The 252,250-nt window shown below is 40.9% G+C and overlaps 1 protein-coding gene across 5 annotated transcripts; it reads left to right on the top strand.

Moving 5' to 3' along the window:
* Nucleotides 1-45,088: 45,088 nt before the first annotated feature.
* On the top strand, nt 45,089-247,681 carry COL15A1 (collagen type XV alpha 1 chain). 5 transcript variants are annotated; one of them, XM_078377611.1, is made up of 44 exons: nt 45,089-45,493; nt 45,604-45,686; nt 68,958-69,048; nt 128,134-128,681; nt 132,056-132,130; nt 133,419-133,508; nt 144,730-144,880; nt 147,076-147,194; nt 148,360-148,488; nt 157,971-157,997; nt 159,712-159,774; nt 165,287-165,364; nt 166,324-166,392; nt 167,120-167,254; nt 169,329-169,391; nt 176,324-176,359; nt 177,860-177,985; nt 185,389-185,457; nt 188,894-188,938; nt 191,603-191,647; nt 195,565-195,627; nt 196,847-196,882; nt 197,048-197,131; nt 199,488-199,553; nt 208,099-208,134; nt 209,619-209,681; nt 213,253-213,330; nt 213,490-213,525; nt 216,266-216,319; nt 216,430-216,489; nt 218,017-218,085; nt 219,881-219,922; nt 221,734-221,773; nt 223,263-223,334; nt 224,189-224,235; nt 226,039-226,149; nt 226,676-226,820; nt 233,508-233,569; nt 236,288-236,416; nt 238,203-238,262; nt 239,421-239,480; nt 242,708-242,893; nt 243,659-243,774; nt 245,067-247,681. In XM_078377611.1, the coding sequence occupies exons 4-44, from the start codon at nt 128,439-128,441 to the stop codon at nt 245,281-245,283; spliced, it is 3,495 nt and encodes a 1,164-aa protein (XP_078233737.1). In that variant the 5' UTR covers nt 45,089-45,493; nt 45,604-45,686; nt 68,958-69,048; nt 128,134-128,438; the 3' UTR covers nt 245,284-247,681. The 5 variants fall into 5 exon arrangements, with proteins under 5 accessions (XP_078233737.1, XP_020662434.3, XP_072860013.2 ...); XM_020806775.3 differs by lacking the exon at nt 68,958-69,048 and having other exon boundaries at nt 45,132-45,493; XM_073003912.2 differs by lacking the exons at nt 45,089-45,493; nt 45,604-45,686; nt 68,958-69,048 and adding an exon at nt 116,106-116,854 and having other exon boundaries at nt 166,327-166,392.
* The last annotated feature ends 4,569 nt before the right edge of the window (nt 247,682-252,250 follow it).

Genomic DNA, 252,250 nt, shown 5'->3' with positions numbered 1-252,250 from the left:
CTCAGACTAATCACACCTCAGATCTCCCAACTATCTCTCTCCCTCTCTAACTCTCGCTGAACTCTACTCTGCCTTTTGACATCTCTAGTGGCCCCACCTCTCAACCACATCAGCATAAAACATGAAATGTATGACTTATTTAACATAATAAGGGTGAACGCCACACTGACACACTAGTTTTAATTGTGCAAATGCACTCCAGTCTGCCTCTGAGACCTAGGCATCCTGGTTCAGGGATGAATCCAGGAGCACCCCTAAGCTGCATACTTCTTTCAATGGGAGTGTGATCTGCCAGCATTCTAGCTTCAAAATGAAACAGGGTGCTTCACACAGCCTCAGGAGCAGTTAGTGCCACAGGATTTAATTGGGGGGGAATATTGCGATAGCTTGAACCACCACTCAGAACAATATCAGCAGCTTTCACCAGAGTATAATATGTATGCCTAAAATGAGTTGAAAATCCAAATATCTCAGCTTTCAATTAAAAAAAACAACCACTGTCCATTTTTATCATATTAATCATGCCCCTTTCATGTGGAAACTTTGTGATGTAGCAGCCTTCTAACTTTGACTTACTGAAACAAAATTTATATTAGAGCTTCCTTTCAGATAGTTTGAGCAGACATCCTGAAGAAACAAATTAGGGCCTCAACATTTGTATTAATCTGTTATTCATATTATTCTTCAAACTGTGTTTTATGAGTGCAAGTCATCTCCACCTCTTCCAGTGTTATATAGTCGTGCCCCGCTTAATGATTACCCCTCATTACAACGAATCCACTTCACGACGATGTTTTAAATGGGGAATTTCGCTGCGCGATGATCGGTTCCCTGTTTCGGGAACCGATTCTTCACATTACGACGATCAAAACAGCTGATTGTCGGGGTTTCAAAATGACCACCGGGTGCTCAAAATGGCTCCCCACTGTGCTTAGGGACGGATTCCTCACTATACAGGCACCGAAAATGGCCGCCGTATGGAGGATCTTCACTGGAATGCATTAACCGGGTTTTAATGCGTTTCAATGGGTTTTTTATTTTCGCTTTCTGATGTTTTCGTTCTATAGCGATTTTGCTGGAACGAATTAACGTTGTTAAGTGAGGCACCACTGTATAGGGTTCCTTCCTAGTTTTTGAACTGAATGTTAAAATTCTTTACCAGCTCCCCTTTTACAGCTCTTTGAAACTTAATGATATCTATTTTCTTTTAAAATGTTCATTTTCTACTAATACAAAACTGGTCTGAAGAAAACACACACACATATATGGATGAAAACAATTATACATTGATGGAATTATTAAAAACTGATAGCATGAATGGCTTAGATTCATTTCTAGTCCACATTACATAGTGTGGTCTTGATCTTGTTGGATCAAACTGTGTCATTAACTATAGCACAAGCATGTGATGTTTGTGTTGGGACTGATTCCAGTTACCAAAGATGGAAGGGCACAGCAAGATGCAATCTCACATTACTATACTATTCTTTGCCTATGGGTTTCTTGCTGTGCTGGTGTTCAATAGGATCTTGGCCCCTATTTCTCCATAGTTTTAATACATAGATTCTTTAACATTGCATAGACAAAATATACGCTGTATTAATCAAATCTAATTGACTAATATATATTTTCTCTATTGCTTGCTTCCACAATTTAGACCATGAGCATGGTAGTATAAAATTATTTTGAAAATATAGAATGAGCACCTAAACATTAGAAAGATTTACACTCTTTCGTGTAATTCAATGGATATAAAATTTAGAATTGACTTTAATTTTTATTTCTCTTTAAATTTATATATTTATTTATTTAACTTATATGCCGCCCACAGTACTCAAATGTCTCTGGGCGGCTACAACAAATATGAGCCCCTTTCCATCTTTTGGTGATCCTTTCAGGTGATCATCAAAGATAGTATCTGCAGAACAGAGTCTTCAGATTAGACTCTATTAATTGTCTCCATATAAAATTATAAAAATAGGTGAGTCTGGTTTTCTACTAAATTACCATGGATCATGTGATGTCACACTGCACATGTAAGGGCTGCAGTCTCGTGGGCATTATAATTGAGGATATCTTGGAAGAGGTTTGTAACAACACTCGACTGGATGTGCACCTATTTCTTTGTAAAACACTACAGGATATACACTGTTTTTGGTATCTGTTTTAGATATACAGAGTGATAGCATCTATTTTAGATTACATTTTTGCTCTTGTGGTTACATGTCATCAAGTCACATCCTGACTCTTGTAGACCGTATGAATGAGTGATCAAAATGTCCTGTCCTCAACTGCTCTGCTGAATTCCTGTAAACTCACGCCTGTGGCTACCTTCGGGAAGTTAGTCCGTGTTTTATTAGGTCTTCCTGCTGACTGGCTTTCCTAAATACAGTAGCAGTAGTTTCAACATGATAATTACTCCTGCAAGAATCAAATGGCTGTATTTTTTGTGCATTATAATCACAGAGATGCAGAACACATAACTTGAAGAGCCAATGGGGTCCTTAATTCTTTGGATTACTACTGTATATCTGTATCAAAAATGCTAAATTATATAAAACAATAAAAGGAAAGAGAGAAGCAGGAGGGGTATGTGTAGGTCTTCCTACTGTCTGTGAGAAGTCCGTCTAATTACATGTCTGATATGCTTCCACAGACTATCATGGCTATCTCTTTTAAAACTATATCAGTCTATTTTTTGGTGTTTCATTGTGGCTCCGTTATTTAAAGTTGTGTGTGTGTTTTTGTTTTTGTTTTGAGTCTACTGCTTTGGAAGTTCTCAGCTGGAAGATGGCAGCTGGCAGCAGAAGGTTCTAAGGATGTAGTGTAGTTTTATTGCCTTTCCTTGTCTGCCTATCAGAGACAACACATGGGAAAAGATCCAGTTAACTGTCTGTTTAATTTTTAAAATCAAATTGATTGTATTTTTGTGGCATGTGTGAGTTTTATTTTTCTGAAGAGATTTACATGCACAGCCCCTTTTTATATAACGAGTTTTACCCCTCCTTTCTACTCCATGAACTTAACAGCTACTTTGTGCCCTTCCCCGTCATTCAGACATTCACAGGTTGTTTCTGGGCATTGCTGCAGCCCTTCAGCCACCGATGCTTCTTCTGTCACTCCAAGAAGGGTCAGTAACTGTCAATTCAAAACTATAGTACTCCACGACTCATCTGTTGAAAAATATTTAATTGCAACCACTAGGTGGCAAGTGGGAACATTAATACCAAGCAAATGCTTCATGCTGACAATGTGAACTTACTGTAAACCACGCCAATTACTTCATTGTAACGAGTGCTGGGAAACTGCTTGTTTATTTATTGTACTAAATACCTCACTGAGAAGAAAATACCTTACATATATTTTATAAATTTCTCTATCTGACTGAAATACAGAACAGGTCTGATTGTTTAATCTAGAAGACCTCATTTTTACAGACCAGCCTCATCCTTTACACATGTGAGTCATACCACTAGCTGTTGAAAACCATTGGTACAGCATTACACCTTTGGAAGTAGATGTTGAATCCACAAGTTAGTGGGAGAGAGTGCATACTTGTAAACACTGAATGTTTGATTTGGGGAGGGTGACTCCATTGACTGTGGGTTGTACGGGCACCAGGAAACTACCTTACATGTATTAAAAGAACACCATTGCGCTGTGGTAAAACTGCAGAAATTGGCAACTCAGTTAAGCCTCTTCTCACAAACAGTTCAATCCTGACAGGCTCAGGTAGCCAACACAGGGTTGACTCTGCCTTCCATTCTTCCGAGGTCAGTAAAATGAGTCTACAGCTTGGCTGGGTGGTAAGTTGTTTGCATAATTGCACTGTAAACTCAAAGAATGTTCTAGCACTATGGGCGACAGTAATAATTTGAAATAACAACCACCACCCAGCCTCTACATCCTTTGCCTTTCCCCCTCTACAAGCACCATGTGATTTGCCACCACTATGAACATTTAATACTGACAGAGTGCTCCCTTCCATGAAGAAGAGAACTATGAACCACTGCTGAGCATTCTCTATCTAGCATACCTTGGAAAGGATCGCCATAAGTCAGAATCAATTTGATGCAACTTAATCATCACTGATAATGTGTTACATTACACTTACATAATAAACGTAAAATTTATGCGGAACTAAAGATCCCTATACTGAAGAAAGCAAAATGTGACAGAAGCAGGATGACACCAACACAGCTAAAAAAACTAATGAGCACATGTTTGTTTAGTTGTTAAGTCGTGTCCAACTCTTCGTGACCCCATGGACCAGAGCACACCAGGCCCTGTGTGTATTTGAGTACCAAAATTCAGCAGCTAGAGATTGCGGCTGGTGATGCAAGTAAACTCCAGAGAAACAAACTATCAAAACCAACCAACATTAAATATGTCTTAACTTCCAGGGGAAGGATTGAGAAGTGGATATAATCATTAAAATGAAAAAGGAAAGGTTTTAGGAAAAAGATGAAGGAGTTGGACTACGGGTGAGCTTCAATATTGTTGTGCTGCTGAGCACACATCATTGGTGTTCTCACAAGATGGTTGCTAAGGAAGGGATTCGTCAATTCAAAAATGATCATCTTGCAGCTTGCCTCACCTTGTATGCAGCATGATGGTGTACACGAGGAGTTTCTTCATTGTCATAAAGGAATGATCGTTCTCCACCTTGAGTTAATAGATCCTTTGTCTTTTGAACCCTGCCCTAATTTGAGCTCCAGCCTTGTTGTCTGCCTCCATCTTGCTGAAATATTCTTACTGCTCAGGCTCATGGTTTCCAGGAGTTTGATCTAAGCTGCTGTAATAGGCCATGGTTAATTTTGAAGAATGCTAGATTCAGAAAATAGTTGTTCTAAAATATTAGGAAGTGTCAAAATGTATGGCTTTAAAATCTTCTAATTACACAGTGGATAAAAGTTCAGAGCAGAATTAGCTTCAAGTTTCCTCTTAGTAAACCACTCCTTATAATGTAGTTCTCCTCAATTGACACTTATTGTCTCAATTCATTCAGAGACATTGATAAGAAAAAATAATAAAAATGTTCCATTTACTCATAGTTCTTCATAAATCAAAACCTCGATACTTGGCGGAACACCTTCTCCCACCAAGATCTACCCGGATCACTCGCGTGAGCCAGGAGGTGAGGCTGAGGAGCCTGACACCGAGGGAGGCCCGGAAGGAAAAGGCATGAAACCAGGCCTTCTCGGCGGTGGCTCCTCGCCTTTGGAACAATCTCCCTCCTGAGATCTGCGCGGCCCCTATGCTGGGTACATTTAAAACTCAACTTAAAACATGGCTTTTCGTCCAGGCCTTCCCTCCTGCCAGCAATTAATTTAATTTAATTAAATTTTTTCTCCCTTATTTACCTATCTTTTATTATTTTTTGGTATGTTTTGTTAATAGCTGACGTTTATGGATTAATGTATATATGTTGTTGTTAGCTGCTCAGAGTGGTATAAATATACCAGATGGGCGGGATATAGATCAAATAAATAAACAAACAGCATTTCATAGAAAAATAGTGACTGGTTACATGAATAGAGCTTAATTGATTCACTAGCTTCACAATGATTCATCACAAGGTTGACTGACTCTAATTACATTGCTCTAACTCTCTTCAGACTGTCTGACCTAAAAGACTGGGGAAAGATTTCTTGAGTAGAGAGGTGTGGCTCTCTTCAAAATTTTGAGGCAAAAGGAATGATTAGTTGCTACTGGGCTGATTGACATTCACCCCAGTCTAGAAAGGTCCTACCCAGCCAAAAGAAGGCAACATATGAGCGTGTAATAATTTCAACAAAAAATAGCCCAAAATAGTTGTTTGCAGAAGACGTCTGGGTGTAGTACTATTTCTCATATACAAAAATCCCCACCTATTTAAGCACACTCATGCAATCCAAGAGAAACCACGGTACGTAAATGATAGACAAGAGACACGTCTTGGTTTATCAGAATGATAGTCTAATTTACAATCAAGACATTAGCTCAAGCATTTTTACATTCCTGTTATCTGAGACACGTTTCTTTTCTAGGTTGACATTGGGAGGGTATTTCTTGTTTTGTTTCAGAAGATGAAGGAGTAACCATTATATTTCCATAGGTAGCTATTTTATTTTATCTTCTGAAGACTGCCCTTTTTTAGTGGACATTGAGTAATGTCCATGAATCTTAAAGCAACCCTGTGAGATAAGTTGATTTGACAAATGCTGATGACTTGAAAACCTTTTGATACTTTTAGGACAGAATTGGAACTTGAACCTTAGTCTCCCTAGTCCTGGTCCAGCTTTCTAATGGTTGCAGCACACTGCCACTATTTTTACCTGTGCTGCCATTCTGCATATGCTTCCTGGAATGAATTGAGAGTCCAGAGCATGGAGTCATGCAGAAGCCTAAGGCAACCTCAACTGACTACACATCATTTTACTATATCTCAGCATCCAAAGGAGTGCTTGAATGATCCACTGTTCCAAACAATATGATGTGACAGAATGACCTATTCTTTGCAGGGACTGTTTGGAAGGTGGCAGGTGCTGAGCAATGATTTGTGCAAAGATCAGTGGGGAGTTATCTTTGGTTACCTCCTTAGTGATCTTTAATCATTTTTTCCTTGTGGCATACTGGTTTTAAGAACGAATGCAGTAATCAGTCACATGACTGAAGTTTCCTATGGTTGCCTGATCTAGACCTTGAAGATACTGTGTGTGTGTGTGTGTGTGTGTGTGTGTGTGTGTGTGTGTGTGTGTGTGTGTGTGTGTGTGTGTGTGTGTGTGTGTGTGTGTGTGTGTGTGTGTGTGAGAGAGAGAGAGAGAGAGAGAGAGAGAGAGAGAGAGAGAGAGAGAGAGAGAGAGAGAGAGAGCGGGGAGGGAAGGTTACTCTTGTTTTAATCCAGTATTTGCCAGTACAGATAAGAAGATACTGTGCAGCCAGCAGAAGCACTTCCATCAGCTCCATCCTCTTATTCTTCAGAGAGTAAAGTTGCGAAACCAAAATCATTGTTCCTGAAATTCTTCTTTTTCCAGTTTTGCAATTAGTCCCTCTTGACTACAAATATTTACAATCTCTTCAACAAAGTCAAAGGGGAAGAGATTTCCCATGCAATTCAGACAGGCTGTACAAGCATTCATTTCCTTCCTGATGGGTTTTTTTAAAGTTTAAGTAGGGCAAGCTAATATATTAAATTACAGGAGGGAGATAACTGCTTTCCTGTCTGAAGACCAACTGCAAGTAGCTTGAACTAAGAGTTGCAGAAGCAGCAATTTCCCCATCCTTACTTTTTTCGGAAGCACTTGATGCTGAGAAGGGAATATCTGGGTCCTTCAAAGCCTCTGCAAACTCCATATACATGGGGGAAGTGGCTATGGCTTCTCTTCATCGTGGGCTATCAGCTCAGTCTTGTAGTCTGTCTTCCTTTTCTCTCTCTCTCTCTCTTGGGCTCCTTAATTCCCACTGCTCTTGCTGCTGCCCCTTTTATACTAATTCTTGGCAGAAAACCTGTTGAGCAGACTTTTTCTGGCTCTCCTTCTCGTCAAACCTTTTAGGACTGGTTGTCCCAACTGTCGGGGGAAAGAATACTGTTTCAGAATAATAATCCAATGAAGAAAACCACACAGAGACTTCTATCTTCTTTCCATGGAGACCACATGGCAGCCGAGTAGAATCTGAGGTCAACCCCACCTAAAGGCCAAAGCTCACCTGCTCAAAGATCTGCACATCTGTCCCCAAATTATAAATTTTACCCCAGCAAAAGAAGCCATAACACTGGGTTTTCAAGGTGGATGTGTAGCATTTCTGTGTTACAACTCTCTGCATCAACTATCAGACTACAGTAGGAGATATCGCAACCGTGTGCATATTTGCATAATTTCATTCGTAATAGGTGCTAAACATTTTCACTCTTTTTTTTTTTTTGCGAGCAGCAAAGTAACCCAACTATAATATTGTCCCGTCCTTTTATCACTGGTTAGTCAGCAGACACTAGAATGGTGTCGGGCACCCCAACTGTATCTCCTTTCCCATGGTTCCAATGTTTTGTGATTTTCCAGCTTTTGTACGGATGTTATTATAAAAGCCTTAGTTTCTAAGACTAAGAGCTTTTAGCTGAGCATGTGTCTTTGGCCCTGTCCACCTTGAAGCTGCGTTATTGAACATTTTTTAATTTTTTTTATTTTTTATTTTTTATTTTATTTTGAACATGCTACCTATTTCCTAGTGGCCAGAGTAAAAGCATCAATAACTTCCTCTTAGGCTTAAGTGGGGCTATAGAGATGTTTTGTACTGAAAGAGATACTGTTAAAAGAGTTTTAAACAGACTCCTCTCCAACAAAATGTTTGATGGCTAGCAGCTGGGATGTTAGTGAAACAGACTTCCAAGTGTACAAGCAATGTCTCATGAGTAAAGGTTGCCAGGGCCTCCCTGTGGGCCTCCGCAAGCATATGGCTCGTGTATGGTGTATGGCTGGCTACTGCTGAAAACAGAATGGTAAACTAGAGAAGTCCTTGGTCTGAATCGGCAAGTCTTTTATGACTACTTGAAGGAATGCATGTGGAAAGCTATCTAAACACTTTTTTTTCCAAAAAGCAATCAGAACAGTGTAAGGTTTTTATTTTTATTTTTAAAACCAGGTTTATTCTGGTGCATATTGTGATTACAGGCATATTCTCGAATAATGAACATGCCAATCTATTTCTGCTTCCAGAGCTAGAAGCTCAAACGCCAAGAACTGTTCTCAGTGAACAGAAATTATGCAGTTAATTGATTTGCATGAGCAAGGAAATGCGTTAAGTCTTACGATGATGAGCACACTTTCTGGAGCAGGAATAAAATAAAAGGAGAATCAGCCTGGCAAGAGGGCCAGAGTCTTGATAGAGGGAATATGTTTATTACCCCAAGGGGTTTTGTGTAGGAGGCTGAAGATTTATTCTGCTTTTCTTTGCTTTCTCAGGGTTGTGAAACATTGGGTTGATGCCCATGGGAACCACAGTGGTGGTCATGTCCTCAAAAAGGCAGCCAGCAGCCTCAACCTGTTGCCAATTAGTTCTGGATACATGCTTGCAGAAACACAAATTAAGAGTAATGTGCAGTAATGTCCCTGAAATGTAACTCAACACTAAGCTTACGCATACTCAAACAGCTGTGACATTTAGGAGCTGTGAACAAGATATGAAGGCAGCTCTTTTGAGTTTTCTTACAGCCATGAAAATACAAATCAAATTTAGCATAAAATATGGATATTAACTGAGGAGGGTACACTCTCCCAAGTTTACCTCAGATTAAACAGAAGATCCAAGAATTATTTGTCTTGGAAGCCAGGACAGTTAACCTGCTGGAAGACCTGACTGACACAGATTTCAACGTAGGCTCGTGGTCTATACTAAGAGTGTCTGTATATAACAACTCATCCCAAGGAACTCTGTACAGTGCTAGTTTACTCTGGACAGAAAGCATATTATGACAAGCTGATTTTTTAAGTCCACATTGTAGGACCTAGATTTATGAATCATCGGGGCCTCCTAATGCACTCACGCCTCTTCACATTAATATTTATACTAAATCTGCAACTATAAGAAACTCTTCAGGTGGCTTAAATTAATTTTAGCGGCAAAAAGGAGTTTTGACAAAAAGTTGGCTGCTCAGACCATTTTCTGATACAGTATTGACCATTTTGAGAAACTATAGAGCAGAGTTAACAGCAATTGTCAGGTGTGGAAGGAAAAAAGAATGTTGTTGAGGCAATTATAAGGCAGTTTTAGTCAGGAGTTCTTAGGGGACACAATGGAGATTACAAATGCCTCTGGATATAGGGAATACAAGATAGTACTGCCAATGTTAATTCTTTTATTATATAAGTTGTGATTCTCTGTTATATGCCATGAAGTCAGTTCTCACCTAGGGCAACCCGACTTGAATTCCAGAGTTGATGAGTTATTAAAGAAGTGGTTTTATCATTGCCGCCCCTCCATGAATTTCCATGGCCAAGTGGGAATTTGAACCCAGATCTCCTGAGTCCTAGTCTAACACGCTGTCCAGTACACTACATTAGCTCTTAATTCTCTATTTACTGGGGACTCTATATGCTGCTGATATTTCTTTTGAACAAATAGGACACTGATGCAGGAGACGCAAACTGCCCAGTCCTTCTCTTAGCCACCCTTGAGTGCTCTTTCATCATATCACATTGCATTTCTTAGTTGTGCTTATTGTCAGAGGAGCAAAATTCCCTTAGTTTTTATTGTGTGTGCAGAATCTCTTGCACAAATGGTTGTTCTTTGTTAAGTGTTTGTGCAACGGAAGTAATCATTATCACCTTGTACATGTGGAAACACCGGGGCTGTCTCTAGCTTGCGCAACAAGACGTTGAGGAGAGTGTGGTGTACCTGGGATGTTGCCTGTTCCTCCTTCTAACAGGATTCTGTTCAGAGGCTGTATCTCCCAGAATACAGCTGAGCATTATTATTTAAAAATCATTACTAAAGTATAAAAGTGTACATTTGCAAATGACTATAAATACTAAACCAAAAGATGAGATCTTACGTGCCTGAGCTTGGAAGTAACTATGTATAAATAGGATAGTTACATGGAACTAGTTATTTTGGGGTAAATAAAGGCTGAAATACTGTTGCTTTTTTACAAAGTAAGTCACACTAGAGTAGGCCAACCAAATAAGTGGGGATTTAGTGAGTCACCGTCACTGTGTTCAATTCATTCTGATGGGCCTACTCCTGTTGCAACTTACTGTACTAAAGTAATTCACAAATAAAGTAGGCCCATTTGTATCAATGGAAGTTACAGAGGAGTTGAATCATAAAATCCCCAGTGAGTCAACGGGTCTACTCCAATGCAACTTACTATACTAGGCAATAGTAATTCAGCCACAGAGTTAAATAGTGGCTAGCATCCTACTGGTGTTCACATAAGGTTTGCACAGCTAATTGTGGTTAACTGAAGAGGTGCCAAGATGCATCTAGGTTGTGCAACTGGGCACATGACTAAGAAAGACTGAGATGCACATGCACACCTCATCAATTGACCATAGTAAGTTATGCAAAGCTTACACCTATACCTATAGGATTCTGGCTAGTCACTTTTTAGCTTTAACCAGTACCACATAAAGTGTAATTAATAAAACCTATTTACTTCCAAACATGGCTTTATAAGGACATTTTGAGAACTTTTTGGTGTCATTTTGAGGGGGATTTTTCAGGTTTTATGCTATTCTCTTATCACCCCTAAGAAGAAGGAAATTGTTCTTTGGTTTTGTATCCTGTCTTTTCTCAGTATTTCCAGGGTGTCATGTCAGATAGCATTTCTCCCTTTCCCCTCCTTTCTTTCTCCCCTACCTTTTGATAAGGAAAGTATAATACATTAATAATGCACACTATAATAAATTACTTGTGCAGCTGGAGCAATAACACAAGTGGCAAATTGTGTTTTTTTTCTCCAATGTTTGCACGTCACTGATGATATGGGTATTTAGGGATGGGATTTCCAGGTTGTCAGGACTATGAATACCATAATTTTCCATTCTGAGAGTTCTGTCTACTTACAGGCACCTTATAAAATGGATAAAATATTCTTGCCCCAGTAGCTGGGAGTTTTCTTTCTGAGCAGGAAGTATGAACAGAGCTAGACTTATTTAAGCTTCAGAGCCTTCCCACGGGCATCACATTTAGGTTCTGTAAGGTGCCTGGAAGACAGGTAGAACTTCCAGACTGGAAAATGATGGTATTTGTAGCCCAGAAAACTCAAATATCTAACCCTTATCGATATTTTTCCTGCCATCCATATAATGTCAAACTTACCTTGTTTCACACAGTGTCAAAATCCCCCTCTGAACAAATGAAAAATTTATGAATTGTTTCTGTTTGCTCCAGATCTTGAGGGTAGGGGATTTTGGTGTTATGGCAACAATCCACCTGTCTTCCCCTTTCTCTGTAGCACCCGCTTTTCTCCTTTACTCCCACCACCCAGCCTACATACCAACACATCTCATCTCTCAGCACTTCTTGCCAGCAGGGCAACCTTGAGAATGTGTTGGGCTACAGTAAGGATCAGCTGAAGAACTGTCCCTGCTTCAGTTTTCTGGCGATGTTGGGGCACTTGTTTGCTTTCCAAGGAGAGACAAGATGAGTGTGGAGCAGCAAGAACAGCCTGCTTGGGAAGTATGTGTGTATATGCACACTAGCCCAAAACAGCACAGACATGAATGCCCAGTTAGCTGCACATTCAATAAGCAGGATGAACCGGGTGGCGCTGAGAGGAACTTTCCTTCCATCCGGAAGAGCTTTAGAATGGCAAACTGGCTATTGAGAAGTAAGGAATAACACACCAAGTTCCTTTTAAAATGTAATATTCTGAGCTTTGTCAAGAACCAGAGAACCTGCTTCATGAACACAATGGGGCTTTCAAATATGGTTTTTCCCCTTTCAAAGCAATCTTGGCATGGCTTTGCAGGGATCCGGGTGGCTCTGATTGACAATGCAGTCTTCAGTTTGTACCCACTGATACTGGTTATTTTTCCAGTCCCCAGAGACTGGCTCGTTGATTTCCACTGTTGTCTGATCTTCTTCTTTTGTTTCTTCATTTGATTTCCCTGTCTTACTTTGCCTCACACAGATTCTTACATAGCAGTGGAAGTGATGGTGGGACAGGAGGTGTAGGTGGAAGGAAAGACATTAATGTTGAGGGGTGTAGGTAGGACAATAATTTGACACTATAAGAATGCAAATTTAACGCAACACAATCATAAGGGGTTCTCCTTCATTTCTATAGTTATAATTTTAAAAATATTTTGTATTGCCTAAAACTGTTGGGGTGGGGGAAGCATGTGAACTGAAAACTTAAAGGCTGGGCTATTGACTGAGAATAACTCATCCAGTGGGGACAGAGTGCTTAACTGCCAGTGAAATGTTTACAACTCAACTGAATAGATGCCTTTTAGATAAATGGGTGGGCAATTTGACCTCTATGCTAGTATTTCAGTGTATGTTTCATTTAAATATCTCATCCCAAAGCAATGCCAGAGGAAAATAAAGTCTCTGTGTGGAGATTTCCTACCCTCAACTATTGCACTGTTCAACTGAGACATTTTTATCAAGGCCACTAAAACCTCATGGTTCAATTATTTTAATGCCTCTTTGCTTAGTTTATCATCCTGTACTACATTGGTTTTTCCAATCATCTTCCTAGGGATTTGTCAGTGAGGAAGTCAGTAACAGAGGATGAGCTTCATCAAAAGATTATCAGGCACCATTGATCTCTCCATGCAATGTACGGCTGCTGGGAACACTTAGTGATTTGTTTGTTTGTTATTTTTAGTGTAAGTGAAACATTGTAATGCCTTTTAATGTATGGTGTCTAACCTTACTAAGTGATGAAGAACAGGCTCACACTGAGCTTCCTGAGGAGACTGTATCAGACTCCTTGGGAAGCTGCCTGTGGCCTCTGAGTTGCAGTTTACCCCCTGCCCCTTTCATCTAAGGCAAGACAGCAGGAGATAATTTTTTGCCTCCTTCAGTAAAAAGTATCTGGCTACGGATCCAGAGGTTGAGAGTTCAATCCCCCATTGTGCATCCCAAAAGAGCTAGCTTGCGTGGTCTTGGGCAAGCTGCGTAGTCCCAAGGCGCCCCCAGAAGAAGGGAATGGTAAACCATTTCTGAGTACTCTCTGCCTGGAAAATCCTGGAATGGATGGCAGTAAGTCAGAATTGCACATGCATGTACACACAGAAAAAAAGGGTTTTGAACTCCTTGTCTAAGTCAAGACTCATTCTCATAGGCATCCTTTAGTCTCGAGACACTATGGTAATGTGCCCTGTATGGAGGACTTGGAACAGTGTCTAGTGTTTCAATGCTATATGCGAAGCTGGAGTGTCCTCTCCAGGGCATGAAATCTCGGTAAAATAATATGGGGGATAGACTGTTACCCAAGCAGCAAATCCCCCCTCTCCACCTCGCTGAAATAGTCCAATCTAGAGGCAAGAGCCAATACAACTGGTTCCAGCAACATCACAGGAGTTGACAGAACGACATGAGCTGCCTCCAGGACTCCAGCTCTGGATTTTGCCTCGAGGTTAACTCCTGAAGCCTTTTCCATCAGTGGATATAGCCACAAGATAGTGGAGGTTTGAAATTGGAATTTTTCTTCTCCTAGATTGGCTGCCTCCCAAGGCTGACGTGCCCCACCTACCCAGCCTGCTCCCCCACGGCATGGACGATGATGGCAGCGCCTCAGTGGGGGTTTGAAGTCAGAGTTTTCTTTCTCCTAGATGGGCTGCCTCCCAAGGCTTACGAGTCCCACCTACCCGGCTAAAAGACTAAAGTGTATTTTAAAAGACCCAGAAAGGTAAGAAGGGAAAACAGTGGAGGTACACCTAGGGGAAAAAAACAAAAGTTGTACAACTTGTAACCTAGTCATAGCTTACATAGGCTCAAGCTGAATGAGGCAGTTGATGTGTCACGAGAAGCAGAGTTCCCTTAAGATGAGGTAGGCAACTTTTTTGTGCTTGGGGGACAGATGTGTGCCTTCAGTTCTTGTAAACTGTATAAAATGTTATATATGGATAGATATATTTAAAAATAAAAATTAGTTTTGTGCTTTGGCTATGGAAATATGTGTCCAAGTGAGGCAAAGCAAGGATATTTTTTTACTTTATGAAAACAGATGCCAACTTGGTCAGGGCACCTCTATAAATTTGGACAAGCATGAAGCCTCTTTTAAAGCCTTCGTTTCTTGCTGTGTTCCCTTCCGGGAGTGGTAAATTCATTTTTCTTTATGGTCTATTAAGGGCACATCCGGAGGTACTCCCCGCCCACCCACCCCACCCGCCCAGGAAGCATTGCAGCAGAAAATTAAGATTTAGAAGGCCTCAGCTTGTCCAGGTGATTGAAATGATGTCATTAACAATTATATCTTCATGGGCTGGAACTCCCAGTACTCTGTTGTTTGAAAAACTCAGAAAAAATCTGGGATTCAGAGTCCAAAAAAAAACCCAAATGGAACACCCCTATTGGACATACTTGGGCAAGCCATGCTACTGGCTGAGTACACTATGGACATCTTCTTCAGCCCCAACATCTGTTTTCTCCCATTCATTTGTACTCTTCAGTGCACTGCAAGGTGTTGCAGAAGAAAATTCTGCCTGGATTTATCAATCTGCTGGTTTTTGACACAGTACAGGCCTGCCTTTCCTGTACTGCTAACATCAAAAAGGTTCCCCTCAGCCTTGCTGTGAGTGCCTGTCTATGCTTCCGACTGGGTGAAGCCAAACAGGCAGTACTCTGTGCAAGCCAAACTACTGAATAGGAACTCAAAGGGGATATCTTCTATTCCCCCAACACATTTTTCCACAGTATGGCTCTCTGGGGGTATGGAAGGAAGGAAGTTGATAGAAACTTTGCCAACAAACTGAAGGTCCACCACATTCTCAAAGCTGATGACACTGTATAGCGACCTCAGGTCATAGCCCTTTATTTTCCTGTTTTCAGATTCCTTTTCTCTCACTCTGGAAACACAACATGCAAACATTTGTTCATACCTCCTCTAAATCAGCTCAGAGTGATTCATTCCCAATGTGTAAAACAAATATTTGAATATAAATCAGTAGACAGTATTCTCACAACCCTAATCAAAACCATTAGAACCAATATGACTATGTCTGCTTTTGTCATGTATCATATTTCTGAGGTTAGTGAGTAAAGCCATTTCAGAATTTGTGAAAACTGGTTGGATTACTAACATTTAATCCTCTAGATCCGCCGTTCTCAATCTTTTTTTGGCCACGGCTAGAGATGGGCACAAACTAAAAAGCAAACCAGGGAGTTCATTAAAAATGATGGTTCATTAGTTTGGGTTGGATCGGGTTTGTCAAAACATATGAACACGACCTGACCCACGAACTTTCTTCTTTGTTTCTGTTGGAGTGTGCGGATCAATTGTGTCCCAGTATGCAGTGGGTGATTCTGTCATCCATTCAGTTCTACCCTGCTATTGGAGCACTATTGTGCATTGGTCACTTCCTGCCCCTCCTCTCTCACGTCCCTTCTTCCTTGAAGAAGGGCCTTTTCCAAGATGAAGATTGCCTGAGCACATGCTATCTGATGGCTCTCTCTCCATCCACACTTGCATCCATGCCATCCAGCTTTTGTTGTTGTTGTTTAATTGTTGTGTCCGACTCTTCATGACCCCATGGATCAGAGCACGCCAGGCCCTCCTGTCTTCCACTGCCTCCCGAGGTTTGGTCAAATTCATGTTGGTAGCTTCAATGACACTGTCCAGTCATTTCATCCTCTGACGTCCTCTTCTCCTCTTGCCTTCACTCTTTCCCAACATCAGGGTCTTTTCCAGGGAGTCTTCTCATGAGATGGCCAAAGTATTGGCGCCTCAGTTTCAGGGTCTGTCCTTCCAGTGAGCATTCATGGTTGATTTCCTGCGAGATGGGTAGGTTTGTTCTCCTTGCAGTCCAGGGAACTCTCAGGAGTCTCCTCCAGCACCAAAAGCATCAATCCTTCGGCGGTCAGCCGAAGTGGAGTGAGCTCCTGTCACTTGTCCCAGCTCATGCCAACCTAGCAGTTCGAAAACATGTAAATGCGAGTAGATAAATGGTACCACCACGGTGTAAAGGTAACAGCGTTCCGTGTCTAGTCGCACTGGCCATGTGACCATGGAAACTGTCTACGGACAAACACTGCTGTATGGCTTGGAAACGGGGATGAGCACTGCCCCCTAGAGTCGGACATTACTGGACTAAAGGTCAAGGGAACCTTACTGAAATATTAAAGCCTGCAGTTAATAAATACTTTCTCTAAAGCTAACTCCATATTTTTGACTCTGTACTTCATTTAGCTCATTGAGAAGAACTGGTCAGAATACACGATGATCTCTAACAGTTCCCCCCCTCACAGCCTGCCCTCACCCCCTTCCTGCTGTCACCTCCCTACCTGTTCCAGCTGCCCTGTCCTCTTTGTCCTCTGCCACTATCTTGAGGCCCAGTAGGTCCAGCTTCTCTTCCAGGATCTGGGCCTGCAGTTTCTGTGTATGGCCCGCCTTTCAGCTGATAGGTGGGGGATGCTCAGAGACTGCAGGCCCAGCTTCTGGAAGGGAAGCTTATCCTGGCTACCAAGATGGCAGCAGCAGAAGAGGCGGCAGAGGAGGAAGAAGCGGTGGCTATAGGATGAGTTAGGGAAGCCACAGGGACAGTGAACAGGCCATGGGGCTGCAAATGGGTGATCCAACGATTTGGGCCATGCGGTGCCAGATCACCAATTTGCAGTGATGAAACATGAGAGGGTGGAAACAGGACCAGTTAGGGAGGTGATGGGTGTAGTGTCCCCTCTCCCCATGCATAATTCTTTTTTAAATGAAATGGTACGTGATTAATTTTTGTAAAATAGTTTGGATGGTCCATGGTTCGTGGTTTATGGGTAGCCACGAACTACCAAGAACCACAATTTTTGTGGTTTGTGCTCATCTCTAGTCAAAGCCATAAGCACAATAGGAAAGAAACATAGGCCAAATCAGGATTGTATAAGTCACATAACAAACCTTATAAGGTGGTGCGTGAAAAAATATTGACAGTTTGCGCCCCACTTCAAATATGTCATCATGGCCCCCCAGGGGGGCATATGGCCCCCATTAAGAATGGCTGCTCTAGATAAAAGTCAACTCCACTTTTCCTATGACCTCAAAGTCTTCTTATAAAATAAAATGATTCTTTTAAAAGAAAGTGTTTTGTTTTGATTGTATGTACTGTATGTGAATTTATTTAATTTCCAGTGGAAGTATGTTGTCAAGCGAAAGATCCAGATACTTATTCTATGCCTTGCAGTTAGGGTGGGGTCATCATCTCTAGACATTAACATGAGATATGGAAATATTCTGAATATGGGTGAATTTTTCACTTTTTATCCTCAGCAACTAAATATAGAATAATAAAAACATAGAATATCGACGTTGGAAGGCCTATAAGGCCATCAAGTCTAATCCCTTGTTCAATGCAGGAATATCTGCCATTTGGTTATCTAAGTTTCTCTTGAATGCCCCCGGTGTTGGATCACTCACCACCTCTTGAGTTACATAATTGTTTCCACTGTTGTACTACTCTAACAGTTATGAAGTTTTTCCTGATATTTGAAATATGGCTTCCTGTAACTTGAGCCCATGTTGTGTGTCCTGCATCCTGGGATGATCCAGAACAGATCCTGCCTCTAGTCTGTATGACAGCCTTTCAAGTATTTCAAAAGTTTTATATCCTCCCTCTGTCTTTTTCCTCAAGGGTAAACATGCCAAGTTCTTTCCTCACAGTGTTTGATTTACAGACCCCTGATAATCCTTTTTGTCCTCCTCTGAACTTGTTCCAGTTTGTCAGCATCCTTCTTGAAATGTGGTGTCCAAAACTGGATCCAATACTCAAGGTGAGACCTAACCAGTGCTGAATAGAGGAGAACTAGCACCTCATGGAATTTGGAAACTATGGTTCTATTAATGAAGCCTAAAATAGCATTTGACTTTTTTGTAGCCACATCACACTGTTGCCTCATATTTAGCTTGTGATCTATAACAATTCCAACATCCTTGTCACTTGTAGTATTTCTGAACCAAGTATCCCTAATCTTGTTACTATGCATTTGGTCTGTGTTTTTTTCCCTTTGAGGTGCAGTACTTTGTACTTATCCCTGCTGAATTTCATTCTGTTGTTTTCAGCCCAGTACTATCAAGATCATTTTGACCCCCCCCCCCCGTATTCCAGGGTATTAGCTATTCCACTCAATTTTTGTCATCTGTAAATTGGACAAGCATTCCCTGCATGCCCTCATCCAAGTTGCTCTAAATTCAGGGTCTAGAATGCTCCTGGGCTTATACAGATCAGAAATCAAGGACAAATTTCTGTAAAGCAGCTCGATGTTTTTCTTCCCTGAGTTTTAATAGCTGAGACTAATGCGGGTTTTGGTGTGTGCGTGTGCGCGCGCGCGTGCATGTGTGTGTGTTTTGGACAAAATCCAGAACTGAACTGTTAAAGTAATTTTCCATTTTCTATCTTGCTTGTCAAAAGGAAGGGATTTTGATGTTTAAATTCTGAGATAAAACATGGGTTGTATATTTTGAAATGGGTGGGCACAGCACTTTGGAAAATGATGTCAGTTCCTGTAAGATTTGAACTAGTCAATGGAATATCCTGTTTTTCTATTTTTATGTTCCTTTATTTTTGTAAAGATGCCAATAAATCTTAGTTACCTTTATTAAGACCAGCTATGTGTGATATGCCATTAGTTTTACTTATGACAACCCTACTGGTGTATCCAAGATATGGAGATACAGTATTTAAAGGATAGTTTCATCAGTGCTACTCCCTAGGGACTTTCCATAGCTAAGTGGGTGTTGAACCTAGGTCTCTTGAGTTCTAAGCTGACAGCCTATCCACTTCACTACACTGACTCTCTAAGACCAGCTACAATTCCACAATAATGTGCAAGTTTTAAATGTAGGTTTCTAATGTTTGTGGGATAATTAACAGGATTTGGGCCATAGGCTTCTTAGCATACACGATAAATGCAAAGAAACAGCATAGCTCTTATACTGCATAAGCAAGGTTTTTATATAAGGAGTAGAGATAGGGGTATTCATATTCGTAGTCAAATACAAATATCTCCCTGCAGGTCGAAATAACCATCCACTCACCATTTGGCTGCTGCCACGGGTGCAGTAGCGCCTTCCTATTGCGCTGTGCTCCGCAATGGATTAACCACTCTGCGACCTGGCAGAGAGGCTTGTCATCCTGCCTCCAGCCAGGAGTGGCTAATCCATTGCAGAGCATGGTGCGATAGGAAGGCGCTAACTGCGCCCATGGCAGCAGCCGGAAGGTGAGTGGACAGTTCAGCCACATGGGACCGGACCCTCTTTATTTCCACCTGTGGGGGGATATTTGACTATGAATGCGAATATCCCCACCTCTAATAAAGAGATTACATTTAGAAAGTATAATCAGTTAAAGAGTCAGTTAAGGTCAAACTGAGAATTATTGTAACTGTTATTTATGGTTATTATAACCAACAGAAAACATTTGTTTCTTATTTTTAATGTTTGCAGTTAGTGCATTATCCACAGAAGATATTTAAGTGCCGTCTGAAAAAAATGCTTTGTTGGAGTGTTTACAACCTTGCATGCTGCCTGTGGTTTGAGAGACTGGGAGGACCTTTTCTGGGCTGTCAATCTGTCCAGCAGTAACCAATTATTTCTTCCTGCCTGTGAATTCAAAAAGAGTACTACCTCTCTGCTGAGTACTTTCTCTCTCTCTCTCTTCAGTCTGTTGGAAGCACCAGGGTTTTTTTCCTTTTGATATGTTCACTACTGTAAGTAATGGAACATTTTTATTCCTTTTGCTACAAATATCTTAGAGTGTGTTACAGAGACCTTAAGTGCCAGTTAATGAGAACGGGGTAGACTATCTGGGGGACTACTAGCTATTCTCCTCTATGGATTTCTATACTTATGCTGTGTAGTGAAAGGGATTTTACCAGAAATTCAAAACTCTACAACATGCTTTACACCCAGTTACTTTGTTCTCTCCCTCTCCTTAAAACTTCAGACTCATAAAAGGAATAGATGAAATACAGATAATCTAAGAATGTCTGAAAAAAAATCTGATGACAATAGAAATTCTCAGAACAATGTTTCAAAAAGCAGAAGAATAATAAACAGAAACATCTGTACAAGATTACGATAAAATAGGGAAGGAGAAAGTACAAGAACTACTTATAAAACACAGTGTGTTGTGTGACGCATCTACCCTTTCCTGTCTCCCTTTCCTGTCTCCCTTCATTACTGTCCCAGGAAACATCAAGTGTGTGTCAGTCCTATTACTCTAATTGTAGCCAGAGGTCTGGAATGTAGCCTGCGGCAAGCACCACCACCACAACAAAAGCTCTTCTCTTCTGGATTTATGTTCATTTGAAATGGTACCTGATGAGTTCTGCTTTTCATCTAGATGGCTGAAAAGAAGCACACTGTTCCACTCTTATGTTCTCTGTTAAAGGTAATTTTCAGCAATTGCTGCTTCCTGAATCCACCTCTAAATGTTTCTTAGGCCAGGATGTTCCAATGCTTCCCTACACACATGAGCAAGCCAACAACAACATTGCATCATGAAATCTTCATGCCCCCATATCCCTCTACTTCTTTCTACCTACGTATTTCTCTGCCTTCTTCACCCATCTGCTTCTCCTTCTCCCCAAAGGTAAAAAAAGTGTTGCTTATATACCACCCCACAGCACTTAAAGCACCTTCTGGGCCGTTTACAAGTTAATTATGCAGGCTACACATTGCCCCTCCCCCCATGAGCTGGGTTCTCATTTTACCAACCTCAAAATGATAGAAGGCTGAGTCAACCATGAGCTGGCTATCTGGGATTGAACCCCAGGGTATGAGCACAGTTTAGCTGCAGTATAACTGTTTAACCACTTGGCCATGAGCCTCCTTCAAAGCAAACATTGAAGACATGAATTAGGACAGAGGTCCCCAGGCCCCGATCTACGGCCCAGTACCAGGCAGTGGGAGGACTGGGCCACTGAAACAGATCTCCCACCCCTGCGCATGCACTCTGCTTACGCACACACACCTGCACACATGGCCCACCCACCCACATGCATGGGTGCTGCCCGTGCACGCACAGGTTCCCCCATCCGCACATGCACAAGAGTGCACCCTGCCCACCCGCGAGCACCCCCACCTACCTGTGCATACGTGTGAGTGTGCCCCACCCACCTGTGAGCATCCCTGCCCACCCATGCATGTATGTGAGTGCCCCACCTGCAAGTGCGCCCTGCCCACCCATGCATGCACGAGTGTGCCCCCACCCACCCATGAGTGCACCCTCCCCCCCACAGACCCCCAACCCCCAACCAGTCCACGGTTTGGAAAAGGTTGGGGACCACTGAGTTAGGAGATGAAGCAAACAACCAGTTCTTCAATCCCTCCCTTTTATTTCCACAATGAATCTAACACTAATGGTTGTTATGGGTTTTTCGGACTCTTTGGCCGTGTTCTGAAGGTTGTTCTTCCTGACGTTTCACCAGTCTCTGTGGCCGGCATCTTCAGAGAACAGCACTCTATGTCCTCTGAAGATGCCAGCCACAGAGACTGGTGAAACGTTAGGAAGAACAACCTTCAGAACACGACCAAAGAGCCCGAAAAACCCACAACAACCAATAAACTCTCTATTCTTGCAAAACTGAAAGATAGTTCCCATGAGGGATAGCCAAGGGGTTTTTGTCATCATCTTGCCTTTGGAACTATGGAACACATTGCCGCCGGAGATCACCCTGGCACCCTCGCTGGGTGTTTTTTAAGAGTCATTTAAAGACTTGGTTCTTTAGGCAGGCCTTCCCTCCAGTCAACACTTGATTCTTTTTTCTCTTTAGTTTTCTTTTCCTCCATCTTGAACTTCTAATTTGTTGATTTAATCATGTGATTGTTTTATGACATATTTTAATAATTATAATGATGATTTTATATGATTATATTTTATGATGTTTTATAACTGTTTGTAAGCCACCCCAAGTAGACTCTGTCTAGAGGGGCGGGGTAGAAGTCAGATAATAAATAAATAAATAAATCTTGAAACAGATAGCCAAGAGGTTTTTGTCATCATATTGAAAATCGGCCCTTGTTAACAAACACAAATGGTCAGGAAATAATAAATTATACCCACATTAAGAAAAGCAAGAGTGGAACTGCCAGCCCTAGATACTGATAAAATAGGTATCTTTTTGACATATAAAAGCAGTACTATGACTTGGAAGACACGAATTCCAGTTAAGAAAAAAAAATAGTAAAAATGTCATATCAGTAATAAAAACAAAGTACCCTTCAAAGCTCCCATAAGAAAATGAATGAGGTATTTAAAAGGAAGGAACTTACTACCATGCATGGTGGACATGCGATATAGCAAGAAAATATTGGATTAAAATACATATGTAGATTAAACAAATGACTAAGCAAGAAATGGAATTCAAACCAGAAATTTTCTTATTGGGATTGTTACCAAATAATATAAATAGGCAAAGCTACTATTTAATATCACATGTTCTGAGAGCAGCTAGACTAGTATGGGCACAGGTCTGGAAGGAGGGAGACCCACCAAAGGATGACATGATCATTAAAAAAATACTAGAATGTGCAGAAATGGACAGATTAACAAAGAGATTAAAAGGACAAGAAAAATCAATTTGTGATTGGTGGAAAGTAAAAGTTATGTAATAAATAGAACTAAAATGAACAATATGGAGAAGATCAAAATGGAAGAAATGTAACAGTGAATAAGATTGCTTGTAGGTTAAGCTCTAAAATGCTTTGTTTTATTTATATATAATGTCTTTGTATATTTGTAAATTATATGTTGGAAAATAAAAAAGTATTATTTAAAAAAATGAATGAGGTATTTAAAGATTTTTTTGAGAGTCACTCTGAAATTCTCACTAGCCCAGATGTAAGAAACTTTTCTAAATAGGCTGAATATGGAAACAATTTTAAGGGTGATTATAAGCAGCCTAATGTCAATTGAGGAAATCAGACTTTTAACTGTCCTTTAAACATAGGAAAATCTGTGTTAATGGTCTTCATGTTCTTGTTATAAAATACCCTGTGGCACAATCTTTCACATGTGCAACACCTTTTAATTTTTTTATTTTTTAAATTTTCTATAACTATAACATAAACAAAACATATAACATATAAACATATAAACTCAAATACGATTTAACTGTGTTCCCCACCACCATATACGGGACCTCTTGCCATATTCTTCCTCTTCTTTCTTCCTCTTCTTTCTTCTTCTTCTTCTTCTTCTTCTTCTTCTTCTTCTTCTTCTTCTTCTCATCATCTCCCTTTCTTCAAAACTGCATTGATTCTTGATTTGGAGCTTTCACTTTTCCCCTTATTAACATGTATTCCAAAACTCTACCCCATATTTCATAAAAAAAAATTTCAACACTCCTTTCTTAATCTTTAAATTACAAGTTAATTTATCATTTATTGCTATATTCCATATTTCTTTGTACCATTTGCAATTCAACTTTTAATTTCCATTGCCTAGCAATAATCAGTCTAGCTGCTGTTAATAAATTGGTTATCAATTCTTTAGTCATTTTGTCATATTCCATATTCTCATATATTGATAACAAAGCAATCTCAGCATTACATTCTATATCTTTTCCACATATATAGCTTAATTCTTTAAAAATTTGTTTCCAAAATCTTTGCACTTTTCCACATTCCCATTCATCATTGGCATCCATCAGTTTCGAGAGACTATGGTAACGTGCTCTGTATGGAGGACTTCGACGCTGTATGTTAGACACTTCCTTTGTTGGCTAAATCTGGGATATAGTCATTGAGAATGTGCACCTCAAAAACTTCTGTTTCTGTTTTATTTTGGCTTCTTTTAGGAGTGCCTCTATTGTTTTCATTTTAATTTAATTTCATTTTATTCTTTTGTACATTGGTACTTTCGTTTCATTTCCTCCCTGGAAAAGACCCTGATGTTGGGAAAGTGTGAGGGCAAGAGGAGAAGGGGACAACAGAGGACAAGATGGCTGGACAGTGTCATCGAAGCTACCAACAGTAGCAGCAGCAACAATAACATGGCTAACGCAGCTTTATAGTTCGTATTACCTCTGTTGTGCTGGTCAACATTTCACCTGGACTAACACACATACTTTAAGACTGTTCTGTATTGTTAAGCTAGGCACTATGAGTGATGTTACATGCTGAAATACCCCTGGGTTTCTGTCAGCTTTAGCACATTTGATATCAATTTTTTAAATATCTTTTTTACACAGTGTACGGCAGACTGCACAATTTTTTGGCTGAGAAGAATATTTTGTTGTTTGGAAAGTGAGATTTTAAAAAAAACTTGCCAAGGGCTATGTAGCATTTACACTTGTGGCCCCTGCTTGTCTTTCCCCACAAAGGATTATGCTGTGTTTTCTTCTTGCTGCCACCAGTGGATTACCTCAATCCACAATATAGATGATGTTTGTCTGAACACTTGACTTGTGAACAGAAACAGAACTTATTTATTGGAGTGAAGCAGATTGAATAATAACAGAAGTTCGTCAGATACACATTATACATAAGGAATTCATCAACAGTTCTCTCAGTATATATTTCTTTTCTCTTGCTATATCTTTACCACCTTCTCTACCTATTTTCCTAACCAGCTCTATCTCTCTCCATATCTGTTCCCCCTCTCTCTGACTAACCCTATCTGACTCCTCCTTCTCCCACCAAGCCTCATGCAGCTGCTGATTCTGCCTCTCCAGTCCTCTCATAGGTTCATGCAAATCAGCTTATGAATATGAATGGCATGAGTGACGTGGGCAATCACTATGGGCTAGTTTATTTTAACGTGATTTGGAATGTAATTTTGAATAGCTTTTGCATGTGTGCTCGCCTGTGTCTGAGTAAATTGTGTCTGTGGGGTTTGTCAAGTATTGGATTGCATGCCAAGATCACGGGTTTCTGGGCTACAGGGTAACATTGCAGTCCAATCTGTTCTATATTTTTTTCTATCTGTAACATGAATCTAGCGCTATCCCAGTTTGAAAAATAAATAAATAAATGAAATATTAAAACATGATAAGGGACCTGGAAAAATCACTTTAACTCTTTCTGGCTGGTCTGTTTCTTCTCTCTTCCTTCAGGGAAGTGGAAAGGAGGGGCAGCCAGCTAAGGAAGCTGGGAGAAGAAGGGGCATGGAAGGATAACCTTTCCATCTGATCTGTTTTTTTTTTTAATCTGTAACAATGATCTAGCACTGAACCAGTTTCATTTAAAAACAAAAACAGAAACCACAAATATTAAAAATCACACCACAGCAGAAAAACATGATTTTTGTTCCTGCCACCCATGTCACCTCAATGTGGGGACTGAGGCGGCAGTGGTGAGTGGGTGTGAAAGGCAGCCAGTGCAAGGATGGGATGGTGCAGGGGAAAAACCTCAAAAGTAGTTCTAGGGTGATGTGCCAGCAATCAAGAGTATCTCTCCGTAACTACAGCAGCGTGGGCTTTTATTTTAGTTTTTTTGGTGCAGACAGTTCACTTTGGGAGTGAAGAGTTTTGGGAGGGTGAAACACAGGAAGCTCCAGTCCAGCTCACAATTTATCTCAACAGTGTAACTGTGCCGTATGTTTGTTAATTAGTTTCTGCAATGACAACAAAAGCATTGTAGAATCTTTAAAACAAACTTATTCCTTGCTGAATTTTTAAGGACTAGAATCCATTCAACATGTCTGAAGAAATGGACTAGATCCACAAAAGCTCATGAAATTATCTGTTTAGTCTTAAAGGTGCCATAACACTTATTTTTGATTTATTTCTGTTGTGCCACATTGTTAATCATGCCATGCAACTGATGAAGTATGTCTTGAATTAAATTCAAAGAACTGTCAAGGTTATAGAAACTCAAAACTGACAATTCAAGCCAGAAGTGGAAAATTGATACCTGTTCTTCTCTAGGTTCATAAAAAAAGAGAGCTCATTCATTTGATACTGCACAATGATGCCACAAAAATTACAGTGATTACATGATTATATTTATCTTCCTGTGGTTGCAAATTGTAGTTTAAGATTTGTTCTTTTCTGTGGGGCCAATTTCTAGTTGTATTTTTGCTTTTTTGAGAGCTGGTGCTATTGTGGGAAGTTTGCATTCAGGGAAAGATGTACCGTTTAACCATCAAACACAGAGGAGAGAAAACATTCCAGCTGCTTTCAAGGCAAGCTTACACTAGTACATTCTAGATAGTCTTTCTGTGAAGAACAATAATATCCAGACCTACACTAGATTAAGCCAAAAACTGTTTTCATTATCTAGAACAGCCATCCTCAATGTTCTGGGGGGGGGCTGGCACATTTGAATGGGGTCACAGACTGGAAACAGTTCTTCACACTTCACTTTATAAGGTTTGTTATGCATCTTATACAACAATCCTGATTCGGTCAATATTTCTTTCCTATTGTGTTTATGACTATGGCCAAAATAAAAAAAAAGGGTTGAGAATGACCAATCTAGAATGTGGATCCTATTTTTCTTGAACAGATCCCCTCCTGAAGGGTAATTCATAAAATAATAGATTTGAATCTCCATGGCTGGCATTCCTGCATACAAAATCAGTGCAATCTCCCAAGCTCACCAGTGACCTCACATTTATGCCTTTGCCTTTGTTACTTTCAAGACTGATTAAAATGTGAGCTGGATACATTAGGTTTTCATAATAATTTTTACTAACTGATGCAGCTGTGAAAACGATTAGTAGTTTTCTAAACAGGACATGCCCTCGATGCAAGACATTTTATGGAAAAGGTGGCTAACTCACAAAAGTGAACAGGTCCAATAAATGTTCTTGGCAGATATCGTGCTCCAGAATAGCCTATGCCATGACTACATAATGGGCTGTTCAGACAGCTGGTTACTAAAGGGATTAAAACCCATGTAAATATTTATTAAAGTGTGTTGGGATAGACAATATACTACAGTATTCCATGTTTTATCTCTTGTTAGGCAGCAAGACTCAAATGCTACTTCCATATTATTGACACTTCTACATTAGCCATAGTAATATGGTTTCTTTTAAAACAATAAGCTCTTTTACTCAGGAGTTCTAATTTTATTGCGTTCCTGCATTAGATTCCACTGGAACAGACATTCCAATGTTGCTCACCTGGAAAATGAGTGTTGGAAAGGAGGGTGGGGTGGTTATGGTAGTGGAACAAAACTAGGGAGGGAGCCAGAAAGCACTACATGGCCAAAGCAGAACATTGTGCAGAAAGGAAGGGAGGCATCTGTTGAAACAAAAAGTGTCATTTGTGTCACACCAACACAGACTCATAGGTCTGGGCACAGACAGCTTTCTGAGACAGTTTATAGTATATAGGCAGTGCTAAAAACAGACTAAATTGGTTCATCAGCAGAGTAGCCAGATGCAGAGGAGGATAGTGCTCTTGAAGTTTCAGTAATCAGCTAGAGAAGGTAAGATGGATGCCCATCTTAACATGGTGATGACATCTGACTGTGATAGGAAACCTGAGAGCAATACCCCCCAAGAGGCTAGACTTTGTGATTAGTCAATGTGGTGCCCAAGCCTCCCTAAGAAGCACTTAGCACTCGGTCAGAAAGTACAGTACAACAGGCCACTTACCTACCACCTTTGCACTGAGGCAAGTCCCAAGACCTCAGCAGTGTGTAGCGTAAGCCCCTTGAACAAGTCTGACCTTAAAAGAACACTTTACTTTTATCCAGTACCTTGCAAGTACAGACACATAGGCTTTGCGATTCCTTAGAATTTACAACAGCTAAGTTAGGTAGGACTCTTAAAAATAGCTAGTTAGTGCCCGTCTCCACTTCCTGGATTTAGCCAGACCCTGCTGTTCAAGAGAACAGTCCTTTCGTAAGAATTTTGATAATTAATTTTTATTAGAAAAATAGAGTTTCATAGAATCAGAGCACTCTCCTCTGCATCTGGCTACTCTTCTGATGAACAAGCTTTAGCATAAGGAACATATTCAAAGATAATTACAGTTGAATAAAATAACTAATCCCCATTAAAATAAAAACACTACTAAACTGGGCTAAAGTGGGCTACTCCCACCTCCTTCTTTCTCTCTCTCTCTCTCTCTCTCTCTCTTTCTTTCTTTCTTTCTTTCTTTCTTTCTTTCTTTCTTTCTTTCTTTCTTTCTTGATTTATTTATTTATTTATTTATTTATTTATTTATTTATTTATTTATTTATTGATTTATTGATTTATTTGATTTATTTGATTTATTTATTTGATTTATACCCCACCCATCTGGCCTTTACTCATATTCTCTCTCCTTCAAACCACATGTTCAAACCATCAAGTTCTTTTTCTCTCCCATCATAATGGAATCAAAACTCTCACACATAACCCATCATCCATTTTCTACATTCTCTAACTCCTCCCTTCTTCTTGATACTTCATGGCTGTTAACCAATTAGCCCCAAGGGGCTGTAACACCTTTCTCTGCCCCCAATTCCCATGAAGATCCAGGTATTTTATCTCTTCTCCAATTAGCTCAGAATATTGAATCTTTCATGGGCCTCTTTGTCCAACCTTCAGCTTTATCTTGAACCACGCTGTACCAGTTTTCAGAAAAACACTCTCGTAGCACTTAGAAAAACACATTCCAGTGTCTCTCAGATCATCTTCACACAGAATCTGTCTGACTCCATCTTACATTTCTCTGACTACATATCCCACATTGCTTCAACTCCATGACAGTCAATACCACTAAGAGGGTCATGAAAGGCTCAATCTCATGAGATGTTTGATTAGATTTGAGATGAGCTGGAAGAGTTTAAAAATGGGGCTGACACATCTAGAATCAGCTGGGCTGAGGGGAAAAAAAACCTAGCTCCCAAGTGAATGAAAATGATCCTGAAATAGAAGGGAAGTGGAAGGAATCAGTCTGAGTCTCCAGTAATGTCAGATAGAGATCTGTTAAACTAATTGGAATCAATGAGTGATAGAACCATCCCTTAACGAGACCAAAAAAGGATTTGTGAGGAGCCCAGCTGAGGCTGAGACAGCAAAGATACACCACATCTCTTCAAGAATTGATAATTGCATCAGCAGAACAGACTTGATAGTTCCAATGTTGAGGAGGATGAAGAAATTCTACAAAGGCAATGTAGTGTTCAGGTACAAGAGCTTTGTCATGGCAAAGAGGTTTATTTAGTATGCATCAGTAATTCCCTCTGTGTCCAGTGCTTAGTTTATTGCTAGAAACAGATAGACAACAAAACTTGCAAGAGGTTCCTGGGGAAACCACCAGTTGCCAGAAAGTGGTAGAAACCATCCTTGTATGACTGTGTGAATTAAAGTCACTTCAGAAATTACTGGTTGTTTACCCCAGGTATTCTGGGTAAAAAGTTCAAGGATAATAAGGTGTATGCAGATTAGACAGTACTATCAGGTGTTTATGCTTTTATGTCTGATTCTGCTATCCTTTCATATCTGGTTCTGTTACCAGTTTCCTGTGAGATGCTCTGTCATCATTTTGCGAATGTGTGAAATATAAACACCAAAAAAACTGGCAGCACCTAGATATGCTTAGTGACCCACTGTGAGGGTGTTGGAAAGTATGTAGAGACCGCTTTACAGTCTCTTTAATACAGTTTTGCACTTTTCCTCCATTGGTATGTTAATTGTCTCCAAATCTAATAGAATCCTTTGTCAGCCTTGACAAGACAGGAAACAACAGGACAGCAGCAACAGTGAAAGGTGGCATTGGCAAATAATATTTCACAGACTATAGCAATGACACTCAACCAGCTCTTGTTAGCACTTCACAGAAGGAAGCAATGACAAACTATTTTGCATGCTTTATAGCTTTAAATCCCAATGATAAGGCAGTCCAAAAGGAAGCAAGAGACAGTGTTGGAAGATGCTAATTTCAGATTGGAAGGCACTCAATCAATTACTGGAGAAGAGTTAAGGATAAGTAGCACTGTGAATGAACTGGACTAAAACTAAAAGGAGGTTCAGCTGCTGATGTGCACAGAGAATGAAAAGAAGTCTGAAACTGCATAATGTATATAACTGGGATTTGGAATGTTAGAACTGGTAAACTTGTAATTTTATGATAAGAAATCAAAAATAAAATATTACAATATTTTGTGTGAGTGAACTAAAGTAGACTGGGATAGGACCATTTCAATCAGATGATTTCAAAGTGTTTTACTCTCGAAATGATTTACTCAAAAGAAATGGGATGGCTCTAATAGTGAGGTATGATGTAGCACAAGCTGTTATGGGATGTTGTAATATAAAGTCTAAAGGACTGATACTAATCAGACTTCACAGAAAACCTATCAATATGCCCATCATGCACATCCCCATCATTTCCCAACTACAGAGACTAAAGAAAAAGGATTCAAAAGCTGTTTTGAAAGTGGACAAAACTGTTTACCCACCCAAATTGGATGCATTAATAATAGGTGACAGGAGTGAAAATGTAGGAAATAAAGCAGAGCAACACACCATCAGAGGATTTAGCTTAGAAATCAGAAATGAAGAAGAGTGAAGCCAATACATAGTCTGTTTACTGAAAACAACCAAATAGGCAATTGTAACTGTAAACATCACCATATCGTGAATACTGAAATCAAACATTTGGATTGATGATTGAACCCAGATATAGAAAAGTTTTAATTATTTCAATTTCTTCATTGTTAACATTAAAGTTATGTAATTCATCTGTAGACATGATTTTTGTCTTCTTAATGCTCATCTGTAATCCTGCTGCTGTAGTTTTTGGGTTCCATGATCACTGCAGATGGTGACAGCAGCCACGAAATTAAAAGACTCCTGCTTCTTGGGAGGAAAGCGATGACAAACCTAGACAGCATGTTAAAAAGCAGAGACATCACCTTGCCGACAAAGGTCCGCATAGTCAAAGCCATGGTTTTTCCAGTAGTGATGTATGGAAGCAAGAGCTGAACCATAAAGAAAGCTGACCGCCGAAGAATTGATGCTTCTGAATTGTGGTGCTGGAGGAGACTCTTGAGAGTCCCCTGGACTGCAAGGAGAACAAACCTATCAATTCTAAAGGAAATCAACCCTGAGTGCTCACTGAAAGGACAGATCCTGAAGCTGAGGCTCCAATACTTTGGCCATCTCATGGGAAGAGAAGACTCCCTGGAAAAGACCCTGATGTTAGGAAAGTGTGAAAGCAAGAGGAGAAGGGGACAACAGAGGACGAGATGGTTGGACAGTGTCATCGAAGCTACCAACATGAATTTGACCCAACTCTGGGAGGCAGTGGAAGACAGGAGGGCCTGGTGTGCTGTGGTCCATGGGGTCATGAAGAGTCGGACACGACTAAACAACTAAACAACAACAACAACAAAAACTGAATGGGCCAGGTGGACTTTGAGTTATTTATACCTATGGAACCAGTTTCCTAACATCAAGGTGATCCAAATAGTCCCCATGCTCAATCCAGTAGTTAGCCCCAGTTAGACTGGACCCACTGAATGAAAGAGACTTTTCAATGGTTCAGTGGATCTATATTAGCTGGAACTGACAATCACATTCAGTCACCAGTCATTCAAATCTGTGGGGCCTCAAATGCTTTTTGTTGGCCCTTCTGTGCTTTCCCCCTCTAAAGGTCATGTAGCTAATGAAGAGGTGCAAGTTAAGATTCAAAAAACATACGATGCTTTTTGAAGGATGAGAGGAATTCTTTGTGAGCACAATTTCTGATTATGTTAAGGCAAGCAGAGCCAGAAACAGTTGGCTTGCTTCACTCACTTACTTTGGCAGAAAGGATGCTTAGGCATAAACAGGAAGTTGCAGAGAAGGATACCGCAATAAGATGCTTGGAAGAAGAGAGCAGAAGAGTGACAGCAATATTGTCAGTCTCGTGAATGAGAAGAAGACCTGAAAAATGCACTTAAAGATACGCAAGAATGAGTTGCATGTACCAGGAGGAAGATGCTTCATCTGTACAGTTAATGTCTCTTTGAGGCGGGGATCTGCTCCAGAGGGTCCTGGTGGCAGACATGTTTCACCTGGCTATAGCTGTGTAGCACTGAATGAAAGGTCACCCCCATGCTCCAAATTGCCAGTGGAGGGTCTTTGGGGTCAGCACTTCTGATGATGGACATGAGGTAAGGAATTATTTGTTGGGTCAGTTCTTGAGATATTTAAAGGGATCGTTTCATGGGTCCTGCCTTGATTGCATCTTCTGCTTCTCCAACCACACTAGTTAAAGGTTTCAGTGTTAAGCAGTGCCCTAAACATATATTAGCCACAAGCTGATGGGTTGGGAAGAATTTTTACCCAAGAGCACAACTGGCATTGTCAATGTTTTTAATTCTTTGTAAAATGCCTGATTTGATCCTGTCTCAGCTTTAATGTGCAATGTATTGTGAACATTGGGCCAAATCCAAGTTTACCTCAGGACCTTGGGAACAACGGACCCAGGCAAATTTCCAGCTCAGGGGCTGCCATGCTGGCCTTTCCCCAAGTGTGGGAAGGAACTACAAAGCAGATCATATGGGCTAGACATTATCACAGGTACAATGAGAAAAGTCCATATGCCCTGTAATGGTGAAGCTAATAGGACAGTGGTAGAATTCCTTCTTGAAGCAGAGAATGGCCCTTTGTCTTTTTGCACCTAGGCACAATGGTCTCACACCAAGTATTTTTTAATTTCAACTTAATGAAAAAAAAAATCAGATAGCCAGAAGACTTTAACAGTGCCCTCTAGTCACCTGCCACCTTAATTACTTCCAATGCCTCTATGTCCCACTTACCCCTAAAGACATTCTTGGGATAATCTTGGCTCAATCAAAGCCAACTGTTTGCTTTGACACACTCCCAGCCACCTGAGGGAGAGAGGGAGGGATCGATCAGTCAGTCATTCAACCCACTCACCCACCCACCCACCCACCGATCCATCGATCCATCGATCCATCCATCCATCCATCCATCCATCCATCCATCCATCCATCCATCCATCCATCCATCCATCCATCCATCCATCCATCCATCCATCCATCCAACTGCTTTGCTTGGCAAGGATATAGGTGGGAATGAGGAATTTGGAGATGGCAGAAGAACAGAAACAGGAAGACTGAATCCCTGGGAGAAGCCAGGTAGATTAGGAGAATAGAAGACAAGAGTTTGGGTGAGGATAACTGAGCAAGGCAGAAGAACAAAGTGGAGATATGGGGCTTCTGTGGAAACTGCTGGGAGCAAGCCAACATGGGAAGCAGGAAGAAAGAAGCATGGACTGGGGTGGCTGATATATAAACAGCAGAGTCAGATAAGCTTGTAGATTAGCCCAGTGAGGAATCTGACCCACTTGTGTGTGTTTGTGTGTATTGGACTACAGCCATATGTATATATAAGTGAGAGAATTTAACTCATGTCATGTTAACTTATGTGCCACAAAGCTAGGAAATTGGAATGTTATGGTGCAATGTCACAAACTGCTCACAAGTCACATATCTCTGTGCACCCTCGCTTCACCTTAGTGCTTTCATGCTCAATTCCACATGGGCTGGACAGATTATCTGTGCTCACTGTCTTGCGGTTGTGCATCACTTCATGAAGGATCTGTGTCCCTAATAGACTGGTCCTCTGACACTCTAAGAACCAGGCCATGGCTGCCAACTTTCAGGTTATTAGCTGAACAAGTTGTTACATACAGCACTGATGTTACCTGTCTGTCATGGGTTGGAGGGAAAGTTCCATCCTATGGGGAGTGGAAGGCGGGACATCAGGAGGAGGGGCTGTACTGTATATATATGTGGAGTTTGTGTGGAGAAGTTAGGAGGAGCTGAAGGAGAAGCTGGGAAGAAGAAGCTTGAGTGGGAGTCTGTGTGTCAGACAGGGTACTACTGTGTGTCAGTCAGTACCAACCTGATAGGTTCAGGTGTCTGTATGGGAAGCCAGAACTGATAGGTTCAGGGTCTGTGCTTTATTTAAAGGTGTTCTGTGTGAACCAAACTGGTGTATGTATGATTGAGACTAAGCCACGTTACTGTATCTTATTCACTTGATCAGTTTATTTTCCCTGTGTGTGATTTAAATAAACCTTATTCCTTTATTTGTTAAAAATCCATTCCTGGTCTGTGTGACTCCTTACAGGGAATGGTTGGTAGCAGCTTAGTGAAACTGTGGCATACTCCAGTAGGTCTGGGGTTGTCACATTGATTGGTGTCCAGCGTGTGGGATACGACTGGTCCAGTTGTCCAGTGGTCCAACAGAGCCTTGGCAAGTGTGCCCAGAGCAAGGGGGGTCTAGTCAGGGACAATCTGAGAGCGCGTAGGTAATCTTCTAGGCTTACCTCACGGGGAGGTAGGCTAGTGGAGGAACGTGTGACCTCAGATTGGTGGGACTAGATTAGGGAGCTCTGAGGCAACCTGTTTTGGCGGGAAAAGGCTGAGGCAAAGCTGAGTGAAGTAGCAGTGATCTAGCCTGTCTGCTGAGAGGCCTAGCAGAGGGGGGGTGGACTCTGGCTGGCAACAGTTGCAAGTTAGTGCTGAAGAACAGCAGCAATCTATAGAAGGCTGGTTCTGAGGCAAAAGAAAAAAAAAGTGGTCGCTTTATTTTGAGGCTTGACTTTTGAAAGCAGCCTGTTCTGGGGGGGGGGATTATGCCCTTGACTCGAAGCCAAATGGCAGAAATGGGTGAAGTGAGGGAACCCCAGGTGGACCAAGGTTCTGAGGATGAATTTGGCTCAGTGCAGGATGAGAGCACGGGAGAACAGAACCCAGAACTCAGGAAAATGCTCATAGCCCAACAGCATGAACTGAGGATGAGGCAATTGGAAAGAGAAGAAAGAAGGGAGGAAAGGGAGAAACAGAGACAATTTGAATTTGAATTGGAGAGAGAGAAAATTGCTCTGGAAAAGGAAAGGATGGCGTTTGAGTTACGTAAATTGGAAATGATGAACCAGAATAATAATAACAATAGGGATTCTGAGGGAGGCCAATTGTCTAAAACTGACCTGAAGAAATTCCCTGTGTACCACAAGGGAGATTGCCCTGAGGTGTTCTTTTCCCTCGTGGAAAGAGCGTTTGTGGACTTCTCAGTAAGGGAAACTGAGAAGATGACCATCATGCGATCTTTAATCAGTGGCAGCCTGGCAGAAGTCTATGCAGAGATGCCAGAGGAGCTGTTAAAAGATTTTGCAGAGTTTAAAAAACTGGTGTTTGCCAGACATGGGATAAATGCGGAACAGCTGAGGCAGAGATTCAGGTCACTCACCAAGAAACCAGAGCAGACTTTTACCCAAGTGGGGGCCCAACTGGTGAGGCTGCTAGAGAAATGGCTATCTCAGGAGAGAACAGAGACCTTCCAGCAGCTCAAAGACTTGATAGCGCTGGAACAGTTCTATTCAGTCCTGCATGGGGAACTAGAGTTCCATGTGAGGGAAAGGAAACCGAAATCTGTGGCAGACGCGGCCGAGATCGCAGATTTTATTTACCAGATAAGAAAGCCCTTAGGTGAGGGGAAATCGATAGGTAAACCTAAAGAAACCTACAGCAAGTACTCTCAGGGACCAGGAAAAAACCAGCAAGTGGGAGGGGCCCATGGTGAAGGGAAGCCCTCAGACATGAAACAAAGACCTCAGATTTTGGAGGGAAAACCAAAACCAGATGAGAAAGACTCCAAATACAGCAGAAAATGTTATTTCTGTCAAGGAAAGGGCCATCTAATCTCAGAGTGTGAGAAATTAAAGCAGCTAAAAGGAAATGTGCCTCATGATTTGAGTGGAACCAAGCCAAAAGCTGTGTTCTGTGTCCAGAAAGAGCAAAGCTCCTTGTCGCTGAGGGAGCCTGTTGCCATAGCTACGCAATCTGGAACAGTGACATCTGCTGATCAGGCTGGGGAAAATGGTCCTCTTGTGGAGGTCAAGCGCTGCTTACTAGTGAGAACAGATTCGCAGTTGTTTGAAACCGCAGGGGTGGACGTAGGAATACTTGACCATCAGTATAGGGGGCTGAGGGATACTTGTTCCCAGGTGACCCTGTGCCATCCAGATATTATACCTAGGTAGTATATAATCCCAAATGAGAGCATAAAGGTGGCAGGGATTGAGGGACAGGTGATCTCGCTGCCAGTAGCTGAGGTACCTGTGAACTTTCAAGGCTGGAGGGGAGTTTGGCGGCTAGTGATTTCATCGACTCTGCCAGCAGCCGTGCTCGTGGGAAATGACCTGGCTGAACATGTGAAACGGGTGCTAGTGATTACACGTTCACAAGCCGCCACGGGGACAGTTCAGGGGGGTACTGATGAGCCCGAGACGGAAGCAGAGGGGAGTTCTGAAGCTGTGGTGGAAACCTTAACCACAAACAGCCGATTTGGCCAAGAGCAAAAGGCAGACGCTACTCTCCAAAAGTGTTTTGAACAGGTGACAGACGCCCAGCTAACACCTGAAACCCCAGTGAGATTTCGAGAGAAAAAGGGAATTTTATAGAGAGAGACCCTGGGGAATATCTCAAAAGGGGGAGATGGGATCAGAAGTCAGCTAGTGGTACCTGAAAAGTATCGCCCCATGATCTTACAAAGGGGGCACTCTGACATGTTTGCTGCGCACTTAGGGGTGAACAAAACACAGCAGAGAATCACACAGAATTTTTACTGGCCTGAAATAGGGAAGCAGATCAAGGAGTTCTGTAAACAATGTGATGTGCGTCAGAGGCAGGGGAATAACCGTGACAGGACCAAAGCAAAGTTGTGCCCTTTGCCTGTGATTGACACTCCGTTCAAATGCATAGGGGTGGATATTGTGGGACCTTTGCCCAAGGCCACAAAGAGGGGGAACAGGTTCATTCTCACCATTGTGGACCATGCCACGAGGTACCCTGAAGCCATTCCCTTTACTAACATTGAGACTAACACAGTGGCAGATGCCTTGGTGGGGTATATGTCCAGGATGGGATTCGCCTCAGAAATAATCACAGATTTGGGCGCATCGTTTACATCGAAGCTCATGAAACGGTTATGGCAAATCTGTGGAATCAAACACAAGGAAACCACTGCCTATCACCCTGAAAGTAATGGGTTAACGGAGAAGTTCAATGGGACTCTAATGCGCATGATTAGGGCTTACTTGGCAGAGAATCCAAACAATTGGGACCAGAAGCTGCAATCCCTTTTGTTTGCTTATCGATCAGTGCCACAAGCCAGTACCGGGTTCAGTCCGTTTGAACTCTTGTTTGGGAGAAGGGTGAAAGGGCCCCTTGATTTAATCAAACAAAATTGGGAGCAGATCACCCAGGATGACCCACAAGACGTTGTGACATATATAGACACCTTGATGAATGACCTAAAGAGAAACCTAGAGCTAGCAGCAGAAAACCTGCAAGCTCAAAAGGTCAGAAAGAAAGCTTGGGATGACCAGGAAGGCAGGGAGAGGCACTTTAACCCAGGGGAGGAAGTGCTTTGGCCTAGGCTCTGCAAAGAGAACAAACTGCAGCTGGGTAGCCCAGAAATAAAATACTTGGGTCACATAGTAGGGGGAGGAGTGATAAAACCCCTAGAGGCCAAAATAGAAGCCGTTCGTGATTGGCCTAGACCCAACACCAAGAAAAAAGTCAAATCATTTCTTGGGTTGGTGGGCTACTACAGAAAGTTCATCCCGAGGTTTAGCGAGATAGCGACTCCGCTGACCGATCTGACGAGGAAGAAGACTGATGACCGCATCCCGTGGACCAGCGACTGTGAGGAGGCGTTCCAGAGGTTGAAGGAGGCCCTCATCAACTACCCAGTGCTGCGTGCTCCAGACTTCGACCGGGAGTTCATCATCTATACCGATGCGTCTAACAGCGGGGTAGGAGCAGTTCTTTGCCAGGAGGATGAAAATGGTGACCAGCATCCAGTGTCCTACCTGAGTAGGAAACTCCAGAAAGGTGAGAGACATTTGGCAACCGTGGAAAAGGAGTGCCTGGCCATAGTCTACGTGATCCAGAAGGCCAAGCCTTACATCTGGGGAAGACATTTTATTCTGTGCACTGACCATTCACCACTGCAATGGTTAAAGACAATGAAAACCCACAATAGCAAACTTATGAGGTGGGCTTTAAACCTGCAAGACTATGACTTTGAAGTGAAGGTGGTCAGAGGGTCAGTGAACTGTGTTGCTGACGCCTTGTCAAGAAGACCTGAAGAATAAAGACGGCGAAAGAAACATGGACTATGTATATATGTTGGTGACCAAAGGTTAAATGTACTTGTTTATTCAACATGATTGGTTTGTATGAATAAAGGTAACTTGATGTATTGTAAATGGTAAATGTTTAAATGCCTAATTGATATGTTTATCCTAGAGTAAGTATGGTATTGTATGTTATTGTAAAACTGTTTTTGTATGTTTTGGATCCAGGTTGTTTTTTTGGAGAAAAGCACTTTAGCTTTCCCCCTACAAAACAACTTATAAAGAGGGGAGGTGTTACATACAGCACTGATGTTACCTGTCTGTCATGGGTTGGAGGGAAAGTTCCATCCTATGGGGAGTGGAAGGCGGGACATCAGGAGGAGGGGCTGTACTGTATATATATGTGGAGTTTGTGTGGAGAAGTTAGGAGGAGCTGAAGGAGAAGCTGGGAAGAAGAAGCTTGAGTGGGAGTCTGTGTGTCAGACAGGGTACTACTGTGTGTCAGTCAGTACCAACCTGATAGGTTCAGGTGTCTGTATGGGAAGCCAGAACTGATAGGTTCAGGGTCTGTGCTTTATTTAAAGGTGTTCTGTGTGAACCAAACTGGTGTATGCATGCTTAAGACTAAGCCACGTTACTGTATCTTATTCACTTGATCAGTTTATTTTCCCTGTGTGTTATTTAAATAAACCTTATTCCTTTATTTGTTAAAAATCCATTCCTGGTCTGTGTGACTCCTTACAGGGAATGGTTGGTGGCAGCTTAGTGAAACTGTGGCATACTCCAGTAGGTCTGGGGTTGTCACACAAGTGTCATTTTTATATGCAAAGGAAGTTTGAGGCTTATAATGATATGATCTTTTAAAAAATGTTTTACCTATACATAGTGCATATGTACCACAAAATGGGAAAACAGCATCTCAACCTGAGAATTCTTCTCTGCTTTTTGTCTATAAGCCTTATTTCAGCATTTGTCTAAACATACAGTGGCCTACATGAATGATGGGGATGGGAGCATGCATATAAGTTAAGACCCCCCAATGTTCCTTTGCCTCTAGGATTCCTTTGCAAATCAGGCATAATGGTCTGCAGCGGAGACTGGAGGTGCTTTTGGCTGAACATAGGATCTGAACACAGGAACTCTAAGGATGTTCAGCCAAGTGCACTGATTGTCTCCTCTGTAGATCCTGATGACCCTTAGTGGTCTGCACCATTTATTTGAAGGGGGGAAAATTCAGAATGATGAACTCAGTCTAGAGAGTATAATTTTGCCAGTACTTTCTCCTACTGGATTCAATGCAGCTTAAAAACCTCTATAACCTTTGAAGTAAAGGCATCCCTTCTCTATAAGCCTGAGTAAGTTTTCACAACTTAAGTTTCCACAGCAGTTTTCTTAAGAATGTGACAGAAATATATCACGTGCCTTTCTGAGCACTGGTGAAAAAGAGGCCCATGTGTCTGTTTTGACTGCTATTGCTAAGGTTGGGGTACCACCACTGAAAAAGCCTCACCCAGAGCTAAAACTGGGAGGAGAAAAATTTAGACCCTGAGACTTGGGCAAGAGATGTCTGAGAGTAAAGATGTGATGCCCAGTAAACTGGGAGTGGTGGTGGGAGCTGGTGGAACCGGGACAGAATCCTTCTTCAGGCACAGAAAGGCACCTTATCGTTGTGTGCCTGGGCGTAATGGCCTCTCCCCAAGCCCACATGACTATATAACACACCAGAGACCCAGACAAGATTGATCAGTACGTTTTATGGAACCAGAAGACTCACATGGATGGGAACATTCTGTGATTTCTCTATCTGTGTATAACAACAATGCACCAAACCACCTCTACGTAAAGGAGAAAAACCACGCCCCTCTCTTGCTTTATTTTTGCTGTTGGAATGTGTGACATTTGTTCTGAATGGAGCCTTTCTGTGAAATGTATGGTCTTAATAAAGGCAACACATGCTGTTGGGGTTATTTTTTAAGTGTAGCTAGCTAATAATTGTGTCATTGATCTAACTTCATAAGGCAGAAATAAGCTAAAATTATATGTTCATTTAGAAACTACATATAGACTTTTTATATGGATTTCATAAATACCAGTTCCTAAAATAAACTTTTTGGCATGATTTCAGTATAGTGGAAGTACACAATTTTGCCCATGCTTATTCACTCTGTCTGTGTAACATAATGGGAAAAGCTATATTTTTATTTACAATATGCTGTCTAACCAGAAGGTCTCTTAACACTCTAAGCAAAGTATCATCATCATCATCATCATCATCATCATCATCATCATCATCATCATCATCATCACCACCAACAACATCAACATCATTATTAATGCTTTCCTTTAAAAATGGCTGTGGGAGTCAACTATTTTATTTTTAATAAATCTTTAGCTTAATGTGAACTCATAAATCCACCCTCCCCCCCACACACACACCTTAACTCTTGTTTAATAACAGCTAGGTATTCAGAGTAAAGAATACCTTGCTGTTATTAATTATTTTTAAAAAACCAATACCTGATCTGACCTATTGAGCAGTCCCTCTAGTTTACAGTATGTTTCAGGTTATGGTGGAAAGAGGGACCTGGGTTGTGAAAGGACACAATTTATTCAATCCACAATGTACTGTTTTTTTTCACCTATCCACATTAGCTTACTGAATGTGTTAGAATGACAGCTGTTATGTAGAACGTACATATCCTCTATAAATGTTTTGTGGTCTGTTCAGTAATGCATCCTTGCTGTGGTGCTCAATGCAAAGCAGATCCTTACAGAGCAAGTGCAGAGAAGGGCTTTTCAGAATGAGGAGGTAGGTGAGCGGATGGGTGACTGAGAGGTAACCCACTGCAATTACTAATGCATTCACGGCCTCCCATTTTCATCATTTCAGCACCAGAAAGTGGAATTTTTAAAAAACAAGAAGCTTTGGCACAATCAATATATTCTTCAATGAGACCTACTGTGATACAGTGGACAAATTGTTGGGTTAGGACTCAGGAGGTCCAGGTTCCAATCCTCACTTGGTCATGGGATGGAACATCTTATGTATCATGGAAACTCTGCAATAGCAGCCATGAGTTGGAAGTGATTTCATAGCACATATAAACAACAATGTATTATTTACTGAATATACAGTGGTGCCTCGCTTGACAACGTCAATTCATTCAAGCAAAATCGCTGTAGAGCGAAAACATCATCAAACGAAATAAAAAACCCATTGTAAACCGTTCAATGCATTCCAATGGGCTGAATACTTTCTCGTCCAGCGAAGATCCTCCATACGGCAGCCATTTTCTGGTGCCTGTTAAGCGAAAAATCAGTCCTAAAAACAGCGGGGGGGGGGCATTTTGAAACCAGCTATTTGCTGATCGTCGTAAAGCGAAAATCAGTTCCCGAAGCAGGGAACCGATCAACGTGAAATGAAAAAAAAAACCCATTTAAACCATCGTTTTGCGATCGCAAAAGAGATCGCAAAAACTTGAACATTAAGTGGATTCGTCGTAGGGCAGGGTAATCATCCAGTGGGACATGACTGTATTCTGCAATTCCCAGAAAATCCTGGTCAGAAAAAGCTGGTGGTGAAGGCCTCGGGGAGTTTTAATCCAAAACTGTCTAGGGTCCCAAGGTTGGTGACTGGCTAGTATCAGACATAATAACAGGGGTGGGCAATTAATTTCTATAGGGGGTGCCATATGAAAAATCTGATCTGTGTTCGGGGGCCGAACCACCTTTACTTAAAAATAAAATGAAACAGTGATGTTATGATTGTTTTTATTTTAAAATTGTTAATCTTCACAAATACTAAAGAGGTTTTTTGTGGTATGTTAAAGATAAGCAACTGATCAACTTTAGACAAAAAGCTATAAATGGTTTTGATGTTCAAAACTGTCTGCGGGCTGGACAGGAGCAGCTCATGGGCTGTATGTGGCCCTCAGGCCGCACTTTGCCCAGGTCTGCATAAGAACAACAGTTTGATAATGGGGTAATAGATCCAGACTCATACATTTCATGGAGCAGAACACTATTTTCTTTGTCAATGGGTCATTTCCTGAACCCACCCTGAGATGGATGAAATGGTTACTAAAAAAATGATTCACTTCTGAATGATATTTTGGGGCAAAATGTTTGGAAAGGTGGGGGCAGCCGTTCTATTCCAGGTATCCTTGAATTGAGTGGATTATCTGGACCCACATCAGTCCAGCTTCAAGTCTGGGTTGCTCTGACAGTTGATTGAAAGAAGATCAGGAGAGTACCACCCTGCAATTTCTCTGTTACTCCTTTGTCACTGTTATACTGTTGCCCATGGTATTTCTCTGGAAGGGCTCCCTGAAATGGCAGTGGAGAAGACAGAGTACAGTGGTTGCAATCATACCTCCAGGGTTGGATTCAGAAAGTAGTGTTGAAGGGGCCTGGAATTTGGTTATTCTCTTCCTGACACAGAGAATAGCACAAAGCCCAGTCTCACACCCTCCTGTAAATGCCGTGATATCTTACTCTGCTGCAGAGTGTGCTCTTGTACATCAAAAATTCTTCTGAGTGGTTGAAAGGTGAGGGCAATGTTTGGCATATGGCGGCCAGCATTAACTAGAGAATTTGCCTCATTTGTAGGGTAATATGCTCACCCTTTGTGGCGATCCCCTCTGAAGCACCTATTCCCCCCCCACGCCTTCATGAGGTTCTCGCTCTTCTTCTTTCTTCACTGCCACCAGGAATAACTATTTAATCATGGAGACATGTGTGCTTTTAAAACTTAAGTCGTTTATTAGATTAGGAAGTTAATATATGATTAATATTCAAGAGAAAAATCACAAGCTGCTAATCACTTATATTTGAATCAAATCTGCTTAACTTTAAAACTCTATTAATTCTCTGTTCCATTCATCGTTCTTACAGATCTCTAAATCACTCTTAGTTCACTTTTAAGTTTCACACAGTCTCTCTCTACCAGAAACTCTCTCAGACTCCATACACCAGCCTTTATATCCAGCTCCCACCCCCAACCCCCGGCTCTGCCTTCCGTCCACTCATTGGCTCCTTCTCCACTGTTTTGCTGTGATGGACAGGTGAGGGCAAGGCTGTTTGTTACACCCTGCATGGAGGTGGTGCTCAAAACTTGTGGGGAAAATGAAGAGTTTTTTCACCGATACAGTTTAGACAAAAGCAGGGGTTTGGGTGAGGCATGGGAAACCTTTGGAGCAAGCATATTTGGTAATGCAGCTGCTTCCTTCTCCAACTTACCTGTTCAGGGTCTGTCCTCTTTACCTTCTGGGACACTGCAGTGGGATTTGCTGTTTGCCTAGTTGCCTCCATAATACTGCAATGTCCTCTCTATGACATCACTGTGACACAAACACAGAACTGTGGATAATCACCAAGATTGTGGGCAAAGCTGTCACGGGTCCTGAGACATGCACCTGTAAGAGGGCTAGGAAGATAAGTGTTCTAGTATGTATGGCTCTCTATGGCTATCCTGAGCCCTTTCCTTGCCTTGCCTTGCCTTACCTTTTCTGCAAAGTAGCCTGTGGCCTCTATCACCAGACTTTTCATGTAGTCTACATTTTTATGACACAATGCCAATAGAGTATTGCTCTGTGCTGTGCACTTCATGCCCTCCCTGTTGTGAATTTATCTCCAAATATTTGTGTAATGTCACAGGATACAGAGTGACCTATGCTTTGTTTTTTAAAAGAGTTGTTTCCGTTTTAAAATTCTATCTATTCACATAGAGGATTTTTCCTTCCACCAGCTCCATCACTAGCATAAAATTCTGTTGTCCTTGGTTTGTTCTGACCAAGTCCTTAGTGTGTTCAGGATCTGAACAGGATGTGGCTTAAATCTGCTCCTCTCTGGTCTGTGCTCTTACCTTATAAAATGGTCACTCTACTGGAAGAACCACACCTGTCTAGAAGATATGCATAGTCTTGTGTTGGCATATCCGAGCAGTTGTATTGCTTCTAAGGCGGCAAGCTATACAAGTGACCAGTCCTGTAGAGAAACACTGTTTCCCCCTCATATCACTGCTGCTCTCACACATGCATACTCTGCTTAAAATGTCTGGATAGGTTGAAGATTTTCCCCATTTTCTTTAACTGACTCAGATGGACAGGCGGGTGGGGTGCAGCTAAAAAGGAGAAGAAAACATCAATTGGCACTAAATGAACATTTATTTGTTTTTATAGCCCTGATGCAGAGGATTAGGAAAAGCAGAGCTGGGTGAAAGGTTTAAAACTCCCCTACCTGCTTGCAATAATCCCATTCTAGTTTAAGCCCCATGTGCATATAGATGTGTTGGCCCAGCAGCTAACACAATTTCCCAAGCAACACTATAACAGAGACCTACAAAACATGAGGGAGAAACGTTTCTGGAAGGATACTAACTGTGAAGGCAACATAGCCTTCCGCGACAGAGTGAGAGATGGAGGAAGTCACTCAGTATGTGGTGGCACAGAACCGTCATTTCATGGGAAGTTTGAGGCCAGGCAGAGGATAGGAGGAGCGTGAAGTCTTGGCCTTAGTACTGAGATGCAGGATAAGAAGTTAGAAGATGGTAGTTTTGTGAAGAAAACTTTAGAAGGAGTCGGATTTCATTGCTGGAGCCCAGCTTGTAGGCTCGCAGTGACTCACCCAAGAGCCAGCCTCAGTGAGAGCAGCCTTTGTTCCACTTGCGCTGAATGCGGGTGGGGGAGAATGCAACAGCAGCCACAGCAGCAGCAGCAGCCTCTGCCTTTGCCTATGTCTTTGCATTTCTGAACGCAATATAGGCAGGCAGCTGCAGCAGCCTCCTCCTGAGGATCTGCTTTTGCAAAATGTCCCCCTGGTAAGAATCCTGCCCTTCTTTTCCCTCTTTATGTATCTGCACTGAACTTGTTCATTTTACCTCTCCCTTCCTTTCTTGTGCTTTTTAACTTTTTTTTTTTTATCCTCCAGCCAGTCCCAGTGGCCGTGGAATTTGTTCCTGTTACTTTTGGGTTCATTGCTCCATGCTGTTCTGCCGGCTCAGGTCATAGAAGGTAAGAACCTCCTCTCTCTCTCTCTCTCTCTCTCTCTCTCAAGTTTCGAGAGTGGGCAAGTGAAGAGAGGTTTGTTCCAACATTTAGCCTTTCCCACTAATACAGGCAGGAATTATGCATTGGTTTGAGAACTAGAGGTGGTGTGTTTTTGCTGGACAACTTGTCAAGAGTTGCATCAAATCTGGAAAGCTATCACTGCCATTCATTCTGGCACTTTAGAAGACTGCAGCTGAACTGTGGGCTGAATGGAGAGGACCAGTCATGTTCATTCTTCAGTGTGATGTCAGAAAGCCAATAATGCCGGCTCTGCAGCGTTACTGCATTCAAACGTGGAAGACATTGCAAATGTATGCATAAGAGTGTACGATTTGGAAGAAAACGTTTAAAATGTTGGTAAACTTCAAGGTGCATTGTGTGATATGGCATTTTTGATATTTACCGTTTTAAAAAATTTACTTTAACTTGTGCATGTGGTGAATTACCTGAAGCTTTCCAGATGAGGCAGTTTATAGTTGTGATATATAAATGAAAATAGGTAAAGATGGGTAGAGAGACTGAAGCATGCCTGGGCATCATGCTCGGCCAGTGGTTCCCAGATGTTCTTGGATTAAAATTAGCAGAAGCCTTCACCACCAGTTGTGCTGGCCAGGGTTTCTGGGAGTTGTAATCCAAGAACATCTGGACCCAAGGTTGGGAATCACTCTGCCAGGTGCTCTGGATTATGAAAATTTAGGTATTTTAGTTTTTTGATATGTTCTGGTTTTCTTCAACAAACAAAAGGAAACATCACTGCCTGCGATGGGTCCTCTTTATTCTTGGAACAACCTTATAAGGCAGGTTCAACAGAAAGTATTTTTGGGCCCAGCACTATCCACTGCAAATTTTAATGGATGAAGAGGGATTTGAACACAGGTCTACCCAGCAGAGCACTTCACTCAGTTACTACACAACACAGACTTTCTATATTCTTCCTTCTGCAGTATTGCAACAACTCTTTAACACCACACTATTAAAACTCTAATATTCAGATTTCACAAGTATGCAATTAAGATAATGATTTATAAAATAACTAGAAACTAACTGCAGACTTAGTAGGTGCACATTCAACATTGTATTCATTGGTCTTTTGATAAAAGTAATCAGTGTGAGACTTTAATAAAGTAGCATTCAAAAGCATCCAAACAGACTAGATATCTGTGATGGTGCACCATCTATGGATCACATCCTGGTTATAGAGACAAGGGAGATTTCTGAATTTCCCTGCTTCTCCTCCTGTAAAACAGAAAGTACATTTATCTCATGCATCTTCAGTAAGGAATGCAACACTAGGTTGTGAAGGCAGGGAACTCTTTTGTCACTCTGAAGTACAGCTGTAGAAGAATGTAGTCAAATCCCTCTGTGAATGTCTACATTCAGCCCCATGCCCTAATATTCCAGAGACTATTTTTTAAAAAAACCTCAGAATATAACAGTTTGTTTTATTTTGCCAGCGAACGCATTAAATTAGTCACTCTTGCATATGTTGCATTTCACATTTTTTCCATGTGGCAACTTTTCCAGTTCTGAACTTGTTACGATGGTAAGTCGGATGCTGCTTGCTCTGTCAGTTCCTTTAGTCAGAGGATGCAGACCCACAAAAGCCTGTTTTATGGAGAGAAATACCATATCTCAGGGTGGGGAACATGTGGAACTTCAAGTGTTGCAATACTCCAGCTCCCATCATTTCTGAACATAGATTATGCTGTCTAGGATCAATGATGCGAACTAGAGTTTTTGAAGGGTCCCAGATTTCTCAACTGTGCTTTACACCAGTTACATCATAGAGAGGGTTTTGGTGGTGACAGCATCTCACTAGATGGCACATGATGTCATAGTAAAGGAGAACTAGTACAATGGAAGAGGATAAACAGGAGAATGAACCAAATCAACTAGTTTCCTATGATAGGCTGGGTAGAGCATTTATAGATAACTTGTAGGCATCAAGAACTGGTGTAAACTTTTATGGATCAGCCCAAGTATCCATCTAGTTTAGGATTTTTGTACCTATAAGGGCCAGAGCCAGAGGTCAATGGAAGCAGGACTTCAAATCAGGTTCCATACAGTTTGTCCCTCAGCCACTGGGAGATACTCCGCCCCTTAGTGCTGTTATGACCAGTTGGCAGTGACAGACCTTTTAGTCTTCAAAACTATGAAGGAAAGCATGTCTGGACAATATACACTTGTCTTCTGCATACATGTTTCTTCCTTGAATTATAGACTATTGTAACTTATTTTAATGTCAATGTTTTGTTCTTTTTGTTGGTGGGTGACAGGAGGAATTCTCAAAGGCTGGCAGTGAGCTTTCTAAGTTCTAGTTCAAGTTTATTGTATTGGCTAAAAGCAATCACGATTGATTGAGATACAAATATGATCAAGGAAAAGCATGATAAAATTACAGATGTGTAAAAGAGGCCTATCTACAAGAGGAAAGATAAAGGGGGGGGAGAGAAAATCAGGGGGATACGTGTGGGTGCCCCTTCATATCTGGGAGTCCCTCGCACAATTGATCGCGATGGCTCTCAGGAAATTAGTGCAGATGTTTCTGGCCACTGATGCAGACAACGCTGTTTTGTATGTAACATATGGGTCACAGTGAGCTTTCCAAAATCTCAACAACAGTGCAGAGTCTGGAAAATTTCTCTGTTTGTGCACTGTAGGTGGGAGAGCACAGGATAGAAGCTTTCGTGAGAATGGTAGTAGTCACTGTAGTGTATGGGTGACTCCAAGATCATGAAGCTTAGCCATCAGAAATATGACAGGGATATAAAAGAGAGGCCAGGACATACACTGTGAAGTCATTGTTTTTAAAACATACTAATTTTTGTTAATGAAAATCTGTCTGTAGGTTGAATATCATACCAAGTCACTAGAGGGCAGAAGTATCTAACCTCCTGAAAAGGAGTATGTAATGGAGATTCCATATAAAGGTGGAAACTTTGGATAACATTAAATAAATAACCAGGGATGGATTATTTCCTTTCTCTCCAGCCAGACCATTAATTCATTAGCAAAATGAAAAATATGTCCCTGAAAAGTTACAGCTAAATTTAATGTGAGTTGTTGCTTTGACTCAGAAATGCTACTTGGGAGTAAGTCCCACTGGACTTAGTGTTACATCTGAATAAATACAGTTGATGTTGTGGATCTTGATTATCAACATAACGCTATTTTTTTACAAAAAGGGTGTTTGTCACAATTCCACAATTCACTTTTGAACAGTTTTTTAGGATCATCTAACATGATGCAAAATTGTGCATGCTTCTGAGTTCTCTAGAATTTTTCTTCAGGGTATGTGATACAAAAAACCTTCAGTGAGGGAAGACATGAAAAAAGGTCCAAGTTTAGGTCAGATGTTGTACCCTGATTCTGGGCCCATTTACTTGGGTTACCTAGTGTCCATTTATACAATCAACAAGACAAGAAGCAGCTGCAGTTGGTTTCCTGTCCTGCCCTTGTTCCTATGATGTCATAAGGCCCACCTATTTAACATCACAAAGAGAGCCCACCTCCTGGTCTCAGTTTTATGGCTTGAAAATCCTAAGGAAGAAGATGCTACTTAATGAGTAACATCACAGCCATGAGGTCTGCATTTTAGACCCAGTCTGAAAATATAAATGTGCAAACTGAATGAATTAGGCACTGGTAGGAACCTCAGCTCTTAGATTCTACCTAACAAGGCATTCAGACGCACAGAAATGATGGCTGATCTCAGTTCCCTGAAAACATAAAGGCCATTTTCAGCTTTGACCTATTTGTTGTGTTTGGGCTTTTTCCTTGACCAAATATATAGTTCACTCAAAAAAAAAAAAAACCTTGTGATGGAATTTCATTACTTGTCAGTGAGGAAGGTAGGCATCCTTTTTTTTTAAGGGAAAAAGGAGGTGTTGTATCATGTGCCATGTCTGGAGAGTTTGATCCCATTTCTCTTTATTCTCTTAACATTTCCCTTCACCAGCACCTGTGTTTTATTACTGGCAAGCCTACACAGCAAATGCTGAGCAACAGTCAGAGTAAATATTTGTATTTTTGTTTCCTCAGATCTGTGCCCCCACACAGCAGTGGTCAGTAGGTTGTTGACTTAAACTTTATAGGCTGACCCAGAGCTCAAATAAATAATCCAGAATGGCATAATTTCTACAGCCGGAGCTTTTTTCTTTGCAATACATGCGGGTGGGAGGTAGGGCTGGCTCTCTGGAAAGCTGTACTAGCTGCTTACTGAAGCATTTGCCTAGAAAGTTTACCCTCATGCCTCACTCTGATATTCCTCCAAGTAAGTAATTCAGGGCCTAGCTATTCTGGAGAACAAATACCACAGCCAAAAGAGTGGCCAGCAGGGTTCTTTGGATCATTACCATGGTATGGGGTTTTTTCTCTCCTTGTATGACTCCTTCCCCCACCCTCATTAAAGCAGCTGAGACAGGGGAAATCAACCAGCTCATAGGAGGGTTGGATCTGATTTTCTACACCTCAGTTCGTCAAAACTGAGGTTTCTAGGGATAGGACTTTTTAAAAAAAAAAATATGAATTCCTGGAGCTCCTTCCCCAATGCACCCTTGTGATTTGCAGGAAATCCACATGACTTGCAAAGGTGTATGTGACGTTCACCCTTTGTGGCACCTACGTGTCGTGCCCTCACAAAAGGCTCCAGTCATGTTTTCCTCTCACTGCCACCAATGGATTACATCAATCCACAATATAAATGAAGTTTGTCAAAACACTTGTCTTGTGAATGCAAAGAGAACTTATTTATTGAAGTGAAGCCAATTTAATAGTCACAGTTCTTCAGATGAACATTGTACACAAGTACATCATTAACAGGTCTCTCAATACATACCTTTCTCTTGCCATATAATTACCACCTTCTCTATCTATTTATCTTAACCAGCTTTATCTCTATTAGTATCTGTTCCTTCTCTCTCTGACTAACCAGTCTCTTATCTCTCTATCTCCCCCTCCTCCTGCCAAACCTTCATATAGCAGCTGACTCTGCCCCTCCAATCCTCTCATAGGCTCATGCAAATTAGATCATGATGATGAATGGGAGGAGTGACCTGGGGCAATTGTCACAGTGTACTTAGGTGCTTTTCAGAGGATGACATAGCGGTAAGAAGGCTGCTCTACCTCTTGCTGTTTGATACCTGCCACTACCATAATTTGACTGGGTGGGAGAGTCCTGACAAATTATGGGTTGGGAGTTTTTTTTCTGCAAAAGCCCCATCCCTAGAGGTCTGCTTTTCTCCCATAATCTCCCAGATATTTTTTTTTAAAAAAGTTACTTTTTAACTAATGTTGTTAATCTTTTCAAGAATAATTAATATAATGATATCCTGAAGCCATTCCTAAATGAGCAGTGTAAGGATGATGCTCTCAGAATCAGAGCATTAATTCTTCTTAAATAATTAACTACACAGCATGTCCCGAACAACACAACCCCTACCATTGACCCACATGTTACTCCCTCTTTTTCCCTAGACATACTCCTGAAGTTTTCTGCCAATTCCACAGTATCATATGAACCTCATTCATTCCAGGACTCCCATCTGATGCCAGCAGCAGTTCCTCCAAGGGGACATGTTTAGTTGCCTGAACAGTCAGTCTCTCAGTGACTGTATTCATTGATCACCAGGGTGGAATTCTATATGTAGGTGCTGGATTGATTGGCAAGTTGTTTGTGTTTTTGCTTAACAAGTGCCAATGAAGTGGGCGGAAATAAGAATGCACTCAGGCAGTCATTTTCTGTTGTAAACAGGCATCCAGCCATAAATGTGTTGAAGCAGATGTTGGAGGAAAAATGGTCCAGTACCTACAATCCTCTTCCAAGAAAGGAAACAATGAGTACAATTTATGCTTTGACTCTTAAGAAGACATTGGATTAGCTCTCTAATTCTGCTGCTTTTCAGTGTAGAATACTATCCTCTTGACCAGGCATCCATAGCAAAACAAGGGTCTTTTTATCTTTGTGGAGCATCTTCAGGGTCTTACCAGCTGTGTTGGCTCCTTGTCCTGTACAGTATATCCTGATTTTATAGCTATTAAAATGTTTCCCTTGCCGAGAGCCAATTATTGGGAGGAGTAAGTGGCCCAAGGATAATCTGCATCAGTTACAGAGGACAGCTTTGCCAACACCTGCGGAAGAGATTTATAAATATGTAATGATTGTATTGCTTGCTGAGTTTATGGATCATGTGTCCTGCTGGAAAAACTGGATGGTCTTTTTATGAATGTGGTTAATCTTTTAATTTTTGCCCTGACTTAGCAAAACACAATTAGAATGGTGATTTAATTTGATTAGGCCCCAACCAACTTAAAATTAAAAGGTTGAAAAATAAAATGTAAAGATGTTTTAATTAACTAGACATGCAAAGAGTCTGAGTAGCCAGGAATAAAAAGATGAGGCAGAGCTGATTGTGGCAACAACAGCAGGAGGAGGGAGCATAGTGGTGGATAAGTGTGATTATATCAGTAAAAGTGTGCATGAGAGGACACCAAGAATAATCAGCTCAGCTGGTGCAGCTTGGTCTCCCACCAGTGGGAAGCAGGGGGACGAACAAGTGGTAAGGATTGGTGTAGAATACCAATAACTCCATATCTCATCCTTGAAGCTGGAGATGCCCGGGATTCCCGGGATCTTTGTGATCCCCACTGCCAAACATGTGCCCTACTATTAACCTTTATATAGACCAAACGTCTTGATTATATATGAGTGGAGAAGCAGAGTTATTCAATATCCTCAAATACTCAAAGGCATGCAGAATCAATTCTCCATCCTGAATTTACTGACCGATCTTGGCCGCTAGCCCCCTACTGTTGCACTTTGGTACTGCTGTGGCTCAGCATGTCCTCTAACACTGAAATAAACAGGTAGTTCCATCTTTGCCTTAACAGTCCAAATGCTCAATCCACAGAGCTTGGAGGGTAAGTAAAGAGCATAAGAATATTGGGGGGTGGGAGTGGGGAGGTGTAACCGAAGGAAGAGAAATGCAGGTCAATGACAAAGCCATGTAGACCCCCGTCCTGAGGTTCCCATTCCTGATTTAACAATTTGGGGGGGGGGTTAAAGCACCCCATTCAACTCATATGAGAAAACATCCTTACTAGAGGAGCTAGTATAAACAAAAATGTTACCCCTCATTTTTCTAAGTAGCACTTGGGGGTGTGTGTGTATCTGCATGGGGTTTTCATACTGTGTGTTGGTTTTCACAGAGTTGTAGTATGTACTGCAAAATATTTGCACAACTTCATAGTTCATTCTATGATCTGCCTGATTTGTGCTCCACACCTGCCTTTCTAGCAGGAAGGTAAATATGGCCCTCTTCAAACGTTTGCTGAAGAACATAGCAGATGCCAAAATCTTTTCAACACAGCCAAGGTCCGTGCAGCAAGTGCCTGGCTCAAACAGAACATGGAACTTCTGGAATAACGTTGAATTCTTTTCCCTGGCAGTTTGAGGGGCAGGCAACACTGTTGGAGTGGGTACATCTCAAAAGTATCATGGGCACCCAAATGGGAAGGGAAGCAAACACCACTGAGACTGAGAGAGAGAGAGAGAGAGAGAGAGAGAGAGAGAGAGAGAGAGAGAGAGAGAGCATTTTTTCATATTAATCTAACATTTCCATTTTAAAATATTTCTTCTGAAGAAGATTAAAGAGACATTTGTTCTCCAGCCCAGTAGCTTAGCATACATATTTTGCATGTCTTTAAATTGCTGCTATATAAAACACAGCAGTAAGGCTCAAATTATTAAAATTTCAGTTGGAAGAGGCAAAAACCTGATTTGTTTAGATTTACATTAATAATTAAGTAAAAAAAAATATTAGGACACCCTAAGAGAAAATGGCATACACTGCTGGATTTGATACCATTCTCCCTCAGTGTCATTTTTGTTGAATACTCCTTCAAACAGTCTCTCCGTGTAGACTAAGGATGTGATCACACAGGGAAACAGGCGGTAATCTGGGTCACTTGTGGAATTGTCTGGTGCGATCTATTTCTCAGCGAAGACATAATGTACAGAGAAATGTGCTCCAGCCCAACCACTTTCCTTATCTATTGCTTCCTTGCCTATAGATTGGTATGCTTTGGTCTGATCTCACTTCCTTTCAGTCTCTCTGAACTTCTTTACTAGGAATCATATAGGCTTCTCCAGATTCCGCTCACATATCCATCCAATGCAGAACTTTAATTTATTATATTAGTTGGCCTTACAAAACTGATTTCTGCATTTATGGCCAATGCCTTCTCCTTCAGTGCCCTCTGGTTTTTGCAGAGCAGAACTGGCTATTGCAACATTTCAATTATCAAGCAAAATTCTGTTGGCATAATTTTGCACTGCTGTAACCTAGATCAGGTACTGGAAAAATGTAATTTACACTAATTACAACCTGCTCCTCTCCTGCCTGCCTGTATTATATTCTGAGGCTTCCTAGGGCTCCCTTTTGTCTTTTGGAAGTCTTGGGAGTGGAGATGGGCGGGCGTTGCGTGTCCATCTTTAAAAGTACTGTAAAAGGAAAAAAGGAAAAAAACAATCACCACGGGCTGTCAGTGATCCCAATCCCTGCACTGGTGACCTAAAAGCAATCTTTAGAGGCTCCCCCTACTCCCATCTCAAGTCTTCCCAAAGGCTTTCCCAGATCAAAAGGTAGCCCTAAAGAGATGTAAAGGGTAAATTAAATGTTTCCATTGGCTAATCCATGTTATATGGCCCAAAGTTATGCCAAGCAAGATTTTGCCCAATGGTTTATAAAACTCTGAGGATTTTTAAAAGCAGAAAACTGGTAAATCCCACTGCTCCCTTTGGATTCCTTTTGTAAAAATGAGTAATTAGTTCTGGAATAGCTATTTCCCCTCTGCTGCTGAAACTGGGTCCCCCCCACCGAAATCTATGTAAAGAATCTGCAGATGGAATCTGTAAATGATGATGATGATGATGAAAATGACAATGGCAGAGATGTGCAGGCATCCTTCAGTCTTGAGAGACTATGGTAATGTGCTCTGAATAGAGGTCTTGGAACAGCGGCTAGTGTGGCTGAGAAGGCCAGTTCAAGAGTGACAATCCCTTTCACACTGAAGACAAATACAATCTGTCCCCTGTCCAGCTCCCTAATTTTGCTGCTTTCAGGACTGCCTCTTTGCCTCGGCCTGCTGAACAAGTGCCTCTTCAAATTGGGAGAAGCCATGCTATACTGCCTGCCTCCAGGCTGAACGCTCAGATGTCAAGATTTCCCATCTGTTGAGGTCCATTCCTAAGGCCTTCAGATCCCACTTCCAGATATTCTTGTATCGCAGCTGTGGTCTCCCTCTGGGGCGCTTTCCCTGCACTAATTCTGTTGGAATCTGACCATCAGCCATTCTCACGACATGCCCAAGCCAAAGTATAAGTCACTGTTTCAGTTAGACCTCCCATCTAGACCGAAGTCTACTCTGATAGTAATGTATACATGCTAACAATTCCAGCTCATTCCAGGACTACACTATTTGGAACTTTGTCCTGCCAGGTGATGCCAAATATATGTCAGAGACAACACATATGGAACGTGTTCAACTTCCTCTCCTGCCATGCACAAAGGGTCTAGGACTCACTGAAGTATAGGAGTGTACTCGGGACACAGGCTCTATAGACTTGGATCTTGGTATGTGCTGTCAGCTTCTTATTAAGCCATACTCTCTTTGTGAGTTTTGAGAACATGGTAGCTGCTTTGCCAATGCGTTTATCCAACTCGACATCTAGAGAGTTTCAGAGATCGCTGTGCCAAGGTAGACAAAATTATCAACAACCTCCAATTCTTGTGTAGAGATGGTACTAGAGGGAGGTGAGTCCATGCCCTCGCCCATGTGTTCTCTTCAGGCTGATTGTTAATCCAAAGTCTTGGCAGGCCTTGCTAAAATGGTTCATAAGTTGTTGGAGCTCTTCAGCAGAATGGGCAACAACATCTGCATCATCGGCAAAGAGGAAATCCTGCATGCATTCCACCTGGACTTTGGTCTTTGCTCACAATCTAGAGAGATTAAAGAGCTTTCCATCTGATCTAGTCCAGAGATAGATACCTTCTGTTGCAGTTCCAAAAACATGCTTCAGCATGACAGCAAAAAAGATCCCAAACAGAGTTGGCGCGAGGACAAAGACCTGTTTCACTCGGATGTCAAAGGGATCTGATGTTGAGCCATCAAAAACTACAGCGACCTTCATTTCTTCATGAAAGACCTGATGATGTTAAGGAGTTGAGGTGGACATCCAGTCTTGGGAAGGATTTTAAAAAGGCCATCCCTGCTAACCAAATCAAAGGCTTTTGTAAGATCTATGAAGACCACAAAGAGTGGTTGTCATTGTTCCCTACATTTCTCCTGCAACTGTCTGAGGGAAAATACCTCAGTGATGGATCTATTAGCTCGAAATCCACACTGTGATTCTGAATAGACTCTGTCTGTAAGCACCTGTAACTTCTTCAGCACAGCACGGGCAAGCAGCTTCTCTACAACACTGAAAAGAGAGATGACACAATAATAATTGCAGTTGCCTGTCACCTTTGTTCTTGTACAATGTGACAATGTGTACATCCTTCATGTCCTGTGGTACTCCAATTTCCCTCCAGCAAAGACGAAAGATTTCATACAGCTCAGTGGTGATGATCTCTTTACAGCACTTCAGCAGGGGTGTTATCCTTCCCAGGTGCCTTGCTAGAGGCGAGGGAATCCAAGGCCACTTTTATTTCTGCTGAAGTTGGTTAGCTGTTCAATTCTTCCGAGACAGGCAGGCACTTGATGTTATTTAATGCATCTTAGAATATAGCTCAGAGTACTGCTGCACCCAGCGTTCCATCTGTTGTGCTCGGTCCTGGATGATCACGCCTGTAGAAGCCTTCCAAAGAGCAGATTTCCTCTGTATTGGATCTAAAGCCTGCTTGATACCATCATACATTTCCTTGATGTTACCTGTGTCCATGGCTATCTGTAAATGAGAGCAGAGCTGAAGCCAATAATTGTTAGACCATCTCCTGGCAGTCTATTGGACTTTGCTATGAGCAACTCAAAAGAACCTGCAAGTTGTACTCACTAGGACAGGCTTTGTATGCTGCTAGAGCTCTCCTCTTATCCTCGATGGCTGGTATCAACTCCTCCGAATGGGCTTCAAATCAGTCTGCCGTCTTTTTGGTCTTCTTGCCAAATGTGAACAAGGTGGTGTTATAAACACTTGAAACACTTCAAATGTTCCCATTGTTCAGGAGCATTTGCACTAGCCTGGCCTGGAAGAGTTTCCCCAAGCACTTGGTTGAATTCCTCCACTTTGCTTGTGAGTCTTGCTGATGTCAATATGTGGTCTTCCTTCCTTTTTTGTGTGATACGATCTCTTTATTCGCAGTTTTACTCTGCTACACACCAGAGAGTGATCAGTATTGCAATCAGCAGCCTGATAACTGTGTGTGATCATAATAGTAGAAAGGCTAGAGTGTCTAGTGAGCATCAGATCAAGCTGATGCCAATGCTTCAGTCTTGGATGTCTCCAAGAGACTCTGTGTTGAAGCTTCGTATTAAAGAATGTGTTGCTGATACAAAGATCACAATAACAGAAAAACTCCAGCAAGCGTTGGCCATTTTCATTCATCTTCCCTACACTAAAATGGCCTAGACAAGTGGACCAAGAATTGTGATCAGCACCAACTCTAGGGTTAAAGTCTCCAAGAATGAACAGCGGCTCTCTCTTGGGGATTTTTTTGATAGTAGCTGTAGAGATGCTTTAATGTATTTGTACCAATAAGAGAGGTAAGTACAGTGGTGCCTCGCTTAACGAGTGCACCGTTTAACAACGAATCCGCATAGCGACGCGTTTTTTGCGATCGCTAATGCGATTGCATTGCAATGTTTTAGATAGGGAAAACATCGCATTGCGATGATCGGTAAGTGTTTCGCTTACTGATCTTCGCATTGCGATGTTTTATAAACAGCTGATCGGTGGTTCCAAAATGGCTGCCAGGTCAACAAAATGGCCACCCGCAGCGTTTTCGCACCCTGCCCTTGCTTACCGGGCGGCGAAAATGGTGGCCAGATGGAAGATTCCCCGCATAGCAGTGAGTTTTTCCCCAATAGGAACGCATTAAACAGAGTTTAATGTGTTCCTATGGGTTTCCCCCCCGCATAGCGACGAATCCGGATAGCGACGTTAATCCTGGAATGGATTAATGTCGCTATGCGGGGCACCACTGTATAACAATCCTTAGCTCTGCACTCTTTTCTACATATCTCCTGCAGATACCTGCTGTTTTTCTTTCTTATATAAATGCACTGCAGAACGGGGGCCATCACATAGTTTTTGCTAGAGACTGGCTGAATGGATGCCTTCAGCCATTCTAGAAGGAATATTTGGGAGTAGATTCTGCTTTAGGTATGCCAGGTCAGCACCATCCCATTCTCTGCTTTTTCTGAGCCAAAACCTGTGACTAGGGGTGGTTGGTGGATACTTCTACTGTAATTGGGAGGTGGGGGAAGCAAGGATTTGAATGGTGACAGAACTACCATTTGGCCAGCAGATTTAGAAATGGCAAGATTGGAATCCAGGTAAATGGGTCCAGAATGTGAGTCACATGAAAACCCAGAGCACAGTTTTTTGCTTCTTTGTTTTGGCTGGCTAGGAGGTAGGCAAGCAGGGACAAAGTATGTCCAGCAGCTGCAATAGTGGCTTTCATTGCTGCAAGGGTTCATAATTTACCCTGACTTACCAGCTCCAGTGATAGTGCATCCTAGAAGGTGGCAATGTTTCCCTTCTGTTTTGCTGAGTTTAGCCATTTCTGATGTCATATTTTGTGCCCAATTATTTATTTGCATCTTGAATTATCAGGGCTGGCATCCTGTTCCCTTTTTTTGCAGAACTTAAGAGCTCAAGGGCAGAGCTTTCCACTTGAGCCCTGCCAATCTCCAGTCTGCAGTTGCGCAATCAAAGAGCACCCTGTTGCTTTAACTGGAGGTTTCCACTTGGCCAAAGGTTGTGAGCAATGGTGGGAGCAATGGTCAGAGAGGAATGCTGATAGTTCACAGAACATTTCCTGGTATTGCTAGCAGATGACAGCATATATCACATTAGAAGGTGAACAGATGAATGAACACTTGATTTTGTGGCTGTTATTATGAATAATAGTAGTTATGCCTCAGTAGACCAATTTGGCATCTGGGTTTCTTCAGGGTATGTTCTCTATATTTGTACCTCTGTTCAGTAACCTACTATTGCTGATACATAGCTATTCTTGCATAGGTGGGTGCCTTTTAAAAAATGCAGAGTTATCAAGTTTTATATGGCTGCAAGTATAGTAAAAATGACTTCCCAGCCTAAATATGGTTGATGATAATTTTTAAAATCTTGGTGATCTTGATGCTTAGAACATGCTGTAAAATTGGTACAGCCTGTTTCTAAGTTTCTATTCCAGTACTTCCTGAACCTGGGAGGAAGCTACAAGTTTATGAATGCAGGATCAGAGTATTAAAACAATCCAAAGATAGAAATCTGTCTTTTCTTAATGCAATATAAAAAGTGATCACAAAATAAATACTCTTAACATACTTTGATAAATCACGGAAATATTTAAAACATTGCACAAGCAAGACAACAAGATCAACCATCTCCATTTCTTGTTGACTTTCTCTGTTAATTCAATCCCCGACATTTCATCGTATATCAGAATGCAAATAATCTAATTGCAGTGCACAAAGGAATTTTGTGTGGGTGGTGCTGAAGGATTTGGCAAGGACTTGTTCAACTATCTGCTGGACACAGAGGGCCTGGGAAGTCCCAGAAGCATCTGGCAGTACCTGGCACATCTGCACTTTTTCCAACAGACTGGCTTCCAGGCACATGGACCTTTTCTAAGCAGATTGGTCATGGGAGCTGCTTTGATGAAAAAACACTTATATGCTGCTGGGAGGGTTAAACTAGGACTTCCTTAGAGACAGTCACTGCACTTCCAGATGAAGCCTTGTTTGTCTTCCAGTGACCAATCACAAATCAAAGAATACTAAGCACAAGAGACCTAGGTAAGGGAGAGCACATATGACAAACAGATGTCCTCCACTATTTGGCGAAGCACTGCTGCAAAAAAAGGTGAAAAATATAATCTACTTTAACATTGGGAACTTTGGAGGAAGAGTGGTAGACCAAAACAAATATACTGTGAATGGGCAGAAATTGGGATCCTGTTTGCCACTGGCTGAACTGCTATCAGCCATTGAGAGTTGCTTCTTGGAAGGAAAGTGATGACAAACCTTGACAGCATCTTAAAAAGCAGAGACATCACCTTGCCAACAAAAGTCCACATAGTCAGAGCTATGGTTTTTCCTGTAGTGATGTACAGAACTGAGAGCTGGACCATAAAGAAAGCTGACTGCCGAAGAATTGATGCTTTTGAATTATGGTGCTGGAGAAGACTCTTGAGAGTCCCCTGGACTGCAAGGAGAACAAACCTATCCATTTTGAAGGAAATCAACCCTGAGTGCTCACAGGAAGGACAGATCCTGAAGCTGAGGCTCCAATACTTTGGCCATCTCATGAGAAGATTCCCTGGAAAAGTCCTTGATGTTGGGAAAGTGTGAAGGCAAGAGGAGAAGTGAACAACAGAGGATGAGATGGTTGGACAGTGTCATCGAAGCAACCAACATGAATTTGACACAACTCCGGGAGGCAGTGGAAGACAGGAGGGCCTGGCATGCTCTGGTCCATGGGGTCACGAAGAGTCAGACATGACTAAATGACTAAACAATGACAATGTTCTAGTTCTCTGGATAAATTATGTGGATATATTGCATATTCTATGTCTTTGCATACTATGCAAATATTTTTATTATGCAAATACAATATGCAGATTTTGAAACTATGCAAACTAAGCACATTAATTGTTGCACTGTTTTTCTACAATAGGTTTCAGCCTTGGGTATTTACTATTTATACAGTAACAGCTGATATAATACAGTATAATGTTTTGTATAGAGATGGGATATTCGTATCCATCTCCTGGGGGAAACTAATATGAATATTGCCACCACAGGTAGCTGGGCTGATTGGACCCTCCCCCCAGAACCGAGGCGTCCACTTACTGCTTGTGGCCTGCACTGATCGGGGAAGTAACCTGCCTGGAGCTTCCCCGCCTTCCTGTACTGCTGACCAGTCCAGTGAGAAAATGGGATGACAAGTCTCTCCACTAAGCTGTCGAGTGGTCACCAGTGCTGGGCTACTTCTGTTATTGGTGCAGCGTGAACGATGACAGCCACATGCACTGTGCTGCAAGCAGTAAGTGGACGGCCTGGTTCTGGGGGGGAGGGTCCAATCAGTCCAGTGACCTATGGTGGCAATATTTGTATTTGTCTCCCCCAGGAGACGAATACAAATGCCCCGTCTCTAGTTTAGCGTTCAGCCTGAAACAAGCAGAGACATCACCTTGCCAACAAAAGTCCGAATAGTCAAAGCTATGGTTTTTCCTGTAGTGTTGTATGGAAGTGAGAGCTGGACCATAAAGAAAGCTGACCGCCGAAGAATTGATGCCTTTGAATTGTGGTGCTGGAGGAGACTCTTGAGAGTTCCCTGGACTGCAAAGAGAACAAACCTATCAATTCTAAAGGAAATCAACCCCGAGTGCTCATTGGAAGGACAGATCCTGTAGCTGAGGCTCCAGTACTTTGGCCATCTCATGAGAAGAGAAATCTCCCTGGAAAAGACTTTGATGTTGGGAAAGTGTGAAGGCAAGAGGAGAAGGGGACGACCGAGGATGAGATGGTTGGACAGTGTCATCGAAGCAACCAACATGAATTTGACACAACTCCGGGAGGCGGTGGAAGATAGGAGGGCCTGGCGTGCTCTGGTCCATGGGGTCACGAAGAGTCGGACACGACTAAACGACTGAACAGACAGAACAGAACTGAAAGAAGAAGACACGGGCTCACAGAACTTCTGCTTTTCCTTAATATAAATTCTTCCTAAACCCACATTTCCTCCAGGTGTCATTGGGCTATATTGGAGTAAGGAATAAAAATCATGGTAAACCTTTGGAAATTTACTTTTTGGAATACTATCCAGAATCCCTTAGACAAAATAGTCACTGATGATGTTGGCTGACTGTGGGCTGTTGGTTGACCGGAGCCTGAGGTGAAGAAAGTAACTTTGTCAATCTCTGCTTCCTAATAAATACGAATATATCAGTCTTCAATGACCATATACCTATCTGTTTGGCCTACAGAACTTAATAGTGCACACATCTGAAAAAGCAGTTCAGAATATCTTATCATACTGAACCTTCTTTACTAGCAATCATAAAGGTAAAGGTAAAGGTTCCCCTTGACAATTTTTGCCCAGTCGTGTTCGACTCTAGGGGGCGGTGCTCATCCCCGTTTCCAAGCCATAGATCCAGCGTTTGTCCGAAGACAATCTTCCATGGTCACATGGCCAGTGCAACTTAGACACGAAACGCTGTTACCTTCCCACCAAGGTGGTCCCTATTTATCTATTTGCATTTGCATGCTTTCGAACTGCTAGGTTGGCGGGAGCTGGGACAAGCGACAGGAGCTCACTCCATCGCGTGGATTCGATCTTACGACTGCTTGGTCTTCTGACCCTGCAGCACAGGCTTCTGCGGTTTAGCCCGCAGCGCCACCATGTCCCCCACTAGCAATCATATAGGCTTTCAAATAGAGATAGAATTAATTCCTTGAAAAAGACCTTATCATACCCTTACTATTGTCTGAAACATCTTTCCAGAAATCTTATTCACAGCAGCCATAAGCTCAATAAACTTATTGTTAGAAACAACAGCAACAATAAGAAGATTTCAGTAATTTCCTCCTCCTCTGTTTCCCCCAACACTTTCTTTCTTAGATAAGCTCCTAGATGCTTGTGAAAACTTAAATGGAAATTGATTTTAATCTAAGCCATTAAGATGCATAATATCAAAGTTTGGAAAATGTTGTAGCTTCCATAAACCCCTCTATGGCTTCACTGCTTTTTATGCATTCTTTACATAGAGGGCTGCAATAGATTTCAGATTTCTATATACATTTATCCATAAAATAAGAGGATGAGTCTTTAATTTTTAAGATCCTATTGAACTACTTCACTGATTGGTTAATCACATGGAATTCCTTGCAAAGTTATTGGCTAAAGCAGTAATTAAGTGGCTGCCTTATAGCTCTAATTCTGCAAGCACTAAAGACTTCCTTATTAGAACTTAGAATGAAGACCAGCTGATGGCATGGAATGGACCTGTGTACTATGTCTAAAATCAGGTTAAAACCCAGCCAAATAGGTAATATGGCAACCCTAGTCTTATCCCAACCAGAAATGATAAGATCCTGGAGAGGGTTAGCGAAATGGTTGCCAGACTTTAGAGCACAAATTGAAGTATCAAAGAAATACAATGCATCTCTGGATCTCCATGTGGGGAAATGTATCTCAAGATACACGTGGTAGAAGGGAAAAAAGCTTGATTTGTATGTGTGTAAAGTCTTTAAAGCCTGGGCACCTATCTCTGCCCATTCATCACCAGTACTAGGGGTTACAGGTTCCATATGGAGAAAGGCAGGGTCTGTGGTTGTGATAAATTAACCTTCTTGCTCATATGTCCTGGCAGCAGTTGTTCGGGGCCTGGTGGAAAAAAAAATCTCTCTGTGGACGATTGGTGAGCTTTCCACAAGCCCCAGCAGCAATGTAGAGCCTCCTCTGAAATCATATAGGCTGGAGCAGCCCAGGATATCCACTGCAGTGAGAATGCAGCTATTGAGTCTATGGCAAAATTGAGATACCGCAAACTTTGGAAATGTACACATTTAAATGTCTTAACTGTGCTCGGGATGCCTGGATTTGGTAAGTTCACATAGAAATGTAAGCCTAACAAATTTTTCAACCATTCCTTTGCAAATAAGCATATTATTCTGGAGTCGAGCAAGATGAGATGTTTAAGACAAACATTAGTGACAAAAGCTCTTGTGTTGATATATGTTGCCATTTTAGCAACATTATTATTTCAGCAATGACGGAAAGTCTGAGCAGCTTTGTCAGGACTCCCTTTTTGCTGCCAGCTGCTTCCCTTCTCAGAGCCCCTGATGATTTTGAAAGAAAGAATGAAGCAACTGATTCCTGGACACACAACGTTTGCACAGAGTTCCAAACCTTATGATGGATGGGTAGCACAGCCTTGAGTAGACCCCGTGTTTAAGGAACAGCACCAGTATGTTTCTTTTTCTACCTGACATATTTCAGAGATAGCAGTAATATCATTTGTTCCAACAGACTAACAGTGTGGCCTGGAGTCAGTGCTTCATTCTTTGAAAACCTTAGGGATTTTGTGGCAATCCAAAAGGCGAATAAATAAAGTGTGAAAGAAACTCTTCTTTGTTTAATGTCACTTCGTCAAATGGACCAGTAGGTGTATATTTACTGACTGAAATCCAGTAGCAAGTCACACTAGAGTAGGCCAGCTGAATCCATAAAACTGAGGAAAGAGTTGGCTCACCAAATGATCCTACTATAGTTGTGACTTACTACTGGATTTCAGCCACAGGGTGATTTCCCTCTCCTCCATGTGACTAGTACAAATAATGCAAAAAAGTTTGCTTTGTAGAGTAGGAATAAAAGGAAATGTACCAGTTAGACAGACAATAAGTTGGTACTGCAAGATAGATGCAGGACAAGGGCAGCAATTGATTTTGTAGTGAGCTATACTTTTTCATTCTGTACCTGCCTGAAAGCAGTTACTTGCTCAGCAGTTTCATGGTGAAATTGCCTTCAGGTGGGTTTTGCTGAAATATGGCAATGGCCACTGGTTGGGTGGGTGGGTGCAATGCAATGTTTGAAGTCTGATTTCTATCTGTTTCAGCTTTTGCATGGAGTTGGTGCATAGAGTTTGTTCAGTGTTAATAAGCAGGACAGTACTTGTGCATGATGGCAGAATCCAAATCGGAAGATGTGCAGCCATAATGGTATGGCTGATCTCATGATTCGCATTCTAGAACTGACGTGGTGGTGCTGGCGCTGCGGAATAAACGGCAGAAGATTTTGTGCTTCAAGGTCAGAAGACCAGCAGTTGGAAGATCGAATCCACATGATGGATTCGATCCACGCGGATCTAGCACTTCGAAAGCATGTAAAAATGCAAGTAGATAAATAGGTACCACCACGGTGGTAAGGTAACGTTGTTCTGTGTCTAGTCACATTGGCTACGTGACCACGGAAACTGTCTATGGAGAAACGCTGGCTCTACGGCTTGAAAACGGGGATGAGCACTGCCCCCTAGAGTCAGACACGACTGGACTAAATGTCAAGGGGAACCTTTACCTTTTCTAGAACTGCTTGCCTGGATGGTGGGGCAGCATTGGCTTCTGTTGTTGTTTTACAGAGGATGGTTGTGTACTAATCTCTCTAGTGGGCAGAGCACGATTGCAACAGAGCAGCTGCTTCAGACTGGAGCCGGGGGGCACCTCTGTGAAAGGCCAGGCTTTCTTCCCTGTTCTTGTGAGAGGGCAGGGGTCATCTTTCAAGTTAGGCTTTAGTTCTGAGCCCCAAAACATTGGGGGGGGGCTATGGGCACATTTGGAAATATGAGAAAGCAGAAGCTCTGCTAGCACGATTGACCATTGAAAACTATTTGGGGGGAGGGGGAGTTTTCAACAGCCAGAAATAGCCTTTCTGAAAATAGCTGGAGAAGACTGGGAGGACCTGAGAGGCTCTGAGAAGGGTTTGAGGGTTCCTTGGGGGGGGTGTCCCTGTGCTAGGGAAGGCATATAACTCATGTGCCACATGTTGTTCACCCTTATACTGAATGCTTTCTTTCTCTTGCTCTGGCAGCAAAGGTTCCTTTCTCTTTCAGTGCACGGACTCTTCTCAGGTAGATTCTGCCCAGAGCTTTCCAATCTAGTTGTGCTCTCTGGATCATAAAACTGAGCTGGAAGTGGAGAGAGAAAGAAGGTTTTCTTCTGATATTTTTAGCAAGTAGTTTGAGTCTAATTAGGGCAAGCAATTCCATTGCATCAACGTTCCCCTCTGTAACACAGCGCTTCTCCTTGCAGCTGGAAACTATCATTTCAAACGGACGCACAAAAATATGGAAGCAAGCAGTTATGTGGTGTGTGGTTTTAATTTTTTTTTAACATTTCTTTTTAAGGAGGTCTTTGGCAGAAGTTAATCTAGGTCCAACGTTCTGCCTTCAAACTCTGTGGCTTTTGTAAATACAGTTTAACAAATGGGATGGTTTTCCGCTCTCCTTTTGGTGCATCAGGATATTGACGTAACACAGGAAAAAATAGCTATCCTGCATATTTTTCAGCAACTGTGCTGAAGCCCTCACCAGGCTCAGACTGTCATTGCTGCAGAACTGCTGGGTCAATGCTTAAATGCTCTCATTTGTGCAGATGCAGGAGCAGAAACTGGTCTCCTGGTTTCCCCCCTTAGTGTAGGAAGTTTGACCAATTTCAAATGTCACCAACTTGTCCTTCCACACTTGAGAGTTGATTTAAAGTTAGTGACATTTGTAGAAATAATTCAGACTCAGATTTCCTTTTATAAACTTGGCTTCAAAATTCTAAGTGGTGGGTTTTTCTTTCTGAAAGCATAAAGCAAAGTCTCAAAGCTTTTCAGTGGGGGAAGGATACCTGTACAGTATCTTTCTTCAGAACATTTAGCTCATTTTGCAGCCTAAGATATGACTTTTAATATCTTTTAAACAAAAATAAAATCCAAAACAATAATAACAGCAAATAGAATGTTAACATTAAATCATTTTTATGATTTGCCAAGTAGCCATCAAGGAAAGGGCTCCTTAAGCTTTGCAGGGCAGGCAGACCGACAGTCTCTGTGCTATTACTGGAAAGACTGCATCCTGGGCAAATAAAGGTCTGATGACAACAGGGCTCACATTGTGTGGGTGGGGTCATGTGAGGGTAGGCAGCCCCCTACAACCCTTGGTCACACCTATTTTAGGGCATCATAACCAGCACCTTAAGTTGAGCTCAGAGCCATATAACCCATCCGCTGCTTGTGAAACAGGACACTCAACATATCTCATCAGCTATACATGATGGTAAAATGATTGGGTTCCCGTGTTGTCTAGAAGTAAACTGGTTTGGTTTCACACATTATAATCTGTGCACCTCTGCTCTAACTTTACTATCAGCTGCTTTGTGGTAAATGAGATGCAAGAACAAGTTACTTCTGAAATATTATTCCAATCTAGTATGCGTCCTCAGGAAAACCGAGGAAACATTTGTGACTAGATATTTAGTGAAAAGTTATTTCAGTAACATAGAATTCACTAGTTTACACGGTTTTGATGCAGGTTTATATAAGAAAAAGGTCTTCAGTGCTGAATTTATTTATTTATTTAAAATATTTGTGTCACTCCTTTTCATCTGAGATGCATAAGCCTCAACACACAGTTGCTGAATTTTTTGTTAAACTCTTTAATCTGCACAGGCAGAAGTGGAGGGATTCACAGAGCAGAATAGCTTCAGGTTCCCTAGATTAGTCCACCCTTTTTTCTCATCATTGACATTTGCAGCCTCAGTCACCACCACCATCATCAGGGCTTCAAAAATGCACTTGTCCACTTGTCTGCGATGAGTGAAAAATATGCTGCTCGATGAGTCACAGCTCCCTCCCTGTCTCCTTCCCCTCCGACTGTTTCTCTCTGTCCCTCTCTAATCCTGTTGTCCTCTCCTCCCCCCTCCCATTGCAAAAGGAAAACTGCCTTCTTCTCGCGAGAAGAGAGTTCGAGCGGTACGCATATAGCTCTGCAGAAGAATTTAGAGTAGTCCCATGCTGGAGAATATGGAGATTCCATGCTCCCAATTTCAACCGAACAAGGACACATCCTGGGGTGGGAGGGAACCGTGACTCCTTAAGAGGTTGGGCTCTTTTGCTTTCAATTTTATTTTTGCTGGAGACAGTCAAAAGAAAGGCATTCAAAATACAAGCTTCATGACCCCCACAGGCATGCAGGTAATAAAGCAACTCAAATCTGAGGATATAAATCAGTGATTCTCAATCCCAATAAATTGCAAGGCTATAGCCCGGTCATACTGACTGGTGAATTTTTTGACTGACTGGTGAGACATTCTAAAATTTTTCAAGCCCTGGCGATCATCATCATCTTAGAACTGCAGAGCTGGAAGGGACCTATGGATTGTTGAGTCCAGCCTGTCAAGGAGGTACAGAGGGGAACTGAACTCCCAACCTCTGGCTCTCCCTAAGTCACTGAGCTATCCAGCAGTTATCACTCACTCTGAGACATTTGTAAGAAGAAAGAATAAAAATTTCATTACTTGGAATGGAACAGATCAAACTGCAAATTGACAAACACGACTGCTTTAAGTAACAGCCCTCAACAGACTCTCTGCTTTTAACAGACTCAGGAGAGGGAAACAGATATACTGAGCAGAGAGGCAGAGGTCTCTTTGAATTCAGAGGTTGGGAAGGAACCATTGGTTAGTGATGAACAGAGTGACAGCCACCCAAAACTCACACACACACAACTTTAAAAAATTCAAAACTAAATCATTTATAAACAATATATAAAACAATATAAACAAAACAAACAAAACCAGAATTAATAAATAAAATTCAAATTCACAAAAAACCCAGTCATCTTATTTTTAGCTGTAGGGATGCTCATCTCTCAGAAGGAATATTGCATAGGTTTATGACGTCAAAACTGAAGACATATTTTCTCTGTTTGCTAGTTGCTTAACCCCTGAAGATGGGGACACCTAGTAAAGCAGTGGTTCCCAACCTTGGGCCTCCAGATGTTCTTGGACTTCAACTCCCAAAAATCCTGGCCAGCAGAGGTGGTGGTGATGGCTTCTGGGAGTTGTAGCCCAAGAACATCTGGAGGCCCAAAGTTGGGGAACAATTTAGTAAAGGGCCTCTGAATATGACCTCAACCTGTGGACAGACTCAAGTGGAACAGACAGTACTCAGAACCCTTCGCCCTATGGATTGCAGAACATGGAGACTCACATTCATAGATCCCACTGTAGTAAAGAGTGCAACAGGGAGATTTTCAGTTCTGTATCTACATGGTGAGCAATTCTATAGAAGGAATAAATAGGCAGTTGTGTTGTTTTCCCTTTTTAAAAATAGCCCCCCTTCTGGATTTTTTTTTTAAAAAATACAGCTCAGCAGGAAAAAAAGAAATGGTTGTATTTTGTCCATATCCTCAAGCAATGTTCCAAAACCTTGTAACAGATAGTGATGGTTGTGTGTTAATCTTATTTTAGAAACAGCTGGAATTTTATGTTCAGAATACAGTTTCAGAAATGAACCAATCTGAAGTTACTTGAGCATGGTCCTATACAAGTCTACTCAAAAGTAAGTCCAGTACATGTAAGATGGCTTATTCCCAAGTACGTGGGCACAACATTATTGCTAAGTAAGTGGCAATAATCCTTACTGTTTCCACTGTGTATTACTGTAGCCCCCTGATGCCATACTAGAAATACGTTGCCACAGTGCTGGCAGAACGGCTGCTTTATCCAATACGTGCTTCACTGGAAGAGGGAAGAAAGCAACAGACAATTTAAGAATGGCATAACCCTACAAACAGGTCTCTGGAACCACTGCCATAGTTCTTCAAGCAGAGATGGTGCAAACCATGCCTTCCTTGCACACAGGGAACCAATGAACTCACTATGCATGTCCATAGATCGCCCCATACACAGACACATAAGACAATGCCACAGCAGCCCTGTTCTATCACCCTCAATGATCCAGGCAGCAAAGACGTTGATATTGCATGTCTCCAGGCATTTCTATAGATCAATGGTTCCAAACAGACATGGGGAAATACCAATATCCCTGACACAGCTTGACCCAGTGAGGGTCCACTCATCCACTCATGTGTCTTGCCACAGCACTGGTCCAGCTCATAATGGTGCCCAATGCTCCACTCTCTTCCTGCTCAGCTGGCCATTCAGCAGCTGCACAAGGAGACTCGTCCTCCCACCCCCTGCCTGGAGTGTCAGAACCTCGTTAGGTCCAGCTTCCTTGGGGACATTCTTATTTGTGTACAAATAAGAACATCCCCATCTCTAATTCCAAACTCTAGGTCTCCAAATGTTATTGGACTAAAACTCCTTATACAACTTCATCACTAGGTATGCTGGCCAGGATTTCTGAGAGTTGTAGTCCAAGAACACCTGGGGGACCCAAGGTTGGGAGCCACTGCAGTTGATGTGAAATTGCCATTCTGTCTTATTGTTTTGGAGCACAGTACACAAAAACATCTTCCACATATCCCCTAGGCAAGGAACTTGGACAGAGCACATTCAGACCTCCAGCAATGAGCATTCAAGACCTGGTCCTTTGGCCAAACAGCCAAGAAGAAGGCCCCAGAGAGGTGCCAAGAGGAGACAGAGATGCCCAATGACAGCAGCAGCACACCTGGTGCTCCCTCAGCCCCCTTTTCTTTTCTGTCCTAAAAAGCCTTCTTTTCTTCCCAAATTGATATTGTAGAAATGGACTACAGTGGACCCTCAACTTACAGACAGCTCCACTTACAGACTTTTGGAGTTACAGACTTCTCTGGCCGCAAAATTTAGTTTCGACTTGCAGCCGGAGAATCGACCTACAGACCGGGAAAAAAACAAAAATGGAACAAAAATGGCCAGTTACGGATTAATTGGTTTTCAAATCATTGTAGGTCAATGGAGCCTCGACCTACAGACTTTTCGACCTGCAGCCACCGTTCCAATATGGATTAATTCCGTAAGTCGAGGGTCCACTGTATGTATATTTTTTCCCAGCCTGACCACTTTGTCCATGTTTACCTCAAGCAGGCAGTCCATCTAGTATTTGGTATCATTTAACAATAAGTTTGTTTCAATAAAAAAGAGCTTATTCAAGCAGTGTATGGGTGCATTAGAGCAGTGGTTCTTAACCTTTGTTACTCGGATGTTTTTGAACTGCAACTCCCAGAAACCCCAGACAGCACAGTTGGTGGTGAAGGCTTCTGGAAGTTGCAGTCCAAAACTCTTGAGTAACCCAAGGTTAAGAACCAGTGCATTAGAGGCTCAGGAAGATGCTTCACTCCAGATTTTTGGAGGGAATCCTTGTGCTCTAGCCACAATCAGCCTGTGTCTGGTTAAGACTGAACAAACAAACAAATAATAAATATGTGGCATTTTACAATTGGGAAGAGAGAGGGGTAATTGGAAAGAATATAGTCTTTTTAATAATGTAAGCCACTTTGGGTCCTTTTTAAGGAGAAAGGTGGGATAAAAATAAAATAAATAAGAAAGAAATGAAGTCAAGTTTGAGAGTACAATCTCTAGAAGATGAAGCAACAGAGAAGAGAAGGGGGGAAAGGGAGCCAAATTATAACTTTCAGCTAGCTTTTTCCCTGTAAACAAACTGTCCCTGCTGTGATTCTTGGGGGTGTACATGTGTTCCCCTCCCCAAGTCACATCAGGGACGCTTTGTTTGCTGGGGAGGAAAGAAGTAAAAGTGACAATGTGGTTTACACTAAGCAACAGGATTTTTGCCATTATGTGTGTGTCTTTTAAGATACTTTGGAAAACAGATTGTGTTCAAGGTTTGAGGAACAGAATGGGAGACTAAAGGCTAAATGCAGCTCTCTCACTTCCCTATGAAACAGGTGACTAGTAGGCTGCAGTGCAGCAAGCTGGAAAAGAGAATATGTGTGTCTGGGCAGGGAAGGTTGTGCAAAATCCCATCTTTTTTCCCCCTAAACAATCATCTGTAGTATCAGGTGTAATTGCTTCTTGTCTTCTTCTCCTGTGTCTTCATCTTTCAGTCCTTGTTGCACGAACGCACAATTCAGAAACTGCAGAGAAGAGACATGTTGTCTTATAAGGACATGGTAAATTGTCTTTGGTCCACAAATAAGGATTCTCAGTCCAAAAGAAGTGACTCATACATTGGATGGCAAGTGTGCTGGAGAAAAGCCTACATAAACAACTTCCCTTCTAAGGGTGTTTCTAGGTGGATTGCTCTTAGTGCTAATAAATCACTGGTTTCCCATGTAAACTACATGGAATTGCAAATATCCTTTGACTGTATAATGGAATGTTGTGCTTTTGCTGTGTAAACTCTATCTGTAACAGTGCCCTTAGGTAGCACCAGAATGGGCTGGCAAGCTGTGGTGGGTCCTCTAAAGTTTGTGTGCATGTATGTGCGCGCACACACACACGTGCACATAAAGAAATATATTTTATGTACAGTATTGGAAAAATATCCCTTTGGCTTGTGTTGGGTTGCATTATGCTATTGCAGACGGCAATTATGTAAGTGTCCCCCTTGTTCTGACAGGCTCCTCTTTGCAGCCTCACACTGCTTGTTACACTGCTTGCACAAACGGTTGCGTGACCAGTCGTGCAACAGTAGGCCTGCCAGAGCCAGGAAATGCTTACAGCAATGGCCTTTGCACTCCAAACAAGATACTAGCCAATAACCCGTGGATACCGTTTCCACACATTCCTTGAAGCAAAAAACAGATGGTGTAAGCTTCAATACTAAATACTAGTTTCACAATATCACTACTAGAGATGGGCATGAACCAAACCATGAACCAGAAAAACCAAGAAACCGGACTGGTTTGTGGTTTGTGACCCAATTTGGCAATACCAAACTTCTTTCCCCTCAGTGCTTTGTTTTGCTTCGGCAAAATGGGATGCCTGCTGATCCCCTTCCCATTGCCCTCATTGCCTCCTTATCTCCTCCTGCCTCCTCCTCTCCCTCTTTCTCTGCTGCTGCCACCACCACCCTCTGAGGCAATAGGCACAGCTTCAGGGATGGATTAAGACCCTTAGAGGCCCTAAGCACTTAAAAGATTTTGGTGTCCCTATATAGGTGCAATTCCAAATTTAAACAATAATAAACCATAAAATAAAATTTTATTTATCAACATTAAACAAAACTTACAGTAAGATGGAAAATAATGTTTCTTTTTGTATACTTCCACTTTATGTTTGAAAAGGTTTCTCCTATTTTTTAATTGCAAAGTCTTTGATCAGATCCTCAAAACCAATCTTATGTAACACATCTGCTTTATACTTAACAGAGATAAAGCATTCAGGCTGCCTAGTTGCTTAGTTGTTATGATGGGATTTTAAATATACTTTAACTGAGAAAATGAACGCTCAGCTGAGCAATTTGTGACCATTAATATTAAAAATATATGAAAGCCAATGTCTACATTTGGAAAGGCATACTCAATATTGTCTTCTATAATTATTTTATAAAGTTCAGCAGAACTTAATCTTATTTTTACTTTTTTTTGTTGCACTGAACTTATGGTGCACATATAAATGAAACTGCTGGAAGTCAGCTGAGAAAGTCCTCTGAGTAAGCATCAATCAGCTTTTGACAGCACCGAGAATATCTTTCAATGTTAAAAGATGATGAAGTGACATCGTGTGGCATATCACTTAGAAAAGAAAATCTCTCTACTATTTCTTTATCTATTTCTCCTTTTCATCTCCATTTTAAGCTAGTCAACAATTGTGTAAAAGGTGGTGATACAGAATTTACCTTCTTTCTGATATGTTTGCATGTTGCCTTGTAATCAACATCTGGAAGCATTTCCTTTGCAGCTGCTTCATATATTTCAGATTCATCTCATGAAGTGCACAGTTGGTCAGCTAATGATACATACAGATCTGCACATGTTTCCAAGTTCACATCCTCCTTTTCTAGAACTTTGCTTACTCTGTGAAAATTCTGCAAAATCTCATTCCAAAAATTCAACATAAAAACAAATTCTAGCTCTTGCATCTTATCTGCAATATTATTTGCTTCTCTTCTAGCATCTCCCTTTTGTGACTGGTCTTCAGCTATATATTATAATGCTTCTACAATTTTAAGGAAAGATTTCAAAATTGCTGCTGTTGCCACAGTGTGTGCCTCTCATCTGGTATCAGAGAGGGATTTTAAGACATTTTCATTTCCAATACAATCTTTAAGAATTTTCCATCAAACCTATCAATTCTGAAGGAAATCAACCCTGAGTGCTCACTGGAAGGACAGATCCTGAAGCTGAGGCTCCAATACTTTGGCCATTTCATGAGAAATCTCCCTGGAAAAGACCCTGATGTTGGGAAAGTGTGAAAACAAGAGAAGGGGGCAACAGAGGACAAGATGAATGCACAGTGTCATCGAAGCTACCAACATGAATTTGACCCAACTCCGGAAGGCAATGGAAAACAGGAGGGCCTGGCGTGCTCTGGTCCATGGGGTCATGAAGAGTCGGACACGAATTAACAACAACATGGCCTTTCATTTCCAGAAAGGTTAAAAAGCGTTCAATAGGTTGTCCATCTTTTACGTAAGTACCTAAGTACAACACGTAACTGATCAATATGTGATAGATCTGGTATTGAATCAACTGACAAACTAAAATAACAAGATTTTACTTCATCAACAATGAACACACGGATCTTTTGTGCCATTAGTTGAATGTGTTCCTCACAGGTGGTTTTGGACAGGCAAGAAGGATTTCCTTTGCCTGAATTTCCATATTTCAAAATGTGGCCTGCTAAAAATGGATCAAACTGGCTTATGAGTTCAAGCAGCCCTAAAAAATTCCCATTTTGCAATGATCCATACCTTTCTTCCATTCCTCAAAAAGCCAAGCCACGTTCAGCTAATGTACAACAGCTATGACACACCTCAAGACATGTTCCCAGTAATAACACTCTTCCTGAATTTGTTTCTCCAGCTGTTGCGCTAACCTCACACCTTGTCTGTGAGTTAAGTATGTTAGCATAGAGGCCCAGTGATTAGTGCTTTTTTCATGATTATCAATTATATAAATATGGTTTTGAACCAGAATAGGTATATCATGTCATGGAACTTGTGTGAAGAAATCTGACATCTTTGCAGTCTTGGACTCTGAATCCAAAGTCTTCTCTTGTTTCTTTTTTTGATAGTTTTTGCTTTTGTGCACCTCTTAACTGAACACATTTCATCTTGGTTCTTGGGGTCTGTCACATAAATTGATAGCCATAATGAAATACACATTCAGTTCTCACTACCAGTCCACCACCATGCAATAAATAACACATGGAAAATGCATGCATAGTCAAAAGCAACACCATTTGGTCATTTTAATGAGTTTCACAAGCACTCCCACAAAATTATGAAACATTAATTACATTATTTGTTGTCAGTGTCATTTAAAAAAAAATCAGCTTACTTACAAAGTGTCAGAGTCTAGAAGTGACTAGGTGACCTTTTGCCACCTGGCAAGGGCATCAGGGCCCAATCCACCACACAGGGTAACAGAGCTGGAACAATAATGCTGGCAGGCAAGGCAAGGCACAAGGCACCTCAGCATTGCTGAGGCAAAGTCTTAAATAGGTCTTCCCTCCAGGCTTCCAGGTGGGCCCCTCATGAGTGGCCCAGTAGCTGCTGCTCAGGCTAGGGCCTGAGCCTGCAAACACCAGGCAATTCCTGGGTCAGGCTGGTCCTGGTCTTGCAGTTACCTTACCAGGGTCATGTAGGCCAGATCCTGACACAAAGTTACAATGTTAGCACATGTGTTGTTGCCTGTTGGCAAGGAGGTTGTTTTTGTTGGAGTATGTGTGTGTTTGTTTTTTTCCTACTGACGTTGTACAGATTGTATACAAATTTCACAGACTGTATACAAAGTTTCCCCTGCTTTCATGGGGGGGGGGAATTTTCCTCCTTTGATTTCATGACCCTTGGCAGAGGTCTACACTCTCTGAGTGCTCTTGTTATTATTATATATATCTGTATGTAAGTTTTTCATGGCTGCACCATTTGCAGTATTACATCATATGGCCCATGGTAAATTCAGCTATGAAAATTTTCTGTGGTGCCCCCTCTTCCCTTGATGCCCCTAAGCACATGCTTATTGTGCTTAATGGTTAATCCACCCCTGGCCGGTTTGCCTGCCAGGAGCTGCCCACTGCCTCTGAATATATGTCTGCTGCCCAGCTGATAGGCAGGTGCATGTCCAGAGGCAGCAGCCAGCTTCTGACAGGAAAGCTGGGCTTGCTGCCTCTGAAGATGACAATGACAGCAGTGGTGCTAGTGAGGGAGGAGGAGGTGACCACAGCAGTGGCAGGAAGTGACGGTAAGCGGTGGGAAGGGGCAGGCCGGAGGCAGAGAAGGCAAAGGGCAGGAGGGCAGGAGCAGATAGGGTCTTCCCTCAGGGATGAACCAGAAAAGCAAACCATTAACCAGTCTGTTTTTCTGGGAGATTGTTGTGGTTTGTGGTTCATGTTTAGCCAAGAACCATGAACCACAATTTTTTCTGGCCCATGCCCATCTCTAATCATTACCTCTTTTTACAACATGTAAACAGAGGATATTGGTCCATCCCCTCCCCCCGCCACACACGCGCGCGCGCGCACACACACACACACACACACACACACACACACACACACACACACACACACACACACACCACTCTGACTCCAAAAGAGCCACAGACTACCTCGTTGACAGACTCATTGAGTCAGGAACTCAAAGAGCACAGCTGAGAAAGAGACAGGCAGACAGAACCAGCCTCTTTCAGTCTAACATATCTGGTGGAATTGTGGTGGTGGTAATGGGTAGAGACTGGGAAAACTTTAGCTCATGGAGAAAAGAAATATCAGTGCAATGAAGTAACAGTCTGTAAAATATATTCTTGAAAAACATAATTGTCTTGCATGACATTAATCGTGTTACATAGATCTCCATGGCATGTAAAACAACCGTCTGTTAATTGCCTGGTACCTTAATGTATGGAGGACTTGGAAAAGACTTTTTGGACCATTTTTAAAAACTACAAGCGTACATATTAGCTTGGGGATTAAAGAGTAACTTCCTCAAGCACTGCTTGTACCCATCTGTATGATTATCTAATGAAGACACAAAGGAAAGCCACTTTAAATGACCTAAAAGTAGACTTTACAATGCCACTAAAAATAATAATAAGCAGAACACAGCATGTTACTCAACATTTTGAAATGATTACTTTCTCTTGCTCCATTCCCCAAAAATAGTGCTCTGTCTGTGTTATTAACACATTGTATGGTCTTTCATAGTGAATCCCTCCTCCCTTATTACAGGGAAATATCTCTGGCTCTGTCCAGTGGCCAGTTCTGATACTGCACCTTTACAATGTTTTTTGTTTTAATAATAAAAGCCATACATCTGCACTGAAGCCCTGATCTTTTTCTTCTTCCAAGTATGCCTCAGTCAGTTTTTAATAATCAAATTCGGACACTTTAGGACTCTTCTTGTTTTTATGTGATTCGTGGCAATTCTGTCTACAGTTTTAGCCATCAAATACAATACGACACTTTTTTCTTACTTTATGTTTTTGCAGATTTGACATAAAAATAACAAAAATACATTGAACGAGAAAAGATAGAATAAAAAAATGAACAGTAGCTACAATACTGTTAGTACCACCCTTATAAAATCACAATATGAATATCATATTCATACAGACATCTCAAGTTAGCCATATAAATCCACATAGGCCTTCCAAATGCTCAAGTAAATGTCTTTTTGAAACTAATGTCTGTATGATACATTTTCAGATAAGACACTTTTCTATGGGACTGTATCTAACGCCAGTTAAACAGTAAACTTAACCTGTAGTTCTCAAAACAGCTTGCTTTGCTTTGTGGCCGATCACGCAGTTTGTCTGCAGATATGGTTGTTCAGACACAAAGTTCTGCAGGCATTGCATCGCTAAAACATTAATGAGATTTCAGCGACTGTATGGTTTGACGCTAGGGTCACAACTAGGGATGGGGGTATTCGTATACTAATACGAATATCCCTGCACAGGTGGAAATAACGAGGGTTATGATTTCACCGCTGCCGCCGGCTCTGCAGCAGCTTCCTGTCACACTGTTCTCCGCAATGGATTAGTCACTGTTCAACCTAGCAGAGAGGCTTGTCATCCCGCCTCCTGCCAGGTCTGGGTAATCAATTGCGGACAACGGCGCAAAAGGAAGGTACCATGGAGCCAGCGGCAGTGGCAAAGTTGTGAGTGGACAGTCACATTATTTCCCTCGTTATTTCCACCTATGCGGGGGATATTCATATTTATGTACAAATACCCCCATCTCTAGTCACAGCATAAGGTTAGTGGGAGTCAGAATGGGCAATGGTCAGCTTTAGGCACTATTCGAATGATGTTATAAATTATGCCCATTTAAATTCTGCCATGGAAATGAATGGCTGCCTTGTGCTGCACAGAGATGAATGTTCGGCAATGGATGTGCTGTCTCTGATTATAGGTGATTGAGATCCTACCTAAATGGACCTCAGCACCACACACTGTAGCATACAGACTTCCCCTAGTACCTAACTGCTCACTGTATTGCACAATTTAATTGTAAAAAAAATGGTGATTACAATGTAGCATTCTATAGTGTGCACAATGAACTCTGGTGACAATGTGCGTATAGAGTTTAGAATCCATACACTAAGGTCTGTGTTTCTGAACAATGACTCAGAGAAGAAACATCTGTAGGAAATAAATACATATTCCGATTACTGTATTAGTGTAATGTAGGAGTAGACAGAGGACTATGCAAGAAAGGTTCCTGATGTATAGTAACTATACAAAGGTACTTTGTGTGTCCATTCAACAAAAAACCATTAAGAAGTCTGGTTTGCTGTCTTCCTTTGCAGGCTGTCAGGGTTCTGCTAAATAATATCTATAACTGTCCTACATAAGATAATTTCCAAGTGTAATCTAAAGGAGGTCATCATAGCTATTAAACAAAGAAACAGATTTTTGCCTTGTTGAATAATTTAAATGACACTAGTAAAGAGAGAACAGTTGTTCTGTTTCCTTTAGAATCCAAGATATGTGTCTCAATACAACGTATGGCTTGTAAAGTGACTTGGAAAGAGAACCACAAAGATGATGTGAGTCATCATGGCATGTCTACTGGCATAACACGGGAGTTCTTTTGCTGAATGGCACTTGAGGAAACATCAGTGTTCTTCTTTGATGTGACCCCTCTCTCAAATCACAGCCCGTAAAGCCACCTGGCTCTTTCACTAGATCACATGGGGATTTCCCACATGAAGCTAGTTTCTGGATTGACTGATATTCAAATCGCAGGCTCCTCGTTAGTGTGCTGATGATGGCTCTAGTGACCTGCTCCTCAAGGACATGGAGCGGAAGAAGATCGAAGCAGTATTGCTTTGGTTCCAGAGAAGTCTAGTGGTTCTTCCTGGCTTAGGCTCACTATGACTGGTTTTAGGCTTCAACTGTATTCCCCCCCACCCCACATACAAAAATCGACTTTTTGCTCAAGTTCTAGCTCCATGCTACTACCCTTTCCTGATCTTGGACAGAATAACTGGCTCCTGCCTTTGGCTCCTGGTTGTAATTCTCCATAATATTTAGAGTACTTCTCAGGTTATACCTCCTAATCTTTAAGGCTCGTTCACACAATGATGTAATCTCATTTCATACTGGAGTTGTTCTTAGTTGTTTGGATATTTTTTGTTGCTCATCCTTTTATTTGCATTGACATACAGGAAGGGTGTTTGTTGCTGAATGTACTGGGATCCACTACGTCATCCCAGTATCACCTGTCCACTAACATCTTGAATTGCTCCCTGATGTCCCACTCCCAACACAGATTACCACTCCCTCTTGCTTATCTTCTTTACCATCTCCCTGCCTACTTCACTCTCTCCTCCTTCCCTTCCTGGTTTTACCCATTCACAGGGCATAGGAGGCAGAGATAGACCAGCTGTGAAAAATATCAATAATCAAATGACACCTACCCATGAAGTGTGTGGATCAGCATGGAACAATAAACTACTAGGGTCTGTGCAAGCAGATCCTGTATAGGAGCAAATTGGAATAAAGTGTGTAGGGGGGGGGGGGAAACAATCAAAATAATAATAATAATAGTATTTTAAAAAAAACAGAAAAGAAAGGGGGTTTTTGGTCCCACTTTGACACTGTTGGCCATAGTTCAGTCCTGTGTTGTGTGGACACCAGGACGTAGCATCAGTATCATGGGTTCAAGGAAAGTTGAAGAAAAGTTTAGTGTGGAAGGGCTCTTACAGTCTCCCTAGTGTTTGTTGTTTTAATGGATTAGATGGAGTTTTCAACTTTGGGTTTCTTCCAGTTTTGACTTTGTGAAGTGTCAGAAACTAATTACCAATATCTTAAGCTCAAACTCTGCAAATACACACAAACAATGAACACCTGCTATGTGCAACCTGATTCTCTCACAGACTAAACCAGACTAGAGAAGGTGACCAATCTTTTATTCACTGTTAAGCCTGAGGTGGGGTAGCAAGCAGCCAAGAAGGAAGATCTTTCAAAGACACATTCCATCTTTCTCTAGCATAATGTCTGATAAGGATAATAGAGTTTGCTCTTCAGTTTCTTTGAAGTGAACATCTCCTGTTGATCTCTTAACCTTGAAACAATTAGGAAAGAGACCAAACTGACACTGCCTCTCTTCAAGGGAACTGTCTGCTGCTGGCCCCCAAATTGACTTGGCAGACAGAGTAGTGGACAGCAGTGCATGTAAACAGAACCAAGGTCTAGATATACTTGATTCTTCTTGCTCACAAGTATTTGAACGAACTCCAGGTGAAAACCTGCTGGAATCTGTGCTAGAGACCATATGCATAGCATGTGTTTAAAAGAAGTCCTTCCCCGAGTAGTGAGATTTCAGTTTTTCATAGAATCCCTTTTCTCCTCAACTACATATCTTGCATTTAGCATGCTTTGGTCCTCACACATGGTCATTAGAGGATACAGGCAAATTTGGAAGTCCGGTTGCTGAGGAATATAGTGTATCACTGAAGAGATCACATTGGAGGAGGGAAAAGGAGTTAATCAGAGGAAAAATGCATTATCCATAACATCTACTTTGACCCTGAGGTGCCTGCTGCCAGCTTTGACAAATTCATACAAATACTGCACACCATCTCAAGTCCTGCACACTTGACATTTAGAAGCTTCTTCTTGTAATGGTGAATTCCTCTGTGCACCATATACCATACTTGGATATGAATGAGCTTGGCTTTGTTTCTGTCGAAGTTGCCACTACAAAGCCCCTATTATGGTGTGTGTGTGTGTGGTAGAGGAGTGAAATAAGAGCCAGACACAAGAGTAATTTAAATGTATGCTACTGACTGTCTCCCCTGCCCCCCCCCCCCCCTTTGCAAGCTGGCACCTACAAACACAGCCCACAATTTGGATGACTTTATATAGTAAACCTGTGGGATTGAAGGAGAGAAGTCCTTTGGCATATAGGGAGGGCTGCACAGTACAGTAAAATATTATGTGCCCTTGCCCACACGTAATGTTCACATGTAGAAGAGGGGCATGTATTTATGTCTTTAGGCTGCATTTGTAAAAATATTCAAGTGGATCAAAGGCTTCAAAAATGAGAACAACCAAGCTATGTGGCACCTTAAAATTTATTACTGCACAAACTTTCACAGACCTTGTCTTTTTCACCAGACACATATGTACCTCTGGTGAAGGGGACAGCTGTGCACAGAAGCTATGCCATGAAACTCTTTGCTATTTTTGCTGCAACAAACTCAAAATGGATGAATTAGCAATCTCCTGTGGCAAGAGATCAGCAGAATCAAATATCACAAGCACAGACAGAATATAGAAGTAGACAGCATGCAGATAGGGCTACCAAGAATTTTTGTATTTCTGTGGAGCAGTTCATGTGTCATTCATTATCCTTGCCCACAAGGAAATTCTGGTAAAGGTACAGAAAGGTGATGCTAAGGGATTTCTTAGATCCCCTTGATTCCTAACTTCATGAACACAAGATAAAATTGGAGCTGACAGGGGAAGGAAGGTTAGAAGAAGGCAGGGAGAAGTGGTGGGGAGACAAGAGGTGATATTGAGGGACAAGTACTGTAACACAAATTGCACTTCGATGGAGAATAATTCCTTAGGTAAAGGTTTCCTTTGACATTTAGTCCAGTCCTGTCCGACTAGGGGACACGATGCTCATCCCCGTTTCCAAGCCATAGAGCCAGCGTTTGTCTGAAGACAGTTTCTGTGGTCACGTGGCCAGCGTGACTAGACGCGGAACACCGTTACCTTCCCACCATGGTGGTACCTATTTATCTACTCACATTTTTACATGCTTTCGAACTACTAGGTTGGCAGGAGCTGGGACAAGCGACGGGAGCTCACTCTGTCACATGAATTTGATCTTCCGACTACTGGTCTTCTGACCCTGCAGCACAGAGGCTTCTGTGGTTTAACACGCAGCACCACCACATCCCCTAATAATTCCTTGGCTTCCCCTTAAGCAATTTCTCCATAGAATCAGAAAACGAGAGAGGGTAACTAGGTCACTTGTAGGATACCCAAGGGTAGAGAGTAAAAAAGTGCAGAGTACAGAAGTAGCAGTCCATGCCTCAATTCCTTAATCATAACAAATATTAGTGAACATTAATACATGTTCTGGTATTGACAAGGTCCTGTCATGGAGCTTCTTCTCTTTAGATGATGGATAGCCAGTCAGAGCTATGCTGTTATTGGCTTGCTTAGCCTAGGAATTGACTAAGAGGATATCTTTGTGTGTTCCTGTATGTGTACGCCTGTTGTTTTCTGTTGCATGCCCCACAAGCAGACAGTCTGTGTGCATTTTTTGCTGGTGCACCAGTGGCATCCCAGAGAAGAAAAAAATGTGCCTTAACTCTCCCCAGTTAGGCCTATGAAAGGTACTCTGCATGCAACTACCCCTGAAAATTGTTTGGAAGCTATAGCTAGTGTAAAATATGGGAGTCTCACTTTCTTCTGTTTTAAAGGTCCTATTTCTTAACCTTGAATCAATCACACTGGTTTTCAATTTGCTTCTGAACTCAGTTCAGTGTGCTAGTGTTGACGCATAAAACCCTGAATGGTTTGAGGCCAGGATGTCTGATTGCTCTTATAGGGGTCTGCCTGGAATTTGAGATCTTCAGTGGAGGCTCTGCTGTGTGTCCTCCCACCCTGAGAGGCTAGGTTAGTGATCTAGCCAACGTAGGGATTTCTCAAGCAGCAGCATGACTGCTGAGCTTCTAGTTGCCAAGAAAGTCTGCAATATTTTGCATTACTTTTCATCTTTATGAATGATTTTCAAAACTGATATTAATCTGTGTTTAAATAATGTTTTATCTAGTTTATTGTCAGTTGCTTTGGGAGCCTGGTGTGCAGAAGAGCAATACGCAGATACCTTCAATTCACCAATAAATATTTTCCTGAATATTCAAGCACTCGGTTGACATAGTTTCGTCGTCGTTTAGTCGTTTAGTCGTGTCTGACTCTTCATGACCCCATGGACCACAGCACGCCAGGTCCTCCTATCTTCCACTGCCTCCCGGAGTTGTGTCAAATTCATGTTGGTAGCTTCACAGACACTGTCCAACCATCTCATCCTCTGTCGTCCCCTTCTCCTCTTGCCTTCACACTTTCCTAACATCAAGGTCTTTTCCAAGGAGTCTTTTCTTCTCATGAGATGGCCAAAGTACTGGAGCCTCAGCTTCAGGATCTGTCCTTCCAGTGAGCACTCAGGGTTGATTTCCTTTAGAACTGATAGGTTTGTTCTCCTTGCAGTCCAGGGGATTCTCAACATAGTTTATCCAAACAAATTATAAGTGCCTACCTATGCTGAAGATACCCGAGAGTAGACTTGAAACAGCAGTAATGCTGAATTTCTTCATAAATCGTACAAGTTCATATAAAGACTTTGAACTACATTGAAAATAGTTGTTTGGCCTAATCACAAGATTTAAATCAAATACAGTACTTGCTGACACATTCTAATGCTTGTTCCAGTCTTCAGATTACCAGTAGAGTGGTAGCCACTGTGATTTATTTAGAGATTTACACTACTTATTCTCTGTTGATACACTTTTTATGTGCTGTCATGCTGCTTCCAAATTATGGTGACACTGATATCATTTTTGAGGTGTGTGAGATTTTAAAGGAGCGTCCCCCATTGCCACCATGGCTGAGTGTGATTTGAACAAGGTCTCCTGAGTTCTAGTCTGACACTCTAATCACTACACAACATTGCCTGTTGTAGATACACTGATAGAGTGTGATAGAGCCCAATTCCTTAGAGGAGCCAAACAATAATTTTACTCTGTTGCCTTAAGTCATGTAGCTGTTGAAGTGTCTCTCTCAATATTGCATGGTAACATAATACAGAGAGACATCCCAAGTACTCATAAATTGTGGTATCCTCACCAGTGCAAATATATATTTCTTCCTACTCCTGAATAACACAGAGAAACAAAAGGAAGCCATTCAGAAAGAGGGAGTGGATCTCTGGAAGTTAGCATATACCAGTCAGAAGGGAGGAGTCCTTTTGGGGCTGTATAGTTCAAAGGATATATGATACACATGAGTTGTTAACTTCCAGCATATTGTGCAAGGCTGGCACCTTGAGTCCCACCAAGGCAGCAGCATTGAACAAGTGGGTCACGTGATGGACAATAATTTTGCTATTATTTGGATGCCTAGGCAGAAATGGTTAGCAGAACTAACATTTGCCTGTTCAGTGGAAATGATCCCTTAAATTGGAAAGTTCTGTTGGAAAATTGTCACAAGCATTTAAGTAATAACGTTGCTATGTTTGTAATGGCTGCAGAAAGGCTGGGGAGCATCTGCTGTCAAACAAGCACAGCAAGTTGTCAAGGTGATGATTAAATTACAGAAGCTTGGTTCTTTGCTTGATGTTCAACAGTGTGAGATGTGTTTTTGTTTAAAATCTTGACAGCTTTTTAATAGAGCAGTGGAGGTTTGACAGTATTTTTCAGTTCCCTGAATAATTGGTTGCCAGTTGTACACTGAAGACAGTGCTATGGCAGGTGAAGAAAACAAGAATTTTGGTCTAAATCATCTACCACATAATGTAAATGAGGACAGGCACCAGTTTTGTAGGCCTCCCCAGTTCAGCTTCTTTGAATGGTACGTAATCATCACTCAACCCAAGCTGTACTACAAAGCAATTGGTACAACATGAAAAGCAATAGTAGGAAAAAGCTGTACCCAGACCCAGGTTCAAATCCCATCTTAGCCAGGCAAGGCTCCTTGAGTTATTTTGGGTCTATCTCTCCCCACCAAATCTTTCTAACAAGGTTACTGTGAAGACAAAAGAAAAGCTAGACCTCATATAATGCCCTGCAATCCTTATAGAAAGAATGGAATAAAAATAAAAGAAAAATACAAGAAATCGCAATAGCCAAGGAAATCTATTAAACCATTAAAATAGTGGTGGCTTGTTTCCAACTGAGGCTGATGAGCCAAAAGGCAGAAGGTGAATAGTGGGCACAGTCACAGTAGATGAAGTCATCGAGTTAACATTTCTCCCCTTCTTCCAACCATGAAAGACGCAAAGCATGCTTATCATTATCAGATTTCAAACATCTTCCACTAAAGTAGCAAAGGTAAATGTCAGCATGTAAGTTAGCAACAATGCTGGGATTTTAAAGCTAAGGAGGTGGCAGTGGCTGTCTAGTCTAGGAATACAAAAGTAGTCTGCACAACCCATTCCATAAATGGCCAAACTGAAGCATGCAAGTTAACAACAAGATCATTATTTTAAAGCAGAGGCTGAGAGAGAGGTGCCTCTGACCTCTACCAGAATATTAAGGCATTCCCTGGAACCCATGCTTGTCTGATCCAACAGCAATCCATTGCAAAGAAGAGAAAGAGACAAATTAGTTGGGGGACCAGTTAGTCATCTTGTTAACTTTAATGTTACTGGAGAATTCCAGAGCAACATGGTGTTATGCATTACATTATGCATTACATTGCTGAGGAGGAAAGTTTTGCTACTTACCTTAATAATACAAGATGGCTGGGTGTGGGCAGTGACTCTGTCTTTGTTGCTCCATCTGTTACATAAAACACTTCTTGGGCTGCTCACAGTGGCATAGTTTCTTCTACTGTAGTCTCTTCTTCGTGCTGAATCAGGGAAGGAGACATGAGACACCCCTCCATAGGGAGTGTGATTAGCCAGCATTTCCTGGAGTGGCTTGTGGGTATCTGGCCACGCTTTCCACAGAGTACTAAAACATGTTGGTCTTTAGTGCCAGGAACAGACTATCGAAGGAACTTCTTTCAAGTACTGCCATAGTAGCAACAGACAGAATTTGTGTCTTGTGTTTCATTTGCTTTCAGATGTCATTTATTTAGTTTGATGCTGAACAGGATTAGTTCTTCCAGGAAGCAGGGTAAATCCTACACCTCAGAATTAGTGAAGCAGGAGTAGGAGGCAGGTATATGCTCCCTACACTGCCAATTCAGTGAAACATCATGTGGGACACAGACACACACATACACAGACACACACCTTTGCAGAACTGCCTGCTTGAGCTCTCTCTCGTCTCAGAGTGAGAGGTTGGGTAACTGAGTACAGCAAAGGTAGCAGTGAGGGGGTGGAAGGGTCTGTTGTCCAGACCTCCATAACGGGACATCTTGTACCACTACTGCTTTTGAGGAAAACATGTATATGATCTGCCATCATGCTCCTCTGTTGGCATATCACTTCATGCCCACTTTATTGCACTCTTTGGATATGAATCAACTGTTCTTCAAAATGCATGGTTGTTGTGCCAGCATAAGCTTTGAAAACTCTGATCAATTTAAGTTGCAACCCTGCACACACTTATTTAGGAGAATATCACTGAGTAGGTGTGGTGTAGCAGATAGAATGGTGGACTAAGACTCAGGAGACTGGGTTGCTCGACCACGGAAATCCGCTGGAGTGGTGGGTGGCACTGGTAAAACCACTTTTAAACATCTCATATACATTGAACCCTCTGTTGGGTCATGATATGCTGCATACAACTTGATAGCACATTATGCACACACACACACACACGCACACACTTCTGTGTAGACAAGTGTAGGATTGCATAGTAAATTTTACTTGCAAGTACATGTATTTCACTATCTGCACTGATACAATATCATAGTGTGTTTGCTGTTATTCTCTCTCTGCTTTAACTATAATTTCATTCTAGTTTTCAAACTCATCACATGATTAACTCTTCTATCTTCCCTCATGCTTTCAGCTCAAAATTGGAGTTACAGATAAGATGCTTAATCTGTGGTTGTGCTGGATATTACGCTTGCACTAGATGCTGGTTTAACTTATGCACTTAAACAGCCTCTCCCAGATGTCAGTTGGGGCAGGCATCTTGTGAAAAAAGTGTGGGTGGAAATTTGTGGGTAGTTTTTCTTCTTATACATTGGTTGTGTTTGTAGCTTAAAGCCAGAGGTGGAAGGGAATTATTTGGACTAGATACTGTACATGGTAGCACACTATGTTTTTTATACCACATCTCACTATGTATTATGTATTTAAGCAAATTTTGCATTTTACGATACTCTAAGGTTTTTATGACTAAAGATAGGAAAGAAAACGGCAAGCAATACTTTCCAGCTCCCAAATAAATTGTTACATGGCTTTTTCCTCATTTGATGGATTACACTTTGGAAAGCTTAATGTAAACAACTTTACAGCAGATGTTACCCAGTTGGGTTCATTATGTCTGCTAGCATTTTGTCCATGAACATGACCATGGCTGTTGTCATAGTAACAAGTTGCTGTTTCACATTGTTGCATGCTAGAATTCCACTCTAGCACTGCTGTCAATGTTCTCACCATAGAGTCCTCCACAAATAAAATAAAATAATTTCTCTAAGATACCAGTTGCTGCTTGTAGAATGCTTGAAATATGACATTGGTTAAGGATGAATTTGCACTACTCATAGAAGCATGTAACTAATGTGACTCCCCCGTACTATGTTTGGCATACATAAGAAGGATTTAACCCTCATCTCCAAATTCCACCGCTTGCATTTCCACAGACTCATTACTACTCAAGGGAAAATCCTCTTGGTGTGTATAATCTGAAGCAGAGACGTGACAGTGGCAAAACGATGAAGTATTTCTCCCTTTCTTCTTACAGAAACCTCTCTCAACAGGCTTTCCAAATAATTCTTTTTCCTGCTGATGTATAAATCCAGGTGCTTGCTCAAAAATCAGATTAACATTAGTATTATGCTCCCTTTCTTCCTCTTTGCTTTCCTTGTTATCAATTGGTCTACCCTGAATGAATGAAACCCTTGGTTTTTTCCTGTAATGTAAACATGAAATAAATAAAACTGGTGGGGCATTCAGAACCCTGAAGGTAGGGCTTCCCAAGCAGAGAGTCAGCAATGACAGGCAATGCTACAGGGATGTTTCTATCTTGGAAATATATAATTGAAAATCAATTCGTCACCCCAATTCATTAACACTTTGAACATGAAATTCATAATTTTAATAATTATATTCCAAGAATATAATGATTAATTTTTCAATTAATTCTGGGGGATATCGTTGGATGGGCTGGGCAATTTGCATGATTTAGGAATGTTAAGTGATGTTCTAATTTAATGATTTAACAGTTAACACATTTTTTACAACGGTCAATGCAGCAAATTAAACTGCTAACATTCCAGTGTGTTCCCATCAATGAACTGATTTCTTTGCCACTCTGGCAGTAACACTTTAGCACCAGTGCTAACGTGTCCGTGCTCTGGAATGGTGGCTATAGACACCTTAGAGTAAGTAAGCAGAGAAATTGTTCTTGGACCCTGTGACAAACCCAGACCTACTGGGATATGTCACACAGTTACACTAAGCTGCCACCAACCATTCCCTGTAAGAAGTCACACAGACTAGGGATGGATTTTTAAACAATAAAAGAATAAGGTTTATTTTAAATACACACAGGGAAAAATAAACAATCAGGTGAATAGGATAAAGTAACGTGGCTTATTCTCACTCATACAAGCATACAGTTTGGTTCACCCAGAACCCTTAACTTGAAGCACAGACCCTGAACCTATCAGTTCGGGCTAACCAACAGACACCTGAACCTATCAGGTTGGTACTCTGACACACAGTAGTACCCTGTCTGACACACTGACTCCCACAACAGCTTCTTCTTCCCAGCTGCTGCTTCGTCACATCCCAGTGTCTCTCAGCATCTTCTAAACTCTCCACACACGCTTCACATATTTATACAGTACAGCCCCTCCTCCTGATGTCCCGCCTTCCACTCCCCATAGGATGGAACTTTCCCTCCAAACCCATGACAGACAGGTAACATCAGTGCTGTATGTAACACCTCCCCTCTTTATAAGTTGTTTTGTAGGGGGAAAGCTAATGTGCTTTTCACCAAAAAACAACCTGTATAAAATACACAAAACAGTTATACATACCATAAAATACTTACTTATACTTACACTCTAAGTTAACCATAGCAATTATGCATTTAAACATTTACCATTAACATTACATCAATTTACCTTTATTCATACAAACCAAGTTCAAAAAAACCAGGTACATTTAACCTTTTGTCATCATATATACACATAGTCCATGTTCTTTCGCCGTCTTCATTCTTCAGGTCTTCTTGATAAGGCGTCAGCAACACAGTTCACTGACCCTCTGACCACCTTCACTTCAAAGTCATAGTCCTGTAGGTTTAAAGCCCACCTCATAAGTTTGCTATTGTGGGTTTTCATTGTCTTTAACCATTGCAATGGTGAATGGTCAGTACACAGAATAAAATGTCTTCCCCAGATGTAAGGCTTGGCCTTCCGGATCGCGTAGACTATGGCCAAACACTCCTTCTCCACGGTTGCCAAATGTCTCTCACCTTTTTGAAGTTTCCTACTCAGGTAGGACACCGGATGCTGGTCACCATTCTCATCCTCCTGGCACAGAACTGCTCCTACCCCGCTGTTAGACGCATCTGTGTAGATGATGAACTCCCGGTCGAAGTCTGGAGCACGCAGGACAGGATAGTTGATTAACGCCTCCTTCAACCTCTGGAACGCCGCCTCACAGTCGCTGGTCCACGGGATGCGGTCATCAGCCTTCTTCCTCGTCAGATCGGTCAGCGGAGCCGCAATCTCGCTAAACCTCGGGATGAACTTTCTGTAGTAGCCCACCAACCCAAGAAATGATTTGACTTTTTTCTTGGTGTTGGGTCTAGGCCAGTCACGAACAGCTTCTATTTTGGCCTCCAGGGGTTTTATCACTCCTCCCCCTACCATGTGACCCAAGTATTTTATTTCTGGGCTACCCAGCTGACACTTGCTGGCCTTTACTGTTAGCCCTGCTGCACTTAACCTCTGCAGCACTAACTCCAGGTGTATCAGGTGATCTTCCCAGGTATTACTGAAGATCCCTATGTCGTCAATGTAGGCCACTGTAAAGTCACTGAGCCCTGCCAAGGTCTGGTCCATCAGCCTTTGGAATGTGGCTGGTGCATTTCTGAGACCAAAGCTCAGGACTCGAAACTCATAGAGACCAAAAGGGCTGCAAAAAGCAGTCTTTTCTTGATCCCTGGGATCAATTCTTAATTGCCAATATCCCTTTACCAGGTCCAATGATGAGATGAACCGACAACCCCCTATGGTTTCAATCAGGTTGTCTAGCCTGGGCATTGGGTAGGCATCAGGAGTGGTTACACGGTTTAATTTCCTGTAATCAACACAAAACCTAATGCTCCCATCAGGCTTGTCCACAAGGACTATCGGAGAGGACCAAGGACTAGAAGAGGGGACGATTATGTTCTCCCTCAGCATCTCGTCCAGCTCCTTCCGCACCTTGTCCCTATAGGGTCCCGTTACTCGGTATGGGGATACTGCCTGCGGGGGTGCATCCCCTGTGTGGATCCGATGCATCACTCCCTTCACTATCCCCGGCTTGTTGGAAAACACCTGTTGATATTTACTAAGCAGCATTTTTAGTTCTTGCTGCTGGTCTTGGGTGAGTGCAGGACTGATCTTTACCTCCTCTGGGTTGTATTTTACTTCCCCTCTACCCTCCCAGAAGGGTAATTCAGCTTCCTCACTCTCAGCTGCTTTTATCGCGAATAAAACCCTCTGTTCCCCTCTGTAGTAGGGTTTTAGGGCATTCACATGAACCACCCTCCTTGCCTGGTTCTCCTCCTGCTCTATTAGGTAGTTCAGGTCTGACATCTTGGAAATGACCCTATATGGTCCTGCCCATTTGAGCTGCAGTTTGTTCTCTCTGCAGGGCCTAAGCCAAAGCACTTCCTCCCCTGGGTCAAAGTGCCTCTCTCTAGCTTTGTGGTCATACCATGTTTTCTGTCTGACCTTCTGAGCTTGCAGGTTTTCTGCTGCCAGCTCTAGATTTCTCCTTAGGTCATTCATCAAGGTGTCTATGTAAGTCACAACGTCTTGTGGGTCATCCTGGGTGATCTGCTCCCAATTTTGTTTGATCAAATCAAGGGGCCCTTTCACCCTTCTCCCAAATAAAAGTTCAAACGGACTGAACCCGGTACTGGCTTGTGGCACTGATCGATAAGCAAACAAAAGGGATTGCAGCTTCTGGTCCCAATTGTTTGGATTCTCTGCCAAGTAAGCCCTAATCATGCGCATTAGAGTCCCATTGAACTTCTCAGTTAACCCATTACTTTCAGGATGATAAGCAGTGGTTTCCTTGTGCTTAATTCCACAGATTTGCCATAAGCGTTTCATGAGCTTTGATGTGAACGATGCGCCCAAATCTGTGATTATCTCTGAGGCAAATCCCATCCTGGACATATACCCCACCAAAGCATCGGCCACTGTGTTAGTTTCGATGTTAGTCAAGGGTATGGCTTCAGGATACCTTGTGGCATGGTCCACAATTGTTAGAATGAACCTGTTCCCCCTCTTTGTGGCCTTGGGCAAAGGTCCCACAATATCCACCCCTATGCATTTGAACGGAGTGTCAATCACAGGCAAAGGGCACAACTTTGCTTTGGTCCTGTCGCGGTTATTCCCCTGCCTTTGACACACATCACATTGTTTACAGAACTCCCTGATCTGCTTCCCTATGTCAGGCCAGTAGAAATTCTGTGTGATTCTCTGCTGTGTTTTGTTCACTCCTAAGTGTGCAGCAAACATGTCAGAGTGCCCCCTTTGTAAGATCATGGGGCGATACTTTTCAGGTACCACCAGCTGACTTCTGCTCCCATCTCCCCCTTTTGAGATATTCCTCAGGGTTTCTCTATATAAAATCCCCTTTTTCTCCAGAAATCTCACTGGGGTTTCAGGTGTTAGCTGGGCGTCAGTCACCTGTTCAAAACACTTTTGGAGAGTGGCGTCTGCCTTTTGCTCCTGTCCAAATCTGCTGTCTGTGGTTAAGGTTTCCACCACAGCTTCGGAACTCCCCTCTGCTTCCGTCTCGGGCTCATCATTACCCCCCTGAACTGTCCCCGTGGTGGCTTGTGAGCGTGTAATCACTAGCACCCGTTTCACATGTTCAGCCAGGTCATTTCCCACGAGCACGGCTGCTGGCAGAGTCGATGAAATCGCTAGCCGCCAATCTCCCCTCCAGCCTTGAAAGTTGACAGGTACCTCTGCTACTGGCAGAGAGATTACCTGCCCCTCAATCCCTGCCACCTTCATGCTCTCATTTGGGATTATAAACTCCCTAGGGATGATATCTGGATGGCACAGGGTTACCTGGGAACAAGTGTCCCGTAGCCCCCTATACTGACGGTCAAGTATTCCTACGTCCACCCCGGCTGTCTCAAACAACTGAGAATCTGTTTTTATCAGCAAGCAGCGCTTTACCTCCACAAGAGGACCATTTTCCTCAGCCTGATCAGCAGCGGTAGCTGTTCCAGACTGAGTAGCCATGGCAACAGGCTCCCTCAGTGAGACTGAGCCTTGCTCTTTCTGGACACAGAACACAGCTTTTGGCTTGGTCCCACTAGCATTCTGAGGCACCATTCCTTTTAGCTGCTTTAATTTCTCACACTCTGAGATTAGATGACCCTTTCCCTGACAGAAATAGCATTTTCTGGTGTATTTTGATTCTCTCTCATCTTGTTTTGGTTTTCCCTCCAAAATCTGAGGTCTTAGTTTCATGTCTGAGGGCTTCCCTTCACCATGGGCCCCTCCCCCTTGCTGGCTTTTCCCTGGTCCCTGAGAGTACTTGCTGTAGGTTTCTTTGGGTTTACCTACAGATTTCCCCTCACCCAAGGGCTTTCTTATTTGGGAAATAAAATCTGCGATCTCTGCGGCTGCTGCCACAGATTTCGGTTTCCTTTCCCTCACCTGGAATTTCAATTCCCCATGCAGGACTGAATAGAACTGTTCCAGTGCTATCAAGTCTTTAAGCTGCTCATAGGTCTCTGTCCCTTCCTGCGATAGCCATTTCTCAAGCAGCCTCACCAATTGGGCCCCCACTTGGGTAAAAGTCTGTTCTGGTTTTTTTGTGAGGGACCTGAATCTTTGTCTCAGCTGCTCTGCATTTATCCCATGTCTGGCAAACACCAGTTTTTTTAAACTCTGCAAAATCTTTCATCAGTTCCTCAGGCATCTCGGCATAAACCTCAGCCAGGCTACCACTGATTAAAGACGGCATGATGGTCATCTTCTCAGTTTCCCTCACTGAGAAGTCCACAAACGCTCTTTCCACTAAGGAAAAGAACACCTCAGGACAATCTCCCTTGTGGTACACAGGGAATTTCTTCAGGTCAGCTTTAGACAGTTGGCCTCCCTCAGAATCCCTATTATTATTATTGTTCTGGTTCATCAGTTCCAGTTTTTTTAATTCAAACGCCATTTTCTCTCTCTGCAATTCCAATTCAATTCTCTGTCTCTCTAATCTTTCTTCCTTTTCCATTCTCTCTCTCTCTAATCTTTCCTCCATTTCCCTCACCCTCAGTTCATGCTGTTGGGCTAGGAGTATTTTTCTGAGTTCTGGGTCCTGCTCTCCTGTGCTGTCACCTGGCACTGAGCCAAATTCATCCTCAGAACCTTGGTCAATCTGGGGGTCTTTCACTTCACTCATGTCTGCTACTTGGCTTCGAGTCAAGGGCATAACCCCCCCTCAGAACAGGCTGCTTTAAAAAGTCAAGCCTCAAAATAAAACGACCACTTTTTTTCCTTTTTGCCTCAGAACCAGCTCTCCCTAGAGATTGCTGCTGTTCTTCAGCACTAACTTGCAACAGTATCGAGTCAGAGCCTACCCCCCTCTGCTGGGCCTCTCAGCTGGCAAGCTAGCTCACTGTTACTACGCAGTTTTGCCTCAGCTTTTTCCCGCCAAAACTAGGCTGCCTCAGAGCACCTTAATCTAAGTCTCCCCAGTTGGCACGTTCTTCTACTAGCGCACCTCCCCGTGAGGTACACCTAGAAGATTACCTACGCGCCTCAGACTGTCCCTGACTAGACCCCCCTTGCTCTGGGCACACTTGCCAAGGCTTTGCTGGACCACTGGACAACTGGACCAGTCGTATCCCACCCGCTGGACACCAATCAATGTGACAAACCCAGACCTACTGGGATATGTCACACAGTTACACTAAGCTGCCACCAACCATTCCCTGTAAGAAGTCACACAGACTAGGGATGGATTTTTAAACAATAAAAGAATAAGGTTTATTTTAAATACACACAGGGAAAAATAAACAATCAGGTGAATAGGATAAAGTAACGTGGCTTATTCTCACTCATACAAGCATACAGTTTGGTTCACCCAGAACCCTTAACTTGAAGCACAGACCCTGAACCTATCAGTTCGGGCTAACCAACAGACACCTGAACCTATCAGGTTGGTACTCTGACACACAGTAGTACCCTGTCTGACACACTGACTCCCACAACAGCTTCTTCTTCCCAGCTGCTGCTTCGTCACATCCCAGTGTCTCTCAGCATCTTCTAAACTCTCCACACACGCTTCACATATTTATACAGTACAGCCCCTCCTCCTGATGTCCCGCCTTCCACTCCCCATAGGATGGAACTTTCCCTCCAAACCCATGACAGACAGGTAACATCAGTGCTGTATGTAACAGACCCCACTCTGTAAGCAGAGTTTCCCAACACTAGGACAGCAGTATACAGACTGTTATAGCACAATTCTATGCATCATGTGGCCCAGTAGGACCTTATTGATGGAGAGGTCCTCTTAAGCATATGAGTTGATCTCTAGGGCTTTCTATGGCACTGGTGTACTTTTGGAATGCTTCCCAGAATGCTTTTACCCTTGCAAAGAAACTTTGTACATCCTACATAACTTTGATTTTGTTTAAAGAAAGAAAGAAAGAAGAAAATCAGGGGGACAGGGAGGGGACGAGTACATTGTTGGTGGCAGGGAGTGTACTTCCTCACCAGTTAAGCCACATTTTACAATGAGTTGTTAAGAAGACCTTGTGTGTCTGTGTGTGTTTCACATTCCAGGCCTACATTACCTCCCATGAAAAATTAGCATCGTAACTACCAAAAGAAGCAAATTGCTAACAACATATTACATTGCAACACACTGCACAAATTCCAGCTGCATAATAACTATGTGTGCACAACCTCAGCTTGCTCCCACAATAGTCGTGCCAGCACTAAGGCAGAAGTGCTATTCCTGAAGCTCTTCAGCCAGTACATTATGCAATTGAGCTTGCTGTGGATGTACCACTAATTGTGCAGTTGGCAACTATCCCCATACTCTGCAGCGTATAGAACAATACTTTCTTGAATTGTAATGGCCACATGCCTTGCATTGAATAGCAGCATCCCTCTGACTAAAAGCCATACATGACAGAACAGGAAAACCCAATATAGTCACTTTGGGGACTACTTTATATAAGTAGAGCTGTGCATGTGATAGAAGGTGGATTGTGCCCTCTATGTGTGAGAAAGGCAGTGTTCACTTATGAATGTCACTTATATGCTGTTGATTTGATGCCAGAAGCGATGCTAGACCAGCCATTCTCAAAGGGGGCTCATATGGCTCCCTTGGAGGGCCCTGGCACATTTGAAGGGGGTCAGAGACTGGAAACAATTCTTCACACACCAACTTATAAAGTTCATCATGTGACTTATATAATCCTGATTCAGCCTATATTTCTTTCATATTGTGTTTATGGCTGTGGTCAAAAAAAGGTTGAGAATTGAGATGAGCACAAACTAGAAAACTGTTGGTTTCTGATGGTTCATGCTTCATGGGTAGCCATGAACCACGAGCCACAAACAATCACGAGCTGCCCCCACCCCCCAGAAATGCGGTTCATTTTTTGGGTTCCTGCCAAGCCACCCTCTCCTCCCCATCCCAGTGCCCTTGCCACCTCCCAACGTTGTCTTGAAGCTGCCGCCACTGCCTCTGCCTCCACTGCCACCACCATCCTGAGAGGCTGTAGGTCCAGCTCCTTGCATGGAAGCTGGCCTTGCTGTCTGTGTGCGCACATCAGCCTGTCAGCAGAGCGGATGCCAAGAAGAAAAAAGTTTGACACTTCATTTCATTTTGGCAAAATGGGATCCCCAAACTGAACCATGAGCCAGCCAAGGTTGTGATTTTTTTCTGGTTCATGGTTTGGTTCGTGCCCATCTCTAGATGAGAATGGCTGCTCTAGACCAGTGGTTCTCAAGCTGGGGTCCCCAGATGTCCTTGGACTATGGTTCCCAGAAGCCTTCATCACTAGTTGTGCTGGCCAGGATTTCTCAGAGTTGGACTCCAAGAACATCTGCGGACCCAGCTTGAGAACCACTGGTCTAGACTTTATGAAGTTCGTATTTCACATATTATTTGCCAGATGATGGTTTAAGTTCTTCCCTATCTCCCCTTGTGTGTAGCATCAGAGTATTCATCCTGAATTGCTTAAACTATAGCTTCCTGTGACACACACAGTGAAGAACAATGTTTTCATACTGGTTCACTGACTATGATGTACAACAACATGCAAACTATGGTTTCAGAACCCAGTTAATGAAGGAGCACAGAGCTAGAACTTCCCATTTAAGACATAAGCAACAACGGAGGTACAAGCCATCTGGTATTCCCACACCAAAGCATTCACACCAAGGAAAGTGTCTGTAGGCCTGAGCCTTGTTTCCTTGTTGAACAAACCAGGAATGTTATGTCCTAAATTGGACACTAGATAGAGTTGATACATCTGGTGAACTGGTGTGATTGCACCATGTATTTCTTGGATGCTTATATATTCTCACAAAACTCTAAACAGTACGCATTTGCTTTTCTAAAAAAAATTAAACACTTGCAAATGATGCTTCTGATGCAATGGCTTGTCTTTCATGACCCAGATGACACTGGAGGAAAGTGAGGCATGACATTTTCTGGATTGGAGCCACAGAGAGTTTTCATGTGAACCCTGGCAGGGCTGGCTCTATATAGCTGTTATTTTGGAAAGCCAAAGGAAATATATTTCACAGCTGTGGGAGAGGTTTAAAAAGAAAAATTAGAGAAGTGGGAGAAAAAGTTTTTCTAGACTGCAAACAAGCAACAAGCACTGGGAAATGGTGCAACACAGGTGAGTGTGCTGCAGAGTTTTTGAATTTTGGTTAAATTCCTCTGGCTGTGCAGCAGAAGTGCAGAGATTCAACGAGTAGAATAGCTTCAAGTTGCCAAGATTAATCCACCATTTTTTTCTCATCAACTGGCACCTACAGTCTCAATAACTCATTCTGAGATATTAATAGAAGTAAGAACAGAAAGTTTCATTATTACTGGACTTCTGGCTTGATGCTGCGATGAGACAGCAGGAGGAGGATGGAGCTCCATCCCTTGGGCTGAATTTCGACCTGTTTGGGACTCCCCAGGGGGTTAAAACCACCCTGAAGAGGTGGTGAAATGGGGGAGAAGCCTGTTGATCATGGGGGGATGGTGGTTACCCATGTTTGATCCAGGAAACTCTCCAATCAACCAGCGGGGGGAATCAAGCAGCTGAATTAGCTTGCTTGCATGTTGTCAGCAGCCAGCAAATGAAGTGATAAATCAGCCAATTTAACATTGTCATTACCAGTGGGTGAGATACAAAAACTTAACTGTACTGCTCCATGATTATCCCTGGTGGAATAATTCCTTTAACAGAAATAAGCGTCTCTTAGCCCCACCACTAAATAGAGCAGCGGTAGATGTGGAGAAGGGGAAAGAGATGCAAAGAGATGCAAAGAAAATAAATTGGACATTAATTAACAATTATATTTCAAGGAGAGAAGTTTGGTATTTGGTGTTAAACTTAAGAAATTATAACATGATTACTTTCAGCAAAAGACTTCAACAGACTCCTGAAAGGGAAAAAGACACAAAGCAGAGAGGCAGAACTCTCCTTGAATTCAGAGTTAGCAAAGGAACAATTGGTTAGTGCTGGATAGATTGACGGTCATCCCAGCCCAAAAAGGTTGCTCCCAGCAAAACCTACTAAAGGCAGCATGAGAGACTGCAACAGCTTGTACAGTGTGAGGGGGAGCAGCAAAGAGGAGTGAGCAGATGACCTGAGCACCAGCAGAGAACACTGAAGTTATGGATCTTCAAAAGTGTCACTCCAGACTTTAGAGGAATGGGCTTTGAGTAAGATATGGCAATGTCAGCAGAATGAATTGTTTGATTCAGCTCTTCAATGGCTTGATCATCTTTGGGTTTTTGTTTTTTTGTATTTTGATATTAATATCAGTTTTCTACAGTTTTAAACAAGCTATTGTACACTGCCTTGAGTGCCTTTATTGGGGAAAAGGTGGAATATCAATAAAGTAAATAAATAATGAATGAGTAAATTTCATTGCATTAAAAAGCTACATAGTCATAGTGTTTATTGGGGGGAGGTTAAATCCCTAATAATAATTAAACCAATATTTGTAGATCAGATGTGGGTTTTGAAGCCAATGGACTTGTGCCTTAGTATGTAAACAGTACTCTCTTTCTAGTCCTGACTAGAATAGGCCTGCCGACTCAATGAAACTTACATGTGTTCACTTGCCATGTAGCCATTGATTCAATCAGTCTACTCTCCAGTTGAGACTAGCAAGTAGGATATTGGCCATTGGCTCATATGTTAGGGTGCAATCCTATGCGCAGTTGCAGCATAGAGCTATTTCCTGCCACTTGCAATGAGAGGTTTACACTTTGCTCTTGCATTTTTGGACGTATATTTAATTCCACCTGATTGTTTTATCTCAATGTTAAGATCCTGCCACCTTTTAGATCCTGTAGTGATGATGACAATGATAATTAACCACCTTGGGAATTTTTAATGGAATGCAATATAAAAATACCTGAAACAAGTAAGTATAAAATATTCAGATGAAACTGTTTACTTTGTGGTAGAAAATTTATATGCTCCCAGAAGCATTTTAATTTTTTAATTTCTGAACATTGCAGTCACAAGATTTGCCTTTGGCTAACAAAGATATTCCTCCAAGTTAATTAGCTAGCATTCTCCTACTCTTGGCACAGAGTCTATTTGCTGGCTATGGCTCATTCCACAGACAAGAGACGGCACATGATGCACAGCTGTGGACTGTCCAGCTGCATCCATCAGATAAGTGCAGGCAATGGTGTGAAGGGGGGGGGAAGGGAAGATTCCTTGAAGAAGTCAAAAGGGCAGTTCATCACATCCGTATAGTGGAAGAGAAGAAGAAGAAAGAACTCCTATGTTAATGTTAACTAGAAGACAACATTTTGATGTGGACAGATTGTAAGAAAAAAACATAATGGCAAGACTGATTTTGTCAAGACTCCGTTGCAGGCCAATGAGTGGAAATAGCTCATCTTTTTAATCAGTCTGTGAAACCAGGAAAAAAAAGAAAGTCAGCATGAAAATTTGTGTACATTTCAATGTGCATTTCTTCTATTATAGAAATTTTGTATGTAGCTTTCTAGCGTATAACATATTTGCCGGCGTATAAGACAACTGGGTGTATAAGACGACCCCCCCAACATTTCCACTCAAAATATAGAGTGGACGGCTCTGCTCCGGCACCGGCAGCTGCTGCCCAAGGCTCTGCCCGGGCCCGCCCTGGAAGTTCATGGCCGGTGATGAGGGAGGCAAGGAGGAGGGGAAACGGGCGGGCGGCGGCAGCAGAGGAGGAGGAGGAGGGGAAGCGGCTATCCGGTGGCAGGCTCTGGCTGCTCAGGCATGGCCAGCTCTGCTTCCCTCCCTCTGTCCGGACCGGCCGCCCGCCTGCCTTCTTCCCCGACTGGTGCGGCCCCGCATCACTCACTCAACGGCGGCAGCTCCTTCCTGGCCCAACTGAAGTGCACCCGGCGTATAAGACAACATCCCCCCCATTTGGAGGGATGTTTTTTGGGCCCCAAAAGTCATCTTATACGCCGGCAAATACGGTACATATTTCACAAGGACTTAATCTTATTATGGTAAATTTTAGGGCATGCCTTTCTCGAGATAAAAGTATTTGGGGGCACATTTCCCTTTGATTTCACATTCTGTGAAACACATAGAAACATTCTAGATAGGTATGGTATACCAATGCTTTCTGGTTCATACAGTAGATTCTGTTCAGATGGAAGGAAAAGAATTAGGTTTTGTTGGGATGGAACAAAATTATCATTGGTTCCCGTCCAAGAACTCATACAAAATGGACTGTGGAAAAAGTCATGGTGGAGTCAACAGTGGCTTATCCCGTGCAGCCTGGAGACACCTGTCAGTGAAATCTCTCTCCTTGGAACTAGCCTTGCCTGCTCTTGCCTAGCTTTGACAAATCTTTTCTTAATCCTTCTGCTATGACCTAAATACTCACCTTTTGTCTTGTTGTTTGCTGTGATTCACACCTATATTTGTTACATTTGGTTATGTATTTCCTCCACTGTGGAGGAAATGAACCTGCTTTCTAGCAATGCACTTGAACTGCTTAGTCTTAATTAATTAATGCTCCTTTAAATTAAGATGCTGGACTGGTGTTGGTCCCAGACTATTTCTGGTCCCAGTCTGAAGGTATGGGAAATCTTGGGCTCTGGGGCCAAATTTGATTCACCTGAGATCCCAGTATATTGCTCTTTGAAGTTCCTGGATAGCCACATCACTTTCTCCAGGGTACTTCAGACTACATAGCTTTTCTAGAGTTTTTCCAGTTATAAAAGGTTGCTGTGCTTGTCCTAAGGCTTTGTTCTTGAATGAATTCTTGTAATCAAAATATTGCTGTCATTGTTGGTCCCACCCATGGGTGGATTGTGGTCCCTGCAAACTTCCTTAAAATTGACCTCAATTCTCGGGCTGAAAGTAGCATCCCCACCTGTTTGTAAATAAACAGATATTTTTAAAGGTCACAGGTTTATGATGGTTTTTCCTGACCACAAAACTCAGACTGTGTGTTTAGTCGTTTAGTCGTGTCCGACTCTTCGTGACCCCATGGACCAGAGCACGCCAGGCCCTCCTGTCTTCTACTGCCTCCCGGAGTTGTGTCAGGTTCATGTTGGTTGCTTCGCAGACACTGTCCAGCCATCTCATCCTCGGTCGTCCCCTTCTCCTCTTGCCATCACACTTTCCCAACATCAGGGTCTTTTCCAGGGAGTCTTTTCTTCTCATTAGATGGCCAAAGTACTGGAGCCTCAGCTTCAGGATCTGTCCTTCCAGTGAGCACTCAGGGTTGATTTCCTTTAGAATTGATAGGTTTGTTCTCCTTGCAGTCCAGGGGATTCTCAAGAGCCTCCTCCAGCACCACAATTCAAAGGCATCAATTCTTCGGCGGTCTGCTTTCTTTATGGTCCAGCTCTCACTTCCATACATCACGACAGGAAAAACCATAGCTTTGACTATTCAGACTTTTGTTGGCAAGGTGATGTCTCTGCTTTTCAAGATGCTGTCCAGATTTGTCATCGCTTTCCTCCCAAGAAGAAGGCGCCTTTTAATTTCAGGGCTGCTGTCTCCATCTGCAGTGATCATGGAGCCCAGGAAGATAAAATCTGACACTGCCTCCATATCTTCCCCTTCTATTTCCCAGGAGGTGATGGGACCAGTGGCCATGATCTTAGTTTTTTTGATGTTGAGTTTCAGACCATTTTTTGCACTCTCCTCTTTCACTCTCATTACAAGGTTCTTTAATTCCTCCTCACTTTCTGCCATCAGAGTGGTATCATCTGCATATCGGAGGTTGTTGATATTTCTTCCGGCAATCTTAATTCCGGCTTGGGTTTCTTCCAGTCCAGCCTTCCGCATGATGTATTCTGCATATAAGTTAAATAAGCTGGGGGACAATATACAGCCTTGCCGTACTCCTTTCCCAATTTTGAACCACTCAGTTGTTCCATGACCAGTTCTAACTGTTGCTTCCTGTCCCACATATAGGTTTCTCAGGAGACAGATAAAGTGGTCAGGCACTTCCATTTCTTTAAGAACTTGCCATAGTTTGCTGTGGTCCACACAGTCAAAGGCTTTCGCATAGTCAATGAAGCAGAAGTAGATATTTTTCTGGAACTCTCTGGCTTTCTCCATAATCCAGCGCAAGTTAGCAATTTGGTCTCGAGTTCCTCTGCCTCTTCGGAATCCAGCTTGTACTTCTGGGAGTTCTCGGTCCACATACTGCTGAAGCCTACCTTGTAGGATTTTGAGCATAACCTTGCTAGCGTGCGAAATGAGTGCAATTGTACGGTAGTTGGAGCATTCTTTGGCACTGCCTTTCTTTGGGATTGGGATGTAGACTGATCTTTTCCAATCCTCTGGCCACTGTTGAGTTTTCCAAACTTGCTGGCATATTGAATGTAGCACCTTAACAGCATCATCTTTCAAGATTTTAAATAGTTCAACTGGAATGCCATCACCTCCACTGGCCTTGTTGTTAGCCAGGCTTTCTAAGGCCCACTTGACTTCGCTCTCCAGGATGTCTGGCTCAAGGTCAGCAACTACATTGTCTGGGTTGTCCGGGATATCCACATCTTTCTGATATAATTCCTCTGTGTATTCTTGCCACCTCTTCTTGACGTCTTCTGCTTCTGTTAGGTCCCTCCCATTTTTGTCTTTTATCATGTTCATCTTTGCGCAAAATGTTCCTCTAATATGTCCAATTTTCCTGAACAGATCTCTGGTCTTTCCTTTTCTGTTATCTTCCTCTATTTCTTTGCATTGTTCATTTAAGAAGGCCCTCTTGTCTCTCCTTGCTATTCTTTGGAAGTCTGAATTCAAGTTTCTGTAACTTTCCCTATCTCCCTTGCATTTTGCTTCCCTTCTCCTCTCTGCTATTTCTAAGGCCTTGTTGGACAGCCACTTTGCTTTCTTGCATTTCCTTTTCTTTGGGATGGTTTTCGTTGCTGCCTCCTGGACAATGTTACGAGCCTCTATCCAAAGTTCTTCAGGCACTCTGTCCACCAAATCTAGTTCCTTAAATCTGTTCTTTACTTCCACTGTGTATTCATAAGGGATTTGGTTTAGATTATACCTGAGTGGCCCAGTGGTTTTTCCTAATCTCTTCAGTCTAAGCTTGAATTTTGCTATGAGAAGCTGATGATCAGAACCGCAGTCAGCTCCAGGTCTTGTTTTTGCTGACTGTATAGAGCTTCTCCATCTTTGGCTGCAGAGAATATAATCAATCTGATTTCGATATTGCCCATCTGGTGATTTCCATGTATAGAGTCGCCTCTTGTGTTGTTGGAAAAGAGTGTTTGTGATGACCAGCTTATTCTCTTGACAAAACTCTATTAGCCTTTGTCCTGCTTCGTTCTGAACTCCAAGGCCAAACTTCCCTGTTGTCCCTTTTATCTCTTGGCTCCCTACTTTAGCATTCCAGTCCCCTAGAATGAGAAGAACATCTTTCTTTGGTGTCAGTTCTAGAAGGTGTTGTAAATCTTCATAGAATTGTTCAATTTCAGTCTCCTCAGCAATGCTGGTTGGTGCATAAACTTGGATTATTGTGATGTTGAATGGTCTGCCTTGGATTCGTATTGACATCATTCTATCATTTTTGAGATTGTATCCCATTACAGCTTTTCCCACTCTTTTGTTGACTATGAGGGCTACTCCATTCCTTCTACGGGATTCTTGTCCACAATCTTCATGGATTGCTGCCTTGTCGTGGCGAAGGGGCTTGAGTAACTCAGAGAAACTATGGGCTATGCCGTGCAGGGACACCCAAGACGGACAGGACATAGTGGAGAGTTCCGACTAAACGCAATCCACCTGGAGTAGGAAATGGCAAGCCACTCCAGTATCTTTGCCAAGAACGCCCCATGATCAGAAACAGAAACAAAAGGCTAAAAACTCAGACTAGGCTCTTGCAAAGACAGGGCTGGACAAACCAGTAAACCACCAGCCACCAATCATGTTTCTGTTTTGTTGTTTTTCTGCTTGCTGAACCTCAGAATCAATTTGTCAATAGCAATGGCAGAGTGCAATACAAGATGGCAGAATGTGATTGCCATGATGAGTCACACTTGCACACATCTACCCTGAGGCCCATCTTCCAGGCTCTTGCTCACTGCGCTCTTGTTCCATCTGGTCCCTGATCTTGTCAGTAGTTTGTCTGCATCCACTCAGAGCAAGACAAGGGGTGGGGGGGACAGTAAAACGTGATTGATTGATTGAATATACTGCCCTTCTAGCTAATCACTCTTCTGGGCAGTGTAACAATAAAAATGTAAAACATAAATAATATACACAAAGGCTACAATTACTATATACTATGTGTATATATAATATACCTGTACATACAGTGGTGCCTCGACTTACAAACGTCCCTAGTTATGACCATTTCGAGTTATGACAAGTTCTGGCTGCAAAATTTTGCTTCTACTTGCTACCGGAGCTTCCACTTACAAACAGAAAAAGGCAAGGAAAAAAGGGGGGAAATTCAAATTGCTAACTGTAGGTGGCAACAAGGCTGCTTCTTTGTAGCTCTTTCACCCCAGCAGTTAGAGAGTGTGCGTCGGAGGAGACTTGGGACTGCCTCACTTCTGCTTCTGAGTGAGTGTGTGTGTGTGTGTTTGCAGGGAGGCTTCAGGTTGCCTAGTAAGATAAGGTGCTATTTTCTGCTTTTTAGAAAATGTTCTGGGTGTTTTTGCAGCGTGGTTTTGGGCTCAGGGGGTTATGGTTCTGTGCTGTGATGGGTCTTGGGGGGTTTGTTGGTTGGTTGGTTCCCCCCTTTTCCGATGGGTCTTGGGTTTTTTGTTGTTGTTGCTTTTTGGAGTGTGTTTTTCCATTTCCGATGGGTCTTGGGGGTTTGTTTGTTTTTTGTTTCCCCCCATTTCCGATGGGTCCTGGGGGGTTTGGTTCCTTTTTGGGTTTCCCCCCATTTCCAATGGGTCTTGGGGGGTTTGTTTTTTGACTTCCCCCATTTCCGATGGGTCTTGTAGGGTTGGTTGCTTTTGGGTTTTTTCCCCATTTCCGATGGGTCCTGCATGCTTCCCTTGCTTTTTTCTTTGTTTTCTTTCCATTTCCGACCTGCCCCCTTTGTTCTCTGTGCATTTCCGATCTGCTCCGTTTGTTTTCTGTGCATTTCCAATGGGTCTTGCACACCTGATTGCTTTTCTTTCTTTTTCTCCCCTTCACCTGGAAGGGATTAATCACATTTCCAATGAGTCTTGCAGTAATTTTTTTTGGTGATTTTTTTTCTTCGGCTGGAACAGATTAATTGCATTTCAATGCATTCCTATGACAAATGATGCTTCTACTTACGACCATTTCAAGCTATGTCCATCTTCTGGAATGGATTATGGTCATAAGTTGAGGCACCATTGTATAAATATATTATTTTTCCTGGAAGATTAGTGGAAATATCCATAATGGAATATGCACTACATTCCTCTCCTCCTTTATCTGTTGTCCCAGCTACTTGGGGAAAGCCTCTCAAAAAAGCTTCTCTGAACAGCTGTTTTTAAGAGCTTTTTAAATAAACAAAATATACACCTGCCATACCTTCCTGCAGGAGAGCATTTCACAAAGAAGGATCAGAGAAAGCCTGGTTTTTGGTTATTGTTTTCTGAGCAGGCATGAGGACCAAGTCGTGACAAAGAGGACAGGGAGATGGAAACTGCAGGCCTGTGACCTCTTGTCTGAAAAATCAAGGCAAGAAAACAAAGCAATAAAACCTGAAAAATGACTGAGATGATAAAAATCACAATTAGCCCCCTATATCTATGATATTTTATCTGCTATGAAGTGGAAAATCCATGAATGTTGGAAGAGTGGTGAAAGGGAAGGAATCTAATCACATGAATTATCCCACACTGATGCACTGAACGTATGAACATTCATTATGTTATGTGCAAAAATATTGTTAGGCATGGAAAACATACTACAATGCACAGAAGTGATAATTGTGCATAGGTAAATCATTTCTACAATGCTGAACCATTTATAAGTATAGACAGAGAAGGCCTGTGCAAATTAGTGTCTAAGATGGAACCTGAGGACATAAAGGTCTCCAAATTTTCATTTTTAAATTACCTACTACTTCAGCCAGCTGTTGTTTTTCCCAAAGAGCGAGAGCGAGAGCGAGAGCGAGATGCAGTGGTCTCCTTATCTCATCAGGAGACAGTGGTCACCTCCCTGAAGCTCTAGTATGGACCTCATTCAAACAGACAGATGCTCTGCCTAGCAAGAGACTCTCATAGGAGTTACTGTACTTACCACTGGAGTCACTCTAAGTAACCATCTACCTAACAAAGGAATGGTTGGCTAGCAATAACAACAACAACAACAACAACAACAACAACAACAACAACAACAACAACAACAACAACAACAACAACAACAACAACAACAACAACAACAACAACAACAACAACAACAATAATAATAATAATAATAATAATAATAATAATAATAATAATAATAATAATAATAATAATAATAATAATAATAATAATAATACTTACAGGGTTGTTAGGATTTTGAAGAGATTTCAGTGTTCTGAAGTGTTCATCTTAAGCTTCACTTCCACCTCTTTGTCCTCGCTGCCATATTTTATTTTCTGGAAAGCAAACCTATACCTCTAGAAGACCGACTTGAAGATCTCAATTGTATAAATACCTTCTCTATTGACTAAATAACTTTAAAAACAGTTTTTTCTTTACTATTTAATCTCTAATTCTATATTCTTTCATTCTAATTCATAGAGATTGAGTATTCGTATACGGATATCCCCCACAGGTGCAGATAACAAGGGTCCGGCCCCCTGGGGCCAGACTGACCACCATTCACCATTCTGCTGCTGCCGTGGGCTCCACGTTCCCTTCCTAACGCTGTGGAGCTCATCATGGATCAGCCACTCTTTGACCTGGCAGAGAGGCTCATCATCCTGCCTTCTGCCAGGAATAACTAATCCATTGTGAGCGCCAGCGCGATAGGAAGGGATTGTGGAGACCGTGACACAGGTGGACAGGTGGTTGGTCTGGCCCCCGGGGGGGGGAGACCCTTGTTATCTGCACCTGTGGGGATATTTGTATATGAATACCCCCATCTCTGTTATTAATATCTAAATCTAAATTAAAATGACATAGACAAGTAATGTTACTGTGCACAGCAACAGTGGGGAAATGTCTGTATGTTGGGTGCCATCTAGTTGCTTCCAGCTCATGGTGACTTTATGAATTAATGCCTATCAAAAGATTGTGTCACTAACAGCCCTGCTCACATTTTGCAAATGAAGGCGGTAGCTTCCTTTACTGAGTCAATCCATCTCATGTTAGGTTCTCCTCTTTATACATTATTTATGCATTATCGTCTTTTCCACGGAGACTTGTTTTCTTCTGATATGTCCAAACTATATTTTCAGCTTAATTAAACTTTCTTATGGGATGGAACAGTTTGCTAATAGGTACGTTTGCTCTCCCCTGCTCCGCCACATGCCCAAACATACCATATTTTTCCGTATATAATACGCACCCACATATAAGACGCCCCCCACTTTTTTAACCCAGAATTTCTTTCTTCACAAGAAAGTGGAGGGGGAAGGCAGGGATCAAAGTGTTTTGACTCCTGCTTTCCCCCTCCATTTTCTTGCAAGGAAAGTGCTTTGCCCCTGCACTTTCTTCAGAAGAAAGTGGAGGGGGAAAGCAGGAATCACCAAAGTGATTCATCAAAGTGATCCCTCCACTTTTCCCTCCACCCATTCCTTACTTCTGTGTATAAGATGACCCTAAATTTTTAATCTAAATGTTTTAGAGAAAAGTATTGTCTTATACATGGAAAAACAAAGTACAGTATATGTGCATGCATACAAAAAGGTATTTACAGTTTCAGATTTTTAATTTGCACAGCCAAGCAATTTTCATGCATACAAACAATTCTAGATTATCTATAAGTATGCACTTCTGAAACTGTGTAGAAGAAATGAAAATAGGATTCTGCCCACCCTCATCATATGATGTTCTGTCATGAGTGAAAAAATGTATGTGGTCTGGATAATAGCTTGAAAGAATGTCTGAACTTAATACTGTACTTAGCACTCATGCAGCACTTTAGACAGCTCTCAGACCATTTCACACATGTTATCAGTGTGATCTTGATAACAACTCCACAGAGTAGTTCAGCTGGATATATCTCTATAGTGCAGATGAGAGCTGGGGAGAGGAGATTATCATGGCTTCCCTGAAGCCACTTAGTGGTTCAGTGACAGAAGCACAGTTCAGGCTTTTAGCCACTATTCTACAAAGGCCTGTCAAGCAAAGGTTGCTGCCTAACATAAGAAGGAGCCTGATGTGATTCATGACAAGTAATTACTCACATGAAAGGGCAACACAGAGCCCTTCAAGAGGCAATATAGGCCACAGCGGGGCTGTGGGGTCCTGCTTTTACTCCGTTACCACCCCATCATGACTCCTTTTCTGGCTTTCTGTGTGCCCAGGGCAGATGGTCTCTCATGTGCTCACAGTGCCCCTTCATGGGAATAACAGTTGAGTAGGGCTAGTATTTATAGTCTGTCAACAGTCTGCAAGAATTAAGTAACTCCTCTCCCTAGCAACAACATGGCAGCCACTGAGATAACTTTCCAGTTCTGAGAAGAAACCATGTTTTAGATTCAGGCAGACAGAGTTTGAGGGAAGATAATAATAAATAATAATTGTGTGCCGTCAAGTCAATTCTGAGTTATGACAACCCTTTTCAGGGTTTTTCGGTAGAGAGAACTCAGAAGTGGTTTACCATTCCTTTCTTCTTGGGCTATCCTGAGACTGTCCATGCTGCACAGGGTGGCGCTTCTGGGATGGACAGTGGGTATCACAGCCCTGGCTCCACATCCAGATACCTAACTCACTGAGATAACTTTAGTTAAAGAAAAGGAATAGCATTATCGCTGTGCATACTGTTTTTCTGACCAGCAGAGGGAAGCACAAGGACGAGAAATAAAATATGTTAGCCTTGAATTGCACAAGTTAAAAAAATTAAACTTGGAAGATAGTTGATCCTGTCTCTCAGAGATGATCTTACTCCACAACTTGTTGCTAATTTCATTGATAGAAGCAGTGGCTTTGTTCTGCCAAAAGGCAGGTTAATTTCATGCTGTTAATCATTCTGTTAAAAAAAACTTTGCGGAAAAAGTTTGGGCAGTGCTTCTGACTTTAGTGATTTGAAATTAATGCAATAACAAATTAATTTTATGCTACTCTTGTGCTCTGGAAAGCTATTGCTTCATTAAGAAAACCAGGAGCTGTTTGGATTGGTCTTGAATTGCAGAAAATCTAGAGTAATCTGAGTAGGGACAAGTGGTATTTGACATTACAAATGACACTTCACTTTGCAAATGGCAGTTTTTGAATACTAAGAAGTCTTTAATAATAATCGCAAGCTATCAAGTTAATTTGGACTTATGACAACCCTTTCCAGGACTTTCTAGGTAGTAAGTACAGTACTCAGAAGAAGTTTACCATTCCTTTCTTCTGAGGGCATCTTGGCACTGTCTATTCACAGGAGGCACAATGGGGAATCAAACTGACAATTTCTGGCTCTGCAGCCAGATACCTAAACCACTGAGCTATCCAGCCAGCTTAAGAATTCCTCAGGTGCATATTATAACTTCACAAAGCTTCTTCAGATGACTGCTGCACACAATGAAGTTTGGCTTGGTTTAGGCAGAGCCATTAGTTTTGAAGGAGCAAAAAGATATTAAAATGTAACTGTTGAATAAAAATGAAGTAAGAACTGGTGGAAGCCATTGTGATAAAGTAGACAGAGTGGTGGATTAGAATTCAGGAGACCTAGGTTCAAATTACTACTTGGCCATGGAGACTTGAGGGGAGGTATAGTAAACCATTCCTTGAACAACTTGAAAATCCTATTAGGTTTGACATAGGTCAGATGCAATTTGCTGATACAGAATAAGAGCAAGAAATAGGAGGGCTAGACAAATTTCTCTGGAATGCTGATAAATAGGGTTTGAAAATAATGAAGAGGCTGAAATTGACCAATTTTATGAAGACTTAAAACACCTTTCAGAACTGACACCAAAGAAAGATGTATTTCTCATTATAAGGGACTGAAATGCTAAAGTAGGGAGTCAAGAGATAAAAGGAACAACAGGTACATTTGGCCTTGGAGTTCAAAACAAAGCAGGGCAAAGGTTAATAGAGTTTTATCAAGAGAACAAGCTGGTCATCACAAACGCACTTTTCCAACAACACAAGAGGCGACTCTACACATGGACATCACCAAATGGGCAATACCGAAATCACATTGATTATATTCTCTGCAGCCAAAGATGGAGAAGCTCTATACAGTCAGCAAAAACAAGACCTGGAGCTGATTGTGGCTCTGATCATCAGCTTCTTATAGCAAAACTCAAGCTTAAACTGAAGAAAGTAGGAAAAACCACTGGGCTAGTCAGGTATAATCTAAACCAAATCCCTTATGAGTACACAGTGGAAGTGAAGAACAAATTTAAGGAACTCAATTTGGTGGACAGAGTGCTGGAAGAACTATGGACGGAGGCTCGTAACATTGTACAGGAGGCAGCAACAAAAACCATCCCAAAGAAAAGGAAATGCAAGAAAGCAAAGTGACTGTCCAACGAGGCCTTACAAATAGCAGAGAAGAGAAGGGAAACAAAATGCAAGGGAGATAGAGAAAGTTAAAGAAAATGGAATGCAGACTTCCAAAGAATAGCAAGGAGAGATGAGAGGGCCTTCTTAAATGAACAGTGAAGAAATAGAGGAAAATAATAGAAAAGGAAAAACCAGAGACCTGTTCAAGAAAACCGGAGATATTAGAGGAACCTTTTGTGCAAAGATGGATAAAAAAGTGATTAGATTAAAAGACTGGTTGAACAAAATGAGATCAATAGAGCAAATGAAACAAATTTTTCAGAGTAAGAATATTTCATCGCTGAACTGTTTACAATCAGAAAGATGGACTAATGAATGGGTAAAGAAATATAACAAAGATAGAGAATACACAAAGTATGAACAATTTCTATTATCATATGAAGACATTTAGATGACGGGTTCAGTAAAGGTCACAGTGAGTAAAATTTACGGATTCCTGCTCAATGCAGAAAAAGAAGAAAGTGATAAAAAAGGGGTGAAGCTAGTGTGGGAAGAAGACCTTGGAAAAAGAATAAACGAGGAAAAATGGAGGAAGATGTGGAATATGAGGGTTTTAAGATTTATGTCAGTGAGAATAAGGGAAAAAAATTTAAACTGTGTTTAAGATGGTATTTAACGGCAACAAAATTAAATAAAATTAATGCTAGTTATCTGAATGTCTGTTGGAAATGTGAGAAGGAAATTGGTACATACTTTCATATGTGATGGGAATGTGAAAAAGTACAAAGATTTTGGAAACAAATTTTTTAAGAATTAAATGAGATATGTGGAAAGATTTCGAACTGAATCCTGAGATCACTTTGTTATCAATATTTGAGAATGTGGAATATGATAAGATGATAAAAGAGCTGATAACTACTTTATTAACAGCAGCAAGATTAATAATTGCTAGGCAATGGAAATCAAAATCTGAATTTCAAATGGATGAATGGTATAGTGAAATATGGAATATAGCTCTAAATGATAAATTAACTTGTAATTAGAAAGTTAAGAAAGGAGAGTTGAAAAAGAATAGCTTTTATGAAATATGGGGCAGATTCTTGGAATATGCATTAACAAGAGGAAAGGGGAAAGCTCCAAATCAAGAATCAATGCAGTTCTGGAGAAGAGAACAATAAAAGAAGAGGAAGAATATAAATGGAAGAAGAAGATTATAGCAAGAGGTCCCGTCTATGGTGGTGGGGAACACAGTTATATTGTATTTTGATTTGTGTATTTTATGTTTATGTTTTAAATAAAAAAAGAGAAAGAACAGGAAGGTGACGTCAGGGACTATGGCTTGTGAATCAAAAATTCTTATGATCTGCGGCTGTGTTTCTAATCAAGCCTTAGAGTCAGAACCCTTCTTATGCACAGCAGGAGCAGCATGGCTGGCAAGCAGTAGGAAGCCTCTCCATTAAGGACAGGTTCTAGCTTTACTAGTGTAGTGATAAGACAGCATTATTGAAGACAGCCTACAACAGGTATGGTGAACTTTTCTGGACTACTATTCCTGGAATCCCCAATCAGTAATTATAAGGACTGGGGGAGTTGTAGTCCAAAACATCTGGTCTATAATGTAGTTTTGATAGTTGTGCCCTGTTATCTTTATCTGGAGTGCTAGTTTTACAGAAAATTGAATGCAGACTTCCAAAGAATAGCAAGGAGAAACAAGAGGCCCTTCTTAAATGAACAGTGAAGAAATAGAGGAAAATAATAGAAAGGGAAAAACCAGAGAGCCGTTCAAGAAAACTGGAGATATTAAAGGAACCTTTTGTGCAAAGATGGACATGATAAAGGACAAAAATGGTAGGGAACTCACAGAAGCAGAAGACATCAAGAAGAGGTGGCAAGAATACACAGAGGAATTATACCAGAAAGATCTGGCTGTCCTGGACAGCCCAGATAGTTTAGTTGCTGACCTTGAGCCAGACATCCTGGAGAGTGAAATCAAGTGGACCTTAGAAAGCATGACTATCAACAAGGCCAATGGAGGTGATTGCCGGAAGAAATATCAACAACCTGAGATATGCACATGATACCACTCTGATGGCAGAAACGAGGAGGAATTAAAGAACCTCTTAATGAGGGTGAAAGAGGAGAGTGCAAAAATGGTCTAAAGCTCAACATCAAAAAAACTAAGATCATGGCTACTAGTTCCGTCACCTCCTGGCAAATCGAAGGGTAAGATATGGAGGCAGTGACAGATCTTACTTTCTTGGGCTCCATGATCACGCCAGATGGTGACATCAGCCATGAAATTAAAAGACGCCTGTTTCTTGAGAAACCTAGACAACATCTTAAAAAGCAGAGACATCACCTTGCCAACAAAGGTCCGCATAGTCAAAGCTATGGTTTTTCCTGTAGCAATGTATGGAAGTGAGAGCTGGACCATAAAGAAGACTGACCACCAAAGAATTGATGCTTTTGAATTGTGGTGCTGGAGGAGACTCTTGAGAGTCCCCTGGACTGCAAAGAGGACAAAACTATCAATTCTGAAGGAAGTCAACCCTGAGTTTAGCCTAGAATCTTTTCATCTGCAAATTTAGAAGGATATTAAATAACGTTTTGAAAGTACCAGTCCACAGGCTGGTCTACCTGGACTAAAGCTATTGTTGTAATTTCCCTGAAATGGACTGTTTGCTTATGTTAGCTGAGGATATACATGCATATCTGTAATGCCTAGCTCTGAGGCAGAGCTGAAAGATAAATATGTGGCTGTTAAAAAAAAGGTCAAGCTAATTTTAAAATCATCCACATCATAATAACCATAGTTAAGGCACTGCCTGTAAATCAGCAGGTCCCAACTGGTGCTTTTTGGTAAAGAGGCACTCTTCTTGTAAGCGCTGGCCAAAATAAAATAAAAATCAAATGGCCTATATAGTTGGTTTGGGTTGTTTGGACAGTTTGAAAAACAAGGTCCACATTTCCTTACTTGCTCTTGTAATGAATTTTTGTAACTCATCATGCACCTTCAGCTGGCCTCTGTCCCCAGGCTCACTATCAGATCCCTACATGAGACAGCAGAGTGCCTAGGCACCAGAATGTTTGATTGAAACATTTGGGAGCGTAAAGGAGAATCTCTCTCTCCGAAGTTATTTCCACATGTGCTTCAAGTCAGAATCCGAAAACACTTTGCCTGTAGAAATAACGCAGCAACAGCAGAGCAGTGGCTGTTATGGTCTCCAAGGCTGCCCTGCTGTTTCTACCAGCAACTTTCTCACATACACTGGGAAGGACTGAAAGGGAAATGTACTGTACAGTAGTTGTATTTGATTTAATGTGGTGAGAGACCATTAAACAAGGTTCCCCTTTGTGTGGACCATTGTACACACATTCATCCAAACAAACACAGGCATTTTTCCTTTTCAGACTTTGAGATAAACATGGGATGGTTGCATGTAGCAAAGGCAAGGTTGAACCCATACTCTGACTTGCCTCTATATTTGCAATGATTGACCATCTGCATAGGGTTGAAGAAAAAGTGGACCCAGGGTACAGGTTGCAACAGAGCAGGACATAACAGTCTGTGGCAACAGGCATATCCAAACTTACTTCTCATTTATACTGTACTTTGTTCAATGCATGCTTTATATAGAATAGATTATCTCTTATCTTAACACTAAGCCCTGTAAAATGCACCAGTATTACTGTACTCATACTGCAGTGTACAATTGCTTTCCTAAAACAGGCATTTTGTGGCAGGTTTAAATGACAGTCGATCTGAACTTCACACAATGCTGTGTTGAAAGTTTGCTTTTCTGCAAGTCCTAACAGTTTTGCCTAACATTTCCCTCTAAATTGCTTTGTACAGTTTGCTAAAGGTCAGTACTGTAGTGGGGCACCCAAAAATTTCTGGAAAAGCCCTCTCACTACTAGGGACTTTTCAGGCAGAGAATTTCTTCTGCAGAGTATGGGAAAAGTTCTTTTAAAAAAAACACAACTAGATCACATCTGCAGAGATAAATGAGGACCTCAACCCTTGCCATGAGGTCAGTGCATTGGATGTAGAACAGGGTGTTGGCAGCTGGTGGAACAATTTAGGGAAAGAGGTTTGAAATATCACTTCCACATGGTTTGCCTGGCCATGTCTTTACAGTTCCCATACATTCAAAGAGGCTTAAGCTGGAGAATTAAGCCCTTGAAATAAACCACCAGAGCCATAACAAGCCATTTTGGCACCTGAGGCAAATGGCACCATCTCTCATGCACTCAAAATGTGAATCCCCTAGGGAAAAAAGTGATTTAAGGGAGCAGAATTTGGTGTTCTCTCATAAAAGGAAAATATTTATGCTTGCAAAGAAAGGAAAGGAAGCAGGAGGTGTTGTGGTTTATTTTCTTAAATTTTAGTGCCCTCCACATTTTGGTGCCCTGGGACAAAGTCCCTGTTGTTCCACCTCAGCTACAGCTATGCATTTCACAGGAACACCTTTCTACTTGCCCATTAAATCTTCTGTAGCTGGTTAGGGGCTGAAACATCTATGCACCCAAATAACCTTCCACCCTATTGTGCTTTCTCCAACACTCCAATGAGCTTCAGCTGCTAAAGTCACTAGACACATTTAAGGTGTGTGTGTTTGTGTGTGCCATATGAATGGGGCATACCTCCTCTGACTTCAAAGCCAAATAGATAGGTACAAAAATGTTGAATTATCTCTGCATAGGATGGTGCCTTATTTGTCATCAAAAACGACATGCATCACCCTATGTTAATTTATATGTGCAGGTGCAAAATCAGAAATTAGTTTTAAAAACAGTTTGAAGGGAATTATAGTGCATTTCATTTGAGTATGGAAGATGGGGGTCCGATAATTTATGTGCCTGATGCTCAGATGCTGATAACTATGGATAAGGTTTTATAGGCTCGTCATCTCCCTCCTTGCAATTATTTGCTTTTAGATCAGACTTGTCAGCCCTTCAGATGAAGGAAACCTTCAAAAGGATGGTTTTCTTTTGGTAGTCCTACAAACAGAGGATGATCCTCCTAGAAGTGACTACCCTATATTTGTACAGAGTCCATCTTCTCAACCACTTTTATCATAGGTTCAGATTTGGTATTACTTTGCTGAACAATTGGCAAAATAAAATTAAGGAATAATCTTGCAAAGGTAGGCCTTCAAGGAGCACATGCTCTTCGTAATTTGATTGGGATAGATCCAGTTTGAAATGTCCAGCTGTGATGGTATGGAATATCACTGCATCCTAATTCTTGTTTTATTGCATTCTCTGACAGAAGCTTGTAGAGTGTGTGCAGTGGTGGTTGTTTTTTCCTTTTGAGAAAAGTTTGCTCCTCAAATTTAAAAGAATAGTGTATGTCTGCTTTTATTTCAGTTGTGAAATGAGTTAAAAATATGAATGCATGGTAGGGAATCAGTGCAGAATTATTAGGAACATACCTCCCGAAACACACACACACTTCGTAATAGTGCTGTGATGATATTCAGTAACAAAAAAGGCTAAGAAACAAAATATATACATAAAATGGATCTTTGTTAAGTATTTATATGTTTACCTGGAGTCCTTGGCCCTCCTGAGTTTAACTAGATTATTTTCTCCTATATAGGCCTAAAAGGCATGGAACTGCCAGGAGACTTAGCACATTACAAATGCTTTTTTTTTTCATTCTTTGAAGCTACTTAGGAGGCAAAGATTTGGGAAGGGGGAGAGGGGAGGCTGAGCTTTTTACTGTGATTGGTACGTACAAGAAACTCCTCCTAATGCTGGCTGACATACCCTTCATTTCCATGAGAAAAGAAATTGGTGGCTAGCCTGTTTCCGAAGCTCTTCTGCAGAAAGTTATAGACTTGTCAGAACCACTCAGGAGAAACAGATCGATTCTTGGGAAGAGCAGCCCCTTCACCCAAGACAGACCACCCGAGGTCAAGCTGAAACTCCTTGGAGATTGCCAGCAGGATGGAGGTGCCTCTCTTTACCCTGGCTGGTTGTAGACGTTGAGACTAAAAATCAGTCCGGGTGGGTGGTGGTCAAGGAGCTTTGATCACTTGGCAACTGGTTGGGAGGAAAGAAGATGCTCACTAAAGCCACTTGGCTAATCTTCTTAATGCAGTCTGGCCTAGTAGAAGGGCAATGGTGGTGGCAGCGACTGTGGGGTTCCCCTGGAACAGCCACCTCTCCATTACCAACAGCTGTTAGCGCTGTGACCTCATCAGGCCTGTCAAAGGAAGACTCGACCAGTGGCGTTTCAGCCAGGAAGACGAGGGTCCACTCGGCTGTTTCTGCAGGATGGAAACCTCCTGGTGGGATTTCAGGTGTCAGCAGAGCCCTTCCCCAGTCGATCCTGACAACTGGAGAAGGGGCCTTGACTTTCCCCAAGAAAACAGCAGTGGAATTAGATTTGGAGTTTAGAACAGCAAAGAGAATAAATCTGTGGAAACAAAAGAAAGCAGGTAATATAAACTATAATTTTTTTAAAAAAAATCCCAACATCAACACTAACTCAATGTTTAGATTTCTGTTGTTTGCTCAATGCAGAGAGAGACCATTTCAGATGGGTGCTCTTAAGAATATCGCTTTCTCTCATCCTCACTTGCTCCTTTATATGATCAGCTGCCTCTCTGTTTAACAGGTATGTGAGGTGACTGCTTGCTAAGTGTCTTGAACTTTTGAGATGTGATGTAGTAGACCGATAGAAACACCAAAGGTCCTGTTTGTGTTACCTCAATACTGTAAATGCTACGGTGACACACCTCTTTCCTGTACTACTAGATATCAGAAACCTTGTAGGAGAGGTTGATATGTTAAGAAGGGGTCAAGTGGGGAGATCCAGGAAACTGCAAGTTGTTGAGTTTAATATTTGTTCCAGGTAACTTGGAAGAAATGTGTACAGTTGGTTGGTAGGCTTTCTGTCTGCATCTGGTAGGCTACTCAGAGAACAGATTGCTGGGCTAGATAAGCCTTTGCTCCATAGAGGGGGAGAAGTACTGTAATATGCATGGATGGAAACTCTCTCTCTCTCTCTCTCTCTCTGTGTGTGTGTGTGTATTCTATTTTACAAATGTATCTAGTTTATTGTCTGTACTCTTAACACATTGTTAGAAGTGGAGTTTCCTTTAAAGGCTATTTAAAGCAAAGCACAGCAAAGCGTGCTGCTTATATACCGTCCCATAGTGCTTCAAGCACTCTCTGGGCGGTTTACAAGTTAATTATGCAAGCTACACATTGCCCCCCCCCCCCCCCAGCAAGCTGCGTACTCATTTTACCAACCTCGGAGGGATAGAAGGCTGAGTCAACCTTTAGCTGGCTACTTGGGATTGAACCCCAAGTCGTGAGCACAGTTTTGGCTGCAGTACAGCGGTTTAACCACTGCACCATGAGGCTCCTTCAACACAAACACGAGGCTCCTTTAACTCAAACATGACTCAGTATACTTTGGGTGAATTAGCTTATATTATGATTGATCAGTGGAAAGATACCATGCTTTCGTGTGTCTGATGTTTAATGTATGTTGATTTGAAAAACTTACATGGCTGGAAGAATAAGACTGTGAGAAATGGAAATGTGCATTTGTCTTAGTAAGTGCTACGATCCTAAATTAAAGCATGTGCAGCAACTTTACATCTCCTGTAATCAGGAGTAAAGGGTCTCCCCTTCCCCCATCTTTGTTGTTTTCAAGCATGGCAGCCAATGTCTGTTCTGCAAGTCCATGAGTCAATGTGGATGAAGCCAGTTTGGGACAGATCACATGCAAGAGAAAAGGCTGCTTCCTTAGGCTGAACTGCATGGAGTTTGGGTGCACTTCTCAATTGATTCAGGAAACAGTGTGTTGAGAATGAGGATTAAGGCTGTGGGGTGGGGACCAAGAATTTCAGAGCTTGGGGCCAATTGACCGCTGACAGCACAGCACAGCTTCTTGGTAGCTGCCATTTCCTCTTCAGAGGTCAGTTGAAAACTAATGCTATGCAGTTAGCACTTTCTCCAGTGTGTTCAAGAGAACAATGGCTACCAGCTGCTGTGAGGAGCATTGCTGTTAATCATATAGCAATTAAGAAATCAAGGGGCAAGAATTAGGCTCAAATAACTTCCTTCTCTCATCTCTACAAGTTCTAGAATTCTCTTGGAATAACTTTTAATCCAGCATTAATTGTGCCATACCTATGAGACACATAACAGTTTGAGAAGCTGATTGCTAAATCAGAAAAATGCCTCAAGAATATGGGGTGATATACCTCTACCCCCACACAATTTGTTCACAAATTAGTAGGTTCTTCTGTTTCCATAGATCCATAATGATATTTGTAGGTGTGTTTTAATAGGGAGATCAAGCATGTAAGTGTGGCCTTATAGTTTTAGATTTAACTCTGAAAAGTATCCTGTGACAAGGGGCACGTAAGCAACTTTGGATCACTCAGAGATTATGCTACTTTCCCCCCTTTATCCCCATAAAGAGTTTAGCCTCATTTCTCAAAGTATAATATGAATTCAGCATATTTCTTCAACTGAACTGGTGTGCTTCACAGTAATAAACCAACCACACATCTTAAAAGCTTATTGGGCTGTTGGCTTGTTCAGGGTCCTAGTTTCAGGGGCAGCCCAAGTTCCCTTACTGCCTGGGGTAGGAGCAGAGCGCTGTCCTTGTCACACTGCAGTGGCAGCAGCATCACCTGCTAAAGGACACTATTATGTGTCCCAGTCTTGCCCCTACTTGAAAAAGAAGCCAGAGGAAAATATGGCAGTGATGGGGTCCATGTCCCCCACCCTCTGCCCCCTTGGGGAAGAAGAAAGAGGCCCCAAGGACAGCACAGTTACCCTGAGCCGCTCCTGAAAAGCAGGAGGCGGAGGATGTGACCACCAGCCCTTACCTATTTACTTGCCAAGAAACAAAGCAGCATGGCAGCTGTGGTGATGCTACCCACTCGTCCCAGCTCGTCAAAGGAAGAAGGCACACAGCAAGGCAAAGGTAGTGACAGCCATGACGAAAAGGAGAGCCCATCCTCTCCTGGAAGGAAGTGGTCATAGATGTAGGCATTGCTCTTGCTACTCCAGAAACTCACTTGTGTGTTCGTGTGGAGGAAATGGGGCAGCTTTGTAGAGCAGAAAGCAGGTGGAAACTATAAATTGGCCATTCAAAGCACCTCACCGCCTGAAGCAATGAGCTCAGTTAGTTAGTGACAGGGCTGCCTGTGTTTGATTCATGCTGAGGCAAGTGGCAGTGGAACTACTAAGGGATCTAAGGCAGTGGTCCCCAACCTTGGGTCTCCAGATGTTCGTGGACTTCAACTCCCAGAAATCCTGGCCAGCAGAAATGGTGATGAAGGCTTCTGGGAGTTGTAGTCCAAGAACATCTGGAGTCCAAAAGTTGGGGACCACTGACGTAGGGATCAGCATTGAAGCTGGGGTAATGTGTTTGTCTTTTGGCAAGATCTGTCCTTTTATATGTTTGGTCATTATTATCTTTAATAGAAACAATAATACCCCTCATGCCATGGTCTTGAGCTGGAAAGTGTGCGCAACAATGCAGCTGCTATTTTGAAAAAGCATGGGCTTTTCACATGTTACTTAGCCTTCACTCTGTGACCCCAACAGACTGCAAATTAAGAGACTGGGTATTTTAAAAAACATTTTAGTAACTTTGCTTGTAGTCCATCAAGAACCATGGAATTTTTGTACATCTGAATTCTCTGGATTCATTCAATGTTATTATTTGTTAGCAGATGTTATATATACAGACCAAAAGAGCTATGGACGGAATAGGGGATATAAATAGCAGGACCAAAGGACATTAAACACAAAGGGCAGCAGGCATTGCTATGGAAATCTCAAGCGTTTGAAGGACAAACTAGAGGCTATTTTCATCTAGACTCTAGAGTAACTGGTAATAACTCATTTATTGTGAGTTTATTATGCTCATTTAACTATGACAGTAGAAGTAACCTTGCCTTAAATAAAGGTTAAATGAATAGAACGTAACCTGTGAAGAAATTCTTGTCCAGCAATTTCCTGGTGGAGTAGAGAGGCCAGCCCAAATCGGAAGCTGCTTTCCACCACTTCCATCTGCCTTCTGACATCACACAAGAGCACCACAAGCTTCCCAGATTATCACAGCCTTCCCCATATATAACTTTGGCGACATTCTGAATATGGCATGAAAGCCAGGTTTAGCAGCATTTTCCCATCCCATCCCAACCTTCTCTTATGCTCATGCACACACCCAGCAGTCCTCCTCATTCCTGAAATCTGGTATCTGCCTTGAGAACCTGCTGAGCCCCTGAGACTACCAGAGGAAAAAATAGTTTCCAAATACAGTATCCAGTCCACTTGGATTAGAGATAAATACATTCTATTTTACAATTTCCTTCTTGGGGCCAAAATCTTCCAGGAGGAAAAATCTGCCTGGTTCTTGATTTCAGAGCGGATTCAAAAGCTTTGGTTACACCATTGGACGACAACCCTCAGAAACTTCCAGTCAGCATGATTTCCACATTATACAGGTTGATTACATGTTGTGTGTTGCTGTTCACATGTTATGTTTATTATGATAATTCCAGAAAATTAATACTATCTCCACTGCCCTCCCCTTGGTATGTATACTTGCTCTTCCCCCCCTTAAAAAAATCAAAGCCTATTTAGACAAGCTAAATCACATGTTCCAAAGGATTAACATAAAGCCTTTCTATAGTGGAAGGGATTAAGCTGTGCTTTTTCGTATGATAGACTGTACAATTAAACGAAGAGAAACGATATAATGATCGTGCTGCAAGCCATATTTCCAAGCATGCTAGCAACCAATTTAGACTAGTCCTTTTGCCTTTCCCATCCTGACAATGGAGCTTTTGTTTTCTGTCCAGTCTTTGAGCCACATTATAACTCCTCCAAATCTTGTTGCTGCCTTCACCTCACTTTTTATTAGATCCCCAAGTGCCACAGAGTTCTTTGAACGATATGAATACAGTAAGGTGACAGTAGGTTTTCCCATTCAGAAGAAATGAGAGGGTATTTAGAACTAGGAAGTCTATGATCTATGGTGTGGTCTATGGTCTGTGAATGGAAGGAAGAGAATGATGGAACTGGACAATTGTTACTAAACTGTATTTCATCTACCATTATCCCACAAAAATTAAAAAGGAAGTAATTGAGAGATCTTATGAACCCCCCAGTCACAGAGGGGCTTTCTGGCTGCACTTCTATGAGATCACACATGTTTTGTGTCTTCCAGTAATTTCTACTGGATGTGGATAATTTTGTTATGTTTTCCTAAAATGTGATTGGGTTATTCAGCCATCCTTTGTTGTTGTTGTTGTTGTTTTTGGAGATTTATAATAAAAAGGATGGCTGAGTATCCTCAGTGGTGGCTATCCATTGTTTATTTATTTATTTATTTATTTATTTGATTTATACCCCGCCCATCTGGTATATTCTACCACTCTGGGCGGCTACCACTCTTGTGTCTGTACCATTGGCATTACAGGATTGCTATGGAGAATATAGTGCTAGATCTTAACACATGGAACCATTTTTATTTCTTTACATTTCCCCCAATTTATACTGTCAGTTTCCAATCAATCCACTGAACTGTTATCTACATAAAAGCAGAAGGATCTATTACCTTTTTCTCTTTATAACAGCAGGGTGTATTTGCTCATAAATTTGAATTACATCCTTCCTCAGAAAATTCCAAGATGATTAACAATTGTGATTAGGTTCGTTGTTTGATGTGTGCGATCCCTGTGTTGGCGCGGAAAGGAGAGGCGGAGGCTGGTCCTTGTTCTTAACACAACTCGATTAATTACTAAACAAACTGAACTCCATTGGTTCGAACGAGTCCATTAAACTAAGTTCAGGTAAAAGGCGGTAACTTCGCATCTTAATGCCAGGTGTCTTAATGTCACTTCTTATTGAGGGGCCAGACCAAATCGCTCCCTGTCAGTCATTGGCCTCAGCGGCGTGCTCCGCACCGCGCACACGCTCCCACAACAGGGGTGTCTCGCTCAGTCCCCCTTTTATTGAGGCTGGAGTAAAGAGGGACTGGGATGGATCACCCTCCTCCCCTCACGCTGGTTGTGGGGATATACCACTACCGTCCATTTCAAAGGCTCCAAGTCTCCTCTCGCGTGTATGTCTTTGGGATCCGGCAATAGTCCTCCTCCAACTTGGAGGTTAGAAAATTCCTTAAGCAGTGTGGCAAATCCTTCTTGCCCAGCACTCCATTCTGTTTGTACTGCCCGGTCTCTTCTTTCTGGTAGCACGCCTGTTACAATTCTAAAACTTTGCGCGCCTTTTTCCTCCTTTATATCCCCCTCCCACACGATTAAATCCAGCTCCTCCCCGTTTTCGTCAGCCAAGCACACTTCCAATGACTCCCTCTCTCCTTTCTCCTGTTCTATATCTACTAGTATGCCCTCCACACATCCAGGTCCTTCCTCTGTTCTCTGCTCCATAGAGGACGGCACACTGGTTCTCTCTCCTTCACAACAATGTACATAAAAGATTATTAATATTGTGAATCTAAAATGACAGATATGTGATAAAAGGCAGTAAAACCATCAACACAAACCTGTAGAAGGACTCTTGAAGCAGTTCCCTGCATTTGAAAAGTATGTACAAATACTGTACATATAATTTGCACTTTAACTTGATGTTATATTATTTCTTTATTTTATGGTTTTGTTACTGTTCTGAACCGCCCAGAGTGGCCCTGGCTGCCATATGGGCAATATATCATCATCATCATCATCATCATCATCATCATCATCATCATCATCATCATCATCATCATCATCATCATCATCAACAACAACAACAACAACAACAACAACAACAACAACAACAACAACAACAATAATAATAATAATAATAATAATAATAATAATAATAATAATAATAATAATAATAATAATAATAATATGTTTTTAACTGAGAATGCAATGATGTCACCCTTGGAAACAGCTGAATATCTGGAAATCCAGGGAACAGATGAAGCTGTCACAGAGGTGGCCTTGGCACATGGTAGTCCTTGGGTCATGCTTTTGAAGGGCAGCACAAGCAGAGCCTCCATGGCTAGTCTTAAATCCTGGATTGGTTTTTGAAAGGATGCCCAACTGAAGTCTGTTTTAAAGGTCAAGAACTATAAGGAGGGAGATTAGGGATCTGTATAGCAGACTCAGAAGGCATGTAGGTCACCTGGTCACAGTCCTTCAAACCTGTTATACTTCTTTTAAAATTAAAAAAAAAACATTTCTAATGTTGTAGCTGCACTTTGCCTGTTTTGCAACTGATGCAAGCTCATTTAAAATTAAGTGAAACCATCATAATAATCTTAGAACTGCAGAGCTGGAAGGGATCCTGTGGATCATCAAGTCCAGCCCCTGTTGAGGAGCGACAATGGGGAATTGAACTTTCAGCTTTTAAACCACTGAACTATCCAGTACAGTGGAACCTCGACTTGAGAACGTCCCTACATAAGAACGATTCAAGTTAAGAACGGCTCCATTCACAAAAAGTTGCTTTGACAGCGCCTCGACTTAAGAACGAAAAACAGCTGATAAGGATTAAATGGTTTTCAATGCATTCCTATGGGAAATGGTGCTTCGACTTAAGAACGTTTCGACTTAAGAATGCAGTCCCAATAAGGATTAAGTTCTTAAGTTGAGGTACCACTGTAGTTCTATGATGCGGTGTCATGGTGAAGAATGTCTTTCATGAAATATCTAGAAGCACCAATATACAAAACGGGGGGATAAAAATAAAGATGAATCATTCATATAATTACTTCTACACACAAATGACCGATGTACCTCAACCCTGCAAATTGTTATTTGGAAAGGAATCTCACTGAATTTCTTTAGGAATTATTTCCAGAAGGTTCACATTGCAGCTAGGGTGTAAGCCTATGAAGTTCTGTTTAGATAGGTGTGCAAAATAACGCAGTTTTCAAATTGCAGGCTGATGGCTTCTTTCCTGGGAGGAAGCCTAATTAAACGTAGTCAGTCTTACCTCAGAGTATACATGCTTAGAACTGTGCTATGTAGCAGTTGTTTTCTGATTTTACTGTTGGGGAACCCTGTCTTGATCTATATGTAAACACTGCAGAACAATTTCTCTGTTATAGTGCCTGCAGGCCCCATTATGCAGCAGCTGCTGTATAAATGGAAGAAAGGGAAAGAAATTAGAATCTTATGAAGTGGAGGCAGGGGGAGAAAACTCAGCTAGGGTGTGAAGTGTGTCTTAGCTTATTTTTAAGAGGCTTTATTAATGCAGGAAAAATGAACTTCAGGGAACAGATATGCTGTACTTGGTGAAAAATTGAATAAAACTGCAAGAGAATGATCTTAAAAAGTTTAGAAAATACTAAGTCTTGGCACAACTATTAAACTGATGTGGTGTTTTTATTTTTATGTGTACATGCGATCAGCCTTCTCTTTGCTAATATATATATATATATTAAGTTAACGTTGAATTGGAGTCATTTGTGAAAGTAGATGCTAGCTGCATCTATACATTTATCTATGGGATTAGTCCCCATCTTCCTTGCAGATGAACAGCGCAGGATGTGAGGGCTGAAGAATCCCTGGGAGCTATAGTTCAAAAATACATTTCCCCCAGCCAAGGCTGTGTTTTTTGGCTGAAACATAGGACAGAAAGTGTCTGTGTATGTTTGTATATGCACATGTATACACACATTTCCCGTATTTCCTTTACAGTGGTGCCTCGCTAGACAGTTACCCTGCATGACAGTTTTTTCACTAGACATTGACTTTTTGCGATCACTATAGCGATTCGCAAAACAGTGGTTCCTATGGGGGAATTTCGCTGGACAATGTTTGGTCCCTGCTTCGCAAACCAATTTTTGCTAGACAATGATTTTGACAGCTCCCTCCGTGCTTGCAAAACGGGTGTTTTGGGGACCTAAGCTTCGCAAGACAGTTATTTAAACAGCTGATCAGCTGTTCGCAAAGCAGCTTTCCTATGGCCGATCTTTGCTAGACAACAACGATTCTTCCCCATTGGAATGCATTAAACAGGTTTCAATGCCTTCCAATAGGGAAATGCTTTTTGCTAGACAATGATTTCGCTAAACAGCGATTTCAGTGGAACAGATTATCATCGTCTAGCAAGGCACCACTGTAATATGTATGAGCTAAGTCTAATGGTAGGGATTTAACATTCAAGGAATTTAATTTAGTTGGGACTCAAAGATTTAGCCATAGAAGTAAACCAAGTACAGAAACCCTCAAACCTCTGAGAAATAGTCCTGAAACAAAAGTGTCAAATTCTGGTATCTCCATTCTGCTGCTCCATGTCAGACATTACCACTGACCTGATCAAAACCAGTTTCATCTTTAAAAAAAAGAGAGAGAAAAGAGAGAAAAAGAGAGAGAGAAATCATCTTATTTTGGAAGCTAAGCAGGTTCAAGCCTGGCTACTATTTGAAAAGAGGCCCCTAGGGAATACCAAGAATCTCTGGGTAGGATTAGGAGAAAATTGTGCCTGGAGAGGTGGTGCTGGCCAGAGCTGACAGTGCTAAGTGGACCGATGTCTTGGTTCAACATAACACAGCTTCCTGTACCTTTAAATATCTTCCTTAGAAGTCAACTGACACTTAATTTATGGAGGTTCATCCTATTAGCCTAACAGATGCTAAAGGCATAACAAAAGGTAAAGGTAAAGGTTCCCCTTGACAATTTTTGTCCAGTCGTGTTCGACTCTAGGGGGGGCGGTGCTCATCCCCGTTTCCAAGCCATAGAGCCAGCGTTTTGTCCGAAGACAATCTTCCGTAGTCACATGGCCAGTGCGACTTCTACACGGAACGCTGTTACCTTCCCACCGAGGTGGTTCCTATTTATCTACTCGCATTTGCATGCTTTCGAACCGCTAGGTTGGCGGGAGCTGGGACAAGCAACGGGCGCTCACTCCGTCACGTGGATTCAATCTCACGACTGCTGGTCTTCTGACCCTGCAGCACAGGCTTCTGCGGTTTAGCCCACAGCGCCACCACACTCCCATTTTTAAAAAAAGGCATAACAAAGCCAGTTACTAACTGTGTGTCATTAAGTTGGATCCAACTTATAGTAACCCTTTTCCTGGGCTTTCCAGATAGAGAATACTCAGAAATGGTTTACCATTCCCTTCTTCTGGGGGCATCCTGAGCCTGTGCAGCTTGCCCAAGGCTACTAAGGCTGCCTAATTCACAAGAGACACAGTCAACATGCATGAACACCTAGCCTCTGGCTCCGCAGCCAGATAGTTAAACCACTGAGATATCCAGCCAGCTTATTGTTTCTGAATAAGTGGTTATACTGGAGCACTCAGTACAGTATTAGGCATTTTGAATGTTTGGTGTACAGGTAGCGATAGGAAAATCAGAACCACATGTTGGGTATTTAGAAGGTGAACTTTCACTTTTTCATTGAAAAGCAGTGAGGAATGGGAGTTATTTTACACTGCAGAAACGAGAGAGAAGAAAGGAATTTAACTGCATCCCCGCTTATTGGCTTTTCCCTGAAATCCATCCTCCAGCACTCTCACTCCCCTTGAAATTACCGTCAACCTTTTGGTTATCTGCTGCTGTAGAGCAATATATCCTGTGATTTTGCATGAGGAGAAACAGCTCTTCATGAACTTAGCTCTCTAGGATGAGTGCAAAGCAGTATAGAAGATCCAGCAATTCAGTACATGTAGCCTAATACTTAAAAACTTGGTTTAAAAAATAGCAATTGGTGGTAAAAAATGTTTTTACAAGTGTTTGTTACTTGTTGGTTGTGAGTGCCTTATCTCCCATTGTCCAGACTAAAACTGGATGGTGAGAGCAAGCTTCGTGTTCTTTCTGAGCAATTGAGTACAATATTGCCTGCAGGATTTTCTGTACATCTTTGGTAATAAAGGGGACAGGCTACTTAGTTGGGAGTAATAGGAAGTAGGGAAGGGTGAGAAAAATTCAGATAGGATGCCATTGTTAGAAAGTAGCAAATTGCCATGTGTTAAAATGGTGTGATTGACATCTGTCAGGGTCTTCTGGTCTCCCCTAGCTTGCAATTTAGCGTGCTTTGTTTTGCGATAAGTCATCAGGAGGCAAAGAAAGCCTTTAACATGTTGCAGAGTTTTCAGTTTTCTGGTAAATTTCTCTCTCCCTCCCTTTTTTGCGACTTAGTACAGAGATCTACAGAGGAGAATAGCTTCAGATTCCCGAGAGTCCACCCTCTTCTCATTAACTGGCACTTAAAGTCCCAGTAACTCACTTTGAGACATTTGTATGAGAAATCATTTAAAAAATTTCTTTACTTCCAGTTGCTTGAAATTACAAACTTGTGCATATTGTTTTCTTTACTGCATACCTAGTCGCAACCAACTGAACAGATCAACAACAAAAAACAACTCTGTCCAACTGACTGTAGAAAGGGATAGAATTCTCAACAGAGAGGCGAGCTTCTTTCTGAATTTCAAAGGGAAGGATTGGTTAGTGTTGGATAAAAAGACCATCACTCCAGCCCAGAAAAATCACTCAGACAGCATGCAAGGTTGTAAATAAAACTCCAACATAACATGTTTTCTCCTTCTAATGAAGTGTTTGTTTCCATCCTGAAACATCTTTGGGAAGGGCTTATGATCACAAACTTTCCTGGCCCCACCAGATGGTGAAGCATTTGGCTGTACCTTAGAGCCTTTCTTTAGAAATGTGAAATACCAAAACATTTTAAAATAAATAATTTGTGGTGTTTCTCTTGTGTTACAGAAAGAGGATCAAAGGGGAATCTTGACCTCACGGAACTAATAGGAGTCCCACTTCCTCCTTTTGTCTCCTTTATCACTGGCTATGGAGGATTTCCAGCCTACAGCTTTGGACCAGATGCTAATATAGGCCGCCTGACAAGGACTCTTATACCCCAGCCATTCTACAGAGATTTTGCAATCACCATTACAGTCAAACCAAATAGTGACCATGGAGGTGTATTGTTTGCCATAACGGATGCTTTTCAGAAGACCATCTACCTGGGAGTCCGACTATCACCTGTGGATGACAGCACCCAGAGAATCATTATGTACTACACTGAACCTGGTTCTCAGCTATCTCGAGAGGCTGCTTCATTTAAGGTCCCAGTGATGACCAACAAGTGGAATCGCTTTACGCTGGCTGTGCAGGACAGTGAGGTCATCTTGTTCATGGACTGTGAGGAATATAACCGAGTCCAGTTTCAGAGAACAGCAGAGACCTTGCTCTTTGAATCCAGCTCAGGCATATTTGTTGGGAATGCTGGAGCAACAGGACTTGAAAAGTTTACTGTAAGTATGTGTCCAGCAGAGTTGTAGGTTGTTTTGCAGCTTAGCTTGTGTAAGATCCAGCCATGTTCAGAAGCCCACACTCTTACAATGCTTTCAAGCAAAATCTTTTACCAGTCAATGGAGTAGAGAGCTCTGATTCAATTATTCCCAGTCATACATCCATTATCTGATTAATAGTAGTCTTGATTACTGCCAGTATTTGGGACTAGATCAGGTCCTTGATCTGGGTTTGGGAAGAAGTAAGGAAAGGTGAGAATTGCAGGAAAGAAGAAGAATAAACCTCACAACCACAAGCACAAAAATACTCTTTCAAACTTTGTTTCCATTTCAGAAGAACACAAAAGATAGTCACCAAACAGTTGTGTAGAACTGATAGTCCCCCTCTTTCCAAGATATAGTGGCTGGACAACTCCTAATGAAATGTACTGTGTAATTAGAAAGTGGGCTGCTTCTCTAAGGAAATCAGAATTTATGATCAGTAACTATGTGGACTGGATTTCTCAGTGAGTTTGATACCTAACTGTAGAGCTAGAGGTTGGGAGTTCAATTACCCACTGTGCCTCTCAAGTGTAGAACTAACCTATATAGCCCTGGAGATGCTACACAGCCCCAGGGTCCACCAGAAAAAAGAAATGGTAAATGGCTTCTGTATATCCTATACCTAGCAAACCCTGGAAAGAGTCACTTTAAGTTGGAATTAACTTGACAGCATGTTGCTATTATTATTATTATTATTATTAGTTATGTGGGAAATACCATTCTGTTGATAAATCCTTTTTGTTTGTTTGTTTTTAAATTGAAATACACTTCTCCCTTGGATTGCATGGATTTGAGCAGCACGGTTGTGGTAATATATGGATTTTTTTTCAACAAACAAATACTGTGCTGCTGTTTCCATAGTCTTTCGAGACTGAAGGATGCCTAACTAACTAAGTTTGTCTTCAGGATATAGCCTGGGAAAGGTGGGTCTTGGATTACCAAGGCTCCTATTGCTGTTGAGTGCTGCTGGGGCATGCTATAGAGTTAATAAAATAAATTCATTTGTTCTGTATGTGTGTGAATCAGCTGTTTATGCTTTGTGGTTATGTTTTTGGGGACATAATTGTTATATATGAATTTTGAACTACATGGGGGCCCAGCACACCTAACCCCAGTGTTGCTGAAGGGAGAAGTGTACTACAATAGAGCACAGAGTTCTCCTTTCCTGAAAAATGTAGAACTTCACTTCCTACACTATTTTGGTCCTTTGTCCTTCGCTTGCCAATGCCATCTATGTAATTAGATGCCTTTGTACAGTACTATATATTATATATTCACCAGAGCTTAGAATGCTGTTTTTTAAAAGTTACTCCTCATTTTTAGAAAATAATTTTTTACTGTTTTTCATTATTATGATTTTATTTATCAGCCTTCATGTAATATGTTATGCTCTTAAGGTGTTTTATTTGCTTTTTTTAGCCCTTTAACAAAGGTTGATATTGCAAAAAAGACACCGGGTCTTTCCAAATCACTTGAAAGTGCCCCCCCTTCTTCAAAACTGTGAAATCCTGAGTAAAGTTTGCTCACACAGCTTGGAAACAATGCATTGAAATTAATGTATTCAAATTAAACGACTTAGTTTTCTTCAAATGTGTGAAAAGCATCCGGTCATCTAATGCTTTAAAATGTTAGTTTTAAAAATAACATTAGATAGAAAATAATTCCAGTGACAAAAAGAGCAGTTCTGAAGGAACTCATAACAAATGCACTGCTAAGGGTGAATGGTGACAAGTTAGATGCCATTCTATATAAACCCTACTGTTATGAAAAGTAATGATCTAATTGATGAATCAATAATGCTAATTCAATTAGTTCAACTGTTACAGCAACATCAGATATAGTTGTTATGTTACTTTTTAAACAAATTGTCATTAAGCCCTCCCAAAAAAAAAAAAAAAGGATGAAATCCTTTTTGCAACTATGGCTGTGGCAAACTAATAACATTATCAGTGGAGGAGATTTTTGGAAATTAAACTCTTCTTACTTCTTTCTAACAGCTCCTATGGCTCCTTTTTCATCATGTGGAAATCACATAAGAACTCTTTAACTAGGAAAAAATTGTTGCTACCAGGATGACATTACTAACAGCAGCAATTTTCTATAATTAATGCCTTCTATGCCTGTCCTGCAACTCCCGTGAGTTCTAAACTATGAAAGAGATTACATGGGAGCATCTAAAAATCACCCCCTGCTGATGGTGTCATTAGCCTTTTGGGGGTATAGTTGCAGTAACAGGATTTCAGCTGTTGCGTGTTACAGCTGTAATCACTTTTTGCGATGTGTTACTTCAAGCTTCGTTATCAGTGAATATGTGACATTTTGAAACCTTAATTTTTTGCTGCCATGCCATGAGATTTCTGTGAGGGCCTGTGTTGAAATATTGGTTGCCACAAGATGGCTGTTGGTTTAAATGTCTTTGCAAGAGGATCAAAGAAATGTGTTCTGTCAAGAGCTGTTGGCTATGAAATCCAAATAGAACTTCCACGTTTAGAGAGAATGGCTGAAATCCTGTTGCGCAGCTCCATGTGTGCAATGATAATGGTGGCGGCAGCAGGAGCGGCGAATCACAGCTGATTAAAGGCAGATTACATCCAATTGAAGATGATTTTGGGTTGGACATGACTTGTACACAACGTGACAAAGTCTAATGCACCTGAAATCACCAAAGGAAGCCTTTAAACAGTGGCAGTTGCACACGCGGAAATGTGAGCAGGATTTCAGCCAATGGACCTCTGAACTCTAACTGCATGAGTCAAACAAAAGAGAACCTTGTTTCTTTCCTGTCCAGCGCGTGTGGTTCCCAGTGGCATTTGGCTAGATGTTTTTTTTTGAAAATGGATGTTGGACTGAATGGACTTTTGGCTTTACCACTAAAGCCTTTATTATAATAGGTTATAATAGTTTCATGTAAATGTTATAAATTGAATGTAATGAAATGTTAACATAATGGCATATTCAAACTTTCTCAGTACTTCAGGCTGCTGGTGTGTATGTTTGGATCTCAAATGCTCTTCCACAGAACACTTCGCTATGCGTTGAGTGTTTGGGAGATGACTTCAGCCTTGACTTTTTCTTGCTGTAAAATGGAGGGGAGTGTTTATTGTGTAATAACTCTACAGTATTTGCTTATTTTTTTTTCTAGCCAGGAAGGCCCCCAAGGCAATGCACACCAATCCTTCATCCTTTTCCTTACTTCCAACAGACCTTTAGTATGGTCTATGTAACTGAGAGCCTTTTCAAGAACAGCAATTGTACTCTATAGGGCTTTTCATGTGTTCTCTGAGAGATTCTTACTAAAAAATGTCATCTTACATTGTTATTCTCAATCTTTACAGGGCTCTATCCAGCAGCTGACAATCAAACCTGACTCAAGGGCTATTGAGGATCAGTGTGAAGATGATGATCCATATGTGAGTACTCCTACATACACATTTTTGTAATAATGATAAGGATTTAGAAGTAGATGTCAATATAACAATGTAGGAACCCTTTCGTCCACAGTACTGCTAATAATTCTCAATGTACCCAGTTCTCTAGATGGAGGTTACAAACTATGATTGTTTGTTTTAATGATGGAGAAAGTAGTTGATGAGAAGCCTGGTAGATGGATGGAGAGAAGTATGATACAGGTTCTGTGGGGTGTGCAGTTTCTATTTATACAAAGTAGTTGCATAGACTTCTAGAGGAGCCTCAGGGGTGTCGCTTAGTAGAAGCTGGGATGTCAGAACAGGTAGGTTTTACCTTTCTCTAGTGGTAGAGCATATCCTTCATGTGCAGAACCTTCCAAGTCCAGTCCTCATGTGCTTCAGTAAATGAATGTCAACTGTACCCTCCCCCACCCCACCCCCCCTACCCCCGTGGACTGCAACGCAAGTGCAGGGCAGACAGGGCTGGTACTGCTATGAGGCTTAGTGAGGTGGTGACTTCAGGTGGCAGGAAGCTGGGGCCTATGAATGCATTGCTCTCCAAAACCACTGCTGCCCCACAAGGGTCCCAAAAGGCCTGGATAAAAGGATAAATGAGTGGCCCCTTGACAGAGAGCAGGAGCAGGAGTAGAAGAACATTTATGATTGCTGCCAACCACTTTTTTCCCCCCTTCACAGTAACCCTGCTTCTCCTGACCCTGCTGTTCCTTGGTTATGGGAGGCAGTATTATAGCACTGCTCCTTTCTTATCACATCTAGGTCTGCTTAGACCTCCTCCTGGTGTCCCTTCCCATGTTTGTCCTAGGAGGCAGTGCTGTTTTCATCCCCTCTGCCATCCCCCCATTGGCCTACATTTGAAAAAGGGTTACTGTCTTGCTGCTTCTGCCACTGCCTGTAGGCAGCAGAGGCATGCCCCCCTGTCCTGTGGGGCATGCAGCTAGTTGGGAGGGCAGACATATCTTTCTACCTCAAGCTGCGGGATAACTTGGGTTCGCCCTGATGGCAGGGATAGGGGGTCTGTGGGCTTCCAGAGGCTGAACCACAACTCCTGTGTATCATCACTAATGGTATTGTCTGAAGACCGATGGAATTTGAAGTCTTGCCCCTGGCTAAATGTATCTGTTTTGTAATCAGTCATGAATTCAGTCTGGGGAACGTATGTGTACTTATGCAGTTTGGTCATCTTTCATGTGCTGGATATGCAAACACAATATCTATTAAATTTCTCATGTGAGCTTCAGCTAAACCCATAATTCTGTCCTGGGTTTTGTAGGCTTCAGGTGAGGGCAGTGGCCATGACAGCATTCAGGGGCAGGAGGGTATCCCTGAGACACATGAAGTTATTTGGCCTACGCAAGCCCCAGTAAGTATTCAATTTTATCTTTGTGGCTTCCATCTAATTAACAAAATCTTTTGATGCAATTTTTAAATTTTAGGCACATGGTAAGTAAATGCAAGCTCATTGTTACATCAATAGCAAGTTTTAAATTTAAAATGTCTTATTTATAAAGCCACTTTCTTATGTGATAAGGGTTGTCTCATATATTTATTTAAGATATTTTCACCCCAACGTTCTCCTTAATAAAGACCCAAAGCAGCTTGTGTTATTGAAAGACAATATTTAAAGCTAAAAACAATGAGTATTCAAAGGTGAGTTTCATAATTGAAAGACAATATTTACAGCTAAAAGCAAAAATTAAAAAGGAAGAAATACCACTCTGAGAAATGTAAACACAAGTGATACTAAAAACACAGTCGAAGCAGTAATGCATAATAATCCATCTAAAAATTCCATGCAGGTAGCCAGTCACTAAGGGAAAGCTTGCCTGATATGTAGAAACTGGTTATGTTTTTAGTCAGTCAATAAAAAATGTTGTCTGGTTGCATAACATGATGAATGAGTAAAACAATAAAAACAGTATGTAATAAAAACAAATGTAACTATCAGTGCAGGAAACACAATATAAATTACAGTATATAAAAGGAGTGATTCTGTCACTTTCCAAGCAAGACTAAACTGTAAAATCTGTAGTCTATAATACAAAATGTATGTAAGAAAAGCAGAGTGTTTGCCTGGCAGTGAAAAATAACTCTGATTAGATCTTTAAAAGAACTGTAAAATAACATCAAAAATTTGATTTCAAACTGACCTGAAGCCTTTGCAGCTGACAGAGCATTGCCATCACATGAACGTATTAACCAACCCCAATAAGTACATTAAAGCAAAAAGCAAAGCAAAGCGTGCTGCTTATATACCGCCCCATAGAACTTCAAGCACTCTCTGGGTGGTTTACAAGTTAATTATGCAGGCTACACATTGCCCCCCCACCAAGCTGGGTACTCATTTTACCCACCTTGGAAGGATAGAAGGCTGAGTCAACCTTGAGCTGGCTACGAGGGATTGAATCCCAGGTCGTGAGCACAGTTTTGGCTGCAGTACAGCGGTTTAACCACTGCGCCACAAGGCTCAGTCCTTCTTGAACTAATGGAACTTTCCAAACCATTTTCAATGGCAGGTCAGTACACAACCCATGTAACTGCAGGCTACCAGTGTGTGTATAACTGTTGTCAACAATCTTTATTTAGACAGATGTGGTTGCTATTTCTGCCTAAGGTAGTACAAGATTCTTGTACTCCTGTGCACTGAACTCTCCTGTGCCTTAAGTTAGAATAATGGATCCAGGAACATCTCTAAATTGAGCACCTGCTCCTTCAGTGAAAAAGTAATCCTCTCCAGAACAGGTATAAAATCACTGAAGTGGGCAGGTAAACCACTTGTTAATAGTATCTTTGTCTTGTCCGAACTAAGCTTCAGTTTCTTCATTCTCATTAAAACCATTATTCTATTCATGCACTGATTCGGACTTTCACTGCCTCACCTGGGCTAGATAAAAAAGAGAGAGATAAAGTTGGGGTTTTGCACATTAATGACATTGCAGCACATATATCGAGATAATCTGCCTCAGATGTTTAATGAGGATGTTAAATAGCACAGGAGTAAAAGCTGAGACCTGCAGAGCCCTGAGATGGAAGACAACAATAATCCACCAGCACCATTCTTTGGAAATGGCCATCCTAGTACAAAAGGATCAGGAAGAGAACAACACCTTACTCCTTTAAACGAGTTCAAATCCCCACGGCTGGGTGCACTGCATCCAAAAATATTGAAGGAACTGGCTGAAGAGATCACAGAACAACAGTCTTATTATTTTCTTGAAGTCATGGAAGATGGGTGAAATGCCAGATGATCGGAGGACAGTAGATGTTGCCTCAATCTTAAAAAAGAACAAAAAAAGAAAGAAAAGAAGAAAAGAAAAAGAGGAAACAGGAAACTACAAACCAGTCAGCCAGACATCAATACCACAGAAAATTATGGAACAGATTATAAAGTACTCACTCTGCAAGTACTTTCAAAGCAATGCAGTAATAACTAAGAGCCAACATGCCAGATTAATCTTACTTCATTACGTGGTAGATGGTCTGGTTGTTATAGACGTAATACACCTTGACTTCAGCAAAGCCTTTGACAAAAATGCCCCAATATATTCTGATTATCAGAATATATTAGTGTGGGCTGGATAGAACAACCGTCTGGTGGCTACACAATTGGCTAGAGAATTGTACTCAGAGGGTGATGATTAATGGCTCCTTCCCAAACTGGGAGGAGGTAACTAGTGGGGTACCCTCAGGCTTAGTCCTGGGCCCTGGGCTCTTTAACATTTTTATTAAAGACTTGGATGAGGGAAAACTTATCAGATTTGCAGATGATCCAAAATTGGGTGGAATAGCTAATACCCTGGAAGACAGAAACAAAATTCAAAAAGATCTTGATAGGACTGAGCACTGGGCTGAAAACAACAGAATAAAATAAGGGATAAGTGTAAAGTTGGAAAAAGCAAACGCACAGTTACAAGATGTGGGATAATTGGCTCAGTAATACTATGAGTGAGAAGGATCTTGGAACTGATGTAGATCACAAGCTGACTATGAGCCAACAGTGCAGTGTGGCTGCAAAAAAAGCAAATGCTATTTTAGCATGCATTAACAGAACAATAGTATCCAAATCCCATGAGGTACCACTCTATTCAGTACCAGTTAGGCCTCACCTAGGGTACTGTGCCCAGTTCTGGACACCACATTTTGAGGACTGGAGCAAGTTCAAAGGAGGGTAACATGGATAATCAGGAGATTGGAAACCAAGCCCTATGAGGAAAGACTAAAATAACTGGGCAGGTTTAGTCTTGAGAAATGAACTGAGGGGAGATATGATAAGGGTAAAGGTGCTCATCCCCGTTTCCAAGCCATAGAGCCAGCGTTTGTCCGAAGACAGTTTCCGTGATCACGTGGCCAGCGCAACTAGACACGGTACACCGTTACCTTTCCACCGTGGTGATACCTATTTATCTACTCACATTTACATGTTTTCAAACTGCTAGGTTGGCAGGAGCTGGGACAAGTGACGGGAGCTCACTGCATTGTGTGTATGTGATCCTACGACTGCTGGTCTTCCGACCTTGCAGCACAGAGGCTTCTGCAGTTTAACCCACAGCAGCACCATGTCCCTCCTGGAGATATGATTGTTGTTGTTGTTTATTTGTTTAGACATGTCCGACTTTTCATGACCCCATGGATCAGAGCACGCCAGGCCCTCCTGTCTTTCACTGCCTCCCGGCAGTTAACAAATACTTGAAAGCAGTCATACAGAGGAGACGCAGGATCAGTTCTTGATCATCCCAGAGTGCAGGACACGCAACAATGGACCCAAGCTACAGGAAGCCAGATTTAGGCTGGATATCAGGAAAAACTATTAGAGCAGTATGACAATGGAACCAATTATTTTGGGAGGTGGTGAGCACTCCAACGCTGGAGGCATTCAGGAGAAAATCAGACAACCATCTGTCAGTTCTGCTTGGATTTGAATTCTTGCCTTGAGCAGGGGGTTGAACTCGATGACCTTATATGGCCCTTTCAGTTCAATTATCCTATGATTCTATCATTCTATATACATACTCCTGAATGAAAAGGTCTATCCAGTCTTGCGTCTTGTTTCCTACAGTGGAAAGTCACACACCTATAGGAAGCCCGCAAACAGGACATGCATACAGTGGCTCTGTCTTCTGAAAATTAGTTTCAGAGCTGCAGTAGCTGATGCTGGAGGAGGTGCATAGGCACCATGACTAGATGGCATTGATGTGTCTCAGGGTCACTGAAATCAAACTGAAATAGTGCACATCCACCCACCACTGAAGTTAGTCTCCACCAATGCACTGTACCTTTTAAAACCATCAGTGGCTGTCACTGTACCTTGAGGTAGTAAATTCCAGATCAATGTTTTGGGATGTCAGGGTGCCTCTACTTTAGCTGTCATACACTCAGCAACCTGCAATCTAGGTGTCCAGGTGGATGAACTCCTAGTTCTAATCATTGTTAATTTCTGCCTGAAATATGGTACCTCTGGCCCGTAAGCCAAATCTGCTAGGATTCTCCACCTGCTCTGCTAAAATCTAACCCTCTCCACCAAGCATGGCACAGTAGGATGAAGACCTAATTCCTAAATTCCTTATCTGATTGATGCTGATCACGGACAGAGTGGCCTGCCCAGCAGGTAGCACTAATGCTTCCACTTGGGGGAGGGCATGTGCACAGGGGAATGAATATGTGGAGAGAGGAGGCTGGAAGGGATAACCATGTATATATGTAGAACAGAGTAAATGAATGTGAGTAAGTTTGTGTAAATGGGACATCTATGTGTGCATTAAGTATGAATGGTATGGAGGGGTGTGTGTGTCCGTGTCCGTGTCCGTGTCCTGTGTGTGTGTGTGTGTGTGTGTGTGTGTGTGTGTGTGTCCGTGTGTGTGTCTGTGTGCCCGTGTGTGTGTGTGTGTGTGTGTGTGTGTGTGTGTGTGTGTGTGTGTGTGTGTGTGTATGTGTGTGTGTCCGTCCCATAGTCATTCACATTAAACTGAAATAGTGGCACACACCATACTGGAAACTTATATCCTTCATGAATCTTCATACTCAGCTCAGCAGGAAGCTCCAAAAATACCTCAAAATTATGAGTTAGGTAGAATCTAGAAACAGACTAGGTGATACATTGTTATGAAAAATGCACTTGGAGAGTATGATGTTTGTTTTCAGATGCTTGTAATTTTCACTGTGTCTTCTTTTCTACATAACATGAAATTCAGTGCATCAGATTAGAATGCAGGAGACCTGATTTTTCAGCACGGAAAGTCAATGGGGTGACACTGGTAAAACCTCTCCTTAAATATCTTGCATGCCCAGGAAACCCTCGCTAAGATTGCCACAAGTCAGAACTGAGTTAACAGCACATAACACACACATCACATAAGATGCTTAGCATACTTATTTGAGCGGATTTGGGCAGCGAGGATTAATTGTATAAGATCTGCAAAGCACTTTTTGGCCCATATTTCAGTTTTTAAATAATTTTTATGTACTGCACAAGGAAACACAGGTCTCTCTTAACATACTTCACAGTTTAGAGACTTCTCAGCAGATTGAGACTAATCACACTAATTCAAGGAATGAAGCCAAAAAGAGGTGATTTTATGGTTTAAAGACAAGTACTATCCTATAAAGCTTGTATCCATTCTACACTCCTTTGGAAACTGTATTTTTTTTTTTTTGGTCTTTAGTCTGCCTCCAAACAAAGAGCAGTCTGTGAAACCCTAGCTCCGGCTACAGTAGGGTTCTTTGTGTGAGATAATCACCCCATGTTTTACGCTGTGGAAATTTTCAAGCCAACAATCATAAGCCAGAATGCCTGTAAAGCAATCAGCTTTTTAAGCCATGAGAATTTAATGGGAAAGTACTTGGGGGCCGGGGGAAGGGCAACAAGATGCATTGCTTCAAGTTTATTTACTGAAATTTATTGAAGTACTATTAAGAAGTCCTGTGTTATATTGGAGGAAACCGCAATGGATCAAGTCTCTCAAGATTTATGTTCTAGTGAAAAAAACTGGGGGCGGGGGGGGGGGGAATGTGAGCTGTGAAGTTTGTAAATGCCACCAAGTCCCTAGATTTATATCCAAACTGGGGAGGATAGTTGTGGAATTTCAGTGTATCTTTCCTTGCCAAATTCCAAATCAGCCAAGACCAAGGCACTGTCTGATAGCCAGCTCAGCCACTGACAGATGCTTTTAGAAAGCTGATGTTCACATGGGAGTGTTACAAATTGCCAAGCAAACTGCCTAGAGCTGTTCCCTCTACTGAGTGAGAGTGAAGTGAATGAAGGGCCATGATTTTTAATAGTGCAGTTGCCAGCCTAATAAACTATTTTTCAGTGTCCAGTTTGCCTTGAGCACTTTGGGAAATGCTCCTATAACAAACCAGCACCACTGTGTGGCAATGAAGGAGAAATAATACCATTTTTTAAAAAGAAACAGCTTGGTGCCCACAGTGATGCACAAGAGTACCTAGACAGAAAAAAAAAGAAATAGGGAATGAATAAAGAAAACATGAAGCAAATTGGCACCCTCTCCTTTTTTGCAGCGTATCACAGCCTATTAAATAGTTCTTCTTAGGCTGCACCACCTGCTGAGCTACAAGACAGCAACATTAACAAGCTGCAAACAAGGCTTTCCTTCTCTCTCCCTGTGTGGCCAGTCAATTCAGACTGCCCCAGGGAAAACCAAATCCCTGGTGTGAGTTCACAACAGATGAATGTGAGTGAATTCACATTTTCCTTGCTGTCACACCCATACCCTCTTAAGAAGAATTAGTTAAAAGATCTCAAGGAGGGGAAGGCCTCCAACAATCAAAGGAGATTATTCTTTGGAGGCAATTGCATCGGGGTGCATACTGCTGTCTCAAGCAGATGTGTTGCATGAGATCAAGGACAATGAAGCAAATAACAGAAAAAAGAAGACAAGGCATAACCAAGGAGTTCATGGGAGTGCAAGATTTGAGCCATCTCCAGAATTTTCAGTAGCTGATCCAAACTGGAAAGTGATGCTATAGATAGGATGTACAAGCCACATGAACTTTAATGTGCTTCTATTGTGATTCAACATTTGCTCAGTTCTTCATGCCACCCCATATTAGAGGTGAGCAAACCTGTTAGGTTCGCTTTCCCTTACCTTTTATCATTTTACTTTTTGTTGTTACATTATTGGTAAATTTTGATAAAGAGCAAACCAAAACAAAATTGTCATCCATGCTTATAGCCAACTGCATCTTCTTAAATCAAAAAGGTTGAAGTAGCAGCAAAGAAATCCAGACTCAGTACAGAGTGCAAATATTTCATGTGCTGCTTCAGCATCCCTGAAATAATAGTCTACTTACTTCGTTATTCCTCGATAGCCAGCCAGGCTGTATGCATAAACTGAAATTAAAGCTACTCTTAAAAGGGGACGGTTAACATCTAATATATAAGCAAGTATGAGCAATCAGCAGGAGAAGAAAACAATAAAATAATGCTTTTTGAAACAACGAACAAATACTGTAGTAAGGTTCTTCTTGAGGCAACAGAACATGCTCAGTGGGCTCTCTGTCGGCATTTGCTCCATCTAGTGAAACATTGGCACAATCATAAGATCAAGAGAGAAGTTTAATAATCATCATGATCATCAGGACAAAAAGATGCATTTCCATCTTTTCATACACTTTTGAATATTTACATTAATATATTTTCCTAGCCTTCCATAAACCAGATTGAATTAGATTTTACATTTTAATAAAGGTAAAGGTTCCCCTTGACATTTAGTCCAGTCGTGTCCGACTATAGGGCGTGGTGCTCATCCCCGTTTCCAAGCCATAGTGCCAGCGTTTGTCCGAAGATGGATTCCATGGTCACGTGGCCAGCGCGACTAGACATGGAATGCTGTTACCTTCCCAACGAGGTGGTACCTATTTATCTTTTCACATTTTTACATGCTTTCAAACTGCTAGGTTGGCAGCAGCTGGGACAAGCGGCAGGAGCTCACTCCGTTGCATGGACTCGATCTTATGACTGCTGGTCTTCTGACCTTGTAGCACAGAGGCTTGTGTGGTTTAACCCACAGCGCCACCACGTCCCCTTTACATATTAATAGATTTATATAATTTATATTTCTTTTTACCAGAAAAAAACCCACTTTTGTTCAAGGTAGTTCACAATGGTCCAAACGCTGTTGTTCAGTTATGCAAAAGGTGTAACTTTTAGTGGTAAAGCTGTTACAAGTTAAGGAATCTTTGTAGGCATTATCTGTTGCATACTGAGATGTGTGACTGAATGTGTAACTGGTAATACCTACAGAGATTTCTAAATTTACAACAATTTGCCACTAAGAGTCACAAATTTTGCCTAACTGCAGAATAAGATTTCATCCCAAGTGTTTCTTTTGTTATGAGCTGTCATGTGACCTATACTGAGCCTAATAGTGTTTTCAAGGTATGTGAGGTACCTCACAAGATATGTCAGATATTTAAGGAATTGTTTTAACATTGCCACTCCCACAGTGGTTTTACATGGCCATGGGAGGATTTCAACCCAGGTCTTCTGAATCCCAATCCCTGCTAATTCTTCAGTGGTTGTCTTCTTTCAGGGAGACGTAAGGGTTTTTTTTTTTCTGCTGTTAACGGCTGCTAGAAGACAATGGGTGGATTGTGACATTTTCCCAGTCCTTGGCAACATTCTGTTAGTTCATGGCAGTAGCACTCCATCCCTCTGGGAACTGTAAGTCTAGTAAGTTGGTCCCTGCTGGGTGAACACCAACCCTGCAGGGGAGAACAGAACCAAGTTGCAAAAATGCAAGAGTCACAGGGAAAATATTAGTATAGCCAATTCCAATCTGAGGATCTGAATTTAGATTTAACATCCCACAGCCTGCCACCAAGAAAACACTAATCGGAGATTTGAAACTTTAATAAAGAATTAGAAAAAGCCAAAAAGAAGGGGGGGGGACTGCTAAATCAGGAAGCCAATTAGGAAATAAGGAATCAGCAAGTCAAAAGATAACTAGGTAAAAAGAAACTCCTCACCACCACCAAAGAAAATAAGAAAGGTATCTGTGTGTGTTCTGTGCCATCAAGTCAGAACTGATTTATAGAGACCCTAATACGGCTTTCAAGGTGAGTGAGATATTTAAGGAGTGTTTTTGACAGTTCCACTCCCCCAGTGATTTTCTATGGCCAAGTGGGGATTTGAGCCCTTTTCATCAGAATCCTTGTCCATCACTCTATCCACTGCATCGCTAGGTTAAGTGAAGCACAAAGAGAGCAAGATTTCTGAGCTAGTATAACGAGTGCCAGTTCTTGTCAACAACATAATATACTTAAACCTAGGATCCCCGTTTGCTATTGGATCATATTACATTTATATCCTTATGACTACTCCTTGGCCAATCCAAATGGTTTCCCACTAACTTTCTGGAAAAGGTTTCTTAACTGCAGACACTATGGTGGCTCATTAATTTACAGATTTGAGCTGCTTTTACAACTGAGCTTTGAAATGGAATACACTGATCTTTGACATCTCCTCTTTCCTAAGTACAGGTAGCTGGCTGGCTATCAACCTTCTCAGCTCTTAACAAATTCTCCCGCCGCTGTTCCTTGCTGCCAAAGATGGGCTCAGCCTGGCACTCTGGTTAAAGTGCTATAAATTACATTTTGGACCCGTTCCAGCTTTTTTTCAAACTCTGTTCACAGATGCATTGTCTTGAAATTACTTAAAACCTGGGTGTCAAACATATGCTCAGAGAGATCTCAAGAACACAGGACTGGCCAGTCTTGCAAGGGCCGAGTCTGCTCATGGAGCTGTTTGGCAAAAGAGCAGGCTGGACTTCATTTGCTCAAAAATTCCACATTTGCTCAAAAATTCCACTCCAGCCAAATTTGTTCTTTCCTGATGGTTATTGGTGCCATTTCTCCCTAGCATTTATCCCAGACCCTCAAGTATATACAGTTTATATATGTGAATCAATTTGGGCTTTTATCACTATCTACCCTTCTTGTCACTCAGTAAGTAATTGCAGTTGTTTTGATCTCAGTAACTTTGCCAATATATATGTGTGTACATATATGTGTGTATATATATTGGCCTGTGTGTGTGTGTGTGTGTGTGTTCCAGCCATTGAATGCAGGCATGTTTTGAATACTATACTCTGATGCCACCTTTCTTTTTCAAACTGTTGTTGAAATAGAAATCAAAGCCTTCGTTATCTTTGATACTCCTTTTTATTACATAGCAAATGCTGAGGTGAACAGAAGTGGGAATATTCCTAGTATCAGTGGTGGGATTAATTTAATTAAATTGGAAGGAGAAGGATAAATGATCAATAAAGTAAAACAGGAATGGTTATAAAGCCTAGAATATGGTGGGTGTTGCACTAAGAAGCCTTGATCTCTATTTTGTAGCTCTTTGAGATTCACTGGAATTTATTTATATAGCCAATTTCTGCCATAATCCATTTTGAATCTCCTTTTGTAATTCCTTTTCTCTGTAACATCTGCCTTGAGATCCATAACAGAGTGGCTTGGAAATTGAGGTTTTCAGAAATTTGTTTCCCATTCCTGATGTCAGAGTTGTGTCCATTCATTTTCTTTTCTTTTCTTTTCTTTTCTTTTCTTTTCTTTTCTTTTCTTTTCTTTTCTTTTCTTTTCTTTTCTTTTCTTTCGTTCTTTCTTTCTTTTGCAGAAATGGTCCTGTTTGTCCTCTGCAGAATGCAGAAGATCCTACATTTTGCATTTTGCATTCTACATTTTTCCTATTTTGCAAGCTAACTTATTAGCCCATCCAATGAAAACTAATTTCCCATTTAATGTGGTGTAGCACTAAACCTGCCCTCTGGAATAAACCTTGGAACAGAATAAACTATTGTTTCAGCAGAGATTTTAAAAAACTTACAAAGATAGATGGAAAGTGACTGGCCATATTGGATCCAGCCTTGAGTCATCTGGAGAGCAGAAGAAATACCCAAACCAATAATGTTGATCCTAGTAGTTCGATAGGATGTATGTTATGTGTATATGAAATAGTCCTTAGTTTTTAATATTTATTGATGTTCTTAATGTTTTTAAAACAACCTTAAATACAGAAAAAAAACCCTATTTCTCAGAAATGACTTCTATAATATTTTGGAGTAATGAGTGTACATTAACCATTATACCACAAATGATCTTAGTAATTATTACATTGGTTGTTGTGGGTTTTTCGGGCTCTTTGGCCGTGTTCTGAAGGTTGTTCTTCCTGATGTTTCACCAGTCTCTGTGGCCGACATCTTCAGAGGACAGCACTCTGTGCTCTGGTGTAGTTGGCTTGGGAGTGGCAGTGTTTATTAAATACCTTCAGAACACGACCAAAGAGCCCGAAAAACCCACAACAACCATTAGATCCTGGCCATGAAAGTGAATAAATTATTATATTTTTTCACAGGAGCATAACTTGCTCCCTCATTACTCCAAAACAGTGATGTATTAAAAGTAATGAAGCCATTTGCTATACTTTGCTGCCAATTTCAGGAAGAATATCGAGCTTTAAAACACAACAGAGGAAATCAGGACATTGATTGATACTTTCCTGACACAATAAAGTCTTCTATGAGATAATATCCAGATAATATTTTCTTTAAATTCTTGTCTAGCTACTGAACTTGTCTGGCAATTCGTCAGAAGAAACAACTGCAGAACCAGTAGGAGCACCACCAACGGTGTCACCTCATTCTGATGAAACGGATTTCTCAGGACAACATCCCTTAGAAGAAACATCGAGCCCAACTACAGTCAAAGAACAAGGCATTTTATATTTTAATTTCTTTGCTTATATGCTGTTCAGAGCAGAGACTTTTTTCTTCTTGGTAATAACATAGATACGTGTGAGACTAATGGAGTGGATAAGGGTACTGCGAGGTATGCTTCCTGGCACATATGGCATGTCTTTGCAACAAAGATGCTGGATGATGCATGACTTTAGTAGCGACTTGGTGCTATCATACTGTAATGGCTATACAGTGGTGCCTCGCAAGACGAAATTAATCCGTTCCGTGGTTAATGCCGTCTAGCAAAAATTTCATCTTGTGAAGCGCATTTTCCCCTAGGAATGCATTGAAATTTAATTAATGTGTTCCTACAGGGGAAAAAAAATCAGAAACAAAAAAAAGTCTGCAAAAAGTCACTTACCAGGTACAGTTGTCTCTGCTCCTCCCCCCCCCACCTCTCAGCTGATCGGCGCCGGGTCTAAGAAGCTTTTTCCATGCTAGGTAAGCCCCAGGAAGCCTGGGGGGGGGCCGGAGCTGAGACAACCACAGAATGGCCACGGCCTCCCTGTTGGTTGCCGACTCTGAGCTGTTTGGTGCTCTTTTTTCAGCTGTTCTGGGGCTACAAAGGCACTATGAGGAGCTGGGCTCAATCTACTGTACCTGGTAAGAGACTTTTTGCTGACTTTTTTGGTTTCTGACTTTTTCCCCTGTAGGAACACATTCATTAAATTCAGTGCATCCCTATGGTAAATGCGCCTCACAAGACGAAAAATATCACAAGATGGCCCATCTTGTGAGGCACCAAAAATCTCTCAAGACCCTTTCATTTTGCGAATTTTTTGTCCTGCGAGGCATTCGTCTTGCGAGGCACAACTGTATTTGACAATAAATATGGGTAGAGTTAATATTCTTGTCATGGCCTGACAGGAAATATTTTGAAAACTCCTTCCTGCTACTGTAATACTGATATTGCTTCTACTAATCTAGTAAAAAGCTAAAGCCTAACATTTAACTGTGAGCCCTGTGGCTCAGTAGTTAAACTGTATTCAAAACTGTGCTCATGACCTAAGTTTAATTCTGATGGGCTTGGGTAGCTGGATCTACGTAGGTTGACTCAGCCTTCCGTCCATCCAAGATCAGTAAAATGAATACCCAGCTCCTTGGGGTGCAGAGTGTTCCTTGCATAATAATGTAAACTGTCCAGAGAGTGTTCTAGCACTGTGGGGTGATATATAAGTTGAAACAACAACATTTATAGCGTTTGAAGCATTTTATGTAAATCACATAGTCCTCAAGAACAATCATATGAAATAGCAATTACAGTGGTGCCTTGCTAGACGATGATAATCCGTTCCACTGAAATAGCTGTTTAGCGAAATCATCGTCTAGCGAAAAGCATTTCCCCATTGGAATGCATTGAAACCTGTTTAATGCGTTCCAATGGGGAAGAATCATCGTTGTCTAGCAAAGATCGGCCATAGGAAAGCCACTTTGTGAACTGCCGATCAGCTGTTTAAATAGCTGCCTTGCGAAGCTTAGGTCCCGAAAACACCCGTTTTGCAAGCACAGAGGGAGCTGTCAAAACTGTTGTCTCGCGAAAATTAGTTTGCGAAGCGGGGACCAAACATTGTCCAGTGAAATTCCCCCATAGGAATCACTGTTTTGCGAATTGCTATAGCGATCGCAAAAAGTCAATGTCTAACAAAAAAAAATGTCATGTGGGGTAACTCTCTAGTGAGGCACTACTTTATCCCTATGAAAGAGCGGTGAGAGTCCCTGAGGTTTAGACAGAATTTCTGCTTCATTACTTCATTATCTTTGTTGGTTTTTTAACCATTTGACTACACCTTTCTTGAGAAATCTTGGCCGTCACTTCTAGTGGAACTGGCAACAATGTTCAAGCCTGTTTGTTGACCAAAACTCTTTGCTGAAACAAAAACAATGGCTAGAATATTGTGTAAGGTTTCTATAAGGTTTGTGTAAGGTTTGCATAAATTACAGTGGCTAATTGCATCTAATTCATGAGGTGAGAAGACACATCTCAGTTGTGACAAATGCCCAGTATGCATGCTGACACTGTTAGATTACTTGGGTAGTTTATTCTGTTCTTTTTTTCTTTGCAAAATATTTTTTTCAAAAATGTACAGTCATTTAAATCAAACCCTATCCCACTGTCCTGATGTATGTGACTTAATGTAGCCTTGCATATCTTTCATTTTTTTACTCCTTTAGGTTTAACCACTACAGAAATGAGTAAACAGGAAAGTGAATATACCACTATACCTCAAGAAATATCAAAAACAGTACCAATGATGCACGATAGTATTCTGAAAAGTACAAAAGGAGAAAAGGTAAGCATATGGCTTGCTGTGTGAGTAAGAAGCTGATTTTGTACCATTTACCTGGGAGTAAGCCTTATTCTACTCCCTGGCTGAAATCCCATTTTACTGCTACACAAAAGGCCTTACTTTTGAAGACAAAGATAAGAAATCTGCTGCATACAGAGTCACATGATTTGGTATGCAACCAATAATGTATATGGAAATTTCTTAACTTGAGGCTGGTCACTGCCCAAAGTTACCCCTTTTGCATAGCAACACAACAAGATTTCAATGAGTTGGACTTTATTCTGAGTAGAGATCCATATAGTTGTGCTGAAAGTCTCACAACTATGCTCAGTATCTTCTTTGGAAGGGAATCGGGAAGAAATTGGTTACTTTTCCGTAGAATACAATGGGTCAGTTCCAGCTCCTGCTATAAGAATTTTCTGCACCATTCTATGTGCAGGTATCTAGAAAAATTTACAGAGGCTAGCATGACTTAAGCTGTGTGCGCAGAGGGGAAAATACCCAATTCCTCTATGCTAGTCATAATGTCCAATATAAGTTGTATTTAAAAGTGTGGAAAAAGTATTCACATCCTGTGACCACTTTCGTAGCAGCTTCCTATTGCCTGTGGTTTTGCTGTGCTAATTTCTTCTTCTTCTCTGGAACACACCTTGGGGCCCTAAAGAACATAAGGGAATTCTACCGAAGGATACAGTTGAATGTTTTCTTTGTTGGAAATCCGCTGGCTACCCGGACCAGATAGCCTCGTGCAGCACTCAAATGAAATTATTTGCAAGTTCGGAAAGAACAGAAAGAATGCATTCACTTTCTGTTAGAATTGTATCCCTTCTAATCTTTCTTTGAATTCTCCCACCTATTCCTTTCCGTTTTATACCACACCAATCAACTCCCATGCTCTTCCTCCCTCTCTTCCAACACTCCACAACAATCACAGCCTCCCTGCTTTCCCTGATGACAACTCTCTTCTTAACCACTTCCTGCAATATTCTGAGGGCTGTGATAGGCAGAAAGGATAGACACCCCTGCTGTTCCACACTCTGTCACACATCCCAGTTCTAACCATCTTACCCCTTATTCAGGGGTTAAAGTCCATTGGATTCTAATTGGGTTTAGTTCCATATAGATATGCTTAGGATGACATGATTGATTGTCTGATTTTTATTTGAAGGGCCAAAAAGGTGAAAAGGGAGATGAAGGACCACCTGGACCTCCAGGAAAAGCAGGACTGGAAGAAGCCCAGTATGGGATTATAGGATCACCTGGAGTTTCTGGTATGCCTGGACTGGACGGTAAACCTGTGAGTATTCTGCTTACTCATGTAATAAAGATTTTGATGCTGAACAGTTTTATAAAACATAGTTTCTATTTATTCAGTTCCCTTTAGCTCTCTACCTAGTACTCATACAGCTCTTTGGAGAGATCTATTAGCATAAGGGATCAAGATTTATGGATGTGTGTGTACTCTTGTATTTAGTAAGGTTGTACTGGATTGTACTGGTTACCAGCTTGAATTCTTTGGCTGACTTTTGCTTCATCAGAACACATTGAGGTTTTTTTTTTATTTTGTAAGATTATTGTTTGTTGTTCTTAATAAAATTACAGTAATAACATTTTTGTTCTTCCTTTCCTTTCCTTCCTTAGAAGCTCACGAAAAACTCTTAATTCCATATATCTATCCATATATATAATTCTATATATATCCCACATATATATATATACAAATATGCAATATATGGAATCAGGGCTATATTCTCTGATTTTATGATGTTAAGAAGAGCTCTGCTCAATTAAACCAAAGATCAGTTCTAACAGTGATCAACTTATACAAATGTTGATATTTGCTTGAAAAGTTGCTTGCTTGCATGTTTGTTTGTTTGTTTGCTTGCTTGTTTTTCTTTTTTTAAACTTTGCCTTTTCACCTTTCAATCTCATTTACCCACACTGCTGTTGAATTGTATTGGTTTGTGAAGATATTCAGTCATCCGGATGAGTTTATCTGGAAGGTGCATCATGGCAACTGGATTCTTATTAAGTTGAAATTGCTCATCCAAGTAGCATCTTCAGTCTGAGGGGAGTTGGCAGGAGACCCCGATATATCCTCCACATTGGTTTCACTTCCCCCTGGTCTGAATAGGCTCATTAGATGGACAAAGAAGGGGGGGTTGAGTAAAAGTCCCACTTTTGCAGTCCTTCTCCACCCATTGTTCTGGGTTGTCAACCGTCGTTAACAGTGGTCTTTCTGGTGTGTGGTCCTGATCTTTCTGGGGATGGATAGCACATAACAATTCAGCACAATTCATTTCCTGCTGGGTTGGGACATTGCCTTGTTATGTACATTGCCTCCACAGAAGCCAAGAAGAAGGAAGATGGACATCTGAAGACAGCCCTTAAGGCCTGTGGATATCCAAAATGGGCCTTTAACAAGGCAATGTCCCAGCCCAGCAAGACAATGGCACCGTCTGAGACCCAGAGCTGACGGAAGAACCTGGTCATTCCTTACATGGTGGGTGTGTCTGAAGAGCTCAAAAGCATTTTTGGTAAACACCACATACCCATGCACTTCAAACCCACAAACATATTAAGACAGAGACTCATCCACTCAAAAGACCGGGCACCAAAACACAATAGGAGCAATATAGTAGATGCAGTTCAATGCAAAGAGGAGTGTTCAGAGCTCTACACTGGAGAAACCAAATAGCCACTACAAAGGAGAATGGCCCAGCACAGGAGGGGCAATGGCTCACGACCACAATCAACAGTGCTCCTTCATTTGAAGAACACACATTTGATGACCATGATGTACTCATTTTGGACTGAGAAGATAGGTGGTTTGAGAGAGGGTCAAGGAGGACATACATGTGCATCTAGAAAATCCCTCACTCAACATAGTTGGAGGCCTTAGATACCATCTGTCTATTTATCATGTTGCCCTTTCATCCCTCCCCAGAAAGATCAGGACCACACCCACCAGAAAGACCACTGTTAACAGTTGTTAACGACCCAGGACAATGGGTTGAGAAGGACTGCAGAAGTGGGATTTTCACTCACCCACAATCCTTTGTCCATCTAACAAGCCTATTCAGACCAGGGGGAAGTGAAACCAATGTGGAGGATATATCAGGGTTCTCCTACCAACTCTCCTCAGACCGAAGAAGCTACTTGGATGAGCCGTGAAATATTTCAACCTAATAAGAAAGAAGTCCAGTTGCCATGACTCAACTTCCAGATAATTGTATTGGTTGTGGTAACATGTGTGGTTTTGTTTATATGTGTTTATTATTTCACTAGATTGGACATAAGAGCTGTGATACTGTTCAGAATAAGAGGACTGAAGCTAACAAGGGCACACAAGAAGGGGAATTGTGCTAAGAATAGTACTGAATCTGTGGTAGAAATTCTTCTGCACAGTTATGCAAAAGAGGTAACTTCTTGTGGTGAATTGCTGAATCGCATTGAATAGGTAATGTCTATGGAGATTTCTTAACTTACAGCAATACACTGCTAAAAGTTATGCCTTATGTGTCACTGTGCAACAGGATTTTGGCCCGTGAATTAGTGTTCAGAAGTATTAAAAATGTCCAGAATTAGAAAGAATTGTTGGGAAAGTGTTTCAGGTGAGGCCTACAAAACATCATGCTTTCCACATTTTGATATCCATTTACTAGCTGAAGTTGCGTTGTTGTTCTTCCTTCAAGAAAAAGGAGATGTACATTCATTGATTGAATCAGTAGGATTATGTTGATGGCTCAATGGTTAAAAATTTCTTACTTCTGAGCGGAGATGTAAAGAATTAAACTTTTAAAATGAAGCATGCAGGGAAGCAGAGCCTTCTCCTTGAAGCTGTTTTTTTAAAAAAATCTTACTCCCACAAGGAGTGCTGTCTTGTACTAAAGTTAATATTTGACTAAAATGCTGAGATGCGACAACAAAGACTGGATGATCCACTTTTCTTCCACCTGCCCTTGCCGTGCTTTGCATCTTTGCCCCCTTGTTTTAAAGGGATTAAGTAGCACTTCTTGCCATTTTCATGACTATTCAAAAAAAAAAAGAAAGGCCCAATCAACACCAAATGTCAAAGAGTAATTTCAGAAAACCATCGTCAGGAGATGTTACTATGACAGCAGACAATAAATTAGCACAACAGTATGCTTTTGCAGACACAACACCGTGTGAGCTGAGGTATAGCAACAGTGAAATAATACATGTGGAGACTAAGTCAAAGTAATATCTTTCAAGCTGCCAGTTTTATTTTTCAATCTGCTGCCTTTATTGAGGTGAGGTTTAAACCAATTTGACAGAATTCTGCTTCCTGCACTCGTTCAGCTGATCTTTTGTCCATCTCCCATTTTCCTCTGGGCCTCATTCCTGTTAGTCACCATTCCACAAACCAAATGCTTTTATCGCCCCTCATGAAGTTATTGGGGGAGAGCGGTAGGAGAACATGCTCTGAGTCATCTTGTGCACAAAGCACCCCCCCGGGTGGCGCATCACTGGGAGTGAACATTTTACCCCTCTTTGCCTTTGCCACCACACCAAGACCAAAATGCTTAGGAAACAGAATCCCTAAATTGAAAATCTCCTATGCTGCTGTTAAAAGTGGTATGCAACACATCTGGGCCCACCCGTAATGCCTAAATCTCAGAACAACTCAGAACTGGTAGTCTGGGAGCTTGGCTTCTCTCTGGCCATTCTCACAGGCCATTGTGTGCCACTTAATGTTGCATTCCATGAAGGATGGATGGCAGATGTTAAGGAGTAAGGGTTTAGAAGTTGGTCACCAGGAAGAAACAACAGGCTCTGCTTTCATGTTGACTTTACAAACACAAGAGCTTTCAATATTCCTTTGCTCAGTTGTCTATTGTCTGTTCTGACCCTCATTCGCTCTACTCTGAGCAGTGGAAACAGACAGGGGAGAGTGTGTGAATACGAACAAAACCACAAGAACAGTGATAAGTCACACCATAAAAGTGAGGTGTAGATTCGGGCTAGTGCTGCATATCGGTTGCCATCAGAAACAGGAACGATTTTTCCTCTCTCTTTAGACATATACAGTCAGTGGCTCTGAAGTAGAGATTTAGGATTCGGTCCTGTATTTGGAGCAAGTCCCCTTGAATTTAGTGGTATTTATTCTGAGTGGAGATGTATTGTTGTGAATATAGAATCGTTACATCCAGTCCCAATGGAGGGTTGACAGTGATTAGACAGAGTTTGAGAGGACTACACCCACACCAATGTCCCCAAAGTTCATTATGCTGAATTGTTATGTGCCATCAGGTCATTTCTAATTACAGCTACCCTATGAACAAAGGATTTAATGTTGTGTCATTAATAGAGGGTCATAGGAAGTGAACGGGAAGTGTTCACTGCGATGCAAACAAACAAATATACAAAGAAATGCTTATGTTTCTGGTCCTGGAGCCAAAGGAGAGACATCTGAGTTGTCACAGTGCTGTGTTTCCATTGGACGAGAAATGGATGTAGTGGTAAGCCTGAAATGCAAAAGATAGGAGACATCTGTAAATGATTTCTTGGTGAGGGAAACATCCTTTCTTTCTGTCTACTCACAGGAAAATCTGTTGTATTTCTGCATTTGCCATGTAATATGACATACTGGCCGATACCCCATTGCTCTTTTACACATGTATGTGGAAGACAAGCAGTGTAACATTCTATTGAGTCTAACTGGCACTTAACAAGTCACTGCTGTGATTCTTAGGTCACCTGCAGTTATTGGCTTGGTGCACACTTGAGAATCTCAGCGAGACCTTATTATCTGCCTACTAGAAGCAAGTGAATGTCATATCGTTTGATTTCCGCACGTGTAATAAAGCAACAATATTTCAGCCGTCGTTTTTAGGTAGTGAATTGTGGTAGTAGACCTGGCAATTGTTAATTATTTCCAAATAATCTTAAACAGTGAATGAAGAAGGAATTTTTTTAAAAAAATGGAATATGAGGCCTGGAAATATGTCACTTCTGATGAGCCATACAAAGCTGTTTGGAAAGGGGTACCATCCTCTGGCTCCAGAGCCAAAAACTTAAGACCACTGAGCTATCAACATACAGCTGGTGATTTAGAGTACTAATAAAAGGCAGCTAAATGTTGGTTATTTAGTAGGCTACATGCCACAAAAAGGTATGCCAAATAAAACTTTAGAGCATTTAAGGAGCCATAAGCCTCTTTGTTTTTACAAGAAAAAATGAACACAGCAACACTTGTAATGAAATCATACTTGTGCAGAGAAGTGTCCATTGGATGTTTTTGCCTTTGTTGTTAAACTAGTCTGGTCAACCTTTGCAGTGTGCACTTCAGCTGGCCTTTTGTTGTTGTTTGTTTGTTTGTTTGTTTTTTGTGGCAGAGGGCAGTTTCTGTTCTGCCTCAGGCAGCAAAATGCCTTGGGCAGGTCCTGAATATGTCCCAGATCTATGATATCAAAGTAGCATTAACAAATACATGAAGTTTAAAATGCTGTAAAACATGGAAATGTCAAAGCATTGAGTTGATTTTATGTGATTTGTGACTGAAGTGAGTTAGCATTTGCTATGGCAGTATGTATTGATGCAATTGCTGTATACACCACATAGTTAAATGGTGGTGACAATGGAAAGCAAATGTTACAGAAAACAAGTTTACCTGTCCACACCATGTGCATATTTCTAGCTCAGAGATCCTCATCTGGCTGTCCATCCCTCCCCTTGTAAAGGAATAGCATGGCAGAATATGCATAAATATAATACCTCCCTTTTGGGGCAAAGTGCTCTACATGCAGTAGGGGGCAGAGGGAGATACACACAAGATGGCTCCCTCTCCAGCTTGCTCAAATGAAGCAACATCCAAATAGGGCTTTAGATGTCACTAGCAAGATGAAATCATTTAAAAAAAGCCATGGAGACCTTATTGGTCAAATCAACATTTGAGAGCAGCACAGTTTTCCAAGCTGGAAATTGGCAGATGTGTTGTACTTTAACATATGTGATTTGGTCTGTTGTGCTTCTGCTTCTCTAAGAGGCAGCCTCAAAAGGTCCCTGTGTTAGCTGCACCATGTTAACTTTCCATAATAAGAGAATGTTTTCAGTTTTGGTCAGAAACAGGGCAGAGCATCAGGGGTCTAGTCTCCTCCTCAGGGCTAGCTCGACCCTGGGCCTATGTGACTATAACAGGGTCATATCATTTTCAGAGAAGTAGTGGTGCTGGTTTGTTTCAGAAAAGAAAACAAAGAGAAAAACAAAAACAAAAGCATTGTGGCACATTTAAGGCTAGCTGATTTATTTTGTGGATTGCAAGGCACAGTCTGTTGTGGCTGAAAAAGTGCCTTCCAAACTGTGACAGCTCACACTGAAATAGATCTGCCGTATAACAAAAGTGCCACCGTACTAGAGTTTTTAATAATAATAATAATAATAATAATAATAATAATAATAATAATAATAATAATAATAATAATAATAATAATAATAATAATAATAATAATAATAATAATAATAATAATAATAATAATTTATTGTCATTTTTCTTTTTCTCTTTAGGTCACACAGATTTTTTTTTCATATCAGATTTTATTCTGTGTTCCAGGAAGATTTAATAAATAGTGTTTGTTCATGACATCTGTGTGCGATCCTGTTTCCCATATCCCAGCTCCCCATCATAGGCCATGCTAAGTTGGGCTGACAGGAGTGGCAGTCCAAAGCATTAGAGGTGGATGGGGAGCAGGCTGAGAAAGGCTGTTCTGGCTGTGTGTTAGCAGCCAGCTTATTCAACTGACAGTGACGGGAAGACTGCTCTGAATGAGGAAATATTCAATGAATTGGAAGGAAGCAAGGAAGGAAGCAAGGAAGGAAGGAAGGAAGGAAAAAAGGAAAGAAGGAAGGAAGGAAATGGGATTGGGAAGGAGAAATAAATATTGAATGGCATGGTAACTAACTAGCAGTAACAGCAACAAACATAATGGAAGAAGACTGTTAGTAGCCAAAAAAGTGAGCAAGTAACAAGGCAGATATATATATATTCTTATATATTGTATCATCTTATATATTGCATAATATCTAAACTAATTCAGTTTGTTTCTCCAGATCTGAAGTTGTATCCACCTACCTTTTTAAAAAAAAGCTCATATAAAAAATAAGCTGGGTCAACAGAGGTACTCCTGGGAATTTACTGCTCACCACTTTCCTCTGCTTCAGCTGTCAGCCTAGCCATAAGCTTCCTGAAGATTTCTCTCAAGGAAAGAGAGATGCTGAGGTTCAGGTCAGAGTTAAAAGTTTATGAGTTAAAGGAAGACATCAGAAGAACTGAACACCAAACAGAGGTTATCGATCATTTGTTTAGTCGTCAAGTCATGTCCAACTCTTCATGACGCCATGGACCAGAGCACGCCAGAGACTCCTGTCTTCCACTGCCTCCCGGAGCTGGGTCAAATTCATGTTGGTATCTTCTATGGCACTGTCCAATCATCTTGTCCTCTGTCGCCCCCTTCTCCTCTTGCCTTCACTCTTTCCCAACATCAGGGTCTTTTCCAGGGAGTTATTAAAACATTTTTATCTCATGATGGGATTTCCACAAATACCATACTGCCTTATCAAGTAGATTTGCAAACTAATCTTATATTTGCTTTCCAGTGATCAATTACAAAACAATCACAGATAAATGCAGCATACAAGCATGTGCTATGATAAGTAGACATAATTTGATGGAGAGCTGCTTGTATAAATACATGCTAAACATGTTTTATACATGTAAAAAGACATATTACGTCTTCTAAAAATTATACTACATCTTCTAAAAATGCTTACCATAATGGCTGAAATCCATTAGTAATTCACAAGTAGAGCCAGGCCCATTGAATTAGTAAGGATTTGGTGAATCAGCTCCTTTGTAAGTTATACTGACTCAATGGGCCTACTTTAGTTGTGACTTACTAATGGAATTCAGCCATCATCTAGTTCAATGGTTCCCACTGGGTTACATGAACCCCCAGGAATACAAACCATGACATTTTGGAGCACACACACACAAAATTGAATAATGGCAGAAAAAAAGCACATATGTCAACAGTGTAAGTCCCTTAATTATATCTTGAACATGAGAAGCCCCTTGGTGTCTTCCCTTTTCTCCTCACCCACAACCGGAGAGCCCAGCCAATCAGCTTTGCCCTCCCAACCCCATAATAAAGACGCGAGACAGTGATATGGGTTAAATACAGGCCACACTTTATTGATATAATTCCAAATTCGAATTTGCCATCCTTTGGCAAAAGAGGGGGCCTGCTGTAGTGCAGAAACAGGTAAATGGCAGGGGTGTCCAAATACCCCTTGATCAACAAATGGCTGAATCCCTGGCCCCAGTGGTCTAAAGACAGCAGGAACCCGGCCATCCACTAATAAACACCCCCAGACTTCAAGCCATCTTTAATTGATGTTGGTTTGGATGTGGCCCACAGGCAGTGTAATTGCACAATCCACAGTGCCAGGAGGTCAGATGCACTGTTGGCTTACCTGAAATTACAGTGGGACACACCGAAAATACCTGTATTTTCCACACTACCCGCCATGTGACCAAAAGTACCCTGGCTTTCCCCCCTCCCACTTGCCAGTCTCGAGAAACTGAAACAGTCTCGTGCTATCCCGGGTCGAGGGCAAAGAGCCGGCCTCACTGCCCAAAGTCCAGGGACTTGGCAGCGGCCACAGCATTTGCTCCAAGGCAGCATCTGTTCTTGTTCCACCACTAACTCAGGGGCTTGTGCTGCCTGCTCCTTATGGATTTTAATCTCTTCATTGGTGTGCTTCTGGATGCTTCCAGAGGTGATGAGGAAGTGGCCTGTAGGCAAGAGGGCAAAGAGTCCCTCCCTAACCCCATCCCCCAACAGGAAGGGTAAAATTTATGGAAATGGACTGTCAAGGGGTACACAAATGGAAAAAAGATCGGGAGCTACTGGTCTAGTTTGATTCTAATCCAGGTAGAAAAAGAGGTGACTCTAAATAGTTTTATCAGTCAAAATGTATATTTCTAGCTTAGCTCTAAGAGTCCTGAGAAGACTCCCTGGAAAAGACCCTGATGTTGGGAAAGTGTGAAGGCAAGAGGAGAAGGCTGATTCACCAACTCCTTATTAATTCAATGGGCCTGGCTCTACATGTGACTTACTAATGGATTTCAGCCATTATGGTAAGCATTTTTAGAAGAGGTAGTATAATTTTTAGAAGACGTAATATGTCTTTTTACATGTATAAAATATGTTTAGCATGTATTTATACAAGCAGCTCTCCCTCAAATGGCAAATTATGTCTACTTATCATAGCACATGCTTGTATGCTGCATTTATCTGTGATTGTTTTGTAATTGATCACTGGAAGGCAAATACTGTATAAGATTAGTCTGCAAATCTACTTGATAAGGCAGTATGGTATTTGTGGAAATCCCATCATGAGATGAAAATGTTTTAATAACTCCCTGGAAAAGACCCTGATGTTGGGAAAGTGTGAAGGCAAGAGGAGAAGGGGGCGACAGAGGACGAGATGGTTGGACGGTGTCATCGAAGCGACCAACATGAAATTGACCCAACTCTGGGAGGCAGTGGAAGAGGGTCTGGTGTGCTCTGGTCTATGGGGTCACGAAGAGTTGGACATGACTTAACAACAACAACTGAAAAAAACATGAAGCAATAAACAATGGCTACTGTGAGATTTTCTAAAAGTAATCTGCATAGGTCATAGCATGCTGACCAGTATAGACTGATTTTATTGTACTCTTCATATGAATAACTTCCTATTCTTCTTTTGTTTCAGGGCATTCCTGGTAAAGATGGGTTACCTGTAAGTATCACTGTTAGATGCAGTGTAATATGTGATGACATGTGAAACATTATCTAAAGTAGTTACCATTTGTCTGTCTTGCAGAGTGAATTGTGAGGGATAGAGGTTATTTTTCATATGCGAACAACACCCCATGCACAGTACCTTATTTTCTCCCATAGGAGAGAATGGGGGTCATTCAGTAATATTAGAAGATGCAAGACTTCACTGTAAGTGGAATCTTGGGTTTGATTGGTTCCAAGGATGTTGTCAAGGCTGTGCAATCTCTTCAGCATGTAATGTCAACCTGGTGACCAGAAGCTGTATATATGGGAACACATAAATACCCATTCCAACGCTTTTCCCACTTCTTCCTCCAGCAGTCCTGATATAGTCCTGAGCCTTCATGATTCTCTTGTCCCATCTCCATGTGCTACTTGTTTTCAGGCAAGTAGAAAGTAGAAAGACCAACAAAGTACAACTGCCGTTACCCACACAGTTTCTATGGGTGGAAAATCACACCCTCTGGAGTGGCAGAAGGGATCCTTCTGGACCAGCATCACTGACCTTGCCCCATGGCCACTTAGTTCTGTTTCCAAGGTGAAAGGAATAATTCTAAGACATAAGGACCCCTTTCTAGATAAGTCATGGGAAGTCAATACTGTAAAATTAGAAGGGTTGTGATAATATTTTTCAACTTTGACTCTTACGTCTGATGACGTGGACTTGTCCATGAAAGCTCACATTAAGAAATATAAAAGTTAAGATTTAAAGTGCCACCACATTTTAATTTTTTTTATTCTCTTTTTATTTTGTTTTCACCTATACATTTTTCAACTTGATTCTTTACTGATTTTTCCTCTCTTGTTCTCTCTCTTTTAAAAATAATGTTTGCATCACACGGGTTTATGTTATAGTACATGATGCATCAGTATTCTTCTGCTTTAATAATAATTATGTGTTGTCATATTGTCTGTAGCATCAGATTTACAGGATTTTCTGCCACTCTGTTTAGGTTTCTAAATTTCATGGAATATGACTCTAAAAAACAAAGCACGCATGTAGCTGTGCACTAGACATATAGAATGCAGTTCCACATCCCCACACTAACTCATGCATGCCCCCAAAATAACTGTATGTGTCTATGCTTGTCCAGGCTGGAGATTGGCAGGAAGGAGAGTACAAGTGATCCCCGTCTCCATGATGCTTTGAGCAACCAGGTCTATGTGAGAAATATCTTTGGTATTTCCTTCAGACTTGACCCCTGGTATTTCTCTGACTCTGCTTCCTGATTTGCCTTCTCTTTGGTTCGAATTATTGGCTGGTTCTCCAGTCCTGCCTCCTGTTTCGCCCCTTGATCCTGACAAAGGATTTTCTAGAATTCTAAACTATAAAGCATACCTCTGACTATTATCACCATTTGGCTTCTGAAATGTCAGCAGGCATTGCCAACACACTTTGAGGACTGAAGGGCTTGAAGGCTGAACTGCTTCTACCTTGGTTTTGGAATATTATTGTATTTTATAGAAGTTGTATTATAGCCACCTGACAGTTTTTCACTGCATGTGTCTTAAGGAGAGACAGAAGAGCTGTAGTCAAATATCTGAAAAACAGTTATGCAATAGATGGAACACACTTACTTTCTATTGTTCTAGAATCTATCAGTGAAAATTACAGGGAAAGAGATTTGAGCTAAACATTAATAATGGAAGTATTGTCATACCTTCTGTTTCAGGGTAAACCAGGATTGCCGGGTTCCCCAGGATTAAAAGGAGAACCTGGCCCTAAAGGAGAAAAGGTGAGTACCATTTTGATACAAAAGAAAAGAAACACCTTTGTGTCAAAAGTGGTTTAAAACTTGACAGGATTTTTATATATAAAGCATTTCTGTGTTCTGTATAAAGAGTGACAATGCCAAATATATATAAAAATGCTGAGGGCACACATGCTTGGAAGCCTTATTTGAGATTATGTGGACACACTTAAAAATTTAGTGACATAGTAAAGGCAGAAGTAAGTGTGTACCACTGGCAACGTGCTAAAGGGCCTTGGAATTTCACATAACTGAGACTTTTACCATGGTTACCAAATACTCAAAATGGACTTATGATCAAGCCCTTGGTGGGAGGAATCTGAGAGTAAAGGGAAGCATAACATGTGAAGAGGAATGTCAGGCCCTTCCTTCCTGCACTACAGATCACTATAAGTAAAGGTAAAGGTTCCCCTTGACATTTAGTCCAGTCGTGTCCGACTCTAGGGGGCAGTGCTTATCCCCGTTTCCAAGCCATAGAGCCAGCATTTGTCTGAAGACAGTTTCTGTAGTCATGTGGCCAGCACGACTAGGCACGGAACGCTGTTACCTTCCCACCAAGGTGGTACCCATTTATCTACTTGCATTTTTACATGCTTTCGAACTACTAGGTTGGCAGGAGCTGGGACAAGCGACGGGAACTCACTCCGTTGCATGGATTTGATCTTACGACTGCTGGTCTTCCGACCTCGCAGCACAGAGGCTTTTGCAGTTTAACCCAAAGCGCCTCCACATCCTGCAGTGCCACCACGTCACTATGATCACTATGCTGAAGTATAAAACAGTGACTGGGGATTTTATCTCCCATAGGGTTACTATCTCTATATATGACCTATTACCAGGATGTGCTAATCTGTCCATTTCACTTTCTCTCATATTCATTTAAAAAAAAAATTAGACAAATTCTTTCTGTCACATATAGGAGGAAAATTTGTACAATTTGGTAAATTCTTTTCAAAAATGACAGAACTCAGTAGGGTACAGCTATTTTCCAGAGGAACTGGATTTAATGAAATATGCGTGTTGCCAAGATAAGGAACTTATTTAGAAAAGAAAAAGAAGTGGCAGTTTTTCCCATCTGCTTTTCTTGCCCCTAACAAACATTTCATCATGCTGAATTTTTATTCCACATTTTGCTTGAAAGAAAATTGTGCTAATTAAAGATATACTGTCTATGCTGATTGCTGTCATTTCTGGGCAGAATTCAAGTGCTGATTATTACTTTTAAAATCTTATCTGGTGTGCTGGATCGGGATACCTAAAGAATGATCTTCCACACAGTCTTGTCCATCCACTAAGGCAGGGGTGGGCAATTGATTTCTATAAGGGGACCACATGAAAAATCTGAACTGTGTTCGGGGGCCGAACCAACTTTACTTAAAAATAAAATGAAACAGTGAGGTTATGATTGTTTTTATTTTAAACTTGTTAATCTTCACAAATACTAAAGAGGTTTTTGCAGTATGTTAAAGATAAGAAACAGAACAACTTTAGACAAAAAGCTATACATCGTTTTGATGTTTAAAACTGTCCGTGGGCCGGACAGGAGTGGCTCACGGGCCGTATGTGGCCCTCAGGCCACATTTTGCCCAGATCTGCACTAAGGGAAATGGAAGATACTGCATTTCTTACCATCATCACGAATATGGTTTGTGGGAATGTGAGAAAGCCCATCAGATTGTGGAACTTCCTTCAACAAGAAAATGTGTCTAGTCATTTCTGTATTGGTCTTCCACTGTTGCCTAAAGACAGGGGGAAACATTAGTATATCTTTGATAGGATATAGATACATTTCATTCCTTGAGGCAGTACAGTGTGTTTCTGTGTTTTTGTTTTTGTGTTTTTTTTAGTTTTTCACTGTTATTTTTTTAAGTAAAGCTTGAAGTACTAATTTATGTCATTTACTAAATAGAGCATATGATCTTGCATTGGAGCATTTTGTTGAGCAAGTCATCTTGGAAAGATAGATTAGAAAAATTTCCATCTGGATAAAATTATATATACTGTATACTATATAGATGAGAAAGGGGGTTGGGAGAGGCAGAGTTGAACAGAAAGAAAGAGAAATTTTAAAAATGTCCAGAAAGAAGGAGGTGGGAAAAGAGAAGTAGGCAAGTGAAGTAGTCAGGAAAAAGGTTACCTGATGGATCTTTAATCAGAATCCAATCATACTTAAAAGGCATAGTCTCTCTGATCTTCCTCAGAGCTTTCTACCTTCTCTGCTCTTTCTAATATATAGGATAAGGGGCATTGCTGCTTTTGCACTGTCAATCTATTAAGCCTGAACATTGTGGCTTAGCTTAGAAGAATACTGCTTTAACTATTTTTAAGTTGATACGAAACACCATGTGCTGTGATTGCTACAGCACAAGTTGGTTCCAGTGCTGTGACAAACATTAAACGCACCTGTGAATTCACTGTTTTTACTCTGTGTGAATTTGCCACGGAGTTCCTATAGCAACTTATTGTATAACTGCTTTTATCTCATGTACTGCAATGGCAGTAAAGGGAACTCTAGGCGAGAGCAACCATGTCATTCTAGAATTCTTGATTTCAAAGGAAACGAAAGCAGAGTGTAGCCACACACTTCTGCTGGATTTTTAAAAAGCCAATTTTAACAATCTCAGAACAAGGATATGTTCCCATGGCAAGAGATCCTAACAAGAAAAAGAGTCCAAGAAGGATGAGAGCTTCTAAAAAAAGAAATTCTAAAGGCACAACTACAAACAATTCCAACAAGAAAAAGGGGTGGGAGATGGCAAAAAAAGGCCAGTGTGGCTTCACAAAAAAACTTAGGGAGGACTTAAAAACCAAAAAGGACATATACAGGAAGTGGAAAGGAGGCCAGACCACTAAGGATGAATACAGACCAATACATAGCAAGGAAATGCAGGGATAGCATTAGGAGGGGCTGAGAATGAGCTGAGGTTAGCTAGAGACACTAAAAGCAATAAAAAGCATTCTCCAGTTATGTGAGTAGCAAAAGATAAACAAAAGACATAGTGGCACAGTTCCGTAATGGAGATAGAAAAATGAGGACAAAGAAAAGGCAGAGGTGCTCAATTCCTATTTTAGTTCCATCTTTTACCATAAGACAGACTATGAACTTCCAAACAAATTGGAAGTGCAAGTGGGGGAGATAGGATTGCAGCTGGAGATTGAGAAACAAATAGTCAAGGAATACCTTACCACCTTCAAATCTCCAGAGCAAGATAAACTGCATCCAAGAATACTGAAGGAACTGGCTGAAGAATTCTCAGAACTGCTAGCCATTATTTTCTTGAAATCATGGGAAATGGGTAAGGTGCCAGAAGATTGGAGGAGGACTAATTTTGTCCCAATCTTCAAAAAAGGCAAAAATGAGGAAACTGGGAACTACAGGCCAGTCAGCCTGACATCAATCCCAGGCAAAATTCTGGAACAGATCATAAAGTGCTCATTGTGCAAGCACCTAGAAAACAATGCAGCCATAACGAGAAACCAACATGGATTTGTCAAGAACAAATCCTGCCAAACTAATTTGATCTCCTTTTTTGATCAGGTCACCTCTCTGATAGACAGAGTGAATGCTATAGATATAGTATATCTTGACTTCAGCAAAGCTCTTAACAAAGTGCCCCATGATCTCCTGATCAGCAAGCTAACTAGGTGTGGGCTGGATAGATCAAGTGCCAGGTGGATACACAGTTGGCTATAGAATCGTACTCAGAGGGTGATGATTAATGGGTCCTTCTCTAACTGGGAGGAGTTAACTAGTGGGGTATCCAAAGGCTCAGTCATGGGCCCAGTGGTCGTCAATATTTTTATTAATAATTTGGATGAGGGAGTGCAGAGAATGCTTGTCAAATTTTCAGATGATACAAAATTGGTTGGAATAGCTAATACCCTAGAAGACAGAAACAAAATTCAAAATGACCTTGATAGGATGGAGCACAGAGCGAAAAGCAACAGAATGAAATTCAACAGGTATAAGTGCAAAGTCCTGCACCTCAGAAAAAGAAGCCTATTGCACAGTTATAAGACTGGGGATAGCTGGCTCAGCAAAGCTATGAGAAGGATCTTGGAATTGTCATCGATCACAAGCTAAATATGAGCCAACAGTGTGATGTGGCTACAAAAAAGGCAAATGCTATTTTAGGCTGCATTTATAGAAGTATAGTTTCCAAATCCTGCAAGGTGCTAATGCCCCTCTATTCAGCACTGGTTAGGCCTCACCTTGAGTATTGTGTCCAGTTCTGAACACCACACTTCAAGAAGGATGCTAACAAATTGGAACAAGTTCAGAGGAAGGTGACAAGGATGATCAGGGGGCTGGAAACTAAGGCTTATGAGGAAAGGCTGAAAAAATTGGGCATGTTTAGCCTCGAGAAAAGACGACTGAGGGTGATATGATAGCACTTTTCAAATATTTGAAAGTCTGTCATACAGAGGAGGGGCAGGATCTGTTCTTGATCATCCCCGAGTGCAGAACACACAACAGTGGGCTCAAGTCAAAAGAAGCCAGATTTCAGTTGAATATCAGGAAAAACTTCCTAACTGTTAGAGCAGTATGACAGTGGAACTAGTTACCTCAAGATTTGGTGAGTGCTCCAGCACTGGAGGCATTCAAGAAAAACTTAGATAATCACCTGGCAGATATGCTTTGATTGTATTCCTGCATTGAGTAGGGGGTTGAACTTGATGGCCTTGTAGGCCCCTTCCAAATTCACTTTTCTATGATTATATTCATATTTACAGATGAATTTTCGTGGATATACAGTCATGGCCACAAATATTGGCACCCTTGCAATTCTGTCAGAAAATGCAGCCCTTCTCCCAGAAAATTGTTGCAGTTGCAAATGTTTTGGTACTCACATGTTCATTTCTTTGGTTTCAGATTTGACTTTTCTTCTCTGTTTTTTTGTGTTGCTCCAATGCAAATCAAAGAAATGAACATTTGAGTACCAAAACATTTGCAACTACAACAATTTTCTGAGAGAAGGCTTGCATTTTCTGACAGAATTGCAAGGGTGCCAATATTTGTGGCCATGACTGTATTTGTAAGCCTGTATCTTTCTAGTTACTTTTCTTTTCTTTTATGACTCTCTCTATGCACATGTGTATATTTAAAAGCTATTATTATATATATCTTTACACACATACATATGTACAGAGCAGCTATGCCCAAGCAGGACTCCTGTGCCCGCTTGGCCAGGGCAACAGATGGCTGGTAGGATGTTTGCTACCTCAGCACAATCATCAAGCTGTGCCTCAGACACTTTAGCTGGTCCAGACAGTTGACATTAGAGCTTGAACTCTCCTCCCCCACAATGGGGGAGAGGGATTCCTTGTATAATACAATTATCCCCTCCCTCAAGCCTCTGTAGTGCTACATAGAGTATGCCCAAGAGGGCAATGCTGAGATAGGTCATCTACCTTCTAATTCATCTAGTCAGCTAATTCGTTTGGTAGCTAAACATATATTATAGTCCTCACAGCACCTTATTTCTCTCTGTTCTAGGGAGATACTGGTGTTGGATTGCCAGGACCGCCTGGACTTCCAGGGCCTCCAGGACTGCCTGCTCCATCAAGGGGATTTGTGAGTTTCAGTTCTTCAGCTTCTTTGCCTGCTTGTCCTTTGAAGGAGTACGTGTGTCAGGGAAGACATGAGGAGAGAAAGAAGGAAGAAAGGTGCATCAGAGATAAAGGGATAGATATAAAAGAAAGAGACAAGCAAGAAGATGGGGAAAGAGGGGAAAAAGATGGGCTTGAGGAAGGCCTGCATGTGAAGATGAATGGAAATGCCTTAGTAACTGATTGGCATGGATGAGAAAACGATACATGAAAGAACAAGAGCAAGAATGAAAGAAAGAGCAATTCGCTTATGGGTCTTTGATTGCTTGGTGGCTATATGGTAGGTGCAGGAAGAGAAGAGTGTGCCTCAAAATAAACTTGCTAAAACATTGACTTCAGTCGTCTGCTAGTATATAAAGTTGTCTGGAGAACAGCCAAGAGCATACACAACAAGCAGAAGACTTGGATTGAGGTCAATATGATGGCTGCAGATTTATTTATTTTTGCTTTTTCTCTGTTCCATTCACATATACACCAGAGTTTTGGAGTGATTTGATTTTGACATCAAAAGGGAAATGTGAACCCCTTTTCTTCCTGACGTTTGTTGTTCTAGTCTCTGTCACTTTGATAGTGTAGACAATTCAGCATTCCTTCCCCTGCCATATCTCTGCTCTGTTATGGTGAGACTAAATTCCAAGTAAATTTCCCAAGGAATTTGCGCAAAATGTAGATTTTGAAGGAAGGAAAAAAAGATTTCAGTAAAGCCAGGTAAGTGTCTTCCAAGATAAGATAGGGGCTCCATATCTTCAGGTTGCAGACCAATTTCACCAGTCACAAAATCTGAGGCTATTTTCCAAGTTCTAGCTTGAGCAAAATATTTGAAGAATTTCATGGGATGCTTATTAAATGAGCTTTGATCAGACGACTGGAATTCTTGGATGACAATATTCACTAGCAATGTTCTAAAATTAATGTTTATTTCAGAAGCTAATGGAAATACAAGGATCTGGCTCTGGATCTGGTGACTTTGACAGAGACATAGAACTTCCCAGGGTAAGCAGCTTTCTGTGGACTGTTGCTGATAGTTTCTCCAGCAACACACACAAAATGCTATGAGTGTCTGCAACAACAGCAGTCTGAGAACTATAAGGTCCTACTGTGAAAGGTTATAAAACGAAAGGAAGGAAGACAGTAATTTCAAAAGTACATCTGCAGCTTCATGTGAGAATAGAGACACATCTGCAGGAAATGAAGCAGTGTCATACAGCTTCTGCCTGTGACACTATCTGCTTCAACATCAAAATTTGTCTGAGATTTGAACTGCTTGCTCAAGAGTCCATCCACTGAGCAGCCAGGTGCCTCAACTATTTTTCCGTGGATGAGACTAACTGGTATCACAGATGAATGAAAGAGCTAATTCATTGCTCTCTGGTAGAGCAAGATCAGTTTGTACAGCTCTGCTAACCTGTAAAAAGTCCTGAGAATCTGCACATTCTTCTTTAAGGATCTAAGCTTTATACCATGTAAAGGGGCTTTGGTGAAAATCATTCTACATCGATTTTATATTCATAATGACTGATTATTCTTCCAAAAACACCCAAGTACGTTTCTACTTAACTCTGTTTGGAAGTACTCAGATACTGTAAAAATCTTCACATACATTATCGCCTGATGTAGACCATTTTTATTGTCCATATTGTTGTGGGTGGGTAGGTGGGTTTCAAGCTGAGAGGAGGTGGCTTCTCAAAACCTTTTATAACCTTATATTTTATTTGTTTAGGGTGCACCAGGACCCCCAGGTCCTCCAGGTTCACCAGGTCTTCCAGGATTGCCTGCACCAGATTCAAATGCAGGGGCCCCTGGGATGCCAGGACAAAATGGGAAGGGTGGCAGAGCTGGAGATCCAGGCCCTCGTGTAAGTATGAATGAATTAATAGGCTTGAGGTCTTTCATTTCATAGACTAACAGTGCCACCCAAGATCAAATTCTGTCTAGAAGCACAGCAAAACCTAATTTACTTTTTCTCTACTTGTTAAGAGGAAGAACATGCCAGGAGACCTTGCCAATGCAAGGGTAGATCCAGGTGTGCAGTTTCTGGGATCAGGCTTGATAGCTTCTCCTCATCTTACCGTTGATTGATAGCTTCTTGATAGCTTCTCATCTTACCGTTGATTACCATTGATCATCTTATCTCTGAATGCACCCTATTTCATTCCTTGCCAGGCTTGCGGTTTCTGGGCCAAATCCTATGTCTACTTCTTGTTATTAAAAGTTTTGCTAGTGGTTTAGTCAGTGTCAAAGCTCTTGTGAGCCAAGGAAGGCCCACAGAATGTCAGGAGGGAAACAAATGCTGAAACAATGTATCAGCACAATGTGGTGTTGTTGTTTTTTTCTTTTTCTTTTTAAGGATTGGACTATTTGACCTGCAAAAGAAAAGTGCCTTTTGCCTTTGTTTTGTTTTTGTTTTTGTTTTAGCAACTGCTTTGTATCATTGGCTTTTATAGCGATAGTTCATATTGCTACCTTCAAAACTTGCTTTTTGTCCCACAGGAAAAATTGTCTGTAAAATGCAGTTATTGCAAGCAAAAATTTTATTATTGGAATACAGTTGGCTAATTGAGGAGGGACAATTCATTCCGTTTTGAATGAAGAAGTACAGACATCCACAGAGAAGAATGTGTTCACCAGAGTTCATCCATTTCTCATTAACTGGCTCTTAAAGTTTCAATAATTTACCTGAAACATTTGTAAGAGAAAGAATAGAAAACATTTTTATTTACAATTGTTTGAAATTTCAGACTTGTATATACTGCTTTTTTTACTGCACACATACTGACAACGAACCAAACAGATCAAAAGCAACAAACAGCTGATGCCAACAGAGAAAAGAGAGGGAAACAACAACAGTCAACAGAGAAGCAGGGCCTTTTTTTAATTCAAAGGCTGGAAGGAATTACAGTGGTGCCTCACTTAACGAGCACTTCGTTTAATGATGAATTCACTTAGCGATGACTTTTTCGGAGCATTTTTGCACTCCGTTTAACGATGGTCCCTATGGGCGATTTTTGCTTAGTGATGTTGGGACCATGCTTCGCATAAGGACGGCAATTGGTTCCTATTGGAACAGATTATCTGGTTTTCAATGCATTTCAATGGGAAACCATGTTTCGCTTAGCGATGTTTCACTTAGTGACAATTTTTTTGGAACCAATTAAAATTGTTAAGCGAGGCACCACTGTATTGGTTAGTGCTGGATAGGCAATCACCCCAGTCCAGAAAAGTCCCTCTCAGCCACACAAACTACAGACAATATGCAAGGTTGCAAATAAAATTCCAATATAGATAATTCCAGATCGTGTATGATCAACTTGTTCTACATAAATGCAACTAGAATGTTTGAGTAGGGCTTTGATTGCAGGAACATACTGTACATTATTTAAATATGTTATCAAATATAGTATTGTGCACATGATCATTCTAGTTACCAGTGTGGAGATAACTTTTATGTACAAAGGCATGTGTTTCAAATGAATCAGAGGTCTAAACCATACATTACGACATTGTATGTGCAAATTACCACATAAAATATTGTGTGGACAACAGACTGGCAACAAGTAGATAATAGATCCATTCCTCTGTCAGCACTCTCTGCCCCTCCACTTAGTATCCTTTCGCTTCCCAATGTATTTCTCTAACTATGATCCAAGCTTGGGGCAGAGATTGTGCGAGGGAATGAACTGCAGAGGGAAAAGAGGAGATGGATGGATTCAGCACCTCCTCCTATCTGCCACTGTTTTGCAGCTGTTTACCATATCCTGTGTCTGAAGCTGCCACAGCTGGTTCTGTCCAGAATAGATGCATGTGGATACCAAGAATATGTAATCCTTCTAGTGGGAGTCCTTCAGAGAACAGATGCCTGTGCAAATTAAAACTAGCCTCTGATGAGCAATTTGAAATGATGCACTTCTAAAATCTGCTGTCATTTTCAGGGTCCACCTGGTCGACCTGGCCAAAATGGATTGAATGGCACTGCAGGAACAAAAGGAGAAAAAGTAAGTTTGAAACTCAAGTTAATTCTAGAGATACATGCAACATTCTCTCTCCCTTTATTTTCCTCAGATTTGGGGGTTTCAAATGAAGCATTCTTCCAGATGAGGCAGTTGTCCTGTCCTCTCCCACAACCTTTACTGTCAGTTGGTGCCAAAATAATGTGTTTACTGAGATTTGCATCCATGCTGCTGTCTGAAAGAGGTATAGTGCTAATGTGAGAGCCAGTAGGCTTTTCTTGGTGAGCTTCCACCTGCATGGAATGCTGCCCTGTTCTCATCAGGCCCAAGCCAATGTCAATGAACATTCAATATTAAAAGATAATTGAGAATTGAGATCTTCCAGCTGGGAAACAGCAGCCTTCCTATTTGCATCCTCTTACCATGGACATCGACTGCAAATGAGAAGTGTCATAGCGCTATGCTCTGGAGCAAAGGGATCAAAAAAAGATTGACCAAGTGTTTTTGCGGAGTTAAAAAAAATCTCAAGATGCATGGGGGGGAAATGGTACAAATAGGCTTAGAGATAAGAAGAACATCACCTGGATGTTGAGGAAAATGCTTGGTAGGAATACACATGGTCTGCTTGGAAGAGCCCTAAATTCACCAATGAAATCATCCCTTGATCTTACTGCAGAGGGAAAAATACTCAAGCACAATAAGTATCTATGCATTTTCCTCTCCGTGGCTAATTGCAGCTGCAAGGTCGTGCTCTCTATACCTGTGCAAGGACAACATGTTGACCCTTCTTGCTTTCTCCATATCACAGTCCCAAGCTGGATTGTCTCTGCAAAGAGAACTCATCACAAAACTCTCACTTCCTTTCTGACTTGAATCTTCCCTCCGATTCCACACCCAACGGTGCAAAACCAACGCAAAACCCTACAGCTAATAGCAGACACAGTTTTATTTAACCAAGTACATAATTCTTGTGTAAAGCATTTTCACCTATATACAACAGTAAGAATGGGGCTGTCATTCACCAACTTTGGTGAATGACAGCCCCATGGTCTGTATATATAATGAATGATTAAAATATAGATGCTGTTCTTCATGGGCACATAATTCTCCAAATATAAATAGTACTCTATGACTCTGTTTATAGTCCTCACAGGAGGCCTTTGAACTAATGATTTAAAGAACTCAGAGTAAATATATATGTTTCGTATTTCTTATTTTGATGTGCCATATTATGTGTGAGATAATTCTTTATGCATAGACATATTAAAATCTGAAAATTGTGAGATATAGTTTAAGAAGCAAACACATTTTTTAATTGAAGGTAAGCACTGGTATATGTCCTGTGCTTGATCAGAGATTAAGAATTTGCCGACTATGTGCTGTAATGGCTAAAATCTTGTTCAAGTTGATGTAACATTAAGTTATGCCTGGGGTTGTGTGCTGGCCCTCACATCCAGGCAGCCAGCATTGCACCATTAATCACATGGTTCATGTCAACACTCTTGTGGATGAGCTTCATGGATATTACTTCCACTTTCCGTCAATTTTTTCTAACGTTTCCACAGTTTCACTTTACACATGTGCAGTTGCACAACAGGATTTCAGCCAAACAATAGCTGATGGGTTTCGTGGTGGCGCTGTGGGCTAAACCACAGAAGCCTGTGCTGCAGGGTCAGAAGACCAAGCAGTCGTAAGATCGAATCCACGCGACGGAGTGAGCACCCGTCGCTTGTCCCAGCTACCGCCAACCTAGCAGTTCGAAAGCATGCAAATGCAAGTAGATAAATAGGGACCACCTCAGTGGGAAGGTAACAGCGTTCTGTGTCTAAGTCGCACTGGCCATGTGACCACGGAAGATTGTCCTTGGACAAACGCTGGCTCTTTGGCTTGGAAACAGGGATGAGCACCGCCCCCTAGAGTCGAACATGACTGGACTAAAAATTGTCAAGGAGAACCTTTACCTTTTACTATTCTTGTCTTATTTTCAGTTCTTCTTTATTTAGCATAACTATAGGGTTTGTTTCAACAGATTTGAAACAATAGTGTAGATTATATCGAAGGCTTGTCATCGAGTGCCTGTAAACAGCTCTCAAGTAGTATTGAGATCTCAAAATTGCTTTGATGTGAACTGCAGTGGTATAGTGATACATTTGGAAATCCATGTGCTGATCATAATAGTTGCTTTAGCCAGCTTCTACCATGGTGGTCTAAACGTTCAGGCAACTGGATCAATCCATATTAACAAATGAGGAGCAAATCTTTTATAAAGTTAGTGGCTCTTCATTGCCCATTCGAAACCAAACCATCCTTAAATACTTTGCAACACAACAGCGGTAGCTTACTCCTGGAAAAATCCACTTCTCTCCCAGCTACTGTGAGAATTGAAGCTAAACTCAGAAAACACCAGGTGTGTATGTAAAAGATGGTGTCATACATCCTGCTAAACAGAAAATCTTGGGGCTTCAATCCCACAAGTCCTGGCTCTGCTATATAATATACCATTGCCAAGTTATTTGACCATTGTAAAGACACTGCAGAATTACCCACAGCTATCTGCCAGAGTTCTTCTTCTTGTAAGTCACGTCAGGTCAGGGAATCTGACACTTGCACATCCTCCTAAGAGCCCTAAAGAACTTCATAGAACTCTAGGAAAAAATCAGAAGCATCTTTTTATAGTGGTGGCGCTGTGGGCTAAACCGCAGAAGCCTGTACTGCAGGATGAGAAGATCCGGCAGTCGTAAGATCGAATCCACGCAACGGAATGAGCACCCGTCGCTTGTCCCAGCTCCCGCCAACCTAGCGGTTCGAAAGCATGCAAATGCGAGTAGATAATTAGGGACCACCTCGGTGGGAAGGTAAACAGCGTTTCGTGTCTAAATCACACTGGCCATGTGACCACGGAAAGATTGTCTTCGGACAAAACGCTGGCTCTATGGCTTGAAGAGCGGGATGAGCGCCGCCCCCTAGAGTCGGACATGACTGGACAAAAATTGTCAAGGGGAACCTTTACCTTTACCTTTATCTTTTTATAACAGCTGGAATTGATCCTATTAAGGATTAATTCCAAAATGAAATCAAACAACCTTTTCCAATCATAACAAAATTCATCTGGGTATCACAGTATAAGCCATTTCATTGCTGCAATGATTCAATGCAATATAGCTTGACTAAATCTACAAGTTTTATTTATCCACATTATTTCTGTGTTTCATACATACAAAAATTCTTCAAAGTTGTTGAAAACATCCAAAGTCTCCAGCTATGGAAAAACTTTAGGCACAGATAGTTTAAAATATAAGAAAATTAAACTTAAACTGCAGGCAAATATGTAAGTCAGAATTCAATTCAAAATACAGGAAATATCTAAAATAATGTTTTAATTACATTCTAAAAATGCAGGAGCTTATAGCCTAAAAAAGGCACCATCCAAAAGCAGAGAATACATCTATAGAATACATCATTTAAAAGTAAAAAAGTTTATCTTTAACCTTTATGCTTATTATAAGGACACACACAGAAAATTATTTTAAATGCTCACCCAGTCAAGCCAGTTTGATTCTATGGAAGAAAATCCATGTTGCCCTCATCTGCTGCTGCTGTGGTTGCTCTGCATGATGCACTTTTAATGTCTAATGGCCAGTATCAGTGTTGTTGGTATCCAGTGTGTCTGACTTAGTGGCATGTGAAGTTGGAAGTATGTGTTACTTGCCTCCGTATATTTATATTTCTCTCAAATATTTACATTTCCCTTCAACTGTAAACAACTGGCTTTGCCAGTGCAGTAATTTATGGGGGCTTGATATATGGTCAAAAAATTGTAATTAAAATTACTGTAGCTTTTACTGGGATGGCAAAATACGATTCCTATAAATCAGAATCTGGCAGGCTGCTACCATGACAATAAGCATCTTTATTTTGGCGAACACGGTGTTGCATTTGCTAGGCCAGTGGGTTATCCTTGGACTAAATTACTGAAGGAGTAAAATGGGAGTACAACAAATTGCTGGATCAGCAAACACCACCTGCTGGTTGTATTAACACATTGCAACATTTTACTTAATATAAACCAATTTAGTCTATCTGCTATTCAGGACACCAGGAATTGTTCCCTCTGTTATTTACTTTCATGTTAGACTGTCGGCTATGAAAGAGATTCTTTTGCAAGGCTGTGTTGTTGTATAGTGACCTTGCTTCCAGGCTTGGCTGGAGCACTGGCTAATTGTTTTGCAGTGACTTCTAATGAACTGGTACTGAAACATGATTTTTAAAATACAATGTACATATTTAGAGGTGTTTTTTCTACACCTTTCTTAATTATTTTAACACTCTATACTGGGATGGCAGAATGTTCACAATCTTGACAAATATGCCTCCTTACAATAAAGACCAACACCCAGATAATTGACTCCTGTAGAAACATCGGGGCTGAACACTTTCTGCATGGACAACCATATTCTAAAAAATCCTATATGACTTTTATCAGGTCCAACATTGTCAAGACAGTTAGAGAGAAATATCTAGCCTTCCTCTGTGCATTTTCACTTTCTCCACATGAGCGGCAACAAGTCTGAGAAGGAAAGGCACCTGCTCATGTGTAGGCTCCACATTTGAGAAAGAATTCATATCTTCCAGGGTTTTGGTCCCAGATGTGCAGGCACTTCGGACATTGCTGTGCATATAAGTGAAAATTAGACAATTCAGCTTTTTAAAAGTTCAGATACTTTGATACCGCTTCTCAATGATCCAGCAGGCCCACCTCTGCTTCCGTCGTCTCTCCAGTTCACACCACGTCCACCAAATCCGTTTTTCCCTTCTTGTACTCCAAATTCAGTCAAGAGCCATTGAATAGTAAAACTATTGATCAGTTAGTCTTCATGTTAAATGGGTCATTCCAGGCCCAAACTCCCACTTAACACATCCAATTGTAAATCTAAATTCAGCCAGGGGCAGTTTTAATTTATAATCCACCATTCCACCAAGTCACAGCAAGGCTGCTGGGGGGGGGGTTCCCCATTTTTGTATGTCGACACCCAGAATTCTCCCCAAGTGCCTCTGTTATACACTCTCTTTAAGAATTCAAATCTTCTTTAACCTCTAGTATTATGGGTTTATATATCCATCGAGGGAGGACAGGAGGATGAGAAAGTGATCTCCATCCATATCTTTTAACTTTCGTTTCTATTTAAAGTGTGAGGAAGTTAAAACTTAGTCAATGTTACAGGGATACAATAACAAAACCACTTAGAAAATAAAGTTCTCTATTTGATTTCAAAGAGAGATTGGGTAACAACTAATTTGTTTCTTAATTGCCCCAATTTAGCTGGCTTTCATTCTTTTGTTGTTGTTCTCTTTATTGCTCTTCAGCTGCTTTGTTTATCTCTTCTCTGCTTTTAAGTCAGCAGCTTCAGTTTGAGCTGTGGCGCTGTGGGCTAAACCGCAGAAGCCTGTGCTGCAGGGTCAGAAGACCAGCAGTCGTAAGATCAAATCCACGTGACGGAGTGAGCTCCCGTCACTTTGTCCCAGCTCCTTGCCAACCTAGCAGTTTGAAAGCATGTAAATGCAAGTAGATAAATAGGTACCACTTTGGTGGGAAGGTAAAACGGCGCTCCCTAGTCACTGTCTTCAGACAAGCACTGGCTCTACGGCTTGAAAAACGGGATGAGCACCGCCCCCTAGAGTCAGACACAACTGAACTAAAAATGTCAAGGGGAACCTTTACCTTTACCTGCTCATGAGAAATAAAAGGCCAGTTACTCACAGTTCATGTACCCAAGCAAGAATCTTCTTCACACTTCCCATCTTGGCAAAGTTAGGCAGCTAGTTCACCAGAAATGCCGTCTCCCGGGCCAGATGCTTTGAGAAAGGAAGCTCTCATGAAGACAGATTGCTGTCTGAATTCGGAGTTTTTTCAGCTGTCCTTCACTGCAAGCCCACTCTCCTGTAGAACATGCCCCCTTCCACTGCTTGGGGGTCTGCTGACCCAGGGTTTACACAGGGATCCCCAGAGCCCTGGGAATTCCCTCTGCTCTTGCTGCCATCGCTCCGCCTCCTCAGGGATCTGGGTATTGACATCTATATGTTACCATCCATATCACGGTCATACTGCCTGCTGATATCAATTGGTCTAGGAAGCCTGAGGTAAGCCTTGTTGCAGTTGTACTTGTATTTGGCTTGTGGGCTTTTGAATCTGTTTTTGGTGTTGCTTTTGTTAATTGTTTCTTGGGTGGTATTCGTTTGATTCTTTTTTGTATTTGTATACTTACTGTTTTTAGCTTTAAATATGGTATTTTAAAGATGTAAGCTGCCTTGGGTCCTTTTTAAGGAGAAAGGTGGGGGTGAAAATATTTTAAATGCATAAATAATAAATAACTATGGTCATGTTCATTGAATTCTTGTCTGATTCATCTCTTGCGAACCAAAGTCTTTTGGCTGTGTATAATAATGCCATTATGTCTAAACTAGCTAATTACATGAAGAAGACCACAGCATTAATATAATTCAACTGAAAAACCTTGGAAACCAGTTGGTTTTGAATTGTTGTGGTACAGTATATTCATTTTAGAGACACTACTTGAATACATAAGATCGTTATGCTAGAAATTGTGAAGCACTGGTGTTGTGACATTTTTATATGAAATAAAATGTGACTTAAAGAATGAATAAATAAGTAGAAATCTCTAGTTGCCACTGCTCAGCCTTTCCAGTTCCTTGTTATGTTATATGCTGTCAAATCCAATTTATGGTGATCACAACTTGAAAACCCATTCAAGTTGTGTAAGATATTTTTTTACCAGTGCCACCCCACTGGTAAGTTTCTGTGATCAATCAGGGATATGAATCCAGGCATCCTGAATCCTAGTCTGACACTCTGTTCATTACCCTGTACGTCGCCATATTGCATAATCCTTGTGTTTGCATATTTCAGTTTACTGTCTTTGAATACTCCTTTGTTTACAACAGTTGTTTTTATCTTACAGGGTGACCAAGGTATTCGGGGTTCAGATGGAGCCAAGGTAATTAAACATAACACTTTTAAAATTCTATTAATCTAAAAATGAAAAGTTAGATATGGAGTTATAAAATTATTTATAGAATAAGAAGACTATCATATGCTTTTGAAATTTTATCTTTTGGAAAAGGGATTATTTAGGAAAGGGCTGATACCAAGTGAGAAGCACTACTTTCTGAAGAAAAAGACAACGCTGAAAAAGCAGCATAAGATGATGATAGAGAAGTAGCAGGAGCAGAAGAGTGGTAGGCAGTGTTATCGGGGCTTAAGCTTCTATGGGAACTATGCCATCTCTTCAGGAAGAGAGATTTCTGTCTAAATGCTAGCTGTTGTAATGACCTTGAAGGTCTTGAGATTATAGCTAGTTTATTTGAAGATTGTCTCCTCTCATATATACCTGCCTCAACCTAAGATTATTTTCACGAGCCCTCGACCAGACACTCCCACCAAGATAGCTGAGGCTGATTACTTTTGAGAAGAGAGCCTTCTCAATGATACCGTCTCCACTCCAGTGTGACATATTTTGCCCAGAGGAGCAGCAACATTTGTTTTTGCTTTCAAACATTTTGAACCTTATTCATGTATCATGTTGATGGTTCTTTGCCTTTCTCTTTATTATTTATTTGGGGGCTGCATTTTATAAAAAGGGGGAGAAGGCAAAATCCTGTAGGTGTAACTTGGTGGGATATAACTGAACTGGATGCTGGAAGCACTTCATTTGAATTAATTAAATGCATTAGGTTCCAAGGTTTGCTAGGCCTTCGGAAGCCTTGGGGTATGGGGTGTGGGGAGGAGCAGCCTTGAGGTACACGGTGTGGGGAGGATACCCAGTGACAATCATTCAGTAGCAATTTTTTACTCTTAACTGGTTCCTCACCTCATGTCCTGAGGCTCCCAAAGGCTTCCCTGAGACAAAAGGGAAGCCTTAGAACAGTGGTCCCCAACCTTGGGCCTCCAGATGTTCTTGGACTACAACTCCCAGAAGCCTTCACCACCACCTCTGCTGGCCAAGATTTCTGGGAGTTGAAGTCCAAGAACATCTGGAGGCCCAAGGTTGGGGACCACTGCCTTAGAACCTAAAAGGAAGGGGATAGGAAGCTTTTAATTACTTTAAATTAAATGCTTCCAGTGCCCCAACTGGATTATGTTGTTACAAAGTTACACAATAGGACTTTGCCCATTGAGTTACATGAAATAGATGACAAATTAATGAATTAGTGTGTGGGATGGCTGCTGTTGTTCAGTATGGTGGCAAATGTTTTCTATAGAATGCCGGGGTCTTTTCTTTAATATAGCTATTTCACATTTGTTTCTCTGAAAACGGGATAGATGAAAAGATAAGAGGGAAAGGTGTTAGACAAGGCAAAAGGAGGAGCAATGGAGTGGAGAGACTATGATTAGGTAGTACTGATAAAATTACTACACTTACTCTGCTACTTTTCCACTCTTTATCATCTCACTACTACACACCCTGCAATTAAAATAATTTGTTCATTTCTTTTAGGGTGACCCTGGAGATATTGGATTACCAGGCACGAAAGGGCAACCAGGAGCTGAAGGGGAGCCTGGGAAAGTGGGGCCGCCGGGGCCGCCAGGCCCCCCTGGCCCAGGATATGGATTTGGATTTGAGGTATTCTGTTTAAAATTGCTAAATAGCCCATATTTTTAGAGGGAATGCACACATTTTGGATTACATTTTAAATGTAGTTTTGCCTTAAACAAATGATTATTTTTAGTGCTAAATTATGCTGATGATGGTTGAATCACAGCCATTCTGAAATTCTTCTCTCCCCTTTCCTTGGTTTTTGGGGACCTTTCCTAAAAGTATATGTCTCATTGTATAATATATGGTTTAGTTGTGTTCCTGTGTTGATTATTTACATGCCTTAACTACTACTACTACTACTACTACTACTACTACTACTACTACTACTACTACTACTACTACTACTACTACTACTACTAATAATAATAATAATAATAATAATAATAATAATAATAATAATAATAATAATAATAATAATAATAATAATACTCCTCCTCCTCCTCCTCCTCCTCCTCCTCCTCCTCCTCCTCCTACTACTACTACTACTACTACTACTACTACTACTACTACTACTACTACTACTAATAATAATAATAATAATAATAATAATAATAATAATAATAATAATAATAATAATAATAATAATAATAATAAAGTGTGTCCTCAAGTAAATTCTGACTTGTGCCAGCTTTTTCCAGGGTTTTTTAGACAGAGATTTTCTAAAGTAGTTTACCATTTCCACCTTCTGTGGGCATTCTGAGACTGTGCAGCTTGCTCATGGCTACATAGCCTGGCTTTTTTTCTTGGGATGCAGAGTGGGGAACTGAAATCCCAGCCTCTGGCTCTGCAAGCTGTATTCCAACCAGGTACTAGAGCTACTGTGCCCTTAATCAAAAGCACTAAGCACTTTTTTCCAAAGGTACTTAGAATGATGTTTTCACATGCAAATTATCTGTGTTTGCAATCATGGTAGGTCTACACTGACAGATTACATGTTGTGGTTGTACTGGCTGTTGTTATTTATTATTTGTCAGACTATTCAATTAAAACATTGGTTTTGTTTTGAAATTTTGAAACGTTTCCAAGGAAGGATCTCTTCTGTGACATTAGAGACTTCCCATGTTCATTCAAGCAGCAAAACTTCAATGAATTGTAGCTATTAAAATCATGATCTTAATAAGACTACACGTACATCCGTAGCTCACACTGTAATTAGTTCTAGGTCACTTTTGTTGCTACCTTAGAGCTGTCAGTGGCGGGCTGGTGGCTCTAAAATCCAGATTTCTCTGTTCCCAAAAGAGACACACATGGAGTTTGTATGATGGAAGCTGTAATTTAGCTAAAGCTATAATAATTTGTATTCTTGAAGGCTTTCACAGCTGGGATCCGGTGGTTGTTGTAGGTTTTTCGGGCTGTCTGGCTATGTTCTTCAGGTTTTTCTTCCTAATAGTTCACCAGTCTCTGTGGCCGGCAACTATAATAATTTCTTTCTTTCTTTATTACTTAAATAATAAGCACTACTCTGGGTTTATTATTACAATAATAAACAAAATGAAATGAAATGAAAGTATATAAAAACAAATAACAACTAACCAATAGAACCAGACAGCACAAACTGTAGAACAACAAAATGGTGGACAAAAGGCGGTCAGCTAGAGTCGGTGTGGAAAGCCTCCCTGAAAAGCCATGATAATAACAACTTTTGAACTGCAGAGCTGGAAGAGACCCTATGGAAAGCTACTGTTCCATGTTATGAGTACTGGCCACTGACAGCATCTACACAAAATGATTGAGTTGGAATGAACAAATCCTGACAAGAAAGCAACATAAAAGCTGAAGGTAGCTGAAATTACATTTTGACAGAAATTTAGTGAACGCATTCTCGGATTGTACAGTATGGGAAGTGCATACAGCAGTATTTCTCACCATAACTGCTCACTTAAAGAAAGAAAAGCTGAGAAAAATAAGATTAATTCTTGAAATACATGAGCTGTAAATGAGGTAAAGTGTGTAGTCCACGGGTGTGTCAGCAGATGAAAAGCACTTGAGATATTTTTTAAAAAGTAGATTATAGTGAGTATCTTATTTGAATGCAGAAAGAGTGTTTTGCTTTGTCAATGATGTGGCAGGCAGAGTTTGCAGAAGATACCCATTTGAATCAAGTAGGGCTCCGCTTGCATTAAGAGGGTGCTACATACCTCCCTACATAAGCTCTGTCAGTATTGAAGCAGTCACACAACAGAACATTGCATGAATGGAAGGGAAGAACAGGATATTTGCTACTGCGATTAGAAAGACAAAGTCATGGTTGACAAGACTATTAGTCATGATGGATATTCACCCCTCAGTATTGAACGCAATGACTAACAACAATTATCTGTCATCAAGTTAAGTTAGACCTATAGCAACCCTTTCTAGAGCTTTCTAGGTATACAATATAAGTGGTTTTCATTGCCATCTTCTTTTTGCAGGGGTTATACTCTGGGGCCATGTAGCTTGCTCATTGTATCTTATGTGGAAACCTGCAGAGATCAAGCCCAAAATGAGAAAGATGTACCAAAAACATTGCAGAGGGGCAAGTAGGGAAAATAGGCATGGAAAAGCGTAACTCACATTTCCAGATAATATCCTCTTGGTAAAAGGGCACTATCAGAACCACCATGAATTTAGTTGTGAATTGGGAATTGTCACAGATAGCAACAGGGAACAAAGACTATAGAAATCTTATGAGTAGAGTCTTAAAATTATGCTTTTTAAAAGTTGCACAGAGTCCCATCTGGCCCTTTTCATACCATCCAACACAAATACGGGGTAGGGAGTTCAGGACCATGCAAAGTGGCATATGGAAACTAGAACTTTCACAAGGGAAAATTAGCTCTAATGCTAATCTCAATAGTGACTGACTAGTCCTCGCCCAGCTTTTGGTGAACAAAGAAAACATACTAAAGATTCTGCAATAAAATAGTGTAGGCTGGGAGAGCAATGCATGGGGAGGTGGTTGCTTTAGGTTTATACAGTCTTATGAGATGGTCAAGAGATCTGGCCAGTTTAAACAAATCAGCTTTCAATCCATGACTTCGGAGCATGGGAGTCACTAGGGGGAAAAATCTCAAGCTGTAGGAAGAGGCTACAGAAGTTTAAGACCTTAATATCATTACAACTTGCAGTGGAAATGTTAGCTGTTGATTGCCTGACCATTCCTTCCATTCAGGTCTGATACTTTTAATTCAATTTCATAGATTGCTTCTATAGTGCCGTGCATCAGAAAATAACTGGCTTTTTGGAAACATCTGCTCCAAACTTGTGGGTTGAGAAAGAAAATGGAATCAAAGCAGTGGCAATAGTGCCTGAGTCTGGGAATATGCACTAGGCTACTGAGTAGCACATAATTTGGGCTGCATGCTTATTTGTTGTGTGCAAGAGGTGCCTTAGGTAACATTTTGCCTTGTTGTGCTGTGTTGCATCTGCTATTATCAGTCAGGAGTCAGCATTTAAATACTGAGCAAGAGGAAAATGAACCTAGATTTTACTTGTACTTATACTTGCCAAAACAACAGTATATCTTGTAGAAGGCATTGGGGGTAATGAAAGTGACGTTCTACTTATGTATAACAAACATTGGGGTTTTATGGGCTCTTTTACGGGGGGGGGGACATCACCATCTAGACACTAATAATAGCATGGTTGGGAAAGAACAGCAATGAAAGAAGATAAAATATAAGCTATTCCCTGATTCCTAGAAAACATGTAACCATTTTAATAGTCCAAAAGGCATAACAGTTCTCAACAGGACATTTTGTCTGGCGTTTTGAGAGGGGTGAGGGTAGAGAGAGAGAGAAGAATGGAGGGAAGGAGGGAGGAAGAAAGCTGAGTATCAGATTTCCTGAGGAATTGCTGAAGTTGTTCTTTCTTAGCTATTATATCAACAGATAACAGTCTGCTTTCATTTGTGGGTAACAATAACATCTCTCATTTCATACATTACCCTAGTGATGTTACACTGTGTACCACAGACAGCCCCTACCACTCTGGAAGAGACTGCAGGTCTGAGCTATGAAGGCAAAGCAAAATAAAGGAGAGCAAAAATGAAAAGGGAAAGAAAAGTGTGTGGCCCTTGTACACAATCCAAAGACAGAGGTGGATGATACCTTTATTAGACTACCATAAAATCAATACACAGACCTGTCTTTATTAATCAGGCTACCAAACGTCTGTGTGTATGTGTGAAGGAGTAACATCAGGGAGTGTGCCGTCCACTAGTGAAGAGAACGTTGTTATGAAGGAGGGAGTAGTGCTAAAAACAGAGGCAGTGAGAGAGAGAGAAAGCGCAGGAGAATGTGTGAGAGCGCGGGAAGGTGGGAGGTTTGAAGTAAGTTTGGTGGAGGAGGGAAAAGATGTGATAGGTGAAGAGCAAGAGTTGTCCGTTTGGGAAGAGGAGATAAATGACAGCGGTGAACGATGCTACAAGGTAGAAATTGAGATATGGAAGAGGAAGAGAGAGCTGGAGAAGTTGCGTGACTATGAAAGGGTTAAAACCCAAGAGTTGTTGAGAGATTTTCCCCACCTGCGTGTGGGAGGTTTATTGCCTGACCCTGTACCTAAGGAGAGCGAAACGCTGCACATAGAGCCACATAGAGTCCAGCCGGACACGCGACACAACACACCACCTCTGGAAGAGGACTGGGCACGGCACCCATGCTGTGGGACCATTTGTGCGGTGAAGAGTGCTCCCCTTCGGAGTTCGACCAACGCGAAGAGGTTTGGTCCTGCACCCCTTTGGCTTCTGGTGGGGAAAAGATGAGTTCAGAGATGGACAGTTTTGGCCTGTTGCCTGATATGAGTCTGTTAGATCCGTTTTCGAATAATGTTGAACCGTTAAATGTTAATAAACCAGAAGTTGTTAAGGTAAAGAAGATGACTCCTCTCCTTCTTCCTGACCTAGATGAGGAACCCCCTACCCCGAAAAGTGAACCCATTTACAGTATGTTGCAGAAGAAATGTTTTTTAAAAAAGCCAACAACCCACCATGCAAGTACTGGGTCAGGCTTCTCTGCTTAAAGCACATTTCAAAACGGGTAGCTGCAGTCTCAAGTCAGAGATGTACATTTCAGATTCAGCTTCTAGTGGTATGAATTGGAACATCTCTTCCAGTCACAAGATGTTTCTATAGGAAGTGCAGTCTCGCTTATCAAACGCAACACTCCTGTGCAGACTTAATTGGGAGGTAGTCCTATTAAGTGTAGTGAAACTTACTTCTGTGTAAGTATGTGTTGCATTTTATTCCATGACTGCTTCAGAGCTGTGACTAGATGTAGTAGAATGTTCTAGGTATTCTGCAGCTAGTGGTATTAGGATAATGTGAGGGGATCTACAAAGTTAATTGTTTTTTCAGTTACACGTGGATATATGAGAACTAGAGAGGTGAATCGCTCAGCTTCTTGTTCTGTCCAAAGAAGAGAGGAAAATCTCGCAGCTTCTCCTTCTCCCCTTGTCTTCTCATTCTGAGATTTTCTCCTTCAAGATTTCTTTGGAGAGAAGTTTTGCTGGAAACCTTTTTTGGATTTCTCTGCTGTCTTGCAGCATTTCTTACATGAAAGAAAAACAGCTTCTTGTAGTTGTTCATTTTAAAAGATTAGCACTATGTTTGAAACCTTCCCATCTCAGCCCTCCCACTACAAATCTCCCTTGGAAATCATCTTTCACGTCTGTTTAAAAAATGGTGCAGGCACCCTTTAAACATGATCCTCTGTGTTGGAGTGTTCAGTTTTGTTTCTTTGGTTGGTTTATGGATTGGCAATAACACCAAAAGCTTCCTACCAGGAAGATTTGGTTGCCTGGATTGGACTGTATTCTGTGAAGAACACAATAGGGGGAAAGTGTGTGTGTGTTGGGGGGAACCGGATGGTTATCAGAGGTGGCAGAAAATCTCTTTGATGCACAGAAAGTATCATTAGGACTCCTTTTTATTTATTTATTTTTTATTTGTTCGATTTATATCCTGCCCATCTGGTATATTCTGCCACTCTGGGCGGCTTATTTATTTTATTTGTTCGATTGTATGCCAAATGTCACTGAGAATGAGGCATTTTCTGAGAAAACATCCCATTCCTAATGACAGCTGTCTTGTGGTAAAAGTAATCCTGAGACAGTAAGTGTAAGTCCTGTGGCTGAATGGAAAAGTATAAGACTGAATCAAACTGGTACAGTAATTCCAAATAGAGTAGACCCATTATTGTATGAGGATTGTAGAAGTGTTGACTCACCACCTAGCAAGTAACTCAGTAGGTGTACTGTATTTGGGACTAGGAACTGAATTTACGATATAATCCTGTGTAAAGTACCCGTTTTTTTCAAAAACAGATCACTTGTTTATGTTTTAGGGAAAAAATATGCATTCTGGTTTGAGAAGCTCAGCTTTCAAGCAGAAATGCAGGAATTATTTGTGAAATGAGGGGTTCTTTTATTATGTTTTGAAATAATGGAACGTTAAGCATTTTATAAATAATATTGGAGAGGAAGGCATTCCCAGCAATAGGGTACAGCCTTGAAAGGAGACAATCCTTCATTGCCTGTTATCAGTAGTCAAAAAAAAAAAAAATTCTAGCAGGAACAAGAAAGACCTTTGACCAGAACTTTGTGGAACCAAAGCCATTTTACAGAAGCCAACAATAGGCTAGGTAGTTTGCTGGTTTCAGAGAACTCGGTACCCATCAGAGGAATATGTGACCATAGGAATACATGAAGAAAAACAGTTCTGGACTTGTTTTGAAGACCACGAGTGTGGTGTAGTGGATATAGTGACAGACCAGGACTCTGGAGAACATGGCTCGAATCCCCACTTGGCCATGGAAACTCACTGGTGGAGTGGAACTGGGAAAACCACTCCTGAAATATCTCACTTACCTTAAAAGCCCTATTAGGGTTGCTATAAATTGGTTCTGACTTGATAGCAGAGAACAAGAACAACAACTTGTTTTAATGATACATCTTGGAGCAGCTATGGGTCCCCTTCTTTACTCAGCCATAGAACCTGGCAGTTCAGGCAGAGGGAAGTGAATGCAGATGGGATTCCTCTGTTTCCATCCTCATCAGCAGAGGAAAATATAATGTATGCCCATTGTGTTATTTGAATAAACATTTTCAGGATGTTCTGCGTGCACAAATGATCTATCTTTCTTTGTAGCATTGTGCAGAATGGGCGTCATTCAAATACTGTCAGCTTAGTGGAATGAGAACTAATGAGATTCCCCAGCTTTGGAATTTTCAGAGACTGTGTCCATTCTTCCATGTTATCACCATTTTCTTACATCAGAAGTTCATATTGATTGTATTTCAGTTATATGTAGTGGTGTGCTAAGGACAGAAGGTTTCAAATAAATGTTTGAAAGTACAGTATGCTTTATATGTCTAATAACCCACTTTAGAAACTTTCTCACTTGTTCTAAATAAAGATGAAAGCAAGATTATTTTTCTTTTCTTTTTATTAGGATATGGAAGGATCAGGATTCACTGATTTATCCAGTGAACCGCAAATACCGGGATCCAGAAGGCCAAATGTAAGTGAAGTTGATATTAACAGTGTCACACTTTCTAAGATCTGAAATCTTTTAAGTGTTTTCAAACTAATCTCTGCGTAGTTGGCTTGTGTTAAAATATTGACTCTTTTTATTTTCTCTGTAGCATTTCATTCTTCTACTGTTTATAACATTTAATCATGTAGCCGCAGCTACATCCTGTCTCAGAAGTCTCAAAAGCAGACCTCACAATCTGGTTTCGGGACTTCCGTGAATGGAAGAGACCACAGTCATTGCGAAAGGAATGATTTAGTGAAAGTTCTTGAATAGAATCGGGAATGACATCACTCTCCCCAAACTCACAGAGTTAATTTTTTCCCCATCTGAGTTCTTTCAAGTGAATCTGCTCTCTATTTCAAGTGACAGTTGAAAAGAAGATTGTATGTTTTGAGGAGGATTTAATTAAAACCTGCTGGCACAGGCAAATGGTTTCTTATACTTGTTGGTACTACAGTTATGCTAGTCTTCCCTCAGCTGGAATAGCAACCATCCATTGAGACAGTCTTAATCCAAATGGTAGGATTATGGGTCTGTTATTGTGCAGTTCTCTGGCTGCATTCACACAACATGGGTGTGGTGGGGAGATGATGCCATTTTCTATTTGTAACCCTCCTGTTTTGCCTACTGTAGCTTCCAACTTTTTTTGTGAGAGAAAATCTGTTAAAGAAGAAAAAGCAAACTAGCTCTACAGTGTCTTTTGATTTGGTGCTTTCATTTGGTAGAGCTAGTATCTCTCGGTCTGGAAGCACCGGATGTTAAATAAAAGAGAGTGCTGTTTCTGACCCTAGTTGAACTCCTGACTCCTGGCTCCACATCCAAGTGCTCCATCACACTGAGCTATCCACCCAACTAATCCTATGCTATCCAGATTTGAGAATGAAAAAGTGAGTAAGCCACCATAAAGGAAAAATACATATGCAAAAGTAGTGTACAAAGCAAGGAACATCAGTGCTCAGAACATTCTAGGGCTAATATACTGCTTATACACAGAAATAGGCATTATGCCAAACATGTTACACAGAAGAGTCGAGACAAAGAGTCTATAAATACAAATAATGTCAGTTATGATAAACCTTCTTGAACAACAGTCAGTTGGTGGGGAAAAAACACAGGAGTTGATGCCAGAAACAGATTTTAGAGCTCTCCCATAAATAAAGCTGAAGGCATGTTAATGTTGCAGGGAGGAAACTGAGGTACTCTTTCAGGTCTGTGAAATCAGACATCAAAGGAATTCTATGGTTAAATCCTGAAGGCTCTTCACCAAACAAAATAGGCTAATTTGCATGTTCCCATAGCAGCCTCATGGGCAACCCCATATAAAGAATGTTATTGTAGTGTAATCTAAAAAACTACCACTGCATGTTGAGGGACCCAATGTCAAGGTAGAGGCACAGTTGGGCAATCCGCCTCAGGTGGAAAAAGGCAGAATGGACCACAGACACTACCAGGGGCTCCACTGATAGCACTGGGTCCGAAAGTATGCCCAGAATGTGAACCTCATCCGTAGCAGAGAGAGTAGCCTCCCCAAAGGAGAGGTCATTGACCCCAAGAGAGGCCCGGAAAGAGAAGACCAGAAACTGGATCTTCTCGGTTGTTGCTCCTCACCTCTGAAATGAACTTCTGCCCAAAATTCACCCGACCCCTTCACTGGGAATTTTAAAGAGATCTTTGAAAACACGTCTGTTTAGATAGGCTTTTCCAGATATTACATCAACAGAGTGCAGTGGTTCTTTTAGCACTTAAATTATCTTCTCTACCACCTTGCCTTTATTAATTGTTTTTTATTCTGTTTTTTTTTAGTTTAAGTGTATTGATATGTTTAATTTGAGTTTTTGTATTGTTATTATGTTTTGAAGTGTTATTTGTTGTTTTACCATGTTTTTAACCTCCCAGAGTAGCCTCGGCAGCTAGATGGACAGTATAGAAGTTGAATGAATGAATGAATGAATGAATGAATGAATGAATGGATGGATGGATGGATGAATGAATGAATGAATGAATGAATGAATGAATGAATATGGCAACTCTTTTCAGGATTTTCCAGGTAGAAAATACTCAGAAGTAGTTTACCATTCCCTTTTTGGGGGAGCACCCTGGAACTGTGCAGTTTGCCCAAGGCCACACAAAGTGGCTCTACTCACAGGAGGCATACTGGGGAATCAAACTCCCAATCTCTGGCTCTGCACATCAGATGCCTAAACCACTGAGCTAGCCAACCAGCAAAAATACAGAAAGAGAAGCCTTATCTATCTATCTATCTATCTATCTATCTATCTATCTATCTATCTATCTATCTATCTATCTATCTATCTATCTATCTATCTATCTATCTATCTATCTATCTATCTATCTATCTATCTATCTATCTATCTATCTATCTATCTATCTATCTATCTATCTATCTATCTATCTATCGTTGGTGAAACACTTGTAATATTGACACATATTGGTGTATATTCTGATTCTTACATGTTATGTCTGATACTTTCAAAGTTCCACTGTCTTTAGTTGTGAATCACAGTAAAGCCACTATTTATTATAACAAGTATTACAAAACTGTCCTTTAGCAAGTACCTCAGCATTTCTTTAGAAGCAGTTTCTTTCAAGATTTGTGGGTGGAGAAGCAAACAAATTGGTATGTTCTAAGGCAAAATGCGAGTCAGCCAACACAGAAATTGAACAGCAGTTTGCCAGATAATTATATGTTTATCTACTTCTAGAGAAATTGTCCAGACAAGGTATTTTAACAAAGATACGTGCAATCTAATAGCAGGTGTAGGGAGTTATAGAGAAATTGACATTAGCAGAGGGAAACTTTTCAATCTTTTAATCTCCATCAATTTGTTTTGGCTCAAAATCTTCTTTCTGATGCAGTTTTATCAACAAAATAATATTATACCCTTTTCTTTGCATTTGGGAAGTGGGGATATGATTATGGGTGAAAAAACAGCCTATGTGGATGTGGTTATGTATCCCCTTCTACTGTCATTCTTCCCCTCCTAACCATAGCCCCCCATGCTTTTATTCACTTTTTTTGGGGGGTTACTGTTATATATATCTAATGTGCCCTATGCATTCTTTATTTTTAAAAGTTCACTTTTTTAAAAAGTTCACTTTTGAGGTGAGAAGACCTTTCAGGAGAGGATTCCACAACAAGACACTTTCCATTGATGTTGTTGCTACTTTATATTTCTGGCTAATATTGGTACATTTAAAAAAAAACAATGTTGATGTTGTTTATTTTATCCAATATGTAAGACACAATAGTTATTTCAGTTCATGCATATCCAGTGTTATACTCTTTAACAACTGGGATATGTGGTCGAACCTTTAGAACTTTGTAAAAGCTAATGTTCAGTTGAGGTTGTAGATTGATCAACAAGTTGTGTCTTTCTTAACATATAATGTTTTATTTTAGGGTCCAGCTGGAGAACCAGGTCTACCAGGGCCAATGGGACCAAAGGTAATTCATGCTGCTCAGTATTTGAAAGCTACAGTGTCGTGATCATTATCATAGGAATGTATTTTGACAGATGCAAAGTACTTTACCTATTTGTTGTTTTTGTTGTTGTTCAGAAATACCAGGCACAGTCAACCAAAATTATAAAAACATTGACTGGTATTATATAACAGATACAAGTTTTAACAATAAACCTAAGTATCTGTTAAATATTAGTGCAGTATGTATGCTGTTCCAGTTAGGGGCAAATCAGTTGAACGAATTTTTCAACACAAAGATGGTATAGAACTTCTCATAGTTTGTTATAAAATTTACCATTGCAATTAATTTACTAATTATTCTTTCACTTATTTATAGTAGGTACTTGCAAGTTAGTATCCATATCATCTACATTAGTCCAAATTCAGGAGTATCCTCATTGATATCCAAGTCTCTAGAATTCGAAGCCACATACCATCAATTAATCTTTTTCCCTTTTTGACAAAAAGTCCGGTAAGAACTTCCCAAAAAAATGTAGGCAGGTATTAATCCAGCTGTGTGGCAATGAATCAAGTACGTTTTATAGTCCACCCAGACTATCTTAAGATTCATTTTTCATGGGTTTTTTCCCTTTTAATTTGGGGGGGGGAATAAAATGATTGTATCATTTTATCAATAAGCAGCTGATCTTTTGTGTCTCTTGACTTTTTAATATTCCCTTTCTGTTCAGTTGGGTATAGGGAGTTTTCAATTAAGTAATTATATATTGATCTTGCAAGTACTCCTGTGAGGACTGTGAACATTGTTGGAAGGCACGTGATTGGTCGATAATTACTGGGTTCATTGACCTTTTGATGATCTTTTTAAATTCACCTGCACCAATGGGAGCTGTTGGGAGGCGGAACCAGAGAAATCAGGAGGGGGAGGGGAGTCAGTTTAAGTCATAGAGGAGTGCAGTCAGTTTAAGTCATAGAGGAGAGTCTGATGTAAGAGGGGACTGAGAGTCAGAGATGAGAGTCGGAAGTAGAAGTTAGGGAAAGAGAAAATTATGTTTCACAACCAGATGACCATGACCCTTTATGCTTGCAACACATGGTAATTAAGCATATAGCAATGCTGGGGTAACTCATAAATTGTTGAGAGATTGAAATTACAAGCTCATGTTAGATACCAAAGCTAGGAGGAATTTTGGTGCTGTGCATTGTTGTCCTGTCACTGGTGTAATAAAATCCTGGTATATTCCTATCGTTTCCTGTGAAGAGCTCTTCTGTCTTGTCAGCTTTTGTCTGAGCTGCTCAATTTCCTTACCTTCCAGGCTTTCTTGTCACCATCTACATTGGTCCAATTTGCTTTCTGTTATAACTTGCAGGAATTTGAAGATGAGATCCCAGTGTGTTTCTATGCATCCACATTATACTTACGATTCTGATGTCTGGACCCTAAGCATGCAAATTAGTGGCCCTTCTAACAATGACACATACTCTTTCTAGGAAAAGAGAATATTTGTGATAGCACGTATCTATCCTTCCCCAGAGTGTCTGCAACTATTATTCCTGTGATGTTGTGTGGAGAAGATCAAGGAAATGGACTAGCTTTTGTTCTGTCATCCTGGAGAAAGAGATTAGGACTGGATTAATTTTGGGGGTTCTGTTTGAAATAAATATTTTCCCAGTTTGTAGCAACACAAAGATAATTTGTGTTGTGTTGTGTAGTGAATCATCATTAACGGCGGCCCCAGTCTAAAGTTAGGCATTGCTAATAGCAACTGAACCCAAAACTTTCAAAAGGGCCTTGTCACCATTCACGTCGGCTGAATTGGAACCTGAAGAGATCTTTCTGTTCAGGCAAGCTTTCGCTCAGTGACTGGCTACCTGAGTGTGACTTTTAGATGGATTGTTATGTATCACTGCTTTGACTTTGTTTTTAGTATTGCTTGTGTTTACCATCTCTCAGACTTGTGCTTGTTTGTTCCTTTTTAATATTTGCACACTTATTGTTTTAGGTTTAATATTATCTCTTAATGACATTAGCTGCCTCTTTATACTCAATGTTCTTAGCTTTAAATATTGTCTTTTGATGACATAAACCACCATTGTCTACTCATTGCTTTCAGCTTTAAATATTGTCTTTAAATGATGTAAGCTACCTTGGGTTTAAAATGTTTTAAATAAATAAATAAACAACGAATCTATTCAAATAGAATTGTCCATCTGTTGGCCTGTGGCTAGATTGTCAATATTACAAATTCTGGAACCCACTGTTCTAGTCCTGCTGCAGTTGCTACACGTCCTGCCTACAAACCCTAAAGTTGCATGGTTTTATAACAATGTTTTTTATGTCTGTTTTTGTGCCAGATGTGAGAAGATCAATCAATAATCCCTGTTTTTAAGACAAAATTAATATTTTATGAGATAGACGGTTTCCCAACATCTACTCTTAAAGCACTGCAAGCTTTTCACATTTTCCTCTAATTTATAACCATGTTAAAATTCTTTTAAAAGGAGGAAAGATTCACAGAAATCAATATGTTTCAGCTCTTCTCAATAAATAGAAACACACAATGGTGTTTAGAATAAATTGGGATAGATTATGAATTAGTTGTATATAGTTTGGTGAAAGGAAGCTTCTTGTTTGCAGTTTCGTTACCTTAGTCTCAATATGAAAAGGATTCATATTTTTTTATTTCAGGGAGAAAAGGGAGACACAGGAGTGCAAGGTGTACCTGGCTTTAAGGTAGGACATTAATTAAATATGATTTCTAAGTTGACCAGCATTGAAATTAACACAAATATTTGTTTTCTAATAAAAATTAAACAGCTAGCTGAAATGTACAATATGTCTAGGATGAAGGAGGGATTTCCTCCCTTTTAGAGTTCAGCATTCCTTAAGGACAGTCATCCAGGGCCTACATACTGGCAGTGTGTAGAGAAGTAAGGAGGGGATGCATAGCGTGCCCAGTTCATGTGCTGCACTCTGAGAAAACGGTTCTTCTTTTCAGGGCACAGCATGGAAGCAAAATGATATGCCTAGAAAATATGCTAAGAGTTGTTATTCACATGTAGTGTAAGTATTCAGCTTGGAAAGGTTCTGGATGCTTTTCCCTATCTGTCAGTCAAGACCCAACTGTCTTTACACCCTAAAAATTGGGAAGAGTGAGCAGTTCATTACATTTATTCATTTTAGGAACCCTCAAAAGGAGACTTCTTTTTAGCAAGCATGAATTTGCTGTGCATCTACCTACAGAGAGGAATTATGTTGATACTTTATTACTCTGTGCTTAGAATACCTTGGAAAAGTTCTTTCTTTCTCAGTGCGCACACTTCCCCAGCTCATATGGCTACTAGTCCAACAGTAAATTTACCAAGATTTACCAAGATCTACTTCCTACTACCTCTTTCATCATTTACGTATGTATTCATACATTTTACTTACACCCCACTTTTCTCCCAGAAAAGAGTTCCAAGGTGGCTTTCTTACATTGGACTTTAAACATTTACTGTGTTTTGAGCTCTCTCTGAGTATCACACCCACACCCACACACCAGCGATAAAAACGAATTGGGTTTTTGCATTTCTAGGATTTACCCACTGATTAACAAGATCTGTTAGAATTAATCTTAAAATTGTGCCACTCTTGATTACACTCTATTAATGACACATTCTGTCATATAACAGCTTCTGCTTACTATAATTTAGCAAACAACAGGATGTAGATTCATACTTTTTTTCCATTCTGCTCTGCGTGTTTTGAATCCCTGACAAGCTGTCTGAGCCAGATTTTATAAACACATTTTGCTTAGAGTGTTGTCAACATAATAATTAATTAATATCAATTTGATATTAGCTGAGGAAAGCTGCTTTGAAACTTTACTAATCTCTTCAGTGCAGTACTGTAGTCAAGACTCTGCTTATGACTTGAGTCTGATCCTAGGCTCAGGTAGCCGGCTCGAGATTGACTCAGCCTTCCATCCCTCCAAGGACAGTAAATTGAGAACCCAGCTCACTGGAGGCAGGGGGCAATGTGTAGCCTGCATAATTAAAAATGGTGAACCACCCAGAGAGTGCTTTAAGTATTATAGTAAAGGTAAAGGTTCCCCTTGACATTTAGTCCAGTCGTGTCCGACTCTAGGGGGCGGTGCTCATCCTGTTTTTCAAGCCATAGAGCCAACGTTTGTCCGAGGACAGTTTTCCATTGTCATGTGGCCAGCGTGACTAGGGAACGCCATTTTACCTTCCCACCAAGGTGGTACCTATTTATCTACTCGCATTTACATGCTTGTGAATTGCTAGGTTGGCGAGGAGCTGGGACAAAGCGACAGGAACTCACTCCATTGTGTGAATTTGATCTTACGACTGCTGGTCTTCTGGCCTTGCAGCACAGAGGCTTCTGCAGTTTAGCCCGCAGCGCCAATATGTCCCTCTTAAGTATTATGGGTTGGCATATTAGTAGCACAATTTGGTTTTTTTGCTTCTCTTGTTTACTGTGTCTATACTTATGCAATATCTTTCAAGTTGTGCGGTTTTGGTCCAACTAAAATTACTGAATGATTTATCTTAATACATAACATACTCAAAAGGCAAGCAATATTTTCCATCAATGTATGTTTCATTAAGGGGTACAAGTTGAGGCATAGGAGGTTGTCACCTCCTCATTGTGGCTCCTCAGAAGCCGCAAGCACTTGAGCTGTTGGATGTTAATGGGAGAGTAAGGCTTGAGGTCTTTGGCAGGCAAAGAGGCTAACCTACAGCTTTCAGTTTGTTCTCCAGCTTATGTACCATGAACAAATAAAGATGTGGGTGAGGTCGTTGCCTAAATCTGTCCCCATGGACAAAGAAAGAATTAGAATCAAGTATATGTGTAGGTTTAGGGATATCTTATCAAAAGGACTCCATCTGAGAAATAATGGAGTGTCCTTAACCCATAGCTGTATATACACAAAAAGTGATGTCATTGGAACATGTTTATGACAGAAACACAGCAAAAGTCAAAGCTACAAGAGAAAATGTAATAAAGTGATAACTAAGTCCTAAGAAGTCTAGCCCCCTGCTTGGTTTGGAATGTAATGAGTGACTGCGCATTTATCAAAAAATGCTCCTCATTTTATTGAGAGTTCATATACTCATATCCGCAAGTATGAAGCCACCATTTATAATTTGAAAACAGATGCACCCATGCATTTCCTTTCATTTTCTACCCACAGCTGGAAATGAAATTGGAGATCAGTTGCCAGATGTACCAGGAAGAAAAGAGATGTCTTCACAGTTATTGTCATAAGCTAAAATAGACTAACATAGACTTGTGTGTTTGATAGTTTGAGAATGAAATCTGCCTTTGAATCAGGTGGAAGAGACTCCAAGGGCCATTGAGTCTACCCTTGCTAAAGCTAGAATCTTAACAGAGAGGTTGGGGACCTCCATCACACAGTCCAGATCCAGACCTCAAGCTGTCATGATCTGGACTATGGAGGCATCTCCATACTTCCACCCCTACCTAAGCACCAACCCTACATAATCCACAACCCTTCCTTGTGAGCGTTCATTACTCCCATTATCCCAAAACAGACAGAAACACTAATCAGGACACAGGCAAGCAAACATGGGAATATAAACCACAGAGCAGGGCAAAATACCCTACCTAAGGATGTTCTAGCTGGTACCCTCTTTGTACCTTAGGGCAGCAAAGTGACCCACATGTGGAGAAAAATAATAGCATGTAGTTAGGATAAGATGGAAACTGAAAGGTCCTTTTACTCTCCTTCAGGATAACTTTTTGGGGCTGACTTGGTGCTTAGGATGTCCTTAGGGAAGACTCTTGGCATAGACAAACACTTCATTAGGACTTAGTCAAATGATTCTGAAATGACAGCTTTTTTTGCCTCAATGTGACTTCCTATACTCCAGTAGTCCCCAACCTTGGGCCTATAAATGTTCTTGGACTACAGCTCCCAGAAGCCTTCACTACCACCTCTGCTGGCCAGGATTTCTGGGAGTTGAAGTCCAAGAACATCTGGAGGCCCAAGGTTGGGGACCACTGCTATACTCCACTTAAATGTACTGGGTAGTACACGCTATTGCTACATTGGTGAAACAATGGCTATATGATCCTTGATAAATGGGTGAAAAGCCACCTTTCCTTCCTTCTTTCTTTCTTTCCTTCCTTCCTTCCTTCCTTCCTTCCTTCCTTCCTTCCTTCCTTCCTTCCTTCCTTCCTTCCTTCCTTCCTTCCATCCATCCATCCATCCATCCATCCATCCATCCATCCATCCATCCATCCATCCATCCATCCATCCATCCATCCATCCATCCATCCATTCATGAATGAAACAAAAATCTGTTCTCAGACCATGCTCTGGGTAATGAGGAGTGCAAGAAGTGACTGGGTCTGAATGCCCACACCACACACAAACCAATCCGTATGTACTAAGATCCCCTGCAACAACTCAGTCAAGCCCCTGCTCAAGACCTGAGTTTGATCCTGATGGGGTTCAGGGAGCTGGCTCTTCCTCCACTAGTTCCTCCACATTTATAAAACACGGGGGCACTGCTGTTGAATTTTTAGATATTCTGTGTCTAAATGGAGTTCTTGGGAGTGTGGTCATTCTCAAATCAATCTAGCTCTGATAATTTGGTTTTTCTTCTTCATTTCAATAGGGAGAAATGGGTGCAGAAGGAAGACCAGGATTTCCTGGAGTTGCTGGGCGTCCTGGAGATGCAGTGAGTATGCCCTGGCTTTCCTTTTTAAACATAATACTCGTATTGAAAATTGGAGCATAAGAACAAAGGATTGTAATTTTAGGTGTATATGATGGAAGTAGGCAAAGACATTTCAGCAAAGGATGGACAACATTTGACAACATGAGTCAAAAAGCCACTGATGGATATACTGAATATTAAATTTCAAAACAGAAGTGTATTTATGAGCATGCGGTATGGTTGTTTCCTTTGAATGTCTCACTTGTGAAAGCATGCAGCTTTGCATGGGTTGGAATATGCCTTAGTTTGATATGCCCAAATCTTTCATCATCATCATCATCATCTTAGAACTGCAGTACTGGAAGAAACCTTATGGAAGATAAAGTCCAGTCCCTGTCAAGGAGGCACAAGGGGGAATCGAACTCCCAATTTGTGGCACCACAGCCAGATACCTAAACTACTGAGCTAAGTAACATTACATAGCTATCAAAGCTGCAGGCATTGTGCACATCTTACACTGAGTGTAATCACAGTCACTGGCATCTCTAGGCTGGTCCCTTATTATGACATACCCTAAGCCTATGAGGGGGAATCTGCCCACTTTGTGGCTTGATGGAGGGGAGTCTTTTCCATAGGACAGGGAAGAGAAACCTTATAACTTGGTCCTTCAGACTACTCTCCCTTTCAGCTATAAACTGTACAGTAGATTGTATACCTATGTCTTCATCTAGTGACTGAAGATGTTATTGTATGCTTCAAACATGCATGCATTTACATTAATTAACATTATCTAATCAACCCATTAAAAAAACAAACCCACCAATAAATAATACTAAAATCTATGGTACTAGGTTATCCTTAGTTTGTGCACTGGGTTTCAGGTGTCAAGGATTTCACAATCTTGGAACTATTTGTGATGAACACATATTATCTTATGTAATCATAGATATCAGGTTTAATAGTTTTGTCAATATGATACAAATGGGCACACGTTCCTGTTTACTAAAGTAAACAGATTTTTGCCTTGGCCATGCATGCCTAGGACATTGCTTATGTTACTCAGCATGAAGAAGCAATGAATCAGCACATGTTGTAGGAATTTCTGAAGCATAATCACTTGCAGTCCACAATCAATTGTGGTCCGAAACATGAACATGGAATGTTTCAACATGCACATATATTACTGTGCATTTTATTATCATGTCTCTTTTATGCAATTAACACTGGCTTTTTAATTCAGGGCTCAAAGGGAGAAAAAGGGGATCCAGGTGCTAAGGTAAGAAGTAGTGTCATTCATTCATTCATTCATTCATTCATTCATTCATTCATTCATTCATTCATTCATTCATTCATTTATTTATTTATATTGAATATCCATTTGCCTTTCAGTTATATAGAAACAACCATTTTAAAAAACAGCATAATTCCTCTGTTAAAATAGGGTGAACCAGGAGAGCATGGAGCTAGCATTGTTGGACCACCAGGGCCACCTGGACCACCGGGTCCTGTTATAGCCGTTCCAGCGGTAAGTGTTATTTGGTCATAGCTAAGAATACTATTACTCTGCTGTACCCTTCATAGCCAGCTTTTTTTCATTTATCTAGAAAAAAACTGGTTATAAATGTGGTACAGCAGAGTAACAGTGGGGTCATTGTTATTTTCCAGTTGTGCAATTTGTATCATGACCCAAAAGGAAGCCACAGCCTTAAGTTTGCAAGATCTGAGCAGTTCTCTCAAAGACAGAAGCTTTTGAGGGTCATTAATTCAGTGAAGAACCCTGATGCCTGGAGGGGCTTGTCAGGCAGGGAGCCATAACCTCAGACTGTGGTGTTCACAATACAAGTACACAAGGAATATGAGATGGGCAGAGGATGTATTTGCTCCTTGCCCCAAATTCTACTAGAGTTTGGAAAGTTATGCCGGTGTCAGAGCTTTATCCTAAAACTGCTTAGTTATAGATTAAGTCAACATGTCATTATATTCGTTTCTTTAAAAAGTAACTTTCCAGGCTTTTCCAAGAATGGGAACGCTGGGCCAGAGGTTTGAATTATTATTCCTCCAAGGTACCAAGACAGCAATGGCAGTTGGCTGAGCAGGAGGGGGTTGAACTCCACCATTTCAGGATGAGGCATGGCCCAATCCAACTCAGATCACAGGTTGCTTCTGCTCCAGAGGTTTTCCAGATTACAGCTCTCTAAGACAGTTCTTAACAACATTCAGCATTGGCTCAGAATTTCTGGAGAAAATCTGGTTCTAAGGCTGGGATTTCCAAAAAGTCCAGTATTGATACTCAGACTGCTCTCTTAAACTTTGCTTTCTTTTTACTTATTTTTCTATGCTCTTTATTAGATGGAACCATCACACTAGCCTTACTATTTAGGATTACTATAATGCATTTTACACAGGGTTACCCTTGAAGATGATATGGATGCTGCACTCAAAGCAATATTGTTAGAAGGAAGACCTTTCAGAGACGTTATGACATCCGTTCTGAAAGAATTGTGCTGGATGCCAGTACATTTCCAGCTTAAGTTCAAGGTGTTGATGATGACCTCTAAACTAAGCTCTAAATGGCTTAGGCCATGATAACAGAGGCACAACTCTCCCTACATATACTTGCCTGATTACTAAGATATACTAGGAGAACCCTCCTCCATGTCTTGCTGTGGAGAACAACCCACTCTGTAGGGACATGGGAGAAAGCTTTCTTGATGGCAATTCCTCAGTTATGGAAATTTCTCATCCTAGAAGTTTGACTATCATAGATGCCAACCTCATTTCATCACTAAATTAAAATATGGCTATCCATCACAGCCTTTGGGGATTAAGGATCATTATTTTAATAGGCTATGAAGGCTTTTTTTATTAATTTTGGTTTTAATATATGTACATAGTTGTAGTGTTTTACATTATTTTAAATGGTTTTAAAGTATTGAATTGTTTTGTATTACATTTATTGTTGCACTCTGCCATGACATCTTAGGATGCAGGGCAGAATGTAAATGTCTCAAAGTAAGATATAAATCTCTCCCAATCTCACTAGCTGTTTTGATACATCAGGCAACTAGTGCTACCAATCAGAGTACCTTGTGTGGCCATTCCATCTTTCCCCCTTTAATGTGTGTTCTGTGTTACCAAGAGAAAACAGGAGAAATAGTGAGAAGTTGTGCAGGGCTACAAATGAAAGATGTTGCTGCACAGACCCCTAGTCAAATTCCGCAAAGGAGAGTAGGTGGATGCACAATAAAAATGCCTTATTTTGCAGGCACCTCGCCTTCTCAGTTCACAAAAGTTCAAACACATATTTTGAGCATTGTTACTTTACTGCAGCCATATCACAAAACAGTTGGTGATCTCATATCCACCTGGAATTTTTTACCGACATGAACAGAAAAAACAGGTCTGAAAGGGCCACCAAATTAATTTCTTGAGAAGTAGCCACCTAAGTCTGTCTCACGTTTTCCTTCCACATGTCATTTGTGCTACAGAGAAATGCAGAAAATGAAAATAATTAATCTTAGTGCCCTGTCTGTGTACCATAACATTAGACCTTTGTTCAAAGATGGCCCTGCAGTAGGTAAAGCTATGACTCCCCAGTTTACTGTTTGAAGTCCTTATCACCAAGGTTTTCTTTACTTTTTTCTTTTCTTATTGTTCACCGGTGCCATATACGTCTTGCCAGCATGATGTTTTCTGGGGAAGGTTATGTACAATATTCTTTGTGAGTCCAAAGTCAATAATGCTTTAAAGAAAGGGATATAAAACACAGTTTGATTTTTTAACTTTGTAAATACAATACTAGGACATTTTTAGAGGTATGTGGGATTCTTAAGAAAAAGTAATACTTGACATTTTATCTATCACTTATCCTTCCTTTTCAGGCCTTCCTCAATGCTTCAGATGTAAGTTTTAATGTTACTGGAATCAAAGGGCTTGTTGGGCCTCCAGTGAGTATGTTCTTATGTATGAAATAAAATAAAATAAAATAAAATAAACGTTTTGTTTAGGTGACTCACAAATGGGGTTGCCAGGTCCCAGAGTAACACCAGAAGTTTCAGAGAACTGATGTTCTACTCCAGGACTCCCAGAGAGGAGAAAAATCTCATCAAGAGCTTTGCTGGAGGAGAATAACAAATGATTTTTATCTGTGAGCTAGCTGTAAAGCTAAGGCATCCCCCTCCATCCCTAGCATGAGGGATTATTGATTCAGCTTGAAAGTGTTTATGTACATGGCTTCAGATGGCTCAGTCAAGGATCGCTGACACTTCCCTGATTCCTAAGATGGGAAACTATGTGCCAGCCCCACAATTACCCCACAGGATGGGGAGACATTTTCCTGTACCCTACCATAAGGCCTAATCAGCCTGCCACCACTTCTTTCTGGTGGCAGAAGTGGTGACTTATTTGAGTGATGCCCATCTTTGCATCACTGGCACTTGTGTAAAAGTAACCCACCCTCCTGCGACCCTTCTTTCCTTGTGGGAGGGGATGATGACAGTGTCAAGACACAGGTATGAGAAGAAGGCTGTGCTGCTGCACCATCTCTGGCAAAAGCAGAGGATTGGGACAGGAAGAGGTGGGTTACTCTGAGAGAAAGAGAAGTGGCATCGATGGCAGTTACGGACATTCTCCTTCTCCTGCTTCTCCCCTCTGGGCTTGTTGGCAAGCAGTGTTGCTCCCTTCTCACATCCACATCTACCTGGGTCCTTCCGGAGTTGTGGGGGTGAATTTGCTGTCTTCAGTATTCCACTGTCTGAGACAATTGCCTCACCCAGTTTAACAAGAAGGGCCTATCCTTGGGCACGATGGACCCAACTTTTATATGCCCCAAACATAAGAACAAGAGGAAGGGACTGGGTGCATGCATTTGGGCCTATCATATCTTGAGGTGAGTCAAGCACCAGCATTGTGATTTCTGATGGCTGTACAAGCTCTGGTAGCAGTAGCATAGAATCCTCTCCCAACCCTCCCCTGCCTCTGTGACATCACAGAGGCCCATTCCCTGGACTCTGGTTTTAGCCCTGATATCTGAGAGAATGGGATACTGCTGACCTGCCATTAATTTGCATAGCTCACAGCCTATATGGCAGCAGGTATTCAGAACAATTAACAAAAACCTGGCTTTGTGTAAGAGAACGTTTTACTAGAGAAATGGCATTATGTGGAAGAGAAGAAGGATGTTATCTTTCACTCCATGCATAACTAAAAGAATAAAGCAAAGGAAGTGAAGTCAAGACTGAAAGAATTCGCTTATAGGTGAGGAAGCAATGGAACAGAGAAGAGAAAGAGGGAACATACCGGGGATCCCTAATTAACAGTCTGTACCTCTGTTGCCATGTTGTCACTTGGGCAAGAATGGTTGCACATTTCTTCACTTCCAATAGCAGCATTTCCCCCCACACACACACACACACACAGAGTAGGCAGGGAGCTGGGGCACACTGTCCCAGTTCTTTGATTGCATGGGAAATGGATGTTCTGTATTTCTATGCATTCATACTTAACGTGCCAAAATCATGTTGCTTAGTGTAGTAAATTGCAATAGAGTAAGCCCATCCGAATCAGTGGAATTTATAGAGTTGAGTCACCAAATCCCCATTGATTCATTGGGCCCACTATGCTGAAATTTACTACACTAAGCAACAGGATATTGGTCAATATTTCCTAGGCATAGAGGTCCTTTGCCACCATCAGATGTGTATTGTTCATAAGTAGATACTCTGCAGCACCAGGAATACTATGAATTCTAACCCAGTTAAAAGGAATGGGACAGTGTGCTGGCATATGCTGCCTGATTTCTCTTGTTACAAATGGAAGCAACAGAAGTTCTGGTTTGGTTATTATGACACCTGAACATAGACACTGCACAATAGAGCAAACTTTGCCTCTCCAGTCTAGAGCCATAATCTTGTTCCTACAGATTGCCAACTTATCATGGTATTTGAACATGGGCACCGTACAAAAAGAGAAAACTCTGTCTCTTTGGACCAGTAAGATGTTCAAGTAATTAACAGCTATTAAGAGCAATTGTTACAAAGAAATAGCAGAGTTATTACTACATATTTATTTGTATAATTTCACTAAGCCATCAGATTCCTCCTCCCTTCTTTTCCTCAAGATTTTCTCCTTAGATGTGTCAAGATGAGCCCCATATTTCTGACATTTCTTACATATTATGGCTTCATTGTTTTTCTGTCTCTCCAGTAAAGTGTTTTTCAATAGCTTTGTGTCTGTACCATTCTCTGATGTTGCCCCTCCTCCCACATTCTGCCACTGTTGAATTGTTTTATTCATTCTCTGAGAATGTTCCACTTGTTTTGCACTTATTTAATGTCTTGCTTCTAAGTTCCTTGGAAGTTTGCATTATATAATAGCTGAAATACGTTGCTTAGCATAGTAAGGTGCAACTAGAGTAGACCCACTGAATCAATGGGAATTATGGAGACTTTGGGACTTATGGAGACTCATGAAATCCTGACCAATTCAATGGCCCTACTCTAGCTGCAGAGGTGCTGCGTTACCAGACTACGCCAGGGGCATAATGGTGAAGTGAACTGCCCAGAGATTAAACCAAACAGACACTGTTGTGGTGTTGAATCTATTATTTACATTAAAGTCCATATATACAGGGGTAAATACAGCTTCTCTTGGTCTTTATACAGTCCTGGTCATTCACAGTAGTTCTTCAGTTAGCAATGGTAAATTACAGTATTCAGTAACCAAAGATTGTTACCAATGTAAATAGTCCAGCATCCACGAAGTCTTCTCCTCTCACCACGGAGATAGTCTTCTTCCAGGATCTTCTCCTTGCAATGCAGCAAGTCTTCATCCAACGATGCAGTAAATACAGTTCTCAGCAACACGATCACCAGCAACACAACAGTACAACCATCCAAACTATCCAACAGCCCAACTACCCAAACTACCCAACAGTTTGTCTCTGTAAGCTTGGCTAGCTTTATTCTTGGATTCTCCAATCAAATTGGTTGTCCCACAGCTGCCTCAATTAACTCAGCTGTGCTCCTTTGTTACATGTTGCTTGACCAAATCCTGATCCTGTTACAACTTATACACTGAATTGCGATGAACAATTCCCTAGGTTGACTTTGAGACCTGTCAATCTCCTCCAATTGTTTATAGCAATTCTGTAACATACATTGTACATTGCCTTGAACATATACAGAGTTCTTTTTTACATTCACATACATACTTTATATCATTCCCAACATTTCACATGCTTTGTTATGTTTAGTTGGCCCCAATACTTTTGTTAAACAATCAGCTTTGTTATTTTCTGTTCCACAGTATACCAGTTCAATTAAACCATTTTCTATACTTTGCTTTACATTTTGGTACCTGATATCTGTGTGTTTAGATCTGCTTTTTACATTTGGTGAGTTTGCCATTTGTATGGCAGCTTGATTATCTTCAAAAACCTTTATTTGTGATTTTATATTCACACCCAGATCTTGTGCCAATTGTTTATAGAAAACTAGATCTGTACACAATTCAGATAATGCTGCATACTCAGATTCGGCAGAAGACAACGATATAAATTTCTGTCTAGCTGTCTTCCAGCTTATCAAACTTTCTCCCAAATGCACAGTCATGCCTGATGTTGATCGTCTGGTTGTTAAATCACTACCATAATTAGCATCGGCATAAGCAGTAACAGACAGTTCTCCCACTGGTTCTAAATTTAGCCTTTTATTTTGTGCCCCTTTTAAATACCTAAGTACTCTTTTTGCTGATTGCATGTGCCTTTCATTCGGCTTGCTCACGTTCCTAGATAGCAGGTTTACAGCTATAGAGATGTCTGGCCTTGACCATCTGCTCAAATATAGTAAGCTGCCTACCAGTGATCTATATACATCAATATCACAATCTGGGCCACTAATATCTTCTTTCTCGAACTCTATGTTCATTGGAGTTGCTGCACTTTTACAATCCTCCATCTTATACTGTTTTAGGAGTTTTAATATTTTGCTCTTTTGGGCTATTTTAAATCCTTTCTTACTTCTTTCTATTTCTACTCCTAAGTAGTTACTTATTTCTCCTAAATCTCTCAATTTGTAATGTTTCTTTAACATTTGGATTATTTCTTCAGCCTCTTTCTTACCTTTGGTAAATATGGCTAGATCATCCACAAATACTAATATTATAGCTTGTGTTCTCTTATTTATGAATAAACAAGGGTCAGCCTTTCCTTGCACAAAACCATTATCTTTTAAAGTTTTAGTTAAATGTTGGTTCCATTCATGGCCACTTTGTCTGAGACCATATAGACTTTTTTTCAATATCCAGCATTTACCTTCATTTTTAATTCCTGGTGGAATTTCCATATAAATTATGTGTTTCAGGTCAACATATAAATAGGCTGTTTCTATATCAACATGCCTGGTCATGAGATTATGCTTGGCTGCATAGGTTAAAGCAAATCTCAATGTCTCTGGTCTTAGAGCTGGTGCAAAAACTTGATCATAGTCGTTTGAAGTTTGTGCATATCCTTTTGCCACTAACCTTGCTCTATACCTCACATTACCATCGGCATCCACCTTCCTTTTAAATACCCATCTGGAACCAATTACTTTTGATTTTTCAGGCAGTTTCACCTCCTCATAAACTTTCAGTTGTTTTAATGAATTTAACTCCTTCTCCATTGCCTCTTTCCATTTTATTTGTTCTTTCTCAGGCATATTACATATGTCATCATATGTCTCTGGTTCAGCCACATTGAGACAGGAGTAGGTCTCAGGCTTGTACCTGTCTGGAGTTTTTCTCTCTCTGCTAGACCTCCTAGGTAATTCTCTGTCCTCCTCTAGAGTTTCCCTCCTTTCTGAGTTGGATGGAATTTCTTTATCTGATTGCATTTCCTCAGGTTCTACCTCTCCTTTAATTTCTTGCTCTATTTGTGAGTCACTTTCATCTGCACTATCTTCACTACTTTCATTCCTTTCATGCAATTTAATTATTGTTTCTGGGGGTTTACATATTCTGTCCCAGTTACTGTGCTCATTAAAAGAAGCACTGCTACTTATCACAAGTTTGTTGGTATTTGGCAACCCAAACCTAAATGCTCTCCTATTTTGTTGGTATCCAAGGAAATACATCAACCTGGCTTTCTTCTCTCCCTTTCTCCTTATTTCTTTTGGGATGTGAACCCATGCAGGAGATCCAAATACGTGTAAAAATTTTAAATTTGGTTTTCTCCCAGTCCAAACTGTGTAGGGTATGTTGTTTATTCCACTGTGCCAAAGAATATTAATATAAAAATTCGCACAAAGTGTAGCTTCCCCCCAATATTTCTCTGATAGATTACTCCCCCTAATCATTGCCTCAGCCATATTCTGCAGAGTTTGGCCCCTTCTTTCAATAAAGGCATTCTGAGTAGGTGTATAGGGAGCGGCTCTCCTGTGAGTAATGCCATTTTTCTTTAATATTGCTTGAAATTTGGCATTTGTAAACTCTGTTCCATTGTCAGTTTGTACCACTTTAACCTTTTTCCCTGTCTTGCGCTCTACAAATTTGAGCCATTTCTCAAACTCTACATGTACTGCACTTTTATCTTTCATAAGATAACAGTATCCAAACCTGGACTTTTGGTCTTGGATAGAGAGAATGTATCTAGCTCCTCCTAATGATGCACTTTTGGGTCCAATTACATCAATTGACACCAAATCTAATATATTTTTCACTTGTACATCACTATGTTTCATTATAGGAGCTTTCTTACTCTTGGCTAATTGGCATGCTTGACAATTCACATATTCATTACATTGTTTTAGATTAACTCCTACTGAGTTTTCAATTGTTTTTCTAAGTGTTTTGTAGTTTGCATGTCCAAGTCTTTGATGCCATAAATGAATACAATCTTTGTGTATACATTTGTTCTCATAGACATTGTTAGCCTTAGTACAGTTTAGTCTATATAAATTATTTCTAGCATAGCAATTCAATTTTTCATCGTTCTTGCTAGTTATTATACATTTACTCTCATAGAAAGTGCTAACAAACCCATTCTTTGCTAATGAACTCACAGAAAGTAAATTATGCTTCAAATTTGGAACATGTAAAACATCTATTGGTCTAGCAATATAAGGTAATTTCACTTTACCTTTTCCCAGTACCTTAGCACTAACACCATTTGCTAAGCATACTTGTTGGTTGGATACAGGTTGGTAGTTAAATATTAGCTGTTTGCTCTTACACATGCTGGCAGTTGCTCCTGAGTCGACAATCCACTCTTCACCCTGTTCAGAGTTATAAATTTCCTCAGTCAGGCTTAGTGTTTCTCTCTTGCGTCTGGTTTGTTTTTCTTTTCCTTTCTTAAATTTACAGTCTTTCATCAGATGTTTTCTTGAGCCACAGGAAAAACAGCGTTTTCCAGAATGAATGCTTGCAGCTGTGTCCCCCTCCTCCTCACTTTCTTTCAGCTTATCACGGTGATTAGTGAGTTTGGAGTCTCGGAGCTGTTTGTTATCTTTTCTCTTTTGTTCCTCTTCCAACAGTTTGCTTGTTATATTAATTACTGTTAGCTCTGCTTGAGGAAGAATTTCTAAATTGGTCACCAGCTGATCATATGACTCATCTAATGAAGACAGGATAATAAATGCTTCTTGTATTTCTGTAAATGTGATGTTCTTTTCCCGTAAGTCCATCAACATTGACTTCATTGCCTCTAAATGTTGAAGCATACACCCTCCAGCTTTCAGTCTAGTTCGAAAAAGTTTCCTGGCAATTTGAATCTGGCTTCCAACGTTATCTCTTACGAAGAGTCTCCTTAAATCCTCCCATGCCTTCTTTGCTGAGTTTTGGCCTCTCAGGTGGATAAGAAGACGGTCTTCTAGAGTTAACCCAATAATAGCCAGAGCTTTTGCATTTAGTGCTCTTTTTTCTTCATCTAGGACTGCTGGGGGATTTTCTACAATGTCCCATAATGCTTCCTTTTGCAATAGCAACTGAACCTTCTGCTGCCAAGTTGCATAATTTTCCCCATTCAACTTTTTTATGCACAGTCCAGCCATAGACATTTCGTTGGCCATTTTCACCACAGACTGTAGCCCACACTACTTGGCTCTCTCTGTTCAGCAGTTTCTTCAATAACTTCTTAAATTTATACCTGGATGCAGTCTGGTGCGCTGTCTGGGCCCATAACCAATTGACAGAGGTGCTGCGTTACCAGACTACGCCAGGGGCGTAATGGTGAAGTGAACTGCCCAGAGATTAAACCAAACAGACACTGTTGTGGTGTTGAATCTATTATTTACATTAAAGTCCATATATACAGGGGTAAATACAGCTTCTCTTGGTCTTTATACAGTCCTGGTCATTCACAGTAGTTCTTCAGTTAGCAATGGTAAATTACAGTATTCAGTAACCAAAGATTGTTACCAATGTAAATAGTCCAGCATCCACGAAGTCTTCTCCTCTCACCACGGAGATAGTCTTCTTCCAGGATCTTCTCCTTGCAATGCAGCAAGTCTTCATCCAACGATGCAGTAAATACAGTTCTCAGCAACACGATCACCAGCAACACAACAGTACAACCATCCAAACTATCCAACAGCCCAACTACCCAAACTACCCAACAGTTTGTCTCTGTAAGCTTGGCTAGCTTTATTCTTGGATTCTCCAATCAAATTGGTTGTCCCACAGCTGCCTCAATTAACTCAGCTGTGCTCCTTTGTTACATGTTGCTTGACCAAATCCTGATCCTGTTACAACTTATACACTGAATTGCGATGAACAATTCCCTAGGTTGACTTTGAGACCTGTCAACTTACTAAGGAACAAGATTTCAGTAATTGAGGCGTACATTGCCCGCAGCGCCACCACGTCCCCTCGGTAACATATAGTTGCCCCCAAAAACAGACACAAGGAAAGAATGGAGGAAGGAGAAAAACGGTGCCAAGGATACATTCTGTGACTATATGTGAAGTTTTGTAGTACTATACACAGAAATTAACTGAAGAACAGAGAGAGAGAGAAATTGGCAGCTGGAGTGGCATGGGGTCAACTTCTCATGAAGTTTGGTGCTGCCAAAATGCTTAAAGGCTCACAACGACATGGCTGCAGGTCGTCACCACGCAGTCACTGTTCAGCTACGTATAGCCGTACTGACTGTGTGGCAAAGGCACCTGTGATTGGTCCTGCCTGTATCTTTAAATATTACAACAGCATGGTCAAATGAGGCCATAAAAGAAATTCACACCCTGCTGCTCTGCAATCATAGGGATCCTATCTGGAAGTCATTTCCCATGATATGGAGGCTACTTTGTGCTGACAGAACTGCATCTTGCTGTTGGTTAATCCTGTTCCAAATTGAGCCTTGGATTCTGCTGATCAGACAGTTGACAACTAATTCCACATTAAGAAAGCTCTCTAATGTGCCAGTGGAATTCAAAATGAAATAACATTCACAAATAGCAGATGCCCAGAGACTGCATGCTCCATTTAACCAGAGTGAAATATTTGCCTGTCCTTTGTTTACAGGGTCCAGACGGTAAGCCCGGCCTGCCAGGATTTCCTGTAAGCACTGTGTTCTATGTTTCTAAAATACTAAACATGTGAATGGTCCCATGAATATTTCTGCTTTGGGTATGGTGCAGAATTTATATAGTGCCCAACCAGACTCTAAAGGGACATTATTTTCTCAAAATATTAAGTGAGAAAATAATATGTATCTGAGTAAAATGACAGGGAAAACTGAAGGGTGTTCAGGTTGTCTGTGGTGGCTTTGGGGATAAACTATATTGTAGTTCTCATCTGTCCACATTTTGCTGTCTTATTCCCCTTATGTGGTTTCCTTCAGTTTAAATTGGATGACTTTTATCTCACTTTAAGTGATTATAACTGCACTTGTTCAGAAGATTTACTGCAAAATGAAAGAGAGATGAAATTGGGTCAGTGGTTATTGACATCATTCCCTACTTGTAATGTTCTCAGAGGTATCTGGCTGACTGTACAAGTTCTGGCTTCAAGTTCCTTTTGGATCTTTTCCTCCATATTTACAGAAATAATTAAAGAATGGGTGGGGCCCATACAGCTGAGTATTCATATAGCCCAGCACTGCGCCACTGGTTGGCCATAATGCTCAGAATTCCGGCATGGAATGGAGGACCACCAAGGTACAGATTCTGTGGAGACCGATCATTTCTATTACTTCTCCATGCCTGTTGGAATCCTGATTGACTAGAGTTTCTGCTTGTGAGGAGAAGCCAAACATGTACATCAGCGCTTGTATCACCTATTTGACGCTCCCGTCAAGGTGATGTCAACAGGGAACTTGGCCCATGAGTGGTTCTAGGATTCAGGATCCTAGTTTGAAACACAGTCCTACTCTCCTGTACGTGCCATTGCTGCACATATGAGGGTTAGGCCTGATCAAGTAAAGCAGTGTTTACTGTTTTTCTCTTGTATGATCTTGCAGTGTGCCAATCTATATGCTGTATGGGAGCTATTGTGATCTGACTTTTCCCTCACAGCTCTAGTAACATTTGAATCACATAACTTGGGGTTAGCAATGCTCCTATATTAAATTCATTAGATTGCTCTTTCCCCCTCAAATATTACTACAATGGAGTAGGAATTGCTAGTCATGATCTGATTGAACCACAGCCTGCAAAAGTTCTGAAATAATATTTGGGGAAAGTGTGGCATGGGACCTGAATTAAGCTGCCAATTGCCCGTGCTCTTTTTAAAATATTCTCATCAGTACTGTTAATTTAGCAGCCTGCTCAGTTCTGAACATAGGGCTCCTGTTGATGTCTCTGATTTGGTCCAACATTTTAATTATAATCTCAGAATCTTAGAAAAGCAGAGCTGGAAGGGACCCTCTGGATCATCAAGTCCAGCCCCTGTCAAGGAGGCCCAGTGGGGAATCAAACTATCAACCTTGAGCTCCATAGCCAGAGACCTAAATCACTGAGCTATCCAGCAGTTACTTAACAACCTGCATAAACTTCTTAATTGTAACATTCCTGTGTACAAAAAGTCTGTTGTTTTTCTTCTAGGGCCCCAGGGGACCAAAGGGAGACTCGGGGCCACCTGGATTACAGGGAGAGAAAGGAAAGCAGGTAAGAAGAAGGCGAGTAGTAGGCCAACAATGGGGATGTTTAGAGTGTGAGAGAATTACTACCAACTGGTGGGATTGTTAGAGGCAAGTTCCTCTTTTATATAGAAAGGTGAGCTCACACATTTGTGGCAAAAGAAGATGGTAGAAATGTTGCTGATCTGTTTGCATGGACTGTTGCATTTTTTAAAAAAATGTTTTGGAAATGAAACCTCCTTTTGCAAATTGTTCTTCTATTAAGAACTTCTTTTCTGACTAATGGAGGTAAAGAAAGATAACGTTATTGATACTTTCTAAAGCTCCTCAGTTGCAAGGCCGATGTAAATTTATTCTTGCAACTTGTGGAAGGTCTAGTTATATGTTCTGGAATCGAAATAGAACCACTCTTACATGGATATGGATTGTTCATGACTTGAATAACATCTTTCTCTCTGCTGCAAATAAATCCATGAGGGCACTCTTTTTCTCAGGGGATTAGATCCCAAACTCTGTAAATATCACAAGCAGGGTTGGCAGGGTAATTAGACAGAAAAACTGCAGGCAGGCTGAGAAGGACAGGTTGTTGGCATACAGAAGACCAGTAGTAGGAGAGGACAGAAGGATAGCCAAATGGTTAGCCCCACCACCCACCTAGTGGTATGATCTGGATCCAATGGATACTAAAGATCAGGAAGTCCTGCATCAGGCAGTCACACAGGGCCAGATTTCTGCTGTCAACAGATTGTTCCCAGTCAGGAGGATTCTGTGCAAGTGTCCCTATTTGAACTGACCGCAGTTGGTTCCTTTAACTAGCAGTTACATTGGCATAGGAAAGAAAAAAGATCATGGATTCTGCAGTGGACTGTATTATGGATCGTTGATAATTCAATTGTACTTCACTTTTGGTCCAAGTTAATAATACATTTACAAAATCCAAATATGGGAGAAAGCAGAACTGCTGGATTTGTCAGTCTCAGCATGGATTTTGTTTTAGCTATTTTTGATCAGAATCTAGGGAAAAAATTAAAAATTCAGATGGGAGAGCAAACAGAATTGACAGGTTCATTCACCTCTAGGTCCTACAGCAGATTAATACATGTGTGCTTATGGTGAGGTGACATCCATTGAATCCCATGTTTATTCATTTTAATATGTATGAAGAGGCACACATGAAGCTATGCTTGTTCACTTAAGCTATCAGGACATGTAATGCAGCATGTCAAAAGTATTTGACATAGAGCCCATATTTATAGAACATGGGGATCTTTTTCCTGAAAAGTTTTTTTTTTGAAACTGTCAATGTTGTGATAAGGGTGGTGATAACAAAAACATTCAGTACATTCTTAAGTACTTTCAAAAACTTTTTCATTCACTTCTTAAACTTACATGTTCTGTCATTCTGTATAAACTTTTGTCTGTGACACTTATTCTGTTGTACACTAATGCTATCAATTCCAGGTTTTGAAAATCCCCTCCCCCATTTGTAGGTTATAAATATAATCAAAGCATGTGTATATACATAAGTAAAATTCACATTTGTGTTGTAGTTTCATCTGGTATCCATGCATATTATACTCACAGACCACTATACTGCTTTGCACTGGGATAAATCCCAAGTTGAATTAATTTGGCTACTTCCTAGGATTGCTTTGGATTTTCATTGGTTGGGGAATCCTACTACCACTCCTTTCCACTTGTTTCTCCTATTTTACTCAATTTTGAGGTTTTGCATATCTGTTGGATACATCAAATAATGTAGAATTATGCTCTGTTTTGGAATTTAGATTAAAGACAGCTACGGTGATCTATGAAGAAGGAAGGCAAAATCCACAGTTGGGCAGCAACCAGTTAATTGCCAAAAAAGTGTAATGGGTGGTGGTGGTTTGATACCAGATAATCTCACAGGAGCAATATTCAAGAATTACTTAGGATGTTTATTAAACACACAAAGAGGAGAGCATTCATGTTCCTTACATGAAGAGAGACAAATCTGAAGAGGTGAAGTTGCTTTTTGTATGGAGACTTTCTGTGTAAGCATGAACCCTGATTTTCTAGCATTTTTGCTTCCATAAGGAGCCTCCAAGCATATAATAATTTCACTGGTTCAGCATTATTACTTTTTGCATAAGGAGAGCAATGATGAAGGGGCCGGCATACTTTCCTCCTCAAGTGTTAGATAAACCTGTAATACCTGAATAAGGCTAACATGTTCTGGATTACTTGAAAACTTGAACACTTCCGTGGCATTTGTCTAAAGTTCCAAAATGAACACTTTCTTTTGTTTTGACTTTGATACTGTGCAGATTTTTGACCATCTTTCACTTCAGTCTGAAGCTGAGGAAACAAATCTACTGCTCACATCACACTGAAAATGATATTTAGAGGGGAAGAGATAGGAACCTAGTCTATTGTTAGAACTGTTAACCTTCCTTGGCTACTGAAAGCTCTGCGCAGACCTGTTTTTAAGCATTACATTTAAATTACCCATAAATTTCTACACACATCTCTACTGTGAGAGCACTAGAAATCTGAACTTTAGTCACCTTTGACGATAATGTTTCAGTTCTTTCTTGTTATCAAAGTCAGGGTAGGGATGCCTCACTTCAGAGAACCCTTCAATATGACATTACAGGGCATCTAAGCATACATTCCCAGCAAGAGTCTAGTAAACACAAGGCAACATCTGCTTGGAAACAGCACTAAAAGCCACTTGTCAGAGCTTCAATTATGAGGTGTCTCCAAACTGTTCAACACGAAGAGCACCAGTACTGTTCAAACAGTGACAACAGAATGCAGCTTCAGCTACTACTGACTAGCAAGGAATGAAACTGGCGCTTTTTAATAGGCCAGATTGTTCCTGTCTGTAAAAGAACCATTAACTACTTTGCCCATCCCTCGGGCTTCTGTCAAAGCAGGAGTATACATCACTACAAGAGTGACACTGATAATATACCCTTGCTGATGTTGAGGAAAATCTCCAAATAGCCTTCTTCTGAACTGGTGTGTTTCCTCTTCCACCCAAGCCAAAACAGCCAAAATTCAAATTTCTGTTCGTCCATGTTGACATTTAAGGGTTTTTTTTCTTATTCCAGTTTGAAAGAGAACCTTAAATATCATTTAAGAAGCAAAATAAAAACAAGCAAAAAAAAAAAAGGTAGGAGACTGAGATGTGGCTCAAGAAGGTAAAGAGACATGAGGTGTAGAGAAAGACATGAAATGAAAATCAGATTTCTGCCCTTTAGTAACTTTTTGGATTGAAGTCAGGCAGGCTAAACCAACAGGAGAACTTGAAGGACAGCAGATCTATCCATTCCTGCCCTTCTGTTTCTGAAGGTACTATCTCAGAACAGATTCATGCTTAGCCTCAGCTTCAATGTGTAAAGCAGCTGATTTTGTCAGCTAGATCAGTGGTTCTTAACCTTGGGTTACTCAGGTCTTTTTGAACTGCAGTTCCCAGAAACCCCAGCCAGCACAGCTGGTGGTGAAGGCTTCTGGGAGTTGCAGTTCAAAAACACCTGAGTAACCCAAGGTTAAGAACCACTAAGCTAGATAGTAGGTGCCGTTTCTCTTATATTAACACTTTTTTCTCTTTCTAGGGTGAAAAAGGTGAACCAGGGGCTATTTTTGCTTCAACTGAGGCATTAACAGAAGTGATAAGAAGTCCGGGACAGAAGGTAACATTATTGGATTATTTATTTACCACCACCACCACCCACAAAACACACACACACACGTACATAAACACTTTAAAATCACCCCAGAGACATGCCTAATGTGGCACATACATGTTATAAAGCTCTCTTAGGTCACTAATGTAACACATTTTCTCACAGGGTGAACCTGGACTAACGGGACCACCTGGGCCAATGGTGAGTTTCTTAATTTTGTTGTCAGTTCATGCTCTTTCTTATTTTCTTATAGAAATATTATAAAAATACTGTTCATTATATGGCAAAGATAGCTGGAAGGAGCAATGCTGATGGAAAACAAAGCTTGTATTAAAAACAAAATCCTTTAGCAATTTGTTTTCACACGTGTGACAGTTGTTTTCCTCTGGTCTTTTACTTTTAATCTGCAAATTAGAAACAGTGCTGCCGAGGCTCCCTTATCCACCCACCCCGCTCGACCCTGTGTCTAAAATTTCTTCCCATGATCAAATCCACACCACCTACTGCATCATGAGAGACTCCACAAAATGAGTTTGTGGACTCAGGCAAGAGAGTCCCTAGCCTCCTTACCCTGATCATTAAAACACACCATTGTCATCATTTAAAAATGTATTGAAGATAAAATATGGATAAATGAAAAGGCAACAGCTTTAATTGGTTACAGCAGAACAGTCTTGGTGTGGCATGAGGAGCAGATCCCTGCATTGGATGATCCGTCTGCCAGCGTATGCACCTTATTAACCTTTCTTCAGTTAAACAACATGCAACTCATACAAAAGGGTGAGTGAGCAGGTAAATTCCAAAGGAAGACTGAATGGAGAGAAGCCAAGGAGCCCTTTATGAACCTCTCTGACAGACCAGATTGAAAACCACCTCTCTCTGGCCTACCAAGCAGCCCCCTGCACCACCCAGCCATCCTCTGATTGTCTTAGGTTTCCAACAGCCAGTTCCTTTCCTGATCATCTGGATTTGAATCTTTCCTGGCCAATCACCCTTCAGCCAAGCTTACAAGGATCCTGAGCGCATGGTAACCTCCTCCACAGGCCTCACCATGCCACAAAAAGAGAAACAAGGGGACCCAAGCAAATGTGCATAGGAAGGCAGCAAGAAGCAAAGGCTGCTTTTCACTTATGACTTTTAAAAAGGAGATTTTTCTTCCTCAGATACCTTCTCTGAGGTGTGTCCTGGGCAACACCTGGAGGTATAGCTCTGAAAGTGTGGTTCATCATGCCACGTTTCCTGAATCCGTGACCTGTGACTTCATTTCCTTCAGTGTTGAAAATGACTTGCCAATATTTATGAGAACTGTAGATACTAGACACATATTTTTCCTGTGAGCCAGTGAAGCTGCCTTATGCTTTCAGACAACAGCCTAACATGGCCTGTAGCTTTCCAAGGGTATTCATTTTCAATCAACCTATACTGTACTTCTGAAGGACTACTTTGTCTAGTCCACTTCTGTGCCATGCAGGCAACTCCTTTTTCTATACTACATTTAAAGTTTTCTTCTCCCTGCCATCTCTTTTTTTAAAAACTTTATTATCGTCAAAAGACCAGACACAAATAAAACATCGGAATATATAAATATACAGAGGTACACAAAAAATATTGGGATCAAATGCAAAGCAATAATCAGTTCTAAGGTGAACAACAACAGCATCAAAACATCTCCCCTAAAGCAATTCCAGAATGTCTAGCAAACCATGCTCTTAACTACAGAGGCTCATCCTGATACAGTCAGCAACGATGAATATGCTTTTTAAAAATGTGACTTATTCATTTCAAAGCCAAGGATTTCCAGTAGATTAAAAACTTCAGCCCCATTTATACAGTAACTGAAAGTACATGGTTAGAGGTAATCCAGGTAAGAATCTCTTACCTCAATATCACATGGACAAGGATAGAGTCCACAATTATGTTACCATAGGGATGTAGCCCAAAACATTACAGAGATTCAGAATTTCTTTGTATGCAGGAACTATTGCTGATCTTTGCTTCACTTTTACTTTGCAGCAACATTTCAGCAAATTCAAATGATGATTAGCTACCACCATCAAGGACAAGGGTTACAATGGGTGTTTCTGAGTAGGTTGCAAGACGGCAGTTGGCAATTCTGTATATTTTCTTAAAAGTACGCCCTTTTGAAATCTGAGGGACTTACTTCTGAATACCCTGATCTATGTTGTTTTCCTTCAGAAGAATGAATTTTTTACTTATTCAGATTTCTGCACATTTAATTGATTAAGCTACTAAAGTACATCTGAGTAGTGTAATAACAGCATAACAGATTTCGGTGAACTTTACTCCAAAATAGGTATAGACTAGAGGGCCTAAGAGTTCCTAAATGGAATAAAACATGTAATGTAGCATGATTTTCTAACAGCTTAAGAGTGTTTCCAGACACATTTCCTCCTAGCACCACCTGTCAAAGGATACTATACAACTATGGTGTCTTTTCTTCTCCAATGGATTTTTTACAATAGGAAAACAAGATGGAAGAAGCAATAGGAAATCATGGGAAGATTACATATGGGAGCCAACAATGTCATCTCATACGCATCCGCCCAGAAAGTTCCATGAATGAAGCAGGGAACGTGAATGAAAGCCTTACCTGCAAGCATCCTTAAAATTAAATTAAAATTATGTATATTGTATGTGAGCTGGCTGGATAGCTCAGTAAGGTATCCAGCTGCAGAGCCAGAGACTGAGGGTTCAGTTCCCCAGTGTGCACCCCAGAAGACTGGGCAAGGTGCACAGTCGCAGAGTGCCCCCAGAAGAAAGGGCTGGTCAATCACTTCTGGATACTTTCTATCTAAAAAAATCCCGAAAAGAGGCACCATAAATCAGAATTGACCTGACAACGCATCATTATATGTCTTGTACATATGTCGCTTTTCTCCAGCTTTTCTTTCTCTCCACTCATATTCCTGTTTTTCTTTAGGGGCCACCTGGACGTCTAGGACCTAAAGGAGAACTTGGTTTTCCTGGCCGGCCTGTATGTATATATTTTCATGTCAAGCAGGGGAATGTAAATTTTTACTGTTATATGTATATCCATTGTATATATGTGAGTTACACTATTTGTGTGTGTGTTTCTTTCTCCAGGGACGCCCTGGCCTGAATGGACTGAAAGGCGTAAAAGGTGAACGAGGTGTAACACTATATGTAAGTTTCATAGACATGAAGAGTTTCTAGTAAATGGGTAAGCAGATGCAGCAGTGGCCAGAATCAGAGCTTGGTAGTGATGCATTATGACATGGTTTTCTGTAACAAGTTGTTAAAAATTAGAGACTGGAGGATAACAGAGTTGCTTTTCAGACATAATGTAAATAAGGGGAATAGTTTATGTAATTACAGTGGTGCCCCGCTAGACGCTTACCCCGCATGACGTTGAAATCGGTTGACGATGACATTTTTGCGATCGTTATTGCGATTGCAAAACGATTGTTCCAATGGTTTGGTTTTTTTTTGTTTTGTTTTTTGCTTTACGTCGATTAGGAGCCTGCTTCGCGAACCGTTTGTTTGCAAAATGATGTTTTTTCTGGCTCCACAAAATGGCTTCCCTCTGCAAAATGGCTTCCCTCCTTTTTCAAAATGGCTGCTTTCTGGATGGAAGCTTTGCATTACAGCAATTTAGAACAGCTGATCAGCGGTTCTCTATGGGCAATCTTCGTTGGACGATGAGGTGTTTCCCCCATTGGAACGCATTGACCAGTTTTCAATGCATTCCAATGGGGATTTTTTTTCCCCACTTGACGACGATTTCGCTTAACAGCGATTTTGCTGGAACACATTATTGTCATTAAGCAGGGCACCACTGTAATTGATTCATGTAATGCATAGTATTTTATAGTTACTTTTAAAATTAGCATTTAAAAGGTATTTTAATTAAGTGATGTGTTTTTCTGTGACAGGAAGAATTCATAGATATATGACTGGCTGACATAGAGAAATGCCTTCAAACTGGCGATTTGATCATTGTGCTTTTCATTTCAGCCTATCTCAGTGGTAGCCTTCAGCTGCAAAGGTTTTGTTTTCAGCCTTATAGCTGTTTGAGAATCCACTGGTGTGCCTCAGGTCTCAGAATAAACCTGACATTGGATTATGTTTTATTATACATTTTATTGCTGTTCAGTAGCATGATTCTATACTCCATACTGGCACCAAGCCTGCATTCCCTGAGGCAGAGTTTCCCTTGCACTTTCCTATTAAAATTGCCATCGTGCTGAATTGGCAAGCACTTAGTATGCTCCATACGTGGCTGGTGGGCTACATTCAGGCTGAGAAATATACATTCGAACATATACATCTTTCCAGGGCTTATAATAGTTTCTCCATTGTTATGGATGACTCTATAATTAGACACTCAAAGGAAGTTCTTGTTTACATTCCAAATATATTCCTGGTGATACAGATGTTTCTCCTTTTAACATGAAAAACTGCATATTCCAGCAGATGTGGTATGCAAACCCTCTAGAAGCCCTGTCCCCTGATATTGGCAGTTTCTCACAACTCTTTTCTGTTTATCTTTAATGATGTTTCATATGCTTTTTTTTTTTCAAAAAGTGGGTTTTAGTTTTATTCAATGAGAGGCAATGATTCAGTCCCTTTCTCCATTCTGCTTCATTTGACCACATGTGCCACAATATAAGAATAATTCCAGGTGCCTCCTGCATTTTTCTTTCTTTCTAGGGCTTCCCTGGTTTGCCTGGGCCACCCGGACCTCCAGGTCCCCCGGGCCGAGTGGTATACATTAAAGGAGTAAGTCCATTCAACTTCATCACAGTGTTTAGCAATTTGCTGGTCCCATAAACCTAAGGATCCTGAAGGATGGTTCTATGAAAGACAACAGATGGTTGTGACAGCTACATGAAGCCACTGTAGCTGATGCCAGAGAGAGTGGATGAATGTGCCCATCACATTCTGCTCATGGGCTTCCCAGGGACTTCTTGTTGTTGGAAATAGAGTGCTCCAACGTGATAAACTTCAGGCAGTTCTTCAGCTCTTTTAAGAACCTGAACATCTTTTCAGCAATCTTGCTTGACAGCCAGAAGTGCAGTCATAATTCAAAGATGTGCTAACTGGCAGGCTTCAGCCTATAAGAAGAGGCAAAAAAGGAGTGGGACAGGGACAGAGTGATTGAGGAAATGAGTTACACAAGATCTAAGCCTCCTCCAGAGCAGAGACATGGCCATTATGCTGCACAAGGTAGGCCAACGTGCAGGTAGTCCTACAGTAAGTCCTTTCTAATATCCCTCGGTGGGGAGGGTTTTGAATTCAGCAGCAACCTAGTGTTAGCTTTGCTGGCTCTCAGCCACCTGGGTAGTTAGGGTTGCGTCTTATGCTTCTAGCTGATTAAAACATGGAAAACTTGAGACAGTTATTGAAAGTTACTCACCATGTACAAAATGTGAGTTAATTGCAGGTAATTTGAAAGAGAGTGGAAGTTGAGTGGAAGTTCAAAAAAATAAACAGGACTGATGCCTCTTCTGTTTTAAAAACCACTTGAGCAAGTCACACCTGATAACAAAGAAGCTGCAGAGAGGACTGTCAGAATTTGGAAATGTTGCTTCATTGGACTATAACTCTCAAGATCTCCATGCTGTCTAGATGATTCTAGAAATTATAATCCAAAAAAAGTAGCATTTCCAAGCTGTGGGAATAGGAGTGGGAAGTTTCCACAATGCTTCCCCAAGCGGCGTCTCCTCTTGCAAGATTTGAAATTTTGTTTGTGTGTAACATTTAACTTAGATTTTAGAAAGTTACCATATATAGTACATGAAGTACACTTCCATCAGCAATCCAAGAAGGGAAGTATAACAGCATCCCTTACACTTAGCGTATATGCCCCTGTAACTCTGGTGAGATCGAATCCATCTCCCATGTGTTACTTCATTGTGCTTTTTATTCTGGCATTTGAGAAGTCCTCGTTAACCCTTACATAAAGGCATTTCCTGGATGATCAGAGGCGCATTGCACATTGCTTTTGCTGACAGGGCAATGCTCTGGCAGATATACTTCGCTAAACCAAAATTCAGATATGTTGACAAAAGTAGCTAAATTCTGTCCTGCTGCAATCAAAATCCATGAAGGAAAGGTGCCACCCAAAGGACAGCCATAGTATCTGTAAATTGGTGTATACACATAGAGGCCTTAATGATCATACAGGCTCTATGAGCTTCTAAGTAACAATTATGTTGTTCTACGCAAGCTACAATAGCTCATAGACAAGGCATATGATAGGGAGGCAGAAGATATCTAATAAGATGTATGAATGCAGTGTTATATATATATAGATTTTTTGTGCTTTTAGATTGATTTTATGTTTCCTAATTAAAGTAATGTTGCTTACTTTTGCTGGTCAATGACCGTAATAAAACATTTATTATTATAGTACATGAACATTGTTTTTGTAATTGGGGGTATCCTGTCAAATGTGATTTCAACGTCTAGACAAAAAAAATCATTCAAATAGTGACATATTTTAGTAATCTATAGCTTTTCCCCCTAAAATGTTAGTATTTACTGTATTTCCTTTTCTCCAATTTTTGAATAGACAGTTTTTCCAATTTCTCCCAGGCCTCAATGCAAAACAACAGTAAGTAATCTATAGTGTCTATCCTTAATATTGGTCATGGATGAACATATACCTGTGTGCCTCCTCATGAGGACTAGCAACATAAATATGTACATCTACTGTTTAGTTTTATCTGACTTTTGTTTTGTTTGTGTCATTTTTTTCCACTGCTTCGGTGTTCATCCTAATAGTATTTTATGCTGAAAGTGTGCTTTGAGGGCAGGACCAAACCTTTAAGATAAAATATGGTTGCTATCAAACATTAAACCCACAGAATTCAAACCCACTGAATTAAAAGGAAGAATACATGCAAGGTGAGCCTGCCCTGTGCAGCACAGTATCTTCCTTGGCTTAGTCATGCTCCTGATAACTTTTCAAACAGCTATTGTGCAGGCTGATGGGAGTACACATAGGCTGGACGAGAAGGTGCAGGGTGATGACTGTCTCTCTCCACTAGCACAATCGTCTTCTCGACAACCTGCCAAACAGAGCAGAGTTCAGTGGACTCTCAGAAACACAGCTGTTCTCTCCCTCAGCACTCTTGTGCTGGCGGCAGCAGAGCAAGAAATAAATTGAGTGGAGGGTGGAAAGGTAGAATCCGTGACCTTGGTTTAGCCAACCTAATTGGTTTTCTGATGGCAGTCGTAAAATAAGCTGTTTCCCTATTAGGTTCAGTGTTAAAATAGGGGCTTGTTTCATGGAAATTTGTCATGCTTTATAAATGAAACCACTGCTGTCTTCTCACTTGTCCCTCACACTTCTGTTGTCCTGCTTGTGGGATGCTCCTCTTGGGCTTCTGTTGTTGTTCCTTTTTCCCTTCCTGTCTCTACTGTTTTGCTGTTGTGTTTCTTGATAGAAACACACCAGTGAACAGTGTAGTCACCTAAAGTGCAAAATAGAGTTTTGGCCTTGTGAACCCCTGACATGATTGCCCAGACCTCAGTTCATTCATTCATTCATTCATTCATTCATTCATTCATTCATTCATTCATTCATTCATTCATTCATTCATTCATTCATTCATTCATTCATTCATTCATTCATTCTCTCTCATTTCTCTCTCTTTCACACACACATACATATACTCACTTGGAGTACAATCACCCTTTAAAGAGGTAAGGGTAAATTTTCGAGGAGGGAATCATAGCATGTTAATGAAGTTGAATAGGCTTGCCTGCCCCAGCAGCAACCCCCATTTGAAAAATTTCCCCATACAGTAGGCCTCCCATATCCATTGGGGATAGGTTCCAAGCCTCCCACCCCCAGTGGATACTTAAAACTGCAGAAAATAGTAAATGCTATATTAGAGAGCATGGCAAAAGGAAAAAAAATCTAGGAAAAAAATTATTTTCAAATGCATTACAAGAACTGGCCACTAGACAGTGACAGAGACCATGCTATGTATTCTCCACTCACAAATAATGGCTGGTTCTAGTAATAAATATGCAAATAGATTTTTTTCTGATTTTTTTTTCTTTTAATATTTTTAATATTGTCAGAGGATCAGAGGATTACCCCATGAATAAGGGGGTTCTACTGTACTGCAATTACACTTTTAATAATCTTAAATTGAGGTCTTTGAAATCCTCACTACAGCATAGGAATGTGAAAGATCTTTGATCACTGAGCAGAGATAAAAATTATCAAGACCAAAGGTGACAAACCAATGAGGGCCTCCAGTTGGATATATATATATGTTTGTGTGTCAATATGTGGCCAAGAGTTTCCCCATCTCTGCTCAGAATTATGGCACAGAGAAATGTTATGCAAATATTTTATTTGTAACTAACATTATAGGACTTGCATTGTGAATATAATTTTTGTGTGCCTAGGTAAGCACTGATCACCTCGGAAACCAAGGAGTGACAGATGGTAAGTTTAGCAGTAAATGAGGCTTGATTTACGCAAAAGATATATATCAAGCCTGCTTCATATGTGATATCAGTACTTCATGTGGTGCAAAAGAACACTCTGGCACAATTCTTTTTTACTCTTAGTTTTCTGCTGTGAATGTACTGTACTGCTAGTATTCAAGTACAATTTGTAGCTGATCTATGAGTGTAGTGTGTGCACTGGTAGACAAGAAACTTCTTTGGACTATTGGATCAGTAGGTGTTCTAGTGTTTCCCGCATCAAGGTGGACAAGACAATGTTTTGGACCCTAGGGATCAAAATGCCCCAATCTTTTTCCTTTTCCCTTCTTTTCTGGTTGGGTCATTCCTTGTTACTTTATTTCCATTTCCATTTCTGTGGCCTGCCATTTTCCACCGTCACTGCCCCTACTGATCAACCAAGATTTTTTTCTTGTTTGTATCTGTCTTTTCTCTTCACTGATATGTACATGTGCAGATGCATCACATTTTTTCCAAAAACAACAACAACAACAAAAAACCCCAAGCAAAAACCTAATTAACTGGAATGTACCTTCCTAGGTAACACCGATGACCCAGAGTGGGTGATATGAGCAAGGGTATCACTGCCAAGCACCACCCAAAATTTTGATGACGGTGCCACCTTGATGTACATTCTTGGTATCAACCTAGCCATTAATCACTTGCATCATTTCCATAGGAAACCACACAGTTACCTTGTAGTGGGTGCTTTGTGTTGCCTTATGAAACAGCAACATAACTGGAATGACATGCAGAGTAACACCAAGAGTAGACCCAGCAAAGGCTCCAGCTGTACCACAATCATGTCTGTACCAGTGCTTTGCAATCTGTGCCAACTGCCAGTTTATTTCTGGGCCCATTTGACCTGCTGACTTTGACCTTTAAAGTTGTTCTTGGGAACAAGTTAACTGCAGGAGCACTTTTCATCATCCGAGGCCTCTCTCTAAGTGACCCCACCAAATAAGAAAAGGCAGGTCACTGTAAGAGATTGGACTTTTTCTGTTCTTGTGTTGAGTCAGTCTTGGAAAGAACCAGGCTGTTGAATTTAAAAAAAAAACAAAAAAACCTCACTCTGAAACTCCTGGAGTTTGGAATACAGATATCCAACAGAACACTTTTTTCACCATGCCAACCTGAACACATTGATTTAACCACATCATGGAAGCTGAGCTGGGTCAGGCCAGATTATTTATTTGTTTGTTTGTTTTATTTATGTGCCGCCTTTCTCTTGATTAGCTTCTGCTTGGATAGAAGATAACCAGGGTTATCTTCTGAAGGATCTGCAAGTAGGACTAGGAATAAATCCTGCCACTATCTGTTGACAGTACTGGGCTAGCTGGACCAGGATAAGCCAGCTTTCCATGTTCCCAAATCTGCTGATGTCTTGTATGCTGTGAAAGTTGTATGGAATGTACAAATTGCCTTTAACCAAAACAATGTTTTCTCATAGTAATGTTTTCTTAAAACAGGATCCTGGAGCGTTCATGGTTCGTTGCACTACAAAGGTGAAAAAGGAGACAGAGGGCCACCAGGGCCACCAGGTAACACACAGGGGAAAGCTTTTTCTTGACTTTAAATGGTGATAGTGAATGAAGATATACTATAAATATATTAAAATAATATCTGTAAAATTTAGGCAGACTAACATTGGTACAGTTATATACAAAATAAATATTTAGAATTGTGGAACCCTGGAATTTTAAATCAGGAAAGCTGTTCCCGAAACCATCTTCTGCCATCTAATATGGAGTGTAGGGAGCATCTCTTCATATTTTTGCAAAGTTCCACATTGGTTTTCACGAAATAACATTTTATTTGATGATTTTGGATTAAATAATAATTAAGCAAAAGATATTAACAATTTAGTTCAAAATAGATTAGTGCACGATTGCTAGCAAAATATAATAGCTGTATTGAGATGAGCATCGTTCAAATCTTGCTACGTGCCACACGGGGATCCTTGACTAAGATATCCCATGTTAGCAAAAGTAAAAGGGGACAAAAGAAGAAGAAAGGGCAAAATATTGTAGTGCTTCAGAGATGAACAGATTTATTTCAGTGTGAGTTTTCATGGATTAAAATCCATTTCTTTGGACACAGGAGTTCATCTATTTTGCTTTGCTAATGCATTGGGTAGCCATTTGGTTACAGAAATCTTAGTAAATGCTTTATGAGTAAAAACAATCATTTTAATTCAGTCCATCCATTTCCAGATACAGTATCTGTATATCTATGCCAGATATGTCAGTTAATGCTTCTTTAACAAAGACGAGAAAATTATGTCTGCCACATGGGAAGTTATAATTGATTATTATCAACAGCTTCACATACAACATACAAAAATATTTGCAGGCTTAATAGAAATTGAAATTACATAACATGATTTGCCTTCCAGGTCCTCCTCTGCCATCCACATATTCTGGCCACTTAAGCATCATGAAGGTAGTTATTGCCTGTTAGCAGCTGAATTTTACCTGCTTTTTTAAAAAAAGGTCCTTGTATGTGAAATACCAGAAAAATGTAAGACAAGAATGTAAGACAATTGATGCATTTATATATCCACTTATATGATTCTTATGCATTTTCAGCCTAATAGTTTTCATATTCACATGTTAGCCTTGTTCTTCAGAGAGCTGACACTTTCCAAAGTAGGGTCGGGGCTTGTTTCTTTAAGAGCCTACACACTGCTAGCTGTTGCATTGATACTGTCTCCACCTTTCCCATAGCAGGCAAGGACATAATAACAAGAGCAGACAGGTTCAAAGAGAAAGATAGCTTGCCTTGTACCTGTAATGGATTCATTGAAGAGCTTCAAATGTGCCAAGATCCATTGATGATATTGTAACTAAAGATCTCTGCAAAGCTGCAGTGTATGCTACTCTCCATTGTCCCTGGACACCGTATCCCTCCCAACCCACAAGTACAGTTCAGATTATTTAGAAGGCATTGGCATTTACAAAGAGATAGCCTTTTTCATTGTTATATACTGCAATTTTATGGTTGCAAATGAGCACTAGTGTGGTGTAGCATACTGGATGTATGTTGGTGAGGTCTGTAATCAAGTCTGATTCTCTAGGTGCCCCCAGGTCTATGGCTGACTCTCCCTTTAACCTGCCACACAAGGCTGTAGAGGGGAGAAATGGAAGGAATACCATGTATATCTGCCATTTTGAGCCTAAAGTGTAGTCTAAATCTTTGAATTGATTCATTCCCAACATTTCTTGATTGCTTGCAATCTAAGAATGAAAACTAAATGGAGGAAATGCTAGTACAGTACCTGGCTTCTCACAGCTCCATGTTTCCCATCTATCTCTTAAAATGTTGTGCCTACATTACAAAAATGTTATGATTAATAGCATTACCTAACATATATATTTTTGTACATTTTAGCTGGTAGAACTAAGAAATTGCTCTGTATAACAACAGAAGGTACCCAAACTGCACTGTGCTCCTTCCCAATCATATTTCAAAGTTATCTTACTATAAAAGAGTGAAGGGGTGGTGGGTATAACTGAACATGTGGAAGCAGAAGAAAGCTCACAGCAGGAAGCAGTTGTCTATTTCTTTGCTTCCATTTCTATACTGACTCATTGGTGTTGCCATTCTCTGGGCAGTGTATAATATACTCCACCATAAAATCTGAATCCCTGAAACTGATTTTCTTTGGACACCTCTTGCCTTCTCTAAAACCAAAACTCCAACTTAAAAGGGCCATTTACAGCTTGTTTTCCTCCTCCTTCTCTAATATGCATGGTGGAGGGAAAAAAACATTTTGCTTCAGTTAGCAAGTGGATCCAACATATGACCTATATGCCAAGGTTTTTCTGACCCTCCCCACAAAGATTAATGATGTGCTAGAACAGGGGCAGGCAAAGTGCTGTCTTCCAGATGTTGTTCAACTGAAGCTTGCGTCAGCTCTAGCCAGAATAGCTAATAATGAGGAATGCTGGGAGTTGTAGTCTAACAGCAACTAGAAGGCCACACATGTTTTAGACTCTAAAACATGTGTTTTAGAGTATGTTGTCAGGAGCCAAACATAGGAGGAAAAGCTGGAATACAGTAACAGAAACTGTTAGCTCTATTTTTTGAGCTTTTGTAACTTTATAAAAATACTTTGCTCTATCATTTCCCTTCAAATAAAGACATCTAAAGTTTGTATAAAAGAAGCAGTATCTACTTATATTTACATAAACACTGCGGGATGTAGTATTCTGTAAATACATTGTGTATGTTTTCTCTTCTAAGGGTGAGAAAGGAGACAATGGAGGAACAGGCCTTAAAGGAGAAAAAGGAGAACCAAATGGAGGGTTTGTTATGTCTGGACAGCCAGGGCTCCCTGGAAGACCAGGACCAATGGTGAGGTTTTCTTCCATGCAATATAATGATTTATCAAATCCATATTTAAGTATTAAAATACAGGTATTCATTGATGTATATATTTGCATTAGGCTCTATTGGCTTCCATTCATTTCCTTTAATATCTCTTTTATATGTGTGTGTCTATAAAGTGTTGGTATACAGTCCTTACATAGGAGATGCCTTCAAGTCCCTTCGAATCAACAGTTTTTAATTTTGTTGCAGAGTTTTGAATTTCCAGTTAAATTCCTCTAGCTGCGAAGCAGAGGTGCAGGGCCTCGCAGAGCAGAATAGCTTCAGGTTCCCCAGAATAGTCCACTCCTTTTCTCATTAACTGACACTTATAGTCTCAATTATGTACTCACTTTGAGACATTAGTAATAGAAAGAATAAAAACCATTTATTTACTTGCAATTGTGAACAGACTGAACAGCAAACTAGCAAACGTGACTGATTTCAGCAAATGACTTCACAACAGACTCTAGAGAGGTTTGTTTACAAATGCTTCTGTCTTCTGCTTCGACAGGGGCCAAAAGGAGACACAATTGTTGGGCCTAGAGGGCCCCCTGGGGTGCCTGGCCTACCTGGGCCTCCAGGATTTGGACCCCCTGGGCCTCCCGGACCCCCTGGACCTCCAGGTCCCCCAGGACCTCCTGCAATATATGGCTCAGGTATGTCCTAGTGTCATTTTTCTGTCTAATGTACCTACGGATTAATCCCTTAAAAAGGAAATGCCAAGGACTGTTAAATGCAGGATCATTGTACCTATTTCCTTTGCAAGCAAAGTGATGCTCATGGTGTTGCAACAAAGACTTTTATCCCATATGGAGTAAGAAGTGCCTGATGTTCAAGCTGGGTTCCGAAAAGAAAGAGGCATTAGAGATCACATTGCATATATGAATTGGATACTAGTACATACCAAAGAAGTGCAGAGAATCAGTTTATATTTTATAAACCACAGTATAGCCTTTGACTGTGTGGGTCATGAAAAGCTGAGGATTGTTCTGAAAGAAATGGGTATGCCTCAACTCTTGATTGCCCTGATGCAAAACTGGTACTGGAAACAAGAAGCTAATAGTTTATTGTAGGACAGAATATGGAGACAGAATGGTTTCCCACAGGGAAAGGTGTCAGGCAAGTGTACATTTTATCTCCCTGTTCAGTCTGTATACAGAACATATCATATGGAAAGCTGCACCAGATTAAGATGAAGGAGAACTGAGAACTGGTGGAAGAATCATCAATAATTAAGACATGCAAATAATACATATTACTGGCAGAAAGTTGCAGTGACTTGAAATGAGTTTCGATGAAGATGAAAGAAGAAAGTGCCAAAGCAGGATGACAGTGGAACATTAAGACAAATTCATGGCAACAGAAGAATTATAGCTGTTTAATGCTGACCATGTACCCAGGGTTCATCAACCAAAATGGAGAGTGCAGCCAAGAAATCAAAAGAAGACTGAGACATGAAAGGGCAACTATAAAGAAACTTGAAAATATCCTTGAGTATAAAGATGTGTCACTATCCAGCAGTTCTTGGATCCACATGGTTTTTACATAGGATCTTTCCCAAACACTATCCAATCAGAGGATCCATCTGTGCCCACAGACTACACCACAGAAATGTGTATGTCCACCAGCACATGGTTTTGCAATGGTGCAAAAACATGGATCTGATGCACAGATCCTCATGGATCCACATGATTTCTAACTTGAATAATCCCCAAACCACTGTCCAGTCATAAACCCTATTTGTGCTCACAGATTACAACACTGAAATCATGACTCCAGGTACATTCTGACTGATCAGAATGCATGCTATGCAAATAGTTCAGCGATTTAAAATGTTCACATTTTGGTTTTTGTTTTTAACATTTTATTATTTTTTAAAACATGCATACCTACAAAAAACACACAAATACCTACAAAACAATAACACATAAAACTAACAAATCATACGAGACTAACAGAACATACAGGCGGGGAGGTATTTCCCATTCCAGCTTATCTATTATGTAAATTCTGACTACAGAAATAATATATCCGTGTGCATCTACACATGTTATATTCCACATCCCTATTTTATATATCTAAGTATCTAACATCCTAAATTTATAATAAATGTAAATTCTCTCATCTGCATTTCCATCCATCTAAATCTCATCATAAACATTCCTCATTTCCTCTTTAAAATTACTTATCCACCATAATAGTCACACAGGCCCATTCATTCTTCGATGATCTCCATTCTTATAAACAGAAAACTGTATGTCTAATCTTGTCAACATAATCACTCTTATAGTTCACACATATTTGATATTTCCATATACATGCCTCAGAAGCAAAACATCCAATATTATTATTCATCATCATTTCTGAAGTTCATAAGTCACATACGCTTGTCTAACCTTAATTTTCATGTCTGGCCAAATTTGCTTATAGTATATTAGTTGTGTTGCTTTATATGTCAATTATATACAGTGGTGCCTCGCTTAACGAGCGCCCCGCTGAGCGATTAAATCGCTTAACGAGGGGCTCTGGGCCATCGCTGGAGCATTCGCTCAGCGATGGCCCCTATGGCGTTTTTTCGCTTTGCGATATTCGCATAACGAAGCGGGGGAGAACAGCTGATCAGCGGTTCCAAAATGGCCACCGGAAGGTCCGCGCTGCATTTTTGCGCCCTGCCATCGCTTACCGAGGGCGCGAAAATGGCGGCGCTATGGAGGAAGATAGCTTAACGGTGAGTTTTAAAGCCATAGGAACGCATTGAACTTTGTTCAATGCGTTTCTATGGCTTTTTTATTTCCGTTTAGCGATGTTTCGCTATAGCGAAGGTTAATCCGGAACGGATTAACCTCGCTATGCGAGGCACCACTGTATATCTTAAACCAATTGATTTCTATTATTTATTCAGCAAGTAACCTTTTCCTTTCTGATTTTTATTTCTCAACTCCAGTATCATCAAACCGGGATTGGCCTCTCTAATCTTGTCAACATTGCCACTGTTACAATCACACATATTTAATGTCTCAGTATACGTGCCTCACAAACAAAGTATCCATTTTGTTATATATGCATGGTGGCATAGACTCAGGTTGCTCATTTTTGCACGAGTGAGAGTTCAGGCTTGACTAGACTGAGCGCCCACTTTTCTGCTTTTCTGGCTGTCTTTAGTATCTCTACCAATACCACATTTCAAATGACTTGATTTTTGACGTGGTGGCGCTGTGGGCTAAACCGCAGAAGCCTGTGCTGCAGGGTCAGAAGATCAAGCAGTTGTAAGATCGAATCCACGCGACGGAGTGAGCGCCCGTTGCTTGTCCCAGCTCCCGCCAACCTAGCGGTTCGAAAGCATGCAAATGCGAGTAGATAAATAGGTACCATCTCGGTGGGAAGGTAAACAGCGTTCCGTGTCTAAATCACACTGGCCATGTGACCACGGAAAGATTGTCTTCGGACAAAACGCTGGCTCTATGGCTTGAAGAGCGGGATGAGCGCCGCCCCCTAGAGTCGGACACGACTGGACAAAAATTGTCAAGGGGAACCTTTACCTTTACCTTTTCTTCACTACCTTCCTTCCACATGATATTCATGATTTTGACCTTGGTTTCCAATGACATTCTTGGCTAATTCCAAACTCTTTCCTTTTTTTTTTATTTCAAAAAGCAAAGGGATATATTTGGGAAAACATGTAATCTGTAGATTTTTTTTGTTCAATCTAGCTTTTCTTCCTCAGCTTGCCTAGCAAAGAAAGGGATATGAAATTGGAACATAGCTTTCCAATCTGCATTTGGCGGAGCGGGCATGGCAACATTAGTTCAACTGAGAGGTTAAAGGGTGTTTATGGTTCTCCATTGTTTGTGCTGTACCTACTCACACCTTTGCTTCATGATTTCGTTAAGTCCAAAACAGTCATTCAAAATATTTTGGTACAGAGGGACCATAGCGATATCCAAGCTGTTCTCGTTTCTGTCTTCTCCCGGTACCCATAACATATCTCATACTCTCATCTTCTGGAATCCTTTACCACTAGATGAGGGAGATTTCTGATTGATTTTTTGGGTAGCCTATGTATATTTAAACTTCTGTTTAAAAAAGGCAGGAAATTCAATTGTTCAAAAATTGTCTGGTTTATGAATGTGGGATATGGTGCTTCTGTGCACAATATTGAACATTCGAAAACCAGGAAATGGCCCAGTATTGCTGCGCAATATCATGCCCATGTTGCCATCAAGAAAAAGGATGCCACGCTTTATATAGCAAAGGGCCGCCTGAACGCTGACAACACCAATGCGTGCACCATGCTTTGATCTGTGTTTTGGAACAGCACCTGCCACTCCCCACCCCACTTTGCTGATTTGAGATGGAATTTACCAAGGTGAGCTGCAATATATGTAGAAACAATCTACAGCTCACAGTTTTAATTAATTTGTTTATTTTTATTATTTTATTTATTATACTTATATCCCGCCCATCGAGTCTTTGACTACTCTGGGTGGCTCACAACAATTGGAATAAAAACAATTAAAATATAACAACAATTTATAACAATAAACCATCATTCAAGATGGGAGGGGGGAAAAAAGATCAAGTGATGCCCGGAGGGAAGGCCTGCCTAAATAGCCAGGTTTTAAGTTGCAGTTTGAGTCGGAGTCATTGAGAAAGAAAAAAACTGAGTTGAATCCAGGTCGAGTCACTGGTGCGATTTAAGACCAACTGGATAGGAGAATCCTGCGATTGGAGTTCCCATCCCAGAAACATCAACCATGGAAGGTCTGTATGTCAATGGCAGCATCTTAGAGCAGAGAGCAAGAGTGGCATCTGAAATCCTTTCTGATGGAAGCCAGCGAAGAAAGGATTGCAACCCAACCTTAAGAAGACTAAAATGAGGACTATGGAAGAAGCACACCACTTTAACGCCGATAACGAAGAAATTGAAACAGTCCGGAGATTTCGTACCTTGTGATCCAATCATCAATGCAAACAGACTGCAGGCACTCAATTAATCGGAAAAGGGCCGAGATTCGGAAGGGCAGCCGTGAAGGAACTACCAAAGATCCTCAAGTGTCTGGATGAGAAGTCACGGGAGACCAAGGCTAAAATCTCGGCCTGTCCCCCTCCCTCCTGCATCCTGAAACAACAGGTTGACCAGGACAGAAGGTCAGAGTTTTTGACCTCCCTTTCACAGCTGCTCACCTCTAATATGTCCCCCGAATGACCTCTCCGAAGCCACTGGCATTGGCCTGGAAGGGGACAGGAGCCCCTCCAGGGTGGACCTCTTCTTGGAGGAACAATGGGGTGGTGCTGGAGGAGGCTCTTGAGAGTCCCCTGGACTGCAAGGAGAACAAACCTATTCATTTTGAAGAAAATCAATCCTGAGTGCTCACTGGAAGGACAGATCCTGAAGCTGAGGCTCCAATACTTTGGCCATCTCATGAGAAGAGAAGACTCCCTGGAAAAGACCCTGATGTTTGGGAAAGTGTGAAGGCAAGAGGAGAAGGGGACAACAGAGGATGAGATGGTTGGACAGTGTCATTGAAGCTACCAACATGAAGTTGACCCAACTCTGGGAGGCAATGGAAGACAGGAGGGCCTGGCATGCTCTGGTCCATGGGGTCACAAAGAGTCGGATACGACTTAACGACTAAACAACAACAACAGTAGAGTGGGGGTGGGGAGAATTTAAAAGGCAGGAATCTTGGATTCATTGTTCTTCTCTGAGCCAGTCGTATTAAGTTTATGAGGTAACACCTATGTTATTTACATGTAATGAGTAATAAACTTTCAAAGTTTACTTCAAAAAGACATTTTATAGGCATTTGAGCAGGGATTTTTCAAGTTTTATGGCATTTGATTGTCAATCTTAAGAGGCAAAGGAGACTTTTTTGTATTTTTAAATGAATTTTTAAATTAAGTTAATAATATAAATTTATGTGACAATCCATAAAAAGCAAAAAAAGTGTTCTATCTCAGTTTCTCATTCTAGTACATAGCAAATGTTGCTCGTAATACATAAAGTTTATCTGTCCACTGGATTATTTTGTTTTGTTTTGTTTTGTTTTCATCACCCGGCATGCTCATTTTGTTACCAGGGCATTGTTTCAGATCTAGTTAAATCAGCTGTTTGCAGAAATATGCACACATGTCATACTGGTATGAAATACAGTAAGGCCCTCATATCCACTGCCAATTGGTTCCAAACCCATTCCCACAGATACTGAAAACCATGGATAATAGCAAACACTATTATAGGATGGGAGAAGAAATATTTTCATGTGCATTACTGGAACTGACCACTAGAGGGTGGTAGAGACCATGCTATATATTCTTCACTAATAATTATTCATAGCATGGTTTCTGGCTCCCTCTAGTGGCTGGTTCCAGTAATAGATTTAAAATTAGTTTTTTCTGGATGGCTTTCTTTTAATATTTTTAATATTTTCAGACAGTGGATAAGTGAATAATGAATACTGATTCAAAGGATAAGGGGGTCCTAATGTATATCGAAATGCCACTGGAACAAAATAAAAGAAGCCTCCCCAAGAGGGGGAAATAAATCGCTGGGTGAATTATTCGATAATGGCTATGCATTGTGTGACTGGAAATTTCTACAATGATCTAATAAGGGTATAACTAGGGAACATTTGCCTCATGTAATCATGCCCTCAGTCGAAGTTTGCCAAAAGGAAAGTACTTTTAAGCAAGACCTAAACACGTAGACTATAACTGTATTTTGGGAATGGCAGCTCCAGCATTTAACTTTTTTTTGTATGTAATTGCTAATCTATGAAATATAAAGTATGAAAGAATATTTTAAGAGAAGTCTCTCTTGGACTCATTCATGCTAATTTTAAATTGAGATATTCCTACATGCATGTCTAAATGTCATAACCATGAATAAACCTGACCTGACTCAAACTGCCTTTGATCTCAATCCTCCATTTGTTCTTAGTAAAGTAGCTGTTGAAGTCATAATTTGAAAAAATTAAAATAACGTTTGTACTGTATTTTCATAAATATTTCCAAGGCACAATTTTGTCATTGGCCACTAGACAGGACAAGAGAACATTTCTTTGCATTTTTATGACATGTTGGTCATGAGAATGCAATAGGTTGATAATGTGCAGCAAAAATATATTGCGCACCTTGGATCAAGAATTGCAACCCGGCTGCCAAGAAGTAATGAATAGTATTGTTCCTTTTAAACAGTAACATTCCAAGCTCTGCTAACTTATTAATCTTTTGAGGCACATTGCTACAGGTAGTGCTGTGCCAGCATTTTTCATATCAGGACTAACATGAAACAATTGGAATGTCTATGTAAAATTAATCCAGCATTGGTTTTCTTTAAGCAGCAGCTGTGCCAGGCCCGCCAGGGCCTCCTGGAGAACCTGGACTTCCAGGGACCAGGAACTTGGTAAGAGGGCTATTTGTTTCTTTATATCTCACTGAAACTAAGTGCAATGGAAATAATATAGAATATAATGTGTTTTGCATAGAAATGTTCCAGTTCAGATACTTTGTAGCCCCCACCTGATTATGAACCCCCAAAGTGCCAATAAGAGTCATAGCCAGTTACTACCTGCCCCTGTGTAATTACAACTGTTCGACGAAGCTGGCAGTAATATTTTGAATAACTATTATGTTCCATGAATTAAGCAGTTGAACAAAAGTGAAATGCTGTAATGGCTCACTAGACAATATACCGATCTGTAGGAAAATACTGTTTAAAAATCTAGTAAAGCTACTATTTTTCCTTGGAAAACAGCCATTTATTTGTAAGGGCTTCAGATTGCAATATGACAAATGAAGACAAAGAACATGTCATGCTGTAGAACAGCATGAATACTTTCAAATATTTGCTGACATCTAGCATGGTGTGTGATTTAGATGTGGCAACTGCCCAAATTAGTGATTAAATATGTAAATTTATATTAGGTTAAAGGCAACATTACGTGGAGCAGAATCAGTAAGACATGCATTATTCTTGTCTAACTACTCCCGTTCTTTTCAATTGTTTTGCGTAGAAATACAATGGAATCTTTTTAATTGTGCCCCCTGGTGTAATGCCCAAGGCATAACTTGCAGTGGTGAAACTTGATAGCTCTGTATGTTGTAGGAAACATATGCTGTGACTTCTTAGCTTGTAGAAATTCAGTGCTGAAAGTTACATCACTAGCATTACACCCATGGAAATATACAATAGGATTCTGGCCAAAGTAAATAAAAATAAATATTTTAGGTAGGGCTTACATTGGATATAGCCCATAAACATGTGGAATACTGGAAACACATGATTTTTTTAAAAAAAATGATATTATGCCTATTTGTGAAATTATTGGGTACACATTCCAATTCTGTAATGCTAAGATATTTTAGAAATGTTGCATAAAGAACATCTGGAATTTCTATGGCACTTGCTAAATGAAGCAACAATTTTGAGTGCTTCTAAAGAGTACTGAATTTATCAACCAGGAATGAATGGTTTAGTAATAATGAGCATTTGGCCCAAATGAGAAAATTGGTAGAATATGTGTAATTATAAGAGAGAAGAAAAAGGAAAGAAACAATCAAAAAGTAATGAACTCCATTTAATTCATATAGAACCAATTTTTCACATTTGCGTTAATATAAAATGTATTTTTGTTGCTGATTTAAATAATAGGTATGATGTTAAAATATACTTAATTATAATAGATGTATGGGGATTTGCATACTATATCTAAATATCATGGGTAAATATTATCAGTTAATGTTCATTACGGTAAATGTAACATTTGTGTGTAATATGTTTATGTTTCCTATGTGTTCTGAATGTTTTTATAGCATTCTTTTTTTTTTTTTTAAGGGAAGTGATACAACCTCATTTTGAATATTCCAGATAGATGGACTATTTTATTGTCAATTTCTGAGGGAAAATATCTGTTATATAAAGTCTAACCATGTTTCAAAGCTCAGAATATAAAAAGGGAACCACGCAGATATCTACCAAGGCCATTTCATTTAATAAGAAGAGGATAAATCTCAGTAATTGGGAGAAAGATTGCTGTAATAAAAAGAATCCTGCTTCATAATGAGTGAGGCTGCTGGTCCGTCTAGTCCAATATTGTCTGTATCCGTAACATGTTTTTTGTTGATTACGATGGTGATTGCACATTTATAAATCACTTAATATCTTCTAAGCCTTGTCCAGTTAATTGCCCTCTCCCCCAACTCTGATTTCCAAAATTCACTTTTTGAAGCACTGACACCGAGCACTGTAGAATTGCCTTGTTTCTGTCACCAAGTGTAACAGCAAGAGAATAGAGATGGAAGGGAAAAGAGAGTTGAAAGCAAACGTTGGAGTGGAATGGCCAGGAAGAGAAATGTACAGAGAGGAGTTGGGGCATAGAGAAGAGTGGAGGTCAAAGGAGAGTACCCAGCGAATAGGTCAAGAAGGAGGAGTTGGGGCAGAGAAGTGAAGAGACAGAGGAGATCAGAAGGGACCACCCAGTAAGTGAACAAGAGAGAGGAGGTGTGAGACAGAAGACATGAGAGGTTTCATTTTTAAGGCACAAATGTTTTCCAGGAACCAAATCCTTATTTTAACACCGAGTCGAAGAAGAAAATAAAATTCATCACACAATAGTTCACTTTATGATTGTCATGAAGTACCGTATTTTTTGCACCATAAGACACACTTTTTCCCCACAAAACAGGGGGGTGGAAAGTCTGTGTGTCTTATGGAGCGAAGAAAACAGATTATATTTTCCTGTTTTCTTCTCCTAAAGCGTCTTATGGAAAGGTGCATCTTATGGAGCGAAAAATACGGTAATTGTTTGGGTTGCAATGTGGAGGCCTGAAGTAAGCATAATATGAACTGAAAAGTTTGTAAGGACAAAAGAGGAAATCAAGCTGTGGGGCAGCAGCTCTTTCTCTGACGAGTGAACAGGACCAGACTGGTCTCCCAAGAAAGCAGGGATGTTGTTTTCCAGTGTCAGAAGCCAGTAGGTGCCTTTCTCCAGTTTATCAGCACAGTGCTGTTCTAGGCCTGGAAATAAATTTTCACTGAACTCCTGGTCCTTTCTTGTCCTGAGAAAACCTACATTGTTTGTATTTGACCAAGTTGTCTTTTTTCATCTTTCTTTCTTGACAGGTTACAACACTCAGCAATGTTGACAGTATGCTGCAAAAGGTTCATTTAGTGTCAGAAGGCACACTGATCTATCTTAGTGAAACCAGTGATGTTTTTATTCGTGTTCAAGAGGGTTGGAAAAAGTTGCAGGTAATAGTTAATTCTGGGCAATGCAGCTTCACTTCCATGAGAACTGGAGATTTGTCAGCTGAATATTTTCCTTTAAAATTACACTGGTTATTAAGTGAACATGCATTTATTTCATACAGTTCTTTATTGTTTCTGTTCCTGTTTCCTTGCCATGTCATCTAAGGCAGTAAGATTCTGTTTGTGTAAAGCATTCAAAATTGCTTCCTTCATTTCTTTTCTTACTGAAGTACAAGCAGCAGCGGAACATGGAATATTCCTTTGAGTCTTTGAACAGAGATGCTGAAAATTTTAGCCACAGATGCAAGATGTGAAACTAAAAGTTCTGTTCTCTTTTGAGAACATGAACAGCATTTAGTAAGAGCTTTACCAGAATCATTAGAAAAAAGGGCAGCAAGCACTGTGGTGAGAATATGTATTTGTATACAGTTTTGTTTTCAAAATGTCAAATATATATATACACATTTCTAGTAGTGACATTACTTGGAGAAAAGTGACTTTTTGAAAAGTGAAAAGATTCCAACTTTTCTGCTAGAAGACAGCAAGAATTTGAGAATATTTCCTTTTCTTGTTTGTTTTAACTGCTTAAATTGCAATTTAGCTCAAGTATCAACTAGAAGAGAACACATTTATATTTTTATACATTTTTACTAGAGATGGGCATAAATTAAAAAACGAATCACCAAATTGAATCATTCAAAATAATTTATCAATTCATATTCATACAAATCAATGTCCTGACGAATATGAATCAATGAATTTTTAGCAATTTTTGATTTGTCGATTTGTCGGGCTATAAAATGGCCCCCTAGGCACCTAGAGACACCAAATTGCAGAGAGGCTTCCCCTGACTGTCCTCTACAATTCCTCCAAGTTTGGTGAAGATTGGGTTTCCCCAGGCCAGCTGCTAAGGAGCACTTTCCTTGGGGGATCCCATTTGTGGGTGTATAACTCAGATGTTTGAAATTCAGACTTGGAAGCATTCTATAGTGGAGTTAAGAGAAGCTTCCATGCAATTTTGGGGTCTCTAGGTGCCTAAGGGACATTTTCTGGGGAGGGCTTTTTGTGGGTGTATAACCCAGGCATCCAAAACCCAAACTTCACCAGACATGCAGGACTTGTAGAGGAGAGTCAGGGGAAGCTGCTCTGCAGATTTGGTGCCTCTAGTTACCTGGGGGTGGCATTTCATAGGGTTTTAAAGGCAAAGTGAATCAACAATTTGATGTGTCAATTTGTCAGGAAAAAAATTGTAAATATCTTATTCGTGGTTCATCGACCTTGATGAATCATGAATCAAAATGAATCACAATTTTTCTGGTTTGTTCCCATCTCTAATTCATATCATCGTCTTCATAGCAAGATCAACTCCTTGTTTAGACTAGATCCCTGATATTAATGCAACTGCAGCAAAGTAGTGGTCAACTTTACATTTGCACTTTTCAGGCAGATAAAGATATTTAGGTTATTTATTTAGAAATTAACACTATTAGTGGTAGTTTGATATCAGCAGATGGAAGCTAGGGTTGCAACCTTAATTCATTGACTGAAGAGAACCATACAAATATGGATCACTTAGTTACAGCTAGCGATACAGGAGAAAACAGCAACAGTTGAAGAACTTTAAGATGCTGTACATTTGTGGGCTGCAAATTCCATCTAAAGTAAGAGATATTGTTCTTACTGGTGTTGTCTTCATTATTAATTGCTTGCAGCTATTTTTAGATGCTTTTAACTAAATAAAAGTAGCCAGAATTTTATATTTGACGGTGTTGTGTTTTACGTATTTCAGCTTGGTGAACTTATTCCTATTCCTGCTGACAGCCCTCCACCTCCAGCAATTTCAAGCCCAGTAAGTATTACAACACTTTTCTGGTTGAAAGCAGAGCTTCAATGCTAGCAACTCTCATAATAGCGAATGTGTAGCCAGAGATGGGTAATGGACCTGTAGCTCTCATTGTTCTTAGGAAGTAATATCAGAATAGTGTGAATGACTGCAGGGATATATGTAACATTTGCCCATTCTGCTTTTCTCCTGTCTTCTTGGGCTGGGAAGGACTATTGGCACTTAGCAAATCATGTAGACATTCACCCATGTGTTAAACCGTCATTTGTAAGTACAGTAGCGCTCTTATACATAGTTTAAATTTTATTTCAGCCATTGCCAATGAAAACTATAATCCTTAAGTAGCTTTGGGAGAAACTTCTAAGAGCAAGTGAGGCATTCTGATTCTTTCAGAGTAGCAGAGGTAATGACAGCCCTCCTCCAGTTTCCCTGTTCCCCGTGAGCTTAGCTGCAGTTCTCAGAATAGCTGAGAGAGAAATAGATTTTCCCAAAACAATCTATTGCTATGCTGTTGTATTTGGGGGTGGTTTGCTCTTGAATGTGCAATTAAGACCCATTAGCTGTACAAAAGCCTTGTTTCTGATTTGTTAATATGGCCCAATTTAACTGTGATTTTGGTCTTTATTGGAGGGCTGTCTGGCTATGCCATGAAAAACTTCCCCATTTACTACTATAACAATGTGCCACATGGTTCTGTACACTTGGTGTGGGATGTGACAGTGAAGTAAAACGGGAAAGCTAGTTCTGCAGGTTCTAAGACTGGTTCAGTGAGTGAGAAAAAAAGTGGGGTCTATTGGCTAGTATCCATGAAATCATCAACACACCTCTCTCCCTTAGTTTCAGTCATCAGAGCAGTTTTATACCTTTTTTTAATGTTAGTCAAGAGCTGTGGAGAGGATAAACATATACAATTAGATGCCCCATTGCCATTTTTTGAAAGACAGAAACCTTGCCTAATTGTGAAGGATGGGCACAAGACTGAAGATGCAGGCTGTGTTGTTCATAAACACTTCTGTCATATGATTTGCAAAGTGGAGATTAGAGCATAGCTCAAGCCTCTCTTCTAAGTGCTTTCAAAATCTCACCTATTTCTTTACCTTTGTTTTCTCTGCTTTCAGTGCTTTATTTTAACCTTTGAAATTTGTTGTTGTGTTAAACTAATAGGGATTTCAACCCCTTCCAGCAGTGATTCCTGTTTCAAGTATAGACAGCCGAAGGCCAAGCGTAAGTAGGAGCTTTGTGCTGTAATGGGGGGGGGGCGAGGCAACTGAGTGATAAAGGGTGTGTTTGCACTACAAAGAGATTGCAGGAGAAGGCATTACAGTTCATGACAAACTATGGGTAAAGTCACTTGTAGGCTTTTTGGTTTCTTGTGGGAATATGAATTCCACTTCACTACCCAATGATAAAAGCAAAAAGAAACTGGAAACACGAACTGGAACCGAATCAAGAAGAGAAATTAAGGATATGACCACACAGCGAAACAGATCACATTTTGAACTGCTTGTGCAATCTATTTCCCAGCAGTCACATGACAGAAGGGGAATTTTGCTCCAACCTGACCTTTGTCTCTTCTCAATCTGGACTTTTTTGGCCCAGCTGTATGGCTACTATGGGGGGGGGGACTGGAGCAATTCCATGGCAGGAGATTGCTCCCGTTAAAGAGGTGCAAACAGATGCACGCCTTTTAAGCCATCTGATTTTACCCTAAATTGTAGGATGCTGGAAAAATTGGCCCATACATTTCAGCCAATTCATTCTCTGATCTTCTTCAGGGACGGTAATATAGTGATGTATGCAAATATCTCTTAAAATCTATTTTCACACTTCAGTTGCTCAGTGAAGTTTGGAAACAGATTGTAAGAGAATACTATGCACATTATAGTATTAGGCAACTTTTAAATAGACAAAATCCATTTTTTCATCATTCTGAGATGATTCTGTGTTTGATTGACTTCCCCATGATGAACATATATTGTGAGAACACTACGATCATGGCCAGACTAGATGTTGGGCAATATGCATCTTCCCTCTCGTTGACCCAGCTAACCTGTTTTCTCTCTGGCAATGCAATTTCCTCAGAGCTACATACTTCAGCCATCAGACTTGCAGATTAAGTGTGTGTAATTATCATTCACAAAACAAACCCTGTTATTTGTAAAGATAAATGGGTAGAAATATGTATTGTTAGTATGACAAATAACTGCCTTTTCTAAAGATGTGCTAAAACTTTATTTTACTCTGAGAAAGAGTATATTTTCCTATTGATCATAAGCAGACAGATACTGTAATTCTTATCCATGGAGCAATATGCAGCTGTATCACAGCAATTCCTAGCTAAACAGCTACTTTATCAGGACAGGCTAGTATGTCTGAGAGGAATTCCAGCTATGTCAAGTCACGGTGTGGAACCTGTATGGAACTCCTACCCAGTGCTCTCACTGAGGTGAATTCTGCTGGTACTCTTCAGAAGTGGACAAAGACATTTCCAGGGGGGATGGGAAAAAGAGGATTTGCCTGACTAAAAGAGGCACGGATAGTGCAGAAACATCCTACAACTGTTGCTGATTCAGTTCATTGACATAGATTGCACAGCACATTCAGTGCAACACATGGTGTGTAGCCTTTTCCTCAACATCGCTGAGACTCTTGGATTCCATTATAGGCATTAGAATACTTGAATCTGAAAGATTTTTTTCCTTTAATGCCTTTCTGCCAATCATATCCCTCTCGGAACCCCGCAGCTACCGTGGTCAGTGGCCTTGGTCAACAAAACCACATATGTCTGTTTTTAAAAATAAATTTGCTTCTTATATTTTAAACACCATCCCAAGTATATAATCCTTAGCAGAGTCATTAGAACATTTTAGTGTTTTGGTTAAACAAACCTGTTTTGCTCTCTCACACACACACATCCCATATAATTCGATATAATATATGTATTTGTAGTTTTAGTTTTGAATAATTAGTAAGGTAGTAAGAAAAAAAATCTACTTTTTCCTTGTTTCCTAATTTTAAAATACTTATATTGTGCTTGCAGTGTAAAATAGTAAAATGTCTCCAATGATTAACTTTGAATTAGGAACAATAAGAATGAAGGATGCAAGGATGGTAGTAGTTTCACACCTCATTTAGCTTGCCATGGCTGGAGGCAGCTTTCAGTCTGTGCTGCTGACAAATAATTATTTTTCACAATAGTTAGTCTAAATGTTCTCATCTGGAATGTGCTGTCCCATTAGTTGTTCCAACTTTTGTCTCTTCAAGGACAAGCAATATTATCTGCACAAGAGCACAGTAACAGTCCACGGCTTTAGTCTGCAAAGATCTGGCAGGCAGTTTCAATCTCTTTATGAAATTTAGTTTTCCTCACCTATGGAGCTCCTCCAGTATCTCATGTTTCTGTCCATTATTTCTCCAGGTTCTGCTACCACATTCCTCATCTTTGGAAGGATTCCTTCTTCCAAAGTTCCTCTCTCAGACTGCCCTCTGCTTCATTTCCCCTGGCCTTCGATTTCCCTAAGGCGCTGACACCTGCTCTTTCTGCCTTCCTTCTAGGCTCTTTCACCAGGCCTGTCCCTCTCGGATTTACAAAGCCAGAGGGGCTCACCCACTCTCCATTTCCATCATGCTGACCCAGCTCAAGCAGTTCTGTCAGAGGTTTCGCCTTACTCCTGCAGTGCAAATTCTAGCTGCAAAAATATCCCTGTGGACACATCCCTGTAATCAGTAGGGCCGGAATAAAAGTGATATTCTACCACCCAGAGTGGTAGAATATACCAGATGGGTGGGGTATAAATCAAATTAATAATACTAACAACAACGACAACGACAACGACAACGACAACGACAACGACAATGACAACGACAACAACAACAACAACAACAACAACAACAACAACAACAACAATAATAATAATAATAATAATAATAATAATACTCACTTTAATAGATTGTAGATAGAAAAGTATTGTTTGACTCCCTTTTTCACCCTATAGATGTAGACTAGGGAATGGCTGTTGACATTTAAGAAGAAGAGATGAAGGGGTAGCTCCATCAAACCACACCTCCATTCCCAGTCCTTCTTGGTCCTTCCCCTTCCCCACAAATTGTGTCTCCACACCACCCTTACTGTCTTTCCTTCTGTCTTTGTTCCACACATATACAGACATACAGAATTGGCTTCATTCTCCACTTTCCTTCACCAATTAGAATGGTAGAGGAAGGATGAAGCAAACAGTGCTAGGAATTCAAGAGCCATATCCAGCTCGATTCAGCAGCATTCAAACACCTTCTCTCTCTTCTTTTAGGGAGTTTGGGATTAGCAGAGGGGAGCTGGCCTTGCTAAAGGCCTCCATGGGTCAGATTGAAAGATCACAAGCTTGGTGGGCTTAGGTTCCCCCTCTGTGGTGTGGTGCATTACAATAAAGTTGTTTTCATTCTTTACTCTGCAGCTTCATCTCGTGGCTTTGAACACCCCATTTTCTGGTGATATGAGAGCCGACTACCAGTGCTTTCAACAAGCCCGGGCTGCTGGCTTAACCTCAACGTACCGAGCTTTCTTGTCTTCACATCTTCAAGATATCTTGACAGTTGTCAGGAAGGCAGACAGATACCACCTGCCGATAGTTAATCTTAAGGTAAAAGACATGTTGGGTTTGTTTTTTAAAAACTCATGGTTTTTCCCAGACAACTCTCCTATAACTGCTGCTACTTGGTCTGTCTGTGTGCACTGCGCAGCTAGTATGAGTTTCTTTCATTAACATGTTTCTAGTGAGAAAAGAATTGAAATGGGAAGATCACATTTTTGCAAGTAGAAGAGGAAATCTGTAAGTCTCCCAAAAGGGCTATGTAAATGAGGCAAAATAACTGCACAATAAATGCTTCATCTGGAAGCATCCTCAGCTTTATCACAGTCATGACAACTTCTGCTGAAGTCACAACTAGAGAAAGCTCATTTGAATCAATGGAACTTCTGGAGGAGTTGACTCATGAAATTGATTCAATGGGAGTACTCTAACTTACTACACTAAGCAACAGGATTTCAACTGATGTGTGCTATACACTGAACTAGACTATTGCATTGTGGCAAATGTGAGTCTCAAAGGTATAAGGAAACAAGCACATCTCTTACGAGTACAGGCATGGTTGGTTATACTCCATTCCTTTACCTGTACCTAGTTACCCTCATCCTCACTCACTCATGGCCATGGCCATTTATTAAAGATGTAGATACTGTGTGTGTATTGTGTGCCATCAAAGTGGGGCCAAGTCATAGCAGCCCTAACAGGGCTTTCAAGGTAAGTGAGGTATTTAATAAGTGGGTTTCCATCGCCAAGCTGGAATTTAGATATTTGATTAGTTTCATTCCTGATACCTGGTTTCTTGTTTCTTTTTTCTAAAAGGAGGAAACATTGTTCAGTAACTGGGAATCCATTTTCTCTGGCAATGGGGGCCAATTTGACATTCAGATTCCAATATACTCATTTGATGGTAGGAATGTCATGACAGATCCAGCCTGGTAAGTTCACATTCATGCTCAAAATGCTTATGTTACCATACATTTTGTGAAAGATTGGCTTGGTATTTTAATTGTTAAAATTATTCAACAAGTATGTCTCTGAAAATCTCTGATTCTCCTGGAGGTGAGGTGATAGAATCTATGGCAGAAACCCTGTTGCTCAGTTATGCGATATAACTTTTGGAAACAAAATGCCATAAGTTTCAAAATCTCTGTAAATATTATCTGTTGTATAATGAGTTGAAAGTGCAAATCTTGATAGGATAAGCAGTGTTGTTAACTCTTAAACAAACATTCTCCTTTATCCCTCTCAACCACCAATCTCCCGCCCACATTCCCAAATCTCTCTCAAGTCTCAATCTCCTCAACTCTCTATATCTCTAGCTCCCTATTTAACTCCTCCTGCTGAGTCTCTTATATCTCACGACTCCGCCCCTTCAGCACTCCCATTGGTCTATGCAGATGACATATGAATATTCATGACCAGGGAGGACACCACAGGTACTAAACTGTTCCCTCCTCTTTTGGAAGGAAAGAGATTATTGCACCACTCTCTGCACCTTTGCTTCCTCCAACACTTTACACCTCCTCCAGTTTACTGTACTTTTATATTCTTTTTAAACTAGGAAAAGTGCCAGAGAGCAAAACTAACACCATCCCAGTATAGCATGCAACATCTAGGATCATTTGCAAAAAGAAAAAGAAAGAAGGAAAGAAGGAAAAGGGGAAACAAGATTCAGACTGGGAAAGAAAGCTCAGCAAAGTGGTGTGCACACACAAGGGTATGCACACACACCAGATTGGGGAGGGATAAAAAGATGTGTTACATTAACAAAGAAGAAACAAACACCACTCCAGTTTGTGGTTGACATACCAGGATAAGAGGCAATGTCACCTGAATGACAAAAAAAAAAAATCTTGGTATGATCCATGCTTTATAGCAGTGGTCCTCAACCTTGGGCCTCCAGATGTTCTTGGACTTCAACTCCCAGAAATCCTAGCCGGGCACAGGTGGTGGTGAAGGCTTCTGGGAGTCCAAGAACATCTGGAGGCCCAAGGTTGAGGACCACTGCTTTATAGGAAACTTGAAAGGGTTGCAGATTCCTTATTTGAATGGGCCCTAAGTAAGATCTTTCCTCCCCAGTCACTCTCTTTTCATGCACTTTGTTCAGTGAGTATTAAGCGGATTCATATTAGACCTGGACCACAAACAACTACTGTAAGTATACAGATGAAACTACTGTAATATTATATGAAGGAATCAAAATATTAAAATATGCTTCTACCTTTAGGCCTCAAAAAGTCATTTGGCATGGTTCAAGTCCACATGGAGTACGACTAATTAGCAACTACTGTGAAGCCTGGAGAACAGCAGATCTAGCAGTCATGGGACAAGCTTCACCTTTGAAGTCTGGAAAGCTCTTGGATCAAAAACCATATAGTTGTAGCAACAGGTTTATTGTTCTGTGTATTGAAAACAGTTATATCTCAGAGAGCCAAAGAAAATAAATTCCCTCTTCCCCCAACCTACAGTATGTAAATTTAAATTTTTATTACAAAAATGTTGACATTAAAATATAATTTTTATGATGTAAATATTGTATTGAAACTGCATCCTTTAAACCAGTGGTCCCCATCCTTGGGCCTCCAGATGTTCTTGGACTTCAACTCCCAGGAATCCTGGCCAGCAGAGGTGGTGGTGAAGGCTTCTGGGAGTTGTAGTTCAACAACATTTGGAAGCCCGACATTGAGGACCACTGCTTTAAACAAAAGTTAATAACCAAAGAAAGCATACCTCAGTGCAGAATCTTATTCCAAGATGGTGGAATTCATCTTTCTGAAACATTGTAGCAAACACCGAATCATAGAAGTGTAGAGTGTTCATTGTTTTTTCCCCTCTAGGGAAGAGAAATCAACTGCTTTCACGTCTTATCTGCCAAAAAAAACACAAACAAACCCTTAGATGAGGGTGTGTAATACTGTATCAGGTTCATCCAATGATATTTTTACCTTCTTTCTTGATCCGCATAGTACATGAGAAACTGATTTTGCAACATCCCGTTTCAGAAGCAGATTGCTATAATATGAAACAGAACAGCACAAGTCTAAAACCCTCCTGAACTTACAGAATTAATTCTATAATTTTCAGAAACTTGGCACATATAAGGAGACCAATGAACTAAGAAACTGTAAGCAGGGGTGGTCTACAATCTGAGCAGGTGGGAACAGGATGCCCCCACTCCACCTGCTCTGACTATCAGCTACAGGTGACTGCAATGTTTTGGTATATTTTTTCCTTATATTTTCTTTAGAGTAGGTAACACCTTTGAATATAAGTGAATTAGGATGAAGCCATCTGTCCCTACCATACAAATGTGGGCAGCACATGAAAGATGTATTCCTCCCATATGGAAAAAGAATCTGGTGCACAGTCTGGTGCTACTGTGGCCTTTTAAAAAGGCGAAACAGTGTTAAGATGACGTTCTAATGTCCATGATGGGTATCTGAAAAGAGCAGAAAGATCTTCCTTTCTTCTAAGGCTTCCATTACTCCAATGGTAGCTTGCCCTGAACCATCCAAAATGCTTTTCCTGAAGCCTGTGGAACTTCATGTTTGGCATTTGGTAAAACATTAAGTGTTAGTTTGCAAAGAGAAAACAAGGAAGCCATCATATGCTTGTGGAATTGCTTTGGATCCCAGCCTATATCTAGTGCCTTCAAAATTATCCTTAGCTATTTTATATGCAACCATAGTGTATATATGTCTCTGTATGCCACAGCAGAAAACTTGGAGAAAGTAGTTCTTCTTACATTTAGAAGGGTTGAAAGACAGACTATTGTTATATCTTCTGACAGGTAGATATTAGGTCATTTTCCCATGCAAATACAAGCTAAGCTATAAATTTATCTAGTTTTATTTTTATCCCAAGGAGGTCCTCAAACTGATAAAGGAAATCTGTTTGCCACAGTTCATATTTTCCTTATTTTGTGATTGGTCATTGGAAGGGACGTGATGGCGCTGTGGGCTAAACCGCAGAAGCCTGTGCTGCTGGGTCAAAAGACCAAGCAGTCGTAAGATCGAATCCACGCGTCGCTTGTCCCAGCTTCTACCAACCTAGTGGTTCGAAAGCATGCAAATGCAAGTAGATAAATAGGGACCACCTCGGTGGGAAGGTAACAGCGTTCTGTGTCTAAGTCGCACTGGCCATGTGACCACGGAAGATTGTCTTTGGACAAAACGCTGGCTCTATGGCTTGGAAACGGGGATGAGCACCGGCCCCTAGAGTGGAAAACGACTGGACAAAAATTGTCAAGGGGAACCTTTACCTTTACCTTTACCATTGGAAGATAAACACAGGCAAGTCTGATTACTGAGTAGTTATATCAGGAAAATCTGGTGTGGGGAAATGGGTGAAACATTAATGTCTAGTCTGACTCTTAAATGTAGATTTACTGCTTTTCTTCTCCCCTCCTCCCATTACTGCAATGCACTCATTTCTTCAGGACTGTTGTTCAGCCTTGGCAAGAGCAACTAAATAGTAGTCAATAGAAATGTTTGCTGGATCACATCATGTCCCTGGCAAAGCAGTATTATCATCGTGTGAGACAGGTGTCTCTTCTGAACCGTCTCACACGGTATTTTAACAAGTTATATGCTTCTAAGTGTCATAACATAACTCAGTAACTGTAAACACTTCTTTGAAATATAAGCTACTAATTTATCTCTTAAAAGTTTGCTCCTAATTGTTCACCATCCAATCAGTAATTTAATAGCTGTTTGTAGGTCAAATATGTTTCCTTCTGGAATCCCTGTTATTTGTAACCAATGTTGTTTTTATATGATGTAAAAATGTGAAATGTAGTTCTATTTTTCCATTTTAATTAATATAAAAGCATCGTTCCCACTGTGTTTGGCTCAGATTGATTGTTTCCTCATATGGGTATCAGAATTCTACTCATAAAGAGTATTTGGGAAAGTGCAAATCTGTCCATTGTCATACTGGGCATACTCTATTGTGGGTGAGCAACACTTCTACAGATTTGATTAGATTATATGATGAGCAGATGAAACTGAGAAATTCTCTCCTGCAGAAATCCCCTTTTAAAGATCCTTGCTTTCCACTGGGCCTTGTTTTCCTCAGAATCTTATCTTTTCACACTACCATGATTGTGAGAGTTGATTCATTCAGAGTAGTGTTACCTCCACAACTAAATAAAAGGGTTGTTTCCTCATCAGTTAACCACTTCTTATGTCTTCTGTAGACTAACTGAAATCTGAAGCATGGTATATGGTCATAAAATCTTCTTATCTGTATTGTACACAACAGCTCCCTCTAAGCTTTGCCGCTACCCAATTCACCTTAACAGGTTCTTGAAGAAGATCAGAGCCACCTGACATTTGAGAATTGAAGCAGGAAGAGATCATTTGGCAGTTTGTATCCTTACAGAGGTGATTGACCTAATGAGTTGCAGGGATTAACGGAGGAATTGTAACAATTTCTTTGTATGAAATGTTCAGAAAGTTTCCAGCGTGCTTATGAAAATCTGAAAGGTCAAATCCCCAAGGACCGCTGTGTTGAACAGACAGTATTTAGGTTTTGCTGAGGTTTCTAAACTGGTACCTTTCAACTGGGAATCACAGTGCATATGCACACTACTGGCCCTTCCCCACCTCATGATAAAGGATGGGGTATATGCGCGTTCTAAACAAACATAGAAGTCCATGCCAAAGCATGGATTTTCAGGGGACTGCGACAGTGCCATTCATGATATTAGAGATAGAGTTTGCAACAGTGCCTTTACCTTCTCTGTTCCTATTAGCAGGACTGACACCAGCTTCTGGCACATATCACAGCAGGCTATACCAGGGCTGATCCTGCTGTCCAGCACTTGCTACAGCAGCAGCACTTGCCACCAACATGTTTCTTCCACCTCACTCAAAAATGAGTGAGATTTCTAAGTAATGCTGGCACAGCAAACAACTGGAAGCTAAGCAGGCAAACTGTTCTGGTAACATAAGAGGTGTGCTGAATCAGATTGAAGGCTAATCTAAGCATTGTACTCACACAGTGGCCAATGAAGCCCACAGACAAGACATCCACGCAACAACACCCTCCAGCGTGTGTTCCCAGAAGTTAAGATTGAGGGCTACTCTGTCAAATACTGAGAATAATAAGTAGCTATCATAATATGTAAGGCACGGAGAGCCTCAAGAAGCTTCCACAGTTCATCTTTCAGAATGCCATGTGAAGTAAAATTTGGCAACTCCTAAATGTCATGTAGCTGCTTGGTTTCTGGCTGATTGCAGAAATGCTGATGGATAAGTCCACTTGCAAGTGGCTGCAGGAGGGTGACTACTGTTGGGACCGGGATGACAGCAGAATCATGGGGCACCCCCAGGAGGCAGCTTGTTCATAACATCTGGATCCATGTCTGAGGAACAAGAGTGGAGAACAAGTGAAATGGGGCTGCTGTCACAGCACAAAAATGATGGAGGTGAAACTGCAATATGTCATTTAAGCCAAGTGCTGATACAGCAAAACTCACCAGGAAATAAGTCAATATCCTTTAGGCAGAACAGAGTGTTCAGCCTGGTAAATTGAAAAACAGTCCCTTTCTCTGGGCTTTTGTACAAGCTAGTAGCAGAAGGCCCTCACCTGGACAAGTTCTAATATTAGACAAAGTGAAGCAACTAGTTTCTAGTTTCATGAAAGAACTGATAATTGTTACCCCTTTGATTTATTATTACGTTATTGTTACTTCCAGGAAAATTCTTACATGGTTTTCTATCTCAAAATATCTTGAGTTGGGGAAGAGACGTTGCTGTTGGCTCTTCTTCCCCGGACAGCAAAATACCTCAGACTACAAGAACGTACACCGGGGGGGGGGGGGGGAGCCTGACTGACGCCTTCTACCTTGAATAAAGGCTTCAAGACACCTTCTTATGCTCCAAATTGGATGAGTGAAAGGGAAAGATTTGCACAAGCAGAGCAGAAGTCCTTGTCAAGATTTAAGAATTCTATTCAATAAGAAAAGGGCAGAGAGAGAGAGAGAGAGAGAAAGTGGTTAGTCAAAGGCCATCGCTGTGAGGGAGAGTGTCTCAACTCCTGCTGTAAACTCCCAAAGATAAGGGATGTGAGAGGTTGCAAGAAGGTGCAAAAGAGACTGAACAGATGTCAGATGCCACACATCAGTGGGCCAGCCCGCAGGGCTCCCAAATGGAGGAAACCGGTGCTATCAATAATTGCCCTTCTGCTTTAAGCTGGAAAGAGTGCTGTAACTCAGTGGTTCTTAACCTTTGTTACTCGGATGCTTTTGAACTGCAACTCCCAGAAACCCCAGTCAGGACAGCTGGTGGTGAAGGCTTCTGGGAGTTGCAGTCCAAAACTCCTGAATAACCCAAGGTTAAGAACCAGTGCTGTAACTGATCACCCACATGGCAGGGCTCTTTAAAAGCAGTATGTATATAGCTGGGGGTAGAGATGGGCACGAACCACAAATGGTTTGGCCATTCATGTTGGTTTGTTTTTCGGCTGACCAGGTTTTCAACACTTCACAGCCCCTCCCCCCACGGTAAGCGCCCATTCAGAGGCAGCATCCAGAGGGGCAGGGGCAGGAAGCTGGGGCACTGCCTCTCAATGGGTGCCTGCTGAAGGACATGGGGCTGGGAAATACCAAACACCTGTTTGGCTGAAAAATAAACTGCCATGAACCACCAAACTGGCAGTTTGTGCCCATCTCCAGCTTGGGGGGTGGGTAGCTCAATGGGTTGGTATACCTGGAATTGGGAGTTTGATTCCCCACTGTGCCTCTCAGCAGCATAGTCAGCCCTTGAAGCCTTAGGCAAGACATTCAGCCCTCAGAGCACCTCCAGAAGAAGGGAATGGTAAACCACTTCAATGTACTTTATACCCAGAAAACCCTGGAAAGGAGGGTTGTCATAAGTTGGAGTTGACTGATGATACAGAATTATGAATTATCTTGCAATATTCTGTCCACAGTGGTGGACAGCCAGGTAGGCAGTGTTGACCTCCCACCCACACTTACATCCCCATTGATGGAATATGGAAACACTAGTTTTTACCTACAAATCTTTGAAGCTCTTGGTCAGTAAGGTCATAGAGTATGCTGTTTTTTGCTGAGTTCTGAATTTCTAGTTAGTTTTCATTATGCAGTAGACGTACAGAGATCCACAGATGAAAATAGCTACAAGTTCCCCAGAGTCCATCCCTTTCTCATTAATTAGCACTTAAAGTCTCAGTAAGTCACTCTGAGACATTTCTAGAACAAAGAATAAAAATATTTATTTGCTTGAAATTACAGACTTGTGCATGCTGCTTTTTTTACCGCACATACGTATACTTGCAACCAACTGAACTGATCAACAGCAAACAAAACAACTGACACCAACAGACTAAAGACTGGAGAGGCAGGCTTTCTTCAAACTTAAAGGCTGGAAGAAACAATTGGTTAGTTCTGGATAAATAATGAACTCAGAAAAGTCCGTCCGTCCGTCCGTCCGTCCGTCCGTCCGTCCGTCCGTCCGTCCGTCCGTCCGTCCGTCTGTCTGTCTATCTATCTATCTATCTATCTGATTTTTATACTTCCCATTTGGCTGCCAAGGCTACTCTGGGCGGTTTACAGTTACACAAACTACAGACAACATGTGGTGTTCCAAATAAAACTCAACACAATTTGGATGATTCTATGCACTGTAGCCCAAAAGGTACTTTTTCATGCTCTGCTCACTGGTCATCACGTAAATATTCTTGCCTTCTTGATAAAAAGCACATGATCCTGTCCAAAGAAACTGCATTGTTATTTGAAGCTTCCCTTCATTAATGGATTCCCTGTGGTAAGAACAAGAAATAGAAGTGTGGAACTTCCACAAACTGCATAAATGAAGAATGGTGACTGCAGATTAAAGACTTGTCTGGAAGAAAATGACATCCAGGGGGCTTTGCTGGGCTCAGCCTCAATGATGGTTTTCAGGCAGCTTGGCAACATTGGTGCAATATCAGTCCTTTACTGAACTATATAATAAGACATCACTAGGTTTTTGTGGTTGCTGACTGAAAGAAATTTCTTTAAATTCCTGAAAGCCCATAAGTTGTTATGCACTCCATGGTTACAACTTTGTTTGTCCCTTTTAAACAGCTAGCCATTTTAAAAATGAGATAAATGAGGAGTGATGAAGTGCCCTTTCACTAAAAATAGAACCACTTTTGTACTTAAGGCATAGCATGGATAGTGCTGCACAGAAACTGCATTATAGGCAACATTAACTGGGCAGCTATTCTAATTGCTATCATTCAGTGACACATCAGAGTACAAAACATTAATCTAATTAATCTAATAAAGACTGCTCTTAATTATCTGTGATAAATTGTATTACTCTGATATGTGCATGGCAAAAGAAACATGCCATCCCCAGAAGTATAACAGCAACAGTTATGGGAAAATAAACAGCCAGCACT

The sequence above is a fragment of the Pogona vitticeps genome, chromosome 6, assembly GCF_051106095.1.
Source record: "Pogona vitticeps strain Pit_001003342236 chromosome 6, PviZW2.1, whole genome shotgun sequence".
Lineage (NCBI taxonomy): Eukaryota > Metazoa > Chordata > Lepidosauria > Squamata > Agamidae > Pogona > Pogona vitticeps.
This window is presented reverse-complemented; position numbering and strand designations above follow the sequence as displayed.

Bases quoted from the DNA above. Each gene is read 5' to 3' on its own strand.
- COL15A1 (XM_073003911.2), top strand. From the start codon at position 116,476: ATGCTCACTAAAGCCACTTGGCTAATCTTCTTAATGCAGTCTGGCCTA. The intron at 148,489-157,970 runs GTGAGTATTCTG...CTTTTGTTTCAG, and splicing joins CTGGACTGGACGGTAAACCT to GGCATTCCTGGTAAAGATGG. The intron at 169,392-176,323 runs GTAAGTTTGAAA...TTTATCTTACAG, and splicing joins CAGGAACAAAAGGAGAAAAA to GGTGACCAAGGTATTCGGGG.